General features: G+C 40.6%; 2 protein-coding genes and 1 long non-coding RNA gene across 4 annotated transcripts; 1 reads left to right on the top strand and 2 right to left on the bottom strand.

Moving 5' to 3' along the window:
- Positions 1 to 14617: 14617 nt before the first annotated feature.
- gli2a (GLI family zinc finger 2a) lies at positions 14618 to 118947 on the bottom strand. Of its 2 annotated transcripts, none has more exons than XM_088606181.1 (14): positions 118389 to 118947; positions 95952 to 96099; positions 55670 to 55775; positions 44388 to 44590; positions 41437 to 41619; positions 34018 to 34219; positions 33127 to 33328; positions 32037 to 32147; positions 30078 to 30218; positions 25965 to 26114; positions 24301 to 24465; positions 20612 to 20893; positions 18521 to 18854; positions 14618 to 18170 (listed from the first exon to the last, which is right to left on the bottom strand). In XM_088606181.1, the coding sequence occupies exons 2-14, from the start codon at positions 96064 to 96066 to the stop codon at positions 15808 to 15810; spliced, it is 4557 nt and encodes a 1518-aa protein (XP_088462307.1). In that variant the 5' UTR covers positions 96067 to 96099; positions 118389 to 118947; the 3' UTR covers positions 14618 to 15807. The 2 variants fall into 2 exon arrangements, with proteins under 2 accessions (XP_088462307.1, XP_088462308.1); XM_088606182.1 differs by lacking the exon at positions 118389 to 118947 and adding an exon at positions 97995 to 98070.
- Positions 97282 to 101035, top strand: LOC148649454 (uncharacterized). Its single transcript, XR_015926356.1, has 3 exons — positions 97282 to 98106; positions 99139 to 99219; positions 100348 to 101035. It is a non-coding gene; the product is annotated as an uncharacterized LOC148649454 (long non-coding RNA).
- Positions 118948 to 214197: 95250 nt separating the features above from the next.
- Positions 214198 to 224882, bottom strand: LOC148649455 (inhibin beta B chain-like). The gene is made up of 2 exons (XM_088606184.1): positions 223556 to 224882; positions 214198 to 216712 (listed from the first exon to the last, which is right to left on the bottom strand). Exons 1-2 carry the CDS (start codon positions 223941 to 223943, stop codon positions 215931 to 215933), a joined length of 1170 nt encoding a protein of 389 aa, XP_088462310.1. The 5' UTR covers positions 223944 to 224882; the 3' UTR covers positions 214198 to 215930.
- Between the last annotated feature and the right edge of the window lie 6139 nt (positions 224883 to 231021).

The following is a 231021-nucleotide window of genomic DNA, read 5'->3' on the forward strand; positions in this document are numbered from 1 at the left end:
AAAGTCCTTCAAGGCAGGTTATAAAATGCACAGCACAGGCCTTAGAACTGTAAGTGGCCTCCTGATTTTGTCTAATAGCTTCCGATGACACAGAACTTGGAAAGCTTGTTAAAAGCTATAAAATGTTGCAACTTGAAACAGCTGCAAGGTTGTAAATATTAAAATAGACCCATAAGACTTAGACAGCTTATACAGGTGTGTGATCTGTACTTTTCGTTCTTTGAAGAAAATTTACGTGGTCACATGACCCCTCCCAGTGCTTGGAGGTTGCTATAAAGTGACCAACTGCTGGGTCCAGGGCAGCAACACAGTGCGCAGAGACAGTGGACGTCTATAGTCTCATCTGTTACATCTGAGACGTCTTTCCAGAGTTCAGGATAGGATTTTCTTACCCGTTAAAATGAAGCAAAATCTAGATCTACAGTGCATTTTAATGCTTCATAGTTTTAAAGCATTTAAAGTAATTCTGAATGAGAAGAAGTAAAATAATTATTCTACCGTGTGCAAGCTCTGAATTTAGTATAAGATCCAAAAAATAATTATTATGTATCTGATCAAAGTTAAAACAAGTAATTTAATTATTGAATTGTCTTCTACTTTAAATTCTATAATACTATTTTCTGTCTTCTTACATTTTTGAAGTAGTATAGTGTGTTTGAAATGTTGAAGTCCTGGGCCACTTGATATAGGGTCAGCGAAAGAGAGTCTGCAGAGTGGTTTTGAATACAGTCGTTGGGCCTGTAGTCCTTGTATTGCTTTAAAGCTGTTTCAAGCAGCAGATAAATGAAAATAGTCAAATTAATTGAAACTGAGTGGAAGTTTTAAACCAATCTAGCTATTTTCTAAATGACTTTAGAACTACATTATATACTGTACAGAGAGACATTAAGATCCAATAGTCTCGTGGTGTATATATAGTTTAATGCCTTTCAGTGTGTACATATAAACATACACATGCAAGCAGTGAAGCAGCATCTGAAATCCTTTGTTCTGTGCGCCTGAGCGTTTTTATTTTGAAATGCTGTGTGGAGCTGAACTTCCCTCCAGGAGTGCATGTCTGAACTCTGACCACAACGGAGAACACTCTGAAAACCAGCATTCCTTCTGAAGATGTAAAAATATATTATTTATGCTCAAACCACCATTTCATTGTTGATTTTTTTCTTCCGAGGAGATCAAAGGCTCATTCTCTTGTGTTTCGGTGCTTGTTCTCATTGAGAGAGCTCCTCTTCTCCTCTGTGGAAGCGCCTGTCGTGTAGGAAGAGGGCGTCTCGCAGCTTTTCTCCAGATGACACAGCTAAATTAGCAGCAGAATGACCCACAGCTCCTCAACACAGCCCACAGAGCCCCTGGAATGGGCTTTTAGAAAACTGTTCCCCTTTTCTTTAAAGGTTGAATCGCACCAGAAATTCTTTTTGCTTAATGTAGGTCTTTTGTTCCCATTGTCTGAGTGAGGCTCACCTACTGTACATTCTAAACAAGGTATCAGTCCCAATTGATATATGTATTTATTGTACATTATATAATATATAGCTAAATATTTTATTTACATATACTTTGGGTTTTGACCTGAGTAAAACTAAGAATGTGGCATTTAAAATGGACGCCATCCTCTTTTCTTAACCTTTATCACATTCATGATTCTGCTCTGTCTGACTCTGAATTTCCCAGCTGGCTGGTTTCGGTGGAGTGCCGTTAGGTTTGGGTTTGTAGACTGCCTGTAACTGTCCTGTAAAACAGATTCTCCTCAGAGTGCACGCGACAATGTCAGTGGACTAAAGGACCGAAGCAGTAGAAGGGCATCTACTATATGTAGTCGAAGAGACTTATCTGGGGGACAGAGAAGAAAATGCAGGTCTCCTCAGAATATGCTAAAATGGCTCAGATGCCGATAAAGACGAGGAAATGGATTTTAATGAGTGGAGTTGCAGACCCTGGAGACGGATGTCCTCCAGGCCCTCAGTACAGCGAGTTGGTATTTGTGGCCTTCTTGAGCTGCACTGTAATCTTGGCTTCCTGACTTTGATAGACCTATTGCTTCAAAGATTTAACATGTCCTCTCGGTTTAAAGGATCCAGAAGTTTCACAAGCTGGGCGTATTTAGTCTCTGCATACAAAAACCCCAGCATTCAGAAAACTGATGCATTAGCCTGTGCTGGGAGCTCTTTTGAGGAGGGAAATATTTTCCTACCACAAAGCACTGCATGTCTGGGGATACTGGGAGTCTTTTACCACCTAAAATGTGGTGGTTTAACACATTTGAAGTGCTAAAAGCCGAGAAACTGCTGTGAGGATTAACAGTGCCCCAAATTAAACTAAAAGGGTGTTCAATATTTTTTTTCTGTCCCCCGTGGAAAGCAGTTGTATTGAAATGTTTGTATACTTCAGTATCACAAGTCGGTGAGGAGCAAATGTAGTGTTGGTTTACTTGGATGTAGTTTGGGCTCAGCGTGACCATCTTCCTGGTGATGGAGCCAGTTTCTCTCTTTATACGGTGGTGTTCTAGGACTGACCAGTCCTCAAAGGCTCAGACTCCATGACAGATCTGTTACCAAAGAGTGAGCAGGAGGCAGGAAAGTGATCAGCAGAAAGGCTAGCACACGCTGTGCCACTAACTTTGGCAAGTACTTGTGACGGAAATTCACCAGAACCATAGATACCTTTAAGGAGTCTTAGAAATGCCTGAATTACCTCTTCATGTAATCTATTTTAGGTTCACAACCAGATGCGAGTGTGGTCCCATAGTGCCATTCTCAGCAGCTTTGTTCTCCTGTATTTCTAGCTTGGATAATATTGAACATTACTTTGGCCTTGTCTGTCTAACAAGCGAAGCATCAGCTTTTACGTCAGTTTTTTAACCACAGATGAATTTCCACTCAGACAAACAATGTTTAGCTTTCCTCTTGGCTATCTGTAGACTAAATAAGAAGATATATCTATCATCTATACAGTATTAATTTGTAAATATGACCAGATAAAACATGACTTACAATAAATATATCCAGTTTTATTGCTTTATTGACATTCTGTTACCAAACCTATAGGCACTTGTTTTGAGAAATATAAACTCATAATTGGCATTTCAATTATACTTAATATAAGCTTACTGTATCTGTTATTGGCTAATTAACCAAAAAATTGTAGTGAAATCCTAAAAACAGATGGCAAGTTATTTAAAAACAGATGCCATTTTGCACAGTAACGCATCATGAATATTCATAGGTGATTATTTCATTAGACTGATAATATTATTAGCTTTTAGGTAACGCTCTTTAGCCATGATCAAATGTTGAGGGAAAAGGCTCAAATGGTATACGCAGTACCTATTGAATTGTTTTACATTTTCCTTGGTGGGTGTTCAGGAATATGCTTGATCCTACATTCCTGTTTTGCGGAGCATAACTGTATAACTGTGATCCACATTTGTCCCAGAACGCTGCCCTGATGATTGCTGGAGATTATGCCTTTAGGCATTGGTGTATCTCAGAGTTCCTCCAAGATTTTCTTAGCACTGTAACCCAGGTAATGCCAAAAAATGTTAATGTATTGTATTTGAAAAAAATAACTTTTTCGAGTATTCATTTGTGAGTTTTCGTTTAAGTATACAAGACAGCAGCAAAACCGTAAGACTTAAATTCATAAGAAGTAGAACCATTTGACATTGAGAAGGTCCATAGCTGACAAATAATCAGGGTTTAAAGATGATCTTTTTTAGGACATTTATGTTGATTTATATTTACAAAAACCATCCATTCCTAAAAATGTCTTTAGTCGTGGCAACAACACTCTAGTTGTTTTTTGCAATGGCCTTAAATCAGTTTGAACGGGTAGTGTGTTATAAGAATCTCTGCAGATTTATGAGCCGGGTTATGGAGGCACAAGTGGTCTTTGTATTGCTGAAAGCTGTATATGAGGAGGGTATCCATGAGTTCTGTGGTCACTGCAGGCTGTGTTTGGCCTAATATCAACTACCGCAATGGAATCTGTGGAAGGAGTGCATGAAGTATCACAAAAACATTTTTCCTTGAGCATAAAGAGTGATACTTTAGTTTAATCATGATCTTTTTGACTATTTTGTTAATGATCTTAATAAGGCTATCGGAGATATAGCCCTGAGGTATTTGTAGAAAATAGATCATTCATCAAATATTGCCTACTGCAATTACAACGTTGGTTGCATTTCCTAATCCCAAAGGACACATTCATAGCCAAATGCATTCGTATATCAATATCGAGTTTTAGATTTTAACCCCCATAAAACATAAAATTTGATTTGTAGAAAGGAAGGAAGCTTTCAAGCTAGTGTTGAAAATCCAGATTGAATCTACAGTTAAGTAAAACAGAACTCATTTGCTGTTCCTAGGTTTTCTGAAGGGTTTCCTCTGTTGAGCAAAACCTGGAACTTGGGTAACTTGACAGTACTGAGATTTAGCTGTAAAATCTTCAAAAATCTAAGTGTGATTTCCTTTTTTATTCATTGTTCAGGAAGTCTTGTAGAAACCCCCCACCATTTTCCTTTTCACATCACAGCACATTTCAATCTCTACCGGAAATTGTGGTAATTGTGGTAAAATTGTATTCTCTGTTGGTAACATGAGACATAAACATCTATGGAGTAAGAAGAAATCAGAATTTACCCAGACAGAGACTAGAGGAGAACAAACTAGCTTGGAGAACTGCAAGAGCTCCACATTTACATACACTGTATGAGGTAGTGTACTCCATGACAGATTAGTTGAGAAACCAGCCCTGTACATTTAGCAGTAAGGAAACAACCACCATCCCTGATGTGTTTTGACAGACTCCTGTACAAACAGCAGCTCTGTTCTCCTGGGTCCCGGTAGCGGCGTGTTGATAAAATAAAAGATGATGGGGGACTGGCAGGATCGGCGATCGGATGCCGACGGCTGATCTGGCTGTTTGTTCATTGGAACGCGGCCTTCCTGTATGAGGGCGCGTGGCTGCTCTGAATGGATAGAGGCTGTCATCACCGCCAGGGTGCTGGGGGGCAGATGGGGATTGTTTGTCTGCAGCTGGAGTGCATTTCTTGTAAAAAAAAAAAACGTTTCATTTCGCATTCCTTCTAAAGCCGTAACCGTACGGGAGCACGCGCAGGCAGCGGAGAAGCTCCCGTTAACTCCCGAACGCTCGGGCCGGCCGTAATGGCCGGTCGGCTTTAACGCGTGTTGGATGCGCTGTGTGCAATAGAAGTCTGGAGAAGTGTGTGTGTGTGTGTGTGTTTCTGCCTCCACACCGTATACCTTCTGGAGATCCTACCATCATAGCAGGGACACTCACATTTAAGTAGGTAACTTGTATTTGGTTCACACAATCTAGCAAAACATGGAAGAATTAATTTCAGCTTTGATCTAGGCCATGGCAGTTCATCACTAACTAAGCCAGAGGATTTCTTTACATACTGTAACCTTTGGGGTATAGGACTCTGCAGGATGGAATATTAATATTCACAAGGTAAAGACATATAGCCTCTTGCTTCCCCTGTGTTAATAATCCTGGCTGCTGATTTGCTGTGGCGTTTGTATTATGTTGGGATCATAAGTCAGTAGGACATTCCCATTAGTTATTAATACACCTTACATCCCACCTCCAGCGGTTAACTTATTGGACCTCAGTGCTGGATTTTAAAAATTGAGAGGCTCTCCTTGCATTAACATTCTTGTGGCGCATCACTATCATTAAATTCTGTCTTTTTTTCCCAGGAAGAAATTTCCTTTGTTACTTATTCATTTAGTTCACGTGACCACATGAATGCATCAGACTTTTCTTAAGTTAAATTCTAATACGACTAAGGTTAATACACTAAGGTCCTAAGTGTCAGATTGCTCATTTAAAAGTCAGAGGATGTCGACTGAATTACTCCAAATGCCCTGGTTTTACATGTTATTGGTTGGTAATATCAGGACTATCAGACTACTGTGTACTACTGTGCTGCTACTGCATACTGTTCCTGGAGGATTTAAAAAAAATATATTCCACTTGAGCTCTGAGTTACACAGTTGGTTTAATTATTTTTATGAACTTCATAATTAAATTTGATATAATAGTAATATGTATAACCTTCTGAGGTGTTTCACCGGTAACTGTTACCACTAATGAAGTGAAATTTTCAAGTGATAAACCCCCAAGCCTTGAATAGCATCCTACAGTATATATATCTGGGAAAATAATTAGACTAATTGCTTAATTGGCTACGCAGGTTGGAATAAAAAAAAAACACCAGGCCCTGCAGGAACTGAGCCGGACGCCCCTGCGTTTAACTCAATGCTGCAAAATAAATGTCTCTACATCTCTGCCAAGTGAGCTGCGTCCCTCTGGCACAGCAGTAGCATTTGAGCGCTGGAGTCCAGTCGATCTGTTTCGCATCCTGCCTGGATGGTTTCATTGCAGCGTATGTTCTGTGGTGAAGAAATATTGCTGAAATGAGAGTTTGTCTGGAAAAGAATCTCAGCTCCTCCCAAGAACAATTCAGCACCAGGGTGGAATGGTTTATAAAAATAAGCAACTTTATTGAATTTGTAACTTAAAAAAGGACCACACAACCAGTGGCTGAACATAGGGCCATGGGCAAAGAGAAATGTAAAATTGCAGGGCTGCTTGTAAGACATAATCATGGAAGGAATATTTTTTCAGTCTTGCATGCAGAATGCATTCCAACTGAGCAGTGAAATGAAGCTCAGACACAATTAAAATGAAGGCAAAAGGAAGGATTTTTCCTGTGCATCCACAGAATCTGCAATTGTAATAACTAAACATTTTATCACGGGTGTTTTGGTAACGTTTATATCATGTTCGTAGTTAGTTTCTCTGATAACACTGAAAAAGGACAACAAACACAAAATAAAGAATGAAGTTGTGCTGGAACACAATTTACGTTTATGCAGCAGTGCTGTTTTTGTTTTTTGAAAGGACAATTTTTTTATGTTTGCAAAGTACTTTGTAGTGGTGCTAAATAACTGTTGTAAGATCCTGGTATTAAAATTGTGTTAGAAGCCTAAAACCATTGATTCCTTTTACAAACAGTCAAATGAATTTCAAAATGAAATCTTACCCCTGTTTTCGCTGAGTGCTTCAAACATGCATGACTGTCTTCAGCCAGTCCTCTGGCTGTTGAAATGCTTCAGTTAACCTGTTAGGAGTCAGATGTCACTTTTCAAGCTGAAACTGTCTGGCTCTGACTAACATGAGCAGCAGGGTTTTCCTGTGATAAAAGTGTAATCTTACTTATTTTACCATGAAGGTAAAGGATGGTGAAGTGTAATTTCAGAGTTCATTAAAGTAATTCCTGAATTATCAAGCAATTCCAGGTTTTTCCTGAAACAGTTCACTTATAATAAATTATGTATTTGTCCTAGTATGCGGTTAGGTTTATTTCCAGTGTTTAGTAAGTATTCCTTTTAAATTCCCTTTTCAGATACTGATCTTAATTTTCAGACTAAGTTTGTATTTGGTTTTGCCATAACATACTCATTTTCGACCTGCCAGAAAAAAGTCTTGGGTTTCATGGTAATTCTTCTTCTCTCAGTAAGAATTTAATGTTTTCTTGCACTTGTGGCAGAATGCTGTCTTTGTATGCTGTGGAGAAACAAAGATTTAAATGGGTTTCGATAACACTGTGCACACCTGCTTTAAAAAGAGAGTTTTATATCCAATTGCTTTGTATCACACCAGTCCTTCAGAAAATCTTTCATCATTCGTCTTCAGATAGGAAGATCACTGCTAAAGCATTAGCCATCTCGCCTCAACTTATCTGCATATTTAGATTTATTCCCCTATCGATGGACTTACAGATGTCTTTTTGTAATCAGGCAGAGATCTAAGAGTCTCTTGACTCTCACTGGGCTTCATGCCTGAGAGGGATGAGGGCAGTAACTGCTCTTATTCATTTAAGTAGCAGCCTGAAGCACATTTACATAAAGCTGCATGAGTCCAAATGTACTTGAAGTACTTCAGTTTTCCTAACCCTATTAATTAAATATAGTACAATACCAGGGCACTCATCTCAAACACATTGTTAGAAGCTGCTGTCGGAGCTATTTTAAAGTGGTTTGTAAAAGTGTATAATAAAAAAATGAACCTGCAAATGCTGTATGTAAAAGCTTCTCCCTCTGGCTAGCTTGCATTGCATCAATGTAAAATACTGGCTTTACACAAAAAAAATGCAGCTTTTTTTTTTCTCAAATGAATCGGCTATAAACGGGGTTTTCTAATGTTGTTCAATTGGAACAGCAAAATATTACTAATCTCCACACATTATGTATCAGCATGCTTATGACAGGAAAGCTCAGTTTTGACTGGGGATTCAAATTGATTCATAAATTAATTTTGTCTTTCACTGTACAGAGGCGGCTGAAATTCTATAGAATTTGCTTCATATTATTATAATAAAAATGAATGACCTATCAAGAATTTTAAAGCATGATCCATCAAGACTGGCTCCGCTTGTAAATTCTATTCATAACAAATAAGGCAGCCTCACTTTACCAAGCAGAATACAATTTTCTGTGAAGATTCAGTCTTGTTAGCATGTGACATATGTAATAATGCAAAGTCAAAGTGTTAATGCCTTAATGTTTTATTTTATAAGCAATTAACTTGAGCAGGCCATCGAACTGCTGAAAAGACCAGGGCACGTTTTTAAAGTCTCCTTGGCGCACTACTGCAATTCATCTCCTTGTTGAAACTGACAGGATCTCCAGTATCAGACCCTGGAGATCCCTCCTTGGCCAACCAGACTGTCACCCCCTCTGCTTCACATCACCCTCAAATGAGGATTTTAATAGATAGGGATGTTGGTGAAGAGCTGCATCTGAGGTTGCATTCGAAACCCAGTGACGTCTCCTAAGCCTGACTCTAAAGCAAACTGACTAACATTGCAGATGATTCTCAAAGTGGATCAGCCACGAACCCAAATGCTCAATGATGCGCTTTTCAACAATAATAAGAGTGAAAAAAAGGCAAACCTTCTGGTAAGAGATCTTCAGAAATGTCAAGCCAGTAAACTGCAAAGCTGCTGGTTCCAAATCAAATGTTAACAGCAGCGATTATAATTAAGCTGTTATTTCAGCATAGTAGGGCTGGACATTCTGAGAAGGAAAAAAAGTAATTGCCTCTCTGGACCTGTCCATAAAGACATGCCTCCCTCAGCTGGTAGTGTGCTACTGGCAAAATAATTTCAGACTCCAAGTCTTCAAAGGAAAGTTTTATTTGATCTGGCCAGTATGTTTGCCCTCTGGTATCATTTGTTTCTGCCCTGAGTTGCTCCAGTAAATAGTGATCAGGCTGCAGCATCTTTCCTTTTTCAGAAAAACAAAGATGTTACACGCGTGTCATATCACACACTGTGACCTACAATTATACAGTACTTCATTGTAATGGCCAAAAGGCTATGGGAATGGTATGAGTCAGGAGATTGTACAGGACTTAGTAATAGAATTTGGATTTAGGGGACCAATATAATTGCAGGGGTTGTTCAAATCATTTAAATCATTCAAAGAAGTGTACAACACACATCTTTGTTGTGTGTTCACATAAAGAACCCAGTACGAGGTATGTGATAGCTCTCATATAATCCGTTAACATCAGCACAGCATTAGCAAGACTCCTTTTCCAGTGTTAGGTTTTTGGGCAGTAGTGTTTAATAGGGTTTTCAAGCTTTCCGTTTATAAGTTATGGGGTCCTTCCATATAGGTCAGGGTCTTCCCGATGAACAGCATTAACAGGGATGCAGCCAGGTGCATCACTCAGGAAAAATGAACATTAAAACATTGCTTGCTAACCCTTCAAACAGGACCGGACAAGGAAAAAAAAGGCAGATGTGTGTCAGTATTGCACAGCAGTTCAATCCCAACATCAGAAGAAACCATGACATTTCTTAAGAGCTTGTGCAGGGGGACCAACTGACTGTGACCTTTCTATGTTCTGGTTATAGATTTTTGGGTCAAAGGTCGGAGAACAAATGTGGCAAATCTCAATCTGCCCCTTTACAGAAGATTGCGAACCAATAAAAGGGGCAGTTATAGAGCTGTGGGCACAACAGGGATCTCGTATCAAAAGAGCAAGTTTCCCTTTCTGCGGCCCAGGTCATAATTCAGCTCTCTCAATGGGCTTCTCTCTTCTCTGGTCCTTTGATGCTGATCACTGTTTAGCCTGTGATAAAGGCCAGCTATGCGACCTTGTGGGTTATGATGACCTGCCTGCACAGGTCAAAGAGTAAAGAATGGCATGAGTTTGTTCCTTAAAATAGCAGTCTCAATAAAAAGGTCTATTTTAAAAAGCCCGTAAAAGAAACATCATGGAGACTCTGTACAGGAACTCAAAAGCATCCCATTGCACTTTGTTGACTTGAGCCTGACGTCTTATTTTTCAGATTTACTTACATTTCTAAGGAATGCATGCATTAGAAGCGATTTTATGTTTTATGTTAGATGTGCCTGACTTGAGATCTCATTGCCGCCTATACTTTGTCTCCTGCTGGTAACTGGTCAGTGCAGAACTGTTACCACCAGCAAAGGTCTTTAGTTTGTCTCAAACTAGATGGAGTTGGTTAGGGCAGTAAAAATTACACAGCTTGCTAGCGCCAAATGAAAACTAAACTAAATGAAATATGACATTTCACTGCATTACGTATTAAAAACCAATCCTCTGTAGATCAATTCGATGTATTTTCCTAGCTAAATATTTTATACAGTACCACGAGTTAAATACAGCCTTGTGCAGTGAGAGCAGTTTAGTTATTTGTCCCCCCCGACGTGTTTACTCTGCAAGAGCGATCACCGCCCTCCACAAACTCGGTTTCGGTTGATCAGATGAGCATCCCGCAGTATCGCAGCCGGGCTGGGCTTTCCCCTTGTGAACACGGCTGTTGAAACGTGCCGAAGCCGCCGACACCTGAAGCACCGAGTCGTCGTGCTTCGACCTCCGACGTTTTGAGCTGATGTGCGGTGGCAAATGGTGTCGGACACTCAGGAGCTTACCGCGTGTTTTGTTTGTGGAGCTGAAATAATCGTGATATTGTTTTAAATAACCGTGTGCCGCGGAAATCACGTTTCCATTTTTAAAAAAAAAAAGTTTTTTCTTCCACTCTGTCTAGCCCCAGAAAACAGTCTGTCAGCTGCGGTTGTGTCCCAGCTGTCCGGTGGCGATTACTAGCGACAGCTGCCGAGGGGCCGTCGGAAGCGAGCTATCGGCGCTAACAAAGCGGCCTTTACACTTCACAGCTTCAGGGAGACGGCAACACGTTGCAAAAGAAAAACTTTAAAAAATGAAACCGGCTCTCTGAAGTCCGATACTTTCAACAACTTTTATTTGTTATCGGGCTAAAATGGGACAATAAAAACTATGATGTGATAAGAAGTTTCTCTCCCAGTCAGAGACCTACTGTACAGTATTTGATGGACAAAATACAATGTTTGAAGCGGGAGCCGCGCTACTATACAGTATGTGTATCCTTTACACTTTACAAAGCTGATTTATTTCCTTGAGAAGCCTGTTACACAGCTCACCTCTAAGGTCGGATATCAGGTGATGTTTCTTAGGTGGAATATGAAGGGTCTCCAGAAGGATACGGTAGATTTTCCTGCAGAGGGTGTTGGAGCACTTTTAGGGACAGTACTGTTTTAAAAACAAAAAGAAAGTGAAAAGCTGATGTTGGTAATTTGGGAACCAGATGAACAGAACCAGAGGCTGAATTGCTTAGCAATATTTTATGTTCACTTAAATAAATAACTTTGGGTGTCCTTACATCTAAGTCAATCCTCTTTTCCAAAAGATATACAGTACTTTAGTATTCTTTCGATTGTACACTTTATGCATTCGTTTTGTTTTGTAGTATTGTTAAAGGACATCAGAATAACCCTGAGTTGACAAAAAACATCAGAATACATCAGAATAACCCTGAGTTGACAAAAAGTAGTGGGCTAACTTTATTTTCACTGTACCACTCCATTCTCCCTGCCACAGCAGTCCGAGTTATGGTATTGTACTGTGTGTGTCCCTGACAAGGAGATCTGCCGCTTCCTATGTGTTTTTGAGTGTAGTATAGTGTAGTAATGTAGTATACTATACTGTAGGTCCCTACAAGTCACATGCTCTGTTACATACTGTACTATATTTCCAGAGAGGTTTGGATCTTCAGAATTCCAAAAATCAAACTCCAGTAATGTTCCTCCAGGTGCTCCGGTTTCCTCACAGAGTCCAAAGACTTGCTGGTACTGTAGGTTAATCAGCTTCTGAGGAAAAGGTCCCTGGTGTGAGTGCAACCTGAGATGGACTGGCGTCCCATCCAGGGTGTATCCTGCCTTGAGCCCCTTCCTTGCTGGAATAGGCTCCCCCATGACACTATATTGGATAAAGCAGTTGGAACATGGACAGATGATGAACATTCAAGTAATGTCTAGATGCTACCGCTCTGAGCCAACGCTCTGGTACCACAAACACAGCTATATTACAGACCTCACCTACTGCTACTGTGTTTTTGTAAATAAATGCTGGACCCATTAATTGTGGTTTGTAAAACAATGTGCAGAACACGCAATATATATACAGGCACATTCAAAACCACACCACATTGTGTGCCACGTTGTCTGAGATGGTAAATATTTAGGACAGAGTTTTAAAATCATGGTTGCAACCTTTATTTCCTGCAATATATAGTGACCGTGTTACATTGTTTTCAAAGTCTTACTGTCTACCTCATTTCATCTGTTAAGTTTTGCTGAAAATGAGCAGTTCAAATGCTGGGCTAATGGGCTGAAGAAATGTTTGTATATTCTTTATTCACCGTGCACGCCATAGGTATTTTTACCATCTTAATTTATTTTGCTCCATTAGCATTAGTCTCGTAAGTTTTTGAACGAGTCAGTTCTCATTCTACCCTGTTGTTCAGTGCTTTTTAGAACTTGTCCTGGGGCTATTTTTTCCTACCTCTTCTTTTCTCAGAAAGAATAAGGGATTCTAGTGGCAGAAGCAATCAGTATATTAGGATCAAACACATTCTCTGCTGAATTCACTGTCAAAATAAAATCATTTGTTCCCTTTGCTTAAATAAATTGCTGAATCCCAAAGCCACCCTCTGTTTCATGTGGTTTCAGAAACCATTTCCTTGGGGCCAATCTGCCATTGTTAATTTTGGACAACATTCGAGCTAACTTTAGAAACTGCTTAGTGTTTGCATTTTGGTTTTTAGAGTATCCTTCATTTCATCTGTTTTTTTTTTCTGGGGAAGAAAATCAGGGATAAAGCCTTTGCCAACATTATGGAGAAACTTTGTTTTTCCTAAAGAAATCTAATTAGCTCTAATCCTGGTAAGGTAATTTCCATATTTGCGTTACTGCAGCTCATCAAGACAGAACCTATCCTGGTTCCCACAATGTTAAGCAGATGAGATAAGTGTCTTCCCCCTTGATAGGACACTGGCCATTTACAGGGATGACTCCCTGCAATGCTGGGCCACGCTAACAGCTGGGCGGACTGGAGCCACTGGGGTAAAGTACTGTACCTGTGTCCACAGCAGGGACTCAAACCCACATCCCACCAGTTATAGTATGAATTCAGAGACTTACCCACTACACTGCCCTTAACAAAGAACCAGTGATAGAAGTTTGCAGTTGTAGAAAATCCCGGTGTTTGTGCATCATTAAAGAAAAATGTGAAAAGGTAAACCTTAGGTCAGATACTGTTTATGATATCTGCAGAATAAGTTGCCCCAATATAAAGACTGCTTCAGTAGATGCATATCAACAAGTGCTGAACTAATACTTGGTGCAGCTGATTGCATTGCTAGGTACTGTACTTAGTGCAAACTGACGGTTCTAACTTAGATTGATGGAAAATAGTCAAGTAGCCTGTTCCTGTTTCAGTTCAGACATCCATAAACCAACCTTTGAAACAGCTCAGGAGGCTTTTATAGTACATTAACACATTAAGAATGATTATAAGAAACATCTAATACATTGACGTAGGTTTGGGAGCATCATTACACATCAGACTGAGATTCTGGAAGACTCAAGCTCCAGATGCCTGAGGAGTTCCATGCATTACTGTTCACGGCGGTGGAGGTGTTCTTGGTTTTGTTACCTCTGTGTGTGCCTAGAGAAAGGCTAACTGCTTATATGTGGGGATGGTGAGGTTGAAGCTTGGTAAATGTGACAGTATCCTTTCATTCAGCACTGAGTAGCACAGAAAGAGCTGCAGAACTTAGCATAATGTTAAATATTCTGTTCATTTCTCTTGGCAGAGATCCTGTGTAGAATGAAAGAGGAGGTCTGGAGTGAACAGGACTGAGGCAGAGCGTGGAGAAGATATACGGTACACATCATTAAGGTGTTGCTGAAACTGTTCCCACGATATAATATTTTGAGTTCTTCATTGTTGCTTTTGTTTTGCCAGGACGAGCACAAAAATACATAATAACAAAACCATAATACCTTACGAGTGAGTCTTGGATTAAGATGAATCTTCTTGTGCGTGTAATCCAATGTATTTTCCTTTTTGCTCCTTGGATTCATTAGGGATTACTGGAGACCTAAAATAATGATGCTTGCTTTCATGCATCCCAAGGGTAAGAACCATGTGATTTCAAAAAACTTGCCACACAGGATTTAAGTAAAAAAAGTGTTACTGTATTTTAGAAAATGTACAAAAGCTATATACATACCCGGAACAGTAAAACGTTTCGTAGTGTACAAAATGTTTTTAATTCCCACAAACAAAACCAACGCGTTTATAATGTTGTCCTTTAAAATATCCTATTGTGCCATTTTTGTGGTAGAATTCTTTAAAGCCTTTGACTTCACAATCTAGAGTTAAATTGGTTTTTAATCTTCACAGAATCCATACTGAGTACTCGCTTGAGTATTCATTTGAAAATCAGTGAAGGATACTTCCAGTCACATTTCATGTACTTTGCTGCCTGACATGAGATATGCCTCTCCTTTCTTTAATTCTACAACATGAACATCAAAACCAGATTATTAGAGCTCTGATAGTGCATCTGTAGTAAAAACAAACTAAATAACAAATGCTGTTCCTCCTCTTGGTATCTTTTACAGGTGTCTCTTTCTAGGGACATGTTGGTGCTCCCCTTCGTAGAAAAACTGCTACTCTGTACTTTTTACAAGCAACGACCAGCAACAATTCATGACAGAATCCTTAACATAATTTAGATTATGTATATTGAATATCTTTAAGCAGGAAAGTACTGTAATAACAATAAAAAACTTTCTAAAAATCCTTTTGTTTTCTGGCAGTATATTACAAGTTAATGTTAAGAATGTGTAAGCTCTTACTAATAGTCCAAGATACATTATAGCAAGGCACTTATCACACTTATCCCTCACAAAGAGCAACGTTGTAAATACTTTGCAGTGGCTTATTTACACCCCGGTCACAAGACTTTACTATAATTGTAAAGTATGGCTTTTGTGTAACAAAAGATTGGCATCTTAATTTGTTTCCTAATAGGTAATATGCAACAAAACACATGTGGAAGGAGACATAAAATTTCAATTTCAACTCTCAGCCTCTGGAGAAGCTGTTATAAATGGTTCGAGGTCCACACGGTGCAGTAAAGATCAGTGCTTTTTTTTTCAGAAAAAAACACTAAAACATTTTTCCTCAGGGAAGCTGTCAGGCATGAGGTCACGTCCTCCTGCTTACATCTGTTATACAACCACTGAGAAATGTTGCAGTCATTTCACACACTCAGGAGGAGACTTTCTAGCCTCTCTTGTCTCTTATTGATACTGTTTCCATTCTTATTGTTATGACATCCTTTTCTCATCCATGTGATTAAGACATCATGTTGAGGAACTTGCTCTCCTCGGCAAGAGCCGTCAGCATAGAGCTCATGTCTCCAATCGCCATGTTGCTAATGCCAGCGGGCACAGAAGGTAATGTTAAGGAGTTGCGAGGTGTGGTGAGTCGGGAGGAGTTCTGGGAGAGGTTCTGAAGGATACTGGGGCTCAGGGTCCCAGAGATCAAGCTGGAGTGGTCTCCATCGTCCATCATGGCATCAAAATCTATCTGAGTGTGCTCCATGCCGTGCGAGTCCACTGTGCTGGTCACTTGATTGCTCCCTGGAGAGGCCATGGCTGTGGCCAGTGTATCTGAGGCGCATTGCTGGGGTGGTGGGGGCTGCCCAGCACAGGAAACCTGGGCCTCAAAGCTCCCGTTGTGCTCATACATGTGGATCTGCCCTGTATAGAACATCAGATTGCTGTCCCGGTTTTCATTTGCATGCTGTTGGTTATCTGCAAGGGTCATATTACTGGATCTTTTTGGGCTTGCCTCTGATGTAGTGTGGCCTGGGCTTGTACTGTAGGTAGAATGAGGGCTTGTCAAAAATCCTTGTTGCTGCATTGTACTCTGCCCTGAGAGCTGTCTGTTCAAGGCATTGGGTACTAAGGGTGGCCGAGGTTGCACCAACCCGCGATTGAAATTTTGACATGGACTCATTGTCGCAGGCTGTGGCTGTCTGATGTAATTCTGCTGGTTGGGATTCATCTGGGAAGACATTGAACTGTAACTTTCATGCTCACTGGCAAATGTCACGTGGTTCTGACCTACTCCAGGCTGGGGCCGAGACCTGTAAGTCTTCAGTTCCTGAGTCTGAGCTGCCGTTCCTCTGCTATTTCCATTTAACATCCCTGGAGTACTGCCTGGCGTAGTACTACAGGAGGACAGCTGGCCAGTATTTCCATCTGTGGCATGAGGAACGAGGAGTGAGTTGTTCTGGATGTACCCCTGTTGGGGGCTCACTTGCTCATTAAGATTTTGACAAGGGTTCATTACCTGTTGTCTCTGTTGCATACAAGCCATCCTTTGGGAGTTTAAGCTGGAGTTCCTCTGTATATAACTCTGGTGTGCTGCATGTGCAATGCTTTGATTCATTTGCATGATTTGCTGGTTTGCACTGAGGTTCTGAAACTGACCGAAGTTTTGTTTCTGCTGCACGACGGCTAAATTTCCCCGAACGAACATCTGCTTTGTTTGGCTTGGAGTCACGTTGCTATTGCCAGTACCTGAGCTGACCTCATTCCACTGGACGGGCATGTTATTTTTGTTCACATTGGGTGAACTGGGGAACTGCTGTTGATTTCCTGGACTCAGCTGGCATGATGGCAGCACTGGCCCTGTAGAGTTCATGTTGGCGTCCACCATAGCCATTCTTCGCTGACCATAAAATTGCTGCTGTTGCTGTGAAGCCATATTTCCTTGGAAACCTTGTGCCTGGCTGTTGTACCCTGGTGCGCAGATGTCCTGATAAGATCCATCATTCTGGGATTTGATGTACTGCACAACATCATCTGGCAGCACTATGTCATCCTCCACGTTCCTGTTGTCCATGTCTCCAGCCATTGTTTCCATAACAATGTTTTCAGAGATGCTGGGTGGCCTAGAAGAGTAAGACTGCCTGTGAAGACTGCCGTCTGAGCGTGTGTAATTTTGCAGGCTGAAGTTCCGTCTCTCTGTCGCTGGTGGGATGGGGATCATGCTGTTCATGCTGTTGAAGCGCTGGACTCTAGAGAGGGACAGGGGATCGGCTGCTGGCCTGCGGACGGGATCACTGGCACGACGGACAACATTTCCCGGCACTTCATGAGGCATCATACTGGATGCAGCGTAACTGGTGTCACTGCATCTTCTTGGCACGGCGGGAAGAGGAAATGAGGGAGCTGAGGACTCCTGCGTGTCCCTGAACAAGGCCATCCTGGTCTTAAGACCCATGCGGTCCATGTTGGGCAGAGGGGTCGGCGGAGGTCCTCCGGTGGCGGCGGCATACTTGGCCTTCAGCCGGTAGTGCTGGGCCGGGGTCAGGTTGAGGAGGCTGGGCAGCCCCCCACACTGGGACGCCTCGCTGGATCGCCGCGACAGGTCCGTGGAGATAGGGTCATAGGAGTCTGCCGAGCTGACGTTGTTGAGGCGGCCGCCAAACTGGGACGCCTCGCTGGATCGGCGGCTGGAACAGCAGGGCGATATTCCCGAAGACCTGCGGCTGAGGGTGAAGGCCGAGCTGACGGTGCTCGTCGTGCTGTCTCTGCGCTCGTTCAGCTGGTTGAGGATCGTGACGTCGCTGGAAGACAGTTCGCTTATCCTCAGGTTGGAGAACACAGCTGGGGGCCCACTGACACTTGAACTCTCCAGCAAAGAACCTAGACAGGTGAAAATACAATTTCAGAATATTGCAAGCTCTACAGATATGTGAATAAGGTTCAAAACAACAGGCCCTGCTTCTTTCAATTTCTTTTAAATTATTAGCAATTCTTGCATAACAGGGGGAAGGGGGCAGTCTCACTGTTAAATGCTATTTTCTTGCTTTGTTAGCTAGGGTTCCAGTCATCTGGGGAGCTGTAGCTTTGGTTTTAAGTTTTAACAACTAGTTGATTTTTATTCACCCATGAATGTGTACTTTCTTATTCTAAAGTCAAATGACCTTCCTGAATTTACTAAGTCATGCATTTTTAGGATCTGCAACATGTACCGTATCCATGTCTTTACTTACCAGTTGCTGGTATGGGTGGCAACTTGGTGTTTCGCACTTGAGGAGCTGGGTTGGCCCAGGAACAAGAATCCCTCACCGTCTTCAGTTTCTCCTTCTTGAGCTGTTCAAGTCTGTGGGTTGCTGACATGTTCTTGCGAAGCTGCAGGCTGACTGTCGAGGTTCCCGAGGAAACGGTGGAGTCCACCACAGGCTGCTCGTCCAGGGCAGTCAGGTCTCCCAGACTGCCTCCACTGTTCATGTTCATCTCTACTCCACTGTCATTGTTGGTGGCACTGCCAAGCGGGGATGGCTCACTGCTGCATGATGACTGACCACCAGGGCTGGACTGATACATCTGGTGTGGAGACAAGATCCGGGTTTACTTTAGGGCCTTACCTTCCATTACATGACACAGGTCTCTTGGCTAGAATAGGAAAACCCACAATAACGTGTCCGTAAAACCTAACTGCGGCTTGATTCTATATCCGTGCTCGTTTCAGTATGTTCTGCTTTCTAAAAAAGGTTGAAGAAAGGAAAATCCAGCCCTTCCCAACCCATCCCCTGTGGAAGGTCTTGTCCGAAACAGTCAGTGGTCTGGAAGTTCTGTACATGGCTGTGTCTACAATAGCAGTTTGTCTGAGTCAGTTTTCTGTAACACTGTAACGTGTTATTTGGTACGCTATGAACTGTCACCTCCACAGGGCAATTAACTTGTCTGCAGTTGTTAGGTCTCCCTACACAGGAACCTCACAGAGCAGCTCCAAAGCCATGCTGAGCAGACCGTGAGCTACACGTTTTCATGTCAGGAGCATGCATCCTTATACAGACTGCTCAGGGTTATGAAGCAGAACTTCTAATGCAGAAGAAAAAACATCTTTTAAAGCCATGTTAAGATGCTGTGCAGAAGTACAGGACAGAGAGACACTGATCTAAAGGCAACGGAGAAATCGTGTGAATTTCAGTTCTCCTGAGCTCACGTTTTTCAAGGCTTTGATTAAAATAATTTACTCTGTCCTGAGCTGAATAAAAAACAGGAGAATCAAGTTCTTGATCACTTCTTGACTGAAGACTATGGCTGTTAAACAGAAAGAATAATCTATTTTTGAATATTAATTCACTAATGGCTTTTACTGTATCATTGTGCTGCTCCTAATCTTTTTATGGTAGCACAATGGAGCTGACAGGGCGAGCTCTCAGGGAGACAAATTATATATGTGTAATTGATAAAGCTTACAAGGTAGTGAACTATAGTGCTTTATATAATTTTTTAATAATCCCTACGGGATTAATAAAGTATTATCTATCTATCTTTATCTCAGAAAATACAGTGCTTCTCTTGTGTAATAATGTAAGTTCTGAATAAGCATTTCTATCACTCAAAAAGTAGTGTCAGACACTCTTGTTTACAAAAGCAGAGGTACAATTTCAGTATGAAACCCCTTAATTTTTAGTTTTTTACTCCAAAAAAACATTTTACAGAGTGTGAAAAGCCAGATTAGAGCTGTGCTCACCTTAGTAATGTCTGTCCTTAAGGAAGGTACATTGAAAGAGAAAAAGAGACATTGAAGTAGCAACCAGAGAAATGTGTTAGAAGACACAATAGAAAAGAAAAAGATAATTAAGACCGACACGTACAGAACAACAAATGGGTGTTAGTATAACAGGCAAAACTTGGAAATGGTAAGAAATGTTTTTTTTTATTGTACAGAAATTTGAAAAGTCAATACTTTAAGTATGCTCATTAGAACAAATCAAATTTTAAGTAAAGGTTAGCAAGCAAAATCTGTAAGCTATTAGAAACAACAGCATACTGCATTTCAAGATAAAAAAGGGCAAATAAAAGTAGCTAGGATATGAGGCATATGTGCACCTTATGTTAAATAGCCAGCCTGCCTTTGATTATAATCATACTGCTCAGGGTTAAGATTATTATTCGATTCTGCCTTGAATCACCAGTCATAATGAATCTGTTCATATGGAAGTGCTTTCCCTTTCTTTCCCTGTAACGATGAGCTAGCACTGGCAGTGAAACACTGTTTGCTGTCTGGTATTTGCATACTGCGGCCCATGCGTCGCCTCAGCCACAGGTCTACTGATATGAACAAATCTTACCACCGAGTTCTCCGTTTTAATTGACTTGACTTGCAGGCAGTCCTCCACGCCTCTGGTGGTGCTGTTGGCTTCTGCCTTTTCCTCCGAGCCTCTGCCGCCCTGCTTGGTGCTGGCTTCATTCTCCCCGTTCTCCTTCTGCGGCTGAGGCCTGGGGTGACCGTCGTTGCGCTGCTTCTTCGTGACGTGAGCGTCCGGCCCGTGGACAGTCTTCACGTGCTTCCTGAGAGAGCTGGGGTCCGTGTAGCGCTTTGTACAGCCGGGAATTTTGCACACGTAGGGTTTCTGCAGCAACAACGCAGCAATGCAGTGTGTGAATGATGTGTGCATTCTGGTATATTGTGTAATGTCGTGGCATCGGTTTCAGATATAACAATATTTTCTTAAGCATCACCAAGACGATGCACTGGTGCCAGTTCTACGGGTGCCATAGTATTTTTAATCACATTGTTGTTACAGCAGTGGTGAATGTATTTCCATTTTGTACATGTCTGGGAGATCATAGCAGAATTCTACAGTGCTAAGTAACTATTATGTCTTGTTCTGGACTCCATAGTCAGCTTGTCTGACTTGTTAGTTAATTCTTTGATTTGTTACTTATCTATCTGTGAATCACAGGTAACTGTTGTTTGATCATTAACTCTGCAGGATGGCTATTGTAAATTTCAGAAATAGATTTGTCATTTGAAAATCCAGCCCTACAAACGTATCAAATTATCACACACCCATTACCTGCACTTAATTTGACTTCTCCTAGTAACAGAAAGCAAAATTACACTGAGCTTAATGATGGTGAGGAGGTCAGCACAAGCACTGCAGCAAAACTGAGGACTGCAAAAATATGGATACTTATGTGGTTAATTGTTAATGATGAGAAGAGATTGACTTGTTGCAAAAATGAAGATACTGTACAAAAGCTAGGGGCTCAATATTATTCATCACGAATGGATTGGAAGGGTGAGATCTTGTGATGGAAATGTATCAAGAGTAATCTGACTGTCACCGCCTCTAGAAAATAATGATTGCACAAAACATGTGCGCAGTGACAAGTTCTGAAAAAAAAAACACAAAGTGCATTTTTATGCCCTGCATTCTCAGAAATTCCATTTCACTGGACAGTGAAGACATCTTCAATAACAAGAACTCAATGCCCAAGAACAAGTTCTTCATAACCTATTCTTATTATAAGTGAAACATTCATAAATGTTTGGCCAATGTGAATCTATTTTCAGATGACCTAAAACATGAGACGTTGGCACCTATGAGGTAGTGTTCTATGGATCATAGACAATGGATTTCAGATCCCTGTAGAGACACTGCAGAAGAGGGAGCTCCTATGGATCATTATATGGGCCTAAAACAAGTGTGAATGGGCAGGCAAATCAGGTCACAAGACAACCAGCTTCAGATAAGTGCAAGTAAAACACATGCTACACTGGGGTAATTACTAAAGACACTGATGATAACTTCTTTGGCATCGCAGACCACCTGCATATTTGGGGAATTGAAATGTTTCCAGGTCTGATAATGTATTCACATGCTGCAGGTGGTCCAAACACCACAGGGGTGCAGTTGATTCTCTCTTAATGCATTTTTGGGGACCAAGGACTCTTTTTAAATCTATGCTTCATTCGTTATAAAACACGCTTCTTAATGGGACAGGAGAAGCACTCACAAGAACAATTACTGAGCCAGAGGAATCCCAAGGAGGTAGACAATTCGATTCTAAGCTGGAAGTGAAATTTGTAAGGGTTTTAATGTACATTGGGACAGCGGAGCAATTGATCACTCGCAGACCTGCACTGTGCTCCTGCTGTGACTACTAATTACAAAGCAAAGACAAGCAATATTCAAGCCGATCAATCAAAGTTCAGAGTTGTTTCTCGTTAGCAGGATGATGTCTTTAAAAGCTCTGATTGCCCTCTAACAAAACACAAAAAGCCTTCAACCTGGAGACTTTGACCAATGTAATTTAACAGTTCCTTTGGTATATAAATGAAAGCTGTTCTTTGAAGGCTAATGTAGTCTCCAGGCTAAGTGATCCTGCACTACAACCAGTAGCACTGTGCATGTGGACAGTGCAAGGAGTTCATGTCACAGGGCTGCTCAAATGTTGCCTGAAGTGACGGGGAGTGTGCTCTCTGGAGACGCGATTGGCTTCCATTTGCATTTAAGTAAACAAGATGTCTCGTGAGTACAGAACCTGCACACACAGAGAGTGAGCTGAGCACCTTAAGTCACTGAAACCTTCATCGGCTCTGCCAGCACAGACCCAGGTGTCCCATATTGAAAACATCAGGACTTGGTAAGGACTGGTGGCCCACTGGAATGAACATCTGCCCCCTTTACAACAACGTCTAACAAATTCTTCAAAAAATGAAAAACAAAAAAACAGCCAGAATGTGACCTCTGCAATACAATTGTGAGGATGAGGTGGCAGAACATAGATACTCCCTCTGAACAGTGCTTCTACAAGAACGTGTTTTCATCAGATTAAGACACATTCACATTATCTGGAATCCCCTTTTTTGTTAAATGAAATAATATGGAATACATCATTTCAATGAGTGTTAATGAACAGTCTGTTAATGATTCTTGGGAATCACCTGCTTGTAAATGGTAGTGTACTGAGGAAATTATATACAGTAATAGGTTTTGTGTACTAATTAGCTTTGGTGGTTCTTCAGGAAATTGAAATGCTCCTCATCCCTCAATAATAATAATAATAATAATAATAATAATAATAATAATAATAATAATAATAATAATACATTTATATAGCATCTTTACAAGTGGCATCTCAAAGTGCTTTACAGTAAGAAAATAGTTACACAACGAAAGGAGACAACAGGATTAAACAATTACAACAAGGGTTTGGAATACAGTATAGTAGAATACACTATATACAATATAGACACAGAACCAGGTAAGTAATAGCCCTTCTAATGAAGGTTTGGAGTTGGGGTGTGAAAGAGCTCAGGGAAGGGGACTCTGATATTCTTAGGAACTGAATTCCAGAGCTTTGGGGCGCAGCAGGAGAAGACCCCGACACCCCTAGAGTGGTGTAGGTGTGCTCGGAGGACAGACAGGAGACCAGAATTAGAATAAAGGGGGCTGTGAGTTGGGGAGTAGGAAGATAGTAACTCAGACTGGTACTGAGGTGCCAAACCATGCACAGCCTTATAACTGAGCGTTAGGTGAGCAGGAGTGTCCAAAGAAGGCCTGCCCTGAACAGGCACCGGTGTATCTGACGTCCTGCGCTGTGACAGCTCATTCTGAGCAGCAGAACACCAAGGACGCCTATGGCCTGGTCCCTCTCTGAGCTGTGCAGAGACCGACGCCGCACACACAGGGGGAAGGGTGGGGAGGTACCTCATTGGAGTGGGTCCTGTTCTGGTGCTGTGCTCAGTGGGGGGTGTACAGTGTGCTCTGTGCTCAGTGTGGGGTGCTGAATGAGTGCTCAAGGCCTGGTCCCTCTCTGAGCTATGCAGAGACCGACGCCGCACACACAGGGGGAAGAGTGGGGGGGTACCTCATTGGAGTGGGTCCTGTTCTGGTGCTGTGCTCAGTGGGGGGTGTACAGTGTGCTCTGTGCTCAGTGTGGGGTGCTGAATGAGTGCTCAAGGCCTGGTCCCTCTCTGAGCTATGCAGAGACCGACGCCGCACACACAGGGGGAAGGGTGGGGGGGTACCTCATTGGAGTGGGTCCTGTTCTGGTGCTTGGCGCGATCCGAAGCGTTGGAGAAGGCCTTGTTGCAGCCCTCGTGCTCACAGACGTAGGGCTTCTCTCCCGTATGGGACCGTAGGTGCGTCTTTAAATTCTCCAGGCGGGAGTAGGCTTTGGAGCAACCCTCGAACTGAAAATCAACAGGGATGTGAGTGGAAGACTCAAAAACTGGAAGCCTCTCGTGGACCCCCAAAAACATGAGGCCTGCATCGCTTGATCAAGCGGTCCATTTCCAATAGCAGCCCTCTTCGGGTATTTCATTTATTACTTATCTCGTCATACAACATGAGTGGTGCGCAAGTCTGTTTTTGTTTTTCCTCAGTTTATTATAAGCCATGATTTGGTATTCCTTTAAAACTAACTTCTAAACAGACTCCTTGAAGATAATTACCAGCCAGTGTACAGGGTAGGCAAATTAGCATTGCACCGAGCTGAAATAAGAGCAAAAGAAACATCTTCAAAAAAGACTTTTCAAATCTGAGCGAGCAGGCAATGAAGTGGAAGGGTACATAAGGGAGAGCCAGTCCAGCTATTGGTCTTAATAAGTACCAATGGACTGTTGGTCGATCTCCAATACTAATTAGTTTCCCCTGCTCACTCCCTGCCAGTCAGCTTTGAGAAACACTTTCAGAAGCTGCTTTAACTGAAAAGTAAGTTAGCATGGCAGATGGGACTTTCAGCAGAAAACAGCACCAACACAGAGAATTTTACAGAGTGAGTAAAATGGGTTGTGTCAGCAGTAACATATGAAACAAGGTGAAAGAGTGTGTGAGATTCCCTGTCCCTTGGCCACTATTACCATACTGTCTGCAACATTTCATGAATGTCTCCAGCACAACTATAGCAGCTTTGCAGAAAGCAAAGAAAGAGTGTATGTAGGAGTGCTGTTAAACTCCATGTCTCTATACTCAACTGTTTCCACCTATGAACCTGCCCAAAGGCTGGGTTTTCTCCTTCTCCCTGGCCATCACACTGGAAAACCACACTGTCAGTGTGCTGAAATTTGTGTATGATTTTTTAAGTGTGATGTGCTGTGCTCAGCATGGGTGTTCAGTGTGTGGTGCTCAGTGCTGTGCTGTACTCAGTGCGGGGTGCTCAGTGCTGTGCTCAGTGCAGGGTGTTTGTGTGGGTGCTGTGCTCAGTGTTGTGCTCAGTGCGGGGTGTTTGTGTGGGTGCTGTGCTCAGTGTGGGTGCTGCGCTCCGTGCTGTGCTCAGTGTGGGGTGTTTGTGTGGGTGCTGTGCTCAGTGCGGGGTGTTTGTGTGGGTGCTGTGCTCCGTGCTGTGCTCAGTGCGGGGTGTTTGTGTGGGTGCTGTGCTCAGTGTGGGGTGTTTGTGTGGGTGCTGTGCTCCGTGCTGTGCTCAGTGCGGGGTGTTTGTGTGGGTGCTGTGCTCAGTGTGGGGTGTTTGTGTGGGTTTTGTGCTCAGTGTGGGGTGTTTGTGTGGGTGCTGTGCTCAGTGGGGGGTGTTTGTGTAGGGGCTGTGCTCAGTGCCGTGCTCAGTGCGGGGTGTTTGTGTGGGTGCTGTGCTCCGTGCTGTGCTCAGTGCGGGGTGTTTGTGTGGGTGCTGTGCTCAGTGCCACGCCCTGCCTGCGCTGCGCTGTGAGGGGAGCAATACGGGCTGGTGACTCACAGTGCACTTGTGTGGCTTCTCCCCTGTGTGGCGCCTCATGTGCACCACCAGCATGTACTGAGCCTTGAAGGGCTTCTGCTCCCGGGAGCACTCCTCCCACCGGCACACAAACTCCTTCTTCTCCCCATGGATGTGGTCGTTATTGATGTGCTGCAAGATCCCAAACCACCAAGGGGGAATAAAATCAGTAAATAGTTAGTGCACAGGTCCTCAACAGGCTATAACGCAACCCCGCACTATTTCGGTATAGAACAACGTGCTGTGGTGAACGTTATAAATCGTTATAAATCGCTATAAATCACGTTTCCTTGAGTTGGATTGGTCTGTGCTTTTCCTCATAATCCTGTTTGTGCTGGAAGAAACACAGCCTTAGCCAAGGTAACAGTGAACAGTCAAAGATTCTGGCTAATAAGGGCTTGGGAAAACAGCCTTTAATTTCAGGTTTTGACAAAGAAGTGAATTATCTTGGATATGAAAGGCCATGTCATCAATCAAAGCTCCTGGTAGATTTCAATTTGTCAGTCTCCGTGATATGGGAGGATTTTAAATTTACTCTTTTTTGTAGATCAGGAGGTGAAAGCCTGACTTATTTGACAAAAGATTTTATGATTGCCATATTTTTTTTTTGCTCTGTATTAAAATTTTAAGAGCCTGTGCCTAAATGAAAGGCCTTATTGATACAACGTCAAGCTGAGGAAACTCGTTGGTGATCAAATGCTTTGTCTGCCAGATACCTTACACAATCATGCCCCACCAATATGGCCTGGAATCTCTTACAAAATGGGAAGGCTGCCTTAGCTCAAGGATTGTTTATAGTTGCAGGATAGTTGCCTATGAGTCACACTGGGTTTGGAAAATTTTTTTTTAAAGAAGCTATTAAGAAAATACTATACCTAATATCGGAAATTAAAAAATAAAGACTCCACAATATGTCAAACTTTTGCTTCAAAACTAGAGACAACTGCCAGGCACTGCCTGTTTCAGCTTGCAGAACAAGCCCCGAGTGAAGGCCAGTGTGGCAAGATTATTCACACCCAGACCAGAGGCTTAGATCCTTTAATTGGCACCCTTACAGTCTTCCCCAAATCCCATGAAAGGTTAGAGGGTCCAATGAAGTTCAGGCATAATGAGCTGAGATTCTGTAGTTTAACACACTCACACACTCATTTCGACATCCATTTCTCTACATTTGTACAGCACTCCAGGTGGCACCCTGTTAATAACCTGTTAACCGCGTTCCGCTAATCAAAGACCTCAAATGTTTTGCTAGGACATCATGCGCTGTTATTAAAACCTGGGATTTCCAGCAACACCATAATGACAAAGTTTCAGAAACACAATAACCGGATTATTGCTGCGTCGCGCCATGACAGTACCCCTTTTAAACAGAGTACGGCAAATGTCTCAACGCAAAGACCACAAATCCTTCAGGGGCAGCAACAATACAAAATAAGGGTATCGAAGTTAGAGCTCATCTGAATTGCTGGTAGAAAAAAGAAGGACAAAAACAGAGGAAAAGCAGAGGGAAGAAAATGCCAGTGGAGCTCCTGGGACAGAGACTCGTGGTGTGACAGTGCCGCAGAAGAGACCACAGGCCCAGTCATTTTTCTCTGCTCCACTGACCTGCTGGAATGCAGAGAAAAGGTGCCCTATAGACTAGACCTGTTTAAGTGACGCTGGACATGCTGCGAGTCAGTTAAAGCCCTGCGTGAAACTCTTGTGTCTTTCAGGTGCCAGACATCAAAGGGACCAGAGCGAGCAAGAGCCTGGCAAATTAATGAATTACTTCCAAACAGCTACTGTTCCCCTGCCTGCAGGATTATTTACTAGGTGCAGTGAAAAGCACTCACTCTTAACATTTTTAAATGGGTCTAGTTCAAACACTTTATGTGGTAGAAGGCCATTTGTGTCAACTGACAATAGAATTGAGCAAATTCGGACCGCATGCTGGTAAACCTTTTGCATAACAGCCTCATCTTCTGAGGGACCTGGTTTGGAATTAACGCATTAATTACATTAATACATTGGAATTAATCAATGTATTTCTCTGAAACTGCTGCCTGGTGAAATAACCTGCATTGTTATTTGCTCTGATCAGCTTTCAAAGTTATAACTTAGTTTAAAAATGCCTGAAAATCACAGCAGTATCACTCAGCAAGAATAATTTAAGCTTAAAAACAGGCAGGTCTGATTAAATCACATAAACGGGCTTTGAGGACCAAGTATTTCATATACCTTTAATGAAATTTGCCACAAAACCATTTTGATCTTTGATTTTGCAATTAACAGAGCTGTCCTGTGAGGTCATTCAACCACATTCTTATTCACATTTTCACATGCCAAAGAAAAGAGCACATTCATAATGCAAAACCTTTCAAAAAGTCAGTGTTTTTTTCCATAACCCAAAGAGTAAAAAATCTTTTGAACCAAATATCTTTCTTATAGTCCACTGAATAACGTGCACTCAGCATAATAACTTTTTCAGGAGCTTTTGAAAAACAAACTCCCCGGCTGTAACCATTATTATTGTCATCGCCAGTATATCTATTAATGTAATAACTCAACCTGATGGGCTTTACTTTCTCATTACCATTCGGAATCTCATGGCATTTGTTTCAACACAGTATTGATGCTTAGCTTAGACCACATCAGCCTGGCATTAAGTTTAATCCTTTTAAATGTTTTGAAAACAAAAAAAGATTATAACATTCATGACAAAAACTGGTTATAACTTGCTGCAAATAAAAATAAAACAGGATTGGTGCGAGTGACTCCACACATTAATGTTCTCACTAGTTAAATCTTCCTGGAAGAAATTTAATATTGACCTGTTTAGGCTCAGAGGTTTAGCCTTAAACTTCCAGCTACATGGGTTCTGTCAGTCTCAGCCAAAAAGCTTTCTAGTTAATCAGGCAGCTTTTGAAACTAAAATGCAATGGTGCTGTGGGATTCAGCACTCTCTGCATGATGAGAGATTTACACCGGGCCCTTGAGGTTAAAGTTCAGGGTGGTCACAGTTGCAGAGTTCAAGGGTCAGTAAGATTTTTTTCCCATGCAGCTGTGCTAGTGTCAGAGTTTAAGTCTCACTACTAAAGTCAACAGGCTCACAAAACACAAAAATCATCATCAATAACATATCTCCAATTACTAAAAACAAACTTTAGTGACTCATTTGTTTGTGCATTGTCGGCAGTGTTTTTTTAAGAGAGAAAAGAGAGCACGGAGACCACTGACTGCAACGTTTTAGACATCCGCATGGCTTTGCTGACACTGTGTTACGGGCTTCAAGGGGACTGAATGAAACAAGAGACCGAGCAAAAGATTCCTTGGTATACTAATGACAACCAGAGTAGAGGCATTTAATGACAGAATATTCAGTGTAATTACCTAATCAGTATAAATGCAGCCACCGTTCATTCTAAGAAATGCTCATCGGCGCAGTGTGATCCCATCTGCAGCCAGGGCTAGATTGTGTAGATTGTACACACTGCTAGGCTCAGGGGTGAAATGTTTTGCTCCCTTGTGCAGTCTCACGGCTCTGTGATCCAGCCATCGCGTGTTCAAGCCTGGACCACACCACCGGCTGACTGTGACTGAGATTTGCCAGGTAGCAGTGGATAGTATAGTGTATCTGGCTAAGACCCTGTGTGGCTGGGACATCCTAGAGCTGGACAGGTCTCTCTTGAGCACGTGAAGCAATGATACCCAGTGATTTGCACTTGCAGAGATGTCAGTGAGGGACAGCTCTCTTCTCCAGTTGGCACTGAGCCCCCTGTTTGTCACTACAGAGCTTGCCCTGAGTCAAAAGATGAAGGCTCCACTGGGTGGGAGGAGCCTGTATACACTTCCTCATTCTCCCCATGTGGGCACCAAGATTATTCCTATGAGATTCCAGATTGGGATACTCTATAATAAAAACTAAAACGGCGGCCTTGAGGTTAACAAAAATCTAAGACACTTTGTTCCATTTTGAAAGCTGGATTTCTCCTGTTTCTCATCGGATTGAAGGGAGGAGCAGAGTTAGTTCCACCTCTGTTTGTACCCTCAGTTCTAACGTGACTGTTGTTTCACGGATGGCAGGAGTGTCACAGGGAGCAGTGGCATCACACTTACATGCACGAGCTGGTCCTGAGTATCGTACTCTTTCGAACAACCTTCCCAGTGGCAGTTGGTCTCGTAGATGACTTCAGGCTCTTGCTTGCACTCATCTTTATCCATATCTTCTTTCAGGTCCAGAACACCACCTAGATGGTCCTGTTTAACATGCAGAAGTGCCACAAAAAACAAGCTTTTAATGGTCAAGAACATTCAGCCCGATCACTGCCTTTTTTACCACAATGCCCTGACAACAAACACAACAGTCGTCATCTACAGTAAAAGGAATCCAGTAATCGCAAGGCTGGTGAGGGAATCATGTTCGGGCTAGTGAAGTGGGCACAGGAGTGACCACTATCAGTGGTCAGTTCTCCTAATCCACCACAAGAGAGCTGCAGAAATGACTCACCGGCATATTGCACCATCTCATATGCACAGAATGGGATTTTTGGAGTTAGGGTTTTAAGACTACATTCTAACCTCATGTTTTCCATACTGCTGTGTGATGAGGCTGCATGACTGTTAAAGCTTCAGAAGATTCCTGAATATACTGTATATACAGTACATACATTCTTTTAAAGGCTTTTTTTTCCTTCTGTTAGATTTGGCAGACAGAAACCAACATCAAGACAGCTACTGAGAGTTTTGAGGTATAAAGGAGTTAAACTCCTTAATGTGGAAATGGAAACTGTTTTATCTCACTTCTTTAAGACCAAAGTTGTGTTTCATGCCTGTGATGAAAAGGAATTCATCTGCTCCAATGGAAACAGCATAAAGTCTTGGTACGATAAGGCAGTTCTGTTGGAGGCTCTTTAAAAAAAACTTGCCTTGATAGAGGCCTCCCCCTGAGGCAGCTAAAATTGTTTTCAGGCTGTGCGGTTTCATAACTGTTGACGTGCACCTAAGCTCCGTGCTCTGGAGATGCAGCTCTTCGCCCCCAACATGCTGACTACAGCATGTTTATCTTTCCCTGATATGCTATCTTCATCAATTCTCCGGTCCCTAGATGTTTCCATTCGCAGCCGTCCCCATGCATCATGCTGAAACCTGCCTCTGATTCTGAGAGGAGCAGGGAATTTGTCAAAAGACAGAATAAAAAAAAACCCTCAGATGACAATAACACCAGCCAATATTTCATTAAAATTAAGTGCTCCGACACAGTTTACAGTGGTTGAAAAAAAAAATGAATGAATGCAAAGCTCTTATCACCAGGAGTTTTTCTTTCAGGAGCTCACAAAAAAGGGGGTCAGGGGATTTCTCGTTTCCCTAGGGTCAAATATTGTGCCATTGATCAGAAAGAAATATGCATAAAAAAATGACTCTCGGTAGATAACACTGCATGGATGCGTGAGAACCTAGCTATTAAGTATCTAGCTTTTTTTTTGCGCTGCTCCTCTAGCAGAAATGTTCAAACACCCTTTTGTCTGTACAAGAGAAGAAAAAAAAATAAAGTCCCTAAAAATATAACTGCATCCAAAAAAGCATACAAAAAAGTGCTTCTGTTGCACTAAAATACACAAAAAACAAATTGCGCTTTCACTAAAATTTCTTTTTGAATGCAGTTTTGCAAACTCCTAGGTAAGCTGTGTAACAAAATGAGTGTTTTGATGCCCTCGAGCCTAGGTGACTCTTTACTGATGAACTGTTTCCTGCTAGACTATTGCTGCCCGGGCCATGCAGCAGTTTGGACACAGTACGTTTAAATCTGGCTATATTAAACACTGTTAGCCAGGTCTGCTGGGTCTTTATGCTGGCAGAGGACAAGTGCTGACAGTTCCCTTTTAAAGTTTTTGTTCTCGGCAGGAACATCATTTTTGAAAGAATGAATGAAAAGGTAGCTGGTGTTGCGGCAGTATCCCTGCATCTGAATGACTCCAGTACAGCCCAGCCCAGGCGTTGCTCGACCACGGCTCTACCATATCAGCCCCGCCGGAAAGACTCATTCATCCATACTCAATAGTCCCTCCTCACTGCTACCTGAGAGCGGGGAGAGGTGGGCCGTGGGCTGTCCCCCTCCGTCTTCACCTTGGATCTCTTGGTGATCATTGGATTCACTGTGCTGCTCACAGCTGAGTCACCACTTGCGTTCTGGAACGAAACAGATGAAACCAATTGGAACGGGACCAACATCAATATTTTGTTTTGATGGTGCATGATTGCTCTGTCCTGAACTCATCGTGCCTGTATTTCAGAGGAGCTCTGCCACAGAGACTAAACAGTTTAGGCTCCAAATGTGGAATAGCCCGAATATGCAATAAGTATTATACACAATACATCAAAGAGCATGTCACAGAAAGAGTATTAAAAGAATTCTTTCAGTCTGTGCCCTCTCTCCGTGTATTTAATTACCCAGTAGCTATTTTTAAGACAGGGGAGATGCTCCCTCGTATTTGTATAACATCCTGACCCCTGGCCATTCGTGGAACACAAGATCTTCAGCTTTTCATTTCAATAATGCTTACTGTGCGGACTGTTAACCAGCAAAATGTGTTTTTGATCACAGGCAAGTGGCTTCAAGTACTCTTCAGTGGAGTGTGTAGACAGACAGAGAAGAGGGTATGTGGGTCAGAGGGGAACGAATGGGTAAGAACTTTATCCTATACTTGTCCTGGGTGGGTTTATCTTCAGCGAAAAACCACTACAATAGTGTATATAACAGAATAAACACACATGACCACAAAAGTCAGATATAATGTCAACAGTGAAGGAAGACAGGATATTTTAGAGCCAACAATCTGAAGTCAGTTAGAAAAAGCAAATTTGCCTTTTTGTATTTTTTACAATGCCAGACCATACACAGTACTTAACTTTCTGCTTTCACATTTTGTTTTACTTTATAAGGAGACAAGGATACAGAAAACATTGTTTACTTTGCCACGGGATCATTCCAACGTGTTAAATAAAGGGACCACGTGGGAGGTGCTGCTAGCCTGCTACTGCTTTGCCTGAAGGTGTTTCGCCAATAACTCTGGGTCTAAGGCGAGCCTGGTGCCTCTGGAGGGAAAGACCATCTCAGGAGAGGAGTGAAGCCCGGGCCCCAAGCCTGCGCCGTCCCTGCCCGGCTCACCTGCGTGGATTCGGCGGTGCTGTTGCCGTGCGCCGCGGTGGGCAGCGAGGGGATGCCCGTGGCATGCTGGCGGGGGACGAATGTCGGCGAGGGATGGATGAGAGGCGGGGTGTGTCCGAACGCGGAGCTCAGGCCCCGCTGCTGGCTCAGGATCTGTTGGTACGCCATGGGATTGATGGGGTGAGGGAAGGTAAAGGCGGGACTGAAAGAGACAAGGATGGAGGGGGGGGAAGAGACCAGGTGTTTACATACTGTCAGACAGACAACTATCACCTCATAAACTTCCACAGCCCAGCTGGGGCTCCTCCGATACTCACAGCAGGAAACTAAAGTGAGGTTTTCATCTGTGTAAAGCCACACAAGACAGGTGGGCTGGCATAACCGAATGTGGACACTGGGGAAACTCAGGTTGAAAGTCCTGGGAGTATTCTCCAGGACGTTCCCTCAGTTCACCTCTTAACAGAAAAGATACTGCTGCTCTGGAGTCGTTCCAATGAAAAGCAAACAGATGCTGGGGCTTAAAGGAATAATGTCCTGCCCTGTCAGGCAGAAGGACCTGAGCCTTGTTATTCTTGAGCAGAGAAGACTACAAGGAGATCTGATACAAGTATTCAAAATCCTCAAAGGCATCGACAAAGTCATCCCAGAAGTTATATGGAAGTGCCTTTAAAACTGAGAATGAGAGGCACTTCTTTACTCAGAGGGGGGTGGGAGTGTGGAACAAGCTACCCAGCCCTGCTTTTAATGCCGATAGAAACCACGGTTTCTTTCCAGATGAGACAGTCGGATCAATTATCTACTACCAAAGAGCTAGATGGGCAGGAAGGCCACCTCCCGTCTGTAAGCAGATGCTGGGAAAGCACACGGGCCCAAGCCCACGCTGCACCTTACCTGATCCCTCCGGCGGAGAGGTGTCCGTAGGAGCCGCTGGCCGCGGAGCTGCTGCGGGAGTTGTTGATGTAGGCCACGAGAGAGTTGGGAGACGTCCGTATCATGGTCTGGAGATCAATGCTGGCGTCGGAGAGGGGCGAGATGGACAGAGCCCTCTTCCGGCTGAGACGGGGAGTCAGCCTGGGGCTGGAGAACCGCGACACTGCGGGACAGAGAGAGACAAGCTCTGCAGCGGTGCACACAGCCCCCTTGTGCTTAGTCCTGACAGGGGCGCCCACTTACAGCAGGGTATCCTTTTTAAAAGGAACATCTAAGGAGCAACATCACCTGTAGCATTGTGTCACTTCTGAGTGCTTCCCACTGGTAGGCTATTTTCGGAGGCAGAAGTCTAGTGGAATATTCCAGCTGGGACAGTGTGATTGATGCTCACGGGCTGTCTGTGAGACACTCAAACCTCTTGACAACAGCAGTACCTATCAATAACCGCTCAGGATTGATTTGAAGCTAACACTGACTGTGTAAACTGAAGAAGCTGTAACTGGCAGAACTGTGGGAAATTCTGGCAATATCCTGGGTATTTTCAGCAGTCAGTACCTGGGGTAACATCTTTAATATAGGAAGGAAACCAGAACCAGACTCATAATACTGATGTCTTAATGTACATGGAGCTCTTATTTAAAACCTACAGTAGTTGCGGTCCTGAATCAAGTTTTACTAATGTCACAAAAGGTCATTACACCAGTGTAGTTCATTTGCCTCCTACCTTGTTAAAAGTTATGTTTCTTGAAAGACCCGTGCCCTTTTAGCCTACATAATGCTACACAACAATGAAACTTCTCCAGGAAAAAAAATATTTTCTAAAAATTCTAAAAATCATTTAATAAAATATCATTCCCAGAATTTCCTGAAGCCATTATGGGATTCTCTGACGTCTAAAAGATAATGTTTTTTTTGCAATAAAGCATTTTAAATACATTCACTGCGCACACTCCTAAGAATAGGAAAACATTCTGGATAAGAAGGAAGGTTGTTGCACGTGAACTTGAAAGTTATTTCTTTACCAGTTACATTTACCGTTATTTGTTTACTATCTCTGAGATCTTTCACAAACCACGTTTGCGCTCAGTTTTGACCTTCCGATGGATAATTAATTGCACTCAATAATTTGCCGTAATTACTGTGATAAAAATCTAATTACAGCTGTTGTATTTCTGCAATGGAGTAGCGTATTTCTGTAATAGAGGTAATTTTGTAAGCGGATTACAATTAAGAGAAATAAACTAAAAATACAACAAAACCCTTCATGGAGTGTGTTTCTAGATTTTTAAAAGGGTAGGAATTTGCTTTAATCTACTTACTGGTATTTTTTGCCTCCTATCCTTTATTTTTACTTTGGAAAAATGTTGTTTGTTCTGAATTAACCCAGAAATAAAGCATGCTTTACGTTTACAAGCTGTGAGCGTGAAGCTTGCTTTAGATGTGATCCTCCAGATATAGCTTGTCCTCCCTAAAGTACCCCCTTGATTCAGTTGGTGAAGGAAGTTTTCGTTTTACCACCTGATCTGCCGGTGCAGATAGGTCCCTTCCTATAAGTAAGGAGCTCTGGGATCCTGTGGGATGAAATGCACTATACAAAAGCAAAGCCATCTGCATTTGCACTCATTGCACACAGGAAGTAGTCTAAGTTTTGGAGTGCATATTCCCGATTAGAATGATATCTTCCTGCAATTTATTTTTCCTCAAACTGACAATCTACAGTCTAGACTATATTTCTAAGGCACTCTATCCTATATGTCTGTAAATAATTTGTACTGCAGTAAGAGAAGGACCAGCAGCTGCCTTTAAAATGTGTTTTTTTCATGTTTGAAATTTTAGCTGGCATTATTTCTTTGTGATTGAGATGCGGCCTGCCTACAGGTCCCTGGGACCTCTGTGGATCCATGGTGAGATAAAAATGTCATTACCAAATAAATAAATTACACCAGAAACGTGTCTACCCTGCACCGCATTGAGTTGGCGTTGTGCCAAGGGAATACACAATAGTTTCATTTTCTGGGCTTTGTTTTTAAAAGTACAAAGTGGGAAGTCCCCAGTTATCCATCTAATGAAGAGAAACACAAAACCTTCGGCACGGAGAGCTTAGGTGATATGGCCTCTGTGTAAATTCCCCTGAGACAATAACCTGTTCTGAGTATCCTCATCACAGCAGCCTCTTCCTGATTGGACCTTAAGCACCTAGTAATTACTTATTTAGTCTCCATCAACACACAACACAACCCTTTAATCTTTCTTCTCCCTCAGCACAAGTTCCTTTCAGCCTCATTATTGTAATATGTGAAAGTTATACTCCTATCTGTGTGATGCATGTGCAGGGTTTCAGGATTTCATTCAATTAAACTGCTCGACGACACAAAAAGGGGGCAACTCTTTTACTTTCTTCTGCTACTGTACATCCTTTCCTGAGCTCCTGCTGCAGCACGTCACTAAGCATAAAATGCTCTTGTGCTGACAGCGTCAGGATAAACTTGGCAAGGGGGAGAACTAACCTGTCTCGTGATAACAAACCGGAAACCGTGTGTTGAAGATCTGGTGCCTACTTTTGTTCTCTGCTAGAAAAGGCATGCTGTCAGGGGTTTGACTGGGTGGCTACTTGTGCCCCCAGGAGGGAAAGCTCCTTCCGAAGCGAGGTCTCCCAGCCCAGCTCAGCCAGGGCGCACTGCTCCTCCGAGAGCAGCAGCTGGATAAGGCCACCGGCTGCTACAGGCTCAACAGGTGCTGTGCATTAGGCCGGCTGACAGAGGAGCCCAGGAGGAGGAAGAGTGTGACATACAGAGGAAAGGGGCTAAATGAACACGAACAAAGGCTCTGGGTACCGGAAATCCACTCGTGTCATCACATGTCTTGCCAGAACAACAGAGCAAATGTCTGCCAGAACCCGTAAGGGCACAGAGACTATTCCTTTGTAGGTTATTAGCTCTTCATTAGGGGTTATCCAGCTTTATGACTCTGACTACTATCTTTCACACAGAGCTTGTAGGTCACAGTGACTTTAAACTTTTTTCTCATCTTTGCTCCATGGGTCTCTGTGTTTAACGGTTCTGATGTGTATTGAAACCCAGCTGTGCCGTAAGTGTACAGTGACCAGTCCAGGACTTGACAGCCCTCCGGTTTGGATGATCTAGAAAGATATCCACGTTTGCCGAAAACAACGGACAAATTTGTAAAAATGTTAGTTTGTTCAACACATTTGTATGCGCACAAAGACAGTGGTGGGTTTAAAGAAATCGAGCACATACAGGAATATACACAGACATGAAGAACCTTAAAAAAAAAAACCTGGACTGAATTTCGCCCAAATTTGCATTCCTTTAATCGTTTTCTTTCTGTGACTGGGAGAAGCCATTCACAATTGGCAGTGTTATTTATCTCTGTTACTCCCTCACCTCAGGGGAGATCTGTTTATTAATGTGCCACTTCCCTTGATAAATTACTAAATAGAAAGCAAAGCCTTGTACTCGTTCCTCCCTTGGTTCCCCCATGATTTATGTCAGCAATGACTGCTCAGCCATTGGCCCCCATTAATTTGCTGGTGGAAACAGGCGTGCCGTGCAGAGGCAGGGCTCTGTTTATTGGTGCATTGTCTGCTGGCCTGCTCAGGAGGTGTACATCTTGTTTCCACAGCTGAAGAACTACTGGGGGCTGTCACGTCTCCCTGACCTGGGACCACTCAAGCACACAGCCTGTAATGCGCATTTTATCAGTGGCTGCCTTCATTTAGATCTTCTGGGCCAATGAGAGCCCGGAAACAGATGTTGAAAAAATTGGGATTGATAAGTCCTTTGGCCATTTCATTTCTTTACTGTTGCAAGAGGAAAGACACAGGCGCTCACATCCAAGGTAAAATGCCCGGAATCAGTCTCCAGTAATATTGTTTTATTGCGGTATCATCTACTTTATTATTATAATGACAAAAAAGCTTTTCTTTGAATGTTGCATGGTCAAAAAATTAGAAACACAAAACTAATCTTGGTTTCAAAAGCTTTGAATTCAGTGACAGCCACCTACTGTAGCTCACGTGTTTGAGCTATTCAAAGTGTGTGTCTGTAAACACAAACAGATGCATACTCACACCGATCTACAGTCTGTATCATACTTCATCTAAACAGGCACCAGATCCAGTCTTTTGTCAGAATGCGTCGTTTGTGCTGCAGAAGTTATGTGAGCACAACCCCTTCCCCTGAGTGAAAGAGTCCTTTGCTGCTCATCCCCAGAAATGACAAAGAAGTGGGCCAGAGCTCAGCCACTTTTTCACACTGCGCTTCATTAAGATATCTGTACAGAAGGCAAATAATCAGCACGAGTCACGCTCACACAGCACTCTGGCCTGGTCGTTCGCCAGTAATAAAAGGAAAAATAACACACTGCTGTAGAGAAATGTTTATTTTCTCTGGTAAAATCTAACTAATACCATGACTGCAAATTTTATTAGAAGGGGCTTGTGCTGGATCCACTCCGAGCCCTCAGCTACTGACTTGAGCCAGCTGCTTGGGTAATGTGATGACAACAGGGCTCCTCTCTCTAAACCCCTATTCTTGCACAGAAATCCAATAGTGCCTGGATGTCAGACATTTTTGCTGGCACTGGCTATTGTCCAGGGACCCAAGACGTTTTCCCACAGGCTCCAAGGCACCGATTATTTAGTGACTTTTTTTGCCTGTTCCTTTAAGCTTCTTAATGAAAGACAAGGTAGCCTTCTTTTAGTTCGATTGGAGGGGGGGAAGCTATGAAAAGACTTATGTAAATGTTGTGGTGTCTGGACGACACATTATCATATCCGCCATTTTCCTTCTGGGTATTCAAATGAGCAGCACCCTGCCTGTGCAGCGATCTTAGAACTAGTAAATCTCTGATTCCCTATTTATTTATGCATTTTTTATTTTGCCATTTATTACTTTGAGGTCGGAAAACTGATATTAGCTCTTACTCTTCCTTTTACATAAATCACTGACAAAGCGTTTTAGAAAGAAGGACAGTCAAGTGGTGATAACGTGCTATTTGCATGATTTTGCACATTGCAATGGCCAAGAGCCGTAGAAGGCTTCTTCAATTGAAAGCATTTTTTGAGATCGCAAGACTAACAAGTGCATAGTGCCATAAGGCTAAATGAAACACAGAATTTGTATGAAACTGGAGAACTGCTTTTAAAAACGCTTGTTGACAAGCTTGGCTATATTAACAGCAGGGCTCCTCATATCATTTTGGATATTCTTCCTGGTTAATAACACACTTCGTGGGGAGAACTGAAACATTACCTTGCAGCTAGCTCAGGGCAAGTAAAGATTTTTAGCACTGAAGTAAAATAGAGGAATGAATATCTACTCTAACCAGAGAGTTTTCTTTATTGTAATTTCGCTTAAAAAGCAGTTTAACCAACTGACCTCTAAACTTTAAAGACTATGTCAAAGTTTATCAAAAGTGTTTTTCCCCCTATAGTATGTTTATAAAGAAGTTGTACGATCCCATGTATGAACCATGTTGAATATAGCAATTTGTATTGTTAGTTAGATGTCAGTAAATGCTTCATCATTTTAAAACAAAATTAGTATTATCATAAAATATTTTCATAATTTCATATCAAAATGATCCTAAATAATTTCACTGAATTATACAGTAACTTACAGTAATTTAAAATGTACAAAAGGTGTCAATGTTGTAACTTTGCATTTTAAAGAGTGATTTTAAACATACTGTACATATTTATCAATACACAAATCCCAAGGAATTAATATCTACTGTACATGCATATGCAGCTTTCATCGTAATAAATAAAACCTTTCATTCCAGGTTTTCCAGATTTGCCCTATAAAGCAATTAGCTGTGCAGCTTGTTCAATAACCGTTCTGTGTTTCAAGCATTCACAGAGGACTCCAGGGCCACAGTTTCAGCAAACCAGTGCCAAACAACATCAAACCAACCGAGAGAAAAACAAAATAACAACCCCAAAGAAAAAAGGCTGTATGTTTGGTGTCTGTGGGTGTTTAAGTAAACTGTACATAGGCTACCTAAGCACACAAGTGTGGGAGAGCTGGTTTTTCCAACCAAAATCATGGCGTTAAACATTACCGAGAATCCAACAAGATATTACTGAGGGCCTTCACATCCCCAGTGATGGATGGCAAACGGATGTTTGAATGTCTGATTGAAAGTCAGAAGTAAACTGAACATTATGCTCAGTTCAGTGCTCTGCTCTGTTCCAAACGCAGTACTACAGAGGTCAACTGGCTTTTTCTCCAGAGCAGGTCAGTCTTTGACAATTAGTTTATTCTAGCAATTTGGATCTTAATTTGTTTTTCTTGGTGCTTATTTATTCAAGGCCAGCTCTGTTGGAACCATGACAGTCACTTTTACTGTACTTCATCTGGATTTCAGACCATCTTTAGCTTCATGATCATTGAAATCCCAGGAAGGAGAAGTTAATTTTTAACCATTTTAAAAAGCTGAAGCAAGCTCTGTCTAGTGGCGGTCAACTCCAGCTTTTGCTTAGCTTTCTCTTCAGGAAAGCTGAAGGTAGAAGCACAAATCCTGACTGACTTTGGGTCCTTTGTTACGGTAATCATGTAGATTTCCACATGTGCCTCTATTTCCAAATAAATGGGCGTCATTTCTTTTCAGAATTAAGCATTTCACCAATTGCAGTACTTTTTTTTAATTTGGTTTTATTCTAAATGCAAAATTTAAATATATTTTTGCTTGAGCAATATATTTATGTACAGTACAGTATGAGTGTGCTGACCGAAAAAATCATTTACAAGGTTTTAATACCCATATCAAAACAATTTGTGGCTTTTTGGACAAAATTCAAACATTTGAACATGTCAAAGGATGCAGGGGATTATAGAGGTCATTTCTGGCCAAAATAAACACATCTAAACCTACATTTGTAAGTACTTCTCCTAAAATCAAAAACCACTTCATAAATGCAGTTCTGTGAGACAATCGTAGGGGGTAAATCCTACAAAAAAATTAATTCCGGCCCTGACAGGCAGCAGATAAAAGCTAAAAATATCAGTGTAGAAATGTTGTGAAGAAGAAAGTATTTTTAGGTTTCTTTAAAGTTTCATTAACTCTCACCTTCCCCTCCAACTCTTTCCATGTTTTGACACCCAAGTACAACAGCTGTGATCGGGGCTGAAAGTAAGCCACGCACGCTACAACAGGAAAATCTCTAAACCTGGAGAGCTCCACGCATCATTTCTAACGATAGACTTGGATACTCTAACCACGCTCTCAGTGACAGTCTACAGCGGCACAGCGCCCCTCCCTAGCCAGCCAGAGCCTCATCTTGCCTGCGGGACACAGCCCAGGCCTCTGGCACGCGCCGGGACCCCCAGGCCGCGAGGCCGGGCGGGCGACACTCACCATCCACGGGGTTGATGTAGTCGGGGAGGTGAGCAGGCGCCGTGGCCGCCCCGGCCTGCATGAGGATGTCCCCGTAGGGGTTGCGGTGGCTGGCCATCAGGTGGTAGTACTCAGCCGGGTTCGCCCCGGGAGGGGGGGGGGGCAGGCCGAAAAGCCCGCGCTCCTTCAAGTGCTCATGCGTGACTGCAGGGACGGGTAGAAAACAGCAAGGGGAACAAATAAGCGCTCTGTCCCTAGCGAGTCAGAAGCCCCGCGACTGCACTGACGTCAGCTCCCAGGTGGGACTGCTGGGGCCCTCTTTCCGCCGACCGAGGAGAGCAGAGCTGGGGCCCCCACATTCCTCCGTCTCCTCAAACTTACAAACAAGGTCCCTCGAAAGCTTTTTCCAGGGCAGGAGCAGGACCCCTGCGGCAGGGAGCGATCCGGAGAGCTGCCGCAACAGTGATGTAACGGTGTTAACATCTGCACCCACTAAACCCCTCTGAGCGTGTCAGAGGCAATAAGGCTGAGATATGAATTTGTTTTGCACGGCCGAAAGTTTAACAGCAAGCCACTCCACCCACACAGCTTCTTTCTCCATCTGCTCCTTTAAAAGTTATAGGAAATGTCCGTTCTGTTTAAGGTAAGGGCCTAACGGCAGTGCAGGAAAGCTGTGAAGTGCTTCTCTCTTGCCTCCATCACCTTTCACTGCCTAAGTGATCTTTCAGAAACAATTACATGCTGAAGCAATAAAAGAGAACAGGCTTGTGTTTGTATTGGCTTCATGGCCAAACCAGATTTTTCCTTCCCCGTATCATATAGCTACTTAAATTGAGTCACTTTGTATCTGCTCAGCGAGTAGCATGCTTGGAAGTAGCAGATAAACCCCAGTGGAACGCAGATCTTTTCTTAAAACATGCATTTCACTAACAGACGCCAGATAAGGACTGGAGACTTTAGTTGGATGCATATAAAAAACTTGCACTTACTTCACGTCAATTTATGGCAATATGATCAGGAAATTTAATATAATTTGCTAGATTATTGGCTGTTAGCTATAGGTAGGATGGCCAACACTTTTCAGAAACATTTACAGAAATCAATTCCAGACAACGCCTGAGTTGCACCTCGGGCCAGCTCTTGTTGGTCGGCGAGAGTCAGCCCCTGAAAGGTACCGACAACAGGCAGAAAACCTGTCGCACAACAAGAAAATGCACCTTTTCATTTGAGGGAATACTTACTATAACGTACAGCACCGGCTTATCGTTTTGTACACAGCAGGTGTGCATTTGATAAAGAGGTAGCAGCTAGTAACATTTTGTCTTCGTTTTTTAATGTGCTGAAGAACGAGCGTTGGTAAACTGCAACGCAATGGCAGGCTCTAAGCCTGCCTGCTGCTTCTGCACGTCAGCACCTCGGGCTCAGCCAGCCTCCATTTTCTCACCTCCTCCACTCGTTGGTCAGATCAGTGCCGCATTGGCTATTTAACTTTAAAAGCCTGAGCATATTACTTGTGACAGACTGAGAAGATGATTTATTTCCCGTTTTGCCTCTCTGTCCCAACCTGTTACTGGAACACAGTTCTGCAGAAAGTGCCCTCATCACATCTCAGAAAATTTGGAGGGGGTGTCCCACCTTTCTTTTACTGCACTGATTTGTGTGTGTGTGTGCTCCTGAACCCCGCAAAAAAACAACAACAGTCAAGACATGCACACACCATTTCCACAGAGCCATGCTGTTTACAAATCAGCAACGCTGATGGAAATAATACTGTAGGCGCACTGCTTTGCAAAAATACCCAGCCCCTGGCACATTTTTCACATTTTGTCTCTTCAAAGCAATTAATGTGTTACACACTTTCTCCATGCAATCAAAACAAAATACAAAAAGTGGTAAATAGACAATCAATATGAAAAAGGTCATGATTGTATAAATATTCAAACTCTTTGATATAACAAATTAAAATGAATTTAACAAATTCATAACCAAATTACTTTAACAAATTACACAATTAGGTGAGTGGTCTCTGTTCATTAATAGTGGTTCTCATGATTTCAGAATAAATACAACTACAGTATCTCTATAATGTTCCTCATTCAACTTGGGAGAGCTTGAGCAAATCTCCCAAGACGAATGGGCAGACATTGCAGCAAGCTGGTGTATAAGGCGGACAGAATCTTACCCAGAAAGACTTGCGACTGAAATTGCTACCAAAGGTACTTTCACGAAAGACTGAGTTCATGGGTCTGAATACTTATAACTTGTAATAACTTGTAATAAGTAATACAATAAAAAATATTGTAATACTTGTAATACTTACAATCAACATAGTTCAGTTTTGTTCTGCTTAGCTTTTGCTGACATTTACTGCAACTTATCTTTCCTTTAGTGTTCCTCAGTTTGAGCATTCGGGTTTGGAATAACTAAGCTTAAAAACGCGCATGCGTCGTTTTTTTAACTTCACAGAATGTGACACCATGGAAAGGCTCTGAATACGTCTGCAAGGCACTGCGTGCAGACACCAAGCACAGACGTAAGAGACATAAAAGAGCAGTGCCTGTGCCCTTCCAGAGCGCAGTGTCTGGCAGCCGTGGTCCCACAGAAGGTTGCTCCTCACACCGCGGGCCTCTGTGGATGAGCTCTGGGAAGACCTGACCCAGCTCCGTGCTGGCCAGGCAGGTCTCCTACTGTACATAAATATAGATGCGACCCGAGACCCTGCGTGCCCAGGGAAAATATTTCTTTGCTTTTCAAGACAAGCTCAAAGAGACCGTTTTAAACCCTTCAGTTGTGAGAACGTCTCCAAATCGTGCCTGCCTGTCTCTCTTTCCGAGACTCGCCTGTCTCCACCTGGGGAGCCTGCAGACCGGACACAGCCATGCTTGGAGCTCCGGCGCGTGAGGCAATGCGCACAGCCCCCCTTCTTTGTTCAGGACAACCCTGCCCCCAGATTCTGAACCCCGGTTACTCACCGTCCGCGGGGCTCAGGCCTCGGGCAGCGGAGATGACGGACAGCGTGGGGCTGCTGTGCATGGAGCGCAGGTAGTGCTCCATGTGGGGGTTGACGTAGGGGTGCGGGGGGTTGAAGGGAGACTCCCCCGCGCCTGCCGGGTGGGGGGACAGCCGGATCAGCGAGATGTCGGAGATGACTGGGCTACCTGCTAATCCGGGGGGGCTGGGGGAAAGAAAGAGGGAGGGGCGATTACTTCAGAAAGCCATCAAAACTTTATTGCTCATTCGTTATTAATACGTCCCAGGATGCATGCAACGTTTTATTAACCTGATTTAATATTTACGTAGCCATATTTTATTAATATTATTTACAACGCACTGGGGTTCATGCAAAATCATATTCATTAACATGTGCCTTTCTGTTCACGGAGGCCCAGCAGCGTGAAGCTATCGATGTGAGGCGAGAGTTTCGAAGCAGCTCACAAGATTACCCACCGCTGCTGGGACCCTTCCCCTTTTCCTCTTCTGCAAGGAGAGCGTCATTTTATGGCATTTCATCCGGACCCTACTGAGTGAAGAGCGAGGCACTTACAGGGCCTGCACACACTCTCTAGAGCGACCCCAGATTTTACATCTCATTTAAGGTAAGCAAACAAGCAAGAGAACGCGGGCAGTGTCGCATATTTGTAGGAGACCTCCGGTCTGGCCTGCCCTGTTTGCTTGCCCATGGCACGTTTTCAAGTCATGCACTTCCCTCCCAGAGAGCAATTCATACTGTAGCTAAGGCTATGGAAAAAGTAACATTAGAATCGGGTTTAATTAATGCAGGAAAGCAGCTTCAGGTATGACTAAACCTCCGAGTACCCTAGTTCTGGTTTCTCAGATTTCTATCTGTACACGCTCCGTCGGTCCTCAAGCAGGTAGCATTTCTTGATTTCTGATTTCCTGCCCGCACCGAGCAACAACAATGCTACTCACGCCGCAGTACCGAGGACACGGCTGATTTTTTTTGTGATCACTCAGCAATGAAGCACATCAGGTCTTCTGCATCTGTCAACAAGATTTTATTACAGAAACACAGCTAGGCCACTGCTTTCATTAATCCGAATACAATTCGGTTGTCTAACCATATGAATAAACACAAGTCACTGCTTAATTAATAATTAGATTTTAAAGTGCACATTAAGAACTCACAATCCATGTTTCTAGGGCTGTTTTCAGGTCAACCCAAAATGGAAGCAATGATCTATTCATGGGAGACTTTCAAAACTTGTGCTCCATGCTAAATGTGGCTTTTCAATGTTCATTTCTAGGTGTATGTAATAAAGCACGGGAAATAAGTTTAAACAATTAAAAGAAGATAAGGATAACACAAGTATGGCTGGAAATCAGGAGAAGTTGGACTGTATTTGACTTCGGACGTGAACTTCGAATAAGGGAGACACAGAGAAACTGCTCATTCCGAAATTGTGGACGTTTGCGTTGAGCTGAATAAATACAGTACGTTACATTTCAGGGGAATTTCACATCGAAAAAAAAAAAACAACGATCCTCCTTTTTCATCGGTCAGCAGACAATGGCGTATCAATGACGTGTCGAGCAACAGGTTTATGAAGAGTGATGAGGATGACCAGAAAGACCGGCTCAGAAAGAGATTCTGGGTGTCCACTTGCTAAGTGGAACACGACAGCGCAAAGCAGTGCACCTCCAGAAAACCGAGCTCGCTGCCTCGCTGTGCGAGAGAAAGAGCGTAACAGGATCTCGGGATTTCCCGATGAGGGATAAACTGTGCTCCTCTGGCAGGTAATTGACCTGCCTTTCTAACTACTCCGCCAGGCGGCTGTTTTCAGTCACCCGCCCTCGGAAAGTGCGTGACATGCCTCAGTGTTTTTAGCGCGGAGCTACAGTATACACCCCGAGCACCCTGCCAATAGTCTTTGAAGATGTGCGCTGTGTATCTAATGTCACATTTAATACAGAGCTGAGAGGAGCTTTCCAGCGCAAGGATGACAAGCCAGTGGGAAAGCTGTGTAGAAAGATATACAGCTTCAAGGAGATCAGAGATTTACTTTCTTCCAGCAGAGATGAGAAAGCTCAGAATCCGAACTCTAACAGACATGTTTAAAGAGAACCACAGCAGAGGCACGGTAGCCCTGGGTGAAGGGAGCACTCTGTTCTTCTAACAGTTTTAATAAAGAGTTGCCAGTCGCCATGAAAGACAGCAGACTGGGCTGTCACAGACAGGGTCTTACCGCCATGTTTCTTTCTTGTGGTATTTAAAGAGGAGAGGTCTACGCTACTGCGCTGCGTTCTGATGGGACATGACTGACTGCACTGGTGTTGGTGAATGGCTGACGGTACAGAGACTGGGTTCATTCTTTTCCTGATTTTATTTTGCAACCAAGAATTCCCTTCTGAACAGCGTGCAGTAAAAACCACAACATATTTTCTCTGTCGGTTCTGTGGGAACATACTTCGCGGAGATGCAGAGAAAGGTTGAGCCCCTCACTATACAAAAGGAAACCAGCAGGAAACCTGACGCTGATTAGTCATTCAGATCTCTGATGACTTCCATAGCATTGGACGTCAACTATTACACACAGTAACAGATCCTTGATAGCACAGTGCAGAACTCAAAAGATTTCAGACTTATTTTCCATTAATGCATTTCTATTTGTGTAAATACAGTTTTTGTGATACAACAAATGAAGTGGAGCAGCAAGGAACTTTCTACTTATTTTACTACAGTATATATTGCAAGTGCACTTAATGGAGTATATAGGGTACTACAAAACAATTGCGACTTCGCTAGGATTGTTTCTATTTTATGCAAAAACCTCAGGAGACAAAAAATTATATAAAAATTGCATGGGTTTTTAAATGCTGTCCCCCTTTTAAATGAAAGGCATTTAATAAATGAAGACCATATTCCTTTGGCAAACTAATTATGACCCTCTCTGGGGCTAAGGCTGCTATGAAATCCCAGATGATTTACCAAAGTCTGATTAACCTGAATTTCTCATTTATCAAAAAACACTGACCAGAGGCCAGACAGCGCTTGACCCAACACATGCTAAGTTTCCAGTAAACTGCTGTAGACTACCAGCCTTGTTAAAGGGCCAATTTTCTGCCATCAGACCCGGAAATGGATGACCAATAAAGAAATCTCTGTTTAACACTGAGAAGAAACAGGCTCCCTCACACACAGCACGCTGCGATTTCCACTCATTACAGAGAGGGCTATATAAAAGAGGGTGTCTTTCACGAATATCTCTGTGATTTTGCAAAAGGCAACAAAATGCTCTTATCTGTCTGAATTATTTATTGCTAAAATTGTTAGTGCAGTGGTGTTTCCCTTCCCCCTCCGGCCATGTGCTCTTTTATCTCTGACAGGCTTCAGACTGTGCTCTCTGGAAACAGATCACAGTGACAGCAAGAGGGGTTGCAATGGAATGGGTTCTTCTGGGCTCAGCTTAAACTCAATTGCACGTGGGCCTTATCCACACGGCTACATCCTGAGTGCTTACGCACTAACAGGCTTTTAAATGTTCTTGTTTTTTTCTTACACCTTTTACACTGTTTTAGTAGCAAGACCAGACAAAAACGCTTCCGAAAAGAGCATGACATAAAAAAGCTAACATTATTAAACAGTTACTGGCTGTAAACAGGCAGTTTTCAGAGGAATTCCTGGAGTTTTTATCCTGCCGTTTAACATCTCTGTGGTTCTCTGTGTCACTCCAGCTGGCTTTAATTTCACAATAAAAACCCTTACGTGACATGAGCTGGTTATACAGCGCTTTAACCAGAAGGTTCATTGCAAAAAAGCATGGTAAATTGTTCATAAATACAGCACTAAGTGAAGGTATGGAATAGTATATTTAAACACAGCAAATGTCATGGTAAAAGCATAAATCTGGCAATGTGCACCATTTGTACAGAGTATTACTTAAACCCACGTATTTAAATGTACAATATACTGTACTGTACATTGAAACCTCCCTGCAGAGTCACAGTAAGAAGAAAAGTCACAGTAAGAAATCCCAGAGCATGCTTAGAAAAGCTGAAAAAACAGAAGCAAAATCCCTAAATACTGTATGTAACATAACACTCACAGTTTAACTTTCTGAAATAAAATGGGATTCAAGATTTACTAGACTCATCAGTATACTACGTAATTTAAATAATTGTACTTTCCATCAGTCCAGAATGGACTTCTCAGGGTGCACTACTCACCTCCTGTCATGTTGGGAAAGTGCCTTTTCTAGTTTTAGCATGCTGGTAACTCGATATGATGATTATCTATGATTATCTATGTGCTGAAGGCAGCCATTCAGTAACACTAGTAAGAGCTTTGTGTATCATCTAATTATACTTTTTTCAAACTTTCAATCCTGGCAAACAAATCTACTATTTGTGATTTGACAATAGAAACAGGAGGCCTGGTTCACATTAGAGATCAGGCTATATTTCTTTTAACGTTTTTAAAAGACCTTCTGACTAATTTTAGCAGATACGAAAAGTGGTTTTGCAACATCAGCTTGTAAGGAGTATTGTTTTTCTTACACTTTGTCAAACTGTGAATTCTTACCTACAGGTTACTTGCTGAAGTCATACGCTGTATACTTTTATGTGTGGCTAGATTAAAAAGTATATTTTCATTTTATGATACAGATGTCTGGATGATCTGAATATCTTGACATGTTTGAAGTGCATATTGTCTACTCGCTACATAATGTCCAAGTACTTAAAAATAAGTTGAATGACTAGCTAAAACTTGAGAGTGCAGCAAAACTCATTTTAATTACCATACTGTTTCTGAATAACATACTGCACAAATGAAGATGCTTACAATAACAGAGAGACATTACCTAATTTCAATTTGTCTTCTGTAACTGCAGGGGAAAGTTTCTATATTCATGTCTAGTAGGTGCACGTAAGAAATTCAGCATAAAAAATGTATATGAGTCACTGTGGTATTCTGACAGTCATTAAACTGCGCTACAGGGAACATTACCCTTTCAGCATTAGATAATCTTTGGTGTTCTTTGTCGTTTTATGTGGTTATTCTGATTTTGTGGTGTGTTTTTGTAGTGGTTTTACGAAAGAATGCCAAGGTCTGAAGAAAATTATTTGCATAGAGTGATTTCTTTGAGAAAAAAAAAATTAAGAATAATCAATGGTTCTGAGAATGTCTCTGAAGCTAAAAGTTTGGGGTGCTTCTACACAATGTTGAACTGTTATCCACTGGGTTTATGACGTATGTCATAGATGTCGTCCTTTTATATACTTCCAAACTGCTCAAAGTAAAGTATGTTCTTTAAAATGAAGAGACTGAATTTTAATTTCAAAGTTCTCTTCAGGCCAAATCTTAATTTTTTTTATACAATGTTGCAAGTTAGTGATGAAAATCACTAAAATCACATATCACTCTCCCTGCAAAGCTCCTCCATTCCTCCCCCCCGATTTCTGTTTAAAAAATATGTAGATTGCAATGTGCGGCAAAGCAAACGCCAATTAGTCTACAGTATAACTACAAAAAAAACCTTGGCACGCTCATATTCCAACACTTTATTCCCTTTTCACTCTAGTCCAAAACTAAAAGTTCAGAAAAAACAAAAGAAACGGCTCTGTGTTTGATGTGTCAGACAATCAGTTGTAATTTATTACAGAATGCGCTCTGGTAGGAGCCGCAAATGTGAGACCACTTTGACAGATACTATTATTAAAGCCCAGCTGATCCACCCCTTTGACAAGATATTACTTGAACTCTTCTATTAGAGATCAGACCCGTCACAGGCAAGACACACAGTACTTGGCTCTCAGCAGAGGAACTTGGGAAGATGCACCCTAATCAGTACCTGTCATTACAACGACTTCCATCATATCACCATGGGTGGCAAGCACCAAAAAAAAAGCCTCTCAAATAACTTTCTTTTTATTAAGATTAAAAAAAAAACCCTCCTGTAACATTAACATCAAATCCGGAGGCATTGCTTATTAGGTCATTGTCTGATACAAAGGAAACTGATAACAAAGGCTCTATTTACCAGGTGTTCAACTCCTCAGCAGTAAGTGAGCTTTAATCCAACTTGTACCGTGACAGCCAGCACACACCACGGATATCCATGAGGCACGGGAACAGTGAGTACGGTAATAGCCAGTTCTGAACGGCTGTTTTGTGATGTTTTACAACCCAGGGACTTGCAATGAAAATCACATCAACATATTTACTTTCAGTTTTCAGATAAATACAGTCTATGGCAAACGACTGAAGGACCAATTCCTAGACCTAGTTTGTACTACGTTACAGACAAACAAACACGTCTGACACCAAAAGGCTTCCAGTAAAAAAAAAAAGATTTTCACTTTTACACTGATGGAAAAAAGGATTTTGTCAGGTTATTTGCAAGCCACTGGCAAAGACCGAGTTATTGTCTAACCAGGCTTGAACACCAGACACCTGAACATGCTCCAGTTTCGGACCAGACTGAAGCACACAGCAGATGGATGCAACGCTGCTAACACAGGGGTGCAGTAAATGTCTTTAAACCCCGATATCCACCAGCTCTTACACCTGTTCCGAGTGCAGCCCTGCCAGGAATCTGCTTTCATCGATTCTTTGTTCTGAAGTGGCCTCCTCTGTGCTGAGCATTCGCAGAAAATTTTTAGCCTCCTAGATGGGGCCCGCAAACCCAAACTCCTGGGGTTAGGCAAAAGATTGCTTAAGTGGATTGCTGCTCGGCCTGCCAACAAGTTTGTATTTGCCTTTCTGGTATGCTCTTCCCAGTGCAGTCAGACGACAGTGGAAATGAATTACATCATGACACAGACTAGTCTCTAGCTCTGGGCGACTCTATGGTTCAGATAAATCATGTCATATAAAGTAAGACTGAAGCGAGTTGGAGGGTTTTTGGTACCTAGATATGGATGATCTGGACTTGAATTTATGAGGCAATACCTTTGTGCTCCGTTACATAAATACAACATAGTGACCTAGATTAAAAAAGACAAAATTTAAATGTAGAGTCTTGTGGTTTGGCGTTTATGACCACAAGCTGCTCTGCAATGTAGTACATAAATATGTATAGTTGAATAGGAATTGCATTTACAATGTTCAAATAAACCAAAGAAAATATATGTGAGCAACATTCACTGACAAACAGATTTTAAAATAACAATGACATGTGAACTGCAAATTGGGGCTGACTGTTTTATGTCGTTGTCAAGCCGTTTGGCGTTAATTCTAAGCACTAGACACACCTGAAAATAAATCTTAGAACTTTTGATAGGATTCATATTATTTTCATATGATGCATTATTCCATACATTGTAAGTGCTAACAATGCATTAACTTATTTATATTTTGAATGTAAGGGTGGCTAATTTGTGGTATGTTGGACTGCCTTGACCCCAGAATGGGCTGTTACTGGACCCTTTACCAGGAAAGTTGGCATTCTGATAATGGATGCATTCTAAAGATGTTTAATAAAAACTCAAATCCTGCAGATGATACAAGATGATACAAACCTGCATTCTTATACAAGAGGAATGTAGGAGCAAATTGCGCCACAGTGCAAAAGCCTTGAGAGGTTTTCAATTGCACATCAAGCTAACTGGATGAAAAGCGAGAAAATGTTTTTTCATATTCTGTATTATCACAGCTGAAATCCTGCAATGGTCAAGGGAAGTTTGGGATTTTCATTAATTTCCTCAAGAAAATGTCAGTATGTGTCCAAAGGGGAGCATTAATCAGCACATAAACAAAAGTGCTGGGCCTCCCAAGAAAACTCCTACTCTGAGTTCATACTGTATAAAGACTGTCTGTTCTCCACAGTCTGTTTTCCGTTAGCCGAGCCACTACGGGTATTCTTTAAACCTTTTCAGCTTTCCATTAATTCTGTTTGTTTAAAATACTCAATAATTACTGATAAGAGTTAACTGCAATTGTATAAACTAACACTACACTGTACTAGTGCTCCACCTTTACTGCTTCATAGTCTGAGCTTCTCAGCAGCCAAGTAAGGTTGGTCTGGTCAGGACTGGGGCTGCTGGGGAGATCCAGCTTGCTGCTGCAAATGGTGTTGGTACCCCAGTAGGTGGAGCTTTTCCCCCTGGATCACAACTTGTGGTGTGCAGACAGGGGGCGCTGTGAGTGCTGTAGGAGAAGCTGTACTTAGGCTGCGATGTCCTGACTACTCTGTCATTAAAGATCTCATGGCACCTTTCAACAGAGCAGGGGTAGTGACCCTGGTTTCTTGGTTAAAATCCACTCTGGCCTTGAACAATGTGATCTGCTTTTCCTTCCCTCTTAGTTCACTCTGTTATAGTTTCTCACTCCTCCCCCGAGAATCCTCTGCATCACCCAGGTGAGGCTGAACTTTTGATGCAGTGGTCAATGAGGGTTCCCTTCCATGTGTGAAGAGCACTGGGATTCAAAACGCTATGTACAGTAAATAAGGAATTACTCTTATTGTTGATGATAAACTGTCTGTCTCCTCTTATGGTTTTCATGCAGCACATGACTGGCAAGATATAGCCATGATCAGAGTCTGCAGTTTTGACACAGCTCAAAGGAAATCCTACTAGCAACAATATCATGTGCCAACAAAATACTTTTTTATCATGTGTGTTTAATATTACCTTCTGGAGTCCAAAGAAATAGTGACAGAACGGTAATGCCGGTCATCAAGCAAAACATTAATTCTCAGTTGTTTCTGTTACACTGTACAAGCTTCTGTAAAAGCAATGCAAATGCACTGAGACAATCACGGCTAAGGAGTTACGTTTATAGACATGTCCCAGACAGAACTGAATAAACAATGACCTACTGAGAACCCAGTATCATTTCAAAGCTCCATTCAGAAAGAATACTTTCTTTGTTTAACACAGGAATATAAATAGACCCAATCACAGCGACTATCCCATATAGCCCTGAGGCCATTTTGCAGACACAATCCTCTTTACTAATATACTGAGTTATCACTCTAAACTGCACGCTGTTTTCAGTAAGAAATCTGTATCTATCTGTGTCTACTTCATAAACATATGCTATAGGTTTGGAGATTTACTAAAATGCTGATAGTCTTTAATATTGCAATATTTAATGCACTGACTCTGAATTCTGAATTGGGTCTTTTGTATTTCCTTTGTATACTGAAGGAACTGTTTAAGAAAAAAAAACTCCATTACTAACTCTCACCTCCAAAACTTATACTTCCAAAAACTCAAAGCACCCTAAAAAAGCCATTTACAAAATTCTCCGAGATTCTCTTATCTTTGGCTGTAGTGAATTCCATCCATACAGCTCTCAATTTACACACTGTACATTCCTGAAAAATGTCCTTTCCTTTAAGAATGCATGTTAGTAGGAGGTGTGGGTTTAGACAGGGAATTATTAATTGTAAACCCTTTTATTTTTATGATGTATTGGATGTTAAAGATGACAATTTTGGTTTTGTAAGTATGTTTTAATGCTGGTTGGATGAACACTGTGACAAGCACTAGACACACCAGCCGCCTGTGTGTCACCCAGGTGACAATCCATCCCAGCATGCACTTCTCACACACTCCGTCAAGTAGCCTGTTGCTAACCGGGGCAAAGTGTGCTAAAGGGAAAGCAATTTGTCCTAAAATAATAAGTGGTGCATATTCTTATGGGATGTGAAATCATAAATGAATGCACAAAATAAGAGGACATAACTGAGAACCACCTGTATATGAGGAAAAAGAGTGAGAAAAAGATGTTCAATGCCATCTGGAATGAAAAAAAAAGAGCTGTCTGGAAACAGGATAAATCCTTGTTCTAATCAAATCCTTGTAGTGTAAAAAGCAAAACAGCACACAGAAAAAAAGGTGTCCGGGATAAAAGGCATGACTATGTATTGGGCCACGTAGGTTTGCAGTATGAAAGACTTTGCAATTGTGCAATATGGTGTGAAACGGGCATGCAGATTTAGGGGTTAAGGATCCTTCGTGGTTTCTAATCCTTTTCCCCCAAGCTTGCCTTTGGGCAGAATGTGAGGATGTGATTATTCATGATAGGTATGGTCTTCAGATCTCATGTTACATCTGAGGTCCCCTGTCATCTCTGCAGTTATAAAGGAGCTGTCCTGTGAGAGCACTCCAAGGGTTATAAGAAGCATCTCACTGTTTCTTTTATGACAGCTATAACAAAATAACCCATGCCCTCATTATGTTATATGCAAACAATGATAAAGGGGAATGTACTGAGATGTCATGTTTAGTAATCAAGAAGCAAACCTTTGACATGAAGCTGGTAGTGGATAATAAACCTTTCTGGCTCACAACAAATGACACCACACTTAATTTGCTGTGCAATGTTCATGTAATTAGATAAATTTGGCACAGGCAGAGAAAAAGACAGCTAGATCAAGGTCTTGATGAATTAGGGGTCCTCTGTCAAGATCAAATCACATTAATCAACGAGGCGAAGTACAGAGACAGAATTTTTCCTACTTTCCAGGCTTTTTGATGAATAGCCCTGCTTTTGCCCGGCACCCAGTATGTATCACCATCAAATATGTGAATTTCAATGTAACAGCACTAGTTCCACAATTGTATTGATTTGTTTTCTTTTTGCAGCTTAAAGAATCTCAGACGGGCCAAGATCTGTTGAACAGAATTTTAATAACTCACCCTATATGCTCCCCTGTAATAGTTCACCGATATCTATCGTAACATTGTCAGGATATTGTAAAGATTAATAGAAGCAATGGGATACAATCATCAGCAGCATGGGAAAGGAACAAAGAAAAAATGCAGCAAATAATCTAAAGATAAAATATGACAAAATATTTCAACATTAGTCTGAAGCTCAAGAATGGATTTGTAACCCTTAACTCATGAAACGAACATGAATGGCACACAGGTCTCTACTGGGCAACAATCCCTCTCTCTCTTCCTGCCAGATCATGAACCTGTCCTACACGGACAGTGTTAGAGATGGGAGTCATGGGGGGGGGGTGTTAACATTTTTTTGTTAATAAATGGGACAACTGGGAAGACAGAGAGGAAATCGCCCAGATTACTCCGACCCCCCCCCCACTATAATGGGCAAAGTAGAAAAACCTTTTCCAATGGCAGTGCCTATCTTTTCACAACCCTGTGATACAGATGTGAAAACGTTAAGACATACTGAGCTGTGAGGGTGTGAGAATTGAACCTACGCCTCCAGAAAAGATGAGCACCCAACCACAGAGGCTTAGACTGCTTGGTCATTCTTCAGCTCTTAAAACTGAAACACTAGACTCCTTACCAACAGCAACACAAGTCTCAGACTTACCCATGCATAGCGTGCAGAGCATGTGGCTCGTAATGGTACCGTCCCTCATGGTGACGCATGTCGATCGGAATAGGGGTGTGGAATGTTGGGAATATATGGTGTGGAGCTGTGGAACAGAGCAGAAAAGAGAGAGACCGACTTCAAAAAAGCTGGACTTTCAAAAACATTTTTTCAAAGGCAAAAGCGCTACAATAAAAGCAACATGAATTTCAGAGCAAGCTGAGCAGTTTCGTGTAAAATATTGGCACTATCACACAAGAGAAGTGGAATAAATAAATAATCAAAGTCATCCTAAGAAATCCTACATCTCAAACATAAAAGATCTCCAACTGGGCTTTTGACAAAGACCTGCAGCTAGACAGTCTTTGAACTGGGGGAGATGATGGAAAATATCAAGGAAAACTGCAGCCTGAATGCAAACAGGAGCTGACAGCAGTGGGAGAATCCTTTTCTAGCTGCTCCATCACAAGCTGCAACTGCAAACCATCTCTCTTCAGGGGAAAGTGTGCAGGAAAGAATATGGACTCGCCCAGGGTATCCAGCCATGTTTTTATTAAAACAGCGTAATGCAATAACAGCTTGTAAACAATGGTTAATGGCTAACAGCAAAAAAACCTAAATGCCTACAAGACCTAAAACACAAATTGCTCAGGACGGAGAGAATAATTAACACCAGCCATGCGCAGGCCAGATTTGGTCAATATTTCCGACCCCTTTTAAAATGAAATACCGCTGTATTTATTTGAAGTTGCTTTATGGCTTAGTAATTGGAACCTTTTACCAAGTCAAGCTGTTAAACAGGTCCTAGCCAATTAGTGTTCAATTTATACTGGGTGAATTTTTTGTAGATGATAGGCTTTTTTATTTGAATAGCAAAAAAAGGTCTTCCCACAATAGAACTATAAAAAAACGCCTGGCCTTGCACATCTCATTAAAACCCCGGTTTGATGGCAACAAGCATTCATTAATTGTTGGGATTACAAGAAACCGCAACTGATCCTTAGTAAAGTTATGCTACATTTTATAACTGTATCAAGTGTGCTTAAGCATCTTAGAAATTGTTTTAACTGCAGTTTGCTTCTCATTAAGACTTTTCCTCCTATAACTTTCTGGTTTTGAAGAATTTCCATCACAGCCTTTTTTCAAACTCTCCACCTCCTTGAACACTGAACATTTCCCGTTATTACTATTTCACTGCTTCTAATTATAAACCTAGGTGACATTTTCTTTAGAAGAGATGAGGAATTATTGTTTCTGGACTGTATTAAAATTCTTTCAGCATCACATGCATCAATGAGTCAGGTTTGACCTCGAAAGTGAAAAATTCAGGGGTCAGGGATTCAGATCATTATCTGTACCTGAGCAGTTGAGAGCCCACAAAACTGCTAAAGAAGCCCAGTGTGAGCCAGCATTCCAGCACAATTCTTTTCACTTACTGCTTGACAATGAGAGGAAGCCACTCAGGCCTGTTTCCCTGTACTTCTTCATTAATAAGTACATTTGGTGTACAATCAAACCCACAATAGTCTGACTAGCATTTTGATAGTGTTAGCAATTCTGTGTGCTCTCAAGTCAATATTCCAGCTCTTGAAGCTGTTTGTGTTTTAGTGTTTATCTGAAAACCGAGTTGCAATAAAACCCCAACCTGCAGATAAAATATATTCTGTATGTTGGTCACTAGCACTTTTACTTAAAGAAGACAGGCAAGCAATTTTCAATCTTATTAGTGAAATAATACAATAACTATTTTAATTTTAATATTTATATTAAATGTTTTAAAAATAGTCACTTCTTAGTTCATACTTATTAATGCAAGGATTCAAACGATATTTTAGTAGCTACAGACTAGAAAAAGACGCATGCATTTTAAAAGGGATAAGCTGCATTTCAAAAGACAATATGCAAAACTAGAAAAATCCCCTCTAAATTTAGATCTGTTTTGCAATACATTTCCTTCTCAGAATTGAATACAAGAAAAATATTATGATGTAGGAAATAAAGTAAGTTTATCCCCATCTCCAACTAGCATACTTGTCATTTCATCATGTTGTTAGCAATCTCATTACTATTGAATAGTAAATAATGAAATTGTGCAAACGCATCATACAGGTTACCTGTTTATTGCTTTATTATTGCAGACATGTCTGACTTTTGCGTGTTTATCCTGGAAAAGGCCTGGGTTGTGTTGAATTGATCTAAAACACGTAGTAAGGAGGACCCAGACAGAACCACTGTCGTGCCCAGCGGCTGCTGAGAACAAAGCAGGAAAACAGTGGCAGGACTGTCTTTGCCGGATAGAAAATGTAATAATTTCATCTCTTTAAATGTTGTAGCTGATGACATACCCAAAGACGCTGCCCCTGCCCCCAGCCCTTTCTTTGTATGCTGGGGGAGCTGACACTTTTTATGGTGATGAGGAGTAACCAGTATAATAGCCCACTGTTTAAGTGCACTGGGTGGATGAGTGGGCGCTAGCAAAACAGCTTTATTCAAAGCGTGGCTGAAGTTAATGCACCATTAATAATGGTCAGGGTGAATTATCGGAGGGGATAATAGGGAAGAGGGGTCGAGGAAGGTCTAAGACAAAGAACGGCGAGAACTGGGTCATGAAAACATGACAGAGCAGATCAGCCCAGAACACCACTGGAATTCTCTTAAACTGAAGTCATGCGCTACTGCGCTGCATATTAACCGGCTCCGGGAAAGTTGAAAAGCCCTCTGACTCCAGGGGAATACGGTCAGGCTGAAGAGTTTCTTCCTGGCAAAATTAGGAAAGTCACAGGCAAAGGTTTTTTTTTTGTTTGGGGGGGGGGAGGGGGAGGGGGAGGGGGAGGATTTGTTCAAGACTATCTAGGCAGCAGGAAAAACAAAACAAAACAAAACAAAACAAAACCTTTCGCGTGATGAAATAGAAACGTCCTGTAGGAGCCTGGATGGCTTTAAAAAGAAGAACAATGAAGCCTTTTTATGGAATTCACGTTTCACATTCAAACTTCACAACATAATCGGGAGGAGTTCAACATGGTTCTCCTCTCCTCTTTTCCTCTGGTTCTCCTCTGCTTCTTTGAGCAATTATAAAGATTTTTTAAGATCCTGAACTCTTTTCTAAGTAAGAACTTACGTCCTCACGGGCACGTTACTTGATACCTTTCAGGCACTACTGCTATAGACACCCGGCAGTCGTAGTAGAAGCAGGACACAGACAGAAACACTGCTTGCAGCAGGCCTGTCGAGACAAAACCAGCGCCAAGGTAGAGCTCCCCACTTTCCTGCCCCGTGTAAGGCAGCACGGTGCCTTTGGAATGATATACTCTACACACGGCTGTTGCATGGCGTTAAGATGCCGCTGTCGCCTCGGTGCATCCTGCGTGGATATGTGCCGTGCTGTGCGGGCACCCCCGGGACACTTTGGCAGGGCTCGGACGTCCGGGGCTGGTCAGCAGACCCCGCGATGGGGGACCGACCGAGCAAGCTTATTCCATCACCCAGACAGCTCCATTGTTCGCACGCCACAGGAAGAACAAAAGGGGAACGCTCCAGAGAGTTCAAGAGCCGCGTTTACCTGATTTACCGAGGCCTCATCCCCCCTGGGCAGGCTGCGCTGGAATGTCGTGCTCAGGCCCTCACATCTATTAGTCTTCAGGTGATAACATTTGCTTTCACATCTGCTGCCACAGTGCCACTAACTTGCACGGGATTGTTGGAGCTGTTCCTAGCAGTACAAAAGCAAGCACTTTGGTGCTTTTTGTGCTTTTCTGGAAGAAACAGTAAGGCCACACAGCAGCTTGGGGGGCTCCAAATTGTGTACAGTACATAACAGATAAAAAAAGGCTGTTTCAAGAGCACAGATTTCTGACGTTTTTCCTGTTACTGTGATTTTCGTCTTCTAAATTAATGGTTTTTCCAACAATGTTGCCGAAATGGCACTTTGCCATTTGTGAAATCTGCAAGCCTTTAAGGTCTAGGAGCTAGCATTGATTTAAAATGTGTTCAAATCAACTTCATGAATCATCACTGCAAAAAATATTTTTTAGAGTAATGCCATTTGCTCCGAATAAGAATAGAAAGTAAACAATTGAAATGAACCTTACTGAGTGTTGCTAATAAACATTTGGACTGAGGATCAAACAGAATCCTGCTCAAACCTTCTCCTTTGCTACTAATACATATTGTAGGTTCAGCATATCCCGGAAGTCACTGATGGGAAAGTTTTTACTCTTTACAGCTCAATCTCCTTGTGTAGACAACGCCAGGTGTTAAATATTAGAAAGGCCCTCTAAATGTTAAACACAACAGAAAAACACTTCCCCTTTCATATCGCAACCTAGCCAAAAGCCTTGTTACTTTGTACTGAAGTGCCTCATCCTCAGAGGAAGTACTCAATAACAATAATAATATCCTGAAAGGCTAACCCTCTGCAGTGTAATTAAAAAGCTTTTCTGTCTAGCTTGGAGAACGAGGGGGGAAATTAAAATCAGACAGGAAATTCCTCTAGAATAAGCTGGCTTCTGTCCTAACTACACAGATCCATGCCAACTGCTGCTCTGAACTGTCAAGGGATTGACAGGTCTGCTTGCGGTGTTTGATGGTTACAGGGGCTTTCAGTAGCACACAATTTGTACCAGTTTGTTTCTGTAAAAGGGAGGTTTTTTCTTATTACGAATCTTACCACCACCTACAGCTGTTATCAGATTCTAAGGTCAGCATTATCATTGACTGTCCTCAACATCACGAGCTGCATACGGTACATATTTAGTCTGCAGAGATACACTTTCTTAAGGCTTTTGTGATTGGTGGCGACAAAGGGATTATGGTTTAAGATAGTGTGCGTAACCACACTGTGAAATGAAAGGAGGGATTAAGCGGACGGATCTTTTCTTTGAATACCACAAGGGTTTGTAAAACGATACATTTTTTGTAATTGATGTGGTGTTTCAGGCAAAAGTCGAGAGGATTAAGTTAGGGCCTCCTCATTTAGAAAGAAAGTTTGGCGTTGCAGGTGAAGCATAGAGGTAAACAGAACACGCTAGAATACTTTGACGTGGCACTCTCTGTAAATTTCAGAGATAGACTGTCGAGAAGAAATAACACACTGCCCTATAGAAGAGCCCAACGCCAGAGACTACATGTTAATTTTATTTTTCAAGTCCTCCCAAAACTAGAAACTACCCCAACACATTTGCTCTCCCATTGTTGTTGTTTCGGAAATATTTTTTATTCTATTTTACTTTCAGTCAGCTAAAAACAGAAGGCTACTTATTTTTAAAGAAAATACACAGACATGTTTAGGTTCTTTTAACTGGTTGTGAGACAAATGTCTCTAGGTACGAGTTTTTAAGGCTCAATGTGGGTATATTACATTAGCAGTTTTCATTTGGATTTTCTACAGCTGTAAAAGCTGTGTTAAGGCACGTTGGTTTTTTACTGTTCCATTAGGGACAGTTTGCAGAAATGAGCTGTTTGAACCTGCAGAAAGTAAATCTTCACTTCGTGGCTAAATGTCTGCCTGGTTTCCCTTAAACTTGTGTTGAAAAGCCCCAAGTTAAGCTCTTAAAATTTCCCTACTTTGGTAGTTATCCTTCAAAGGTGTTTTTAAAGGGATTAAGAAACTAATGTCTATGACTACATTTAGTCTCTAATGATCTTAAAAAGGATTTATATTCAATTTAAAAGGATGGGATTATTCTCTAGGATATAAGTAAAATAGCAAGTTAAACTACAGAAAATGGAAAATGAATAATGGCTCTAACTTTTTTTCCATTTGGATTAAAGTATTTTTAATTAAAACATTTTTATGCATATTGTACAGTACAAGTAGAGGAAATACCAAAGACCGAAGTGTTCCAGATAATTACAACAATGAAGAACAATTATTTATACACGTAATTATAGTGCACATTGGAATTGCTGTTCATCAAACCATTTTTTATTTGCTAAACACATTTAGCAGGTACCTAAAATAATGGATTTCATAGAACCATGGATTTTTTAGGCTAGATAAGCAGTATTTGAGAGCAAAAAGGACAAGTTACTATATTTATAGCAAATACTGTCATTTTTTTTCTAATCCCAGATGTTTTACATCTTCTATAAGTATCACAAGTGTTTTCCTGTCCATGTTTACAGAGCTGGACCGAAATGCTGGAAATGCTGGCTGGTTTCTGCTCAAACACATTCCATCTTTATAGCCTAATTGGTCCAATATCCTTCACAACCCTAACATATTATACAGAACGTTTCAGCATGTAATTTACATTTTAAGTTTAACTCAGGCTACTTTCAAAACACAACATCTTTGGCTTTTTTTGGCACTTTCTATCCTGCCAGGTAATGCTTTGTGTATCCATTCTACTCTGTTCGGTTTAACTAATATAAATACTAGACTAATGTGTACTGCTTATGAGCCACAGCTACACTCTACAGTACATTCAACAACATAAACAGGTCCGAAACGAGTTAGCGTCGCAACAAGGAATATGAATACTGTACGTCCAACTTGTTTTTTTTTCAGTTGTCCAAATCAAATGTCCCTATTTGTCCAGTCCTCACTACTGCATATGAAAAACCACAATTTTTGGAGCACAATCGTAAATACAATAATTCTGAACAATGCAGACTTATCCGTCTCAGCTGCTTCTTGACAACGTTATACCATACCTCTGGGTTATCAAGGCCACAGGGTTGAGATCCAACACGAAGTTGCAAAACATTCCGATCTCTGAATCAAAGCCATTTAAAAAAAACCAGCAATGACTGAACAGCCTAACTATACACATCCCTGCTGTACTTCTCTCTGTTAGCGCCTTCATCGCTGAATCAAATTCATCAAAGCTGAGAACGAACCCATGACTGTACACGTTAATCCTGAATTAGAACAATTACTGCTGAAGTAAGCTGGGTCTTCACTGTGGAAATATGAACTGCTTGCAAGTCAGTGTGGATGGAAGGCCCATGACACAGGTAGACTGGGTCTACAGTCCAGTTCTGCAGTGAACAGGAGTCAGCCAGTTCATGCTGTACATTTGTAAATCATTCCAAATTGTACTACTGGATACAAAAGTACCAAGACATGTTAAAACAAGTAACTGTGGCTGATAGTCATTTTTTTTTCAAGGTGACCATCTTGAAATGTCTTCCTGAATGTTTTACTAAGAGATTGAGAACTATAAGCATCAGGGAAAATGTTTCTAAACACTGTGTAACAGTGAAGCATGTTTTTGTTTTGGCTTAGACTGCTTTCTGAAATGTTTTACAATTAATCACAATTAATTTCACTTTGTGGCAATTTTCTTTAATGCAAAATCACACAGACCCGACTCTTTCAGAGAATTTCAGTATTTGAACATCATTCAAGGTGCACGGCTTTAAAAAAAAAAAAATCAGTCCACTTCAGTCTATAACGTGTTTTGGGATTTTCACCATTTTATAATATTTTATTTAAAAAATGCAGCTACACTTTTTGTCAACCTTGTTCCCTTGGAAAAGGAGTGAAGTCTGGATCCTTTGCACAGAAAGTGAGAGATCAGGATGAACCAGAAAGGCAATAGGTATGGTGAGAGCACATGGGAAGTTATCAGCTTTCAGCAGCTGTGTTTGTGGTGCCTGCTAATAACCTCCATGCATCATTCTGCTCTGTATGAAAATGCTCAGGCTGGCATTAAAAATGGACTGGGTGCTCTTTCACTACACTCCTCATTGTGCTGCCTACAAACAGCTTGTTGTTAGCATGCTGTTTGTGTAATTTGGGTACTTAAGACTGCAAGGGTCTCGCGTAGGTCCTGAAGAGTGATTACAGTTCAGAGTAATCACCCACCTGGCTATGCACTGATTTATTGCCAGCTCAGTTAATAGCTCTGCTTAACGCAGGAGTTTGTCGAGATTAAGTAATTACCTTAAACAAAAAGTTTATTATCTTTAAGACCAGGATGATAAAAGGTTGGCTGTCGGGAAAACCTGGGCTAGAACTGCATCTAGTGAACGAAAGCAATAATTAAAATACAATAAATTAAATTAGAGTTACCTGTGCTGTCGTTCTGTTCCTGCGGTTACATCCATATTACCCCGTTGGCACCCTTGCTAGGGGGCTGCTAGAATTCTGCTCAGCTGAAGGGCCGGCTGAACAGAGAGATTATTCTGCCACAGCTATCGCAAGCTCAACTTAAAACCAAACCATTTCCAGAAGATAAGGCAGCACAGTCTTTGAATGTCTGAATAAGAAGTCACATCGATTTCTTCCAAATGCACATAGACGAGCAACAATCTCAGACAAAGGGTATTCTTTAAAATCACACTTTCTTTACACTTTAGTCTTCGACTTCATCCCAAATATGAAAGATTATAGCAGAAACAGCCCATTCATTAATCTCCAGGGTGAACACAGGCATTTAACTTTACTACAAAACAACTATTTCTGTAACATATTATTTTCTTCTGTATTAATATTGTGAGTTACAGTCATACAAATGAAGCAGAACTGTAGTTATGTCCTTAGAAGTGTACTGTTACACTGAAATTATTACAGTACCTACACTAGAAATGAATTGTCTTCAGATGAAAAGATTTGCATAAGTCAAGACAAGTATTCAGCCTTCAGAATACATTATGCAGTATGTACAGTATATAAAATCACATTCACAAAGTCACATGCTTAAATTACTTTTAGAACACTTCAATATCACAATATAACACACCATAATTAAAAATTACATGGGCAACACATCACTGGAAATAAATTCACACACTAAACCAGTGCTTAGGATATCTTCCTTGTGGTTTAATTCAACGTGAAAAAATGGTTGTAAGGTTGGAGTGGAATTCACAGAACTCATGCTCCTTTCTAGATCTCCCTACACCTTAGTCAGAGTCAAGTCACTGTACTGTGATAGCCAATCCAACAGATTTGCTCTTCTGAAATGGTCATTAAGTGGGCTGAGAGTGTCACGTTCAAAAGTGACACTACCTGTAATGAGCCAACACAACCCCCAGGAATAATTACTGTCAGGCGACATTGTGGGTTCTTTGCTGTATTTACAGCTTTCCAAAAGTACTTGGACAGCAAAGTCAAAACCATTATTCTGTATTTGAGATCACAAGATAAATATAAATAAGTACAATATATAGTTTGTATTCTTGGGCAGTGCTATTCTTACATTGTTCAAGTAAGAACAACAACATACAGTACTGTGTGCTCCTCCTAGTCAGGTGGTAACAGCATGATGTCTGAGACCCACTGAGCTCCCCAAACTCTTAATGTAATTATTTGAGACGCGTTGGTACTGCCACTTGGAGTGTTTGCCCATTCTTGGGGTATTGTGATGTATTTTCTTCAGGGCGTAAAATACACGCTCAACGGGATTTAAATTTGGAGGCTGACTTGGCTTATGTAAGATTTTCCACCCAGCAGACTCCTTACTCCTGCAGGCTGTACGTCACCATCAGACTGCGTGGTGAAGCCCTGCCCAGTACCCACAGAAGCACATTTTTCCACACAAGCAGACAAAACATTGCTGTGAAATTCAGAATTCAGCCCAATGCCGCCATCACCCGTCACATCACCCAGATAAGATGAGTGTGCCAGTTCCTGAGGAAGCCATAATATATAATATAACTTTTGGAGGGCACTGTAAACTCCCTTCACCAACGCAAAGGTCTTGATGAGCAATTAACTACCATTGGTCTGGACAGACATGAAGGTTTGATTATTCCCCTATATCTAACATGCTAACATTGGCCTGATTTCATTCTGAACTCATGCTCGACTTTTCATCAAGCACTATACTAAATTATATTCTATACTAACTACTGCCAGCGGTGGGGTGATGTTAATGCTCTAGACAGATCCCTGGTGGAGCACTGATGTTGTACCTGGAGCCACGGCATACCTTTCTGGTTGTGCTAGTGAAATGCTGTACGAATGTCAATTCAATTAAAAGTACCTGCCAAATAAAAGAACACATTATTTCTATTATTTATTCCCATTGTCTTAAATATCGAAATATCCACAAATCTGTCACAACCCATAGCTGTTGGCGGAACGCTAATTCTTTAACAACGCAGTCTTAAGGTACTGTACCGTACATACAGTACTGACTCTGTTTAGTTTAGCGTCCTTTGTTGCCAGATGTTAGAGAAGAATCATGGATGGGCCACAGGTGTGTTTGGAAGCAAAATGAAAGGTTTAGCTCAAGTAGAATTATTTTAAATTAATATTTTAAACTGCGACCATCTCTGCGAATGGCTGTTTCTTCTAACTTGGCACAAAGGAAATGGAGGTATAGAAAAAACCTTTCATTAGCAAAAAAAAACAAAACAAAACTAAGTTTAATCGCATCAATATCTCTTTTTATTGCTTTGCATTCTTCATGATTGATGAGTTTGAAACACAAAATGACCATGGTTTCCTGCCTCCCACTGTTTGAAAACACTCCCTTTTCCTCTGGAACCAGGAACATCTCGAGCACACCCCCCCATAAGACAGGCTGTGGCTGCCATGCTTTTCAAATGTGCAGCTTGTGCAGATAGGAAACTACCTCTCCAAATGAAAAATACTCTTCTGCGTTATGTTAAAGAACAAAGAGATTTCTATTTACATGACAGCATAACACAGCCTTCCAGCAAGGGGTCTTGTTTAAACTTCAGCCGATGTGCACTTCAACATTCAATGTGATGCAAAGCAGATGTTCCCTGACTTTATTTTAAAACACCTCCGCTGTCATTAATCTCAGCCCTCCTTCCTAAAATGGGAAACTTCACTTTTTACTCCTGTGTTCCACTCTCGTCTCTGCCTGCACCGGCTCCAAAGTTGTATGCCGTGCGTTTGCAGACAAGTCTGGAGCAAGACTTGAGAGGAACCCCCTCTAAGACTTCTGGCCTGATTTTGAAGCTCCGTTCAAAGTGAAAATTTCTGAAGGAAGGAGTCATGCTGATGTTTTACGAATCACTTAAGTCTTTCAGGTCTGTTCCACAGGCTTTCCCAATGTTCTGCTGTGGGTGCCCTCTGACCTTTCCACCACAGCTGATCTCATTTCTGTCCCTTCGTACAAAGGCCGTCTTTCTCAAAATCCTGCTGAAAATGTCTGCGGTGTGAGTTAAATCTCCCACAGCACTCTCGGCAATAAAACTACTAGACTTTTAAAACAAAACTAGCCGAGTTAGGAAATGGCCAAAGCATTAAGTAGCAGAAGAAACTGGAGTGTAGAAATCAATTTTAAAGATATCTTAGTTTAAGTTTATCGGGCGATAGATCTCAGCAGTGTGTAGCCATGCTAGTTACATGGACATTGAAAGCGAAAAATAAGACATGCTGCTTGTAGGATAAGAAGACTGAGTATACCGTCATGTGTAAAACTTCAGACAAATCTGCCAGCAGAAGAGCCAGGGACTCACAGACATCAGGCATTACTTGGACTTTGAGGTACAGCTTTAATTAGCCAGTCAAAAAAAAAAGAAACACAAGGTCATTTTTAGGCAGTAAAGAGTTCAAACATGGATTGAACATATTCAGTCATTCTAATTAAAGGAGAAGAAAGAGGAGCAGCATGCACAGAGAGGTTTATTATGAAATTTTATGTCTGTTACTTTTTTAGCCGATTCTCTTTTAAGGACAGCAGTCAATGAGCACAGTGGAGGGGTATCTGCAAGAATGTGAATTTTGATGTTTGAAGTTTCCAGATCTCATAAGCTGCCCAGCAGGGAGATCTGATCGAAACAGCAGGAACCCACTCCCCCTCTCCTTGCCTAGTGGACCCAAGAGTCATCAGACATCACAGTGCAGAGAAGAGCGTTCCTGCGGACCCACACGAAAGACAGTGTCCTGCAAGGAGGTGAAGTTTCTCTCAATTTACCATTTTTATATAATTAACGGTTGAAGAACCGCTTACAGTTTCACTATCAAAGCAACAGTAATGAAAGCACAGCTGAGGCTGAAGAAATAATACACTGCAAGATATTGTTAAACATCTACTGTCAAGTCCCATTACAGGATTGCAGTGCTGTAAATATAACTACCAGTGCTGTGCTGCGCTGCTCTGATTTATACCCCGATCTGGAGAAAGTGGCCTTTCAGTGTGGTGATGAAAAGATTAAGCTGGTTGGATGCGAGATGAAAAGGCACCTCCCTTTCCTCGCTCGTCTCTGGCAAACACAAGTTCTGGAGAAACCATCTCCGCCAGGGACTTTCTTGTAAAACATAAATTAGGAACAGCTGCAGGGTGCCGAAGCCTCCAGTGCTTCTGGCTCCTGCAGACTTTGTAGAGGTGCTGTGAAATCGGTCTGCCCAGTTGGGAACCCTCTCCTTGACTGTCTGCTACAGGCCCTGAAATTTGTCTTGAAATCCCGTAAACCATGTATGCTTTAGAAAAGCGCCCCGTTCTTTAGAATATCTGAGCTCCGGGTGGTTTTTTCCCCCCTCAGACGGCTGCCGGATTTTTTTTTTTAAGTTTCCAGACCCAACTAATACGAAGACCCTCGTGCCTGGCTGATTTCTGTTTAGTACTCTACATTTTAGCTTCCCGTACCCTCCAGTGCCATTAAATGACATTAAAAATGCATCTAATTAAAATGTCTATGTGCTAAAACTGCAGTCTACTAAAATCACATGAGCTAGATGGCCCTCTCATTTGCAAACTTATGTGTTCCTACTGTATATCTTTCCCCGTAATTATTAGTATACCAGCGATGATCACCTGCCACTGTTTAATGTACAGTATATAGACCCAGTATGTGAGTATCTCTTCACTTTCATCCAATTCATATCTGTGTCTGTGTGATGATTTATCTGTATAAATCTAAAGAACAAATTAATGACAGAAAGAGAAAGGGGCAGCCGAGCTTTTCAAAGCTTCTTTCCTTAACAATAACAGTGTTTCAGGAGTCAGGAGTCACAGATTTCAGTAATAATCATCACCATCATCATTGGGAGTATTACAAGCCCTTATGAATATGAAATGCTTTTAAGAAGGTGATAACACATACTATGCATTTATAATACTTTTGAGAATATACAGTATATGCACTCCACATACTTTTCAGATTCATTTACATTTTCTGTAGTTTCTATAGGACATATAAAGGTAGGGCCTCTATAAAAAAACAAAGCTAACTCAACTGTGATTATAGACATTGTGCATAACTGGAAACAACACTGAAAAATGTTGAAACCTATAATAGAAAGATCTATAGAAATCAATAAACCTGTGTACTTTGTGTCAGATCGCCTGTTTCTAAAGCAGCTGTACCAGGACCACTTAGCTTTTGAAAACAAGACAAAATAATCTTTTTTCTTAATTGTATTTTCAAATTGCATTGAATTACACAGCATATGTCAGAGCTGCCAGGGATGCGAAAAAGAAAATCTTTTTCCTAAACTCTTCGGCCTTAAGGAGATTATGCTATAAATTAGGACTCACTAGAAACAATGATTTCCATTGGTCTACGAGAAAGGGAGCTGTGAAACTTGAGTGTCCAGAGCCCAGCATGGAGCTTTCACAAAGCCGGGAGGGATGGCCGAGTTTTTCAAAGCTTCTTCCCTTAACAATAACAGTGTTTCAGGAGTCCATTCCCACTCTTTGTGCTGAAGAACTTTGTAGCCCAGGCAGCCTGGAGCTCTGGGGTCAGGTGCCTAATCATTAAATCAGACTGCTGTCATCCCCTCACAATCACTTCTGCAGGGCCAAGGGGTTCCCCTCCAGTGTGGTGCAAAATAAACATCTTAACTACAGACCGCGGTAAAAGAGGAAGGGGGCGAGGAGGAGGAGGAAGCAAACACTGACAATAGAGCGAACTGCAGGACAGACTTCCACAGCTGCCAGGCAAAGTACAGTAACAGACCTGGATGTTAAGGAGAAAGAAAAGAGATTAAATCGAAGTAACCACTGCTCTTCGCCCTGTTGAAACATATTGTTCAGAATCAGTCTTACATCCAGGAACATCCCAGGCTCCAGAATACTGATTCTCAGAACTGAAAAAAAGAACTGAGCTGGCTGTAACTTTTTTCCACCTCTGGCAAATTGCCCAGATCATATATTTACTTCAGGAAGACCTTTAGCCCACATTTGGGAAAATATTATTGCCCCATGTCTCCTCTAAATGCCTTTTATTGTATGCTTTCCCTGTTATGTCTCAGTTTGCAACCCCAAATATCCATCAGTACAGTAGTGAAGTTTAAGAGGAGCCAGCTGAGTGTAGCTTGGCAGGTGATCTCATTTGAGAAAATGTAAGCTGATATGTGGTGGAACTACATGAGTGTGGGCATCTTAAAGAAGGCAGTCTTCAAAACCCACGTTCTTATTGACCTGTGGCAAGATCCAGCAGGACCTGGTGGCTGCTGGACCCCTGCTGTTGGCACTGCTGAATTACAAGGAAGCCCTGGCTACTCCACATACTGTAAAAATGACATCACACTTTCACCCTTAAAGCTCTTATCAGCCTGAATGGAAATTGCCAGAACCACAGGTCCTTTCTGGAGCCTCCGGGCTTGGTGCTGTTTGGCGAGCTCGAATTCTTGTCAAACCTTTTTTTACATTGCGCTGAAGGTTATGCTGAAAGGCATAAAGGCCTTATCTTTTTATTCGAGTGAAAGCTTGTGATAAAAATTGGTTTAGGTTTGGTTTTTAAAAGTGTAAAACTTTTATAGTTAAAGTACCCTCTTCAAAAAAAGGTTAACCTCAACGTGAGAAAGTTAGTTTCAGATAGTAGTTTTAACCATCAATTAAATGCAGTTGATTTCCTATTCTTCATAGGAGTCTCCATAGGAATCTGTGTTACTCCAAGTCTGTCACTCTCCCTGCAATCACCTTATCTGTTAACACTTTGGCTGCACACTGCAGAGTTTATATAGAAGAAGTCAGTCATAAGTAAATGCCTTGTACTCGTTTACAGAAGAAACACTTCTTTTGAAATATGTGGAGCTGTTTCATAGAGGAACACATTTACTTGGCTGGTGTTAGATTCTCCAACCACAAAACCACCAAGCTCGTTTCTTTAAATCCAACAGAGCCCCAGTACATTAACAGCATATTTTGGAAGTTAAGAATCCCACTTAAATTTTACTGAAATTATAAAGCTTTAAATTTTACATCAAAGTAAAGATGCCTTTCTGTATTTAAAGTGGTCTAATTCACACTAACAATATTATTCAGGAACTTAATTTAAAAAGACCTGATTTTTTCAGCAGTTGAGAACAGGTTTTTTTAAAGGAAATTGTAAGAAAACTAAACACATTGAGAACAATCATAAATAATGGAAAATCCTTATTTCTTAAAGACTACAATAACATTTAGAATAAAAGCACAGTACATTCAAAGGACAGGAGAGGGTGTTTATTTTCATTTGAAAATATGTAATAAGCATTAATGAGTCACATTTTATAGGCTATTTTAACATTATTGAAACTTCCTGCCTCTCACATTTTTAGTTAATTAATATTCTTCCATTCTTAGTGACATTTGGCCTCTGTGCCTTTCGAGATCACTCCAGAGCTATGAGCTCCCACAGAGCTGCAGTTGGAGAGCAAGAGGACTTTACAGCTGTCAGAAATTTGACAACTGCCCTGCAGAAGTTATCATGATTCCTCCTCAGAAAATTAAATACCTGATACTGCTGTTTGCTCTAAATGATTTCACTTGAAATAATTTTCAAGTGGCTTAAGCCAGGATAGCTCTGAGGTACATAAATCTCAAAAATGATTTCTCACATAAACATCTTTCTAACTAAAAAAGAGCTTGTACCGATCTTTAAAATATGAAGCTGGAATCATTAACAGGTTATAAACTCATTAGTCCCTAATCACATATTATACATATATAATGCTTAATGCTATTTACTGACCTAATTATGTGTAATGAAGTCTCAGCATGGATATTTATTAAAGTCCATTCCCAAAGTCCACTCTAAATCTGTTCTTCAGAGAAGGGGGTTAGAGAACAAAAATAGTCATTCTATAGTCCCCTGCCTGGTCCTCCCATTTCCTGACGAGGTAACCTGATATGCTGCTTCAGTGCCCGATGGCTCTCTGCTGCACTGGGCCCCTGTGGAACACTGTCGCCTGCCCAGCTACTGCTGAGGAAGCCAGGTGCCTCTTCCTCACAACAGCATATGGCTTTCCAGAGAGCTAGTTGTTACTCTGGACAAGAAGGACGCAAGAAACCAGATTAGTTTTTGAGAGGTTTAAGTGACTTAATTGATAAGACAGAAAACCCTCAGGTCTCATTCGCAAAAGGGGCAGCATGATTAATCCATGAGCACCTGTGATTAATTAGAGACTGGTCCTTCACCAGTGGATGCAGTACTAACAGAAAGAGAAGCACCACCATGCGTCGTTGGTGTGCTGTAACTGATACACACAGGGGTGTTTCACTGCAATGATTTCAGACTTTAGCTGCATTTTTGAAAAGTCAGAGAAACTAATTATGCATCTCTTGGGTGAAAATGTAAAGGGCCGGTTTGGTAAATTCAGGAGGGGGATCTTACTTTTTTCTTTGCTTTAATGCAACTATTAAATAAATAAATTAAAATGGAATTTAAATAAAGCACTAGGTGTGAATAATACATTTCTCAGCATTCTTGTAAGAATGAACAAACAAGTTAAAATACTGAATGGTGTGATAGGGGTAACACATCCAAATGTAGTATTTTATTGATATGTGTCTTGATCTGGCTCTTTATTCATAAACAAACATGTATAAAATGGAAATACTGCATATTAATTTCACATCTGACCTGCTAATGAAGACAGTAAATATTCTCTAGAAATTGCGGATTTGTAAATGTACTGTAATTTGAAAGTCAGGCTTAAAAGACATAAAGACAACAACAGAACAAAAGAAAGAATTTACCCATAAATATTCAATAAATTCCTCTTGTATTTATAGCAACTGCAGTTACAAGCTGCTGAAATCTGTCACTCATTGATTGACATCAGCAGCATCATGGATTTAATTTAAATGAAGAAAGACTTCACCTAACCTCTTTAGCCCCTAATCACATATCATACTTACAGTATATAGTGCTTAATGTTATTTACTGTGCTACGTATCTGTAACAAAGTCTCAGCATGTACCTTCTGAACTGTTTGTACGGCACTTGGGACCACAAAGTAAGTTGGAATCTCTCCTTGGAGAAGCCTTAGTGCAATCTGGTATTAACCACAAACAGTATGAGAAAAACACACAGAAAACACAAAGAGGAAGGTAAGGTACTGCTTGTTTTATACTTGACTTATAATAAAATATATTCTTCAATACTATTACACCCATCCAGAATATTTCAGAGGGGGGATTCACAATTAACTGCGGCCCGTCGTCACTGAAATGTAAAGGGTGTTTCGCAGTGAATGCAGGACCCTCACACCGTTTGGGCACTACCTGTGGATACAGTACGACATGCCTGGGGTGCCTCCCACTGGACAGGTGCTGACCTCACTCGGTCGGGTGACCGCTTGGAGAGCATGCCGGATGGGTGCTGGGTTTGGGTCTCTGTGTGACGCTAGTAGCATCACCGCCGCGAATCAAGCGTAGACCCATGGCTGTCATTTTTACTTTAATCGTCCCCATACCGCAGATACGTCTTCGTCTTCTAAACATTAAGGTTAGCCTCCGGACTCCCCCGGGCTTGTTCACACACAGCTGAAGTCTCCTTGGCACACAAGCGTGGATATGTCAGACAAGACGGGATGTGACTGCACCTACACGCCCAGAGCCCCTCGGCAAACTGTAATATTGATCTTAGCGTGGCCTAAAGAGCCTAAGGAGACTCGAGCTGCTTGGACAAACACTTGTGCCGTGTTTCCTTCCCACTTGAGAGTCTGCCGAGATGGCCCTTGAGCGTTTCCCCAAGAAGGGCACCTCCCGACCTCTCCAATTCAGGCAGCTGAATGCGAAATGGGGGCCCAGACAAAACCGGGCAAACAGTGCTCTGGTTAATAATAAAGAGCTCGCCGGGGAAAGGGCTTGCCGAACAATGACTGCAGTGTACACAATTAAACTCCAACCCAAAACTTTCATTACTGGGCAGAATGGACTGAGGTTTCCCCCAGCTTTTGAAATGGCCGAGAAAAGGGTACACGTCGAGTACAGAAATACATCAGACACATGACTCCCTCTGCCGCCCCCCTCTTTCCCCAAAAGCGCCGAACAGGCAAGAAAGGTTCAAGCACTATGGAGGTTTGCAGCCAAGTATAATTCATCAAGGTGTAGGAGACGGATGTCAGTATAGGCACATTACTATGATTTACCACCAGTTACAGCATACTTTTCTTATAATTACTGCAGGTAGGTACTTCAATTAAGAAAGGCTACTCAGGTTGCAAACGGGAGTTTCTAACAGTACATTAGTAAAGAGGGAGCCTGAAATGGGGTCATGATGTCATTTTACTTGTACAGTATGTGCAAAACAATTAAATAAAATTCCAGTGCAGTGCAGCGAATTAAAGATGCAATATTATAGAGTGAAATCAAGATATGATCTTTATTTCACTGCATTTTGCTGTAGGTTGGCTTTGTAGACTGCTGGGTTTATCACACAGGGAATTTGAGACACTAAAAAACAAAATCTGTTTCAATAAAAACTATGACGGTGTTATCCAGATCTGGGTCCAATGGAGACCTCCAGAGAACAGAGTGGATTGCATTTTAATTTTGCATTCTTATGTCATCGGTCTGTTGCACTAAATTAGTTTCTGGATTTTACTTCTGTTCAGAAGGGAATGGTCAGTGCCTAACAATGAAAATCAAACGCATAAATGGTTAGTGTCCCAGCAAAGTTAAGACTCATTACAGCACAATACAGTAACACATCATTTTAGACATATTAATTAACTAATTAGATCATTAGTGCCTAGTTCAATTAGAGAAATGACTGCAGACGGCTAAATGAAAATTATTGTTCTCAGAATTTAAAAACCAATTTTGACCCCAGTTTCTGCTGACGTGTCCATGGCATGGCCTGATTTACTTAATTATAAGCTTTTTTTTCCGAATACAACTGAGGAGTTTATAGCACCAGTAATTTGTGCATTGCTAATAGCCCTTTAAATCACAGAGTACAGAAGAAACAAGAAACAGACTTCTTGTATTGTTTGGTTTTATTTGGATGCAAGGGAACATGAAAAGAACAGACAGCAATGATCAGCTTTTCCACCAGGCCATGCTCTTAAGACTAAGATTGATTGAAGTGTAATCAAATCTCTTCCCAAAAAAGCCTTAATGTAAGCAATATTTTTAAAAAGAGAAAGTGTAGGTTTTCTAATTAAGACTCAAAATACAACTCCCAATCTCAGCTGTGTGTAATCCTAAACTATAGCCTTGATAGAGGCTAACAATTATGCTCAGCCCAGTGTAATGATTACAGTAATTTGGGAATCAAAACCCCAAGGTTGTAATACAAAAACATGAACACAGTTCGCTGTGCAGACTTCTAAAGAAGAGTCAGCCTGCAATGCACATAATCTAACAGAGGCCTTAGCAGTTCACCTGAATTCTGAAGTTGGTGACAACTGCTTTAATGTAAAACAGATTTCAATGGGATTTTTAATAAAGTCAGGTGTTGAACATTGAAATATGTTGTTAAACCTACCTCCAGAATATGGAATTGACAGGTCTGTTATTTTATTTTAAGTCTACTGAAAAAAGACATCCCCAGAGATATACTGTAGATATTGTGTCATTAGTGGGTACAACTGACCACAGAGCATTCGGCTGAAGAGCAATATATATAGGAAAATTGATGTTTTTCATGATTCAAAAAGAACATTTTAAGAAATAGATCTAAACAAATGATAACAAGCACAAATGATCGAAATCCGATGGAGATGCCTTATTAGTGGAATGACTAAGTCTACCTTTAGGTTTATTGTACTTTATTGTGCACCATTTCTGTGGACATCAAAGAAGGGTCCTGTCCCATTTTGCACTGACATTTATAGAAATGTCTTTATAAAAATACATGTGTTATAGATGTTATATGGATAATGTTTAGTGTGGACCATGGGCACCACACACTGAAACATTCTTGGCATTAAAAAAGGAACATCACTCACTTCTTTAAAAATGAGTGCTTAATGTTCATACAAAGGCACTTTTCAGGCTTCATTCAGGACACTGTTGAAGTTGCCAAGCTGTGTGTGCAAACAGATCAATCCTTCCTTTTTTTCCATGATTGGGCTTCAGGTTTCAGATGGAGCCACTTGTGCTGCACGCAGCATTGTACTGAAGAAGGCAGCGGGTTAGTGCTCCTCTCTTGATTCGTACTTCCCAGTTAATGACAGACCCTTTCAGGACTCAGCGCTGCGAGGGTTGGTGCTTTTGAAAAACAAATTAATTGTGCTAGCATCAGTGACTTGGGCTCAGACGGTCAAATGGAAAAGCATGATTCAAGCTGCTCAAATCCCTCAAGGAAAAAGCACAAAAGGCTTCTTTTAGAAGCAGATCTTTCATAAGAAATGGCTGGTAGATGTCTGTGGTTTGCAGCAAACTGATCACCCCTGTAGGACCTGACGTGTCAACTTCTTTGAAGAGAGGCAGTTGGCAAGCATCTGGCAAAGCAGTGACAGGTTTATATGTATTCTAACACTCTAGGTATTGATCCCTTTCAGTGAGATGTCAGTGAAACTCCAAACTACTGAGAAACACATGGAATCACAGAGGTATTTCCAGCTGCACTACACTGCAGAAAATGTCAGACAAAAATGATACAGTAGGCAGGAGGCATATCTATAACAACAAAGCAATTCAAAATCCAATAAACTGTAACAAATCAAAAACAGTTTATTAAGTGACGTTTACCAAAAAGGGAAAAAAATCCACTTCCTTCTCACAATGAAATGAAGGCTTGCTTTTAAGGAATCATTAATGCCTTTGCTTTTATGAAGACAGACATCCTTCAAGAGCTTTTACGTCACAATTGCAAATAGGAAAAAAAACGCTCTTGCAGAATACTGTAATGTTTAAGGGTGTCAAGGAACACTGCTGATACAGGTGAGAGTCTCTTTGAAAGGCAATGGCTTAAGTTAAAAAAAATGAATACTATTTTTTCCATAAAAATACTGATGGAATACCAAAGTCACCTTAAGTGATTTCAACCACTAGGTATGTGAAACAAGTGCATATAAACAGATAAGCATGTGAAGGCACGATTTTCTTAAAGTGGTCTTAAATTAAAAAAATATATCAGTAATGAAACGGACCACATAATCAAAAAAACAGTCATCCTTCTTATTATGTGACGGTCAGCTTTCTTGTTCTTGACACTCATAGGTCAGTAAGCAAGTAAGCACTTCATTTTGTTTTCCAAACCCTATATTTGGTCCACAAGCACATTCTGACTCACACAAGTTGTGATGCACATTCCCACACACATAGAGTAATAGTAATGACAAGCAAAACAGCACTATAGTGTACTATAAAAAAGGAATGAAAGTTAAATTGAGGTATTTTATGAAGTTAGATGAATATTTAAGTAGACCAAAGACTAACTGAGAGTCCTATGAGCTGGGATTTTAACAAAATGTTCTCAATCTGTAAGAGTCTCTTGCCTTGTTAATCACACAGAAAAAGATTAATATAATCTATCTGCACTGTATATGAATAGATGAGTACTGCACATGAAACAAGTGTGAAACAAGTTGTACAGAGATGTGCACAGTGTTTTCAACCAATGAGAGGTGTAAGAACTTTGTCACACACCACACTCCTCCCTTAAAAGAACGAAAAAACAGAGCAGTAAAAACAGCAGATTTGGTAGCATTCACTTCAACTTCAATATTGTATCAAACCTGCTTTTGTTTGCTAGAAAGTTAGCTTTTTTCTCTGTAACAGAGTGTAATGCTGGTGCAGAAAAAAAGAGAGAAGAAAGTGGTTTCAAAAACATGCACTCAAAGAAAGACCCTTTGAAGTTCACTTAATTTTCATCCTTTCGCAATGGACACAGTGACTAGAAATAACAAATGTTCCCAACTGGTGTCGCTGCGGCAGGATCTAATTTATTGTAATATCAGATCTACCTGTAATAACTCATTTGTTCTTGTAATAAATATATAAAGAAAGACAAATTGCTACACCGAGTCTACATTTTCCTCTCGGTGAGTAGCTGGTACCCCAGGGAGAAAGTTGTGTGCTGCTAACTAATAGCAAATCCTTTAGAAAATCATGTGTCATTATGATGGACAACCAAAGCTGCAGGAATTAAATAGATTTAGGTGTTAGGGATCTCTCCGTGGAGCCCTGGTCGAGGCAGTACAGACTGGCACTGACCAGTCATCACTCAGCCAGTCCCTCCACTTTAAGGGTAAGGCTTTGCCCCTCTCGGCACTCAGGTGCTTCCTTCTCCTCTCCTGGCCAGACTGAATCACAAACAGGCCCACATGAAGCTTCTCCAACATTTCCCCCTGCCCACTTCATGCCAGCTGGCTTCTCTCAGTCAATTACCAGCAGAAGTGTTTAATAAATTCCTCGGTTTCTGATTTTCACAATGTCCCAGACCTCTGCCATGTGAAAATCTGTACGGTAAGTGTAAGACCTGGCAGATCAACATTCTTTTGGGAAAAAAAGGTTCCCCTTTTTATGCAGTATGCAGATGCTGGATTCCATATTTTTTATTCCCAATTCCAGCGGAGATTATGTAGTTCCAGTACCTCTGTTACTCCATGTTTCTGCCTAAGCTAGAGAAAGGGCTGAACACAATGTTTTCTATGTTTCTCCGATTAAAATCTCTTTTGTGCTCCTACATGGTAAGGAAAGTATGTGTACAGTATGTATGTTTTTTAGGTAAAGGTATGGTCTTTGCAATCAGTGGTCGTTGTGTAGTTTACTAATGGCTTGTTAGCCCATGCCCAGATAGAGGAGTTAGTGAATTCCTCACTAACTTCAGATCTATCTCTTCATCTTGTTAAAACTTAATGGTTATAATACACTAAAATGGTAATTTTAGGAATATTTGACAATTGGCAGTGGTAAATGTGTTCTGCTTTTAGCTTATTGCATTTAACCTAAAGATGGAAAAAACTATACGACTGTTTGTGAGGGAGAGGAGTCAGAATGAATGAGGTGCACTGTAGCTGAATCGATTCCTTTCTGATCACCTAGACTAGGCCAGACATATGAAGGGTTTTCTTTTTTTTTCTTGCCAACTACAGATCATTCTAGAGCCCACTGGTGCACCAGACGCCTCAATGTCTCATTGAGCAGGGTGAGGCCCAACGGACGGAAGGAAATATTACCTGAAGCATAGCATTAATTGGCTGCTGTCCAGACTCTCCGCCAAACACTAATGAACACAGAAAACATTCCTATCGTACTTAAAAAAACATTCTACCACAAAAGTGCACAGAAACCTGTGCAGGGTTCTGTATTCTGTGCTCAGGCTTCAAAGCTAAGGATGGATGTCTGCAGTTCTATGCAGTTATTATAGCCAATCAAGGTGTTTGTTAAAGACCTACAGTACATGGATCACTGTAAATAAAAAATACATAAACAGAGTGCAAAGAAGCAGGGCTAACTCTGGACACCATCCCGTGTGTCTTCAGGGTTAACTGCTTGGCACAAACAAACAATGCAGTTCATGCTGCATCCCAGTTCATGAAACACTTCTGCGAGCGTCCAAGCACCAATCTGACATTGAAGGCAGCCCTGTTTGCGTGATTCTGTGCTGCTGGTTATGCAGTCTAGGTGAGATGGACTAGTGGCTGGGAGGTTTCTGGATCTGGTATCATGGTTGATTCAGGAGACATCAGAGCTTCCGGAGGCAACAAAAATTAGTCCCGACTTCAGGGAAGACCAAAGCCCATCCCTCTATACGCAAATTACCACGCTGTCACTAACAACTGTGAGAAATTTCCTGTGAAAACATACTGTATCTCAGCTCCCAAGCAAGGGCAGGATGTTTAATAACAAGCCTCAGGTAGAAGCAAGTGCTGCCTTTTGGAAACAGACATCTATTATATGTCAGAGGATACAGACAGACTTATTAAAATTAATTAAGGGATTGTGCCCTTTCCAAGAGAATATTGCATAAGCTCTCTTAAAACGAGTAAACCCAAAATTATTGTTTTGTTGAAATTGAACTAAAACATTACAGTTCAATTGTTTCTCCCCCAGTTCTCATGCAAAATAAAAGGAGTCTTTTGTGTCATGGGAATCTCAGCACCGGCTTAATCTTTCTTTTAACCACAATTGTGCTGGGCTGAATAATGGGGATTTAGAAAGCTTTTCCTCCTAAAAATTTTAATGAGACAAATGGCAGTCACCAAAGTTATGCATTCAGCAACTGCGTATGTTTAAAGAGACTGGACAGAAGCTAAAAAAGTGCCACATGGCAAGTGAGCTTTGTGAATATTAAGCATTCATTTAGTTGGATGATTTTATCAAGAGCAACGAACATTTGCATGCATTTATACAGCTGTGTATTATACTGACACCACCTGAAGTACCTTGCTCAAGTTTGGAACAGTAGCCCTCTTCCGTGGATTTGAGCCCCTGACCTTTCCATTGGGAGTCCAGAGCCCCTGCCCACTGCAGTACTCTACAGTACTGGCTTGGCCAGCCTTCTGCCCAAGAAGCATGGAAATCTAGTCAGGACCACACAAGGGCAATTAATCTAGGAACACCAGGAGAAACCCCATGTCGGCTGATGAGAACATGCAAACTCCACACTGAAGGATACCCATGCTGGAAACAAGCCCTGGATCTTAAACCTGATTGTTAATAACTCCACCACTGTGCTGTACCCCCCATATGAATAGCAAATCTGAAAAATAACACCAGAATTTAAGCTTTTCACTCTGCAACATTTTTTTCTCAGACATGCCCATTCATTGCCCTGACTTTTGTGCTGGCCCACATATTGACACAATTAGGAATAATGAAGTCCCTGTCTGGATCTTATAACAATATTTTAGAAAAACTATGCAACAGCTAAGTGCTCCATGTTACCTCAAACCTCTCATTTATATTAATCTAAATCCCGCCTTCAAAAGTTTTTCCTAGTATCTAATGTAATGAGACAACTGCATCTGTCTGCTTGGAGAGAGCTCTGAGCAAGGAATAAAATAACACCCTTCAGGCCTTTTTTGTTCAAACAAGAGGCTGTACTTCCTGAACACTAAATCAAATCCCATTTGTAGTTACAAAGACCCTTGAGAAAAAACACAGCAGTCCTGAGGTGGAGTCTGTAGATTAGTTGGAAACAGAAAAACATTGTAGATTTGTACATCACTATTGAGGGAATATCTTATAAAACTCTTACAGCATTGCGCAGGTACTTCTTTTTTATATGGACATATTTTGCCATTCCATGTCTCAGCATGTTAAACAATGCCTAGCTCATTAAATCATGTTCTGTTTTTATTTAAATTCTCTCAAGCATAGATCAGAAAAAAGCAAGGAGGTTGTATTACTTTGTGCATGGAGCTCTAGGGTCCTACAAACAGGAGAGACAGATGTTGGCTTGTTTGGCAGGGAGTCAACAAAGTCAGATTTGTAGTGCAGGACAAGTCTCTATCTGCAGCAACAGGACATCCCCACAGATCTTTGTAGCTGTTGCCAAGAATGCGCACACATATTTTGCATTGCAAGGAGTTACCCAACCACATAAAAGGGCCTGCATAATAATATTGGGTTTTAGTTCACACTGCCATGCACCTTTTCATTTGCGGTAAAACTCAGTTTAAACCATATTTCTTTGCAACAGATCCTATCATTTACCTTGCATTGATGCTGGCCTTAAGGGAGATCTAACAGTATATGTGTAGATGTTAACAGCTACTAAGACGTATTGAACAGAGAATCCTATGTTTATCCACTGATCTAATTTTTATCTAATTATAATATTAATTTATTTAGTATGTGTGCTTATAGGACACTAGGTATACTGAATTATCATTACAAGTCCATAATAAAACCGCAAACAATGGCCAGCGCTGTTAAAGTATTTGGCATCACATGAAAAGTCTTGTCAGGAAGGAAAAATGTTGCTTCAATCTCATATTTTTGGAAAGTACATACTTTCTGAATTTCCTAAAGGAGAGATTATTGGTTTCTGGCTTAGTCTCCGAAACCGCTTGTAGGCCACACAGAAGTTACAAAGTAAGCACATGGCATGCTCTTACAAAATCCTTCTAAGTGCATGTGGGTTCAAAATGTCTACCTATAAACTTTTACCAGGCCTGGAGATGCTGTGAGCAATGGTTTGTCATTGTGTAATGATACCCCTGTGCAGCTAGCGTACAATGAGCCAAAGATGACACCATAATCGCCTGGATATATGAGGAGTTTAAATCTGAATCTCTTTAAGAGTGTTTAGATCAGGCCCTAGCCCACAATGAGAGAACAGGCACTAAGCTGAAAGAGAGGCAGTGCTTAGTTGATCTACTAAGGTGGGTGTGGTATTATTATAGTAATCTGTCACTGCATTGTCCAGAGTCCTGCTGGAATGAACCCTTCTCATTAATGATGGCTGACAAGACAAATGTGTGTACACCCAGATCAACCAGGCTTGTTGTTTCAGGTTTACAAGTTCGGTTACAGACCGAACATGTTCTCTCAGCTGTCCAGTACTCGATTTCTTGAAATCACTAACTGTATAATGTAGAAGCTATTTGCTTGGGTTTTTTTTCTCTGAAAAAACAAAACAAATGGTCAATGTAAACACTGCCATTTAGCCTGATCTTGTCAAAGCTCATGCTAAGCAGGACCGGGTCCAGTTAGTGCTGGGATCGGAGAACTCCAAAGAAAAACAGATCACTACTATAAGCGCTGTTCGTACCGGCAATCCAATCTCCCATGTCAGGGAACAGCACCATAGGAAATGCTGTCCTTTAAATGAGACATAAGACAAAAGCCCTGACTGCTTAGTTATTAAAGAACTCATGGGCACTGTGCATCACAGGAGATGTGTAAATCCCAGTGTACTGTCTAAAGTCTGCTCTGGGCTTGCAAAATCTTGCCTAAATAAAGTCCCCCCTTAACTCAGCTGGTGAAGTAATTTCTCACACCTACACCTGACCTGCTGCGTGGGAATGCTAGCGCACAATGTCTACCACGTGTCACCCAGGTTGTGCCTGGATCAATGAATTCCACACCTGATGCATTTTGGAATTATTTGGGATGAAAAGTACTTCATAAATCCAAGAACGTGTTACCATTAATTACCAAGCAATACCTTACCTAAGACAATTTTAATGTCTAAGAATGCGAGACTAAATGGCCTTTGTCAAAACTCTCTTGGTGTGCTCATCTCACATAAAGAAAAAAAACCTGGCATAAAAAAATCAACTTGCGAGTCTATGAAAGGGTCTTATTGAATATGCATGGTTTGGCAGTTAAGTCCCCATTTTACTTTCTGTTCCCCTCCTCTACCTTCAGTGAATCCTTTTGTCAAATCCTAGGGTTGAACTTTGCCGTAAGTTTAGTTTTTAAATGCCGCTCATTTGTTTCTTGAAGCATTGCTAAACATTATATGGGCCTATTTGGAAATAAATGAGTAATTATACTGTACTTACTAGCAGAGTAAAATGCTAATTACAGTACTAAAGGACGAGGTGTACAGTACAGGGTTTAACAGGCTACAAGCAGTCTTTAGTTTGTTGCCTTTGCTTAGATTAACCTCTGAAGACAAATCTTAGATTGAAAGAATATGGCTAAAAATAAGTTTTATAAACCTCACATACTGTAGAACAATAGGATATTTGTGGATAAACACTTTCAGTTGTTGTTCTAGGTCACGTGTTTTTAAACTTTAAACATTTCTTGCTTATTCTGCTGGATGCTTGCTCTCTCAGCCAGCGTCTGGCCCTGACTTGGAGAGTTTCCAGTGAAGACTGCTGGGGTCAGCACCCTTCCATCTACTTTAAAACCAAGCACCACAAAACTCACTAATTGCACAGTAACGTCAAGTCTGTGGGAAGCATTGTAACTTTTCAAGATCTCCGCTTCACACTGCTTTCAAAGCAGCTACATTGTGTTTGATTGCAGACGTAATAATTAAAACCAATTTTTGCTATTACGTTTTTAAGTATGTTATTTTATCAAGATTATATCATTTGCCAGTATTGAAAATGGCTTTCAGCATAATGCGTTTTGGTACAGGTGATGGTAATTGGCTAGCTTTGGAAAGCTGTTGTTTCCAGTTCTCAATAATTAAGTTAATTGCTGATAAACAATACTGTAGGGTAGACTGTATTACTAATACAAGCTTAGATCTGTAATTACTGGCAAATGAAGTCCCTGAGGGGATTTTTGCAGTCGATGGGAATCAATTTTCTTGCTGAATGTAGCGAAGCCACAACATACTTAACTCTGCCAGATTCAGCAGTTGGATTGCAAGGAAAAATAGAATCTCTAAACTTCTTTTAATGTTTACTGCTCATTTTTTAATGTTTCAAGTTCTAGCAAATAATAAAGTTCTTCAAACCCAAGACACACACTAGCAGCAGTGAAGGGGAGCCTCTGAAAGTTCTATCCTGACATAATCTGCATTCCGGTTCACTTTATACATGTTAAGCAATCACAGCAAGCGAGAAAATTAAATATTAGTGCAAGTAAATCAGAGCAAAACGTTTTTCCTTCTTCGCCACAGTTTATATCAAAGACCTGCAGAACGTGTTTACATTCTTTTGCACACAATAAAAGACACAGCCAGTTAATTTTAATTGTGCTTGGGAAGACATGCTCAATATGGTGCATCAGGCTGTATATTGTCCTTTCTATTTTCGTGAAGCTAATTTAATGCTTTGATTACTCCAGGCATGCACGTCTTGTCACGGATGAACTGCATCACATTGACCATTGCATCACATCTTACAATGATACACACTTTACGTTTTTTCATAATCTTGGAAAAAATACATGTCCTCTATACCTCATTAAAAAACATGGGTACGACACAATGAGCGCTATTTGTGTGTACAGTAAGTAACACATAGAGGTACACAGTTCTTAAAAGTACATATATTCTTTTACTGTGATATGCCACTCTCATTTCTTTTTTAACTTCACAAGGCCGGTTGTTGAAACATCAGACTGTAAACTAACATTGTCAAAGACTGTAACTTGTACTAACAACCAATGCCCCATATGGTGATTCCTGGCACTCAGACATCCCAGACTCCCGTCTTTCTTATTCCGCAACCTAAGACTGAGCAAACCTGGAGTCATATGGAACTGTAAAGGGTGAGCAAGGAAACAGCCCACACGAACACCACCACAGTGCTGTCTTTCAGCCTATCAATGAATTCAAGGTTAACTTCCAAAGCCCAAAATGAGCCAGAGCAGCATGACGCAATGGGAAGAGATTTTGTTCGTTGAAAAAAATATGGAAGGAAGCCATTTAGCCAGTCCCAGAACATCTTTGTAAGGCATTCTGCTTTTCTCACAGTGCTCATAAATCGTTAGGATGTCACATGTTGTTTTTGGGCCCTGTAGATACGATTGCCCCCGGTTTTCAGAGATTTATGGTTCAGACATTGCCCAAAGCTTACTTTATTATTTCCTTACTCATAGCGTTGAAGTCTCACCAGAAAGTTCCAACAGCAAAAGATAACATTCCTTGTATTTTATTGTCATGCGATCCACATTTTGGAATCGTGCATGTCCTGGACATTCAAAGGCATTTCTGTTTCACTGATTTTGAATGAACAAAATGCAACTTGTTTGCCAGAAGAACGAGAGATACAATAAGTCCTCACTGCATTTTTTTATACTTTGCAATGTGCGCTTGAAAACTACACATCACCATACCCAACAGGACAATTGAATATAATGTTCCTAATCCAAATTTAATACAATTATTCTGTCTGAAAAGAGGTGCTCGTTTTGTTGGGGGAAATAATGAAAAGTAAACATTTTTATCTAATTTTACTTCACAGCTATAGCATTTAATGGCTTAACACTCCTTCATTTAGCATAAAGCAACTTTTTTAATTTAAAAAAAAGAATCATCTTATCTCCTTACATACACCAGTTCTGTAAACTGTCACTCGATAACTAAAATGTTTAAAACAACACCCTGCTTTTTTTAAAAACTCACTTCAAAAAATTAAAACCCAGGTGACTCATTTTAAGTGGCAGTATCTAGGCCACTTCCCCTTAAAGCCTGTGCTCTTCAATGACTTTCAGTTTGACTTTATGCTGTAATCAGCCACCTAAAAATAAAGAGTTAAGAAGAAAACTTTGCTCCGATTTTTCTGTGCGTCCCTCTTAAAAACCTTGTCATGTTTGCCAGTGAAATCCAAGATGAATAGAAAGGGGCATCTTGGAAAGCTGTCAACCTAAATGTTTATAAAGCCGCATAAATTAATATAAGCATGAATCCTATTACTCATATTATTTCTTGCTTCATGAGTGTTTCCATGTGGGGAAGATGGAACACTCTCTCTCCCTGTTACAGGACAGGAGCCAGTTCCAGATACAGTGTGGCAGTACTAATGATGGGAAGATCATCTCAGTCAATAGGCCTTCCTGTAATCAGCACAGTTCTCAAGTATCCATTCGTACAGACATTTATTGATACACTGACATGAAACATTTGATAGTCTATAGAATTAATGATTTCCCCCATGAATACCTACAGGGAAGACACGTCTGTGAAACGACCAGCACACCCTCTTCTGTGTGCGCGTGTGTTCTTTAATGTATATTTATAATTATATATCCACTGAGTGGCATTAAAAACTGCTACAAATGAGTATTAAAAACTAATAGCATTTGCGGCCTTTCAGCATATAGACACACACTTTTGAGCAAAAGTGTTAAAAAATAGAGATGTTGCAAACATCAACAACTGACTCTTTTTGACTATTACAACAACTTTGACTGGTGCTTCCACAACCTGCTTAAGGCGAGAAGAAACCCACCCCGTCATTTAACAATCTTTAAGCCACACTGATCTCATTCTTCAAAAAACAGATCTCAGTTCCTAAAAGTAAACTATTCTTGAATAGCTGGTATGAAGTGTTGTAGTACCTAATCCTTTTTACAATTCAGATACAACTGACTTATTGTCAGGTGTTTCTCCCTAGACATCCATAGAGTTAAAAACAAGTTTATATACTACAATGTGCATACCTATCAGGATTAAAGTGTTTAAGACTTTTCAAAGTAGCATACAGTATGTATAAGAGTACAGCAGCAAATAAAAGGTTGATGCTTGGTCTTGCTGTTTCTAAGAAAAAAATGATGTGGTCTATAGAATTAATGTATACCAATAATAAAGAAATGTATACCAATAATAAGGAGAATTTCACAAATTAAGCAATATCAAAAATAACTTTATGGACACTACATATTTTTAATCAACACAAGTGTATAGCTGCATAGTAAGGAACCTTTACACAATTTGTTTTGACAAAGACGTAAATACACCAAAACAGCAGAAAAGTAGATATTAAAAAAATAGCAGCTACTAAAACAGTTCACTTATTTTGTGCTACTGGTATTTACTGGAAAGTGTAATAATATATTGCACAATAATTACAACAAGGATTTATACATTTTCTGAACTGCACTACCTTGTTAAATTTATCTTCTTTGTTTGAAAGGGAAGCATCACTTTTCCAACATTACAGCTCTACTAACCCTCATTTGACTGAGGGCCTTTTTGTATTTGTTATTGTTTTCCTAATATTTCCTAATGGCTTATCGGACTATAAATACCCCCCACCCCCCTCAGAGTCATTGACTTTGAGAGAAGTACAGCCTTATTCTCCACAGCGTGCAGAACTTGGCGGAGAGAGGCCTCATTGAGGAAAAAAAAATCTGTTCTCAGGAAGATTAGTCCCAGTCCTTGTACAGTGTATGGTGGATGCAGAGCTTTTTTGGGAACATTTTTCTCTGCCACCGTCTGACCCCGAGAGCACTCCCTGTGCTTTTCGTGTGCAGCTGTGTAGCTGTGTATCAAAACCCTATCAATTATTTTCTGTCACTGAGAGGACTTCATCAGAGTGATAAAGAAACTGTCCTTATCGCTAACTCACTCCTCTTAAAAATCTATTTACACAGACTGTCCCTTCTCCATCCATCTGCTCACACTGTAATTGTCCAGGCATCGAATCTGATGCAAGGAACAGACTGTCCTGCTATTGGTGGAGTAACTGGGAACACACATAGCACAGCCAGTTCATTGTAGGAGGAAGCTTGTGCACGGACCACAAGCATCTTTCAGCACATTCAATTCTATTCATAATACGACTTAATCCAAACTGTTGGTTACGTCAGCATTTTACAGCACAGATACAGTTATGCACCAATGATTACTAGTCACAGTTTTCACAGAGAGCTCCAGCCTTGTCAATAGAAATATCCTACAGTATTCCTCTTTATACAAGTGTGGTCACTTTGCACCCTTGAAAGCAGGAGACTGACAGTGAAAGATCCCCTTTTCCATTTTCTCCCCTTCCTCTAAAACATAAAGCCTGTTCAGGTCTCTCACTCTGTCCTGGGGGCAGACTGGGAGGTGCTAAGTACCTTGCATCCCCCTGGAGAGAACGCCAAACTCAGCTGAAATTTGTCTCTAGAAAGCAACGGCGCTTACTGCACAACATCAATCTACCACCGCATGACAAACTCACTTTCAGCAAGATGTATGTGATGGGCCACTAAACCTAGTTAATCAAATCATTACTAACACAGCTCCACTGGCCTATTTTAGTTGCTGGGAAAGAAGGGGAAGAATAAAATATTAACCCTTTATCTAACTTAAGAAGACTCCCCCACTTATTCTAATAAAAACAGAGAAATACTGTATACATGTTACTGTTCCTTTTCCTTCTTGATCTCCTGGAAATCACCTATTTAAAAACCACAGGGGAAATATAAGTGATAATATTGCTACCTGCACAGCTGTGATGCTGCCTCTGCAAGAGGCCTGGACATTGAGAAGTTTAGATAAAAATATATTCTGCTTCCCAGGTACTTTTGCAGTTGACAGAATTGTTTTAATTCAGACAAAAATGCACGACGGCCCTATTGCCTGAAATGGCAGACATTCAACACAAATCCTTTTATTTTGTCTTCAAAAGGCTGAATAAAACATTTTTGTAAGTCCTTTACGCTGTGAAATGTATCGGTGTGCACCACCACAAGGCTTTCAGTTACACCCTGTCCAGTCAGACAGATGCACGCTGTCAGAAGAAATAAAGGCTCCCATTTGAATTAATTAACACCACGAGAGTCCATGTGTGTTTGGCTGCTCTTTAAATAGCTAGCAGCCCATCAGTGCGATCCGACAGGGAAGAGTTCTAGACGGTCCCGGTTCCGCGGCACAGTTCACACCCTCCTCAAAAAAGGAAAGCAATGGGAAAAGACGGAATATATAAAAGGGGGGATTTCATACAGCTGTAAAAGATAAAAGGAAGACAGCGTGCACCTGGTCCCGTTTTAATCGACTCTAACATTGTTTTCACTTTTAAACAAAGTGACTTACTTGAGTTCATTATATGCACTCCATTTCCATAGACCATTGGGAACAGGACCCTGCCTGCTAACACAAAATAAATGACTGCCCCATGATAAATGGTTCTATTAGCAATCCAGATTGTTAAACTGTGATATAACAGATCGGAGGAAGCAGCACCCCATTCATTCTCCTTTCTGCAAATACAGAGCTGTAAATAGCTTGTTTTTATGTGTAAATAACATATTAAAACTCTGCATTAGCTGTGTCCTTTGATAGAGAGGAAATTGTTGCAAATAAATAACAGTGGACAGGAATGTAAAATAGCAATGACTTAATAGAGCAGGCTGGTTTTCACTGCGGTGGGCATGACTGAAGTGACAGAATTCCAGAGCCAATTGTAAACTACATGCTGACAATAAACTACTCTAACAGGGCTGTATATTAACAATGGCTGTGAAGAGCTTAGACCTGCTGCCATATTTCCTGAGGTCAAGGACTTTGCCACTTCAGCAGGCAGTCATTTTCCTTCAGCCTATCCCACATGTTCACCTATCTCCGGGCTTAAGCCGAATAATAATGCGCATTATTGTAGGAACTGATTACACTGTCTACATCTTCAGGCAGACGCTTTCCATTAAGATGATGTTATTAAGTGGTGCATGTGCATTTCTGGAGATGCTGTTAGACAAAACCAGATTGTGATGTTCCAATAAACATCAGCAAGGTCTTGGTTGGTGTCTTTTTTCTTCTTTTTCTGTCTAGAGAAATAATCAATTGTCAAAATGACACAGGCTGCACTTGAAATGATATTGATTAGTCGACACTCACTGCTGTGCGTATTAAATGCCTTCTGGTTTTTACTGTATGTCCTGTCCTACCAGAGTATTGTGTTTCACAGCTTTGCAATCAGCCAGTAGGAGCTAAAATGGTGATGATTAGGTTCTGTTCTGTGAACAAGCCGAAGGGTTCACAATTATCATCCAGCTGCTAGCCGAAACTCTGAACAAGAAAGTAACGCACACAGTAAGTTGGCAAAGCAATTAAAAACAAAATGTTATGATATATACTGTAGTTGAAAGCACAACATTTAAATGGAGAGATGCTATGTTAAAATTGTATAATGCACTTGTAAGGCCTCATTCTGAATACTACAGGTATGTATGAGTTTGGTTACCAGTCCGGAGAAGAGCCACCAGAAACATTCCAGAGCTTAAATGTCTTACACTGACAGGCTAAAGGAACTGATCTTTTTTAGTCTTGAATTGAAAAGATTATTCTGATTAGTTTATACAAGTATTCAAATTCCTCTAGGGCAATAATACTGATTTCTTCAGAATGACGTGACACACAAACCAGAGGGCACAAGTAAACTATTTGGAGGTGCATTTAAAAATGAGAACAGGAGGCACTTCTTTACTCAAAGGGCTGTGGGAGAGTGGAACAAGCAGACCAGCCATGTTGTTGAAGCCGATAGCCTGGTTTCTGTCAAGAAACAGCTGTATAATCCCAGCATGAATTAACTGCTTAACTACGTAAGCTGCATACTACATGGGCTGAATGGCCTCCTCTCATCTGTAAGAATTCTTATGCTAAAAGAAAAAGACTGTACGTATCTTTCCAAATAAAGTTAATATATTTGGAATATATGGTTAAGTCAGCTATAGTTTAGTACTTCTGAATATGGATATACTTCTACAGAAGGAGTACAGTGCATTGACATAATTGTTTTTGAAGGCACTTTACAAAATACATTTTAGAAACAAAAATACAGTTTATTGAATGTTCTTTCCACATATTTGCCAGAAAAAAAAGAGAATTTTTGACATTTTAAAACTCCATTAAAAAACAAACAAACACATGAAGTTACCCTCTGCTCTAATCTCTTCCCTAGGTGTGCTGCACATGCCGGTGTGAAACTGGCCTGGGTCAGATGTTTGCTGTGACCCCCTTCATCTCAACACGCAATTGCATAAGTCTCCTACACATCCCCTGTAATGAAAAACAGAACAGGCTGCTTGCCTTTAGCACCGAGTACTTGACAGACAGACTCCCATGCTATCTATATCAAAGACAGTTTCATACCGTAAAACCTTTGCCAGTTTGACAGTAAAAACCATAAGGAAGTGGAATGCAGGCCGTGAATGTGGAGAGGTGCTTCCATAAACTTTAAAGCAAGACTGTCAAACTCCAATGAAGAAGTGGCACTCTAGAAATGTATCATACTGCAGTACACTAGCACAAAGTTTTCAGTAAAGCCTTTTAAATTTAAGTGTTTTGAAACTGATATAAAGGGCTCTTTCCTCAGACACTGAAGGTTCAAAAGTCTAATTTAAAGCCTTGGCACCTGGCATGTTCAGACATATGATTAAAACATGTTTATCTTTCTTTTTCTGATTAGTACAATAGCATGCAAAGCTCACTGAATGTATATTACTGATTCCTGTAAATCAATTGCAGAATCCCACAGATTACCTACATTCTTTGGGATTCTTTTTTTTAAATGGCAGCTAACATGTTACTTCCACATGCTTTGGGATGAGAAAACAATGTTTCACAGCTGCTTTTCTTTCTCGGCATTAAAGTCTCTTTTGGGCGAAAAGGAACTGCTACAGTATATACAGAATTTAAAACAGATGACAACAAAAATAATTCCTACTGAATTTTAACTTTTTTTCCTTAAATTCCATGTTTCGGTAACACCTCAATGCACATAACACAGCCTCACTGCACAACAAGCACACTGAAGTCTTCCATACATTTCCTTATTACAGAACACATTGCTAGGACCTTAATTTCACCAAACCAAGACTTCAGTCTGGCTAAGTTTTTTTTTTCTGAACTTCAAATTAAAGTACATTTTATTTACAAGAAAACAGGGATGTCGGGGCCTGTTGTCTATTAAAAATGATAATTATAGTTGAAATTCATGAGTAAGATAATTATGAGAAATTGCAGACTTGGGTGGAAACTGTCATCATTAAAAAGGATTAATGCCACTCCAATGTGATTCAAAAGTAGGACGTCCTATTTAACTTTCCCACTTATTACATGCATTGTCGCACACTGCTCTCTAAGTGGACCACAGTTCTCTCTTTCCCCATGAGAAACTGTTACCTTGAACATAACATGCAAAATAAACAACCCTAAAAAATTCTGCAACACTCCGCAGGTGAAAATGGTTTGACATATCTTGAGACAAAAACAATCTCCCAAGAATTAAGCACAACAAAAGCTAACTTTCTAAAAATAATATAATTCATGCCATTCAACTACTTCTTTATTTCAACCAATAATCATTCAATATCTTTTTGAGTCCTATAAAATGGTATTTATTAAGAACAACAAGAATCTCCATTATTATAAGTTAGAATGAAAAACTGACTTACATTTTCAATACAATTGATTCAGATATTAACTTGTGAGTATAGAATCATTTACCTTTGCAAATCTATTGAACAAATTAAAGCATTACTTCACAGACTTTTTTTATATCCAAAGCATTCATTCATTCATATCTTCATTCATATATTCATATCATATCTTAAACAAGGAACAAATAGGTTGGAGTATCATTGTTCCTTAGGACGACGAAGTACTGAGCTCACGTCTTGGGATCTCTTTAAATGCTAGGTGCTCAATGTTTTCTTTCTGAATTGAGTTAGAACTGTCTGGAGTGAGTGAATAAGAAGAGGTGTAAACCGCATTACTGTAAAGACACGGTGTCCCTGTACGAGACACGGTCTTCAGGGCTGAAGGCAGCCTGACTGCAAGAGCAGCTGCCCAGAAATGAGATGTTCAGCTACAACACGAGAAACCATGAAACCCATGGCCGTGAAGAGTGGGTCACGCCCTGGAAGGCAGAAGGGTCACCACACCAGCTCAGGACCATCGTATCTGTCCAATCAACGTGCCCAACGCTTTCCAGGACGCCGGCCGGAGCTGCGACACGAGAAAATCCCAGGAAACATAACGGGGACCTTCTGAGTGGCTCAACTGGTAGAGGCTGGGCTCTACCATCCAGATGTCAAAAGGTGCGAGTGTGGGTCAAATCCCTGGTGGGCTGTGACCAGGATTCCCCTATGGGTGGCGCTAAATATCATTAACATTCTCAGAGGATGAAGAGCTCAGTGATACAAATCAATGTTTTGTACAGGTCGGAGAATACCAGAGGGCTTGGGGACTCTGGGATAAGCTTCCAGAAATGCTGTTGCAGTGAAAACCCTGGCTACTTCAAGAGATCCTCACAGCTCTCAGCTGCTAGCCACCAGACGAGCTGGATGAGCAGGACTGCCTCCTCTCACTTGTAAACCTTCTTATGTTTATGTTGTGTGGAAGTGGCAGCGGAGAACGTGAGGAGAGTATTTTATTCGCAGCTCAATGCTGTTTTATTCTTGGCAGACCTTTAGGAAGGTTGTCTGTGGACAGAATGCTGACTGTTGCTTTGTCCAAACCAACCAGAGAAAACTCCTTTACCACAAGAGTCCGTTTGCTGCAGACTGAGAGTTTCCTCACTGCTCAGCAAATCATTGGTGAAGTGGAACAGCGCTTCTGACCCTACAGAAATGATTTGGCAGAGGCATAACTTCCAAGAACACCCGGGACCAGCTCTCTAACGCTGCTGAGAGGGGACAAGTATGACTGGGCAACGTTCCCCAGCTGTCTGCAGCTGCACAGGACGAGTAGCAGAACATCCCACAGCCGTCTGTCCAGAGGCTGATCAGGTCTGTGCTTCAACACGGCCACAATCAGTGATCAACTGGATTATTCCCCATAGCAGCCTTGGAATGCCTTCATTCTGATATTAAGTCTCATTTCATGCTAAAAACTTACAGTCTTTCTTTTATCTGTAATTATGTTCATGTTTCCTGTCATGCTTTTTAAAATCTATGTTTATAGCACTGGATTAAATCCATTCGTGTTGCATTTTATTCACGCTTCAGTATATTTCACCCAGAAAAATTGCAAGATTGTTTGGGAATAAGTAGCCTGTGTGGGTAACAGATGTCCCATTTCACCCACTGCTCTAATAAACAATTAATGACTATTACTATATCATGGCAGGCCACCAAGCTCTTCATTAAACTACAAAAGTCCATGATATCAGAAGTCAGATTACCATTTCAAAGGTATTCTTCAGTCAGCATCTTTATCAATCTCATATGGACTACATGTCACTCACCCACAGTCCACTCCACTACTAGCTGTTTTAAGTAATTTATTACTTTTTATACTCTGGAGGTAAGAACAAGGTCTTTAAATCCTATTATACAATTCTTTCATCATGCACTCACTGACATCTCTTAAACATGCATTCTCTCTGTTTTTTTTTTTACTCTTACTGGACAAGCACAAGTTCTGTAGAAAAAAGGAAATGTAGCTTTAGATTTGTATAAAAAAACAGCACTTAAAAAACAAAGCTTACAGCCGCTCGTTATTACTTTTAATTTTTGGCAATTGCACCACTGCATCCCAATTTCTGAGCACTGTGTCCGAAAGCTACACACATACAGTATAATTACAACTGATGTAGATCCAGAGGTGCTGGGAATCCTGAAGCAAGTAAACAGTGATCATTAGATGCAGATAAAGAATGACATGCAAGCAGTAATTAATGCCCCTCCATGTACACAAATGAAAAATAATTAGACCTTCCTGCATGATTCTCTGATCTGTCACCAAGTATGACAAATAATTCAGTGTTCTAATATGTATACATATTAATTGTCTTTATTAAAAGATCGTGTACAAACAAAAACAGAATTTTACTGAACAGTTAAAAAAAAAGTTTTGAAAGATTCATTTCTGGGTATAATAAGTGTGAGTACTAGATGTCCCATTTCACCCACTGCTCTAATAAACAATTAATGACTATTACTATATCATGGCAGGCCACCAAGCTCTTCATTAAACTATAAAAGGCCATGATATCAGAAGTCAGATTACCATTTCAAAGGTATCCTTCAGTCAGCATCTTTGTCAATCTTGTAAGGACTCTGTGTCAGTGCCCATCCACAGCATACTCCACTACTAGCTGTTTTAAGTAATTTATTACTTTTTATACTCTAGAGGTAAGAACAAGGTCTTTAAATCTCATTACACAATTCTTTCATCATGCACTCACTGACATCTCTTAAACATCTACAACAGATACAACTATATACAGATGTATAAAACATCTGTCTTTATACTCTTATTGGACAAGTGCCAATTAGTTTTGATTGGTATCAAAATAAACACACCTCTAAAAATGTTACAGCTCCAAACTTTTTGTTTGAAACACTTATTCATTCCACACCACAGTCCCCCCGAACTCTTAGCTGAGGTTTCCCAACCAAGTCCAGTGCAGCTGTACAATTAGCAGGAGAAGGCAGGTACTGTGAAGTCTTGCATTTTATGTACTGTAGTTCAGAGGACGGTGGTATTTCTGGAGCAAGCGAACGGTGGTGTGAACATAGTTCGCTGAAAAACTGCAAACAAACAGAACAATTTGGTGGCACTGCCTGTGCACGACTGGAAAAAAAAATTGCAAATCTAAGCACAATGCTCCACTTTATCACCTAATATAAATAATAATCCTCATCAGTTCTGCAGTGTAAGCTACATCCGCTTAAAGGCACAACTGTCAGGCCAGTGTCTCCTGAGATAAAGCATGAACATCCTGATCTGGATGTATTTTTTACAGATATTTAGGTTGTGTCATTAAATATCAAGCTGGCGTTTCTTTTACAGTCTTCGCTGGCTGGCTGTGAGGCACACCCCTCCTGTGAATGACACTGACACTCATGCTTCAGGCAAAGGGTCAGCTGCTCTGAGCCTTGGTACACCTCACAAATAATGAAGTGGGGAAAGAATGTTAAAAACGGAAAGGAAGAAGTCCTAGTTCTAAGACACCGATGTACCTTACCTCTTGCTATGGCTGAAGGAGAGGGCTTTTTGCTCAGCTCTGGGAAGCCATTTCCTTCTATGCTTGCTCCCTTGGCATCTTTCTTCTCTGCCGTAGTCGGTGCTGAAGTCTCCATCGTGGATGACGATACCTCAGCAGTGAGAGAGACCTGCACAAAACAGAAGGAAACAGCCAAGTTGAAGATAAATCACATGCTGGCCGAACAGTGGGAACTAGTGCTCTAAGGTTTTGTTTGCAGCATTGCAAATGAGCTTCAGAAGGAAGCGAGACATCGGCGTTTGTTAAAAGTAAGCAATTTTCATCGGTTTACTCAAATGCTGCCTAAAGAACAAGTTTGAAAACAGGGCCTTGGAGCACCGGTGTCCCTGGGACTAGTTACACAGGAGAGAGGAGAAGAGGAACTGCTCACTGGAGCCAGTAGAGGGAGCTGCCAATGTCACCATCAGTTGTGATGAAAACAATGTGAACATGGTGGGACTGACTGCATGTTAACAGACCAACAGCATGGTAAAGGTAAGCACTCCAGAGTAAAGAAGAGTTCGGTAATAATAAGGAATATTTTGTACAAATCCAAAATAACACCTGTACTGCCCACTGCAGATATAAAAATACTGTTGCAAATTATTGTTGCAAAGTTTTTAATTGGTTTTAAAAAGAAAAGTAAGGACATTGTATCCACAAACTGCACGGTTTTCACATTACTGCATCAGATCCCGGAGACGCAAAAAGTACAAGTTTTAAAAGTCAGATAATGAAACAGTTCCTTAAGTCACACTGCCAAACCTTATACTAGAACAACATCAATTATACCCCCTAGGAGACCAAAGAGACAAAGAGACTATACATAACTTTGGACAAAAAAAAAACAACTAAAACTTGCAGGCAAAAACAGCACACTTATAACAGATAACATTTTTTCATTAAGTGAAACTTCCTACAGTACTTTATGCTCCCCACTCCTTAGTATTCAAAATTACCCGAGAAACAACATCCTCTGTTTCTGATCAATTTTAATGTGATATATCTGAGAGAACCCAGATCCAACCAGGTATTTAATTAAACAAGAAGGCATGTGCAAAATGCCACAAAGCAATTAACAGAACAAGACCCTGCCTGCCGATCTTCCACTCCGTCTATTAACATGTTTGCATCCTCATCTAAATAGATGCCGACTTGGCAGCAGGTCGGCTGTTTAACTTTGTGGAACCTACAAGATTATCCTTGGTGCAGCGCAAACAAGTGGTGGTTTTTGCCTGAAAGAAAACTCCATTCCAGGGCCTTTTCTGTTACCCCAGCATTGCAGGCTCCGTTTACTTTTCATTTCAAAGGGGGCTTAGTTTTTGTATATAACTTTAAGTGGATTTTCTCAGCTTTGTGTGTTTTCTCCCCCTTTCATTTAGACTGCAGCACGGAGCAAGTAAAACTTATTTTGTTACTTCAGAAGAATCCTCGCTCTCTCTTTGCGTGTTTAAAACAGCTTGTATTTGGATCATAACCTGAAATAAAGCGCAATAAAAGCAACAGAACTGACAGGTTATTCAGTTCTTTCTCGTATTGCTGTCAAAGGGTTGGGATAAACAGAACGTCCTTAAGTATAAACACAGCTACAGGTACAGAGACAGACATGCGGAAGATTGTGGTGTGAAGTTTTAGCTTTGCAATGGAAACCCCGTGGTTTCCAACTGTACAGTATCAGTTATATTTCAGAATGAAATTAATGAATTAAAAGCTTTATCTACAAGCGTATTCCTTTCCACGAGCGTTTACTCCGTGAATCTGCACCTTGAACCCAGACCTTGTAACGATTAAGTCTTTGAGTACATATGTTCAGAGTCGATATAATTCTGATCATTTTGCTTTTTTTTTTAATTAGGAAAAAAAAAAGAAAACACAGACTTTAAAATGCGCGTTATCCGTTTTGTATTCCGCTCACCAACCCGTAGTTCATTCGTGTTTTTCCAATATTTTTTGAACAAAGGCAGCGGACTTGCAGCAGCGGTCAGCGGTGTGTGTTGGACGTTGTGCCTCAGACGCGCCCTGTACCTGCGGGAGGGAGCAGCGTGCGAGGTGCGAGGTGAGGGGATCTCGGCTCAGGACAGCTCCACACCAACCGTACAGATGAGAGCCGCACTGAACTTTGCTGGTCAACTCATAGGTAAGTATGTACAGTATGTCGTACGTAATAGGGCGTAATACGTGGGAGTCATTTTTTAAAACGAAGACGTACCCTAATTTACACGGCGGGCCGTTACAGCTGTGAGCATCTTCTCTGTGAACTACTCTTCATGCACAGCTTTTCACTCGCTGGGGAGCTCGCAGTTTTAACAACAACAACAACAACAACAACAACAACAACAACAACAACAACAACAACCACCTACACTCCCCAAACCATGTTCACGCCTGACAGAAACGCAACGATAAAAGACAAGATCTACAGCGGTGAAAAACTAAAAAGTTTACACTTGACAAAACTGCAGTAGGATTTTATCGTGCTAGGCGAGCGTTTTGAATGAAATAACGATTCCTAGACATTTCCCTTTTATTTTTTTAAATGACATTTTAGGTGTGTGATGTTTTGCGTAAGTAATCCTGGGGACGTAGAGTAATACATTCGCTGCTTCAGACGGCTCGCAGGCGAGTTTGAGGAGCTAATTGACATTACCAGAGAGAAGTCAAGGTTATTTTAAACATAGGCCGGGACTGCTCTGTTTCTGCTGTTGGACACCGGCGTGGGAAACCCATCAGTGTGGGACAAGACTAGGTGTGTTTAATACAGTATGTCATATCAAAAGTTTGCGTTAAGCTTTGCTTTACACTTAAGAACTGAATCCTTAAAATCCTTAAAAGTAAACATTTCACATGCAACAGTCCAGTGTTCATGGTTTTGTTGTTTTTTTTTTCTCAAAAACTGAAGTAACTGTGTAACTGGGTCACTTCTAAACATGTTCCTTTCACAAAAAGATACGTTTTCATTATAATGTTTAATACATTATAGCTTATAATGTACAATCATTTAACACCTGACAGCCCTACAGTCGTTTAACTTGTGCCTAAACTCGCTTTTCAATGGTAGCGTGATTTTCCCTCCTGAAGCTTAGCATTCCAAGCTTGCATGGCCACACAAATGAACACACATTTATGCAGAAGCTATCACCATAATACTCCAAATGTGCTGTTCACGCAGTACTGCAGCCTGGCTGAAACGCAGAGGAGGAGCAGTCCTGACACCCTCTCTGTGAAGCCAGTCGCCCGTACTCCTGCCAAGGTAAGCCGATTAGAAGTGGGTAGCTAACAGGGTTAGAAGGCATCTGTTTCACTTTTCCACGGCCAAGACTGAAGTCCTTTCCATTCTGTCACTGGCACGCAATTCGCAATATTTACTTCAAACAAGATGCTAAGAAAAGGGGCTGAAACACCTCGAACTCTTCCCTTATGTTACACAGCACAGTCATACAGCACTTCTTCATTCTGCTGTATACCGCTGCCGGCGATGCTCACACAAAGATGGAACTGGGACAGGGAGAGGGGTGGCCGCACCCTTTCTGTACTTTTTCAAGGACGACCAAGACTGCTTTTCGACAAAACACTTAGTCTCCTTCGGTCACCTCTGAGCGTTTCGAAGTCATTATGATTTAGTTAGGCTCCTCCTGAAGCCCCGTTTGTATCAGGTCACAAAACAGGCCCCAGTTTGTGTTGTGTTGTTAATGCTCCAAGTCGCAAGTAGAGGTTAATTCCCTTGCTAGAAAGGAGAAAGAAACAAGAAAATATTGTGATTCTTTCTTTCTACCACTCAGCACGGAATTAACCCCTGCTTGTTCTTTTACAGATTCCAACTCCGACATCTACATCACAGTCTGTTTTAGCAAGGCTGGATCGTTTCCTGTAATTGTTATGAACTTTTTGACAGAATCTGTCACAGTACTGTACATAAAACGTCTTTTATCAAGGAAACGTGGTGTAAACCACAAGCACTGCGACATGTAAAAAGCCAATGCCGCATGGTTTTTACCTTCAAAAGAGCCATCTTGTTGACTTATTGGTTGGAAATCCTATTTGTAATTTAAAAAGCACTTAAAATTACAATATTTAAATTACAGCTTGGCTCACTAACACTAAAATACAGCCTCTTTGCCTTCATTTCATCCAAGCCCCAGGGCTACTGCCTAGAGCACACCACACATTACAGATTGCCTCTGCATTAGTTACATTGGTGATGGAGAGAGGGATGGTGATTTCACCACAGGAGTGGTTCGGACATACAGTAGGTACAGCGTCTCACTAAGCATTTGGTTGAAATAACCTCAGGACTCGTCAGTAAAACCTTCAGGTGTTGCAACAGCTGTATTTGTTTAGGAAGTTCACCAAACCCCCCCCCCCCCCTCCTCCCCCAAAGGCAGGGGGACATCTTTCACTCTGCAGTCACCTTCGAAGAAAAGCCAGCCGTGCAGGAAAGCTGTGTGTGACAGAACCAGCCCCCCCCCCCCCCCACGCCTCTCCGAGGGACAGCCACAAATGTGCTCTCAAAGACGCTGGACAGGCTGGCCGGTGACAAGGGAGCCGGGGACTGATGGAACAGTACAGGTGTCAAGGAGCTCACCAAACAGATGGTAGAGAAAGCAAACAAAACAACAAGAGAGGACTTTTGCACTCCATTCGGCGGCGCTGCCAAGCATGGCGCATGAATGGGATCAGTCTCCGGATCACGTGACTCGGAGGAAGAACAAGGCAAATTCTCGGGATAATCCCCACTGCTCCTAGCTCCGGTGTGCTTTCCCTCACCGAGGGGCATAGTCAAGAGTTCACGTGTCCAAAACCAAGATTAAAAAGGCGAAATCGGATGGTGACTTCCAGTAGGTGTCCTTTGCCACTAATTGCTCTTTGAAGCTCTGTCTTCAGCCACGATTTGGTGTTTTTTTTTTTCAAATGAGAATTTAGTTGCTTTGTTGTTGCACTGAGAATGCAAACACAAATTCGCAAGTTACATTGCATTTACTCCACTCTTGTGCTTATCTGAAGTCCATCCTTAAAAAAAAATGTAATTCTGTGAAAGTGAGAATAAACATGATGCTTATGGACAGACACCCGTTTAAAAGATGCAAAAATGTCTTTAAAGAAACCATCCTGCTTTCATGATGTATCTGTTTTCCTTGTCATGCAGTCTTGCCCATTGTCTGTAAATCTTAAATCAATGGTATGAAAGCAGAAGAGTATATCTGTGCTTCGCTGTTATTTCATCTCTTATGTGCACTGTGAGGCTTTGTGTTTTTTTTCATAGATTATTGCCATGGTAAGTAACTATTCCATTAAAAATAGCTTTTTAAGAGACTCAAATTTCAAAGCTGATTGCCAGGAAATGGACAAGGGAATCAAATTAATGACTCACAAAGCTGCTTTTTTTTAAAAAAAAAACCCAAAAGCTTTCTCCAACAGAAGGGGAAATGAAGTAGAGGGCTATTTTAGTTTTATATGGGATAAAGACCTTAATTTTCAGTTATGGACTTTCTACATGATGCAAGACTACTTAATGTCCCCTATACAGTACATGCTTTTAGGATGCTTCCTAGGAGCTGTTTTATTTTGTAGGGATGTCCAATCAGCCAGTATGGCAGACATGTTTCTCCGCAGAACGGCAGCAGAGCGCAGATAATGGTTGTTTACCAGGAGAGAAATGAAACTACAGACAGGTGCAGATGCTGTAGACTGCCCCTGGAAAGTCTCAGTAAATAAACATGAAGGCTCTACTTAAACAAGGCTTAATCAAAACATTTCTGGCACAGTCGATTTCAAGACGTTTCGTACAGTAAAGTGCTGTAATGTTTGAAGTTAGTGGATGAATAACAATGAAGAAAAAACGGAGGTCTGGCAGCTATTAAAGGAAATTGAGCTCCTGCCCCCGCGCACAGCTCTGTTCCTCCCTCCTCCAGTTACACTTCAGGACTTGAGTCTAATTCTTTTCTTGCAAAAGGTTTTGAAGTCGTAAAATATCCAAGGACAATTTCTGCATCAGATCATCTTGGCAAAACAGTAATTACACCCCGGCTTTGTTCTCAAAAGAAAAGTTTAGTTAAGATGCTGGTTTAGACAAATACCCCCTGCGACCCCCCCTACAGACGCACACACCCCGACCGGCACACAAACTTGACACCCTCTCCGATTCGAAGATGGCAGATGAATGAGCTTTTATACTGCACGCAGAACGCATACCTTCAAATACAAGAAGAGACAGACTTAAAAGACTGAGTACAGACAGCCAAATCTCATTTTCAAGATAAAAATCAGATCCTTGCACAGACATGCATGTGAGGTGAAAAATAAGCCTCTCTTTCCAAGCAGTTCCCCTATCCCTGCTTTCTGCACAAAGATAGAGTAATTATACTCTACAAAATTGGAATCAGATGTTTCAACCTTTTTCCGTGCATTAAGGCCATTTATTTTTATAAATATCCTTTCGCCTCTTGTAATGTCTCCCCTTACAACTCTTAACATGCTCTTCTTTGACTAATCAACAAGGCATTTTTGCCTGGTGAAATATGATTACATTTTTCTAGCATTAACTCATAAATGCAGCATGAAATCACCAAGAACGTGAGTTTGTAAAATATTAACTCTGGGTCCTTCCAGTAAACCTGCTCTTCAAGAAAGGTTTGGGATATGAATGCATGACAGCTTTGAGTGTTTTCTTTATTGTAGTAATTGCTTTGAAGAGAGTGACACAACAGGTGTAAGAGCAATTATCCACACTTCTTCAAATGTGATAAATGCAACATGTGACCGTAGTTCAATTCAAGCCCATTTCCCTTCAAGTAAAACCTCTGTCTGACTGAAATACGCGTGATCTCTTTTGAGAAAATCAGAATAGCCGATATAGGCAATTTTCAAGTTATTTTTCCAGATTTATTAGAGACAAAATCATTGCAGATCAATCAAACCTATTCCTATCCTCACGGGTGCAGGTGAACAAAGACTTTTGTTTTGCTAAGCCGTTTATTTTGTAGTATCAGTGAGGCCTAGAAACTTTATCTTCTGTGTTCATCTGATACGTTATCTGGAACTCTCACTCTGGTGTTTTTTGTTAAATGTAGGCTCCCAAAGCAAACAGTTCAGCAAATGGGGTGTTTACTCCTCATTTCTTTGACAAGTATGAGTTGGTTAAACACACCTAAGTGGTACAGGCAATTTAATTTAATATTATAGTACCATTTCAGAGGAGAGAAAGAAATGTTACTTAAAGGCTTCAGTCATTTTAACCAGTGAGATTTTCACTCACCCTTTGGTTCCTGTGGATTTTGGTGACCCTTCCTGAAGTGTATGACTTGAGAAATGGATCAAGATGATAAACTAGGCTACAGCATTATTTGGTGAATAATCTGCTCTGCTTTTTTGATGATCTTGTGTAACTGCTGATCAGTGAGCAAAGGGTCTTTTTAAGGGGAAATATAATTAGAATGGCTTAAAAGTGAAAAACTGCTTTAAGAATAGATGCATGACAAATCTACTACATTTCTTTCAGCCCATCTTTCGAACTGGTTTCAGAAACACATTCTGTGTAGATGACTTTCATGAACATTGTTTATTTACATCTGGATAACCACTTTTATCAGTTAGCTCTAGTTAATCCTAGGCTTGCATTGGAAGACATTAATAATAAGGTCAATCTAACAAAAACAATAATGTCATTCTCCTGTTCATTTATCAAGAGAATCTGAAATGCAATAATAAGTTGGATATGAATGCATGCTGAAACAACACACCGTTCTGAGCACCTTTAAGTGTGGGAGTGTTGACAGCTCTGCAAAATATGCAGTGTGTTTCAAAGAAGTTACATTTTCTTTCTTTTCTTTTTCAATTTGCTTTTCTTTAAAAAGTTCATTTTCTTTTTTTTTCCTTGAGATTTCTAGTACTTTCCAATGTTGATTAACCTTTGCTGAGGGATGACCTTTAATCAGAATAATTTAAAGAAAGCCATCATTATCATTATGAAGATGAATGGTGTTTAAATTGAGCATGCCAGCACCTTGCATTCAGACATCAAAATGCTTCATGAAACAATTTTTGAGGGCATCCCTTCAGACTGCTTCTCTGCTCATCTTCAGATTTGAAAAGAAACGTGTTTGTTTAGCTACTTTGTTTCATTGTAAGGGATCCTCCAATCCTGTTCCTCAGCTTGCCTTTCAGCAGAGCTGAGGAATGCAAACAGATATCAAAGGGTCTTCTTGTTTGAAGATGTTCAGCCTCCCTGTGTCTATTCTTTCTTAGCCCCTGTAGTTTCCTAAAGGTAAAGTTTCAAATCCCCCTGTGTCCCTTAAACACAAAGCTAACAATCAAGATACTTACACTCGATGGCAACCTTGTTGTAGCCACTAGATCAGCTTCACAAGACATTTCGTCTTTTGTTGTAATAGATCACATATCAATCATTTTGATTGTGCAGTTATGAGATCCTGTTTGCATTTCAGAAATGAAAAAGCAACTTAGTAAATTTGATTGAGATGGAGCACTTTTTAGGTCATGAAATCCGGAGAGAACCTCATCATCTCTAGTGGAGATCTAGCAGGAATTAAGGATTGCACAAGCATTAGTGGACGCTCGCTACATTAAAGAATTCTGTAAGGAACAATCTGATGTTTTTGCTTATCGTACACCACATACATTCACTTTTTTCAGGGATCCATCTCTTTGTAAAAGCAAGAATTCACTGGAAACACTTGCCTGGAAGTTTCCACGTGCTTCATTATCGACGGGGGTATAGTGCAAATATTCACACTGATCGATGTATGACTAATCCCCTTTTCACGACCAGCAGCATATGCTGTGCAGTTCTCCGACATGTCAATGTCCCGCTGTGTCATGCCTTTTCAAAATTGTTAGGGGAAAAATCATTCTTAAGGATTTATCCATGACGAAAGTTGACCTGGTTGTGCGTTCTCTGTAACTTAGAGTTCCATCAAACATTGCAGCATACTGACAGTGTAAGCCCACTACAAGCTGAAACAGCAGCAGTTGGAGCAGCTAGTGTCTGCTAGACAGGGTGAAAGGAAAAGGGTATTGCAAGGAATGCCACATTCTTTGAGAAGTGGTTGGAAACTGCAACAATTACCAAACGAGCCCTAAACGCATGACTGGACCACAATGATGATCCTATACAGTCCAGGAAGCTGTTCAATAGGCTTGATTTAGTTGGGCAATGTACTGGAGATAAAGCTCTGGGGAGCATTCCCAAGCAACCATGCTCTCTTTGTGTGACTCTTAAATGTCTTCAACCAGCCCTACTGGTGCAGCAGTGTCTTTGGTGCTTGCAAAATAGAGAACGCACATTGCGTTGGGTTTCATGTGTTTGACGCAAATAAACAGCAGGGGAGCCAGAAATTACCAGTCCTTTTTATTTTCAGTTTGTTTTCTTCCTCTCTGGAAGCTGTGCAATGTTGGGCAAACCAAAACAGCAGCAAGAGAACAAAATGAAAATGACATTTAGAAAAAAAGAGCAGGCACTTTTAGATCAACAAAATAGAAAGTGTTCCTGTTGTTGGCATATTTTTTTTCAAATATTTAAAAAAAGCAGTTCATACAGACTGTGCTGTACATTTCTTGAATTTTTCAGTTGCATGTACAGAGGTGAAAAATTAGCCATCACAACAAAGATTTACAATCTGGATTACACATCATTCACATACAGCCCTGAAAAACTGTGTCTTAACTTTGATGTATATATGGTGAAAAATGCTTCGCTGGGCAAAAACAAAAATGTTTTTAAGGGCTATTAGTCACTCCCCACATAGAAAATTATAAGGTCACTGCTGTTTAATTTGCAGGTGGACATCTGCTGGACTGTGATATTCCCCATCACATACCCCTAAAGACAGTGCTGTGTGAGTAAGTGGAACTATTCAACTAGCCACAGTCCAACCCATTTCCTGTATAAAAAGCAACCAGTTCATTCAGACAAAACGCAGCTGGTTTCAAAAAGCCAGGTTTACCACTGTGGCTTTACCAATGTAGACTTCCCCTGCAGATTTTAAGAGTACCATGCAAACCTTTAATTTTACTTACAAGATTTTATTTTTGCTTCACTTTTTTTCAACTAACGAAACCGCTTAAGAATTTATTAATGACATTTGTCCCTAGGAAATGTTGTGTCACAATAATGGGCAAGTTATCATTTTGCAAAAAATGATCCAGAATGACAGTGTAATTCTGTACAAATTAATACCTACTCTTTAAGTAAAATTAGAGAAATATGTTAACCTGTCCATTTTCTTAAGTAAAAATAAATACATCACAGAAGATTGTTTTTTCCAGCTCTAATGTTATGTCCTTTACTTGATGAGGCATTTTCACTTTCCAAGTTACTTTGGAAGACAAGGATGCAGCCAATCAAAAAAAGATGAATGAGTAAATCCTACAGCATATCAAACAGTAGCACAATCTGTCAGATACCTGGATCACTTTGACACGCTATGATATGTCTGGCTAAGAGACAACAGCGCTAACATCTTTTCAGGCATAGGAGTATTCATTTCACATAAATGTATATTCATAAGTCATAAGAAAAAAAGTTTTTGGCTTGTTGACCATTTTATGTTTACTTTGCTAATAAATAATCATTACATGGGCTTGGCCTGTCACTGTATTAGACTGCAATAAGACTGAACATTCTCAGAACTGGTATTCAATGTGAACATCTTCTTTCAATTTACACTGAGGTTCAGCTCCTCATGCCAAAGAATATATCACACTGCTGAGTATTTTTAAGATCTTCTTAAATTAAATCAATAAAACAAACCATTTTTTTTAACTTAGCAGTATTCCAGATACATCCAGCTGATGCCGCCAATGTTAAACTAAACTTGTATAAGTGTGTAACTCTTACACGTACAGTACCTCTCCCTGCAGAGAAAGACAATATGAGCCAGCATATGCATGTTGTTGAACAGTGCAACCTCTGCCTTTTGTTGACGGGAGTATTTTGAATGGATTGCAGTGCTTTGCATAGTTAAAACCACAGTTAAGTTTCAGGCACTTATTCATCGTGTTTCCCTTCAATTTTGGCCTAACTAAATACGACATGCACCCTTTCCTTCAAGTGGTTTAACAAGAACAACAAGGTCGTATATAATTTGTTTCGAAGTACAAAAACCGGCAAAATTTCCTGAGAACCGGCCATCCTCCCCTGAATATAGAATACTCTGGTTACAGGCCTTGCCAACACGCAGGCCCTCCACTTAACATCAGGCAGAGTCTCAGAGCATGCTAGCTGCAGCCTGAGTGACACTGTGTGGCCAGCAGCGATTAGTTTTATAAAACGTTAGTCTTGTCATGCTACATTACTGAATTTCTGTGTTTGCAGGGAATTACGTTTCTGGAAGCAAAACTAAGGCCTGATTAGTCAGTGGTTTGGCATCAGCAAAGAAACATCCAAAGCTCAACTTGTTGGCGATAAAGCTCCTGATATTCAACCAAATGAACACACTAATACTTAAATGGTGCATTCATAAAGAAACCATAGTATTCTATATCCAGGCTTTGAAAAGAATGCAGACTGGAGTTTAAATGAAAGTGAGAGGCCACAGGACAAGAGACGCTAGGGTTTTCTTTCCAGATGAGCAGGCCAGAGAGGCCTGAAGGCCGAGCTTTACAGGCTTCTATGAGAAAGGAGGGGAGTTTGTAAAGGGCAGGCGGAGCCCGATGGATATGAGCTCACCCCCTGCAAGTAATATCCTGTGGGTGATCTCCTCAGGCCCTGCGAATGTCAAACAGATGTTAAGTTCACAGTTTTCACCATAGTGGTGGAATGAAATCCCTTGCAGTTGGATTTACTCCGTCTCCCTGAATAAACCAGCACAATAACTACTTTAAATATGGGCCAACTGGCTTGTCAGACCAAACTAAACTGAAATGCACCGTTAAAAATAAAGAACATAACCCTACCCCAAAATTATATCGTTACAAAGAATTGGGGAGCTGCTGGATACTGACTCTCCAGTGGTGCTTATTTCAAAGGCAAACTCCAAGGTGCACAGACTAGTTTTCTGGGTGGCTAATGATACCATTTAGCTGGAACAAGTAGCCAAACAGTCTTGTAAGAAAACCTGGCTTCATTATATACAAAATATGTGGGCATGGAAGAAGAATCACTTCTCCGGACTCGCCTCCTGCCGTACGGAGGTTTTTAAAAATACCTTTGTCCAAACATGGAAGACTACAAGGGGTCCCGGAACCAGTGTTCGAAATCCTCAAAGGCACTGACAGATTCAACCCGGTGGAGTACTCGAGAAAGAACAAGTGAAAGACAAATAGGAGGACGGAATCACAAACTACAGGGAAGAGCATTTAAAACGGAGAACAAGAAGCACTTCTTTACCCAAAGGGCAGTGGGAGGCTGGAACAAATTACCCAGCCATGTTGTTAAAGCCGACACCTTGGCTTCTTTCAGGAAACAGCTAGACCCGATCCTCTGATCGATAAGCTAACTACCAAATCCATACTAACTACCAAAATGGGCTCCTCTCGTTTGCAGCCTTTCTTGCGCCCTGCCCAGCGTGAGAGATCTATTCTATTTCAGTTTCAGGTTAAAGAAAACCTGAAAAAAGTTTCTGCAAGCAGGGTGACAAGGTTCTTAAAAACAAAGCTGTATGATGGTGCCTAGAACACAGCTCCTTCTTATGATTATTGGCTCTTAGGAGTGGAATGACGCCTTAGTCCCACAGAAAGGATAGGTGTCACTAAACCCTTTCAGAGACTGAAAACTGATATCTGTACCACCAGCTCCAAAAGCCAACTGCAACAAAAATAACTAATTACTTTGCTGGAAGTTTACAATTGCAATATTTTCAAAGCTGTTTTATTTCTAATTACTGACTTTTAAATTTGTGTTTTACACTAAAATGTCCTTAAAAGACTATTTTTTCCAATTTTTTTCTAGTACTGTAGTTCTGTCAGTTTAAGATTAGTTTACAATGGTAATCAAAATAAGCTTACACATTTCATATACAAAAGATTTGGATCTTTTATTCATTTTACCACTGAATCAGCCATTCCCACAACATTTCAGTTACACCATTCCCTGCCTGTAAACATTGTGTTTGATTTATTCTACTTTCATCTGTGACTTTCATGGAGTTTGATTAAATTCCTATTGAAATTAATGAGTTGCTTACTATCAAGCTATTTTACAGAATTCTTACATGTAATCATACTAGAAGTCACCCTCCCACAGTAAAGTCCAGAAGGTAGGTGAATGAGTTCTCTCGTATATTAAGCAAAACCATACTTTCAGAATTCATTCGATACTGTACTATTCCAGAGAGTGAAAATGGAGTTTGGATGCCTTTCCTGTCACCCCTGGTCTCAACAAGAGCTTACTGCTGCATGCCCTTTGCACTCAACACCATTTGCCAGCTTTTTTATTAACCTGAGCTAAGCTTTCAAATAGCATTTGAATAGCAGTAAGCGGTCAATTACATTAGTCAGGTCTGTGTCAGTTGCTTCCTGCACCAGATCAGCAGCCATAGTGGTGATAATGGAGTAAGGCCCGAATCCCAGGCCTCTGTGAAGTGTGCTTTAGCAAGGGAAATTGAATAATTTAGGATGTTCTAAATAACACCTCTTTACGCGGGAAGCAATTGACAGCCAGAGGCTACAATACATGTAGAAAAGGTGTTTAGCTGTTCATCAAGAAATTATAATTAGTCTTCCAACTTGATGACAAAAGCATCCTGATCTTTCCATTTTATGCTAAACCTAACCTATCAATTAATCTCCTTTTGTCAGCACTATTAAGGGAAGGTACTCTGAAATGTACTTCCAAAAGGATTGCGTTTTAAAAGCCTTTCTGCCCCTGTCATTACCACTTCTCAAGTTTACCAAACTGAACTGTCAAACAGCAGCTGACTTTAATTTTCCTTAAAGGAAGTACTAATGGGAGCAGACATTGTAGAAAACCTTCTGGGGTTATGAGCTTGAGTTATAAGGTACCAGAAAACTCTGATGGACTAGAAAATGAAGACTGCAATCACAGCTAATAATCCCCCTACTTTGCACTGAGTGAGGAGTGCAGAACTGGCTTCGTCAGTGCTCTGACCTGTAGTGTGTTCTGTGTAGGCTGTTCTGTTGATGGGGTGTGTGGGGGGGTTGATTGCTAAAGACTAACACATGGTGCTGGAGTACCACATGTTAGGCTCGTCTTCTAGTCTGTCAGTAAGGAGTCTGTGGTCTGGCAGCATTTCACTGCTTTTCAATTTCATCATAACGTATGGACATAATGAAGAACATATCTCTCAGAACAAGCACAATGCAACAGGACCATATGATTCTTCTGCGAGTACGCGAGGCCTGTTACAGCTCAGAAAGTACCGTTTCTTTGCTGAGGTTTCCCTACCAATAGTTAGGTCTTAAAGATGTAAATATTTCATTACTGTGATTGGTTATTTATCTATTTATTGCATTCTCAGCAATTGCATTTCTGCCCATCAAAGGGTGTCAGTAATAAACAATTGTTAAACTAGGAAGAATGGAACAAACACTGGAATTAAAAAAAAACAGTCTATAATTCATTACTGATGAAAATAAGGCTGTGATTACTTTTAGAGTTAAAAGTCACAATAAGGGAAATAATTTTTACCCTCACATTACTCTTGAGATGCGATTGTGGATCACTGAATTAAAGTGTGAGGAAGGCCTTCAGGAGATGAATTCAATATCAAGTCTCAGACTGCTGAAAGTGACCATAAACCATTCGGCAGGGCAGATCTCACTGTTCACTGCCCCAGTTCAGCACGTCTCTCCTCTCCAGGTGCTCGTGCTCTAAAGAGGCCCACTGTAGAAAACCTGCAGGCACACAGGCCCTCTGAGGCCAAAACTGAGGACCCTTGACTGACAGTTTGCTGCAGTAGAGCAAAACGGAACAGACCTTTGAGTCTCTGAAGGGCACATCTAACAGACTCCAAGTAGTGTACCTATAAGCCAAGTCTAGGTTCCTTTCTACTTTATGATGCTACAGTAGATAGATCTCTCACTCTTTCCCTGTCTTTTCCTATCAGCTGAAAGCAATTTTGCAGACACCTAATCTTGGATTCTCTAAGTGTCTGATTTTCTAACTCTGAGGTCTTGATCGTATTTACTTACTCGGCGCTATATAAAGTATAATGTGAGGCAAGAGCAGAGACTAGCTCCATAATTCATGCTTTATTTATTGATCTGGATTGGGAGCCTAACTTGACTGTACTTTAATGTAGACTGTACGACAGCAGAGCCTGATGTCTGCTGTAGAGATGCAGAAACGTGGCCGAGGACACAGCCTTGTGGTTTCACAGTCACCACTAAGGCATTTAGGTTTAGTCCACTGAGCGGACATCTGCAACTCCTCTTCTGTAGTGGGGGAGAAAAACACGCTGGAATGCTAGCCATTGTTTATTTTAGATTAGCGAATGAAATAAACCCAAGTCTACGCTCAATGAACTGTTCTTATAACCCCATGACCTTATAAATCACTGTTAAAGACAAGTATTGTGGAACTCTGACACCAGTGTATTGGATTGTGGCTAAATTCACCAATTAAACCTACTATACACTGTGTGAACTCTGTACAAGATTACATCCGTTTAATTTTAATTTTCTTTTCCCGGGAGGATGGGTAAGATCTAGAGCAGGTATTTCTGCTTCCCAGCCAGACGCTTCAGGTTTTTTTGTTCTAGGTTTATCTGAATCTAACCATTTCTGTGCCAAAGATATTAGATGTTCGATGTTAGATTTTCACATCTCAAATTCTTCCTCTTCAGTCTCTTTCCCTTATTTTACTATCCAGGACCAATAGCAACTAAGCTGTTATTTCCATTAATGCATGAAATATTCAGCAACAGTTATGAGGAACTGGAAAACATGATTTTATGAGAAGGCATTTGGAAATGTATTTCTAATTTTTGCAGGAGGCCAGAAATACAGTGTGTTAGTAATCTATACAATGTGATTATTTTCTTAATGCATCACAAGACTGCCAATTATGCAATATAAATCACCTAAATATAATATAAATCACATTAATAGTTATTTGCATGAGAGATCATAAGAAAATTAACTCAGTATCCCTGTAAAAGAAAACTTTTGTTATCAAAGAGAATGGCTTTACATTCTCTTTACAAAATCTTTACAAAATGTACAGTACTTAGATTTTGTAGAACAGTACACTCCTGCTGAATGCATGCAATCCATAAAAAGCAGATACTGTAGGTGTGCTTTGTTCACAGAATGTATCAGCTTGTACTGTACATGTGTCTTACTGTTTGAGCATATTTAATTTTTTTCTTAGATGGAAGTTGCATATTATATTAAATATTACATTAAATATTACTATATTTAATATAAATCCACTTTGTGCCTTTGTGACCTCACCATACAAACTTTACCAGATTACAATAGCCTCTCCACAGGCATTCACTGTCCACAGTCTACAGTTTCCTTGACTAACGCACTGTTTGTCCCATCATCAGAAAATTGCATCATTAGGAAAATACTATAGTTACAATCACAAACAGAATTACTTTTTTCTAAGTGTTTCAAAAGACATTTGCCTAAGCCAGAAGCATCCCTTAACCCTGTCAATAACAACTCTTTATAATCCTTTATAAAATCAAAAGTAAAAAAATGAGTTTTCTCAATAGCTGGAATGAAAAGGGACCATTCATTTTTATTTTACTTCCAACCTAAGCTGCAGTGTTTCAGACTTAGCTAAAAATGTTTCACTACAGTTTACATGAATTTGAAAAATTGAGGGACTAACACAGTGAGTCCTGAGCCTTGGCCAAATTTTTGGCATCAGCCAAACACAAAGTGAATGTAGGTTGACAAGAAACACCCTGATCATCTTTTTCCCCGCCATCTGCTTTTCTCCACACTGTAGAGATATGGCTCTCGATTCTAATCTGTCCATGAATCACATGGCCCTTGCCTTGCCTACAGTTCTTGAGATTAACATAAATAATTGCACTTCCTTCACAAACACAAGCATCTGCATACCGCTGCCCTATATCTGAGAATGAAACCTGAGATTTGGTTCAGGTGCTGCTTCTGTTCACCATCATGTTTCTAGTCATTAAAAAGATTCCTATTTTGGCAGGACACTGATCAGAATGAAAGAAAACACTCCCATGTATAGCAATTGTCTTGGAAGGAATGAACTTCTAAAATTGAGGATAAAATTCTGACAGAGGGCAGTTTAACAGGAGGCAAAGAATACTGAAATGGAAATGCCTTTTCCCCATTAAGTGATTTTAATGTTGTTGTTTTTTTCTATGATCAACTGCTGCCCCTATAAAGAGAAGCTATGAAAATCTTTCGATTTTAATTCAAGTTACAAGTCAAAAGATGTTGTTCTAGATTTGGAGTACCTTCATGTGCCTGAAGAGAGTTGTCTGTTACAATTAGTGCATACTAGTTTGGATTCAAAAGAAAGACTTTATAGAGTAGATTCAGTTTTAATTGTTCTCTGTGGGGCCTGTCGCCTCTAACCCTTTCTTTAACCTAAATCTGTAAACCTACTACTGCATTTCATGGTGATTGAATCCAAACAGACAAATCAATTTTAAAATGTAAATGTGGAAGCTATTTTAAAAAGAAGAATTAGCTTTAAAAAAGCCAGCTCTAAAATAATTTATCTTTACCTAAATAAAAAGTCCCAAAACTTGGTTGATTATTTTATTGACAGAATGTTAGAAACATGCCTGTTATCTTATCAGACCATTATTGGGCTTCCTACTGTGAATTACTGATACATAACTTATTAGCTGCTGTTAACACCTCAAGGTACCTAAGGCCAACCAAACAATTGAGTTAGAAGATGTAACAAACGTTTTTGTTCCACATTTTTTCAAACTTCGCAATTTAATGTTACATCTGTAACAAAAATCTGCACTACAGAATTATAATATTATGATATAAAAGATCTTTGAACTATAATGTTTGGTTTGAAAATGGAGCTGTTTATACTTGAGTTGTGATGGTCAGCTTGTAATTGTACATCACTGTCAGCACATGTTCTTAGAAAGTGCAGCTGTGCACAACGTCTTAAGAAAATATTCTCAGCGTGGAGTCAGTCAGTGGTGGGATTTGGGAAGTTATCAGAAAACAAAAATATTAGTGCTCTGAAGGATACCCAAGTAAGTAAAGATCTTTTTGCTTCATGAGCAGACTACGGTGTACTTTTTAATTCTGAAGGAAATATTCATCTTGAATGAGATTAACAATAACATTTTCTCCTTGAAGGAAAAACAAACTGTAACGCAACTCCTCTTGAGAAGCTGATTGGCAGATTTTTTTCTTAATCGCATTGTTTTTTTAGTGAGCTTGGGCTCGTGAGGGCTCTAAGGACTAATGAGATCAGAAGTCAAGTCTATAATCACTCTTGCGATACGGGTGTATATTTTTAAATTTCTTTTTAATTTAATATTCATCTCTGTTTACCTCAATAAAATTCACATTGTCTTGGTTTGCAGAGGCATTAATATTACCCCTATGACACAACTTCCTTTCCAAAAACTACATCCAGTCTATAATAAGATAAAAATGAGATTGTTTTTTTTTTCTTCTGTCCAAAAGCTTTTCTGAACCAAATGTGAAGTGCTTCTGATTAACCTCAAAGGCTGCAGTGAGAATGAAAAGGATAGCCGGAGTATGCAGCACTAGATGGGAAACGCAGGAATCGTTTCTAGTCACAGAGGAGACGCGTCTCAAACAGCAACCTTTGAAACTGCAGAAGAGCACAGCCACTGCCACTGCTGGGTTTTACTCAAGTTGAGCACGCTGCTAGAACACCCCAAGACAAGCCTGAACATCGCTGCCTTTCACAATCCCTAATAGCCATTAAATTTCAATCAATTCAACCTAACACAAGTGTACTTCAGTCGCTCTTACAGTTCTTCATGGACAGAGACACAAAGGTCCCGTCTGACATATTGCATTGTTTGCCACACAAAGAGCCACTGCAGATGAGCCCTATGAAGAGGTTACTGTGCACTTCAGGAATGATGCTCTTTTCCCTCTACAGTATCAGTCCTCCTGCGTCCTCTACAGTACATACAGAATCGAGTTGCTGCGGGGCTCTTGTTTCAAGAAGCTTTTTATTACGGGTGTGTTGTCTTCAGTGTTCGTTAAGGCTCAGGAATGAGATGAATGGGACACGGGAGTGGGATCATTTTCTTCTCTATTTTTTTTTTGTCTGTGGATCTGGGACTCTTTTGATTTGAAGAAGAGGTTCCTCTCATTAAACGTGAAATTAATGCTGAATGGGGCATTGTTTTATAGAGGCCGTAAAGCTGGGCTTCAAAGCCGAACTTGCGCCAGAGAAGGGATGGAGGGGAAAGGGGGATTGCTCAGAAGTTCTGCATGCAACCTTCAGAACACCAAGTGTCTCTCATTCTGATGCAGTAAATAATAAATGAGGTCCTGGAGAGAATGTGGTCAATTTTAGGATGGCACTGCAGCATCGTAATTTAAAGCAGCTTTCAGGTGGCAACAGTTAGACAGACTGCTATTATCTAGAGAAATATGTTACCCCAGTTAAGGGTGTTTCTTTTACAGAAGTCTCTCCAAACAGTTAAATCAAGAGAAAGTATAACATTAAGTTACCTAATTATATGGTTTTTCAAATCAGTGCAAAACAGAGGAACAGTATTAATACTGTTATCCAAATCTCGAGCACGGTTCCAATCTAATAAGTGATGAGTGTGTTAAATTTTGTGATTTGATTTATGATTTCTGATATTCCTCAGAAATTAAAAAATACAGCTAATTGGGGCAGTAAACAAAAAAGCCATGCACATAAATATAGCAAATACATTCTTGTTTTGCAATATGTGTCATAATATATCTAGCCTTCTTAATATTTCAATACTGACATACTGTATACTGGCATTTATACTGTTCCAGTTGTAGGAAACAATGAGAGTTTATACTATAGACAAATTGCTATGCACGTAAAAGCTTTGGGGCATTTCTTTCAGATTAATCATGTATCAGCTGCTATTTTGGAAAATTCTTAAGTGCAACTCTAGTCATCAGCCTGCACTTTTAATAAACTCAGTGTCGGCTAGTCTGGCCAGCTCAGGTCTGGCCAGCAAGGAATTTCATTTTGGGAGGATGCCAAAAATGACATCTAATGTTAAATAGCTTAATTGGTACTGTGTTCATGTCTGTCTGGTAAAATAGTCCGGTTCTTGTCTTAACTTTTGAATTGACCCAGTGGGGAGTTCTACTCAGTTTTCATTCAAACCTCCCGGAGGCTCCTTATGCATGCCAGATTTCATCGGTATTACACGGTTTTTCTGACACGTTTTAAAAAGTCTCTTTTACAGCATTTGGTTCATTAAATTTTCCACAGATTTCCACAGAAGAAAACCCAATCAATACACCCCCGAGTAAAAAGGAACGTGTGAAAAACGCAGCAGAATGGCGGTTGGGGAGATGAAAGTAACATCCTAATCACAGATCCGGGAGTCTGATGACCAGATCTGGCCTGCTGAATAATCTGAATAGCCCATCATTTCTTTGCGTCTTTTCAGTCTCTTCTGCCTGACTGCTGGAACTCTTCATAGAGCACAATAGTAAATGCACTAAAACTTTTTTTTCTTATGCTAATCACTGCAATCAGGCCCTGACATAAAAAAACACACTTCCCACCAGCTAGCTTTCTTGAGGACTTAAATTGGCCATTTAGAACTTTTCTCCGCATTTTTTAATCTTTGAAACCTCTGTTTATGCTCAAGAGATGTCCCCTTTTTTTCTGAAGAAATCTTAACGAAATAGGTTTTATTCCTAACATTTGCAGTAACAAGCTTGTGGCTACTTGCAATTCTTTAATAATTCATACGTACACTAGTTTTAATGACCCAGAGCTCTTGTAACTTGGTTTACAAAATTGGCACATGAAAGCAGGATGTTGGAAATTTCAGCATTAGTGCCCTGAAGTGCTTCATTAGCCAGTCCCATTCAGTCACCCCTCCCACAAATAAAAGTTAAATGAAAATAAACTGAGCGTCTCCACATTCAAATGATACCTCTCCGGCTGTCTTCTGGAGGTCTGTACCGAGCTAAAGGGTGGCTAAACTTCGTTACTCTTCTCAAGGGTATAATCATTACAATTCATTACTCTGTTTTGAAAAAAATAAACCTTCAGTAAACATGGCAGTGCTTGAACGACACAAAAAGCACGAGTGTTTGTTGGTTTTACGGTCTGGAATGCAAACAGCAAACCAGCAGCAAGCTCAACAACTTTCAACAATCAGCCTGCTATCTTCCTGACCTGAGAGATTTAGCGGACGGCTTTTATTGGCCTTAACTGTAGTACTTCAGGCGTAATTGTGTCAGTCTTTATTCCGCAAGTGGTCAAACACTATCCTGGTCTCTCCTATCATATTCAGCAAGTACACGGCTCCCTCCACATGCCCTGTAACAAGGCATAAACATGTCTTGTTAAATAATGCTTAAATTGCGATGTGGTGGTTACGGGACGTTTATCTGGTATTTAAAGTGTAAGAAACTGCAACAGGAGACCAGTACATTAATCCAAAGAAAGTCTTTAACGAAATCAGAAATGCAATAAGTTTTCTGCAACGATTAATGTGAAATGCCAAATGTGTTGTTGTTGTTTTTTTCAAGCCTGCCCATGCAAAAACGGCTAATTTCAGTTAATTACGATGCACTTTTAGGCTGTTTGAAAGTTGCGCTTCAACATCTTCTTACGAGCTAACCGGGCAGGTCCTCTGTGTTGGATTTGAAACTGGTGTGCGCGGGTAAGCGGGCTTGATTCCGAACAGGTAGGACAAACATGCAAACGCGCTGCACACTGAAGCACCATGTGATCTCTCTCAGAGCAGCCAGAGTTACCGATACTTTATCTCTACACGCTGTGTGCACCGGATATATGGGAAATTAAAAGGAAATCGAGGAAAGATTTCTAAGAGGAGCGTTTGTTTTAGTTTCGCGATTACTTACGAGAAGGTCTGAATCCATCTGATCGCTCTGAAAACTTCTGTAGTACGAACCGCTAATGAGATTGGCGCCCAAGACGTTTTTGATCAAATCACTTCACATATGGGTTGCATTGCTAGAGCGCATTTTTGAGATTCCAGTGCCAAATAAGTGGACAGTGCAAATAAGATTTGAAAAGTAACGTCGGTGCCATCTCGCCTTTCGTGTTTTGTTGATGCATTTTTGTTGAATACAAACAACAGTAACTGTAGAACTGCAGAAAATGTGGATACAATTGCTGAAAGGACAACACGAGACACCTCGCATACACTTAGACAAGCACACCCTTTACATTACTTTTGATTACATTTAACTTTTAAAAATATACCACATGAAAACAAGTTTAGACTAGTTGGTAATTTTTAAATGTTAAACTATTAACGTTAGTAAAACCAAGAGGAAATCGTTACATTTACCTACCTCAAGGATGGTGTGTAATGTCGGTGGTGATTTGACCCCGGTGTCGCAGAATTAAGTTTGTCCAATTCAATCTTCAGTCTAAATGCGATCGAGTAGTTACTTTTACGGGATACTTTGTAGGTCAGAAAGTAACAAGATGCAAGTCCCGTTTAAGGTGCTGAGAAAATCCATCTACCTCATATCAGAACATAGGGGGACTCGGGATAAGGTGAAAGAAAGATTGGAGAAAGTTCAGTGTAACTTTGCTTCTCAGGATTATTCATAAAGTTAAGGGAGAAGAGTACTGCTGTTACATTCCACAGTCCATCATCTCGACTCGGCAAAGTTTTCTAATCCTTTTCTTTAAAAACAAGGCTTCGCGTTGTATGTTTTACAGGCTATAAAATATGGAGCAATCTGTATCGGAGACGACTTCTGTCTGTCGCTTGTTCTCACACGAGTTCCACTACAGAAATCTCCAGCCCGATCTGTTTTCAGTCTGACCCCCTCTCTCCCTCTCTCTATCTCACTCCTCTCTACTTCCCTGGTGAGTTCCACCATTTGCTACACCAGATGGGATGGGCTTGCTGAATCATGCAGTGAAGTTAGAGGAAAGTTTTTATTGTTCTTATTTTTCCACACACAAAAAAAGAAAAGCAAACGGGAACGCGATGCCCCCGTCCTGAAGGGTGGCTCGTCTTCAAAAAACAACAGAGCTATTTCAAGCATGTTTAATGGTTAAGCAACTCCGTTTTCCGTCACGTTTAGTGAAATTTAGAACCGATACCCTGAAAAAAAAACGACTGTGTAGCTACAGTATACATGCTACAATAATGCAATTTATAGCACAACTATTTCCGGATTCCACATTGCAACAAGATTGCATTGATAATTTTAACCTTCTGTTCATTGTCAAGCCAAATTTTCAAATACACAAATTCCTAGTGCGGGGACCTGCTAGGCTCTGTTGTTTTGACCAAGTCCTTGCTGAGACCGCTTCCTTTAATTACTACATTCCAAAGTATGTAGGGAAGTGGACGAAATGATTACGAGTAAAAAAAACATTAGATTTGTAGGATTGACTGTGTAGTAATAATAGCACGGATATCTGAATATAGGAAAACGTCATTCTTACAATTTTTTATTCGCTTTTGCTTTACATAATTCCTAACTAAAACTGAATTCATTAAACGGTATAACGTCGTTTTATTGCAGTGCAATGCTGAAAAGCGGTTAAGGTGAAACGCAGTTTTACATAAGTTAAAATGTTCACAATGAGAAAATGAGAGACGATTTTTTCCCCCACTTTGGTTGGGGAAAAAAAGGCAAAAGTGCAAATTCACAAGCCAGAGTGAAACGAAATATTTTTTGTTTTAAGAACTAACAGTTAACAGTTTGTGTTTCTGAAGTCATTTATTTAGTTGTTACAGCATTTTTATGTCTGTGTATAATTCAGCATAACAATAACTCAAGCAAATGTAAATTTAAAATATAGGATTAAATGTTCGTTCTGCGAACTTCACTGGTCGTTCAAGCAGAACGTCTGAAAAGAATATCAAAAGCCTAAATGTATGAATAAAAAGGTATGGTTTCTTTAGAACTGGGGAAAACAAACAAATTCCTACACTATAGACTTTTACATTCTAAATGTAAGCTATAGTCTAATGTATGAAATTGTATGTTCTCGTTTAACAAATTAATTGATCAAATTAACTATGGTGGCTCCGCTTTTTTCTGTGTGCTAGAAACCTGTTCGGAGAAATGAGGACTGTTCCGAGCTTTTAGAGGAGTGATTAATGTATTAAAAAATTAAATTCGCGCAGTAGTTCATAATGGTGTTCAATAAACCCTGTTGATATTGTTTCCTCACTTTGTTGCGATACTGCGATGCTCATCTATTCGTGTTTTTCCTTAGTTTCAGTGGTTGAACCTTTCTTAACCGATTTACTGTCTGTTCATTTTCCTAAAGATAACACAACAGCGACAAACAAAGTCAAAGTTACAAGTGAGGACTGACTCCTACGTTTACAAATCTCTCCCAGTACTTGCTTTGGAAAGAAATGCTGAAAACTAAAACAGTTAATTTAATTAGAAACGGCGACATCTGGCGGAATACTGCGACAATGGCATGTATTAAATGACTCACTAAATAAAAGTGAAAAGTTCCCGTCCCTGGTCCTGAAGGAGCAGGACCGTCTCTGCAGGCTTAAAATGTCTTAATCAATCTGCTTTCTTGTTTAGATTTTTTAGATAATTTGTTTCTGAGTGTTACGTGTACCCTTGAAGTTGGGTATTTATAACTTTACACGGCTTTTTCTCAAACGGCTTGGTGTTATGTATGCTTAAGCAGCTGTTACTAATTGATCAATCAATGTTGAACAGAAGCAGGTGGGGATGACTTTATATCGGCTGCTTGTGTTTCTCAAGCGTCTCTTTCTTCTGCAGGTCCAATTGCTTTCTTATCAGGCCGCACACCTGAATGAGAGCAGTCCTGAAACTCAGGAATTGGTTAAGGGGTTGATACCAATTAAAATTGTCATTGGGAGTTTTTAAGAGCTGAAAACAAATTCCCAAAATATGCCCAAGCAGAAAACTGAAATCAATGAGCCTGTGATTAAAGACTCAACTGGAGCTAAACCCAGGGGAGAGAGCATTCGTTCAGGGCCAGGACTGGGAATCCCTTGAATCAGTTTTTATTGTTGTGTACTTCAATAAGTTAAATATTTCACATTTAAAAGGAATCTGGACGTAACATGGATATTTTAATAAAGAATTGCTTTATTCCCATGCGAATCATGCAATAATGACCGTTTTATAAAATTGCTTACAATGTTCTTCATGATCATAATTAAATATGATGGTTTTGTAAGAATGTGACCTGCATGCTGGTTGTGTATTTAGTCATATTATGGGATGGAAGCTGGAGGTGACACTCGCTTATGGAAGAACATGTGAATAAAAGAGGCTACACATGAGAGGAGGCCATTTGACCCATCAAGTTACTCGTGTAAGGGATTGCTTTATAAAATTAACTAGGCATTGGGGAATATAATTTTAAAAGCTCATCGGTTACAGTGATCTATATAATGTATGTACTGTACAGTTAATATGTGAAGCAATATATTACCTATTAAAATAATGTTATCCCACATTCTTATTAACACAAGCAACCTGTAGCTAAAATAGATTCTTTTTCAAAGGTAGCTTTCCCCAGCGTGGCAGGGGAAGAAGTGCCTCCTGTCCTCTGTTTTAAACACACCTCTTCTTGGTTTCCACTGCTGCCTCTGAAGAAGTCTTGTGGGTGTATGTTGTCAGTGCCTTTGAGGATGCCTGAATTGGGTTCCCTTGTTTTCAAAGCTAAAAAGATTTGGTTCTCTGGAGCCTGGGAATATACCTGGTTTTCCGGAGTAGCATTTTTTTTTTCATTAGGGTGTCCTTAACTGAACACAGTAGTCAAAATACTTCCTTACAAGTGCATTGCAAAATATATAATATTCATAATCACACCTATTACCCCTATCTTCCACATTGTGTCTGCTGAGGAATTCTTCTTTCCTGTACTTGTCACATCTGTTATTAGTTTTTTGTTGCCATGTCAGTAATGGTGTTTTTAAAGTGAACGGAAACACGCCTAAATTATGCAATGCTTAAACTCCTCATTAATCTTGGTTGTGTTTTCCCCCCTGGATGATTACCTAGCAATAAGAAAATGCCTGCAAAGAGAAAAGGGCTCATTAAATATATAAGGTTTAGTAACTATCAAAACATTTTGTAAAGTTTCATCAGCACTATGCGTTGTTCAATGCAGCAAGTGTACAGCTACCCATAATCACTTTAAGGTAGAGATTAACGTTCTCCAATATTAATGTTTAAAAAAACTGGAGAGGCCAAAAGGACCAAACTCTCAAATGTGTGTTGTTCATAGAGTTTTTTTATTCTCATGCTTGTTTTTAAAGGCTTGTATACTAACGTCAGGGCTTTTTTTTGTTCCTGTGCCAGTAGATCCTAAAAACAGGAATTTTAACGAGGAAGTTTCAGACCTGTTCGTAAAAAGCTCAGCCTTTTGAGGGGGGATTTGGGATGTGGGGCGTGGTCACAGAAGAAAGCTGAGAAACACTAATAGCCTCTCCTAATTTTAGTTGTGAGATCATAGCTTTAAGATTTTCCAGACTTTCTCCTACATTCTTTAAAGAGCAAACTACCCCCAGACCGACCCTAATGCAGTAAAAGTAAATGAATTATACCGATACTAATCATTACTCTTTGGAAATAAAAAAAGGGTTCTAAATTAAAAATGATTTCTTTTTTATTTTTACATAAAAACACAAAAATTTTATTCTTTTTCTCTTTATTTTCCTCATAGAGGCTAGATGTTTAGAAACAAAAAATATACTGTAACAACTGCATACGCATGATAAAGTTTACTTGTATTTTACCTCCTCAAAAGCAGCAGATGAGCACATCTTCAAACACGGACACCATAAGCTTGATTTCCAAAATAACGCGCTCATACAGGTCCTTATTTCCTGAGCCTTCCCATTGTGTAGACTGGCAGGATTTCTCTCTGAATCAGGATACAGCAGTTATGTTTTCTGCTAACTCTTTTCAGTTACTGTATGTGTCATGTATGGAACAGACAAAAATAAAGAAAAAATGAACACAAAGATCCATTTACCTGATCCATTGCACAGTTGCACAGCGTTAATCTCCTACTTGCTCACTGGATCGAGTGTCCACCAAACTGAATTGATATACAGAATGTTAGATGTGTTACCAGGAGTTTCTGCTGAAGAGAAGATATAGAGGGATGTTTTCTGCATCTTTGCAAACACTCTGATGAAGACATCTTTCTCAAAGCTTGGCTGTCCAATAGGTGTTTTTTGTTTTAGTGGTGCCATCTGGTTAGTATTTGCGAATAAGAAAACAATCCGTGAGATTATATGTACCTTCACTGCATGTTTTCCACATGTTCAGAATATGATATGCTTATAGCGTATCAGCTATCACACCTTTAGAATTTTAACATATAAAACTAGCGTAAGAACATTAGAATTGTTACCGTACAAACAAGAGAAGGTCATTTCACTCATCTAGCCTGCTGGATAGTTAGTAGTTAACTGATGTGATGGTCTCACTCAGCCATCTCTTTAAAGAAACCAAGGTATCTCAGATCAGGTGCCTCAAATTCTCGTTTTTAAATACTCTTCCACATAATTTCTTCTTGTGCGCTCTGTTTTGCTGTTCTTTCTGAAGGAATCCACTGGGCTCACTTTGTGTGTGCCCTTGAGAACTTTGAATACTTGTATCAGGTCCTTATTTGTTAAGGACTGTGAAAATCTCTGGAAAGATAAGTTTTTTTGTGTGTAGAACACCTTAAAAACAGCATCAGCAATGACGGTATTTATTCCTAAGGTCAATTTATTTGTTTTTTGACATTTTTTAAAAACATTTTTACATGGTGCACGCAGAGGGAAGAAGATAGTGCTTGTACAGCACACTTACATTGCAGTTATAATAATATACCGATGCATGTACGCCACCTTGTGGTAACTAGTGGAAAAGCACCTTCTGTGACGCCAAATGGCAAACTAGTTCTGACTTCGAGTATTAGAAGATTGTGCCTCTCTGAACTTTAACAAAATATTCCTCAAAACGTTATTCTAATATCACTGAATAAAAAATATAAAATACCAAATCATTTTTGGAAACGTTTTTTTTTTTATTCTGATTATTTGGTGCTCACACCAACGTTTGTCTTTTACAGATCCCTTTCCAAATCCTACTGGTTTTGTACTATGTAAGAGGGACTGGTGTGTGTTGTGTGGGGCTGTAGTGAAGACAAAAGTGTGTGTGTGTGTTGTGCGGGGCTGTAGTGAGGACACAAGTGTGTGTGTTGTGCGCGGCTGTAGTGAGGACACAAGTGTGTGTGTGTGTGTTGTGCGGGGCTGTAGTGAGGACACAAGTGTGTGTGTGTTGTGCGGGGCTGTAGTGAGGACACAAGTGTAACTGTGATGAGATGATTAATGCCAACATACTGGAGTGCATCATCCAGGAACAGGTTGGTTGGAACATGTTCTCACAGTGTAGACCTACACTATATCACATCACATTCCTGATCTGCTTCCTCTGTGTTACAGTTCTTACAAGGGATTTATAAATTACCCCTTCGTGGAAAATATTATCTTCATAGCACAAACTGTGTTACACATGACCTTCAATATCCAATAGCATTCCCCTATTAATTTACAGTATATCTGCTATGTGTTTATTTAAATGCGTACTCCTGGTCCATTCTTCAGAGCAGGGCACCTGCCTGCAAGGTAGGGGCTTGTGAGGTAGGCGAGTATTGGACGTGCCATCATCGTGCATTGAAGATGTGTGAAGGTTCGGTCTGGCATGGCCCCCTGTGTGGGGGGGCTTCCCTGAGAAGTGACCGTCCCAGGTAGAGGCCCCGGTGCAGTAAATGTGCTATGGGAAATAAAGAAAGATGTGCAGCCCTGTGCCCTGCAGTGACCTCCATTGGCATTGCTCATTTCCCAGATCAGACCTGCAGGAGTTCAAAATTGCACTGCACTAAAGGAAACAACAGGCAACCATTAGATGGACATCAGGACTGAAATACTGATTTTCAGGATTTTCCTGGTTTATTTGACCTGTTCTGTGTGGGAGGCTGTGCACCTTCATGCATCTTTTGCAGTTCCGGACCTCCAGAGGTTATTACAGCTCTGTATTTGCTGCTCTGCTGTGATGTACAATATATCGCCTCGCAGAAATACTAAACCCTATCAGTCCACACCCCTGTAACACAGCCTTACGTGAACACATTGGTATCTTACATTCAATATCTCCCACATAAAACTTAAGAAAGGTTAGAAATGGGTTCTTCTCCACTCTAAGGCAGGCTGGAGAGACACAGATAAATGTGTCAGATGTTCTGAATTGGAACGTGGAATATTTGAAGGATTGCATCTGAATTCAGTAAATGAAACCATTGTTCAGTCCTGTAGGTGGAGCTAAATTATCTACACCATCAGCTGGACATGGATAAAAGAAAATACTTTCATGTATTTAGAGCACATTATATATTTTGTTGTTTTTTACATTGAAGCTGATTAGGGCTAAACAAAACCAGGTGGACAATTCAGTCACACTGTCGTTCTGTGACTTGAGGAAGTTAGTGGAATTCTCGGAACAGTGAAAGGGATATGCAAAAACTGCAGTCATCTATTCATTCACAAGCCACGGAGTTCCCACAGATCGCAAAATGCCGTCTGTTTACAAATGTTCTAGCGCTGGATCTGAGCCAGAGGTGGTTGGGACTCGTGGGGATAGCTGTGCTAGTCCTGTCATGATACGCAGTGTCCAAAGCTCTCTGTGGACAGTCTGAGAGGAAGACAGTTATCTGGGTTACAGACAGCTAGGAGTTTGCCATGAAGGATTTCACTTGTGAGCTCCTCTGCTTTTAGAGATTTCTTATGTCGGAGTCAGTATGACCTCACCGCAGTGCTGGCTCTGACCAGGTCTCAGTCAGTTTTCTTCCTCTGCCCTCTGCTTCAGCACATGTGTCTGAAGCAGTGTTTCATTCAGCCCCGCTGTCACTAGTCACTATGACTTTTTGTGTTGCTCATCAAAGCTTAGGAGCACATCAAAGCACATTTGAGGGATTCTGGGGCATAAGTGTTAGTAGGACAGAAAATTCAACTCAAGTGTTTTTCCAAATGCATCCGATACCAATAGCTTGCTCTGCCATGAATTAAATAATATGAAAAATGCAATCATAATCTGTTGTAGATCTGAGAACATATTCTCATCAATGGTCAAATCTTTATTTACTCGTTTCCATCGTGTTAATTATTTTATAATAACATGCTTATATACAGCATATGAGCCATTTATATTGTCAGCAAGCATTAGTCAGGCCATATATTGTGTGATATTTGGCCTAATAAGCCTAATTACAGCACTTTGAGTTTGCTAAAGCATTCATAAATAAAATTGTATTATCATATTATTAATAACATTAGTCATCGTCTGTATTTATAAACTGTTATTTATGATGTTTTTCCTGTGCTATGGAAACGTTTTAGAGATCGTTTTTGTTTATTAACTTTCCGTGCTGAACGCCGTGATATATATACACACACAATGACGTGTTTATGCAGGCTTGTTTCAGACCTTCTAAATAGTTGTGACAGCCGATTGTTATTTTTTTCAACTGAATTCTGTCTTGACAATGTTCTCATGGTGGTTTTATTTCCTTTCGACAGTGCTGCTTTCTGCTCACAAGGAAGCGGAGTCTCGTCAGGTGGCAGGAGAAGCTGTGGTGTCTAACCCGAGTCGGGTGTGAGGTGAGTCACTGCGAGTCTTGTGAAACATGCCATCCATCTTCAGAGTCTCCTGGACAGCCCAGGGCCGGCTGCTCAGCCTCTCGGAAGTCTAAAATGCTTATTCTGAGTCAGCACACACCTTTCTCATGAACCAAGGGCTTGTTTTGCTTGACCCCTATACAGTAAGGGATGTGCTGTACTGTAAGAATGATTTCATTAAACCTCCTGGAGTTTACACCAGATATGATTGAGCAATTCTGGGAAGCCTTTACTCCCAGAATTAAAGGAATTTTTAAGTGGTTTATCTTAATCAATTACAAGCTCTGTAAGCATTAAGAGACAGAGACAATATTTTTTTCTGAATCTGAGATGCTCCGAGTGCTTGGACAAGCATAGTTGAAGCAAGTGTCTCCAACAAAGAGGCTCTCTGTGGTGGAAAGATTTGACTAACACACTCTACATACAAATATATTTGTTCAAAGTTTACTGTGCAGAACACAATTCTGTATATTAGAGTAAAGAGTACAGGATCCCATTGTGTTACAGTTTTATTAACATTCTTTTAATGAGTTGAAAAGGAGGTGATGCTTCTGAATTCCCTTTTCTTATGAATGATATTAAATCAATAAGCTTGGCTTATTGTTGTTGGGTGAAAGTGACATTTTATTCTTTATACTTTAATTACAAGCAGTTCAGACAATGTATCAACTTTTTAAAAATGTTTTTTCTCTCAAGCCACGACTCTGTTGCTGTTGTGCTTCTACCCTGATAGCCTTGGCTGTTCTTGCACAAAACAGAGGGCCTCCTATCCTGCATTTTTCAAAATGTGTATAACTGCAATGCAAACTATGCACTATGCATTTTAAGGCCATTTTTGCAAAACACGCAAAAAGTGCAGATTTCAGAACCACAACTATTCTAAAGCTGGCTTTGGCAGTTGTGAAATGTGCACACAAAAACATTAAGCGCAAAATCTTCAGGAGGGTGTGTTTTCAGGTGCCGTGCAGAGTTAATTAAACTTGTGATCTTTTTTTTTTTAAATCATTGTAATCTCTCATTCCCTCATTGCGTTGTCTTATTTGACCACATGGCGGGCTCAGGTTCTGCTGGGAAACTTTTCAGTGTTCTCTGCCACTGTGAGGTTGTTTTTAGAAAAAGAGGATTAAATCAAAGTGATAAAGACAGGTCTCCTAGTGCTGCCTTCCTTATTGTGCTCCGCTCTGCGTAAATGGTATTGCATATAACAGTGGGAGCTCTTCCGCAAGCTATTGTGAGTCTCCAGCAGGTCATGAGAAGCTGGGTTCAGAAGAAACCCTCGTACAGCCGCTTTAACCCTGATGCAGCTGAACACCAGGGTCATTAATACCTTAGTACATGATAAGAACAGTTTATCATGAGATTATCCTTTAAGCACAGTTAAGTACAGATATTTTTAAATTTTACTCAAAAGTCTTTGTACAAAAGATGTTTTTGGATGCAAAGATGTACATGAATGGGATTATAGCACAAAAGAATGAACAACATTTTTTTTTTCTCTGCCCAGATTCCTTGTACTGTACATGGTGTTTCCGAACTTCACTTCATGCGTGTATTTGTATATAAGCAACACGTTTTAAGGGTTTCTTTTTCAACTTGGAAGAAATTAGGTTTTGCAGATTCTTTTCTTATTTGGGTTTGAGTGAAAAACTGTGTAAAAGATTCTTAATAGCTAGTCTGTCCCAAGACTTAATACTTTAACCTTGGTTCCTGGCTGTGCAGCTCCGCGCGTCTCACGTGAGCACAAGTTCATCTATAACTGGGGCTCCTAAGGGAAGCTGACTGACATAAAGCATGTCTTCTGGCGGCGGTCAGTAAGTTTGAGGGACCCTTGGTCTGGAATCTTATACAGTCAGATTTCACTTGTCCCTTTGTGTGCACTTGTACGTGTATATACACGAGTTAACATCGCCTGCTGGCTCATTGGTGACTCTGAGGCATAATAACCTCAAGAGCTCATGAAGACGCAGAAGTGCCTATGGCCCAACAGAGGGAGCTCTCTCTCCTTCAGGTCACTTCTCTCATTTTTGTGAAAGGCCATTACATGCTTAAGACTTGTAAAGAACTCAGATGTCAAAATCATAGTGAAAAAGGTCGCAGGGATAGAACCCATAGTTCTGTGTCATGATTTCTCTTCCATGATCTGCTGTGTTTAATAATATTTAGAGTGTTCACAGTGCCTTAACTCAATATAAAATATAACGTTTTTCTTTGTGTCAGTGTGTTTTAGTGTTTTACGAGAACTGCAGCTCTTAAGTGTGGGCCCTATGGATGTGCAAAACAAGTTTAAATCTACTCAGACTCCTTTGATTGCTGATGTGGCTTATGAGTAGCTGCTGCTCTTGGAAACCCCTGTCTAGACGTCCTTTAAATATGTTTGCAAACAGTTACAGTAGATGGTATCACAAAGAGCCCTGGGTCTGAAAAAGCCTTCAAATTGATTCCAACCAGTTTCCTGAGCAGTCTGCAGGTGGCTATCTGCAAACGCACTGTGTGACATGGGAGCTTGGCGCTGTATACAGGCGAAGACCACTTCAAAGGCATCTGAGCGCCACCAGCGGAAGTGAATCAGAGCATGCTTTTCCTCACGGGGAGGATGCAAACCCTTCACTTAATATGATTTGAGGCCTCAGTGGAGAAACCCAGATGCTTTTTATGCAACAGGTAGCAATAAAATGCTTGCTGTGCATCAGCAAAAGTCTAAAATTAAATTAACTGCTAACACGTTATTTGCTGTGTCCCACATCCTTGAGTTTTCTCCAAGTTAAAACCGTGTGGTCCATCCTGGTGCTGTCGTGCTAACACGGTCTGTGTAAAAGCATGCGGAGTGGCCTTTTTATCTCCCCACTAATGACATACCAGTGCTTTTTTTATTTAAAAAAAAAATTCCTTTGAAGTTGGATGGTGACCTGGAACTCTCCTGCGTTCGTATTTTAATCAAGAGTTGAATTACAGTTCTGTGTTTAAATCTAGTTTGTATAATCACACTTACGTCTTGCAGTTCGTACATGAAACTGGCCTCTCTTCCCTCATGAAACAGGTTGTCAATGAAAGTACAGGAGATTGTGGCCATTTTACACATAAGGAACATGAACACCAGAGGGCACTAAAGAGCTTTATAAATTATTGTTGGTATCAAGCAATAGATGATTTTCAAAATTTAATGCTCTGTTCATTATATCCTCAAAATAAACTCCAAGATAATAATGTACACACATGAACTGAATTACTTCAAGATCTTATTAGGTATTAAGGCAGGTATAGACACACCTGAATCCTGGAATCATTTTGTTGAGAGTTAAAGACCTGAACTGGGACTCATTACTTTTTTGTTTTTTTCTTTCCATTTCTTCTATTTTTGCTTTCTCTCTTCTTAGGCGCTTTTAAACTTTTACATTGAAAGTGCTTCAAAAGCTACAAAATTAAACTCGTTCAATGCTGTTGCTCGTCACACTTGCTGTCAGTGAACCAAAAAAGCAGTCTGCATGAATTCTCCCGATTTTAACTTCGCTGACTGCTACTCCTGGGGGGAAAAGGAGACTGAAATAAAAAGATATCATTCTGCACCTTGAGACTAATGGTCTCCATCCCCAATGACTGAACAAATTGCTGCATGACCTCTGCTTCTATGTGCTTTTTGTTGGCAGGTGTATAAATTACGGCTTTGCTCTTCTAGCCCTTCAGATTCCATGCTCAGCTTTTGGGCTCTTTGTAAAGTGTGCTCTGACAAGAGAGTCACTAACCTTTAACCTGCATCTCCTATTCTACAAGCGGCCCCCTCACCCCTCAGTGCACTAACGTGCTTTTCTCAGTGTCTGATTTATTCCTGAGCACTCGGGAACAAGATGGCTGGGTGGTGCTGGGGTGTTGCTCCAAGAGAGACTCGGGACAGTTTCCCCATCAGCCCACCTGCGTGCTTTACCTGACGAATTTATATTTACAATTCTTAGTGCCCGTTGCGTGGAGTGGAGATGGTAAGAGAAACCTTTATAGACATGGAAACGGCGAGAGAGTTTAATTTAGGTGCATTTGTTTTTTAAAATATAGGACTAAAAATGGTGAAATGTACAGTACTGAATGTCTGATTAAAGAAAATCTGCTTTTTTCGCTGGCAGTTATGAAAAATTCAAAAGGTAGTATGATTTTACTAGTTAATTGGTTTTAATTGAATATTGCTGCTAAATGGGCTTAATGACTGTCAGATTTTACAAGGATGTGCTCAGAAACCTTAAACGCAGCCAACAGGCAAGTGGATACAGCAGGCTTCCCCCCTGAGGGAGAGGGGGGGCTGTGGTGGGGGTGACCCCATCTGTGGCAATAGTATCCTTAGCAAAGTCGGATATCTCCCCGGTCTTGACAGAAAGCGGTGCCCTGATCTGCCCCAAGGCTGCCTCTGCTTTGTGTCACTGAGCATCTCTGTTCTCATCCGTGTCTCTAACAATGGTGAGACAGCACTGCCTGTCAGAATCCATCAGCACAGAGCCCCTGCTTTCCCCTGGGAAGCCAACCTCTGTGAAAACGCTGTGCAGTTGATGTTCCAATTATAATTTTCAAATGTTGCTGTCCTTTTTTTTTTTTCTTTATTTGCAGTACCTGGAACTAGTCCAGGGAAGAGTGATGTCAGGACGAGACCTAGAAGTCCTCAGACACGCTCCTCAGCCTCTTATCTTACATGTCACATCAGCTAAAAGCCAAAGGCCCTGTAGTCAGCTGCACTCAAATTTGCCGGCTGCAGATATTTCCATTTAGCATTGTTGCCACAAGGCCAGTGCCAGGCCCAAGGAAACCTTGAGTTGGTTATGAGCAGCTGAAGGAAGGGCTCTGGGAAGGGAAGGAAGCTGTAGAATGGTATAATTCTAATCGGAATGATTTTCTAGTGTTGGTATGGCTTTCTTAATCCAGAGGGATCTCAAAGCACTTTGCATATAGAAAGGGACCCCCTGAAGTCCGGCCCCCACCTGGGCGACACACAGAAGCCCCACAGCACCGCAGGTCTGGTGGAGAAGAGAGAAACTGCTTCACTAGTAAAATAAAGGGGAACATAAAGGCAGCCAGATTTTACTGACCGAGTGGAACTTCATCAGGACTCTAGGGTTTAGATTCCTACTTTTTGGGAAAGTGCTACGGGGCTTTCAATGAACGCGCACTGTCGTCTGGGTCTCGGATTGACATATCGGCTTCCTGCGGCACAGTGTCCCCAGTCACCATCCCTGGGCTTTGATCTGGAAATCGTTTTGTGTTCACTGGATGTTTCCCATCCCACGGAGGCTGGACCAGGCCATACATGCTTGGCTTCTGAGATCCGAGATCTGAGACAAGACTTCCAGCTGGTTAAGCTGCTGCTGTGAGTGATGCAGCCCTGATCTTGGGTCCACTCTGGCTTGTTGAATTTCCAAGCTTGATGGAAATTCAGCCACCACTCCGAGGGGACTCGGCTAGTCAGGGCAGTGGTTTGCAGACCCTGTTGAAGCCTGTAGTGCAGACTTTACTGGTCTAGTCTGTGCCATGAGACTTTCGGTTCCGCAAGCAGCAGAGTGCAGCTGGTCGAGAGCCACTGGGGTCGGTTAGGATTAATGTGGCGAAGGAGTGCTCAGCTCCTCAGGCCTGACTCTTGCGGTTTACCCTGTTGGGCAGGAGCTGGGTCAGGTCTCCACCTGATGCTCGCTCTCCTGCAGGCACAGTGGGACACACAGCACCGGAGAGGGTGAGCCTCTGCTGATGGGAAACGGGGATCCTAGTTTAATGAGCATCTGTGATTTCCAACAGGAGGTTTTAAAAAGGAGAAGCAAACGACGATTTAAAGCTCAATTCGTATACATTCACTGGAGGAGAAAAGACTTGTGATGGAATGGAAGTAAAATGGCCTAAGTACCTCTTGATGCCATGTACGGTGATGTAAAGACTTGATTTACCCAGTGCAAAAGAGGGCACCGAAACTGGACTTTTTCTGAGCCCATAAAAATTAGGCCAATTACATTTGAGTAAAAGCAAGAATAGCTTTAAATTGCAGAAGAAACATGCAACACCCTGTCCCAGGCCATCCTGTCCGACAGATCATATACTCTGGATATTACATTACATTAATTAAAATACTTGCAGTTTTATTTCCTTGTTTTTTTTTCTGTTTGTGAATCTATCTTTCCATATGCTTTCATTTTATTCCTCATTTTCCTGTCCCTTGGCCATTGCATACCAGAGGTAACTTTTACGACAGCTGTAAAAATGCACAAAGAGGAAAAAAAATACATGAAGTACATTCCTGGACTATATATATATATCTCATTGTGATGGTTCATTATCTTTAAAGCCACTGAAAACCTTTAGTAAGAAACATTTTTTTGTTGCAGAAAAACGTTTTTTTTTTAACTGACTGTTTAGAGGTGGGTTGACCAACTGCATTTCCTCTTTGGCCACAAAGATACCCTTTGGTATTAACATTTGCATATGCTTGTATCCTGTTGAGTCTAAAATCTGTTTGGAATTAACTAGTTTTACTTGCAGTTACCCCTGCTTTTTTTGTTTTTGGCCAACTGCAAGGCATTCGTTTCTTGGAAGACTGCGTCTTGCTTTAGTGCTCAAACCAAACTGGACTTAGGAACCCAAGAAAGTTTAAAGTAAGAAGAAACCACCTACTTCATCACTTGGTCGCTAGTATTTGCATAATCAATATCAATCCATTTCCAAGTGGGCATCTGCTTTATGACGAGAAGTCTTTAGTCCAACAAGGTGAGTCAATCTAAGGATTCAAAATCCTCAAAGCACTGCCAAAGTCAACGCAGAGGATTTTTTTTTTTAGAATAAATTGTGAAACCCAGACAAGAGGACACAAGTAGAAACTATGCAGAAGTGTATTTAAAGCTGTGAACAGAAGGCACTTCTTTATCCTAAGGGTTCTGGGAGTAAGGAACAAGCCAGCCAGCCATGAGGTTGAAGCTCATACCCTGGCGTCTTGTAGGAAATAGATGAGCTCCTAGATTAGCTACAAACAAGCTATGTGGGCTGAATGGCCTCCTCTTACTTGTAACCATTTTCTTATCATTTTAACACGTAAGGCGAAATTCCCTTCTCTCTCCTTTCAGGTGAAAAGGTCACTCATCCACGGTGAACTGTGACTCACTCTCTGTCTGTTTCTGTTTTTGTGCTGTACGAATGGGGGCTGAGCCAAGGTGTGTGTCAGTAGGATCTACACCTGGTCTCTCCCTCACACAAACATCCAGCTGCCTGCATTGTTAAGTCAGCTGCACAGCAGTTTTGTATTTTAAAACATCAAGGACTTGGGAGAAAAGATGCCACTTGAACATCTGCTCTCTGAGCTTTATGGGTTTTAAAGAATGCTGTCCTGGTCTTTTTTTTTCTAGTGTCATCTTCTTCCTCTTTCTTGAAGAGCAAATACCTTACACTACTCCTGGCACCTCTGATACACAGCTGTTTGGGGTTTTGGAAGGGACATGTGTTTTTATTGATTGGGCTCATATCATCTCTCAACACCCAGCGTCGATGGCAACATGTAATAATTTAGGCGTGGAGCTTCCCCGAAGAGAAAGACAACAATTAGTCATAAAGTTTAAACTGTGGAAAAAATGGTCCTCTCTGGTGCACGGAACTGTGTAAAAAGCTGTTAAAGACATGAGAAAAATTTACATTGGAGTTTCATGTCTATTAATAATATCTTCAGACAAACACAGGACCCCTTTCTATTGTGTATTGGTACTGTATATCATATAGAATGAGACATATTTCATATAGCTGATAATATAATATTATCATGGTCATATTAAAAAATTATGTTTAAATATATTTTGACAAACTAATATTCATGAGAATAGGCTACTTCCTCCAGGATTTCCGGACTGCACCCACGGCACGTTTGCTCAGCCCATAAATACTTGGGAGTGACGGCCTCCGTTCATTTAATTTTTGAATGTGGAGGTTTCCCAGATCTGTCACGTAGGTCCCGAGTTTGGTTCCTGACTGGGGTGTCTTTTGCGAGGAGTTTGCGTGTTTGAGTTTGGGTCTGGGTCTTTGATTTCCCTCTGATGTCATGCTGGCTGGGTTAATTGGCATCTCAAAATAGTCCGTGTGTGTATGCGCTGTGACGGACGGGCTGGAGGCAGGCCTTGTGCCCTGTGCTTCAGGGATACAGTTCAGTGTGCGAAGACTCGCACCAGGAATAAGTAGCATTCTGATGATGGATGAAGGTGTTGTTCACTGTCGGGTTTATTTTACCCCTTCTCCCTCAGCCAAAATGAAATAGAATGAAAACAATGAACTTCTTTTTAGTGTCTTCGATGTCATAAAAACTTGAATCCTGGAAAGATCTAGCTGAAGCTCACCAATATGATGATATAGTGTGCCTCTGTGTTTATAATACAGCTGGGGTATGTTTGGGGAAAGAAGATTCTGACTTGGTTTTTGATTTTTCTTGCAAAGGTGCAATACTCTTGTTTCTTTCAGTGTTTTTATTTTGCTTAACCGTATTGTTTCAAAATGCTGACATGTATTTGTCATCGAATTTTTATTCAGTTTAATTGTATTGAAGCTGTAATGACTTAATGTTGTTACTATATCACACAGAAGTAATGTGGGAGTACATGTTCTACAATTAACCGTTACTACTGCAAGCGGCAAATTCTGATTCCGAATTAAAATCCAGATGCACAGTCCCAGAAGGCTGCAGATTGACACTTATAGAGCATATTAGAATGACCATAGTATCATTTTCGAACCATCGGGTCTAGAAACAACTGCTCATCATTCTTTGAAGAGAACTCTTCCCAAAGAAGGAAATACATATTTATCTCTACTCACAAAGCATGTGAGGTGCTCATTTACCTTGTCAATTCTTCCTGTTCTATTTTGTCAGGAGATCATCGCCAAAGGTTTGACCCTCAGGGAAACGAAAGGGGTAAAAAGGAGCCTTTATACAGAAGACCTTGGAGTTCTGCTTTGCAGAATGATTTTGATATGTAATTTAGTGGAGTGAAAAGATACAGTATACCCCTTAAAAGACAAGTAAAGCCCCTTAATTAACAGAGCAGTAAGCCAGATACAGAAAAGCCCTTTTATTTCTGCAGGGGTGAAGTGGAAAAGAGCTCTATGGCACCTGCATGGTTTCACACCAGGGGTCACATACCAACCTGCAAGTCTATCCCTTTCTCTGTATTTCTCATACAGTGTTGCATTCCATCCTTTGTGCTTACATGAAGTGGCTTCAAGTCCACGTCCAAGTGCAGGAGGAGTGTTGTAACCCAATAAGAACTTGTGACTTCTGTGACTTCCCTAACAAAAAGAAACCTGAGAGCTCTGACCTCTGCATACCTTTCAGAGATCGGCTCCCAACGCCACACTCCCATAGGCAGAGGTTATCAACCAATCTCTGCTTTCAAGCATTGCTTGACCTTTAAGTCTGAAATAAGCCCTGTGTGCAGTGCAATTCATGAGTGTTTGTTTGTTGGTCTTGGTCCATAATGGAAAAAGGAAACATGCCCAGGTTCTTTCACATTATGGAGAAATTCTGCTTGCTTCTTTGCTCAAAAACAAGAAGAAACAGGTTTTGGAAGTTTTAAGAGGTTGTAGCTGAGATTTCAGGAATCCTTGTAAATTCTGTAGCTGCTTATCAATGTATTATAATACCAGAAAGTCTCTAAAATTTGTGGTTGTTTGTTTTGCTGTGGTTCATTCTTTAAAAAAAAAAAACATTTTTTGCTTTTGTTGCATTTTTATTTTTTAAATAAAATTTACGTCTGCCAAAATTGAGTTAATTGCAAAGCAAGGTACCGTTTCTTCTGTCTAAACTAAACAACGGCTAAGGAGATACTGTATCTGGAATGTTAAAATATTATTTGAAAGAGAATAGACACGTTTTCCCCAGTTATTTTGAATTAGGCTCAACAAGCAAGGCTGCAAATAGAAAGCTGTAATGATTTCTGCACAGAGAACAGTAAGTGCAAGGAATAAAACTCTTCACTCTTTAGGGGACTTACTGTGTGCACTTGCGACCTTTTAAATGAAATTGAATCCTATTATTGAATCTTTTATACTATTTGGCCAGAAGGCCTGTTCTTGTCATAAATTTCCTTACGTTTAGATTTCCACCATCTTCGCTGTCGTAGCTTGGTTAGGGTTATATCAAAAGTTTGGTATCTTCTGTTTTGAGGGCAACGTGTATTTTGGGACAATGCATCTTCTACTTCCCTCTTAAAAAAAAAAGATTGTTATAAAGATTAATGGTAACTCAGGTATTTGGAAGAAGTGCTTCAGTTTTGAAAATGTTATTGTTGCTGTTAACATACTGTAGATTTATTTTAGAAAAAAATGTTCTTCATTATGTGCTTTCCACAACACTGGAAAGTTATCATGGTGGGGGGGGAAATGTTATCATAATGCAGAGTCACTCAGCACTTTCTGCTCACTGGTGAGAGATACAAAGATATTTCTGAGTCTTTCAGCAATGGTTTTAGAATCAGGGTTTATGTGAGGCTGGGAGTGTTTGTTCCAGTGCAGCGGATGACAGTGGTTCTCACTCTGAAAGACATTCTGCAGAACGGCAGCTGCTGGAATTCCTGTCACTAATGCCTAACATGTCTAACATGTGGCCCCACAGTGCACGCTGGACTGCCTCAACTGGCCAGTCACTGGAAACGGAGCATGTTTTAGAATATCTGAACACGGGTCTTATCAGTTCTGATATAGTTCATATGAGAGAAAAATGGTAAAGTGATAATTGCATAATTATTCAGACTCTTTGCTGTGGCAAATTTAAATTGAGTGTTCAAAATTACCTCGGCGATCCACACCATTAGTTGACTGGCCTCTGTCTGTGTGCAGTAATAGTGGTTTTACATGGTTTCAGAATACATACGCCTGTCTCTGTAGGGTCCTTCAGTCAGATATTGAATTTCAAGTAGGGATAAATTGACATAAGCCTGCTGCCCATGAGTGATCCCCAAGTAATTTGAGAGATCTCAACCAAATCTGCCAAAAAGAATGGGCACAAATTACACAAGCTGGGGTGCAAAACTGGTAGAGACTGGTCCAGAAAGACTGCTGCTGCCTAAGGTGGTTCCACGAAAATATTGAGTCAATGGGTCTGAATATGTCTATCTATCCATTTTTATAACCGCTTTGTCAGAGTTGCAGGGGAGCTGGAGCCTGTCCTGGCAAGGAACGGGGCAAGGCAGGGTACAACCCAGACAGGACGCCAGTCCATCGCAGGGGACATACAAAGAGACACACACACACACTCATGCGTGTCCACTCATGCACACCAGTGGCAGTTTTCTAGAAGCCATTTAACCTACTGTACCAGTGTGTCGTTGGTCTGTGGGAGGAGGCTGGAGCACTGGGTGGAAACTTGCAGGAACAAAGGGAGAACATACGAATTCCACGCAGATAGCACCCCAGAGCTGGAATTGAAAACAGGGCTCGTTCTCTGACCACGAGCGCTGTGAGACAGCAATGCTTACCACTGTGCCGCCGTGCCATTTGAGCGTTCAGGACTGAATTATTTCAGTTCCGTTTCAGTAGTCTGTGCCACATATTGCTCAGGAGGAAAGCTATGCAATTCAATTTCTTGTAATGAATTTTTATTTCCACTTATAATGAAGTTCACTTGTAATGAAGTTTGAATGAAAGAAGGTGCATAGGCAAAGAATATCGTTTTCGATTTGGTCACGATATGAAACTGTAACCTGCAGACCTAAGCCACCTCTCTCACAGGAGTGAGTAATTTCAGGAATGGCATCATTAACATTAGAGGCACAGTTCACTCATTGCGCTAGTTTCATTGCGAATACAAGAATGCAAAATACATTGTGTCAAAATACAGTTGGCCTAGGGCAGCATGAGGATAGGCCAGAATATCCTAGTTAGCTGCTCCTGTTCTGACCACAAGCTTAGCTAAATCTTCAAGAATCCCATTAAAGCACTACTGAAGTCTAGACTGGGTGATCATTTGGCGCACAAGAGTAACATGAATTAACCTACACTGCATGCAGCAACATTGCCTGAAGTAAACACTGATTAAAGCTTAATCTTCTAAAAATGTTACAGTTCATTGAAGCATAAATCATTTCCTAAGCCACACAGCATCAGCTGAAGAGTGATCTGCAATCTCTAAACACCTGCTAAAAATAGTACGTGTTGGTGTGTGAATCAAAGTAAACTGCTGTTGAGATATCCTATTGTTTATGTGTGAAAAGCAGGTTTTTTATTCATTTCCCCTACGCAGTGCTTTGTTTTAGGAACCACTTTTGGCTCCTAAAAAAGTGAAGTGTTTTGGATCCATTTTTGTTCGCCGTTGCCGACTTGTTTAAAAAAGGGCACCGACTGTGCACGATGACTACAGTTTCGAAAGCACTGATATCAGCAAAAGAGTTGCCACGTTATATTTTTCATGATGTAGTTAATCCCTTTGCAAAAGCCGTTTTATGAGGTTTACTGTATCATACATTGTTGTTCTTGTAATGATACATGTGAATCTCTGGCAGTTTCGTGCCTGCCGTGTAACAGTATACCGTCCACAGGTTTCTAACAAGAGTGTCTTTCTAGTGGGATAATGTAAAGTCTAAGTAACAGTAATTCCAGATATCTGAGCATTGATGTCAACTAACTTTTTGTGGGGCTACAAAGGTTACAGGCTTAAAAAAACACTTCTCACTCTTTCTGGTTATATGTAAATATTGCAAAAATGCTTTCTATATATTGTAGAGGCCCAAAGAAGTCCTTTGAAGTTTGCCTTCTTTTTCCCTTCCGCATCCCACACAGATTCCTTTTCCACAGCCCGTGTCACGTGCTCGGCTTTGTGACTTTGATGTCTGCGCTGGCTGTGATGTGCGCTGGAAGGGATTAATCAGGGCTTCTTGCAGAGCCACCCTGTTTAATATATTTCAGAGCCATGCTGCTCTGTTGCAGGGCTCACTTCCAAGATCAGTGGCAGTCAGTTCTAGGATGATGTCTATCAATCTATCAATCAATTCTATTCTTATATAGTGACTTTCAATGCCGAAATTGTCAATTGTCAATTGACAATTTTCAATTGTCACAGCACTTTTATGTGCAGCCAAACATATACATAACCATATTGTAATGGTAAAAAGTGCTGTAAACAGAAAATACAACACAATCCTGTATAGATGTGAAATTAAAAGAAAGAAATAGAGTATGAATTTAAGGCTTTCAAAACCATCTAAGGCTTAAGGCAAGATCTAAAAAACACCTACAGAGGGCGCATTTTTAATATGGACAGGGAGTGCAAAACGTCAAAAACCCAAAAATGAGGCCTACTGCTGAAAAGGTTCTGGCTCCTAACTGACACTGTGAGCCTTGGCACATTAAGGTGTCTAGATCCTGCAGAACAAAGTGAACCAACGGGGACATTTCTCCACCCATCTCTTGTCAGACAGCTGCTGTCCGGCCACCCCTGGTTCATTGGCAAGGGGCAGGGCAGCCTGGAGCTGATCGCAGCGCAGGGCGTGCCAATACCTTGAGCCAGACACCAGCAGTCCATTACCAATCCACACAGGGATAATGGAGTGACCTGGTCAGTATTCCCCCCCAAGGAGACGCACTGTCCCATATCTCATACATTAAAACCTTGACCAGCATGCTCTTGCATAGATAGTTCGGGGCATTTACCTGTAGGAACTGAATTGCTTTGTAGGGTGTTCTAAAGTCACTGTCCAAAGCAATTTACAGTACATATAATCCATTCCTCATACATCCTGAGGTGTCTATGTGGCAGTGTTTGAAATCACTAAGGTTTATTGTACTTACTGTACAGTATGTACTGTATATCTTAAGTGTTTAAAATGATCAATAAGAAATAATGTAACATTTTTAGAAGAGTGGACCTCCTTCCAGACTGTTTTTCAATTTGTGGCCTACTTTATTTAGAGAGTAGGGGGTGCTGGAGAGCTGCCAAGAAGGATGCAATTCAGTGTTGACATTATTTTATCTCATCCTTCACCTGCTATCTATCAGGCTTTTGTTGAAAGCTTTGGCATTTTTTTTCAAATGAAAATTTTTTTGGCACAGATAGCTCAGATTCTGAAGGTTAAGCAAAACTCCATGATGCTAAATCCTCCTTTTGAAATAAGTGATTTATTTCTGTCAGAACTTTTCTACAAATCTTCAAAGGAAGGAAACATTTTTAGGCAATTTATTTGCTTATGAATTTGAAAATCTAATCCATATGATTCTTAAGTCAATGATTGCATATATAAATCAATATACTGTTCTCAGTTTGTTAACAAACTGTTACTTTCAAAGTGAATATAATTAACACTTTGTTTTGTGCAAGATATTTTAATGTATTATTTTGATTCCAAATTGTCCTTGTTGTCTGTGACTGTGTGTTTTGTGCAATGCCAAGTTTAATCTTTGGAAAACCAGAGTAAGTTAGTTTCTTGGGGAGAATAAGAATTGTACAAATATGCGTGAAGATTTGGAGCGAGTCTGAGGGTGGCGTGCCGTATCGGATAGCTGCCCTTTGCTGAAGAAGAACCTTAAAATAAATCTGTTTATAAGATTTCACAGGCTAAATAAGTTCAACACATACAGCTTTGCCTGTTCCAGAGTAAATGTCTATATATTTGAATTTCACCATTAAAGCTAAGGTTTCCTGCACAGACCTAAAAGCTAGGTTATTAGAAGGCTGAACAAGCAGGCTTATCCAGCCTTTATTAGGCTAATGAACAGATTTTTTGAAGCAACGTCCTTAATCACAGTAGCCGTCTGCACTAAAACCGCCTCGGTAACTGTTAAACCAGATACAATTAAGATCCTCGCAGGGATTAGTGTTACGGAGCGGCTGTTGTTAGATTCCCGTTGCCTAATTCTGATTAACAAGAGACCTTCTGCCTGCTTTTTGTCTGAGCCAAAAAATGAAGAGGCACTGGAAGTGATCACAACACTGCAGTTTAATGAAATGCCTCTTGTTAACACATTTGTTAGTGGTCATTTTTCGACTGGGTGAACCATATGGTGTTCATTAGGCAAATTAAGGGAGGATGGAGCGGGGTGGAGTGAGGGTAAGAGTGGGGATGAGGGGTTATTACCACTACATCACTTAGTGTAACCCCAATTGTTGGCAATGAATTAACTCGGGTGAGTGCCAGTCTCACATTCTGGTTAAAGTTTGATTTTGGGGGGGGTATAAGTTCCAAAACCAAAAATATATTGAGATAAAAAATCAGAAGTAAAAATGCAGATCTGCTAAACGTCTTTTTTTAAGGGTCCTACCCGTATTGGATCGGAAGGCTAAATAATAGTGTCTTTATTTTAACCTCACATTGAAGCACTGCTTCCTTTTTCTCATTGAGATATAGAACACATATCCACTAATAAACAATGACATGCTACCAGATAGTTGGCACACACATAGTCTTGCTTCTATGCCACAATATACTGTACATGTTTTGATATCGATTTTTGTTCCACAGTATTTGGATACACACCCAAAAATGCGTCTTTATTCTTTGTGTTTCAAGACCTGGTGTTGCTTTTCTGTTGGGTTTGCATTCAGGGGTGATTTATTTCCAAAGGTTATGCTTGTCTCCAGGGGTACAGTGCCTCTCAGGTAGCCCAGGTGATCAGATGTTAGTTCTGCTAGCTGGTGCCAGTCTTTTTTTCTCGCATTAGTGATCACAGCTGTCCTCCTGGGAACACCTTTGGCTGTGGGCTCTTTGTTCTGTCTCCTTTTAACCAAACACTTAGAAATCTTTTTGCTGCTGTTACAGGATTTTTTTTTCCTGAAACATGATGTGTTTATATTGCAGTACGTATTTTAATGACTTACAGTACAGGGTACATTTCATTCCAAATGGCAAGCATTATAATTTCACAGGTTTTATGAAGCTATAAAATTCACTTAGCTCATAATAATTTGCAAAGGAGGTGACAACAGTCAAATTTCTTCTCCCCATTTTTGATGTTTTAATAAATAGTGATGATAAAAGCACGCTTTACAGGTAATGGGGACCCACTCCACCACCACCAGTGTGCAGCCCCACCTGGATGATGTGATGGCAGCCAGAGTGCACTAGTACGCTCACCACACACCAGCTCTCAGTGAAAACCTTTTAGTTTTCCTGCTAATTTATAAAAAATATTCCCTTACACATGTAACTTACAACTTTAATGGACTTCTTTTTAAAAGTAACTTTGTACACTTGATGATGTACAGTGTGCTGTTTGAGTTGAGAAGTTTGTGGAAGGAGCAAATTTCCTCTTAAGGACAAATATGCAATTTTCCCCTGCCTCACATTGCCTGGTTCTCATTCATAAAATGCAGTTTTTGTGCTGAGAAGCGCCAGAAGTGATTTTTGTGTCTGCTGGAAGGAATCTACATGCTAATGTATGCTCACGTCAATGATGCGTAAATTCTGCATCCCAGAAAACGTGTTGGGGCTGCTTTTGTCTGTACACTGCACTGAGTTGTAAGTTTAATTTGAAGCCTGGTATCAGTACTGTGAACAACTACAAACATGTGCAACATCGAGCATTATTCAAGCAAGGGCTTTAGTCTTCTGATTGACATACAATTATTAGAAACAAGCCCTTATTAGAAACAATTAGACATAAAAAAAGCTTAGTCTTAAGTTTATAACAGTCTATGGACAATTTGTCAATATGTATACAGGTTATATATTATACTATAGGCTCTCTGACCATGAGGTTTGCCGTTTCCAGGAGCCCGTTGCCTTTGACCACCGACTGATGGTTGTGGCCTAACTGGCTCTCACATCGAATGGGGACTGTAGCCTTATCCCACTGAAAACACCACTATCTCCCAGGTGCCTAAGCAGCTGCAGAGAGAACCGCTGACGTCATGTCAGGGCACACAAGCCGGGGACGCTTGACAAGCTGAACGCTGTGTCTGGAGAGCTCCCAGCCATGGTCTGCAGGTGCCTTGCCTGGTCTCTCTGAAGGGATTTCCAACCTGCAGAGTACAGCATGCGCACAGTGTGGTGGCTTAGGCAGGAGGGACCAGTAATTGCGTCACCCCGTTGAACAAAACGTCTCCATAGGTCAACAGAAATTAAGTAAATCTTCCAATTCTGGAGAGCAAGGTATCTAATGGTAAGGAAAAAGATCAAACTTTTTGCTATAATAAGAGCATTTTTCAAGAGAGCATTTTTAATGTTATTGTACTTCCATCACAGGTTTGCATCAGCATTGTCGTTGCTTGTAATATCTCTCTGCAAGCTCTTGCTCTGTACAGTAGGTGTTTTGTAAGGAGAATTGTAAAAGACAGAAAGGGCTGAAAAAAGCATAGTTTAAATAGCAGGCCACACCTTTGGAATTTATTCCATTGGTATTTCTAAATTGAAAATTCGTTCATGCAAACTGGGTTACTCTACTGTGTTACATTTAATTAGTAATTAACTGCCTTTAGAATATAGTAATCATCAAAGTAATAATTTGGTATATTGAAGATGTGGCATAATAATGATCATTGAAGAATGTTTTAAATCTTGCAATTAATTCAGCTACTAGTTTAAATTGTACCTGTAATAATTAGCAGAACTCTCTGACGCTTTGAAGTGTCTAACATAGTAGATACACGTCAGATTTTTCTGAGCCGTTTTTCTTTCTTAAGCATTTATTTACCAGTACAGTCAGGTGCAGGACTCCAGAGTTAAGAGAGGTATGCAGGCAGAGTGTTGTGTTAGGGGTCTGTCAGGTCATGAAACTCCAGACAGAGGGATTTGACAAAGTACTAATGTTTCGAGACAAACTCAGATGAACAGTGCGACAGTCCCCCAACTGGTGTTGGCATATGTTTAGGTGCGCAGGTGTCTGTTGGCCCAACTCTCATGTCACACAGTGTCATCTATTTGCAAAAGTTGGCTGCAGTTCATCTCCTGGGGAGCTATAGCACGGTTTCACTTAATAACATGCCGGATCGGTGAGCGCTTATCGACGGAAAAGGTTTATATTCCTTGTTCAGTAATCTGTGTGCTTGTTTAGGCTTTACAAAACTAGAAAACTTGGATCATTTTCATTTCAAATTGTATTCTCAAAGATCGACCAGACAAACAGCTTCATTCTGAACATGGACTAGCTGCTCGTAATGGGAGGCCCAATTGCTCCTGAATGGTAAGTGTTTATTTATTTCCATGATGGAATTAGATCAGTCTAACCGCACATGTTTTTGAACCATGTCTTTATTTTACTGTAGTAAAATGCTCTGACTCTTTAGCTATACAGTACATGTATGCATATTTTTAATTTGCAAAGATCACATTTTGCTTTTACATACAGTGCAAATGTGCTGCATGCCAGTAAATATAAATCTTGTTTATAATTCGGCTGAAAAGCACTGTAAGTCACTATGTCCCCTTGAGCCTATTAACTTCTTTAACTGTTTCTGAACATGTTTACTTTGCAACTTGTTAATTCGTTGTTCCTGTGGTCTGGCTCTGCAAGGGCAGCAGCTGCAAATTGTTGCTTTTGAAGCAATAAAAGGAGTGAGAGAAAGGGCTGTTGAAAGGAAGACACAATATCTTATTGATTATTGTAAAGTCTGAAGGGTATAAATTAAGCTAATAATGTTGTTTGTAAAAACGTTGGATTCAGGTAAAATATACCCTTCCTCTCTGTCCCTCATCCAGTGGACCCGCCTGGCTGCGCTCCTGCATGTTAGATTAAGCAACTGAAATATTTCAAGAGAATTATGGGTAAGATAGGAGTTCTACAGAGCCAATGGGCAGAAACGGACCCTCTAAATCAGTATACTGTATATCTGAATAAATACCTTGCAGAAACCATTGCCATTTGATTTGTTATCGTGACATGCTTTGAGCTTACAGTTATTGTAAGTTTGTGCTTTGTTTTTCTTAGGCGGTTGTGTGATTGGCCTGCATTAGAGATTTTGTGATTGGAAAATACCACCGGTGTAAACGTCAGTGCAATTCTTATATTTTTATACTGTTCAAGGTGTGTGAGAGATGGGAAAGAGCTCCATTAATGATGTTATTTTCTCTTTTTATGAACAGTAATTTCTGGACAGGCACACTACACATTTTCCCAAGGAAAATGAATGTATACTAGTTTGTGAGTGGAGTGTTAGGGATGTGTGAACCCACTTTGGCTTTTGCAGGTGGTAATTGCAGGCTATTCAAAGAAGAACAGGCAGCCCAGTTAACCTTTATAGCGGTTGTTTAAACAGCAGTTAACTATGGATTAAGTGGAGTCTGGCTGCAGAAGTTAAAGATCTCTGTTCTTTCTCTACAAATACCCGCATACACTGTTGAAACTTTAAAGAAGTACCCTCAATAGCGGTATCCTTTCTTTCTTTAAAGACCGAGCTTCTGTCCTAAATCACAGTCAGAATTTGATTCTTGCTGATTCAGCTGCTTGCAAATATTGACTGCAGACCATGGCAAACCTATTAATTTGTAGACAAATCAGTCCTGCTTGTTCTCGTACCTCACCCTCTTCTTTCTCTGCTTTCTGGTAAACTCCTCCCTTGTGCCTGCAAGCAAGCCTGTTCAGGAAATGGACAAAAGCGGAGTGTAAATTATCGAGTCACTTTTATCATGGTGCAGATTTAATAGCTCGTAGCTTTCATTTATGATTTATTTTTACCGGTATGCTGCATGTGTAATTTTCATTTAATTATTTGTATGAAAAATTAAGTTGTTGCAGTGCACAAATATGATGTAGAGTGGAGTTTGAACCTTGCCTGAACTTTTAGTCGCCGCTGTTCAAATCTTTGGCCGTTGCATGTTTTAATTAAAAGTCCGGCACTTGAAGCTTCATGCGTTTGGAAAGCTGAAAGGTTATGGAAATGTTGCTTTTAGCAGCTTACCCTGTCTCTTGCAGTTGTTTTTTGGCTGTTCACCTTAATTACACTGGCATGAATAAAAGTGCTGACAGATTTAGCACTGGTTTCAGTCACATTGAGCAAGTATTGTTTGCTTTCTGAACATGTTCTGTAAGTAGCTTACGAGTATTTACTGACTTACTAAATTAGCTTTTTATTTTTGATAGTTGATTTTAATTCTGCTGAATTGTTTCAAGGGAGAAAAGGCTTTGTTGTGAGCAACGAGGAACTTTTTAAAACTGTAAATGCAGCCTCTGTCTGCAGGAGAGCGAATCCTGCACGAACAGGTTTGCTATCTGCTTGCTCCAGCTCACTTGCCCTTTTTCCCTAAGCTGGCCTTGTAGCCTACTTCGAAAGATGCAAGTCTTTATCGCACTGTTTTGACTGGGACCGGGCAGCAGCTGCACGTTTACAGGATGCATGTTTAATCTCAGTCCCCGACAGGAAAGTGACATAAGACATCACAAAGTTCTGTCTGGGCCACTGTGTCTTCGGGGCTTCGAAACTTCTCCACTCTAATATCTTCTTAGCCTAATTTGCTGACGGTAATTAAAAACGGAGTTCTGGTTAATAGTGCAGGTAATAGCCCAGGCTTAAATCATCCTGAAAAGGCCTTTCCAAGACAGCATGCTCTGCAATGTATTAATAATCTGTTGTTGGTTATGACTTAATAATGGAAACAGTTTTTAAAAAATCAGTTTTTTAAAAATAAATTAGAGCTAAGACTCAACGCTAAATGACACCATGTTCCTCTTTTTATTATTTATCAAGTTACTTTCTATGCAAATGTAAGCACAAAAGTTAGGTTTTGCTGTTAACATAAATAAATCTATGCAGATTGCAAGCAACGTATAAAGTTGTTTTAATCATTTATTGCTTGTTAATGTCAGCTCCTTTTCACTGTCAAGTTATCAAGTACTTTGGATGTATTTTTTACAGCACATTAAACATTTGGGTGCTGCTTTTTAAATCTATTTTTTTTTAAATAAAGGTTAACTTTTTAACAGAATTATAATTCCCAGTCTTCAGCAACAAAATCAAATCCTGTAATAATCAGCCTGCAGTGCCTGACAGCTGGCCCGTCTGATCCTTGCAGTCTTTTTACAAATTGGTTTTAGTGGCACTAATAAAGCTGATTATCATTGAGACTAGAGACCCACTAACCTGACACAGGCAGCTGCGCTCACAAAGGCTGGCAATTTCTGCAGCTGCTGTTAAGCCACTAGTGCCACAGTCTTGCCATTAACAATTCATTGATCCGCACGCATTGTACTGAATTTTAATTTACAGTCACTCAGGAGCAACTAGAGGTATTCAGATTTAGACATCAAAATTGGAATCGCACTGTATCATCTTGCAGGGATGATGTACGTTTTCTCTGCAGTATTGCTGCAGGGGCACTGTTTAAATTGTGTTGCTTTTCATTAACGAGCCATTAAAGATGGGGGAAAATAAATAACAAGCTTTTATCTCAGTCAGTGCTGTCTCAGCTTCATGTGATGCTTTCAGGAAGTCAGTGGATAAAACAAGAGGCCATCAAGCTAGGAAATGTAAAGAAAATAAAGTTTCATTTGTTGGTAAAAGGTGGCACTATTCTGCAGTGAATGAAATCCAGTTTCAGCTCTCTTCAAATAAAACAATGACAGACTTACCTACAGAGGTGTTAGGACACCTCTCTGACCTGCAACATTGCATTTAGCATCGTGAGTTCAGTCAGTATCGCTTCCAGTATTTAAGTGATTTTGATTGTTGCACCAACAAGCAGAGTTTATCACTTTTAAGGACATGTGTTTACTTATTTGACCTTAAGTCCTGGCACCAATGTGGAACATGTCCTGTAAGGACTAAATGTCTCCAAAGGAGCTGTTGGGCAGTCAAACGCATGGTTGAAAACACAGAAAAAAACGCAGGTACTGCATAACACTATTGCTACACTACTCAGTCTCTCATCTCGGGCTTCTTTTACTCACAGATGGCTAAGGAATGGTACAGCATTGTCAGTTCTGTCCTGAATTCCAGGTTTACTTAGTCACAGGTGCTGTGATTTCACACTCCATTAACTAGTGTGTAACTTAAATCTGAAAACATGACAAACATTTTTTGTTCCTTGCAGATAAAATAGAATAGATATTAATGACATGACATGAGAATAATGAGCTTAAAGTTAGAATTGGAAGTGCGTCTTTCAGTAAAGCAATCTGTCTCCAAAAGGACCCGATATTAGTCGTAAAATCAGATTGAAATGTCTATTATAAATGACACTAATTATGATTAAAATGCAGTGTCAGTGCAGATCCACTGTGCAGAGAGACTTGATTTTACACTCCGCTGGTCCGGATGTGAGAATTGTGTGTACAGGAGGCTCCTGGGAAGCCTGTGATGACCCCCAGGCTACATTGTCCACCTTGTTATTATAATAATAAACTTTATTTTATGTAGTGCCTTTAAAGGTGGCTTCTCAAAGCGCTTTACAGGATGACAACAACAATAGATAAGAAGAATACACAAGATAAAACACAATATAAAACAAGATAAAGACTGTTGAGACACATCGCCTCATCACTTCACCCGGGCGATATCATCTGCTGCTGCTTTCTGTCTGCGGCTCAGGCCGTCTTACCCCCGTCCTCCTGAAGATGAACGAGACTGGTAGGGAGGATGTCGCATGGAGCACAGCTGACTGAGCCTGTCGGCTGAATGTGAACCGAAATTACTTTAACAAGGAAAGGAACTGCCAGAAACCAGGAAGAACATCAAAGGCTGGGATAAATTTAAACTGTTTGAGGAAATAAATAAAGACGCAGTACACCGCATGAAAATTGCTATGTTCCTTTGTCCATAGCTTGGTCTTTGGAGAGGAATGTTTGGTAATGTACTGTGTATTAAAAATACCGTGGCTTGCGGAGACTGAAAGAATGTCGATTCCATTTCTTTGCAATGCATTTTTTATTACTTCTTTTATGGAGCGTGGAAGACCACCACCGTCTGCTTTTGTACATCTCTATTATGGGGGACATCAGCAAGAAAAGACCTGTATGCAAAGATCAGTGAAGACTATTTCCATGTGTGCAGTACTATAAATTCTGTGAGATGCTTGCAATAATATTGCATAAGCCTTGACCAGGTCCTTGATAATCTATTGGAGATCTAATAAGTGGGGCTGCATGGCCTTTATTCCTTTGTAAAGCTTTCTTTAGTGTCTCTGCAATGAAAAAGCATGTCCTGTTAAGGATAGTAATCCTTATTTCCAGTGTTTATAGTACATGAAACCTAACCCTGTACAGCCAATGATAAATACAGGGAATACTGTATAGTCATGCATTTTCACTGTACTCATTTATCCCCAGTCGAGCGTTAAAACCTCAGGGAAAAATAGCAAAAGCTTTAAAGGTTTCAATGAAGTCCTATAAACAATATATTCTTCATCTGTATTGAAGCAGAGCCTGTGTTGAAGTTGAGGAAAAGATCATTTGTTACAATAGCAATAACAACCTATAAGACTGGAAGCTATTCAAAAGTCCTAACTGAAAGTAGAGTTAAGGACAAATCACTCAGATCAACAACGAAACTGGGTGAACTATTTAAAAACAAAGTTTCACCGATCAATTGCGGGATACATACCATGAAGAAAATTAAACTACTGTATATTCCAGCAGCAAATTAATAACACTCATATATAATCCAAAATCCAAAATGCAGAATGTGCCCTGATACGTCTGGGACTGTCACTGGAGCTTTGTCATGTGTAACTCATCTCAGAAACACTGTCTTTAATGTAGGGCTATAGACTCTATGACAGGGTTACTCAATCTGTGGTCCTTCCAGGATTTTGATACAACCATTTCCATATAATTGCTGTGTTGACCCTGCTGGTTATCAGTTAAATAATTGAGGGCCAGTTTGTAGCAGAGTACTGAAAGGGCTTCAAGCTGAGTAGGTCTGCTCTGTGGCATGTTACACTGTATAAGTACAGTATGTCCATTTACATTATTGCATGAAAAGAACCTTACTGAAAATTGACCTTAAAAAGCAAAATAAGATTAGAATTAGATAAATAACAATACAAAAACCAAATAAACTGCAGAATTTTGTGTGCAAATTATTCCTTTAATCAGTATGTAAATGTTCTGTGTTTAATCTTTGAATTTCAAAAATGCTTCACTGTTCCTTTTATAACTGATATGGTCGTTCTTTGTTTAAAATGAACTGCAGTTGTTATCTGGTTGCTCAATAAATATCTACAGTCTGCATGCCAAGGAGTACATTTAATCCCGTCACGGTGTGCTTGGTGTGAAATCCATTATTAAACCGCGAAATAAATGCCTGGAGTTTATACATCAGTATGGAAGGTAGATCCTATAAAAGAAAAAAAAAACCCACACACTTCACCTTAGATTTTTACTTGTGCAGTGAAGCCATGCAACAGAGCTGTTAGTTGTAGATGTGGGGATCCAGGGGCAGCTTTCACCGGCTGGTGAATATGAAGTCTCAGGGGGGGGCAGCCTCAGTCTAACTCGACCGGGGTCCTCTTCACAGGCATGCAGCCAGGCACTGCAGAGCGTCTTCAAACAGGCTACAGGTGCGAAGTGTCCTAGGCAGGAGTCCCTTGAAAGGCAGCCTCCTGCTGGCTTCATCGTGCTTGTAATTACACCTTTCTCCACGCACTGGCCTTGGAGCGGAAAGCTGGCGACGGAAGCAGGCCTATAATTTGAGGGGATCATTAGGACCCTCATTTGGGGTTTCAGCCAGCTGCCGGGAGAGAATGGCAGCACAGCGGCACTGGTGAAGCGTGCCGTCATGAGGGAACCTCACTTGTGACTCCGTAACAAAAGCACAGCGTGCAGAGACTCGGCATGCCAGAGCACACTGACAGCACTGGAGTGTCGGCACCTGAGAGCTGCTCAATGTTTAATGGTTGGCACCGGCTTCAAGTGCCAAAGGCAACTCTGTGAAAATAAATATTGTGCGCTGTATCAGCCTTTTAAAATTACCTGGGTCCCTATCAGCTCTCTGTGCATTTAAAAGCCAAACCTCTCTTTGCCTTTTCATTATTTTTATGATAGTCTTTAATACAGCTTTATAGAACTGACTTTCTTATCTTTTGTTTTAACAGCCTGGGTGCTAGTTCAACACGGCTAAAAGACTCAATGGTTGGTTTAACTTAACAGCCATGTAAGGAAATGTAATTTTTTTTCCTGGCCTTTATGAGTGGACCCATGCTGAAAAAAAGTGGCAAATGCCCATTAAACAATAAGGAGCATGTCAGATAAATGTACTTTACATTATTGTTAATGGGTAGGAAATGGATGAAAATCCGCAATATTGGTATTAAAGATGTAATCAACATTTCGATTTAGAGCTTTACAATTTTGTGTGACCAAAAAAAGCTGGAAAAACAGAAAAACCATGTCTTTTATTTATGAATTGAATTAGAGGCTCCTGCTATCCACCAACCCTAAAGTGGAGGCGGTTAGAAAATGGATGGATTGATGAACGAATTGAATGTTGAATTGTCCGCAGCTAAACTTCAGAAATGTTAAAGCAGATAATGTCATATTTCTAAGTCGTAAATGAAGCTGCTTACTGAATAAATGACTGTATCCGGCTGTGATGCTGCTGATCGTTTCCTGTGATCCTTCACATCACAGCAGGATCAATGGGCTACTGTATTTGCAACCACTTCTCTCATTTGTAGCCTTTCCTGTGCTCTTAGAGTTCAGCCCTTCCTATGAACCTGAATAATGTCACCCCGATCATTCCCACAGTAAAGACAGCATGAGCACTGCAGACCAAAGCACCCGCGAAGTTAGTTTCAGTGGTCTCATACATCACAGTTTAGTGACGAGGTCCCTATACTGTAAAATAGGCGCCGTCTTTCAGATGAGACATAAAAGCGAGGTCCTAACTCTCTGTGGCCATTAAAAATCCCAGGGCGTTTTTTCGAAAAGAGTAGGGGTGTTACCCCGGTGTTCTGGCCAAATTTCCCCCCTGGCCTTTACCAATCATGGCCTCTTAATAATGCCCATCTCTGAATTGGCTTCATCACTCTGTTCTCCTCTCCACTGATAGCTGATGTGTATTGAGCGTTCTGGCGCACTATGGCTGCCGTCACATCATCCAGGTGGGGGCTGCACACTGGTGGTGGTGGAGGGGATCCCCATTACCTGTAAAGCGCTTTGTGTGGAGTGTCCAGAAAAGAGCTATATAAGAAAAAAACCTAAGGACACTATTGTTTTAACAAATTTTAGTTCTCACACACACACTTCCGCCACCTCCCTAATGACAGAATCTGCAAAAAAAAAGATTCTGAAAGGTTCCTTTCAAATTAAAGCCCGTCTTCCTCACAGTCTGTTCGTTTAGTTACAGTCTACTAATTTGTCCATTTACCAAGAATTCGCCGGTGGTCAATTTAAGCCACCCAGTTTGTTCAGATTTTTTACATTGGCTTATATTACAGTATATACTGTCTTTATTTATAGTCTTTTTTTCCAGCTTTCAAAGTAATCTTAGCGGCACATCAAAGAAATGCGATGGAGGTAATACAATGCCACATCAGTGTCAGTTCCCTGGCCAAGTCTGTTTTTTGGTGATGTAACAGTGTTTCAGGTGTTCTCAGATCCTTTGTGAACCGAAGGCTGTAAGAGTCCAGGCACTTCAGAGAAGTGGATTTGCCGATACAACTTGATACTTGTCAAAGAAGCACCCATTTTACAGATCAAAAAGATGAGAGAAAACTTTTTTCTTCATTAGAGACAAAGGCTTCTACAGTAACTTGATCAATATGACGTGCACTGGTATCTTTGCCATAAATGTTTATATTTTTTGAGCCAACAGTAAGATATACAGTAATTATAACTTACACATAAGAGGGTCTCATGTACCCACTTGAACATTAAAATGGTTGGCTAAGCACAGTATAAAAAACGTCTTTAGCTGAGTGTTTTGTTTAGTTTTTAATATATAAATCTTTTAAGTATAGGTTGGACCAAAAACAGAGAAACATGGAAAGACTTTTGTTTTTTTCATGTGCAATTTAATAAATACTTGCCAAAATGGAACCATCTAAAAAATTACAACACAGATTTTTAAAGAACAGGCGGTCTGCAGGACTTGCCACTAAATGTTTCTGTCTGCTCTGTATCCCCAAGTACTGGTCCATCCTCTGACAACTGTGACAATCTATCTATTGGAGATGTCAGAGGTATTATATTGCTTCTTTTTGTGTTTAATTGTAGCCTCACCAGACCATGTGAACAGAAAAAGTGTTTTGAAGAGTTTTGCATTTTGTAAGCCACATCGATTAGAGCAGAGAAAGGAAAAAGCAGAGCTTTTTTGAGGACTGCAGTGCTTTTTGCATCTTTGTGTTTGTACAGTACACAATTCAGTTTTCTTAGGTTTTTATTCCGCCAAGGCTCTTAATTACCTAACCGAGCTAATTGTTTATTCATTTGAACTAATTTGAACATTGTGCGCTTACCTCTATTAGTTCTTAAGAACTGCTTAAACTGCAACTAACTGCAAACTAAACTGACTAACTGCCCCAGCGAATCTGAAATCATTGTGGCTTGTCATTTTCACCTATGCACTTACCACTCTTTGTGTAAGGTCATCCCTCCCGGTGTTCGTGTGTTTTAGCATGCAGAAAAAAAGTTGTTAAGATGCATGTGTGAACTTGTGCTGTGGTGGGGTTTGGGTTTTTTTGGGATGGTGATGACCTCCTGTGAAAAACATGTGAGTCATTGTGGCAGAGGTGGAGAATCGAGGGATTTCCCTTATTTAATCCTATGTTACCATCTTAATTAAATATTGTGAGTGACAGAAAACCAGAGGCTGGGTTTATTTTAAATGCATATTATCCTCACTGTTACTACATGCTTTTCTTCTTATGGTATTCTTCTGATCTTCTGAGCAACACCTTGCATTCCTGCTGGCTTTGAGTTGAGGTTTTCTGGTCAGAAGGCAGGGTCCATTTTCAAAAAGGATGACACCACAACATTCCAAAAGACTTTGCTGTACTCTTGTTTTTGTTTTGAAGTATTTTGTCTCCCATCATGGAATGTTGGACGAACATCAGGAACACCTCATTCTGAATATAAAATGGGCTCTTTATCTCTGTATGTCTTCTGTGATGAAGAATGAAGAATGGAGCCTCTCTCACTAATAGTAATTAAAGCGCTGTGGGTGCACAGGTCTTGAAATACCTGAACAACCTACTGTAAGTGACTGTGCTACATCTTTGAAATAATCTGAGATGATTGACTTGAGGGGATGTATTCATATAATTTACTGTATATTTTCCTGTTTTTAATCAAGTAATGGTATACTGTAGCAATCAGACAGAGTTTGAAAAGCCTAAAAATACCAGGTGTCACTTGTCACATCTCCTCAATGTCGGAAATACTCATTGACACCACTTAAAGATAAAATAGAATGAACAAATCAAGTCAAGTGTACCATTCCAAAGGGAATTATCCCAAGCAGATAAAGATACAATAACACTTAGTTGTGGGGGAGTGACACATCTAAAATTGCAGGCATTCTTCTTCATAACCTTGTGTAACAAGTGACTTTTATATAGCACAACTTCTCTCGTCAGCGATGAATTAAAAAAGAGTTATGATGGCTATAGAGTAACTTAGGGTTTTTTTTTTAAATAGCCACCTTATATTCTCGTGGTTCAATTACCAGTCAGCAGACACCTATTAGTGACAGAGCGCCTGATAAAAGTGAGGCCTGAAAAACCACTGAGAGCAGCAGTGTTGAGTTTGTCTTTCCTTCCTCTGCCTCCACCTTCCTTCTGACCTGGGCAGAGGTTTCTCTCCTTTTATCACTCAGCCCTGCCTGAGCAACACGAGCTGTCCGCACGAGCTTCCGGCTCACTCTGTCTTAATGGACCACATTCACCCAAGATTATCCTACTGTACCTGTTGACAGGCCTCTGCAGGTGTAGAATTTCTTAGTGAAGATCACCCTTTACATATCAAGAGTCTCTCGGTTTAAGAGTTTAGAGTTTATTTCCACCGGCTAAATGGAGGGGGCTAAAATGATTTGTAATTTAATTCGTTCTCGAACCACAGAGCTCTGTTTTGGTCTTTCGAAGGCAATGTTTGGATTGTATGAACGCTAAGGAGGAGGAGGGAAGTTTGACCACAGATTGGGAATTTGTAACTTGTAATTTGTAAATTTGTGAATTTCGCTCTGTGCTGTATTCTGCAAGTTATGATCTTTCATGTCATAAATGGTAGATAAACAGAATGAGGAAGAAGCTGCTGGGAGAAATGAATTATTTTCTATTAATGCTCTCCCCCATGAGGAGCAAGAATCAGAAACTGATGTAAAACAAAACCTTTAGTGTTCACATGTGTCAACATGTGTTCATAAAAAAATCCTAGAACAGCACCAAGCACAAGACAGTACCTTTCAAGGAATAATTCTTACAGATCGGTATCACACACGTGTCTATTTACCTTGGATCGCACTTCAGTTATTCTATACAGTGAGACATTGACAGCCAGCAAAGAACAACGCTGATGGGAATGGAAGCAAGAGTTTAAAAAACAGAAAAGTTGGATTGGAATGTGATTCTTGTCTTGAAAGTGGCATTAAGCAACAAAGTAGAATTTTTTATTTATTTTTTTAATGTACTTTATGGTAGACTTTAAAGTACTTTAGTCCCAACTGATAACTCGTCTCAAAGCAGCATCAGTTTGTCTCCTGATAAAGAAAAACAATAGAGGATTGGTGTTACCTAGTTTGATTTGATAAATTGGGAATGTCATCCAGTTGGACATACTGTAGTTGTAACCAAGCTCGACCTTTAGTGATATTTTACAGTTAAACTCTATGTGTTAAGAGACTAAAACACCAAACTACTACAGGAAGGCCATCAGCCATGATAATTAACCACAATAACCACAGGTCCTTAAATAGGGGCTTTTAGGTTTGCCTTCAGTTCTAAAATAGATTCTTATTTTATGGAGGGAAAGGATGCTAATCAGGAATTAGCCCTTTTTTTGAGTAGAAATAAATACCAAGACTTCAAGAATTATTGCTAAGAACTAAGATTTTAATAGTTTAATTTTGTGCCTTTTAATCTGATAAGAGCCTTTAGTTTTCTGCTTGAACTGACGGGCCTGCTCTCAATGTGCATAATTCAGATTAATCCTGACAGCGGTTTGCTTATTTCAAACTAATGCTGTTCATTAGTTATGCTCTCAGTTACAATAACGTCACCTTATCTGCAGAAAAGCCACAAGGGGAAGATGCAGTAGAAGTGTGTTTTCTAGTTTGTCTTGTTTGATGCCTTACAGTTAAGATATATATATATAAAGCCATTACATAAAAACAAAATCTTTGTTAATAGCGTTTCAATAGGCTTTTGTAGATCTAAGCTATCCATCAAGAAATTGACCTAAAAAGAAGAGAGGAGAAATGACAGTATGAGATAAACATATTAATAGGTTCGTTGTAAACTACTACCCGAACGATTCAGATAAACATACTGTACCTGTCATTGCCTGATTCATGTGGCGAAAACATACTTCTATGGAATTAATTAGCAGCTTTATTCCCTTTTATTTCAATCGATTATGCTTGTGTTTCTCTATGCATACGTAACTGAATGATTTCATTTTAGGTCTAAAGGAATTTAAGTGATTAATTGAGGTTTTTCTACTGATGCCTGAGCTTCAGTCGTCATTCGGGACACGTATTTAGTAATCCTAGACTGCAGAGGATGAAATTCCAGGCATGGTTTAAGATAAGACCTAAAGAAAATAATAGAGTTTCAAACTAGAGGAGACATTTCAGCCCATCCAGACCGTTTGTTAGTTTGGTAGCTAATTATTGCAAGGATCTCATCCAGCCCTTTCTTGATAACGTGTTGGCCAGAACTGTACATTACATTTTAGATGTCTTAGTAGTGCACTCTACACGTTTAACAGCATCCCTTGATTTAAATTCTACCCTTTTAATTATATTTCCTAACATTCTGTTTGACTTGTATATTGTTTGCACAGAGTGTCGAGAAAACTACATAAATGAAATGATGTACTGTAAATGATAACACCAATGTAGTGTCTTCTTACCCTCCTATTTCGGTATTATCTGCAGACTTCCTTAGCTTACTGACTATTCTGAAATCTAAATCATTTATGTAAATTAGAAGAGAATGTGTTAAATATGTAATTGTGCTCATGTTACATTTACTGGTGTTGCCATTATGATATCTGTGTGCCTGTGTAGTGTATCAATGTTTACACACTGGGAGCAGATATGAGCTTTAATTCGTCCAGGTTTCCTGGCTACTGCAGGTCGGCAGCAGATCCAGGGTTCAAACCCGAGAACTCCAGGTGGTATAGCTCTCTCTCAAGGAGCCTGGATTTTGTGGCTTTTGTTACATCTGAGCTCTCAGTTACATAGTTGGTGTAATTAATTCATTTGCATAGTTGTAATGCTTCTAACCAGGCTCCCAGGTGTTTTATCGACATAGATTTTGAGTAATTAACTTTAAAAGACCTTACTAGATATCCTACGTATATATGTATAATTAAGAAAATAATTAGGATAATTGTTTAATTATCTACTCTTGTTGGGAAAAAAAAACAGAGACATTGTGCCCTCCCAGCACTGTGTTAGTCCCCTGCTGTAAGGCTTATTGTACTCCCAGGGAGAACTTTTGAACTGGATAAGAACAAAGTTTTAAGGTGATAGAAACTTAATTTTGATGAGAAAATCTAGAATTTGTCTGAGGTTGTTGCTATGTTGCCAAGCTAACCTGCAGCATCTCTAAATTTGTAGCAGTTTATCTTGTAGAGCAGGCAGCTAAGTGACTGATTTATCGCTCAATTACCAACCTCATTACTAATTTACGGCCAATTTGTGACCTCGTTCATGCTGATCAGTCCGTCATTTAAACATCTGTCAGGCAGTCATCACTCTGCTTCTGTGAAACTTCAACATTTGCTCAGGCAGTCACAGGATCTCATCTTAAATATATTGCACACACATTTCCTAGCAAAAATATGAACCATCTGTGTTTCTGTTGTTAACTTGAGATTTTATTCATTGTAAAAGCAGGACCATGGTTTGTGGAAAACTTTCTACTTTCATTTTACCATTGAGAAGTTACTAATTATTGTGAACAAGACTCCTGCAGTTTTTCATTCATAAAGCTCACTCAGGCAACAGGCATGAATTAGGAGATCAGGGAAGCCAGCACAGATGAGCTACGTGTAAAGTTACCCACAAAGCAATCACTCCCTCACTAAAAAATAAAAAGGTGGCAGGGTGTGTCTTATACAGAGTTAGCCGGAGCAGATAAAATGCTGCACAAGCTTCTCAAGTTCTTTTCCCTTCTCAGGTATCATGTGTAGTAAATACATCTGTATTTCAAATATCAGTCTGCAGCACAATACGAGTCTTCAAGGTTATATAGAAACACAACACTGATAATTTCCAAGGAGGTTAAATTGGCAACTTATATCTTACAGAAAACTGTTACTGTACCTTAATGTGCTTTTGTTACATTTCCATAAAGGTTTATTTCAAGTTGTAAAAACCAGAGCCCAAGACATAGCTGTGAGAAGAGTAATGAATGTCCACCCAGTCAATAAGTCAGTCAAATGGTTTTCAGTTTGGAATTAAGCACAGTTGCATAATTGTGCTTATTTTAGTTCCCCAGGGGAACTGTAGACACAGCGTAAGTCCTGTAAAAGTATTGAAATGCACATTGTCAGTTTAAAATAATGAAATTAAAATATCGAAATGTGATTTCAGAGAAGTAGTAGTGGGTGTTGTTTGGGGTTTGTTACCTCCAGATAGTTACCCCTTTTTTTATTTTTTATTTACATATGGGTCTGCGTGCAGGCAGGTTGATGCAGGTCCATCCAAAGCTTCTAATGCAGATTTAGGATTTCAATCCTGTGGCACATATCTTTATGTCTTGACAGGTCAACAACCATTTGGCAATCTGTTCTCCAAAGATTTGTTTTTCTGGATTTAAATCGCTTATTACCTCCCTAGTGGAATAGGAATTGGTCCTGTGCACCAGAATTAAGTGGATTATTTGGCGAATGTAATTTACTGGAAGCTGAAAAGCCCCTGTTCACTCAGGCTCTATCACCCGAATTTAGGTTTTAGTTGCATTTGTTCCTGCAGAAGCATAAGTGACATTTTTCAGTTTTATCTAAGGGCAAAATAAGAAATCTGGTTTATGTGTGGGGTGCTGGGTTTCAATTTTATGTGCTAAAGTACCAGCAAAACAAAACCTGAACTTTCATTGTATTGTGTTAAATGAGAAACCTCTTGCTTCATAGATTTTAATTGAGATGTAATAGGAAAGAAATATTTTAAGTTCAGGGTATTGACCTCTATTTCAGTGCTCAGTTTTCTTAGGGGATGTGAAAATCCCTTTTTTGATGATATGTCAACCTAAAGGAATTTTTTGAAAAAAGCTTCATTTCACTTCCATTCAGAGATACACTGAATACAACTTAATCAAGTCTCAAGTTCCTTATTGTGTTATCACATCTCTTAGTCACTCCAAATTACTCTGAGCTTTCACCAAGTGGGTTCATGACATATTTCTGAAATGATTTCATATACAGTATGTGGAGTTTAGCTTCACTGTTTCAAAAGCAGAGGGCATTTTCTTAAAAGGAGACTTAAAGATGATGGTAGGAATAGGGGGCATGATGCACGATCCCAAAAGCAATGAGTATCATTTTAACAAACTCAACAGATCAGTTAGGTGAATCAACCTAAATGCTTCCATATAATGTTAAAAAAATTCTCATCATCTTCAAATTCCATGAGCCTAAATGTCCTCTTACGAAGAGTCTGATTTCTTAAAGTTGCCAAGGTCTATATACCTTGTCTTAATATTTCCACAGATAGTTTTTGTGTGCTCTTTCCAGTCTACAGTGCTTCTTTGGTGCAAGTCCTGTATATCTACTTTGTTGACTGCTATACTGTGTATTGTGTTTGCTTCCTGTTTTCACTCATCTCTCTCACCATGCTCTGAACATACTGTACAACAGCTGCTTTTTCTCCAGGTCACTTTTATACCTTGGTCCACCTGGTCTCTCATGCAGCCGCCCAGATGGCCGTGTTTTAAGGTTTCCATACAGGCCCAGGGATATCACAGCTCCCAGTATTACGCCAGTTCTTCTAGGGCACCAGAAATGGCAATGCGGATTTTTATGTTTCAGGTGAAGGGAGCTGAACATGTGATTAACAGTAAGAGAGACAAGAGTGAAAGTAGCATGAGGACAACAGAAAAGCATGACAAGCAAACCTAAAAGCAACTAAACTAAGTAAAACCACATAAGCCAGGGAATGCGTCTGGCAGAGGATAAATCCATTTTTAGTAAATGCTTTTGCTTTATCGCAGTACCTGTTGCAGCATCCTATAAAGGAGCAGCGCACAGTGGAAAATAGTTTTTGGTGCACTATTCGTGCTTATTTAAGGCAAATGCATATTTCATTTTAATACATTCTGGAGAACTAATACAATACATATTCTAACCTGTGCTATGTTCACTGCTGTACTACGTTATTACTTGACAAAGAGTTAAAAATGAATTCCATTTTAAGGTATGTGGTGTTCTTTTAATGTGCTAATTTCTTCAAACATATCGAAGGTGAAATTTCCATTCACCTTATCTTACAAGCATCTAACAAAAATTAAGGTATGTCTGGAATACTACACTTTAGGAGCCCAGGATCCAACATGGACAGATTGATTTTTATAACTAATTCCTATGTAACATTAATGACAATGTTCCAGAAGCTTGGAGAATAAGCATCTTTCATCCCTCCAATGGTGTATAAGCCCCCATGTACTTCTCTTTTCTTCCCAAATGCTTGGAAAAGGAATGTAGTAACCTCCTAATTTCCCACCTGCGGAGAAAATAATATCCTAAGTACATCTTAGTGTGCTTCCCAAAGGCTTTTCTGAACAGATGGTTACACAAATCCTTAGCACAAACATGTGTTAGTGAGATCCTGCCCTAAAAAACTGCTTTTGCCATTTCATTCTAAGATACATTTTAATCCACACACATCAAATCCACGAGCAGTTGAATATAAATCATCCTCACTATTGTTCTTGGTACTGTGTGCTGTTACTTGAAACAAATATTTTATTTGACAGCACAGGCCATCATTTTGTCAACCCTTCTACCAGCTGAATGAAAAAGTCAGAACAAATCTGAGTCAGCTACTGTAGGACAATGACAAAATTAGGTGACGACACCATTGCGTAGTGCATAATTTGGATTTGTGCACAACCAGTTTGACTTTACACACACAGTAAAGCACAAGGATAGGCTTATTTCATTGTATCAAGTGCATTGTAAAATCATGTTAAGTAAACTGAGTAAGAAAACATCAAGGCTGAACTTAAACTGTTAAGCAGATGTCATACAAAATGTGTGCACATACAGTATTTCTAAATTTAAAATAAAATGTTATATTGATGTATGTATTTCAGATGCATACTCCCTTAGTCAAGATGTGTTCTCCAAAGGAAGGAAAGCTTACCTGTGTATGACATGCTCTGAGAGACATTCAATATGCAGCAAATTCTAATAATTCCAATACTCAAGTGCTCCTTTTTTAATTTCTCTCAAATTTATATAGATATACAGTAGTAGCAGACACAAGTATTTGTGCAGGAAAGGAAAAGTAATTTGCAAATGCTAGTGTAAAATATCTCTTTTTGATTCTTAGTAGCTGAGAAAGATTGCAAAAAACTTTAAACACAAATTTTGCTGCTATAAACAAATTACCTGATATCACATTGTTGGTTGACTATCTTTGCAGACATATAGTATATTTATTATTTCCATTTCTGATGATTTAAAAATCTTGGAACCCCACACTTCTTTCATCCATGTTGCTGATTCCAAACAACAGCTCATTTTGGCTGGTGATGCACCTTTATCATGCTCATTTCACATTTTACTTCTATTTATTGTTCATTTAAGATTTCTGGGCTCAAGCTTATCTTTCGTGTAATATAAAAATCACTACTGAGAAACAGTTAAGTCATGACCTATTTAAATAATAATTCACTTAAGTAACAACACATCATGTTTAGCTGTATAACCCATCAGACATCATAATACATGATGTATGATGGGATACACAGCTAAACACCTGTGGACTGCAGTGTGTCATGTGCCTGTTTTGCCATTCACTCTGTGTCAATGCTAGCATTGTCCTGAGACCAGATCCCCAAAGCCATAGTTATTATTGTTTGCTTTCTAGGTCGAGGGGGTGCCTGAAAAATTAAGGAAGGTACAAAAAACAGCCTTTTGTGCATAATTTATTATTTTACAAAGAGTGTAGTGGCTGTTCCGCAACGCTGTGCCAATGCAAGGCATTATAAAAATCTGCCTTCCATAGCCAATTAATGACTTAACACCGGCGAGGAGAAAGTCTCCTCAAACACATTTCCACCACTAAGTGATTAAACTGCTGCAAGAGTGACAAATGGGGGGGGGAAACCCGTGTTAGCGAATTCCACACAACAATGCCATCGTGGAAAGACGTGCTCATTTCTATTCAGTCTGTTTTAGAAATAATGCTCTTGCTAAAGTGAAGCACTGTCTGCCCATTCTTGGAATCAGCATACCGTCCTTCTGTCTATGAGGATTTGATCAGGAACCAGACTGAACCACATCACATGGGTCAAACAGTCCCTGCCACCCGGGTGCCCTTTGTCTCGGCATGACGTACCAGTTGTCAAAATAACTAGTTTTATTCGGTGGAATCAAGAAGGGGGATGCATAGTTTTCTTTTTCTGAAATGTTTTTTTTTTCTTTCAAAAGGTGACTATAGGAGCTGTAGCCCTACAAAATCTTAAGCTCCGATTGCAAAGTATGGTCAGGTCCTTTACAAAGCCTAAATGCTTAGACCTACGGGTCTGTTTATTTTTTTATAACAGTATTTTCTTTAGTAATGCTAACTTCAGTACCCTGCTCTACTGGGATAACTCATAGGTATCTGAATTTTAATTTGGGAATGTTAATCCTGGTTTTCTGTTTAAAAACATTTTATTTCATTTCCTGACTTTTGTTTGCATGCTTTTAACTACATCCTTTCTGCAAGAATATATACAGTATGGGTTGGGAAGTAGATGAGTTGTATGTTATTCTACATAGTTGCAGGTTATTTTGCAAGAGCAGAAGGCAGTATCTGAGCTAAATGTATTCTGTCCTGCCTGCTCTAGTTATATTGAATGTTCCTGAAAGTTTGTGAAACTTTACACGTGTCCTTCCGCTGTTTCATTTTATTTTTTCAAGCATGAACTGTCTGTTCACCTGTCAATCTATTTTCATTATTGGAATCACATAGAACAAAATCACCTGTGTATAAAAAATGAAATGAAAAGGGCAGCTAGCATAATCCATGTGAAGTGTGAGCTTTAAACAGAGCTTGTGTGGTAATAGACTCTATGTGACTCTATTTTATTTGGTTCCTGTGGATGGAATAGCTTCCTAATGAAAATGAAAGGTGATACATTAGAGTGAAACCAGCACTGTAAAGAATGTGTCCTTGCCCTTAAACTGCAGGTGTATTGGTCCCTATCCCCGCACCTGTGAAGGCATCTGGGTATTGATACTTTCAACAGGCTTCTGCAGCACCTGTCAGGGGGCAGCCTGTTCAAAGAATTGGCTACTGAGCAGCTTAAAAAGAGCAGCTTTTGTCAAAACTATCTCCACCAAAGCAAAATGTTTTTCAGAAGAAGAGCCACTGAAATGGTTAACGAGGGAGACGCAATCAGTGCGAAGTACACTGCTTGGTGTGCCTCGACTGTCTCCAGTCCAGCAGGCTCACAGGCCACCATTAAATCACCAGTTCCTCAAGACCTGGTGCAGTTGCTCTGTGAGTAGTTAGCCAGGTCATTGGTTAAATCAACCAATTCAGAGACCACCTGGGACCAGTCTGAGTGCTCTCCAGCCCTCAAGAATAGCCTTCAGCCCTGTTAATTGGACAGATCACTTGCTGAATTCAATCAAACCTCAGGTTAACACCAGTGCTTATAAACAGGCGCCCTATAAGATTGGGGCTCTCCAGGACTAGGGTTGGGCATCTCTGACTTAAGGAAATCCAGATTGAATCGATGCATTTATACAAATCGTTGAGCACAGATGGTGAGCCGTGAGGAAACTGAATAAATACCGTCTCTGCAGAGGATGTGTTATGAGACAACATGTTGCACCTGACAGGGTGCCAAGTCTCGAGAGAAACAATTTGTTGGTGAAGAAGTGATTTCAGTCTGACCTTTCTGTTAAAGCTGCATTCTGGAAATTTCCTGAAAGGCACCAGTGTCCAAAATATAAACACCAAAATCAGCCTCTAAAGTATTCACCACTTGTTGAAAAGGAGCTCAAATTAACAGCATTTCTGTTTTGCAACACTTAGCTTAATACAGTCATAATGTGTCCTTAACATTTGTAGAATGTGGCAAATTCTTCACAATAGTCCTTTTAAGCGATTGCACTGAACAGTCTAGACTTTTGTTCATTGAAAGTAATAGAAGGAAAGAAGTGGATTCTTCCGATGAGGTGTCTTAGTGATAAAGTACAGTAGGGTTTTGTGCTGCTGGAGATAATTAGAGATGTGATATTAAAAGTTACATGCTAGAGTGTGACTAGGAATAGCTTTCCTGATCGTTTAAAGAAAAAACATTTTTTAAGCTAGCAAAAGAGATGTAACTCTTTGTTTCTGTCACAAAATAATAAAGTGATATTCTCGTGTAGTCTGGAAACCTCTATATCAAAACACAGGTTAATGCTGCAACCCACTGGATGAGGGGAGCTGGACTGAGTATCCACAGGTGTCCCTGATGATGATGAGACTTGCAACCAGGTCTTTTTACACACAGCAGCTCCAACTGATGGGCACTGGAGAGGTCAGACCACAACACTGGGCTCTGCCAGCGCCCCTTTCCTCTTGTCTTGTCCACTCTCCCGCTTTATGATGCGGACTGGCTAGGACAATATGCCCACATTGTTCTTTAATGGGTACATGAATCCAGAATTTCTTTGGGTCTCCTACAAAAGCAGACAATCTTAGGCAAGACCCTAAACTAAGAAGCTTCCGAGTTCGCTCTTTTCAAATACTGTTCGTGTCCCCGAGTTCTGCAAAAAAAAAAACTAAAACTGGAAGAAAAAGATGTGATATTGGCAGTTTTTTTCTTTCACAATTCTGCTAAATTATGTCCTGTCTTGCAGTAATGTGCTGAGAAACCAATTTGCGCTGGGCTTAAAGGGTATCATGCCAAAGACCTTGTTGTGTTTAAACGCTAATGAGAAGCAATTACATTGTTTTCATGGTGACAGAATAAGAAACAACAGAAACAATATTAAAGGCCTTACGCATTGGGGCTTTAAACGCTTCTGTGCTTCCACTGCTCAGCTCCTCGTGCCAAGTTTCCAAGTCACCATTTTCTCATTCTCATCAGACTGTCACTGCGAATGACTGCCAGTTTTCTGTAATAAATAGGAAATAATAGGCATTGCCAGTAGCCATTGTTTTGTTAGGATAAAGTGTTTAAAATTAATTTATCCGGTAAGGGCCGAGAATAAATTTCACATTATGAATGTCACTGATGTACAAGAACCCATTCCAAAAAAAATGATTGGGGATCATGCCAAACTCTGTAATCAAGGTCTCTCGCAGAGACTCTAGCCTATACAAAAGGTTTCACACAGTCAGAGGCGTTAGCTATGCATGCTTTCGGGTTGCCGGGGCTCAGAAGGGAATACGTCGCAGGAACAACATGCATCCACACTTTGTTTTATTACTCCTCACAGATGCTTTTTTGTTCGAATTTTCAAGCTTTGTCAATTCTGCACTTTTCTCTGCCTCCCCCCCTCCTCAAACTAGAAAGAAAGTGAAAGATGCTTCCTAGAAAGCTCTCTTTAGCACAATTGTGGACTTACTTGGAAAGGGGGAAGAATTAAAAAAAAAAGTCTGCCTGGTCACAAACCAAGACTGGCAGCTATGTGGTTTGTGCAGTTGAAAAGAAACTGGCTGCGAACGGCTGTTCTGCTCAAGCCAGCCCAGTGCTTCTGGCTGCTTTCCTTGTGCGGCCCTCTGCACCCTCTGTTGACTTGTATTTGCTGGAGTACTGAGGTGCACACCAGTTCGGCAGTAAAACAAGAACTGTTTCATATCAAGTTGTGACACGGAGAGGAGCAGTCTTGTAAATCGCTGAGGGCTCCTACAGAAAATTGCTCTGTTGCTGGCAATGCAGTTGTCCCCAGTCTAGAGCTTGGGTGAATCCTTACTGACCTAAACTCCCCAAACTAATTCAAAACCACACCTCGGGTTCCAACAGTTGCCGTTGTCTCCCGTTTGCAAATTAGTCATCTTGCCACTAAGAATGAAACACAAAAGCTATTGCAGAAGCAGGTGCCGAAAGAACACAATGCAATTATTCTTTTTCTGTGAGGTTATATGTGCTCTGCCCTGATGAATGTTTCTTTTCTGGTCCTGAGTTGTTACCTCACATGAACAGGAAGCTGTGAAGAGGCAAGAGCTGGAAGAGTGAACCTGGCTAATATTGTACGTAGATACTGTATATATTTCAGGGAAAAGGGATCACAGCCTGGAACTGAAGTACCTCATGTTAACAGAGGGGCTGTGTGACTAATTAACTCTTTGTCCATGATGCTTATGTCCAGCATATGGATTTGTCTTTCACACTTTTTTATTTGAACACATTTCTTATAAAACATCTTTGTAGTATGTATGAATAATATTAGAAATCTGAAAATGCATTATGGATATACAGTATATAGTTCACAGTTTATCCAGCACCTTAAGATGTGTTGAAATTGTAATGTAATCGGACACTTCTTGTTTGCTTTTGCCCTGGTTCCTTTCTTTGATTGGATAAGATGGCCTTGAGATGACCTGTCCTCTTGTACAGCTGAGGCAGCCACCTGTGCAACCTTGTTTGTGACCGAGGGCTCAGAAATAGCTTGTTCTGTGCTGAGCAGAAGCCCTGAAGGAACAGAGAGAGAACTTCCCTGCTTGGCCCCGCCTTTAATTCATGAACCTCATGTCATGTCCTGATCAGGTTGATTGGAATGAGGTTGTGCTGCCTCAGAGTGGAAGACTTCCATGCGCCTTCTGGGTACGTGTGTGCAACACATTGATATGGCAGCTGAAGATGGTCTATTTGCAGACCATTTGTTTCTCCTTCCACCCTGTTTCTTTTTTGTTAAGCAAGTGATTGTTTTTTACCGATGACACTTTATTCTGAGGGTCCCGGGGACCGTAATCTTGTGCATCCACTGCTGGTTTTCCATGGTACTGCTTTAATGTTTCCATTTACAGAGCCGCATGGCGGTTGTTATACAGAATCAATAGGACTTAAATAAAGAATTGACTTTAGAGGAAGCCGCAGTGAGGACCGCTCTCCACTTTCTGAGCACCATTGCCGTAGCCAGAACCTATGGATTTGTACAAGTCACTCTGACCCTCACAGTGGAATTTGTACTGTTGCTGCCAGCTCCCTTTCTAAATGATTTCATGACTCGCCTTGACTTCCTAGCTGTCTAGCAAGCTGTCTGGCCTTGGACCTTCTTATCTCCCTGAACTGCTTCTGCAGTCTGATCGTGAGGCTGTAGCCGGGAACCCGGTCCGTGTTCTTTTGTGGTCACCCATGGCCCATCAAGGAGAAAGCGGCAAATATGCCCTTCATGTAAGAAAAGTGATATTGCATTATCACCCATTTCATGGAAAAATAATTATGATCCTTTTCCTCTTAGCTGATACGATTTAGGAACATTTTGTAGGGGAAAGCTTATAATTTATAACTTAAAGCTTATAACGTCTTGTGAAGTGCTTCCATTCATCAGTTATAGAGGCTCTCCCTGTGTTATCAGACGTCTATTATGTAACAGAATCTCATCCTACGCTGCACTTACTTCTCAAGTTGTTTCTGTGAAGGGCGCAGTAAGTCTTCAGGCAATCAGTTTTTATTACCTTTTAAGTATCATGCATGCTTTAGTGCAAAATTAAAGAAAATCTTCTTGAGTTTGGTATGATATCAACTGGTATTAGTACTTAATTATGAACTTCAATGGTTCCTTATGTTAACACACTTGAAAGGAGTGAGATTTGATGTTCATGCTCTGAGTAGATTTTATAAGCTTTAGTTCACAAAAAACCTCTGACTTTACAGGGCTGAACATAAATGGTTTTGTTTGGTTTAAAATGACTTTGAAATGATGGTAAGCTGGTTTAGTGGTCTGCTGTTTCTGCCTTTAAAAACTGACAAACTGGTGTAACTTGAAGGCTAATAGGGCCCTAACACCCCTGCATGATCTTTTTGGAAATTAAAAAAAAAGTTTCACTAGAATTTGCTCTACTAAAAGAATTTCTTGCAGAAATGCTTCATCTCTGAGCTTAAGAACCTGGGTTCAGGTCATGGCATACTGGCATACTATATACTGCAAGGCATTAAAAATGCAACAGATGCTTTGGTTGCAATATTAATCTGTTGCTTTTGTGTATATCATCTTAATCCAATATAATTCACAGATGTTTTCTTTTTTTAAGCAAGCAATGTGCTTGAGTTTCAATTTTATAACTACTATAAAATGCATAGGCCTTAGTCATGTACTTAAAAAAAAATTATAGAATTTTTTACAAGTCCATTTTAATTGGGGATGTCTCAGTAATTAACCCCACTGGAGGTTACATTGCGCTGACTGAAAAGGCATTTGGAGGTCAGCACTAGTCATTTCCACACACGATCCACACACGCACAGTCATGTGAATAAGCACATTGATAATCTTTTCTATATGAAGACATTCAGTAAAGCACTTAAATACTACTTGAAATAGTTCAAGAATAAAAAAACTATAATTCAAGAAACTCTAAAACTTTTTTAAATTTTGAAAACATGTTTTGAAAAATATATACAGTACCAGTACCATTCTCTGAATGAAATTTTCAGTCTCCCTTTTCAAGAGGTTGCTTTCCAAGTCCAACTCTCTACTGCTTTGGTGACTTCTGTGACTGTCTATTAGACAACTGAGTGTAATTTCTCCCGGAAATGTATTATTAGTAATTAAGGTCTCTTGATGTCTGTGTGACTTCGGAAGTCAGTTACTGATATGGCTAACAGGAAAAGCATCAGGCCAAGAATGCACCAAACAGCTTATGTGGGTCATGGGAAATGCAAGCCATGCAATTACTGCGGTATTTCTGCGGCGTTCTGATTGACCCACATTAAATACCATCTAGCGTCTGCTGTCCTTTGAGTGGTGCCCGATCTGGAAGACTATAGGAGGCTAAGAATAGCCGGTCAGTGAGAGACAGAGTACCTTTAATTGCAATTGCACATGCTACACCAGGTTTAGAGTTTAAACTCTGTTTCTCAGAGTGAGACACTACAATTCCCAGAGTGGTTTGTTTTTTTTATTGTAGAATATTCCAAGATAATTCCAAGACAAGAAACAAAAAAAAATTGTAAATTTAGGCACCCCCTGACTTCTAGCTGTGGCACATTTGGTTGTAGCCTAACATGGATTTTATTCCCAAAAATAAATTGCTATCACAAAATGTGGAGGGTGATTTTTTTTTTTACAATTTAAAGCATTACAGGATTCTTTGGGATGGAAAGGAATGTGTAACAGTAATCCATTAATTCATTGGCCAATTAATTAACAAGCTAATCAAGAACACATCGACAGCCTAAATGATCCCTATGAGCGCAAGGTACAGGGTAGATGTGCTGCAGATCCACGTTCATATACAGTACATTCTGCAAATGTCGATGAAATAGTAAATACTCTGAGAGGCTTTTCAGGGGGTCTGTCCGCACTCTCTGAGATTTTATAAAACATCATTATTTCTTAGAGAGGTGAGAAAGGAATAAAAAATGCCCCCCCCCCGCCCCTGGCCAGTTTTAGTTTAGTTTTGTCTTAACCTCATTAATCGTGAAAATACAAAGAGGAGTTCATTCCCTGTTTGGCTTCGTAGCACTGGTAAATGGATCGCCATTGTTGCCGTAATTGCTGTAACGTTTAAAAGGAGATAAAGTGTTGGTGGGGGGTGTGGGCCCCTGGAGACTGACGTGTGTCTCATGTAAACATTCCTGGATGTTCTGTAACACTCACTGCTTACACACAGTATATCATGAACCCCTTTGAAAGAGCAAAGGACTGGTTGCAATAACATCGCTTTGGCAGAGTCTCAGCCTCGATGAAACTTTGCCAATTAACAGGGGGCTTTAATCACGGAGGGGAGTTCCCGCACTGTGAGCAGAACTAAAAGAAAGTTATTAGGGCTCTGGGTGAGAAGGTGCTCAGTGCTTGCTGATAAGCAAAGCTTCTCTGGTGAGCTGAGAGAATCCCAGGTTTTTCAAAGGCTGGGCAAATTCTGAACTTGAATGCGTCACTCTTGCGCTCGGGACAGAACCATTTTCTCATGGTAACTGCATCTGCCAGATCCCCATAAAGAATCTGAGACAGCTCGAGATTGAAGCATCGTAGTATTTTGTAGTTTTCTGATAAAGGAGTCTGTGAATCAACAAAACATCACTCCTAAGATATTTCTGTGGAAGTACAATTCTTATGGCTTACAGAATTCAGATGGAATGTAGAAAATGTATCCATGCTATCATACTACATCAAAGAAACATGAAACACAAGATGTTATAAAAGGGTAAATTTGATTTAAATAACAGCCAAACTATAAAGAGTCTTTCAGTAATTATTTTCAATGAACAGAGATGGTTATCCGTTCAATAGTAATAAAAAAGAGCAACTGAACAGTTTTACAGGGCAGAAAGTTTTCCATGATCATTTGTGCTGTTATGTGTAAATGCAGAACATGTTACAGGACATTTTGTATGACACAGTTGACACAAACGTTATTTCACATATTTAGAAAATAGTTTTTTTGGTGTCCTAGACATCCTGTACATCACATGTTCTCACTAGGTCATACTGTACAGTATGTAGCTACGCATGACTGTCCTGGGTGATGTGAAAGCTCTGTCTGAAAGGTCAGGCTCTGTATTTCAGTTTGAATTTCCTGATTTTCTGTTTGCATTGACAGGAAAATAAACTAATCATTTTTTTAACAAAACAAGGCAGATGAACAAAAGCATTTGGTGTGCATATGTATATTTGGTTTTGAATTAAAATTAAAATAAAGAATTCACAATTATTAAATACAACAATTCAAAGAACATTAAAGTAGTTCCAACATTAAAGCAGTACTAACTCCAAAATAAAGTTTTACATCTGCGTGGACATAAACGTTTTTTAAGCAGCACACAACTCTTGAGAAAACTTTATACGATTTAGAAATGTCTGGCTATGTGTGTGTTAGCTTTATTTAATCTGTAAACAGATGAAAAGAAAAAAAGGCTGCTTAATTTTTCTCCAATGCCGGCACTAAGCTCATTCAAGGTCATTTACGAGGAAGGGCTGAGATAAAAGGGCTCTCTTTTCCCATTGTCTTGAGAGAGCAATTCATTCCCCCAGAGCTGTCCAGCCCCCACTCCTCTCCACAGCGTCTCTGAGAGCTGACACTTCTCTCCTGGAGCTGGTTAAAGGCTTTCCACATTAGGGAGATGGGTTATCCATTCACTGTGTTCATAGGAACTTTCTTTCATCTGTTTGTTTGCCCACATTAAACTGATTACTGTCATACATAGGCATGGTTTAGTCCAGGACTGCAGGATTTTCTATTTTCCAGAACATTAATTTTTTGCTGCATTTGACCTCTTGTGTGGTTTAGCAAACATCTCATGAGTTAAGGCTGAAACCTCTATTATGTGTGTGTGAGCTGTTATTGCTAAACTCAGATCAGGGGACTGGAAGAGGTAATATGCTACTCCTTTCATATCAACCTCTCTGCTTTTAGGATATTTGTCCTTCTTATTATTAATTCTGAAGCACACAGCAGCCACAATAAAGACAAAGCATAATTGTAGGGAAGAGTATATTGCTATTGAGGAATTAAGTAAAACTATTCAGAGTGGCCACTAGCAGGATGATCTCTCTTGGAACCAGGTGTTATGTTAAGTTCACATTTTATGAAACTGTTAAATGATATTGTTGCTGTGGTGGGAGGGGGGTAACATCTACATTCAGGGGACTGTTTCACTTATTATCGTAAGTGTGAAGACTCCCCAGCTAGCACTTGTTTAATTTCTGCAGAGAGTTCAGGAATTGAACTGGGCCCTTTGAACAGAGCCTTGTGGGGCACAGTACCACTGTTACAGTGCTGGAGTAACTGAGACAAAACACTGAGCTGACAACGGAGGCCCCATAACCACATCTGTAAATGCTAACATTTTCACAGACTTCACAGTGTTATTGTCCAGTTATTTTGAATTAGTTTAATGAAGCATTGTAAATACTGAAGATTTCTTAAAATGTGTATAAAGATACAAAAAATAAACTAATAAGACTTATAATAAATAAGGATGGCAGAATTATAGATTATTTTTCTGTAAAAGATACTTAATCAGAGATTAAGATGAAAATAGACCAGAAGGACACGGATATATTTTTGACTTAAATTATGCAGATTGACAAGGCTGTCTGTATAAATAATAAAGGTCAGATATTTTAAACGGGCAAAATCTCCGAAACCAAGAGGTTGAAAGCAGTGTGGCACACGAGACAGAAAGCCGCGAAGGAAAAGAACAATTAATTAAATATAAATAATGAAACAGGTCATGTCAGCCTTATCAAGTGCAAGGGTCAGGCAAAAAGGTTTTAATCAGGCAAATGAAAACACTCTCAGGCACAAAAGCGCATAGTTTCGGCCCACTGAAAAAAGAAAACCTTGAGAAATATTAAATCAAGCCACTTACACAACTGTATTTTTTCTCTGGGTTCTCCCTATCTGTTCAATGTTTCCATGCAGCTGTGACAGATTGTAAAAAAATGCTGATACGTATGAAATGTCTATATTTTCACACATTGATAATCACAGCTCTCGTCTTTTAATTTTCCAGCCTCAGCAAAATCAGCACGTAAGTCTCTGGAAATAACAATTTTATAGATAAGGATGTTTTGGTGTTGATAGCAGTTAATTTACACTGTGTGTTTGCAGGCGAAGAGTATTGTGAAGTCAGTGTCATGGCAATTTTAATACTTCTTCCACAATTAAAAAGGGGCATGATTTTTTTAATTTGACCCGAAGGGTCAAAACGTGTTTTTCAGCAGAAATAAACATGTTTCTGCAAGTTTGGTCAACCCCATGTAAGTTATGGGGCAGTAACAGCACCCTTTTCAAAACGTGTTTTTTTGCCTGCAGCAAATGTTTTTGAGAGGCAGTGATTTTGGCACATATCATCTCAGCTTCTGCTATAGCCTGTGCCCTTTGGTGCGGATGGTATCGGCAGGCAGTCACTTGTTTAAGCAAAACACAGCTTGCACTCCAAGTGCATTGATTTAACAATGTTCAAAAGCAGTCGGGCACAGCATATTAAACTTTTCAAATGTTGTGCAAATTTCTTTTCTTCAAAAGTGCAAATGGTCTTTTGAAGACAATTGTGTAAATATTAGAAACCACACAGAAATTTTTTTTTTTAATTTTTTGGTTTGTGCTTCAGACTTACTTTTTCATGTCTGTGTCAATCTTAGTAAATTAATCCCATTATTGATTTTATTTTCAGTTAATTATTTCAAATAATGGCAATTGATCACATTTGTAGGCTTACTGCATTCATGCAAGGCTTACATGGGTTTTTTGTACAACTGAGAAAGATCATTCTGAAATAAGCTAACAGTTCCTTAAGAAAATCAGTGATATTTTTATATTAATCTGAAATTATCGAGGATTCTTACACCTAATGGCCCAGGGGAGAAGCTAAATCTAACATCTAGTTCTTGGAAGCTTAGGGTCAATATTTATTGAACTAAATTGTTGTTGTGTGCTTAAAATGTTGAGGTCTTGACCTTTTTAACCTCTCTGCCAATGGTCCTTAATAAGTTTTACTTATGGAGCTTTAACAGAATGGTCAAACATATGTCAAGGATAATTTAAGGTCAAATGAACACGACCTGATATAATCTTCTTTGAAAGGGTGCAACCATTTACTGTGTTTAACAATGCATATATTTATAGGATCTGCAGCCAGGAAAAAACTGTTTTAGTACCTTTTATCAGTGGACAAATTGTGTCTAAAAGCTCTAGAAAATCTGTAAAGATACCAAAAACAATTACTTGGGGCCCGTTGAAACACGTCCACCGTGAACAGTTCTGCCCCAGACATCCTGCAGCAGGATTGCCTGCTTGTTTGGTTCAGGTCTTTTGCCATGAACTTGAATTATAAATCACACAGCAACAAGTAAACGTTTATTCCATGATGAAAGGAAAAGAAAAGAGACTCAACGTTTCGGCTGAAGAGAGAAGAGACACAACGTTTGGGCTGTGGAGCCTTCTTCAGGTGTCTTCGGTCTTCAGAAGGCTCCACAGCCCAAACGTTGTGTCTCTTCTCTCTTCAGCAGGGAATAAACCTTCACTTGTTCCTTTGCAGCCTACACATACTGACACAGCTGCCGACTTGAACTTTATAAATCACACTCCTGCTTTCTTCTAGATCCTCAAAGTAATTAAGACAATTATTGTTAGGTGAAATATTTAATGGTGAGCTAAAAAAAACACAAACCACTAGACACAGTTAGTTTTAGATACCCAAAGATTTAAAGTGAGAGTGGTCCATATTTTTTTGGGGCTCACTCATTACACCTTTTGGATGGCATGTTTTAATATCATAAGAATGGTCACAAAAAAGAGGAGCAGGCCATTTGGCCCATCTGACCTGTATGGTAGCTTATTGATCCTCATCCGGCCATTTCTAAAAAAAAACCAGGGTATCGGCTTGAACAACATGGCTGGCTACTTTGTCCCACAGCCCTCTGTGGAAAGAGTTGTCTCCTGTTCTCAGTTATACAGTAAATGCACTTCCACATAGCTTTCACTCGCAGCCCTGGTGTGTGTTTCACTGCTCGTTCTGGAGTGCCTTTGTCGGTGCCTTGGAGGATCAGCTCCAGTAAGGTCCCCCCGAACCCCAGTTGTTCCTGAGCAGCAGTCTGGGGCTCCAGGCTCCGGACAGGAGGGGTGTGGGTCGGACTCCTCCGTGGGAAGCTGATGAAGTTGTGCTCAGATTGCTCCAGTAAATGCCTGCTGTACAAATAGGTCTCCAGGTTAGCATCGTGAATGAGAATTTGTCCTCTGCTTAAATAAAGCTTTAAAAACATTTATATATATATACTGTGTGTGTGTGTGTGTGTGTGTGTGTGTGGCTGAGGTCAGATTGACCTCACTTGCAAAACATGCGCAGTATAAAAAACCATAAGCATGCATTACATGTTTATTCTAATGGATGTTTAAAATTTTAATTTTACGAGGAAGTAAAAATGTCCTACACCTTAAAACTTACTGCACTTCAAAAGACGTTAGCCTGCCAGAATTCTGCAAACTGGGTGCACTTGAAAAGCTCACATTACAGTAGTAGATGACCAACGGTTCCTTTTTTCTCTTTTCTGGTCTTCTTAATCAAATACATCTGCACTCTCAGCTAGTCTGAGCTGTTCAGGCTCCAGTTTGTTTGCTATTCAGACGGATATGTTTTCAAACAACTTTAAACATGGAAATCTTACTTTGACTGCTTTTTTGATACACTGAATATGTATACACATAATGTGCCATACAATGAAAATCAAAGCATTACTGCCAGACAAAAAATGTCAAATCGCGATTTGTTTCTGAGTTAGATATGTGAAGAGAAAAACAAAACCTTGCACAAATTTGCCAGACTTGACAGAAACATTCATTTTTACTCCTTAAGCTTCCTTTTTATCTTAAAATGAGTTTGTAAAAGGGCTCCTGTCATTTACATGCTCAGGTTCAGTGATCACAAATCCCAGCAGTAATCACGGAGACCTGTTCGGAATCTTTTGTCAATTTTAACCACCAGCTCTATTTGAAGTATTAGACTGGAAAAATAGCATGTTCGGTAATGGCCTGAACAACTGAAAGGCAGACATCTTTGAAATGCTTCCACCTTGCCACAGGCTGCTGATGGAAGGCCTGAGAGGCTATTGAGCACCCACAAAACGATGAGTTTTTCATCAGAAATGTCCTGCAGAAGCTGAAGACATTCGCTTAGTAAACATTGGTCTGTGGATGAAACGTTACCTGTTGTTTGTTTTTCGTGTGCCTTTGGTGCCTTGTTGGTGTTGCAGACTGGATTGTGGGGGAGATTCAGCAGAGTGGCTGAACAGGGCTTAAAACCTGTTCCCCCTTGAGCACTTGCTCAGTTCTGCTCTGGTGCTCAGAAAGTGAAGGTCATGGATCATTCTTAAGGCTGCATATAGCAAGGTTAGTCTATTATAGGAAAAGTTTTTTAATGGGTTATTTACCCTGTGCTCGTTGTTCCTGGCATGTGGGGTTGTATTTCCCAATAAATCCATTACTTTGTAATGCATTTTGGTTCATGGAGGAAGACTATCATTAATCTTACCTCCATGTATGCAAAAAATGTCTCACACCACTTGTTAACAGTTTGTAGCCTCCATTAATTCCTTCCAGCATTCTTGTGTAATCTGGCTCCTTTCTACCGCAAGAACTCTGTAGGTACATTAACTGGACATGGAGATTTGCTTTTAAAAAACCTGTCCAATCTTAGATATACACATTAGGTACTGTATAATTCTTCCCATCTGTATATTTTGTCATTGAAGAGCTGTGTGATGTGGATTTTGCATAGTACAAAGGACAGCTTCAATCCGGTGCTGATTAATAATTAATTCCTGAAGGAGTTTGTTTAATATTTTATACTCACATACTCCTGTTAATGTGGTGACAGCCACCTCTGTCATTCCTAATATCATGTGCTGGAAGACTTGTACTGTATTAATTTCCCTTACACATTCTCTTCAGTTCAGCTCAGCAAGCATGCTTTGTGTTCTCTCATTGATAATGGCTGCATGTCTGCTGATAAAGAGAGCCTATATGGATGGTAACTTGCATAGCAACAGAAGTTTAACGAGCCAGGGAAATGCATATATTATGTAAATATATCGCCACCCGTTATCCCTGTGATCCCTGCAGTCTGAAGCAGAAAAGATCAAAATGAATTTTAAACCAGCTTCAAGCTGCCTAATTCCTTTCTAAACATAAAATTTGCAGTTTTAACAGGAAGGTTTAAGTGGAAAAATTGCATTTGTTTTGATTTCCTTTTCTGTTTTAGTATAAATCATCAGCATTTAAAACCTTCAAAAGCACAGAATTCTGTGACATTTTGTTTCTTGGAAATTTTGAAAGTTCCCTCACGAGTCTTCAAAGAAAATTTAAGTTAACTTTTCTGAGTCTTTTGTCAAAGCGCATTATATTTTTTCTTGATTTCTGATTAATTTTCTTATTAAAAATTAATTTAAATTAAAATCACGTGTATTTTCAAAGAGGTATAACATTAATCTCTTCTTTATTTTGTGGTGAATAATGATTCTGAAGGGTCTAGACTGAAAAGATTCAGGACCAAAGAAAAGACAGATGACTTTACAACTTAGGATGGAAACTCATGTCGTGACTGCCTACATTTTTTAAAGAGCTGCCTTGACATGCTTTGGATAGTAAGTTACAAGTAAATTTGAAGAAGTTCAAGGTCTGAGTGAGAGTGTTTTCTCATTCACAGCTTTTCTTGTGAAGTTAGGCATTTAGTTCAGTAAACTAACTTCTATCACGAAAAACAAAACAGTTGGGATTTGATAGTGTGACACCAAACAGTGGACACAAACAGGCAGCAAGAGTCACTACTTTACAGACAGACTTGTAGTGATCAGGAGCAATGTACTATACCTTTGCCAATTTGTTGTTGAAACCAATACTGTACCTTGGCTTCCTTTCAGACGCAGGTGGTTGAGGTCCTCGTATCAGGTATATTACTAGCAACCAAATAAACATGTTGGGACGAATGGTCCACATTTTTTATGTCTCTTACGCACTTACATTCTCAACTGGGACCAGCATTCTAGTGTCTTTCTTTCCGTGAATGTCGCGCCCAATAAGACTTTTAACCGCTCTGTATGTGGATTGGAAATAAGTACTGTAAAACAGCATTTTAACTTCAAGGAGGACTTGTTCCTGAGACACCTCTGAGGAAAGCCTGGTTGCTGGTGGTGTTGATAGACCAGTAGGTTGTGCTCTCCACTCTGGCCCTAAATTTCCAAATCAGATCAGGTACCATTCTCTAAACGAGGCATTAAACTGAGGTCCTGGCTACTTACTCATTCAAGTTTGTATGGGACCGATCATATGTGTCAGGGTGTTATCCCCAGCATTCTGCCTAGATTGGACTCTAATCTTGGGATTACGCAGTCTTGAAAACAAGTGCAAGTTCAATTCTAGGTTAATTTAATATTAATAATAATAATAATAATAATAATTGCTTACACTTATATAGCGCTTTCTGGACACTCCACTCAAAGCGCTTTACAGGTAATGGGGACTCCCCTCCACCACCACCAATGTGCAGCCCCACCTGGATGATGCGACGGCAGCCATAGTGCGCCAGAACGCTCCCCACACACCAGCTCTCAGTGGGGAGGAGAGCAGAGTAATGTAGCCAATTCATAGAGGGGGATTGTTAGGAGGCCATGATTGATAAAGGCCGATGGGAAACTTGGCCAGGACACCGGGGTACACCCCTACTCTTTTCGAGAAACACCCTGGGATTTTTAATGACCACAGAGAGTCAGGACCTCAGTTTTACATCTCATCCGAAGGACGGCGCCTGTTTACAGTATAGTGTCCCCGTCACTACACTGGGGCATTAGGACCCACATGAGCCGCAGTGTTAGCGCCCCCTGCTGGCCCCACTAACACCTCTTCCACTAATTGCATTTAGTGACCAGTCAAGTTAGATGGGCCAGATGGCCCCCTCTCATTTGCATGCTTTCTGACGTTCCTGTGAATTGATGGGGTGTTTTCTGAGTGCATGAAACTAATCACAGTTTAATGTCAACAGCAGTGAACTCTGATGTAATGCAATAGGTGCTGGCTGCACAATAAACACAAACTGCAAAACCTTTCTCCCATCAACGGACTTGGAGAGATTGCAGAAAAAATATGTTTATTTCTTGTTCTGTTTATTCAACTCCCCTCCTACACCACAGAGGCCATTTCTATGGGAAGTGATTTTTAAACGAAATTAGTCCTGTACTATAGTTAGTGTTAGTGAAGCAAGATGAAATAATTGCAAGCATGAAACCTGCTTTCAAATCTGGACAAAAAAAAAAGTGCTTCAATGGATTGTGATTTTAAATTAAATGAATGTCAAGAAAAAAAGTTGATGCCTGTTATTAGATCCTCTTGTGGTGTAAGATCTTCTTCTCTTCTCATATCTGGAACAAGGCTCTTGTTGTTTTGATATGCTCTCTACTTTTATTATTACGGGTACCTCAGGGGTTAAACTATTTTATGTCTATGTGTGTTTGAAGCTTTGAGCTTTATTATCATGGTGTAGACTGCCAGTGCAAACCATTGCAACCATTGCAAATCAACAGAATGGTGAAATGTGAAAAGTGTTTGATGGTGCAGCTTTTGAAGGCAGGGACAGTTAAATTAAACAAGTCCCCACTTCACCGCTGGAGTTTAGGCTGTGGCATGGGTAAGCTGTGAATGGGGATTCCCCTTGAAATGGTGCAGTGCCCTGGCATGATTCAAGCTTGGATCTGAATGCCTGGGTTTGTCAGACAACTACAGGCCCAGTTGCTTCTCCACTACCAGAGGGCTTACACTGCTAGCAGCGAAGGATGCTTCAATCTGCCACCTCTTTCCTGGCCAAGTTTCCCATTGGCCCTTATGCCCATGGCCTCCTAATAATCCCCCTCTATGAACTGGCTACATTACTCTGCTCTCCTCCCCACTGATAGCTGATGTGTGGTGAGTGTTCTGGCGCACTATCCAGGTGGGGCTGCACACTGGTGGTGGTGGAGGGGATCCCCATTACCTGTAAAGCGCTTTGAGTGGAGTGTCCAGAAAAGCGCTATATAAGTGTAAGCAATGATGATGATGATTATTATAATAATTATTATTATTATAATTTCCTGAGCTGTGCTGTCGCCTTTGGATCTAGCACTGTGCTGTCTTTTTATCTTGTGTTCTGGTACAGGGTTGAGCTGAGTTCTTTAAAAAAAACAGGTTGCTCTAAATTGTGGATTGAGCAGGGGGATAATTGACCATTCTAAATGTATAGTCTAAAAGATATATATTTCTATCTTTCCGCATCCAGAGAACAAAGCAGTCCTGAAAAAGCAAAGTATCCAACCAAGCATATGATAAAGGTCTTAGAGACGTTCTAAAAACAGTGCATGCAGAGAAACAGAAAAGGGCTTTAATTATAGATCAATGTGTCCAGACTGTCAAATTACAAAGCTGAAAATGTTAGTGGTACTCAGATGTGATTTAGACATCAAAGGAGTATATCTAAAAATTGTATTGCATTTTTCTTTGTAAATTAATTTTGGCAAATATTTTAGTTTCTGATATTTAATCTGGCTTTCATGGTTGATGGGTTGTTTTCTTTAATCTTTTTCTCTCCTCGATCTGCTTTGCTCACATAAATGAACGACGATACAATAGCGGTTTTGTTTGACAAAATCAACACATATTTACAGTCAGTAAATAGTGATGAACAAAGCAGAAGTTCTCAGGTTCCTTTAAAAAAAAGCATTTTCAGACATAGTTTAATCAAAAATGTAAGCACACACTGTATAATCACTAGCCGTAAAAGGACTTATTTAAGATGACAGTTAGTTCCTTGGATTTCAAAAGGGGAATGCTCTCTGATTTAGGCATGCAAATTTTATCTTAATCATTGACAGAGAAGCGCTTTCATCTGCAAGGGTCCCTTTGAGGAGAAACAGATAATTGCATTGCTGTAAAAATTAGATCAGCAAATCCTGTAATACTTTGTTACTGTATTTATTACAGTATTTAAACATATTATGTTTCTTTTTTTCTGAATGAACTCTAAAGAATGTCTAAATAAAAATCAAGACGTCACGAGTAGAATGTGTCTGGATTTCCCAGAGACCGCACACTTAGGACAGAACCGCACCTAAAGCAGCAGTTTATATCACTGGCATTTTGTCGAACTGTCGAATCTGGGGTGATTTTGTTAATTATATTTTTCGGTTCCTAAAGCAAAATATTTTCGAAAGATAAGATAAGATCACTTTATTAGGCATATACAATTTCTTGTATTAAGAATTTGTCTTTTCACATACCCCAGCTGGCTCTCCATGAGACACACAGACAGGGAGAGACAAGCTTGGGGTCAGAGAGCAGGGTCTGCCATTTATACAGCGCCCCTGGAGCAGTTGGGGTTAAGGGCCTTGCTCAGGGGCCCAACGGATTAGGATTCCTCTGCCGGCCACGGGATTCGAACTGGCAACCATCCAGCCACAGGCGCAGATCCTTAGCGATGGTGTGGTTATTATCTGTTGCCCACATGAATTTAACACTGATTCCATGATTTTCCATGTTCCATGCAATTAAAAATAATAATTAGCTAGAGACTTACCTTACTATTCAATACTAAATAAAGTGAAATTCTGCTACCTCTCCAACATATTCACTAGAAGAAGATAGTAGTAATGAGCTTGTAATAGTAGTAAAGAGTAGCAATGAGACTGTGTTCTTTTGGGCTTTTAAATGTGAGTTTTAGCTGATCTGTAAATTTGCGTATATGTGTGTTTCCTCTGTAATCCAGTCTTCATTAAGTCCCTGTCTCTGACCTCCAGCTCCCTGACAGCTTTCATTCAAAGCTTACTCCTGCTTCAACAACACCAACATAAGCCATAGTAACAATAAAAATAATTCGTTTTTCACTGCGCACCACCACTGCTGTGATTGACTGCATGATTATTCTTGTGCCATCATGATGCTCTTTGGCAGAAGGGTGAAATCCTGTAAGAGAAAAATGACCTGCCTCTTGGTCATTCAAGTCTGCTGCTCTCAATCTTCATTCTGTTGAGTTACAATCTTTGCAACTGGTTAAATCTCAGGGAGATTGTGAGTTTCAATACAAGCACATGAATGTTCTCAATAAAGAAATCAAGACAGATGAGAGCTTTTTCGTCACTCTGTAATAACATGTTTTGTTTTACTTAATTTAACTCTGCAGCTGAACAGAATCATGCTCCACAATTATATAGAAAGCACACAGAGGTCTAGTGCTGAAAACAATAGTGAATTCCTCTTGGGCAGGAAGGACTTTTCTTGATCTCAACTTCTTGATCAGGACACATGAGCATGAACCTAATAGAGCAGCTGATATCAAGCAAAGCAGATGCAGTTTATAAGATTTCTGCACAAGTAAGATCTTTCTACTGATGTCCAGGAAGATTTTGTTTTATGGTTTTAATATCTCGCTGTCGGAGGCCTCAGGAAGTTTCTGATGAAAAAAAAGTCTGTTAGGCACAGATAATTTAGGGTTATCAATGTAAATTATGGTGCAAAAGGAACTATTCCAATTTAAAAAGTTTAATGCAAGGAAGAATGATCTCTGTGCTGTGTCTGCTTTGGATGTGCAAGGTTACAAGTGTTTTAGTGCTTAGAATCCCACACAAGTTTAACCCTGTGTCAGGCTGCTTCACCCAGGTGAAGGTGTTGCTATCTGCAATGGGAGGCAGAGAGTTTCTTATTCCTTCAGCTGAAGAGTTGCCAGAAGGAATCCAAAGTCTGTTTCCCACCTCATTTCTGTTCCTATGTGTAACGGTTGTCGGGTTGATGTGTACTTCATGGACTGGTTGGCAAGAAATGAACTGAATAAACTGAACTGAAGACATAAGTAAACGTATGAAACTGGTTCTGTTTTGCATAAGATTGTACACATCGTATGCTGATATTTTTTGCAAAATACCTTCTATAAGCAAGACAGCCCGCAATGTGTTTCCAGTGTTAGTCTGTCTCAGCCAGGTAGTTGTTGTGGCAGTTTTCGAAAGGAAAGCCAGGTCCTGAAGATTAATGCTTTACTCTATTTGAAATGAACATCACTTGGAGACCTTGCTAAAGTCTACTGTGTTTGTTCTGAACCCTCAGCGAAAAGATCAAAGGACTTTTTCTGTCCATATTATGCAGTGAGCCTTGTTTGGAATCACCTGTCCTGGAACAAAACAAGACATGAGGGCTTTGTGTGTGTGCTTTCCTCAGATCTGTGCCTGGCATTTGAAACCAAACGATCAAATATGCTCTTGTCAACACCTCCAGGGCTCATAAATGAGATCTGAACCAGAAAGGATAAAAAATGTTGGGGGGGTGGTGGTTAGGGAGTGTGACAAAAAGCTAGGAAGGACGATATACAGGGCATGATTGAAACTAAAAATTCAGTACTGAGAAATCAACCTGAGCTTTAAGTCACAGAACCAGGAATTAGTTTACTGTGTATACTTTTCTATAGATCAATAGTATCATAACTCATATGGCACGACACAATCAGTATACTGTAGCTTTGCTGGAGAACGGTTATATGTTTGTTTGCTGACAAGTACAAAGTAGTTCCTTCAGAAGTGTATACAGTACATGTACAGTATTCCTGCTCTTTAGTGCTCCTTAAAGGGGCTCATTTTGGAGAGATCTGCTGTTTGCATGCAGACCTAAGACATCCAGACGATCAGAAAAACTTCTCAACAGAAGAACTGTTTTGTGTCTAGTTCGGGAAATTAAGTATACAGATTTGGATAGCAATTAATTGTTTTTGCCGGCATTGTGATTAATTTGTTAATGACTGACAGAATACACATCAGTGTCATAGACTTTTGTCAAAGTACTCAACCACCTCATTAGTGAAAGAGCTGACTTGACACAGGTGATGAGCTGTTTAAATTGGCCAACTGTCAAGGCTGGTGCGATTCAAAACGAACACCACAGAGAGGGATCCAGGTGCCCCACTCCTCAAGAAAACAATGTTTTTGTGCCATCAGTGGGCTGGAGGCTGGACTAAGTTAGTGTGCGGCTTCTCATTGCCCGGTGTTTTCACAGTCTGCAATCTCTAACCTGGCAAGATGTAATATTTCAACACAGCCTGCCAACGTCAGGTCATTATCACTATCTGAGAGCAGAAGCTACTACACCTGTCCAAGTGTGATGTTCTGGGTAGGAGAGTATTATTACTACAGAACTCCACACTGCACAGCTCTACAATGATCATGTTTAGCAAACTCATGCACTATGCCTTCCTGACATAGACCTCTTGTTCTTCTACCCCCTTGGTGACATATATTAATCAGAACAATTATGTTACCTCTGTCTTATCTGTTCAACAAGATGTCAGTTACCTACAAAACCAATTTTGTAACTATACCTGTTATTCCCATTATGAAGTTATTGCGATTATGAGTGATCCATTTATTTGGATGCTCGTTATATATGAAGAAATGGACAGTGTCCTCTGTCTGCAGTTGGTATTGAATTTTGGAGGCTCTGGCATGGGGAATCCTGCAGAGGAGTTTGTGAGATAAAAACTCATTACTTCTTCTATGTCGGTGAGGAGGCAGTTCGGGTAACTTAACTATTAAGGCAAATTTGTTTTCTTTAAGGTTTTCTTCTTTACTTTTATGTCTTAATGGTTCTGTTTACAGAATTATGGCAGCTATTAAATAATACAAAAAATTAACCTTAGACAACCACCACACACAAACACATACTCACTGACTGATATGAATGTAAAAGCAGAAAAGGATTTAATTCTAAGCAGACAAGCAGATGTGTTATGAGCCTTAAATAAGGTAATCCTGTATAGCAGCCCTGTATAGTATACTGTGTATAGTATAGTGTATATTGCAGCAGGCCTTTAGCGACCCTGTGCAGTTCTGTAAATTGCTGTCTACATGTGAAGCTGTAAAAATAACAAAGCTATGCAAATTGATGTGACATCTGCAGAGCCTATAGCTCTGTGATGTGAGCTGCACTGACCCCTGGACCGCGTGTTTAATTTCAGCGGTGGAGCACAGCCCTGGCGCTGTGGTGTGCTCTGGTAAAGATGGCTCCGGGGCCTGTCAAACTTCACCAGGGAGCAGAAACAGCATTTCATTTACTGCCAGACAACACTGAGACTGCTCCAGGCCTTTATAGCCATTCATTCTTTGCGAAAGCCATCACTTATTAATAAAAAAACGCATTGAATCCCCTCTACTGCAAGAAAAAATGACACAAAACACATACGGAAAGAACTCGAAGCATTTGTGCAGAATTTCTGCGAAGACTCTGTGATTCAAGGTGTGCCTTACAGGGATTGACAGGTCTATAAACACAATTCCCGATGCCTCCTAATCCGAAAGAATTTAGCACCTGTCTCTGATTTCCCCTTTTCTATAAAATGAAAATTGAGACACATCTGCGTTCCCAGACTCCGCTCGGAGGCTGATGGTTGCTGACTAACTGAGCTCCAGCTTTTCCTGCTGTTTCTGAGTGCTTCAACAGGTTGAACAGGCACTTAAGAACAGAAACAGAGAGGGGAGAGTATACTTTGTGCACCCCTGTGGGAATAATTAGCAGATAAGATTCTCATATAAACCTAGACTGTATTTTTAATGGCACATATAATCCACACTTGGAGAGGCACCAATGTCCCACCACCTTAGTGGAATATTTCATTGTTGTGCTGGCAGGTGTATTTATTTTGCTTCTGAAGGCTTGTAGTGTAGTTCAGTGCAAATCAGTAAGAACTCAATTCAGTTGCATGCATTAGAAAACACCCACACTTAATTTAATATTTTAAATAGTATTTTAATATTTAAGTCTTAATTTATTTGACTAGTGCTTTTTATCCAACAGACTCACATTGGATAGTACAGGGACTTCATTCGTACGCATGTATTTAGCTTCAGATCTAACTGGAGCGATCTGTGTGACCTACTGTAACTGGCTCAAGGTACAGCAACACTGGGATTTCTAATCACCAGCTTCCAGTTACAAATCTAGAGCCTGCTTCACACAGCTGCTCATAAAATATTATTTTGACATGTGTATAATAATTTATTTAAGGACTTTTTTCTTGCAACAGCGAACTCACTAATTAATGAGGCTTCCGCTTATTGATCCGGTGAGCTCAGGGATGTCCCCGCAACTGTACAGGCAGCTCCGATGGCTTCATTGCTTTAAAAGCACGTCCACGCTAAGTACACCATCTTGGATCACTGTGAATTTATTGACATTCAGAAGAACTCCCTTCCCATTGTTGGAGGCCACACAGCAAACAGTGGCAGACCCACAGAGCAGGCAGTCTGAGTAATTTATTTTCTCCATCAATGCTGCATTTCCTTTCCAAGTGCCGTAAATTGCAATCTGTGTGTGTCTGGACAGCAACTCACATTGAGCTAAAAGTTTGAACACTGGGTTTCAATTATTATTGGTACGTTTGGAAATCAACTCCTCACTTGCGCCTTGATGGGTTCCCTAACACACATTTACACACACATCTATAATAAAAAGGGTTACTTGTTCAAAAGCCGTTTTGTTGCTCATGAAGTCATTCTTAAGTGTAACACAGAGCAACGCACTGGATGGAATAAGCAGAGAGAAAACCGCAGAGACCTTGGAGATTCTTTATCAATGAAGAAGGTTTTTTTCCAATAAATGTGACAGGTCAGCAGCAGTTTCTCCTTACTCAGACTCACCAAGACTTCCATAATCAATCACGAGCAAACTGATTGATCATTGTTAACTGTAGTCAAAATCATGTTTATTTTTCTGTAGGGCTTGGCAGACAAAACCCCTGCACAGTAAGTCACAGAGTGACTTTAAGATGGTCCACTGGGACATGACGAGAGGAGGCTGTAACTCCGGTGCTGTACCACGTGTGCTCCCACATATTAGTTAATTGACAATATGTCTTTTAATTCCGCATTTCTATTGCCATTGGCAGCATCACTGCCAGCAAGCCACTTTCACCCTCTTCTGGCAGAGGGAGAAGAACTGAACGTTCGACTGCAGGAGGATCGCAAAAGCCAACCCCTGCCTCTCGTTGTTTAATGTTTAATAAGAGGGAGACCCTTTTCTCAGCTTTCTGCGAACAAAGCCAGCAGGAAACGTAGCAAAGTACAGACTCGTTCAAAATCTTTCTCATTGTTTCAGTGGGTAAGTATGCATGGGAAATTGCCAATACTTTGTTGTTGTTTTTTTATATTAAGATGAAACTGCAAAGGAAAACAAGTTGTTTAAACTCCTAAAATGGCATTTGTCTGAAGGGCGGTCACACTATTTAAGCGTATTATGAACCCTGAATGTACTACTGCAACAGAAGGCTGCTGCTGCTCCTGCAGCCTCTCTGGCTCCCGTGCAAGAAGAGGAACGAAAAAACCCCAGCAAACACTTAACCGAACAATAACTTCTAATTAATGGACGCTGAACTAAAAAGTCTTCTCTTATGTGGTTATGCCATTGTATGAAATGTGGTTAACCAAGACTGGACAAATGTGCCTTCCATCCACAGCAAATAATAAAATATTGGCATTACAATAGCTCTAGGCCCCTGTAAAAGCCTATTTATTACATTGTTATCCCCTAATAAAAGGTCCTGTAGACCATCTTATTTAAATCTATCATTGTTTTGTTTCCCAAGGTTGGAAAAAAAGGGCTTTTGAAATAAGTGGGTGTGCCATGGAAACCATTCAGATCCAATTAGCCATTCTTTCTTAAAATGTCCATCATTATAGACGTCCCCAACAAAGAATGCACAGTTTGTTGTAAATAGAGGACTCTTTAGAAATAAAGATGGTCACCAAGATTCAATACAATCTACATTAGATTTTACCCTTTTCAGTGCAGATTCTTATACAAATTGCAAATTGCATGTTAAAATTGCTGCAAAGGATATAGTGCTTCAAATTTACATTTAAATTCCCTGAAACACATTCATTAAAATCCCGCAAATTGCACCAACAACCACTTTTGTCCATGAAGTATGTATATTCACCACTAAAAGAGATAAAAAGAATGCATTCTTATACACATTCATTTTATTTTTAAGGCATGTGCCTTGACTAATTTTTTATGATGTCCACATTAGTGCAGTAAAAGTGGATGTGACTATCAGGTTGTACATTTTATGAAGTGTCTGGACATAATTAAAGAATAACAATTGAGTCCTCGTGTGCCTCTGGTGTACTTCAAGCATGGGCATAGCCAGAACACGAGATCCCAAACTGTTTGCATGTCTGGAGATAAAAATACCATCTTTCTGATGTTCTTCTGACTAATTGGTATGCTGTTAAGCAATTTTACCCTGGATTGTTATTTACAATCCACTAAGTAGTAGCTGTGTGCCAGTTAGCTGTCTGTTGGATTATATATTTGTGAAGTTAAAAGATGCTCTGTTTTTCATACTGATTTGCAAAAGGAATAGGGTGATCCAGGCCATGTACAAGTCTAAATACTTCATTTTTGTCAGTTGTTGAGGTCTCTATTTGTTATTTGCTCTGTTTTGGAGGAAATAGCATTGATCGTTGTCCAGATCCTTAATCAGAACACATTGACAAGTATTATAGTATTGGGAAAGAAACAGGATTGAATACACATTAAGAATTTAAACATGTAAATTCTTCCAATTCGTAAGCCTGTCTTATATTCTAAAATACTAAAATATAATATATAGTAAAATACTAAAAAGAAAATATATGTGTAACCGTTAAATTATGTGCTAAGACAATATTGGATTGTCTCTTTATAGAAAAGGTATAAATACGAAGAGGGATGAAGTTGTCTGATGGATGGCATGGGCAGTGGGCTATGGGCAGTCCTGCCTTGAGAACTGGATTAATCCAGCTATGGGGTATACAGACATAGTACAGTGCCATCCACATTATTATCTGTTGATAAAATGCTGTATGTCTTGCAACTCCTCGTAAATGGATTGGATTTGACTTATAAATATTTTATCTATCTAATCTGTCTCCTGATTTATTTCTGCTTATTTACAGGATTACACAGCAAAGCATTCAGTTCTTTGATTTAATTTGTGGGTCGTGGGAGGCCATATAACTTTTGATTTACATTCTACAGCACTGTGGCAGCATTGTAATCATGTGTAAATGGTAAATGTATTCTAAATCCAGATTATGCACAATGACATTTAAAAGGCATTAAATACCTAGATAGAGGTGCGTTTGAATGGTGTGGAGTGCTGAGGTTAACATTCCAGATAAGTGTTGCTGCAGAATGAAGGCTCCTTTAGAACATTTAGCAATGGCAAAAGGTTTGAAACTGGGTGCTCAGACTCAGCACATGAATAATGATATTACTTTTCATTAAGCATATAAAAAGCACACATCAATAAAGCTGCAAAATGAGCATTTCTTTATGCTATTTGATATTTTAGTTTAAGCACAACAATTTCAAAAAAATCATTCAGGATGAAATGACATTCTGTGATAAATGATGGGTCTTTTGACACCTGATGGAGCCCTTTTGTGCTGATTTTCAAACTGCCTCTTGTTAGATCCGGTTATGTAGTTTTCCGTTTTGGAAAGAAAATACAGTAAATATAACTTGTGGAAAGAGTATTTAAACATAAAAACCCGTTCAAAGGTGTAGTTATTACGATATCCTGTTGTGTCGACTAATAGTGTGAAATGATTGATAGTCAAAGTCAAAGCAGTTATAATAATACCACTGTTGAAAAACTCTTTCCCGGTAGACAAGTACAAGCACAAACTAGATAAACTGCAAGCTGGAGTCTCAAAGTGGCATAAGCCCATTGTCTGTAAAAGATTAAAACTGTTTTTATTACCACAGCAGTCAGTGGCAGAAGGACACAGGTAGGCAAAGCTGACAACAAGAGCCACACAGACTTGTGCAGAAACTGGAAAACGAACTGGCTCCCAGCACCTGAATAGAGCAGCCAGACCAGTGATGCTAAGAAATGCAATACACCAAGAGGACTGACCACTCTGTACAATTGTGTACTGGAGGTCAGGTGACTACATCAAATTGCTATAGAGGAGAGAAAATATATTGAAAAAATGTTGAAGGGTAAATTACCATGTGTGGTAGTGGTTCTCATGCTGTCTCTCAATTACTGCACAAATAAACAGGGGATGAATGTGAACTGAATAAAGACGAGTACTGAGGTCCAGGCATCTGAAACACTCCGGTTAATTAATCATGAATATTAAGATTACTAATGAATCCATTTTGTTACAAGACGGAGCTCTTTGCTCTTTCTCAAGTCTTCCTCTTTTTCTGCCTTTGAATACAACTGAGAGAAAATTCCTAAAGTGCTGTTGGAAAAAAATAAGGTTTGTTCCATTCCTCTTGTCCACATCAATGCTAGCTTTGCTCATTTCTTGTTTTCCTGGTGCTTTTGGAAAAAGGAAAGCAAATTTAACTGTATAATATAAAGCTTTTGAAACTGTTTTTTAATTTTCTCCCACTGTGTGACTACAGTGTGTCCCAGTTAGGTCTCTTAGTCTCAGGCGGTATGTGCTTATTGTGGTTTGCACACACTGATTAAAATCAGACAAGGATGGTTTTTATGTTTACTGTGAAGTAAACCACTTTGTCGAATTCCCATATTGGAAATGTACTGGAAGTGCTCATTATTTGCTTCATTGTATTAATTATGTCTGTGCTGATTTAATTGAAGAAAACAGCCAGCAGCAGAGATGTAAATTTTTCCCTCTAGGCATTTTAATGAATGATGTCAGGGATTGTGGGATGGCTAACATTTTACCTCTGACCTGTACAAACCCCTGACACACCAGAAGAAAATCCAAAATTTTGATGCCTAGCTAAATGCATTTTTGCTTCCACTACAGTATACTTTTAAATTATTTCTCCATCAATTTTTGTCAGTATTGATTGATATCTTGATTAATTGCCAGAAGGCGCTGCACCAGGTGCTAACTGTGTGCAGATTGGATGCAGTGTGCTGTGAACTTCATGGTGTATTATTGGCACAGACAGGCCCAGTTGGAGCAATAAGCCTTTGTTTGATTTGGCAGAGCTTATAGCTCCCTGGGGTCTGTGCCATAAAGGGGTTTCTGTTAGTAGCTGGAGTGCTTATTGTAGAAAAATTGTCCCTAAAAAAAATTAGCATGGTAGAATGAAGAATGCATAATGTTGCACAAATGACAGCTGCTTAGCTGAAACAATAGGGACCAAAATGGCTTCTGCTGTGCTTCACTTATCATGGAAATTAACTCAGTCTGCCCTACAGGGGGAAAAAGCACAGCAGTCTTGAAAATTATTTATTTACAGCCAAGGACGAAAACAGCAGTACCAAAAAATGCATGTTAAGACTGACAAGTTACACTGCACAATTCTGTTTGGAAATGGCAGTTTTCATGTCCCTTATTCAAGCCTGAAAGTGTGATCTATGTAAGGACTATGACTCTTTTGTTCTCAGACATAACTAACAACATACATTTTAATATGATGTTTTAAAAGCAATTTTATATCTAAAAAAACAAATGTTCTACATATTTTAACGGCAGCTTCAGTTGTTCTTTGATAAATCTGTTTATTCAGATTAACTTGTGAAATGGTCATGGGGGTTTTTCCCCTCCTAGCGAAGCACTTTGTCTTTTTTCTTATTGTCGTCATAATGCCTATTCACATGGCTGTGCATCTTGAAGAACCCATAAATTGAGGCAATAAAAGTGATGGATGGTGTTATTACAAAAAGAGAAAGGATCTCCTGTTAATTTACAATCGTTGAACATGTCCATGAATTGCTTCTTTTGTCAAAGTCTGAAGGTGCGGGTTTTAAAAAATGTGGAGATCAAAGGACTGAACATATAATGCATTGGTTTTTGATTGCTAAAGAATGAATATGCTTTAATGCAGGGAAACAATTACAACAATTAAGAACATGACTTACATCGCTTAGATCTAGACAGGAGAGAGCCACAGTAAAAGCAGCTCATAGGTGGGAAGAATGATTGTACTATCTGTAAATATGAACGCTGTCTTTGTACAGCAGCGGTTGGGGAAGAGAACTGAGGTCTTTCATCCTTAAAAAAAGTTAGTGAGGAAAAAAACACTGAGTAGTAATTTAAATGAAGAATGCATTCATACTTTTAGCTTGTGTGCTTTTCTTTTCAGAAAAAAGTTTGCATATATAGTCAAAGACATTTTATTTCTTTTTTATATGCTAATTAACACAGCTGAGGTTAAATGCATCTTTCTCTAGCTAATTAACAAGAGTCCTTCTTTAAGAAGGCTATGAATGAGGTGTGAATGGAATGCCTTTTAGGTACTTCCTTAACCACACACATGAAGGTTTCACAACCTGCTGGCTGAGAATGTGACAGAATGTGGCTTCGACCACAGGTGTTAACGTTGACCAGACCTGATTCAGACGAGGATGAGTCTCTGTGATGTCATCAGTCTGAGGCACTTGCCTCGGATCTGCCTGAGGGGAAAAATGCTGTTAAGTGCATCATATCCTGGCATCATTTACTTATGTATTGAAGCAAAAGTCTTATCAGGTAGAAGTCACCCCACTGAACATGGCAAGAGCCTTTTGCTTTGGATATTCCTGTTCAAGACTGTGCCATGTTACTCAGGAGCTCTATATGGGTGCCCACAACTGACAATGCAGAATGACCTGGGTTGGTTGGGGGACTGGGGTGGGGGGGGGGCACGATTTGTCCGATGGTTGGCTCTGAATCCCAGCTGCTTGAATTTCAGAGCTGCAGTGCCAAAAACAAAATCCAGAGCTTGGCTGTGCTCGCACTATCTTCATCACTTTGTCCCTGCAGAATCAAAAAATAAAGAAAATCAGTACTGTCTCATCGCTTTGCAAATGAATAAAGATTCCAATGAAATTCTCAAAAAGAGAAGTAGGACATCATTTGTAGAAGACTTGTAAATAGAAGACATATAAGGCGTTTTTTCTGAGTCCTTTTTCTAAGTCATTCTAGATAGCTAAGAGCCTCAATGACGGAATTTGAAAACATTGACCCCCAAGCAATGACACTTTGACCCGTTCTGCTCTCTTCGTCTCTCGTTTCTGTGGCCAGCAAAGCACGTTAAGCGTTAAAAACGACATATTATCCGAAAGGTAAAATGTGATAAACTTTTCTAAATGAAGTGTCTGTGTTGAAGAAAGAAAGGACTTCTCATCTGTCTTCCTCTTGGATATTAATGAAAAACCTCAGAGGAAATTGTTTTTATATCCAGCTCTTCCTTTCTTCTTTGCCAAAGCCGGCCTCCTCCTCTCCTTCACCACTCCCAAGGGTCCAGAAACTCAGGTTGCCCTCACGGCCCCGGCACCCGCGCCTCGGTCAGGGATCACGAAGGCTTGCAGTCTCCTCGCACTGTCCCAGTCATTCGCTCTCATTGGAGCCCGAGTGCCCATCAGAACGTGACCAACGAGAGGGGGCCCGTCAGCTCCTCCAGCCCGTTGGGTTGTTCGCTCTGGAATGACCCACAGATCTTACCCAGCCCGACTGTTTCTGGACAGAAACCAGGGGATCGGCTTCAGCAACGTGGCTGGGTAGATTGTTCCACGCTCCCACCACCCTTGGAAGGAGGGTCCCTTACTGGCATGAATGCAACCTCTCAGGCGCCCAGGCAGCCCCTGAGCACCCTGGCGAGCTCGAGCCTGCGCCACCCTGGCAGTGCCTGGCCAGTCGGCCGTTCCTTGTCGCAGTGGGCTAATGGCATCACCTAGGCCTCCAGTCCGCAGTGCCTGCCGCAGGCGTCTCAGCCCGGGCTCTGAGCAAGTGCCTTTTGTGGTGCAGTCAGGGGACCTCTGAAGGGTGTCTTCAGCCCTGCAGGGCGTTTAGTGTCGTTGTCAAGCCGTGTCGACTGATATGCGAGCGTGTCGGGGGCAGGCGAGGTCACGTGAAACGCCTTCAAAACACCGGGTGGAAATGCTGTTATCCAAACTGCAAGGCTGAGAATATCAGAAATGATTTATCTGAAATATCATTGTCAGGAATACATAGTAAACAGATTCAGTAGTCAAAACAGCTGAGACTTTACAACCATAACAAATATCTATAAAAAGGGCCTATCTTACAAACTACAGATTAACACTTTTGTATGATGTCAATAGATGAAGTCCAGCTCACTGCAATCGCACTCATGGAAGCTGTGATTGTCTGTATTATGTCTAAGAATGTAGTTTTCTGCATTAAATAAATAATTTCATATTGTTTTTTTAAATGCAGATTTGAACCTAAATATTGCTGCATGGTGTCTAGTATGCAGTGTTTCATGTTCTAATTTTTGAATGAGCAGTTAACTTGGCACTTGGTAAACACACCAGTTTGGGAAAAAGCAGATGAGGTGTAATGCCAAGAACTGCAGCTACTGTATAAGTCTTACCAGATTAATGAAGTCCATGTTGCTGCAAAGGGATCTTATTCCCTGCTGTCTGATAGTTACATGCCCAGTCTGAGTGTAGTTTCATATATACATGGAATTTTTTATTTTAGGTTCTATTTTTTTATTACATGTGTTTGATCTTTTTCTTAAGGCTTTACACTGCATCTTTCTGTTGATAAATGTGCTGCTTTTCTATATAGTGCTTACAAAAACTTTTGAGGTGCCTAATTTAGTTATTTCGCTGACTTTTCTATTTACTGAAAGCAGACTCTCTCCATCTTAAGAGTCAACCTTTGAAAATGGGGCTCTGTGATATGCTGTCACCATTGTTCTTAGCTATAACAGTGCTTGCTTGTTATTCTCATCACAGAGAGTGGTATAAACGTATGCCTGCCGTATTAATTTAGTACTGTGGCCCACTGTGTTTAAATTTCTTTGACCAAGTCATTTTTCCAAGTTCATTCTTTTTAAGTTTAATAATTTTTCAAAACATATTTTCAAAAATACTGACATTGTTACTAGTTTGTTTTTATGGTGCTTTTAAGTTTAATTATCTTTCTACTGGGCAGGATCCAGCTGGTATGCGCTTCCCAACTCCATTTGCTGAATTATAATATGCATGTCAAATGTATTCATATGAATTTGTGTTTAAATGGGAACTCCCCTGGTAGGATAATCATTTTCTTTGATGAAAAACAACAGAACTGAACTGTAATGAGAAAAAAAGACACCATCATTCACAAAGGTGTCTTTTCATCTCTCTTTGATCACATTCTCATCTCTGTCATCTTCAGGATGAGACAACCAGATGAACTATAGGGATTAAAAAAACCTTATCAAAGTGTCTTTAAACTTCAGTGCACATCTGCCACCCTTAGGTCAAAACTGCACAGAATACCTTGAATACTGCAAGTGTCTAGAAGAAGCAGATACAGTACATTTTGTCAAACTGCTGCTAAAAGCATTTTGTTGTTAATGCATTTGAGCCCGTATTAATGTAGGGTTTAGTAGTGCAGAAGTAGGGTTTTCTATTTTAGGACATTCTACCTGTGTGTACCCAAAGCTTATGCATCCCACAGCCTTTTGTTGTGTTACTAAAATCCATCATACATCTGTTCTTTCTGACAAGGAATATGTTTGAGTAATCGACGACTAAATTCTATCCTGTCTACGAAATTTCAAACCTCTCCACCCTGAGACTGTTAAGACTCTCATCGCCCCCTCTGCAAGGATGAGTTCAGCCCAGCTGGTGGAACCAAGGAAATAATAATGTCTGAAATACACTTTGCTAGCAAATCCAATGACAATGGGATTTCCTCTTTCAGATGTGCAAGGAACATGTATTTTTCAGTTCGTGACTTCCCAGTAAAAAGTGTGAAACATGCTATACTGTGAATATGGTCATGCTTTCTTGACCAACTCAATGTATGTAGGAAAATCTAAACACTTAAAATGTAGCACTTCAAGCTATTTCATGCTATTTTATTTAATTCTGAATAATGGATGACTCTTTAAGTATTTTTAAGCTACTGCATCCATCCATTTCCTAACAGCTGTATCCAGCTCAGGATGGCAGAGGATCCAGAGCCTATTCTGCCAAGGTAGCAGGCAAAAGGCAAGAGTCCCTCACAGGACACACAGACACACCAGGGCCGGTGTTCCCAGGAGCCAACTGGCCTGCCGGTCGGTATGTCTTTGGACTGTGGGAGAAAACCGGAGTCCACACACAGGGAGAACATACAAACTCCACACAGACAGCACTCCAGAAACTGAGCCCAGGGCCCCAGCGCATAAAGTCTGCACATCTTTATTCAGCCTAGAAACATCGATGACATGGTAGAGCTCCTGCACACAGCTCAGAGAAGATTCTCACCTGCACCCTTCTTAAAGGAGCCCCTGTGCTTCCCTGGCTCGGCTGGTTTCTGTACAGTCTGCACTTGGTTCAGGGGACCTGAAGGAGAGCCCTTTGCTGGTGTGACTGATTGAAAAGATTCCACTGTTTTTGGTTTCATGGGGGGGGGTTTCCCCATGAAGAACTTGATCTAGATTTTGATTAGAGCTCTCTGTCTTTATTCTGGCTTTTTCTGTGCGTCTTGTTTGTTTATGCTTTGACAGGAATTTTGCATAGACTACATCACAGAGGACAGGAGTGTAAGAAAATAAGATTTGTACTGCCCAGCTGTCATGTTTGGAGTGTGTGAAGACCTCGTACCTTTATTTTCACACATGACGCATGAGAAAAATAAGTCGTGGACCTACTTTATAATATCAGCTAGCATTGGACAGTATTTCTTTCAGCAGGCAAATTAAACATTTGCCCTTGTATCTACATTTTTAACAAAACCCAGATATTTATTCCAGAAACCCCACTGGTGGTGTCTAAAATAAAGTTCACAAAAGAAGATAGAGAGAATTGTGCTCTGAAATGGCATCAGTTTGGTATCATTTTGCAAATCATAGTTGTCCATATTTTCCCACCTTCACAGGAAGTGTTTTTATCTATGAATATGAACTGAGGTAATGTTATGTGTAGCATTGCGTTTGAATATAGTCATGAAAACAGATTAGAAGCAAGTCCTTAAATAGCCATTTTTAAATTGCTGCCATTTATCTGAGAGAATTGCTCAAGCTTTTCTATGCCACACTTTAACACGTGTGGTTACTGGGGCAGTGAGTGATCAGCCATTTGGAAACAAGTGAGGTTAAATTAGGACATGGGTTGTTAGCTGAACCATTTGTAGCATTCCATTGTTATCAATTAGTTATGCAAATACATATACAATAATTAACAGGGCTTTCGGCCAATCTTTCTTCTCAGCTTTACAGGAATCATATTTTTAGATGGTTTTTAATTGTACTTGGTTGTCGTCGTTATCATCAGTTTTTAACCAATTGATAACAAAACAATTTGGCTATGATTATGAAAGAAATTAAAACGGAACATGAATTATTTACAGCTAGGTGTTTCATCTTTGATTTGTAGCATCTTCAGGACATTCCAAAAGAAAATGCGAGGAACAAGAAAATGTAACCCTTGATTACGCAGAGGGGGCTGCTCTGTGACATTTTCTACATTTTCTTGCGCTGCGAGATTAATCTGATCTTCTTCTTCTCACAGTTGATTTGTAAATTTGTTCTGACATTTTTTATTTTCGTCGCCCCAATATACACATTGCAGCAGCAGGACTGTCGGTGTGTAGCTCTGGCAAGTTGATGGCTCCGATCACAGATATTGTTACGATTGCTCATCCAGCGGTGTGAACTAAAAGGAACTCTTCAATAAATGATATTTTCCCTCTACCAAAATCCACAGCACCTAACAGGGAAACAGTGCAAATAAGTGAGAAACAGGTTTTCTGTACAGGTCTGGTTTCTTATATTGACTGACATTATTTAGCCCCTGCATTCAATTTTGGTCTGTCAGCTACCACGGGATGACTATTAATGACTGGAAATATTTTCAAAGGCTGCAGACGACTTTGTTTAGCTACAAGCAGCTTCAATGCAATTTTTCTCCAGCCAGATGAAGGGCACAGTCAGTACTGAAATGTGGTCAGGAGACATCGCACCTGTGAAATCGGTTGTCATCACAGATGTTCATAACAAATAAGCCATGAATGGGAGGTTTAGTGGACCATTGTTTTGGAATTTTTTGATTACATAACTTTTAGCTTGTGGTTCCACACAAAGCCTGATTTTGTCCCATTAGTTTCAGCTCTTCATTCGCAAATTATTCAAATTACTCTTTGCTTCTGTGAAGGAGATGACAGTGATTCAGAACACAACCATGAAGTGATTTTTATTTTCCCTCCATATTCAAATGGGATTTGGGGAATTCTGTCTTTTTGGACATTTTCTACATGAGAACTAGAGAGTCTAGACATTGAGTTAATAAATCTGAGGTATAAAATCAAAATGCTAAACTACCGATAACTCACTACTATGGTTTAAACTCAAAACATTAGACAAATATGAATGTTGAAACATACCACGCTTTGTAAAAACATGTTGTATAGATTGTGTATTCTGATTTAATGATACACTTGTGCGATTTATTGGCAGAAGGTTTCCTGACTGATGAGGTCATTCATGCCACAGGATTAGTGAACCTTAAAGTCTGACCCATGAATAGCCTGGGTGTCTACTGCTGACCCACAATGAGCAAGTACTGGAAGATCTGGTTATAGCAGCAACATCTACTACTGACCGAGGCTGTTAGTGGATTAAAAAACAGCAACCTCAGTACATGCCCAAGACGTGAGAAGCATGTGTGGCAGAGATTACTAAGCTTTAGGAATGTAGAGATAATCTTTGAGTGTTCAAAAAATTCCATCACTCCTACAAATTGATATGACCACAGTTATGTGTTTGGTATACAAAAACAATTTCATGTATGCTTCCAAGAATCTTTATTGCTGTACACCAGACATCACCACCAGGCTGCGCTTGGATGGTGTGCACGGTGTGACACAGGGTTTGCCTTCAGCTTGAAAACTTCCAGCTGCAGAGACAGCGAGGGCATGCCATAGTGAACCGACACGCGTTGAATAGCACACCGCACAATAGTAAATTTGCTTTTCTTATGTCAGAGCAAACCCCTCAGGGTCCTAACATTTTGGGACAAAAAAGACTTTGAAATATGTGCCCTGGAGAACTACTCTAAAGTAACACAGATCACCCAGCAAAAAAAACAGGCAGCAAAAAGATGTGCATAATATAAACAGCTAGGAACGTTTAACCCTTACAAAGCACATTTACTGAGATTTGCTAAATGAAAAACACTTTTAAATGCAAAAGATGTCTGGTGTGTCTAATACTCTTATAATACTTATTAAGCCATTAAGAGAATATTCACTGGACTTTTTACATCGTTAAATGTGCCTGTATAATTTGATACTATACTGTATTTAGGTGGTTTAGTTGTAAAGTCTATGATTGTTGTCCAGGACTTTGAACAGGATGCCAAAGGCTGTATTTTCGGCTAAACAAAACAAATTTATGTGGACGGTGGTTTTTTTTTCAATCCCTCTGATCGGTTATGTTGGTTATTTTTACATTCCCCCTGAAACAGATGCCTCGATCTTAATAAATTAAAACATTTTCTAATGAGATGGATATAGATCAAACGCTGATAGTTCTGCTTTGATTTCAAGGGCTCGCTCCTCCTCGTGTTTATCGTGTACTGTAGTGAGCTGGGTCCTGCACTCAGCCTGTGTCTGAGACATACGAGAAAATGTGCTCTGGCAGTTTGCTTGGGTCCATGGTGAGCTTAGTCTTTTCTCCGTCCAAAGGCACACACCAGAAAGAGTATTTCTCAGAGCTAATGTCCACCCCCTTCCTCCCAAAGGTGGCACAACTCTAGCGTTTTTTTTTATTTGTGAGTGCCTTGCTTGCAAAGCATGTGTACAAGCACAGAAAGATGTTGGGTGGATCAAAGAAACTGCTGTGAATGGAAGTTCTATACCACCCTCTTCTGAAAGATAGAGAATTCCAGATAAAAGCTGCCATTTGTACAACAGAAGCAACCATTGAAACACACCTTAAAATGGCATGTGTCTGTGAGTACGTTCAGTGATCCCTTTTGTACTGAGAGCCGAACCCCAGCTGCTAGTCCCCACAGCCTTTTCTGCAGTTTTCTCAGTTTCGCCGAACTTGTTTTGAGCAATAAAAATGCTTGTCTGGCAGTGGAAACTTCAGCTCCCCCCTTCACGTTGTTTCTCAGGTTGTCCTAATTGAAAATACCTCTTGAATTTGTTTTTTCAGCAAGATGAGAGGAAGTCATTAGTCAGAAATAGTTTTCTTACCTCTGTGATACTGAGGGATGGAATAAAATTCTCAAGAGTGCTCGAGGCTGTACAGGTCATAGACCTGCACAAAGCATTTAAGGATGGTTTCACATATCCAGTTCGTGTACATTAATACATGAAGTTCGGGTGACTGATATCTATCTGAAACTTCTGAAAAAAGTATTTCACTGTGCTCCACTTGCTTGTATTTCTCCCAGTGTACTTAATTAACTTCTAACAGTTACATTTTTAAAAATATGATTTTAATTTTAAAAAGGGGTGCGTAGCCATATGTTTCCCTCTGTCCTCTCTCTAGTGTGGCACTGTCTGAAATTTATTGTCTGAAATTTGAGTTGTTGTCAGCTAATGTGTAAGTTAACCTAAATATCACTGCATGGTGTGGCTCTATCCTAGATCAGGGACATGCTGTCTGTTTGCACACCTGCCTGTAACTCGAGCTCTTAATGCACTGGGGTGCTCTCTGTGCCAAAATCCCAGGTGCCCACCCAAAGAGAGAGGGTCTTCCCTACTTCCAGGCCAGGCTCCGTAGCTCCCCACTGAACCCCTTGAAGAGGGCTGTGTAGTGGATTGAGATGCCTTCTCATGATTGATGCCATCCTTTTATTGCAAGCTGGACCTTCTTTTCTCAACAGATAGAGATCGCTCGCTAGTCATTTTCAAGCCAATGTATCACGGACTTTAAATCTCGCCATCTACTAAGATTTCATACAGAAGAATTAGACTTTGTTCCTCTTTTCCTCCAAAAGGAAAGATACTGTATATCTCCTACTAGACAGCTTTTGGGGCTTTTTGTATTGCCTTTATACTTACAAATAACTATTATAGGATTGATCAATTATACTGTTTCGGTACTTTTAATGGCTAGAAGAATGTATCTTTAAAGACGAATTGCTAATTGTGATCTGTACTATATATGTCCTCAGTTTCCGCATACTGTGGTAATATCCTGAGTGGGTTGTGTGTCACTTCCTCTGAGTTTAAGGTCCATGATGCAGTTTCTGTAGTTGTGGGTTAATCAAATTATACCCATGAGGTGAATGACCTTCTTTTAATTACTGTTTTGAGTTGCAATCATGTTTTTCTACCATGTAATGGGCATTTTAATTCAAAAGCACTTAGTCACCCTGGAATTTTTTTTAGTTTCTTGTTTGGCTTCTTGAAGTTCCACCAGGTGATTGTGTTAATAATTACACTATGCAGCTTGGAATCAAAGTTACAGTAGACAACAGCACTTCTTTCTTGTGAAACAATAACTCCTTTCTGCGCAGCGTTAAGTTCACATATTTCTTACTTTAACCTTCCTGTGCGAAAACAAAATTCTTCCTGATACCTTGTCCTAACTGTTCCCTTTCTTTTCGTATTTATTAAAGGGTTACCTGTGTTGTTTGTCTGACTGGTTAGTAAAGAATGTGCAGAATGTTCCTCCAACTTTAACAATACACATATTTAGATGATATCAACAACACAAATCTCACAAAAGCTCATTCTCCTTACTAATTGTTTTGTGGTGCACTATGGCTTTGCAGTGAATCGTGGGTGCAGTTTACATCTTCTTTTCATGCAACAAGGTGTCTATTCAGGAGAAATATAAAGATTGGATTACTAATGCTGTGTCAACATGTCCATCAGAAAAGTCCCACACTCGATATGTTTCTCCATATCAATGTTGCCCTTCATAATGAAGACATCTGATAATTAGGTCAAGACGGAATATCTGCGTTACAGAAAATATTACCACAAAGCTATAAACTTGCTGGTTTCTTTAATTCTTTGATAATTATAAATATGAAAAATATTAAAAATCTAAACTGAGTACACTGTTCACTTCAACATAAATATAAATAGTAATATCCTTTAATGTCTCAGGGAGTAAGTTATGCATCTTATAGTCATGTTAAAACATTCTCTCCATGTGTTTACTTTGTTATATTGGTTTTTAGTTATCACAGTAGCACAAGGTAATAAGATGCTCTTTAGAGTAGTTTTCTAGTTTCAGTGCTGATCTTGTCTGTAAGTGCTGATCTTGTTTTCTGGCACAGAAATCTGCTTATCTGTTCATATCACAAATGGGAACAGTTTGGGATATTTGATGTCAGATGTAATACTGGAATTGCAAGTTATTTTTTTATATATATACATGTTTTAAGGATCAGAGTTGTAATTCATGTACATTTGCTCAGTGTAGAGTTTTGTATCTATAATCAACCAGACTCCCATACTAATTCTTGTGGAACAAGCTAATCAGACATGTTGTTGAGGCTGATATCCTGAGATCAATTAACCAACAAGTATCAGACAGGCCTGTTGAGCCAAGTGACCTCCTCACATTTGTAGCAAATGTTCTTATGGTCTTATATTCTTGTGTTTTTAACACAGTCAGTGATGACCCTCTCCAACAGAGAAAATTAAATCTGTAATAATAAAAAGAACCATCTTTATATACTCCCCCTCTTGATGCACCATCTCAAAGCGCAATCGCACCTAATTCTAAAACAAAAGACAAAGCTACAGTATAACATCAAATGTTCTGAAACATTTACATTAGATCATATGGTAAAGTTCACTCAAATGAATCACAGTAGCAGAAGATTCTTCTAGTTTAAACTATGCTGAAGGACATTCTGGTGAGTGAATGAATAATAGCCAAAGACTGTTTAAGTCCTGGGAACAACTATCCTAATAAGGCCTTTGGATGCAGGCTTTCTGAAGAAGCTCTTTTAATTTGCATAAGTAAGCATGAGTTGTTGTTGTTTTTTTTTTCAAATTAAAGATCAGAATATTAGCATGTAGCAGTGCTTCAGGCTCCTGGCTTGAGGGGATTAGATGCTCAGAAAGCTGTAAGGTTCTTGATGGTGAATTCTATTAGGATCTCCATTAAAAAATCTTACAGTTGAGAAACTAAATACTTGGAATTTGTGCAGAGGGTCTCCAAATGCTCTGCTAACTTTACTATACTTAACATTTGTTTGAAATCGTAGAAGGTAAAATAAGCAAAACAATACCTGTCAGACTAGAAAAAATCGTGTTAAGCTATCAATGTGAGTAATGAAAATGTTTGGCTCCATATACAGAGTGGCATTAATGGTGTCTTTTCTTTTAATGCTTTCACTTTCACTTCGTTGATTTTTAGCAGCAGGTGCAAGTTTAAAAAAAAAACCCTCTTGGGATATTGTCAAAAGTGGACGGCGAGTCGTGTCACATGGAGCTCAAAGAGGAAGATGTCATCAGCAGAGAGATAAGAGGTTCCTCCCACTCCAGCAATACCGGCTGTCGATTCAGCCCAAGGCGCTGTCTTACTGTCAAGCTTGCAGAGTCCCCTGGAACACCCTGCAAATGCGAGATACTGTCAACATGTTTGTAGCACTGCTAGGCATCGTTTTCAAGAATACAAAACATAGGAACCATACAAGAACATCTCTTATCTGATATTGAGCCTTTCAATCGCGTCAGATGCAGTAAGTCACTCCATGATGTGAGCTCGTTTGCCATGAGCGCCCGGACACCGGTTCACACAGCAGGGCCCAGGCAGCGGCGGTCTGAGTGAGGCGTCTTGCTCAAGTTGATAACAGCCTGGCCTCCACCCTGGAGTCCCGAACCACTCCTCCACAGCACTGCTTCGTGAGGTGAAATATCAAATGATCAACAGTATTAAAGAATTCAGAAAAAAATCCAAAAGAATGGCAGCTTAAATTGCTTTTATAATGTCCTGTCGCGGAGAGTGACAGTACATTACTACAGTAGGTGACACCTATTTACCACTGCCAAAAAGAGAGGCGAAATCTTTTTATTTATAATATTACACAGCAGAGCCAAATTTGCTGTATTTTATGAAAAAGAAAAGAAGAATCGACTGAGATGCAGTAATTAAATGAACATTATAGTACCAATTATACTGTCTTGTACTTAATTTAGATTTTTAAGTCTTTTTTTAGTAGTTAAGTCAAATAAGTCCCTCTGTAGAAGCCTTGAAATTATAATTATCTTGAAAACGTAACAATAGCAGCACTTAAGCTGTTCTTTGCTTTGTTTCAGTCTCTGAATGCCTTTCACTTCTGAGGTGTACAGCTGAGAGTGACTTCTTAACCTCTGCTCTCTCTGTATGGCTAGTTATTTTCTTTAGATGATTTTCTTTAAAGGAAAGAATTTTCGTTTTGGAGGAGACAGCTGTATCTTAATTTAGTCACACCCTGCATTTTGGGTCCCAGTTGTCAAGACAAAAGGCTACACAAAGCTGGAACAATAACAAACTAGCAACGTAAATGAAATCTTAGACTGAAGACACATTTGAAAATCCTGTCTGATTCAGAAGAAAAGCACGTCAATCACAGGCTTAACAAAGCTTCTAAAAGGGATATTCCCCCTGCTTCATGTTCTACATGGGGCTTTCCCTGTTTAATACTGGTGTGTCTTTCAGGTGCTTCTGCTATTGTAACGTTTTTGTAAAAATAAAAATAAAAATTCTGTCACTTTCCATTGTGAAATGAAACGTCCCCAAGTTGCTTTATGTAGTACGAATTCGTTTTGAAAAACTAATAGTTGTAGCGACTATGGTGTAAAACTTTACAAAGTCAAATCGAATAGACTTGAATAGGAGGGTTTTCTACTTGCAAGTACTGCTGTTAGGTTCTTGTGTGACCCAGTCTGTTGTTTTAAATGGAGTTATTTTTTTTTACCAAGCGTGTTGAGTGCTGTGATGAGTCCCACTGATCCTGCTCATGGTCATAATCAGACTATAAAGGCATGTTGTTGGAGTAACTTACATGTGAAACAATGCCAAAGCTGTGTTCTAAAAACAACTGAGTTATGTAAAAGACGTCTAGCTGAAAACTTAACATGCAGCGTATTCATGGAGGGTCAGCAGGGACTCGAGAGGAGGCCGAGGTGGAGTAATGTTACACGGAGCTGGTAATCACAGTTAATCAGTTGTGGTATTCATGAAACATTTTAAACTATTGAGTCTTTTACAGCAGTGTTCCTGCAATAGCTCCCCAAGAGGTCGGCCTTATAAATCACTTTTCCTTTGGACTGTGGTGAAAAATAATGACACAAACGAGTGCTTTGTGACCGAATGTGTACTTTTGTACACTGGAAGTCAGAAGGTCAGGGAGTGCACAAAGGTCCGATTGTGTCGACGCTGCCGGAGAGCAGCCCACGTTTTCAGAATCCCAATTTTACATGTCAAGCCCTCCTTAACATTTTGATCACTTAATTGGGTTCTTGAGGTGGTAGTTATGATATCAAATGTTAGCGAACATAGAGGGCAGTTACAGGAGGAAAACCTGATGGAGAGAAAGGTGAGCGTGACGGAGCTCCACAGAAAGAGGCAGGACCAGCCACCCTTACCGTCTGTAGATAGTCCAGAAGTGAGACAAAGTCCCCCCAGCCTGTGCAATCTACCTCGAATCTGTGGCGTTTTTCATTCTAGGAAAATAATACCAGGATGGCACACTGGCAAATTGGTTTGCGTTGCAACCTCGCAGTCTGGGTGGAGTCTGCATGTTCTCCCCGTGTTCACATGGGTTTCTTCCCACAATTCAGTGGCATACTGGTAGGTTGGTTGGACTCTGGGAAATCTGGCCCTGGCATGTGTGTGCTTGTGTTTGTATGTCTGCCCTATAATCGGCTGGCATCCTGTCCTGGGTGTACCCACCTTGTGCATGGTGCGTGCTGGGATAGGCTCAGGATGGATGGAAAACGGTACCATCAATGAGATGTGTAGCATATATTTTAATTGACCACCATTGTTAAAAATGAGAGAACAGTAATTCTTATACAGAACCGTCAATTGTGATATAATTAATAGGAATCTCAAAGTTTAGTGTTCTGTGTCAGGGTAGGCAGGGAGCCAGTTTACCTGAAACCAGTGTTAAAGATATTAATCTAGGGAAAAGTACACTGCTAGACTTCAAAGGATCTGAATCTCCAGATCCCTGTAGTTTGTATTAGTTTCTGATGAAGGTTACATGGAAAGGAATCGTCTACTTGTATATAAGGGCTGTGTTCTGGTTTAACTCTGGTATAATCTGCCCCCCCTGAAGCCCCCCCTTAATTCAATGGGTGAAATCATTCCTCACTTCCTGTTTGACCAGTGAAGTGGGAATAACAGTACATACTGTAGCAGCTGCTGGGACTAATGGCACTTCGGGATCCCTGGGAGGAGACGCAGAGACATAGACACAAGGAGTTATTCGTTGTTAATAAAACATAGCAAAAGCAAGCACAATCTGGCATGAGTGTGCCAATGAACGCTTCGCCTGAAAGAATGATGTCCTAAGTATTTGTGGAGTTTTAAAAAACACAGTCCTAAACGTACAGTTTGTTTGATTCACAGATCTTAATGTTATGTTAAAACCACATTAACAAAATGTCATGCAGTCCATTCGAAAAGTCGATAGGCACCATACAGAGAAGCAGAGGAAAATGTTATGGGGTTTTTTGTTTCAGTTTGTAGTACCGTTTGTCCAGTGTGGCAGGAACTTGGAAAGACTTCCATAAGAGCGATATCACAGGATGCACGTGTGAGCAAGTCCTCACTGTAATCTCAGCAGAGATAATACACAAAAATGCTCAGAACAGTGCATTACTCCCTTCGATGATGCTGAAGTACAGTAAAGTTGTAACAGGGATAAGAGCTAAGCAAAACAAAACTATCGTATTAAGGCAAGCATCACATGACAGGAGGGAGAGAAAAAATTAGTAAGAGATTTGATTTTTCAAGACAGCCTTCGTCACCCCTCTTCACAGATGCGTGGGTCAAGGTGACGTCAGTCTTGAAAGTACAAAGAAGAAAGGGAAGATAAGAAAAAAGGCTTTGAAAACTCACCTCATTCCAGATTTAATAGAACGAGTTGAAAGGGGAGTCTTGTGAAGCAAATCTGTGCATGAAAGGCAAGTCTTCTGTCAGCACATTCATCAGATTGTATAAGCTGTGACAACACCCTGATAACCACTACACAAGTTCAATAATCTCCCTTTTCATGGCCATTTCTGGGTTTATTTATTTTACAGCTGATTTGATTTTAAAGAGCTGAAACTAATTCTTAACTTTACTACTTTTCCTTATATATAATTAGAACTATACTTCTCTCATTTTAAAATATAGCGCTTCATCAATGACATATATTATTCAAAATGGTTACGAATAATAAATTAGATAGGATAGATAATAATTAAGTAACATACAAATCCTTTCACTGAGTCAAAAATAGCTTAGCTATATGGAACATCTATTTGAAAACTAGACTTGCAGTAATTCACCAAAACCATGCCTTCTCCCTGGCTTGACAACAAAATCCTTAATTTTGCTAAAAGCAAACAACACTGGTTTTTGCCTTAAGCTGTGCTGAATCATTAACATTCCTGTTTGAGAGGTGGGTCTCCTGATGGTCTGGCACGTGATGAAACGGAGTACAGTCTGCGTGCTCGGCTTGCTCTGGAGCTGTCTGTGAACACGATCTCCGTTTGGAGGCAACGGAGAAATTGGGTCTCCGGGACATTGCATGTGCATCCTGTCTTGTTTCAGTATTACAAAACCTAATGTAAAAGGATTACGATCTTGTGCATTACAAAAAAATGCAATTTTACTGATCATGTATACAAGGAATTCACCTTGACTTGAAGCACTAATATATACAATTCAAACTATTCCGCTTTATATGTCCCAAAATAACCCTCAGAAGCCCAAAGGCATCCAGTGGTTTCTTCTGTGTAACTGATTCTGTTCCAGGGCTTAAAGAAGCATCCTACCATTGACAGTATGAAGGGACTGAACCTCTTGTACATTGCAAATTATTTGGGGACCCGTTTTCAAATGCCTCGAAGGAGGAACAACGTCAACCCAGCAGCGTTTTTCAAGGAAACACAAACAAATAAGATATAAAGCGGAAACTAAATGATGTGCATTTAAAACTGACAACAGATTGCAACTCATTGTCATTTCAAAATATAGGTAGTTCTTTATTTCCATTCTTTTAATTTGCATGTGTAACACACCTCACATATACCCTTTGCCTTGGTTAGCAACAGAGTGTGAGACAGTACTGTACGTGCTGCTCAGACCCAGGTGCGTGCTGGGATGGATTGTCACCTGGGTGACACACAGGCAGCGGGATGATCTCTCTCTGAGCATCATCCAGACACCAACCGTCTCCCATGGTCTCACACTGACCAGAGAATAACATCTAGAACACATCCATATTCTCTTAGTCTTTCTTTTCTATGTTAGAAAATCTAACATAAAATCAGGAAAAACCCTAAAAACAAGCTACTGTGTTACAAAGAATCTTAAAAACTAAATTCAATGCAAAGAATTTGCAAATAAAATGTTGATCATTTAAAGTCATTAAAAAAAATTGTCAACCTTGACATTCAATGAGTAAAATGACAAAACAAAACAGACTGCAATCAACTAAAAACATTGGTAAGGAAAAATGTTTGTAACGTTATTTATAATATATTAAAATAAAAGGCATTTAAAGGGCTCATAGGCAGTTAAAGGACTGAAGATAGCTGTGCAGTTCAGATGTGTCTTTGTGCAGGTGACTGCTGCATTTTCCACACCGATCAGCCCCAACCACTGACATGAACGTGATGAACATTAACAAGCCGCAGAACTTTCTGTTGTGGATGCAGGTACGTCTGACGCTTGACTCCCGCAGTTTGGAACGTGCATTCTGTGTTGGGATTTAAAACTCCTCCGTTCTGTGTTTGAATACATGTTCTCTCCGTGTCCTTATCCTGACACGTGTGGTAACCGGGCCTGTGCTTGTTTTTGCGAATGTAGATTTGGTGCAGAGTAGACATGGAGTTTATTCTGCTCTCCGGATGGGCATCTACGTGAACTTTAAAACTTCACTGGGTGGCACTCAGAGTTCAACACAAAACATTTTGTTTAAAATGACTTATAGTAGAGCGATACAAACTTCTTTACGTGAATGCATACATGCAATCATTTTTATCTGGGCGAGGACCCAGAACACAATCCCTCCCCCACTCCCCAATTGCCCTCATTTTTATGGGAAATTAGGTTTTGAGTTCCGGCAGCACCAGTCATGAGCATTTCTGTGTGTAACTGGGGAACTACCTGAATGCTCTGTATTATTTTAACATCACTACAAGATTGTGTTTATAGACACTGGTCTTTGATTTTGCAAGGGCCACGTAATATGCACTTACAGTATTAATTCACTTTGAGCCTAAAAATCGCTTTTAACTTTTAACAAACTGCATTGTTGGCAGTACCGCGTGATCTGATCAGGAAGCAAACTACAGCCTCTTGGTTTGGTAATCTCGTTTTCCAATCACAGCCTCATTACTGAGAGTGTGGCCTAGGGGCAAGTCACTTGACCTCGCAGGACCTTTAAAGACTCCTTCATCTGTAAATAACAGTGTATAAGCAGGATGCTGTTAGAATTTGAATTTTACATTCAGCTAACATTTTTTGTTTATTTGGTCATTTTTCAGACATCAGCAACTATGAATCCAAGCCCCCATTTTATTTTCAGATTAAGATAAAGCAGGAGTCAATGAACAAAATGAACAAAATATAAAATTTGAAATAAAAACAAAAAAATATATATAAATGTTGTTATGTATAAGAGCCACCCCAAGGCACAATATAGAAGGAAGACTAAAAAAACAAATAAGTATCAGGGGAAATACTTTACTCATTTTCACATGAATCTCATTAAAAATAATATTTACAGTATGCAAAGGAAACAACATAACCTCCGCAGGTAGTCCCCCAGACCAAGCACAAAAAGAGACTTCAGATCAGATCAGAGACAGGAGAGAAGGAATTGATGCAGTATTAGTTACAGTGCAATAAAACGGATTATTCTGCAGATCATACTGGGTGATGAGAAGAGCCTGTACTGCAGTAACTAACTGAGAAATAAAGAGGCATTTGCTATAGATACAAAAACATTTACACTGACCATTTTTAAAATGTCTTTCAGCTGCCTTTAATTCCTTTTCATTAGCCACCAACCTGAAGTTCAGCCTCCTGTCTGGAAGGCTCAGGGCAGGCTGAGAGTTGTCCAATCAGAAACACGTAAGGTAGCCACCACGCAAAAATGAAAAACGGTCTCTCTCTTTGAATACATACGTGGTGTTTGACCTTTTCAGATTTTAACGTGTCCTAAAGGAGTTCTCTTAACAGAGATTAGATTTAAGATGAAGATGTTCCAGTTTGTTGTAAACTGTTCCAGCCAGTCTGATTGGAATGACCATGTTTGCTTTGCCCAGCAGAAAATACTGTTTCACTTTGTGGGTGGGAAGGGGTGTTCAAGTGCAAGATAATGGTTTTGCTATCAGAATGCTGAACAGCCTCGGTTACTGGAAATAAAAAGATCTGACCTAGTTTCCTCACTTTGTGGCAGAAGTGAGATCATGTCCACTCTTGTTGTCCAGATTCTGCAATTATTTACATACAGGTTTTCCTGATGATTGGTTGGATTGCTGTAATGGAAGGGTGTGCCAGATAAGAACAAAAAAAACAGCTTATTTAAACGTGTATTTTTGCTGCCAGTGCAGATCAAAACCTATCACGCAGCATTTATCAGTGTTATCATTGTATTTTTAAGGGAATATACCACATAACCTGTCCACATTGAGGATCGCAACATCTTATCTTTGTTCCAGTGAAAAGCAAAAATCATCTTTTCTTTTTGCTGTGTACTAATGAAATTTGTATTTCAGATTATAAGATTAATATGAGGCAAACGTATAGAATTTCAGCTGTTGTTCCTGGGTATTCTATGGCGGGCATGTTCAGCCATGTGTGGCAGGGCGGCGTGGATGTCAGAATCCCTGCCTCGCAGCTCGGCAGCCCCGAGTCCAGGTCTGGACTAGGACTGCCATCTCTGTGCAGTGTGTCTCCCCATGGGTTTCCTCCCGGCGCTCCAGGTTCCTCCCACAGTCTAAAAATATGCTGGTGGGTGAACTGGCCTCTGGGAAAGCTGGCACTGGGTTTGAATGTGTGCGTGTCTGTGTGCATTCACCCTGCAAATAACTGGTGTCCAGTTCAGGGTGTGCCTAGGCTCCAGTTCTCATGCAACCCTGAATTGGAAGTAGCACTTAGAAAATGGGTGGCTGGATCTTTAGCTGTGTACAAATACTGTCATTTGTTGTGTTCAATCTCCCCATGTCAGGTGAGCAGTACTGGGACAAGTGACAGTCAGTCACAATGACATGACAGGTGTTTCTAATCGCATGTGTTCCAGGCTACATTTATTGTGAAAAATGTTTGACCTTGGTTTCAACCTTTGGAGTTTACTGTATGTTGTGGCTCCTCCTCTTGAGTTAGAAGGCATAAACCAAGATGAAGACTAGAGAGTTGTCTTTGATGGAAAAGAAGGGGACTTCTGAACATGAGAGCAAGATTAACAATATTAACAATATCTCAATTCACTGTGTGCAGAAGATTTCATAAGGAGAATTACAAGCACTACACTCCAAAACGCAAACTTCTCATCAGAAAAGCTAGATTAGAATTTGCAAAGAAGTACTGAGACACAACACTTTTGGAGCCCAGTTTTATGGACAGACAAGACAAACATAAACCTTTATCAAAGTAACGGAAAGGCAAAAGCGTGGAGGAAGAGAGAGACCTCAATGATTCCCAGCACACCACCTTGTCTATGAAGCACTGTGGAGCTAGTGTCATGCCTTACGCAGGTATGGCCACCGCTGGAACTGGCTCACTGGCCTTAATTAATGATGTATATTAATTAAGCGTACATCTTATCGGCCCAGGTTCGAAAAGTCATTTTGCAGCAGTTCACCCTGCAGCAAATCCGTGACCCGGACCATGCTGCACACTGAATTCATCAGAAAGAAGAAGTGAAAACGTTTGAACTGGCCATGTCAGTCTCCTGATTTGAATGCTATTGAGCTACATAATTAAAAAAAAAACACAAACCCACAAACAAGCAGCAGCTGAAAGATGCTGCAGTTAAAGCTTGGGAAAACCTCTCGAAGGAACATAGAGTCTGGTCCGTATGTTGATGCGTCAAGGACTTCAAGCAGTCATTGTATGTAAAAGGTATGTGACCAAATGCTAACTTTACACTAGTTTAATGTTTTGTCCCAGTACTTATGTATACCATTCTTTTTGTTGTCCAAATATTAATACTGACCTGAAATTGTGGAGGAAATTGAACACAAAACCATTTTTGTTCCAACATGTGTGTGTACAAAATATCCAGAAATAAAATGTGATATTCTGTCCTATTTCCCCCATATTGGTTATTTCTATCCTAGTCACATAGGGTGTAGGCACCCTCCAGGGTGCAATCAGTGAGTGTGATACAACATGTTCTTAAAGGCATGCAGGCCCACATAAAAAGCTCCCAGCAGATACTGGCACCAGTGTGGAGCAATGGTGAGGGCAGAGACAGTCGTGGGTTCAAATCCCAGTGGATTTGCTGCTTTGCCTTTGAGCAAGGTACTCTACTCACACTGCTCCAGTAACTTGCCAAACTTTAAAAATGAGTACAAATGTAAGCTACTGGATAGAAGATTCAGCCAAATGAATGAACAGTCATAATAAGAATGCCTTGATTACTGAACTCTATGCACTCCGTACGGACAGCTTGCAAACCATCTGCTTGAACTTCTCTTTTAATGGAAAAATTATGTTCTCAGCCCTAGTTTCAGCTTGTGATTCAGAGGCATCAATGGTGTAAGCTCAGGCGTAGCTGTCAGTGATGGGGATTCTAGCCTTAGACTAACATGATGGAGATTCCCCAGGTGACAGTGCACAGCTAGTCAAAGACTTAAGTCGGGTTATCCTCAGCTTCTTGCTCAGCTAAGATAAGATCACTTTATTGGCCCTATACAATTTCTTGTATTAGGAATTTGTCTTTTCGCATACCCCAGCTTGCTCTCCATGAGACACACAGACAGGGAGAGAAGCTTGGGGGTCAGAGCGCAGGGTCAGCCATTTAAGTGGCGTCCCTGGAGCAGCTGGGGTTAAGGGCCTTGCTCAGGGGCCCAACGGAGCAGGATTCCTTTGCCGACCATGGACCGGCAACCTTCCAGCCACAGGCGCAGATCCTTCGTCGCAGAGCCACCATCCCCCTGGCTCTGGGACCTGTCGTGTGCAGTTTTGTTCACAAGAGAGATGCATCACTCCTGCATGTGGTGCCAACTCCATTGTAGGGCACTGCAGTGCTTGTGGCAAATCAGATTTAATGACATCAGTTCAATTATGACTCTGATATGTGCACATGCAGGAGAAGTGTCTGAACAGGCCCTGTTTGATCCTGTGTGGTACAGGGGGTTGCTGCCATTAAGTCATGTTAATTAACAATTAGCAAGTACAAACTGGCAGTTGTGAGTTGTTGAAAAGCTAATTGGGGATTTCAAATAAAAAAAGTGAAAAAAATACCTCACGTTTGCGCACTTTGTGCAGCACACACCTTCAGATATGCCGCTTTAAAAGACACAATGAATGCCCTCTCTCAGAAAGTAGTAGCAGGAGAAGTGAACATTAATGCAGAGTAAGAATTTTATTTTTTGAAGTTACAAAGAACAAAATATTTTAAAAGCATCTTTTTTAATTTACATGAACTGTACAGCGATGACATTTATTTTGATTCTAAATGATTCTGCAGCTGGAGCTAGAAGTGTAATTGGTTTTATTAAATAAAAAAGAAAGATTTAATTTGGATGACACTTTCTGAGATATTCCATTTGTCTGCTGAACAAAAATAGAAAAAATGTTGATCTGAAAAGAAATGGAATCCATAATATTGTACCCTGATACAGTGTTTAGGCCTCACAAATGATCACAATGTATTTTACAAAACAACCTTGCCATCTAATAATAGCTAACTTCTTGGCCTCTTTGGTTCCAGTATTAGGTATAATACATTTTTTAACAGAATTCAATTTGCTTCTATAAAAATAACATTTTTCAATGGCAGTTTTAAACTAATCACGCAACTTTTCAGTGCAAACATTGTAAAAGTCACTCACTTTGAAGAAGAAGCGAATGATTACATTTCAAGTATTGAAAAAGTTAAAAACTCATACAAAAGTTCAGTTTGCCTGGTATGGGTCAATTCTTTACATTGCATAGCTCATGCGGCACTTATTGAGTAGGATTGTGAGAAAGGGTATGTGCTCCATCCCGTACCCTTTTAAAGGCATTTAAATCTGCAAGTGCTATCAAGTGTGCATTCAGTTTGAGTTTGCAAGTGCTATGCCACACCATTACCAACTCAGCAATATGGCAACTCTCTCCACTGATTCAGAAGAGATAAAGGTTCTCTGCTTCAGCAGTTTAAGTATATTTGATTTTTTAGGGTGCTAAACTTTCCCACCTCAAGGGGAAATTGCAACAATGCATTTTAAGGTCCAGCTCAAACCCCAGCATCAACTATCCATGCATCCACACAGTGGGGGTTTCGTGTCCATGAGGGAGGAACGCATGCTTTTTAAATAGCTTAAGTACTTTACTGTCCTGGAACAGTAGTCCCTTGGCACTGAGGCCTTTTGCCAAATACATTTTAAGTGTTTGAATGTCAAGCCATGTGCAATTCCATCACAACGGGCCACGTGGAATTCACGCTATAGAAAAAGGAAACAATATCTTATATTGTGTAGACCCTTAAGTGGAGCATGTGTCCCACCCTGTAGCTGCATTCCTTCTTGGAAGTGCTGTATGATTGAAGTTGCATAAATCTAGAAGTTGTCAGTGCTTTAAATGTCCCTCTCCAGCACAAGAAAGAGGCCAGGTCTGCATCTGAAGTTGGTTCCACAGATCCCTTGCATTGGCTTTCTTGCGGTCTTCCCTGTTGTGATCAGAACACAGAAGAATTCTCTGTGGATTGTAGAAAAGGTAGACTATAAAAATAAAATCTGATGATCGATATTCTTCTTTCATCCCTTCGACGTCACGTCCTCAGGGTGCATTACAGAACGGACTTGTTCTGAGACTGGCGTGTTCAACAAAACCTTCTACCAAGAGGATGCAACAAACATAAATATATGTACGTGTGCATAGGTGTGTATCTATCTAAACACACACACAAATACATATTGATACATATCCTTATATACATATTACAAAAGTATCAAAATGCTCATAAATATTACTTGAATTGTGACCATTAATATCTGTATTATTATTATTATTATTATTATTATTATTATTATTATTATTATTATTTTTATTTCCTGCTGTTCGTTGATTCTGTGGAGTGAAAAGTCCCATCGAATTCAAGCACAGCCACACTCCTCCACGATCATGTTGGGAACATCCCTTTTCACGATGTTGTATTCGTCGTCGAAGTACAGCATGGACATGGTGCTGAGCTTGGTGGGGATGCAGCAGGAGTTCATGGAGCCCGGGCTCATGCCCCGCATCCTGTACTGGTTCACCACGGCGGTGTGGAAGGAAGAGGCGGAGCCGGGCACTCCGGCCATGTACGCCGGACAGTTGCCCTCGCAGTAGTTCCCGAAGTAGCCCGAGGGGGCAATGATCCAGTCGTTCCAGCCGATGAGCCGGAAGTCGATGTAGAACTGCTGGCGGCAGCAGAGGTTGGTGGTGCCGTCGCACTCCAGGCCCCGCTTGCGGATGCGGTGCTTGTTGTCCGCCACCCGCGCCTGGACCACCAGGAAGGGCCGGTGCGACTCGTCGTCGGGGTGGACCAGGACGGGCGCCACCGCCGCGTCCTCGCACCCCTCGCAGCGGACGTCCAGGTCCTGCCTCCTGCCCCCCTTCTCGAAGGCCGCCTGCACGGCCCCCGTCAGGGGGAAGGTGTGCCAGCCGCTCCTCTTGAGGTCCACTCTCTTCTCCACCACGTCCCAGTGGCCGCCCGCGCCCGCGCCCGACTCCGGCGCGTACACCTTGACCGTCACTTTCCGGCGCGTGCCCTTCTCCGCGCCGGCCGGCAGCACCCTGAAGTACAGCCACAGGCTGGCTTGCGTCACGAACAGGTTCTGATTTCCCTCGTTTGAGATCAGGAAGTAGAGGCTGGACTTCGACGATGAGAGCTCGTCTGCGAGAGAGAAAGAGGAGGGAAAAATCAAACAAGTGTAAGTGTTGTTATGAAGCAACTGGAAACAGTTGGAATTTTAAAAGCAACTGACTTGCGTTCAGGCACCTGCTAGCTTTTGAAATTTCATTGCTCTAGTACCAATGTTGTAACTAGGCAATATCCGATTACAATATTTTTAAACTAACTTTTTAGACATTTACAACCATTAATTATTTGCTATACCTGTCCCATTTGGAATAACACATTGCGTATTTTACACATTTGGGCTTGCAGCTACAAACCATGTTATCGCACAAGGGAGAGAATGAGAATGTGTAAGGCCAACTCCTCTGACCCGCCCAAACTGGGGCAACTCTCCCCCCCCCCACAATGAAGCAGATTTCTTCAGGAGACAAAGGAGCAATGTTTTAGAATAATGAGAAATAATTTATGATATAACTTTTAATATGGCACCAGCATGTGCTGCACAGGCCAGTACAGTGGTGCAGAGTTTAGTATTGGTTCAGGTCCTGGGACGCTATTGGCGTGGAGTTTGTGTTCCCTTCCCGAATTTGCATGGGTTTCCTCCCCACCATCCAAAGACATACTGGCAGGTTAACTGGCTCCTGGGAAACCTGGCCCTGGTGTGAGTGTGTGTGTTGTGTCTCTCTGCCCTGCGATGGACTGGTGTCCTGCCCAGGGTGTGCCCCACCATGTGCCTCTTGCTTGCTGGGATAGGCTCCAGCTCCCCTGCAACCCTGTGCTGAAGACAGCAGCTAGAAAATGGATGGGTATGCTGTAGATAATATAAATATAAATTATTACTATAAATTGTTTAGATATTTGTATATGCATATAAAAAACACAAAGTAACTAATGAAGTAAGATGAGAAGATTTTTAAACTGTGGCACTGAAAGTGCATCTGCTGCCAGGGATAGAGGGGTCATTTAAGGTGACACTGCCTGGCTCTGTTAGTGCTGCAGCGGCATTAAAATGCAGCCTGGACCCTGGTGCTGTTTGCACAGATTATGGTTGTTGTGGTGAGAAGAAGAAACAAAGTGTCTGGGTGATAATGGGCGGGAATACTGAAACCTCCACGGATAAAATGGTCTGGAAGTTTCAGACGGATGCTCAAAATGGCAAATAAAGAAAACAGAGCCCGTCTGTCTGCTGCAGGGGATTGTGAATAGCAGTGAAGAAGGATGCGGTGCTGTGTCAGTGGAAAGTGCCTAAATGAGAAAGTCGCCTTAAGAAAGAGCCCAAGCCTTCTTCCAGCAGAGGTGACCAAGAGGTCGAGCCAGTTGAAAACTGAAAGCGTGTTTCAGGAGATACACCCAGGGGCAATGCAAAGGGAGACAGCGATATGCACAAAGGTCTGTTCTCTCTTCCTGCACACAGTAACTTTTTCAGCGCTCTGTCACACGGTCGCAGTGAGCTGGCTAGAACCGCAACTGCATTGGGGTCAGTCCCAGTTGGCCCTGAATCAGGAAGGAGATACAGGGAGAGCTGACAAGAGGCTGGACAAAGGTTCAAAAGGGGTTGTAAATACTCTGAAAACTCAGAGCTCACTGGGCTTCACACACTGCAGAACAAGGGTTCTATAATAAAGTAAATGCAAGCCAAACCACCATGTCTTAAATCAGCACAGTATCACGGGAAAACATGATAAGACAAAGCTGGGGAAGAGCACGGTAAAAACATGGTATTGAGTTAATATGAAAGTAATTACAGAGTAACTGAGTGTACCTCACAGTATACGCTACAGCACATTTTTGTGACAACATCCCTTCTATTTCTCATTTCACCACTATGAAGTACAGTTTCCTCTCACATAAAACTTCAGAGACACAAATGTGTAACGTTTTGACTTCTGCCTTCATCTGTTTAGTCTAGTACACAAAGATTCTCCATGAACTATGAATTTATTAATATGTTGGAACCTTTGTACAAAAGCTGCCCGTGAACCAATTTGTCAGACACAATGCCAACAGCTGGCCTTGGTATGCTGTTGCTCAGATTTCTATGTGCAAAGGAGATATTTATTTTTGAAGAGCGATTTAGACATTTTGCAAATTAAATTGATAAGAAATCATTGGTGTGTCAAGAAACTCAGCTGTGGATTACTTAACCCAAGAAGTGCCTGCTTTCACTAGGATAAACTACAGCTCTCATCTTGGAATAGTTACTGCATTTGCACAACATTTCAAAATCAATCTCCCATGACAGCAGTTTTCATTAAATTAGGCAGGCTCAAAATAAAATGTAAACACTTGTTTACAATTCGTATTTCAAACGTGCATTTTCAGAACCCTACAGACAGAATATGAAATCCACTTCAACAAATATTTTTTTCGAACAAATTCCATTCCATCAGCATTTGTGTACTTAACTGTTGTGTTGTGTGCAGGCATTCTCCCTTTAAGCGTCCCCGAACAGCCAAAAAAGGAAAGGTCTGACACTTTCTTTCCATGTATCCTTTACGTTTCTGCATCCAAAACTGGTGCTGTCCCCTACTGAAATTCTGACCAGCTTAACTGAGCTGCTCCAAAGAGCACAGTTAAGGAGAGGGGACCAGAGAAACTGGTGACGGGGAGGAGTTCTGCTCGTCTCATTGGGTTGTCCTCCAAGCAGCTCAGTCACTCAACTCCAGCTTGTCCGTCTCTCCCTGGCATCAGGAGAGATGGTACGACTCTGTCGCCGTCGCTGGCATGTCTGGGCGGGCGGGACTGTCTGCTAATGCCACAAACTGCCACCCAATTTCACACTGCGGTCTGCCACCCTTTGGCTGGGCACTGCCTGCTCCTAATTGTCAACGGGTGAGAGGATTATGAGCTCAGAATGTTCTCAGTCCGACGTAGCAAGGGACACGGACGTGATCAGAAAAAAAAAAGATTTGATGATGCACCAAGGAAACTTACTTTTAAATAAGGCTGGGCTTCAATACATGAGGCAGATACCAAAATACACACCGCAAACAGAAGGACTAAAATCCTGAAATGCTTTACGTTGTTACTCTGACAGGCTATCACGTGTGTGAGCATTTACAGCACAGTTAAACTAAAGCTTCTGAACTGCTTGGAGGGAACACAGTGCACTCTTCCACTGCTGGGGGCACAGAGCTGGAAATGAGACTACTTTCCTTAGAACTGCTCTGAGTGATGGACAACCACGTACAAAGAGTCCATGTAAGACAAAGAAGCTGAAATTAAACTGTTATGACTGCAGTAGCTCTATATACTCCTGGCTCCCTCCAGCATGTCTCTTAATGGCCATTGGCCATCCTGTATATCAGACTGTAAGAAATCCTTAAGAAGAACAAAGGACAGGTCAGCATTTAAACCGCTGACTGCTGCTGTTGTGTGCAGGTGAGGCCAGTACATGTGTATAGCATTAGAAACCATGTTTAATGGTCTTCCTGCATGTGCTGACCTGCTCAGCCACAAAACACAGCTGAGGTGATTTCTGTGCCATTTCTCAACATCCTCTGTCAATAACAAGTTTTGTCGTTTGACAGAACTGACCAGCAGGCAAGGGAAAAAAAAGAATATTCAGAGCTGGGCAACTTGTAGCCAGCTAATCAGTACTGGCTATATAATGCTGGAAACACAATGTTTTAACTATGTTTTCCTTTGTTAAACCTTGAATATAAGAACTATTGTAGTCCTGACACTCTTGACAGGTTTTCTTAATCTTTGTGTCATGATGTTTTCTCTTAAGACAAATTTCAGAGCTTTCTGGGTTAGTGCTTGGAGAGCCTTGACAATCCATCCAATCATAACTCGAACAAGGAAGCACACAAAGGAAAACAGGTCGGGCCTCAGCCTTAACATGTTATGCTTTTGTGTTTTCAAGTGGCAGGCATCTTTTCACCAGGGGCAGTCAAGATAACTCCGTACAGAGTTAACAGCTATTGTAGTAATTCTAAAACAGAGGTGCTGTCTTTCCTTTGTGCCTCTGCTCTAACAAATCAATGCTTCTGTGGAGAGTAAAGGGGTGCCCACAGCTTCAGATCACTAAAGCTGGCACTGTGCTTCACCTGCAGCTTGGCAGTATGGAGCTTTTCATGGATAAGAAGAGAAAAAGGGGATTTGTGCAGCCTCCCTGCTGATAGCATTAAAAAACTGCCACAAGTACAGAAAATAATCATTAGCGGAAACAGAAAAGGTCCCCAAATATTCTAAATACATGGACACAGAAGAAAGGAGTCCTTAACCAACCCCTAGAAGGCTTTTCAATAGCTTGCACCTTGTGGAACTTCAATGGAAACTGATGACAAGTTAATATTCTGGATCACTCCCAGCACTCACAAGCCTTTTGTGAGCAGAGCTAATGTCCCCAGTGAGCTCTGTGTAGAACTTGCCACCTAAGGCTGAATCCAAGCATTCATCTTTCGAAATGCAAGGCCAGCCTCTCCTGCGGACACAGCCCGCGCTGATTAGGATAGGACCTGTCCCGCTCAGAGCGCTGCCAGCGAGAACGAGGCAGCGAAAGGCACACTGGCTCTGTGCTTGTTCCAGGCCCCTCTCCCAGAAAGCCTGAAAGCTCAGGAAGTGAGCTTCATCACGAGTGGGAAGAGCTGAAATACACAGTTCCTGTATATTTGTCTTCCTGATGCAGAGATGTAACCGTAACATCTACTTTGACATCGGCACTACTACCTTTTCAGTAACACTACTTTCTTAGATGGCACTGCAGGTGTACCTGCTCATGTGCTTGCTAACATTAGTCTGATTGGTCAATAGCAGGACAGAAACTGGCATTTCACTGCTTCTGCCTTTTTCTGCATTAATCCACAAATGAAGACAATTTGTGAAAATAATACAGAATCCAGCGGTTGTAGTGCGACACCTGGTCACTCTTTTCCTTGCTTGGTCCATTTTTTCCAATTCCTGTTGTCATTTCCAATAGACTTTGACAGCTGTTTTACTCCGGAAAGCAAATGTTTAAATTAAGGAGCTAGTATTAAACTTTCATGACTTGCTCATTTTAAATCAGTGGCATAGATTGTATTTCATTACTTAACATGTCCTACATATCTTCAGATATCTAAGCACGACTGAAGAAAATAATTTGCATTAGCGAACAATGATACTGAAAGGTTTATTTTCATATCAGTTCCATTTTCACACTTTTTTTATTCTATGTATTAAAAACCTGACTTAACCCAAAGAAGGAACAAGCCTGACTCCCGTTTCTCAAATGGCACCCTGTAATAATCTCATACTGTAACATACTCATGAGGAATTTCTAACCGTTCTTCAAACTTGGCAAGGACTTAAACCAGCCCTGAATGAAAGACGAGCCGCTCTATCCATACAGTAGGAGGCTTAACGGGGAAAGGGAGACAGCATGCGATGAGATCCCCTTCAGAAAGTGCTGAAAGAGCATCGCACAGTGTTGAGTGCCGAGGTGGAAAAACTGTCCATTTCAAGTTCGCCTGACGAAGCCTCCTAGCGAACTGTTACTTTCAGTTTGTCGCTCGGCCATGCCCGGCTGGCAGCGACCCCGCTTGGGCTTCTACCCATTTGGCCAGAACTCAGGAAACAGTCCGGGACACGAGGACTAGAGCCAGTACCGCAACACAATACTGTACAAAGGTCCAAAGCGCCAGTGGATAACTTTAAAAATATATTTAGCGATCGGTGAGCATCTTAAATCATCCGCTCCACGACAGCAACACAGACTTTTAAAAAGCTTATATTTTGGAAACAATGAACGAGATTTTAACTCCGCACCGAAAGGGGTTGTAGTTCAAGTTAAGTTAAGACGGGTATCTCTTTCGCTTTCTGCAAGAAATAAACTTGAGACCCGTTTAACGCGTTCCATTCAAACCCTTTGTTAGCCATCGGCGCTAAATAGCGATGGATACTATTTCTGGATGGGAAAGAAATCCTTAGAATATTTAGCATTAACTGCGTAAGCATTCTTGGGAGTGAAATAAACGGCCAGTTTTTTTCTTTTCTCTCTCTCTCGTGCTTTAAAGGGAGCTTTCTAGCAACACGGTGAACTGAAGTTGCAGCACAGCTCCATTCCACAATTGCGATTCAGAGCATCTTCTCTCCCGAGCGAGGTCATTCGAGGTACTCTGAGTCGAGGTCGCACATTGGACACTCACATATTCATTAATTTAGGCTACTTTAAATCCTATCACATATAGAAACGCGGTTCCTTTTACAATAACTACAGGTTTTGGCGTAGCATCACTCAATTATTCGTATTTATTCCGACTTAGACTTTATTGCTTTGCTCATGTACGTAGTGGTTTAGACTACATGGTCAGGTTAAGCCCCTGTTCCTCGTTTATCTGTCGTGTTGTGTGTTGCCTTCTCCTCTCAGAGCAGTTATCTACGTGACTTAAGCACTGGGGCACAGACGAAGATGACATTCATTAAAGGGACCTTATTGTACGGAAAGGTTTCACAGTCAAGCGGTGCTTCGGAATTTACATAATAGTTCTTTGTAGTTCGCGTTCAGATTGCTTTATCTGTCTGAAACCTGAGCTCAGGGTAGCCTATAGCAACGCGTTTTTATGACAAATTCTTTGTTTAGGCTGCTTTAAGATTGCAGAACCAATCATTTGGAAATGTTTAGAAAGAAAACACGTGCTTGAAAGTTAGTACCTATATATTTCTATATACGTTGAGGCTCTTCTGTTTTCAACTGTTTATTCTCGGTTGTCTTTCTAATTGCAGGTACAGTCAGGCGACAGGACAGTGAGCAGCCAGTCGCTGAACTCTTTCGATGGACTGCTGGGCCGATTTTAATTTAGTCTACTAGTAGAGAAATTACGCTGCACAGGCGGGACGAAACAGCGGTATCCGCAGTGTATTAGCAGCAGTAATAGCAATATAGTTTTTACACACCTGATTCGGCGAAACTGATGATCTCCGAAGTTTGCTCCTGCACCTCGTTGCTGGAGGTGGCGTGGCCGTCCAAGTTCGGTATTTCCACTCTTCCGTCTTCTCGCACTTTTCCTGCGTGAAGCTTCCGTAAGGCTGTGACCATCGCCGCCTTCGGGATGGGGTGGGTGATGTTGGGTCTCTCCCTCATCTGTAACCTGTTCAGTATATGCCTCTTAACAGCTTCCACGAAATCTATGTCCATCCGCCCCGCGTCCTCCGGCTGCCCGAGACCGCAAGACGCGCACGTATCCTGGGACGCAGTCTGAGTCTCAGTCCCCGGGGTCGGTGTGCATGTGATTGTAAAAACGCAAGCCACGAAACAGGCCACTTTGATGATGTATCTTCTCATTTTTTTTAAACAAAAAAGGTATTCCCGAGGACACTAGAATCTAATACGTGAACACAAAACGCAGCAACACGTTCGTCTTCTCAGGTTAGGTTCTGATACACTACGCTAAAACATATCCGAAATAACTTTTTCAGAATAGCTATGATGAAGTTATTCAGTTGTTGAACATAGTAATCAGATCCACTTAGTCCACAGAGCGCTGACGAACGTGCCCAATGTGCTAATAGTTCCGAACATTCACTTAGTAAACTCCCTAAGGTTGCAACTCTTTGGTCATTTTGAATGCGAAATTCAGGTGGAAACTAATACAACGTGTTTGTCCTCTGTTCTCCGTTTTTGCCTGACTGAATGAACAATTTAACGTACCAGCCCCAAAGTGAAACTTCCACCGATACACATGTACACTATACATATATGTGTGTATATTTTGACCGAAGGTCTTCAAATCAGCACCCTTTATAGCAGAGAATGCCTGACGTGTCATGCCATGGTTTGAGCAACAGGAAAAAATAAATGACTAGAAGCTACACATTTTAAAAGGAAAAACAAAGATTTCTCAAGCAGCGTGACAAAGCACTCACTGCGCAGAAGACGCAAAAAAAAAACCACAACTACAGTTACACATAGGAAATTCCACTGTAGAAGAGGAAAGAAATGACCAATTCATTTAAATCATATCTCCCTTTTCGCTGCTGTCTGCCGAATCCAGTTTTTCCATCTCCATCCACTTCTACCTCTGATCTTTGCCGCCTTTGTTTGGAAAAAAAAAAGAAGTGATTTTTAATTTCCGATCTGCAAATGGGTCCTGATGTGTATCTCAGCGCGTTGGCAAGAAGATACAATCTTCAGTTCGTGTTTTCCCCCCCTTGCAATCACGACATTGTGGCACTTTACACTGAAACTTTTTATACAGGAGACTAACCACGTGGGGCGTTCCACCAACTGGACTCTGCTGTTTAAAAGGATTATGTCCCTAGGCTAAGGTAAAGCGACTTCTGAAACAGTGGTCTCACGGTGCAAATATGAAGGAAATAATGGTCAAGTTCATTACATCTGCTCCATTACGGGGGGGAGTCGTGGAAGTATCATAACTAACCAATTTGTGAATAAAATGATTATTGATAAGCTTTTTTGGTTTTGAGAGTTTGCGCACACAAAGTCTAACCTATCAGCGCGGTATGCTATTTGATAATCTGGGGTATTTATTATGTCCGATCATAGAAAAGATTAATCGCAAGAGTTCTGTCACTTTACTTACACAAAATATTTTTAAAACACTTTTCATCTGTAGTTTCAACATCTGCACGTTCCTCGAAACATTTCGTTTCCGTTTCTACTCATTACAATATTTTAAAAGGAAATGATTTATAATAATAGGATGCCTGTATTTTATTCCAAACCGCGGTTAAACAGATCACGATTTTCAGCGGGAGCGATTTGGACTTGGGTTTCATCACTGATTATTATAGGTTCAAAGAATTACCTCGGAAAACTTCAGCAGCGCTTAACCGCTGCAAGTATGAGACTACAGTTTATAGAAAGAGAGACTCCGCGTCGAACGTGTTTTTTTTTTATTGTTGTTAGTATTGAAAGAGAATGTTTTAATTAGGCACCAGAAAGGTCTTTTGTAAGTCCGAGACCCATATGGAAAGTCTTTTGACGGGCGAGCTCTGTGCCCTTTCATTTGTAGCGATGCATTTGTTTTTTCCTCCAACCGTCTCCTGTGACAGTAAACATCTCAGGTGTCATAAACACGGGGTTCGCAGCGATCAGCGGGATGTGCAACAATTCTTTGTTGCTTTCAGGTAACCTATAAAAGTTTGGAGTGGGGGTCGCCAGTGACGTATCTCCACGATGCTGAGCGCCGCGTTCCAACAGCCCACTTCGCTAATTCAACCTGACACAGAAAACGTGACTACCTAACACACAGAGGTCTGTTTTATTTTCTCTTCAATTCGCAGTGATTTCTGCCTCTAACAAAGGCCCGTCTGTGTGGACTCCCCACAACCCCCCTTACAGTACGTTTTCTGTTTATTTTTTATTTATTTTTTAGGTTTTTCCTTGTTCATATGTTTTCGCATGGGTCACAGCGGTGTTTTCCAGCCATTAGACGGAGATTGAGACTATCATCTGTATGAGCGCACCCCAAATACCACCGCTGGTTTTGAGTATGACATTATAGAAGTGTATATATATCAGCAGATAAATGTGGTATAATTGTTTATTAGCGTCTCCTCTGTGGCAGTTTAAAGAAAACATATTGCACTTTCAGAAATTATTAATAGAAGTGTAAATGAGTTAACCCAATTAGTAAGGAAGCATTTATTATTCATTTTACCAGAGCCCCATGTGTGAATTTGAAGCAGCTCTGTAAACGAGATGAAGCAGTTATCGGAACCCTGGCTAAACAGCGCCACCCGTCTTCAAACTGGTGTATTTCCTGCCTGCTATTTTCAACCGGCGAGGACCAAAGGGGTTATTTCATTAAAGTGCTCTTCGACGGCGATCGCAATGCAACGAAAGGAGACAAGATTAACAGCATCCTACATTTGCAAGCACTCACAAACATGTGATTTTTTTTTTTTTGGTAACAGCCAGTGAAAGGGAAAGTGAATGTGATCATGTATTAAGGTATTGGATAGCTCTTAACGAGCACTTACCGAAAAAACAAACAAACCCGAAATCGACCATCTGTTTGAACGCCAATGGAGACACGCTGGACATGTTAATGCGCCACGTGCGCTTTCTAAATTTACCCTAATTACGCTCGTAATTAGCATACTTCTGTCTTTATTAGGGTTAGTGGGTCGAGCGAGGCGGTCAGTGTTCCCATCCGGGATTACCCTGCGACACTGGTCCGGGAATATTAAATAAACCTGCCGCAGAAGAGATCATATGTATGTAGTATCTTATGAAACATATTGTGCTCACTTCGCATACACTTTAAAAAAAATAATCTAATTTTTTTTAGATTAAAGGAATAGCTGGATAAAACGCTGTGCATTTGCTGAAATATTAGAATAGTACTGCTGCTAATGAGACACAGCCAAGTCAAGTGGCTAATGAAGTGGAAACCCCTTCACCTGGAGGCAGATGAACCTCATGTGTGTCAAAAATGCAGTAAAACAGGAAAGCAATGTTTTCATGACTGAAGGTGAGTTTACAGTTCCCCCAGCTTTCAGTCACCAGCAGAATGCTGTGGGCTGTATCAGATTTCTTTGAATAACCTTAACTTTCATTCTGATATTTCACTCTTACCATTTAGACTAGGTAGATACTTTTGTCCATCCATTTTCTAGCTGCTTTATCCAATTCAGGGTTGCGGGGAAGCTGGAGCCTATCCCAGCATGCAACGGGCACAAGACAGGGTACACACTGGACAGGACACCAGTCCATCGCAGGACACACACACACACACGCACGCACGCACCAGGGCCAGTACTCCCCAAAGTCAATTAACCCACCAGTATGTCTTTGCACTGTGGGAGGAAAACAGAGCACCCAGAGGAATCCCACAGGAACATGGGGAGAACATACAGACTCCACACAGACAGCACCCCAGGCCTGGAATGCGGTTTTCACTCTAGGGTGCTTCACTGAATTTAATTCTGTAAGTTTCCAAAGAGGAAAGGAATTCTCTATAGTATCACTGACCTTTATCAGCTGTAAACAAACGAGAGCCTTGGGGGGGAAAAAATGCTTTAACGTTTGCTGCAAGGTTGTGTGCCTCTGTCGTTATCATTCAGGTGGGCTCACACCTTGATTCTGGGCTTTTTTGCAGCATCGGGGAAGGCTTTTAGTTTGGTTCCAAGAATCCGGCGAAACCCAAACCAACATACTGTACACAACCTGTTTACAGATGTACAATAATGATGGTCTGCAGGACATGGTTTTTCTCTTTGATTCTGTCAGACTGGGGAGGCTTGGCTGCCTAATTATTATTTACTGCATGATTTTACTGTCTAGAAGATCACTCATCTATTTTTGTCCTCCTCTTTAAATTACAGAGGTTGCACAGAAGGATTTATTCTCCTCTGTACGAGCTGCAGTAGAAGGGTCCATTTGTAAGGCTAGTAACCGAGAGGCAAGGACGATGCCTCAGAGAATCCTAACCATTGAACCAAATACATGATTTGAGGCGGTTCGCAGGTTACCATACAACTGTTTCTATTAGATTTCATTTTCAACACACAATTACAAGAATGTGTTCAGCTTTTAGGTTTCTGGAAAACGAGAAGGTGAAAAAGCACCATTAGGAAATAAAAACCATGAGATCTCAGCAATTATACGAATAGTGGGCCTACCTGGAATTTGTCATGAAACTTTATGCAGGTCCTTGAAATTTCAAGTACTGATGGGAGAAAAAAACATGGGTGTCTACATTGACGCCTTACTGACATCTTCTAGACAATGTGTGGAAGTAATTAAGAAGGCAAATGAAATTCTGCGATAGTTAAAAGTGTAGAATTTAAATCACAGGCTGTTTTTTTTTTTACATTGAACAACACACTATTAAAGCCTCACGTGGAATATTGTGTCTAACTTTGGTCACCACATCATAGACAATATCTTCTCTGGTATCTGTCCTGCAGTGACAGCCTGGAGGAACTGAACCTCTTCAGTCTCGAGCAGACACGGGGAGACGCAATACAAGCACTCAAAATCCCCCCCAATCAGTGACGTGGTCAACCCAGAGGGGTCCTTCAACATGAACAATGAAACATGAAGCGACCGGCACAGGCAGAAAGTATGTGGAGGGACATTTACAGCTGTGAACAAAACTGACTCCGGTGGCTGAGATCCTTGATCAATTACCTACAAATGTCCGGGCCCCCGGTTACATGTTTTGGGAGTGTCCGGTGATGGGGTACGTTTGGGTGTGGGGTAACTGTGGTGCTGAGCCCCTGGGTGTTCCTGCGAAATGACAGCCCCCAGGCCAGTGTCGGGCTCCAGGCACGGACTCTATCGCTTGCTGGGCTCTCAGCGCAGCTGGGGAATGGAGTTCCAGCGGGCGTGCAGGAGCACCAGCAGCGGCCAAGTTCAGGTTCCTCTCGGCTCGTAGTCGTTCCCGAGCTCATTTCTCAAATAGCTGGAAATAGCACATAAATATAAATAAATAATGTTTATTTATTAGCCCTATACAATTTCTTCCATTAGGTATTCGTCTTTTCGCATACCCCAGCTTTTCTCCATGGAGACACAGACACACAGACAGGGAGAGAAGCTTGGGATCAGAGCGCAGGGTCAGCCATTGTACGGCACCCCTGGAGCAGTTGGGGTTAAGGGCCTTGCTCAGGGACTAGGATTCCTCTGCCAGCCGCGGGATTTGAACTGGCAACTTTCCAGTCACAGGCGCAGATCCTGTGCCACAACGCTGCCTGCTCTCCCTCGTGAGGGTCCTCCGCTCCCCTCCTCCTGCGCAGCTGCCCCTTGGTCACTCCTCTCTCTGCAGGGGGTCCCGGCCAGTGTCCGGCCCTCAGCCAAAATCTCACCATGACTAAACTCTCAATAAACACCTCTCAATACACTTCACTTCTCTATTCCCTGTGAAGACTGGGGTGCAGACTGAGATTTAAGAAATACAGCTTTACTGTGTTTCTTTACTACAGCTGGAGCCGACAAATTTACTAAAAACCACCCTTTTCCTCCCATTTATTTTTGAGTGACCTTTTACCTTTGTGTGCTGTTCGGCACTTGGTCGATATTTATGTGCTAAAGGGTTTAATAAAAACTAAAAAAATCATAGTGAAATGATGGGTCAATGAGCCAGTCGTGCGGGGAGACAATTCGCGTTTGCACTTCGAGCAAATTGGCTTTTAAATTCTATCAGTCAGATGCCTATTATGGAATGATGTTACCTCTCCAAACATTAGTGTTTCATGTACTGTGTTATACCGCGGGAAACCAGATACTGAGACGGAAATGTTTCGCAGACGTATACCGTACGTGTTGTGTTGTTTTACAGTTCTTTCGGTGTTTAAGGCAATCTGGACACGCAAACTTGTTTGCAATTGCTGCATTCCTTAAGACTGTCCACGAGGTGGCACCATACACTCAGGCTTGGTCTTGGAATTGCAGTAAACCCTCAGTTTAACGGGCTGACGGGTAGAATGTGTCTCTTCTTGCCGAATGTCCATTAAAGCACGCATGTTTTTTTCAGCCTTAATGCACGGTATTATATGAGAATATATATATATATCTCCTTCACGCTGCAATTTGCCAGCAGCTATGTCACCCTTAAACCCACAGTTGGACACCAGCAGGTGTGAGCCTTGGCCAATAGCTGGCTGGGAGACCTTCTGGGAAACCGAGGTTGCTGCTGGAAGAGGTATTAGTGGGGCCAGTAGGGGGCGCTCACCCTGCAGGCTGCGTGGGTCCTAATGCCCCCGTATAGTGACAGGGAGACCTCACTGTGAAAAGGTGCTGTCTTTTGGATGAGACATGAAACAGAGATCCCAACTCTCTGTGGTCAGTAAAAATCCCGAGGCCGTTACCCTAGTCAGGGCCAAATTTTGGTGCTCGTAGGCCCCCGGCACTTTCACTCCGAAACGTGCAGAAAGTGGGGTCACCGCCAGCTGAATGACGCCGATTGACATGATGCACTTTAAACTATTCTAATGCTGAACACCGTGATTGATGGAGCGAGTCCAGTGACCATCACTTTGATACTTCCAGTGTCTGGAACAGCCAGAACAGCCGCTACATACAGTAGCGTATGATTATTGATCTGGAGCACCGAGAGTCGATCGCAGGCATGTTGTTTCAGCTCGTTTTTCGTGAGTCACTAGTGTTTCCCTCCTTCGTAGGCCCAAAAAAGTTCACAGGCCCTACAGGCCTAATGGGAAATCTGGTACTGACCCTGGCCTCCTGTCCAAATTTCCCCCTGGCCTTTACCAATCAGGGCCTCCTAATAATCCCCCTCTCTGAACTGGCACTGAGAGCTGGTGTGTGGGGAGCAGACTGGCACATCATCCAGGTGGGGCTGCACACTGGTGGTGGTGGAGGGGATCCCCATTACCTGAAAAAATCTTTGAGTGGAGTGTCCAGAAAAGCGCTACGTAAGTAAAATGAATTATAT

This window comes from Lepisosteus platostomus, chromosome 14 (assembly GCF_059453375.1).
Source record: "Lepisosteus platostomus isolate fLepPlt1 chromosome 14, fLepPlt1.hap1, whole genome shotgun sequence".
In the NCBI taxonomy this organism is placed as follows: domain Eukaryota; kingdom Metazoa; phylum Chordata; class Actinopteri; order Semionotiformes; family Lepisosteidae; genus Lepisosteus; species Lepisosteus platostomus.

What these genes read in the sequence shown, in the direction of transcription:
- gli2a (XM_088606181.1), bottom strand. Translation starts at nt 96,066, where the DNA reads ATGGAGACTTCAGCACCGACTACGGCAGAGAAGAAAGATGCCAAGGGA. An exon ending in CTACATCAACCCCGTGGATG is followed by an intron (nt 34,220 to 41,436) that starts GTGAGTGTCGCC and finishes TCTGTCCCGCAG; the next exon opens with TGTCGCGGTTCTCCAGCCCC. An exon ending in AGAAGCCACACAAGTGCACT is followed by an intron (nt 24,466 to 25,964) that starts GTGAGTCACCAG and finishes GTTGATTTTCAG; the next exon opens with TTCGAGGGTTGCTCCAAAGC.
- LOC148649455 (XM_088606184.1), bottom strand. Translation starts at nt 223,943, where the DNA reads ATGAGAAGATACATCATCAAAGTGGCCTGTTTCGTGGCTTGCGTTTTT. An exon ending in CATCAGTTTCGCCGAATCAG is followed by an intron (nt 216,713 to 223,555) that starts GTGTGTAAAAAC and finishes TCTCTCTCGCAG; the next exon opens with ACGAGCTCTCATCGTCGAAG.